The sequence below is a fragment of the Heterodontus francisci genome, chromosome 31 (genome assembly GCF_036365525.1).
Source record: "Heterodontus francisci isolate sHetFra1 chromosome 31, sHetFra1.hap1, whole genome shotgun sequence".
Lineage (NCBI taxonomy): Eukaryota > Metazoa > Chordata > Chondrichthyes > Heterodontiformes > Heterodontidae > Heterodontus > Heterodontus francisci.
In genome coordinates this window covers 57,179,853-57,468,210 of record NC_090401.1, presented here as the reverse complement: position 1 = coordinate 57,468,210, position 288,358 = coordinate 57,179,853, and the positions used below count along the sequence as shown (strand labels likewise).

Sequence of the window (288,358 nt, the reverse complement as noted above, 5' to 3'; positions counted from 1 at the left end):
ATTAGAGTCCAGAATAAATAAAAATTAAATCTACAGTCTGTGAGGTTGGATGATTCGGTGGTCTTCTGACTGAAGTCTTTGGTTGGTCAAAATGCACTTTGTGGCTGGAACGCTAGGCTCAGGGATTTCTTGGAGGCAGTCTTGTAGGTGGCTCTCTTTCCCTGGTCTCTGTCTATAGCAATCTGTAGGCTCGGAGGGTCCACAGTCGCAGCCAGTTTTCAAACTTGTGTTATCTGGAGAGAGAAAGAGAGAGGAAGTCACACAGCCTTTCTGATGCTGCACAGTCTGGGTTACTGCTTGTCTCTCTTTGGTCAAGGAAACTCTCAGCTTTCACAGAATTGGACAGATGGTCACATGACTGCCTCGATGTATTCTCTGGAACCTTCTAATGAGATTCAAGGCTTTGAATTGGCTCCCAGGCCCCAGGATGCCAATATTTACATCTGGAGCGGTTTGCTTTTTCAAAGTCAAGGTGTCAGGATTGTCTTGAATGCCATACTAATGAAGCAATTTTAGGTAATTCGATCACCTAGAGCAAGCCATTGTTGTGGGTCCATGCTCCTCAGACCCCTGTCTCCTGTTGGAGACCTTGGAATGTGAAAAGGTGTTACATATGCCAATTGCGGTGACCATCTTGGCTGCCAGTTTTTTAAAGGTTAACTGCAGGATTTCTTCCATTAAAAGTTTAATGTAAGTTTCCAACCAATGAATTAAAATTCCTCATTTGGCATATCATTTTTCTTGACAGTAGTCTAAAATTGTTGATCAAGGAATCAGTTAGACTATCTAGTCAAAGAAATCAACTTGTCAAAACAAAAGCAAAATTCTACAGGTGCTAGAAATCTGAAATAAAAGCAGAAAATACAGGAAATCCTCAGCAGGCCAGGCAGGATCTGTGGAGAGAGAAACAGAGTTAATGTTTCAGGTCAATGACCTTTTGTCAGAACTGGAGAAAGTTAGACCTGCAATAGGTTTTAAGCAAATTTAGAGATTAGTTTAGAAACAGATTAGCACTGAAACAGGCCCTTCGGCCCACCGAGTCTGTGCCAACCATCAACCACCCATTTATACTAATCCCACACTAATTCCATATTCCTACCACATCCCCACCTGTCCCTATATTGCCCTACCACTTACCTATACAAGGGGCAATTTATAATGGCCAATTAACCTATCACCCTGCAAGTCTTTTGGCATGTGGGAGGAAACCAGAGCACCTGGAGGAAACCCACGCAGACACAGGGAGAACTTGCAAACTCCCCACAGGCAGTACCCAGAATCGAACCCAGGTCGCTGGAGCTGTGAGGCTGCGGTGCTAACCACTGTGCACTAGTAAAGAGGCAGGGAAAGGGGTGAGGCAGGAAAAAAAGGATAAGGTCTTTTATAGGGTGGTGGGTAGGAGAGATTAAATGACAAAAGGGATGATGGTACAAGGCAAAAGGAGATGGTAATTGGAGAAGCAAAGAATGAAAAGATGACTGCAGAGAAGGTGTAGATGCTGTTACGAGGATTTCCATTTTTTTGTTTTAAAACTTGGGATTCTACATTTTTAAAAATTGAAAAGGATTTCAGTGGACATTGAGACATCTGGAGATAGCTGAACTTAATGGACGCTTTTGGAAGCAAGGCAGGGTCAACGAGAGGATCCTGGATTTGGCCAGTAAACAAATATTGGAAACCAGGTAATTTCAAGGAAACCAACAAGGGGTTTGACCCCAGAGTTACCCTTTGTGTGACAAGAGAGAATTTATTACTTGGCATGTGACTTGTTTCTGGAAGGTTTTGGATTCATTTTTCAACAGTTTAAAAACCAGTGGGTTTGGACTAAAGCAGGCAATTGGAATTCGATTTTGACCTGCCTGGGGATCAGAAAAGTATTACCTCTCTGTAAAGAATCCTTGCTCTTGAAAAGCAAAAGCTTGTATGAAGTGGTACTGTTGCTTCCCACATTTTTGAAGAAACCCTGAATTTGCAGAAATTGTGCATCTTTAAAAAAGGACTTTTGCATCAAATGTGAGAACTGACACCTGTTGCTGCACCCCTGATGGAAGACCTATGTGAAGCCTTCTACCATGGAAGTTCTTTGAACACTTACCCATCACAGACTGTTCATCAACCTCATCTGGAAAGACTTAGAGTGGCATCCAACTATTTGCCTTTGGGACACCTCACCAAACCGAAGAACTTCCTTTCAAATTATGGCAGTCTAAGTTTTTTTTTATTCCTTTTATTCCTATGAAACAGCTGTAAACCAAAATCCCTTTTTTCCCAGTTAACTGGTTTTTGGATGTATGTGCATGTGGGCTAGGAAAAAAATAGGGATTTTTAATATCTTAATTCGTATATAGTTTTACTTCATTATTGGTTAAGACATGGCTTTATAATAAACAATTACTTCTGTTGATGATTAAAGAAACCTGGTTAGTGTGCTTTATTCTGGGGACAAATAGAGCATAATTAGCTGTTTTGATAAGTGGGAAAATTTATTGGTACTCTGTGACCTGAGAAGTGGTGGGACTGAATTAACAGTGCATTCCTCCTGCCTCGGTCCTAACAATGTGAATAGCATAACCATCACCAACAGCTGCTGCCCAATAAAATGGGGGCCGAGGTTATGCTCTGAAGTTGTTGAACTCAGTGTGGAGTCCAGAAGGCTGAAAAGTGCCTGATCAAAAGATGAGGCGCTGTTCCTTGATTTTCATTGGAACAGTGCAGGAAGCCAAGAGGTCAGCATGGGAATGCGGATGGAGAAATAAAATGACAGGGGAATTCAAACACCATCCATGTCAGAAGTTCCCAGGATCAGATCCTCACATATTGCACCACACCTGTAATAAGAATGTGACTGGAGTGGAATACGCTCAAACACAGGTGCAGCTCTCAGCTTTCTCTGCAAACAGCAAGAATTCCAGCATTAAGACAAATTGCCCAATATAGTTAAAGCACATCTTGTGCTTTTTTTTTAAAAAAAACAGAACCTCTCTGTGAGTTTGTAGATGGACTCGCAAATTGGATAAGTTTGAACCTGCCCAGTACTGCCTGCGTTGCTGGGAGCAATCACATGATCTGGGAAAACGTTTGAACCAATACGGGAACTAACACAAGAATATCCACTTCCGTCATGGGGAGAACGCAGGGATAACTTTTCATTATCTTAAAAAACAAGTTTAGTTTGTGCAGTGTTAAGACCCGAGTCTCTCACACTTGTCTCTAGTGGAAAATGCCATGGATGCGATCTGGCAGTACCAGTTTCGGATTATATTGTTAGGTGACTCCACAGTGGGGAAATCTTCCCTCCTCAAGCGTTTTACCGATGGCACTTTCACCGAGGTGCAAGATCCCACCGTGGGAGTGGATTTTTATGCCCGCTTGTTAGAAGTTGAGCCGGGCTGTAGGATCAAACTTCAGCTATGGGACACGGCTGGTCAAGAACGGTTCAGGTCAGTGCGAGCATTTGCTCTGTTTTCACCTCCCTTTAAAAGTCAGCGCAGAAGTTACGAAATTGTGTGGTTTGAGGAATAATTTCCTTCCGCGCTTTGGAACACGTTGAGCAATGTTTCGTGACAACTTGAAACTTTGTGACATTTCTGTTCACTCACGTTAAGATAGTCAAGATATCAAATTGGGGATTGAGTAGAAACTTCATGACCAGTGCAAAACTAACATAGGAATGATTAAGGCAAATAGTGTAGATGCGAAGTTAAAGTTTCAGGCCAGTGACCTTTCACCAGCACTGGCAAAGGTTTGGAAAGAATTAGGTTTTAAGCAAGTGAAAGGGAGGGGAGTAGGGGAAAGTGTTTGATAGGACAGAGGGGGATTAAATTTTTGTCATTTTTATAAATGACCTGGAAGAGGGTGTAGAAGGGTGGGTTAGTAAATTTGTGGATGACACTAAGGTCGGTGGAGTTGTGGATAGTGCCGAAGGATGTTGTAGGGTACAAAGGGACATAGATAGGCTGCAGAGCTGGGCTGAGAGATGGCAAATGGAGTTTAATGCGGAAAAGTGTGAGGTGATTCACTTTGGAAGGAGTAACAGCAATGCAGAGTACTGGGCTAATGGGAAGATTCTTGGTAGTGTAGATGAACAGAGAGATCTTGGTGTCCAGGTGCATAAATCCCTGAAAGTTGCTACCCAGGTTAATAGGGCTGTTAAGAAGGCATATGGTGTGTTAGCTTTTATTAGTAGGGGGATCGAGTTTCGGAGCCACGAGGTCATGCTGCAGCTGTACAAAACTCTGGTGAGACCTCACCTGGAGTATTGCGTGCAGTTCTGGTCACCGCATTATAGGAAGGATGTGGAAGCTATGGAAAGGGTGCAGAGGAGATTTACTAGGATGTTGCCTTGTATGGAGGGAAGGTCTTATGAGGAAAGGCTGAGGGACTTGAGGTTGTTTTCGTTGGAGAGAAGGAGGAGGAGAGGTGACTTAATAGAGACATATAAGATAATCAGAGGGTTGGATAGGGTGGATAGTGAGAGTCTTTTTCCTCGGATGGTGATGGCAAACACGAGGGGACATAGCTTTAAGTTGAGGGGTGATAGATATAGGACAGATGTCAGAGGTAGTTTCTTTACTCAGAGAGTAGTAGGGGCGTGGAACGCCCTGCCTGCAACAGTAGTAGACTCGCCAACTTTAAGGGCATTTAAGTGGTCATTGGATAGACATATGGATGAAAATGGAATAGTGTAGGTCAGATGGTTTCACAGGTCGGCGCAACATCGAGGGCCGAAGGGCCTGTACTGCGCTGTAATGTTCTAATTCTAATTCGAAAAAAAAAATAACAAAGCTGTCCTGGGATAAAGGTAAACCGTGTGTTAATGCTTGTGGTGAAAGACAAAGCATTAGTCCAGCGAGAGTGTTAATAGTGGAATAATGAGTAGCTCTAACGACATGAAAAGCAGGCACATGATTAAAAAATATTTTTAAAAGGCCAGTCATGCTCTGAGGTTATTGAACTCAATGTTCAGTCCGCCAGGCTCTTTTCTTGTTTTGTTTCAGATTTCCAGTATCTGCAGTATTTTGCTTGGTTCAGTCATCCTTATTGATGATTCTTCCAATTCTGCAGTCATATTTGACAGAGATGAGGAGAAACTACTTCTCTCAAAGGGTCGTGAGTCTGTGGAATTCACTACCCCAGAGTGCGGTGGATGCCGGGCCATTGAGTAAATTTAAGGAGGAGATAGATTTTTAATTAGTAATGGGTTGAGGCCAAGATGAGATCAGCAATGATCGTATTGAATGGCAGAGCAGGCTCGAAGAACTGAATTGCCTACTCCTAGTTCTTGTTATATTTGCAAAAGTTAAATATTTGTAAAAGGGGGGAAGAATGAACAGTTGCATTAGAGGATGTTTCCTAAAGGGTAAAAGTTCAAATAGTAGTGTCTTCATAATATATTTATTGAGATGTTTATTAAATATGGTGCAGAACCAAACTGGAAATTCAACATTGTCTGATTTCAATTGGTCTGAATTTCAGGGATGTACTGTATGAATTGTAAGCAATTTGGCCAATGAATTGTCGATTAAAGAAACTAGTCTGTTTGAACTTTGATCACAATAGTTTTGTCCATTCTGCATTCATGACACATTAAAACTGTTGCATCCACCAGTCCCTAGGCAACTGAAGGCGTGGCCACCAATGGTGGAGTGATTAAAACTGGACGTGCTCAAGGGACAGTCCTGGCAGGTTGCACTCCATGAATAGCAATCCACTAGCCCAAATGGATAAAAATCATTATGCTGCATAGCGTGTTCAGTCTTAATCATTTTCATGATAAGTCCTTTTCATATATATTAATTGGCATAGGATTTACCATTTTAGTAACATCCTAAAATGCAAATCTGCTAATAAAAAGAAGGAGCAGGGACTTTTCTAACTTCTGGTCTGACTGCCGGTTTTCCAGTTTTGTACTTATTTACTCTAGTGTGGATGAGAGGTCAAGGTGTCAGGCTTAGCTCCGTGGTAGCACTCGTGCCTCGAAGGCAGACAATTGTGGATTCAAAGTTTCCCTCCACAGACTTGAGCACAAAAATCGAGGCTGACACTTCACTGCAGTACTGAGGGAATGCTGCACGGCTGGAGATGCCGTCTTTCAGATGAAATGTCAAACCGAGGTGCCTCTGCCCTCTCGAGTGGACGTGGCTATTCAGACGAACCTACCTGACTTTCTTTTGATGTACTGCCTAACATATATCCCTCAACCAATATTTACGAAAATGGATTATCTGTTCACTATCTTATTGCCATTTGAGGGGCCTTGAATGCATTGACTGCTGAGTCTCCTACAACAGTGACTACACTTCAGCTTCCTTCTGTGCCTTAATGGCTCTACTTCATTGGCTACAAAGTGCTTTGAAATAGCCAGAGGTTGGGAAAGGCACTATATAAATTCTATTTCTAAATGTCCTGCTTGCATGCATATTATCTCAAAGTTTACAAAAAATCTATCAGCCCCTACTCTTTCCAGTTTCGTTTCTCAAAGGCGAACAAATTTAGTTTTCCCAGACTATCAGGTAGTTAAAATTAGTTATTATTTAGTTTACAGCTTTAAGTTAAAGGATGGTCTTTTCCCAGCAAGAACCAACAGTTTGGTAAGTACCCACCCTTCAGTTGCCTAGACCCTAAGCTCTGGAATTCCCTCCCAATACCTCTCAACCTCTCTATCTTGCTTTTATCTTTTGAGACAATCCTTAAAACCTACCTTTTTTGACCATCTTTTAGTCGTCTGAAACCAATATCTTCTTATGTGCCTCAGTGTCAAATTTTATTTTATAATGCTCTTGTGAAGCACCTTGGGATGTTAGCACAATCAAAAAATGGATGTTGAGCCAAAGAAGTGGATATCTGGGGGAAATTGACCAAAAGTTTGATCAGGGATGGGTTTTAAGGTGAGCCTTAAAGAGGAAAGGGAGGTGGTGAAACACAGGGGTTGAGGAGGGAATTTGAGAATGTGGGTCCTGGGGTCTGAGGACATCAATCACCACTTTCAGAAGACGAATAAAGAGGAAAGAGGGTAAAGGGAGGAAGGAAGCCTTCGGATTAGAAACGGATGTCTCCCTGATAGATACTTATTTCCAAGGTATAAAATTAGTTTGAGAGACTTCAAAGACATTCTAGATCCCTTTATCTGTCTGATCTCAGCACTTTTGGGGTGGTGGGGGGGGGAGGTTTATGTGTTTTGTTTCATTTCACCCCTCCTGAAGCTATTGATCCTTTTCTGTCATGCCAGTCACCCTCTGATTCCTCAGTCCAGTGACTGTTCCTAAATAAAAACAAGAAATGCTGGAACTACTCAGCAGGTCTGGCAGCATCTGTGGAAAGAGAAGCAGAGTTAACGTTTTGGGTCAGTGACCCTTCATCAGAACTGTTATTTCTATGTGAGCATTGAAAGTGAATATTAATAGGCCATTCAATTGCAGGGACTATTCCAGTCCATCCATTGCTCTCCGACACACTTCCAAGGAGGGATTATTTTACAGCTATCAGAAACATGAATGCTGGAATATTTTCTGCCTAAAGCACTGATTAGGCCAATTATAGAGCACCTAATGCCGTTTAGGCTGCAATTATTTTACTGAGCACAGACCAGGAATTGAACTTGAAGTCTTTAAATTCTGCATCATTTAACTACTCACTGGTTAGATGGTTGATCCACTTTAAAAGCTCTCTGTGAAAACTCAAACTTTTGACCTAAGAGTAGTAATTTTGAAATAGTCTGAAAAAGGGTGCAGAACATTCCATTACTGTGAGCAGTAGTCTAGCCACTGTTACTATTTTCCAATTAAAATCTTTAGCTGAATAATCTTTAAACGGATACGGTACATTGTTTACAAAAGGTTACTGTATAAGCGATTAAATCTTTTTTGACTGACCTTAACTTTCTATCCACATTTGGATTTTTGAATATTCAAAGCTAATATGAACTTCTAATTAAAGACTTGTATAAATGTCTGATGGGTCAGTGATAAACGCCTTGTGTAATATGACACTCAGTCATACAGTCCAGGAATTAACTGATCTCAACAGTGGTGGTTTGGAGCACGTGTTCAGTGACGGAACAAAAATAATGATTCGGGTTTTCCAATCCTCATCATTGTTTAGTTTTATTATGTTAAAGGCGCTAGGTAAATACAAGTTTTTGTTGTTGACACCTGCTGGAGGTTCACACATGCATACCCAGGTGAAAGAAAGACTGGCATTTATATAGTACCTTTTATAACCATAGGACATCCCAAAGTGCTTTACAGCCAATGAATTACTTTTTGAAGTGTAGTCACAGTTGTAATGTAGGAAGCACAGCAGTCAATTTGCACACAGCAAGCTCCCTCAAACAGGAATGTGATGACCAGATAATCTGTTTTTTGCGATGTTGATTGATGAATATTGGCCAGGACACCAGGGAGAATTCCACTGCCCTTCAAAATAGGGCCATGGGATCTTTTACGTCCACCTGAGAGGCCTCTGTTTAACGTGTCATCTGAAAGACTGCACCACCAACATTGTAGCACTGGAGTGTCAGCCTTGATTTTTGTGCTCAAGTCCTGGAGAGGGATTTAAACCCACAACCTGCTGACTCTAGGTGAGAGTGCTATTGCTATCAACTGAGCAGTAGATGACATTTAAGTGAGAATTAGGTCTCCGTGGTTGAATGGCCGACCAATCGAGCTCATTCATAGTGACCACAGTGCACCTTTAAAAACTATTGGAGGGTGACTGTTTGCAATGTTATAATCCAGAAAACTAGTTGGTGAAGGATGATACTGGAGCCAATCTTTATTTACTCTTGTAATGTTTCACTCTGTAAATAATTATAAGGATACACCTCCTAATTCAACCCCCCCCCCCAGTTTCTTTTATATGTGCTCAAGAAAGACCCCAATTAATGACTTCTGCCTGCATATAATTAAATACAATTGATATACAATTAACATGCAAACTATCTGACATGAGCCCCCAACTTTCAGGTGGCCCGGGACAACGAGGAAATGTATGTATTGCATCCAACATTTTAACATCAATAAATCTATTTTGCTAATCATATTATGGTCTGCTCTTCACATTTTTACTTTAGAAGCAGAAGAAAGAAAATTGGAGGATAAAGCTACTGATTCGCTCTGGGGTTTATTTCCACGGAAGTGCTCTCTGTCTCATCTAAGTAGTCTTTCCATGTGAAGCCATCCAGTGAGATAGCCAAGCCTGAACTTGTTCTCTTCCTAAATGTTCATACTTGGAACAGAGATCATACATAATGATCATGGACAAGAAGCACTGACTGAATTTATCTTTTTCTAGCCTGGGGATACTGAGGATATTTGCTGGACTCTCCCATTGCAGTCTGTGGTTCGATCACATGTCTTGGCAAGGGTCAGCATTGAGCCAATTGTGATGCCCCAACTAGTGCCCTGAATTAAAAGCAAAATACTGCGGATGCTGGAAATCCGAAGAAGGGTCACTGACCCGAAACGTTAACTCTGCTTCTCTTTCCACAGATGCTGCCAGACCTGCTGAGTGATTTCAGCATTTCTTGTAGTGCCCTGAATTAATTCAGTTAATTTAGCAGGGACCAGAATTTAAATGAGTGCCTTTCTGATCTGTATGAGTATTTCAGACTGTGCACACTGGCCTGCTGGCTGTAAGGGTGGGGTAATGACACCGCCTGCCCTTTTGTTCAGAAAATAATTTGTAAATGGGTATTGCCCAAATTTTAACTTTAACCAAACAGACTAAAGGGAAGCGCTTAGTTCTTCAGATGATCATTGTATTGTAGGACTGAGTCATAGTTTGGGAGGGTCCAAAATTTAATCCCTGGTTAATGCTGAATCGGTTGTAGTGAGTGTACTATACTTGGAGTCATGAATTAAGTAGAGGATAAAATCAGCCCATGTTATGCTCCTGACTATTTTCCAGTGACCCTTGTTAAGAAGTGTGGATCTGCAACAATGTGACAATGGCCATATAATCTGTTTTGTTTTCAGTGATTTTTGTGTGGGGTAAATATTGGCTGGGGCACCAGAGAATTTGCTTGCACTTCCTGAGTGGGATACTTTACATCCAACTGGAAGGGCAGACGAGACCTCGGTTTAACGTTTCATCCGGAAGATTGCACCTCCAAAATTGCATCACTCACTTGGTACGGCACTGACGTGGCAGTCTAGACTTTGTACTTGAGTCTCTGGAGTGGGATTTGAACCTTTCTGGCTCAGAGGCGAGAGTGTTACCTGTAAGCCACAGCTGACACCTATTATTTGTGGAATGATTCAGGGCAGAAATGTGTGATTTCTGTAACAACAGGTCTACAAACGTGAATTGTATCCAGAGGGAAGTTAATATTCCATCAAATACTTCATTTTGTTTTCTAATGTCCATGGAGGCCCTTCATCCGCTTTGCAGGTTAGCATTAAGTTAAGTAACTAAGATAATTCAGAGCATGACGGGTCCCCCATTTTACTTTTATTTTTAGTTATTGTTTTCTTTTTATGTATTTTTTTGGGTTTGTTTTATTTTATTTCATCTTCGTTTGTTCAGTTTGCTTACCCGCTGTTTTTTTTTCATGTTTGTACTTGTGGCTGTTCAATTTCAGTCCATTAACACCCTATCTGTACTAATGCTTTGTCTTTCAACACACCATTAACGTATTGTTTGCCTTTGCTCCATGACCTTCTGGTCAGCTATTCTGTGACCTTGTCCTATCTACACCACCTTTGTTATCTCTTGCCCCACCCCTGCTTTACTTGCTTATAAACTTTCACATTTCTAATATTTGCCAGTTCTGAAGAAGGGTCACTGACCTGAAACATTAATTCTGCTTCTCTCTCCACAGATGCTGCCGGACCTGCTGAGTATTTCCAGCATTTCTTGTTTTTATTTCAGATTTCCAGCATCTGCAGTATTTTGCTTTTATTTAACTAAGACAATTGTTTTTTCAATTTGATATCTTTATTTTGAAGATGCTATATAAGGGAAAGTTTCCTTTCATGAGACCAACGCAGCTCTTTGATCTAAATCCTTTGTATCGACAGCCCTTCTATTCAGTTGTTCCTGTTTCTGATTTCTGTGGGCGTATGGCCAGTGAGTGACGGGCACGATGCAAAGTCTTACTCTTGGAGTGTTATAAACTGGTTCTTGATGAACCAGTTTTTTTTTCAGTAAGAAGCAAGGAATACAGTCAAAGGCTTGTCCTACTAGCCTTTCCATTTCCAGTCAAACAGGAATAAGGCCACCTATAACCAATACGTAATTATATTCAGACTGGCTAAGTACACAAAGAGTAGGATTGCCTGCTTTTAAAAAGGCCCAATTTGACTGGATTATAGGGACAGACTGTGGTTAGGAATGTGGCTGGACACTCAGTCTCCTAATAATTAATCAGAAACTTTAATAATCTCAATTAATGCCTCTACAAAGTTAAGATGCGGCAGTAATTGGAGCAATTATATTTAATTTAAAAAGACAAACTTTTGCCATCCAGTTTACCTCTTTACAGTGCGTTCACATTACAAATTTAGCACAGTGCAAATTGTTGTGGCTTTGCATTATGCTAAACCCGTGGCATGTGCATTGGGTGTCTACTGAAACTGACACCAAAACAGAGTCAGATTTCTTCCTCCAGGGAGTCTCGCAACTCTTCCTCTGGTATCATGTTGGGTCCTGACTCTGGATTTGGACTCAAACTGCAGCATCGGCACGAAGTGAAGCATTTTCATACAGACGCTGCAGTTCTAGTGTGAATGGCGCTTGGGAATTTCCAAACAGATATGTCAAACACCAGACTCTTTAAACCAAATGTGATGGTGTCTACCCTAAAAAAAGACAGTATATGAAAGCAATGTTTTTGACCATTCCGGTACTCGTTGAATGTTTTTGCTAATGCAAAGTATTGACAAAACCAACTTTATTAAAATTATGTAAAGCTTTTAAGTATTGTACTCACCAAGAGAAAGTTAAATTTTAAAGAAAATGTAAAGGAGTTTGTCTTACTCAAAGGTGTTGAGTATCTTGTGTATTTAGCATGTTTTGACCAATCCCCTCAGTGGCACAGTGCCCAGAGCCCAGGCTAATGCTCCGGGGACAAAAACAAGAAATGCTGGAATCACTCAGCAGGCCTGGCAGCATCTGTGGAAAGAGAAGCAGAGTTAACGTTTCGGGTCAGTGACCCTTCTTCGGAACTGACAAATATTAGAAAAGTCACAGATTGTAAGCAAGTGAGGTGGGGGTGGGGAAAGAGATAACAAAGGAGAAGGTGCAGATTGGACCAGGCCACATAGCTGACCAAAAGGTCACGGAGCAAAGGCAAACAATATGTTAATGGTGTGTTGAAAGACAAAGCATTAGTACAGATTAGGTGTGAATACACTGAATATTGAACAGCAGCAAGTGCAAACCTGAAAAAAAAAACCTGAAAAAAAAGTGGGTAAGCAAACTGAACAAACTAAGATGAAATGAAATAAATGCAAAAAAAGATAGTAAAAAATGTAAAAAAGAATGTAAAAAAAAAAGGAAGAAAAAATAACTAAAAATGAAAGTAAAATGGGGGGCCGTCATGCTCTGAAATTATTGAACTCAATGTTCGGTCCGGCAGGCTGTAGTGTGCCTAATCAGTAGATGAGATGCTGTTCCTCGAGCTTGCGTTGATGTTCACTGGAACACTGCAGCAATCCCAGGACAGAGATGTGAGCATGAGAGCAGGGGGGAGTGTTGAAATGGCAAACAACCGGAAGCTCAGGGTCCTGCTTGCGGACTGAGCGGAGATGTTCCGCAAAGCGGTCACCCAGTCTGCGCTTGGTCACCCCAGTGTAGAGGAGACCACACTGTGAGCAGCAAATACAGTATACTACATTGAAAGAAGTACAAGTAAATCGCTGCTTCACCTGAAAGGAGTGTTTGGGGCCTGGGATAGTGAGGAGAGAGGAGGTAAATGGGCAGGTATTACACCTCCTGCGATTGCAGGGGAAGGTGCCCTGGGACAGGGACGAGGTGGTGGGGGTAATGGAGGAGTGGACCAGGGTGTCGCGGAGGGAACGATCCCTTTGGAATGCTGACAGGGGAAGGGAGGGGAAGATGCGACTGGTAGTGGCATCATGCTGGAGGTGGCGAAAATGGCGGAGGATGATCCTTTGGATATGGAGGCTGGTGGGATGAAAAGTGAGGACAAGGGGAACCCTGTCACGGTTCTGGGAGGGAGGGTGAGGGTAGAGGTGCGGGGAATGGGTCGGACACGGTTGAGGGCCCTGTCAACCACAGTGGGGGGAAATCCTCGGTTGAGGAAAAAGGAGGTCATATCAGAAGCACCGTCATGGAAGGTAGCATCATCAGAGCAGATGCGTCGGAGACGGAGAAACTGGGAGAATGGAATGGAGTCCTTACAGGAGGTAGGGTGTGAAGAAGTGTAGTTGAGGTAGCTGTGGGAGTCGGTGGGCTTATAATGGATATTGGTAGACAACCTATCCCCAGAGATGGAGACAGAGAAGTCGAGGAAGGGAAGGGAAGTGTCAGAGATGGACCATGTAAAGGTGAGAGTAGGGTGGAAATTGGAAGCAAAGTTAATAAAGTTTTCTAGTTCGGGGCAGGAGCAGGAAACGGCACCGATACAGTCATCAATGTACCGGAAAAAGAGTTGGGGGAGGGGGCCTGAGTAGGACTGGAACAAAGAATGCTCCGGGGACATGGGTTCCAATCCCATCATGGTCCATGGTGAAATTTGAATTCAATTAATAAATCTGGAATTAAAAAGCTAGTCTAATGGTGACCATGAAACCATTGTCGATTGTTGTAAAAACCCATTTGGTTCACTAATGTCCTTTTTAAGGAAGGAAATCTGCCGTCCTTACCTGGTCTGGCCTACGTGGGACGGCAATGTGGTTGACTCTTAAATGGTCGCATTCCACTCAGTTCAAGGGCAATTAGGGATGGGCAATTAGGGATGGGCAATAAATGCTGGCCTAGCCAGCGACGCCCACATCCCACAAATGAATTTTTAAAAAGATTTGCCCATTGGGGAGGCAGTGGAATTGAACAAATTCCATGTATAATTTTTATAGTATAGGTAATATTATTCCTATTTCTTGAAAACTGGGCAACAATTCAGGAATATCTCTGGGGGGAAAAGCAGCCCCTTTCAAAACTGTATGCAGCTTACTAGAGGAAGGTTACGTACGTTGGAGAGCTAACCTCCACCAGCCCTTACAACCCTCTGAGATATCTGCTCTCGTCTAATTCTGGCCCCTTGAGCATCCCAATTTTAATTGCTCCACCATTGGCTGCCGTACTTTGAGCTGCATACGCTTTAAGCTCCGGAATTCCCTCCCTCTACCTCTGTTGCCTCCTTTTGAGGCATTCCTTAAAACAAACTCTGACCAAGCTTTTAGCCATCGGCCCTAATATCACCTTATGTAGCTTGGTGTCAGATTTTGCTTTATGATGCTCCTGTGAAGCACCTTGGTATGTTCTATTATGTTAAATGCTCTATATTAAAGCAAGTTATTGTTGTAAATAAGGATTGGCTACAATGTTCTGTGATCTGTGGGATTGATCGAGATGAAGGAAAATCTAATAGAGGGTGAAGGCTTGAATTTCCGATTGCGTTTACATTAAACGGGCCCACTGTTGGATAAAGGATTCTGAAAGCAGAGATCAATTCATATTTTCATGTCCAATTTCAGAAATCCACTACTGGATTGACCGATTTACCACATCCATTTACTTCATTTTAGTTGTTTATATGGTACAAGTCCAAAACCCTTCTATAAAATGCAGGTATTTGAATTAAAACACGCAATTGTGTGATAATGACTTGGAACAGCCTAACCCCTACTGTGTTCGCACTATTGACTGAAGAATTTCTTGTCCAGTCATAATCTCAGTCGTGCTTTATTGCGATTTTTATTTTATACACTCTTGAGACACAATTTGGGCCTAATTTTACCCCATTCAAAACCCACCCACTTGCTCAAGGTTATAATTGGGCCCATGGTCCCATAACTGTACATGCTATAGTGCATATTTCACACTGATTACAGGGAAATGCAGTGAGTTATAAGTAGTTATACAGCTCTATGTGTTAGAGTGAGGGATACTTGGGATCAAGTCCACCATCTACAAGGCACAGTCAGGAGTGTGATGGAATACTCTCCACTTGCCTGGATGGGTGCAGCTCCAACAACACTCAAGAAGCTCGACACCATCCAGGACAAAGCAGCCTGCTTGACTGGCACCCCACCTACAAACATTCACTCCCTCCACCACTGACACACAGTTGCAGCAGTGTGTACCATCTACAAGATGCACTGCAGCAATGCACCAAGGCTCCTTCGACAGCACCTTCCAAACCTGCGACCTCAACCAATTTGTAGGACAAGGGCAGCAGATGCATGGGAACACCACCACCTGCAAGTTCCCCTCCAAGTCACACATCATCCTGACTTAGAACTATAACGGCGTTTCTTCACTGTCGCTGGGTCAAAATATTGGAACTCCCTTCCTAACAGCACTGTGGGTGTATCTACCTCACATGACTGCAGCGGTTCAAGAAGGCAGCTCACCACCACCTTCTCAAGGGCAATTAGGGATGGGCAACAAATGCTGGCCTAGCCAGCGACACCCACATACCATGAATGAATTTTTTAAAAACTCACCCTGGTCAGGACTTGTAGCAAGGGTTGGGTGAGGTGCTTCAATAAGTTACAGCAGCAACGGGTCCTCGTGCATCTTGGGAGAGGTCTTCTCTGCAGGTAGTCCTGGGGCTGGGCAGGTCGTAGGAGCTTTGGGTGGGTGGTGTCCTTCAGGAGGAGGCCCATCTCTCCTGCTGCTCCTCCAGCTCTGAGTGACCTGCTTATTATTCACTTTCACTTGTGGCCATCCCACATGTGGTTAGACCATGTGATTGTTGGGCTGTCACAAAAGGGGGTCTTGTATCTCCTTGCTACCCGTTGCAACAATGCTATTTTTGAAGTGTTTCAACAGTTTAATTTTCCTGGGTTAAGCAGAGTCGGGGGAAAATCATCCAGCGCTCCTACTCTTGATTTTTGCACAGTAACCTGCTGGGAAGCGTGTGTGCAATCGTGCATGGGTGCATGCACTAGTCAAGGACAAGTCTGAGCTTGACTGATGCCATCCAGTGTCAAAAATCCAGTTGCCACACTGCTGTCCAGACTCTCTCTCATTTTGCAAAGATAGTAGAGGGTGGTTAACACGTGTAAAGTTTAGCATGAATCCACACCTTTTTGAAGAGGAAAATCTTCACTGAACTGTTGTAATCTTCCATTGAAACTCAATCCATGATGATTTTGAATGGAGATGGTGTTTGTTTCCCTAAAGGAAATTTCTGGCCCACAACTTTAATTCCTGACGACAGTGCAGCTTTAAATTGCAATAACAACATTTTGGCACAGCACAGATTTGTTTGGACGAGTTATATGCAGATGCTAGTTTTAGTACAGAATGCCGGGTGATGCAATTGACTAGAATATGTTCAGAGCAGCTACTGGGAAACATTGGAGAATCTGAGATTGTTTCTGAAACATGAGCACCAGCTAAACCTTGTCAAAAAGGGTTTTGTGTAATGTAAAAGCTTGGGTTTATGCTGTACACTACATATCGAACCATGTTTAAAGCTATTGTATACAGTTTGTGGAGTATGGAGCAGGTTTCTGAATTCTCAGTTTCTGTTGCTGCAAGGATCAGTGGTGTCATCTTTTATATTGAAACGGGACACATCCCACCTGACGAGTCATGCTGAGCACAATCCACTCACGAGCCCATCACACAAGTGCTTTGCTGTGTTTCAAATGCACACTATGGAAGTGCTGTCCAGACTCATTAGGCTTGCCCAACTCTTATCTCAGCACCATGGCAGAATAATGCTCCATGAAAGGAGGGGGGGAAAAGAGAAGTTTTTTTTTCTATATTCTCCCATTCTTTCAATCGTCAAGATGATCATTACTTGCTGGGGTACTGTTTTTTTTTTTGCCAGCCAATCTCCAGTATCTTGCCCGAGTGGTCACTTTTCAGTGTATGAGCCGGGATTGTGCATCGATTGGCTGTTCAACTACTGAGGCATCATAACCAAGTCTAGTAGGCCTCTCACCTGAGATGCGCATGTGCGGAATTCCACTGGATAGCAATATGGAACTCTTCCTGATTTCCTCCTGTCAATGGTGTCCTGGTTGCTAATGTTAATCATTGTCTGGGATACTATCAACTGAGCTCAACTAATTAAACGTAGACCGGGCATTAAACCAGGCACCTACTGGTCTGTATGGCTTAACTACTTAATGGAAACTTATCTTGCTGATCCAGAAAGTTCCCTGCCCCATAAATCTAATGGAAGGCAGAGTGGTAAAAATGATTGTGAATGAGTTCTGAGTCTTCTGCCCAGTGAGTAAATGGGCTGTTTTGATTTGTTACTGAATCCCACTGACCAGAAAAATCACAAGTTCAAACCTATTCTGTGTTACGTTGGCTCCTCTTGGGCAGTAAACGGTGGGGGTAGGTGTGGGCTCAGGGCTGTCTCTCGTCATTGCTGTAAAGTGCATGTGTGAATGGTGGGCGATGACTGAATCAGGCCCAGCTGCGACGTTCTTGCGACGAAATAGTGTGCTGGCAGTTACTGTCTCTGCTCCAGCATGGCTGAGCTGGTAGAAGCTAATAGAATTATAGTTAAGGATGAGTCAGTACCTTCAGGGAAAGAGGGAGAAAAGAATTTGATTGGCATTGTTCCTGGTTGTTGGTGCCAATTGTGGCCAACTGAACACAACTTAAAAAGCTCACTTGGCACTGGGGTAACATTGCTAATAAAGGAGTGATTCTAGTAACAACTTCATTCCAAGTTTAATAATGTAATCCTTTATAACAATTACATGAAGCCTGGTCCTTAAGGCCCTGCATTTCAAACTGATACGCAGACAACAATTACATGTCTGATCTAATGTTATAAAAAAAGAAAGACTTGCATTTATATAGCGCCTATCATGATCACTGGTCATCTCAAGTGCTTTACAGCAAATGAAGTACTTTTGAACTGTAGTCACTGTTGTAATGTAGGCAACATGGCAGCCAATTTGGCACAGCAATACGACAATGACCAGATAATCAGTTTTTATGGTGTTGCTTGAAGGACAAATATTGGCCAGGACACTGGGGATACCTCCCCAGCTCCTTTTTTTGAAGTAGTGTCATGGGGTACTTCATGTCCATCTGAGAGGGCAGACGGGTTCTCGGTTTAAGGTCTCATCCAAAAGAAGTCACCTCTGAAGGTGCAGCACTCCCTCTGTACTGCACTGGAGAATGTTTTAATCTTGCTTGTGTACTTCTAGGTTACTTAGGATCCACCTTTGGTCAATCACAAGTGCAATGGGGTTTCAATAAGCTGTGGGCCCTGGATTTCAAAATAGTTGAGGTAAATTTAGTACATGATACAAGTGTTTTGCCAAACACTCCAATTATTGACCTCAATTAGACTTTCGAGGAAGTCATTTCGAGCAGTAACAGAGACAAACATCAGAGAGACGTTCAGCGGGCAGTTACACAGGATCACCATGCGTTGCCAAGGGAGGTTAACTCTGCTTCTCTCGCCACAGATGCTGCCTGACCTGTTGAGTACATCAAGCATTTTCAATCACACTCAACCTAACCTACCTTCTGAACTAGGCAACAATGGCAGATCGGGAGAAACAAAACAAGGAAGAAAAAATAATAGTGACCACTGAGTTGGGCAACATCAGTTTTCTAGAATAAATAATATATCAGTTTTCTAGACATGGGTAGTGAGGAACAATCAAAGTCACCGTGGATATTGTGGATGTGTTTACAGTCACTGTTCATGATCAATCATTGATTTGTTTCTAGACTGTTATTCAGCTAAAACCATGTTGTTGTATTTCAGATCAATTACTCGATCCTACTACAGGAATTCTGTCGGAGGTCTGCTGATGTTTGATGTGACCAATCGGAAATCATTTGAGAATATTAAGGAATGGCTGAGGGAAGTCAATAACCACGTGTATCCAAACAAGACCATTTTCATTCTGGTTGGACATAAAAGTGACTTAATAAATGACCGTGAAGTTTCCCGTGAAGAAGCAGAGAAGTTGGCAGACACACTGGGTCTGAATTACATCGAGACCTCAGCCAAAAATAACACCAATGTCGACAATGCATTTATGAAATTATCAGAATGCATTTATGATTCAATGAAAATGGGAGAGATTGCTCTAGAGGATGGTTGGGATGGAGTCAAACGAGGATTTAATCCACGAGTATTGGAACAGCCAAAGGAGGAAAAACAAAGTGATTGTAATTGTTAACTTGGCTTTGGGTGTAATTAATATGTCACTATCATAGAAGCAAGCTAGCCACTTGCAACATATATATGCATCATGCAATTGTATCTTAATTACCCCACCCAGCTATAAGATGTGGAACTAACAGTGCAAAAGATTTATAAAACCAGTTTCAGCCTGAGTAATCATTCACCACGCAGCGTGGTAGTAATGGGTGGTGTGGAGGTGCAAAACTGGGAGTAATTCTTTAAAAGCGGGAATTTTCTTGTGTACTCATGCATGCTGCTTATATCCTACAGTATTTGCAAGAAATTGGATAATAGGTTTTGGTCATCACGGGGCCTTTTCATTAAGCAGCATCAAGTTTAATGGGAGCAGATTGGTTTTCTACTCCGAGGTACCCAGGCAGTGAAAAGAAACTCAGAATCCAAGTTTTACAAATCTTGTTTCTTTGGCTGGTGCAGCCTAATGGTGTTCTATTTCTATTTTGATATGTTGTACAGATGTCAAGAGTTTCAAGTATGAGTTTCATGCCGCCTCAATGTTAATTCTACCCATTGCGTTTTGTTGGTGCGTACGCTTTTGGATTTTGTAACTGATCTTGCAAGCTGCCCTTTGTGACTGCAGAGGTTCCTTCTTAGTAAATGATAAAACAATAACACAACACAATGATTGATTAAATCTTTGTAACGGTAATATCTGTCTATTTGAAGTAAACAGAAAAATATTTTCAAAACCCAATGCACTCCATATTAAAACAATATTAGGGTCTCCTTCATGGTCAAGTGCTTCTGTATAAAGGAAGAGTAAGATTAGGGATTTCCCCCTCTCTGATTGTTGTCCTGCGGTGCTCACTGGAATTGCCCTGAGTGTGAGCAATGGGCAAGAAGAGGATGAGGTGTCACTGTGATACTCTCCATTGTCAAACAGCCTAGAATGAAGAGTGTGAAGAATGGCTCCATGGACAAGTAACTAGAGGACTTTCAGCACACACTCAACCCATCAGCAGAAGAGGGGAGAAAATTGGCAAAAGAAAAGTTGCGACACAGGTCACTGAAAGTGGCAACGCAAGTGGATAAGGTAGTCAAGAAGGCATACGGCACGCTTGCCTTCATCGGTCGGGGCATAGAGTATAAAAATAGGCAAGTCATGCTGCAGCTGTACAGAACTTTAGTTAGGCCACACGTAGAATATTGCGTGCAATTCTGCTCGCCACACTACCAGAAGGACGTGGAGGCTTTGGAGAGGGTACAGAAGAGGTTTACCAGGATGTTGCCTGGTCTGGAGGGCATTCGCTATGAGGAGAGGTTGGATAAACTCGGATTGTTTTCACTGGAACGATGGAGGTGGAGGGGCGACATGATAGAGGTTTACAAAGTTATAAGCGGCATGGACACAGTGGATAGTCAGAAGCTTTTTCCCAGGGTGGAAGAGTCAGTTACTAGGGGACATAGGTTTAAGGTGAGAGGGGCAAAGTTTAGAGGGGATGTGCGAGGCAAGTTCTTTACACAGGGTGGTGAGTGCCTGGAACTTGTTGCCGGGGGAGGTGGTGGAAGCAGGTACCATAGAGACGTTTAAGAGGCATCTTGACAAATACATGAATAGGAAGGGAATAGAGGGATACGGTCCCCGGAAGTGCAGAAGGTTTTAGTTTAGGCAGGCATCAAGATCGGCGCAGGCTTGGAGGGCCGAATGGCCTGTTCCTGTGCTGTACTGTTCTTTGTTCTTTGTTCAAATACAATTTCCCTCTTTAACTGTGTTCCCACATTGAACAATGATTGGAACATACCATTTCTCCTTTGTTTGTCTGTTGTCTTTTCTTGGGTACTCCATGTATCAAAACTCAAAGTTTAATATTGCTGCAGTGCTTTTGATTTATCATCAGGTTTTGCTAATAGCACCACTCCTGTAACTGACCATAAAGGCTTTACCTTTATCCTCTGCACAATTTAAGATACAAAACTATTCATTTTAGGGGAAGGTGATTTTATTTGAGGGACAAATAATTAATATAGGCCATAGTTAATGATTCCAGGGTCAAAGAACTTCAGTTATGAAGATAGGTGGGAGAAGGCTGAGAGGTGATTTAATAGTGATATTCAAAATCATGAGAGGTCTGGACAGAGTAGATAAAGAGAAACAGTTCCCACTCTTGAAAAGATCGAGAATGAAAGGGCACAGATTTAAAATATTTGGTAAGAGAAGCAAAAGTAACGAGGAAAAACTTTTTCATGCAGCGAGTGATTAAGATGCATTGCCTGCGAGTGTGGTGGAGTAAGGTTCAATTGAATCATTCAAAAGGGAACTAGACTGTTATGAAAAGAAAGAGTGTGCAGTGTAGGCCTGCTCGGGTCTCCAAAGGAGCCCCAACCCGAGCCCGACAGAACCCAATCCGACCCCGAGCCTGAACCGGCCCGGGTCCTGCCATTTTTTTCCCCGCGCCTGACCCAACCATCAGTTAATCTACCTTTTTCACTTTGTTCCTTAGCTGCACAAGCTTAAAATAACCGTAACAAAACCACCTTTAAAGTCCAAGAAGTATATTAACATTAGAGTCACTTACCTGAGGTGGTGATAGAGCGTGTCCGATCCGAACCTGACACATTTCGTTGGGTCCCATCAGGTTTGGGTTGGCTAGCAGGCCTTTAGTGTGCAGGATTATGGGGAGAAGGTGGGGGAATGGAACTGAGGGAATTGCACTTCCAGAGAGCCAGTGCAGACACGATGGGCTGAATGGCCTCCTTCTGCACTGTAACAATTCTGTGATTGTCGTCCATTGTTAAACTTGGCATTGGGTATTTGTGTAGTGTGTATGCTAAATAAATATGTACTGTAATAGACGATTAAAGATTATAATTGGACATGTTAATCTATTAATTGATTTAAAAATTGTTATCCCATTCCAGTCAGTCTTATTAATTTTTTTAAGTGGTGTTGTGATGCAATTTAAACATATCCAACAAACCTGTCCGATGAAATGCATGAAGGAATTTTAGTGTCAGATTCCATTCTGTTGTTCCTTAGTACTGGGCCCAGGAAAGCAGAAGAATGATTCCCCCCCCCCCCCCCCCCCCCACCTTTTTAATCTGTGTGTAATCCTTTAATTTAAAAACAAGTTGATTTGAATGAACTCTTGAGGAATACTGGTAGAGAAAACAGTAATAGATCTTTACTGCTGCTCCAACTCTTGCTGCCATGTGTGTACAAAGGTTAGCCCCAGCAAAAAATTGTATGTTGAGGCTTCGTTCAAATCTAATCAAGAGAAATGACAGAATTATGCAGGGTGGAATAAATAGCAGGAAAGCTTTTAATAGCCGTCTAATCAACTAAGACTTGCAGGGCGAGTCAACTCTCTGCGAGCACTGCCAGTCACCACTGTCCTAAACCTTTATGCCACAGGGACTTTCCAGATACCAGCTAGTACATCATGGAAGCCCTGTTTTTATTAAACAATTGTCCCTTTATTTCTTAGACAATGAAAGAACAACACATTGTAAGATTTATTAAAAGTGAATTAATTTTATCTAGTGCTGTGCTAGAAATGTATGTATTTAATATGTTTTTCTGCAGCGTTTGTTCCCGATTTCTTCTGAACTTTCCCTTGTTGGTTATCATTATACTTGGCACTACGTGCTCCCAGGTGAGAGAGCAGTGAGCAAACTGGTGGATGCAGAAGCCCCACTGTGTTCAATCCTGATTGACCAGGTGTGGACTCAAATTTATTCCAAAATAGCATATACTGCCACTTATGTAGGACTACTTGCTGGCACAGAATTGCTACTGGCATGCACCTGCTGCTCACTACTATTCCACTGATGCCACTAGTGTAGGGCATTTCTTTACCCTTCACTTCTCTGTGTAAGCATAGAATAGCAGGTATCATCTATGCGGGTTCAGCATCTCTCCGTCGTGGTTGCTTGTAGCTGTCATTTAAGTGGGTTGAAGTCAACCCAGACTGGCTCTGAGAAGTTTGGACTCCGACACCTCCCTGTCTGCAGTGGGAGCTTTCATAATAAATACTTCTGTGGCCTCCAGAATTGAGATCTCCACTGCAAATGCCATTGGTGTTGCTACAGAGATGGATAAATTCAGCCGCATATGGCTGAACAAGGATTATCTACAATATTTATTCTAATATTACTATAGTAATATTACCATAAAGACAGGGCTAAATTGTGGCGAGTCGAAGAGACTTAGTAGTTGGCAGGAAAAAAGACAGAGGCGCAAGGGGACAGCCCCGACAAACAAATTTCTCTGCAGCACCTGTGGAAGAGCCTGTCACTCCAGAATTGGCCTTTATAGCCACTCCAGGCGCTGCTTCACAAACCACTGACCACCTCCAGGCGCGTATCCATTGTCTCTCGAGATAAGGAGGCCCAAAAGAAAAATAAGAAAGAAAAAGAATAATCCAAACTAAGAAGTTGCAATCAATTTTGTTTGTGACCTATTATTTTCAAATACTTGATAATGTAGATTATGCTCTACAGATTTATTAGCCAGAAAAATTCTCTAACCACTCAGCATTATGTAGCTGCTTCCTCTCCATTTGAGTTAAGTTTGAATAAATGAAATAGTCACCTAGAAGCATTTCTATACTGTAATTAGTAGGAAGATGTATCCAAGTCCTTCACAGGATCGTTACCAGACAAAATTTGACATTGAGCCATATGAGATGTGACCAAGACAGGTGACCAAAAGCTTGGTCAAAGAGAGAGGTTTTAAGAAGCGTTTTGAAGGCGAAGAGAGAGGCAGAGAGGTTTCGAGATGGAATTCTAGAGCTTAGGGCCAAGGGAGTCAAGGGGACAGCTGTCGATGGTGGAGCAATTAAAATCTGAGATGCTCAGGAGGCCAGAATTGGAGGAGTGCAGAGATCTAGGAGGGCTATAGGGCCAGAGGATGTAAAGAGATAGATAGGGGTGAGACAATGGATGGATTTGAAGACAAGGATGAGAAATTTAAAATTGAGGCATTGCTGGACCTGAAGCCAATGTAGGTCAGCGAACACAGGGGTGATGGGTGAATGGGACTTGGGTGCCAGTTAGGATATGGACAGAATGGGGAGTGGGAAGGGGGGTGGGGGGGCCTAAAATGGAGCGGAAGGCTCGGGGGCCCTTCCCAACCCGCCTCTGCCGCCACTTTATGCAGGGCGGCTAAAATTGGCCTGCCTGCCCCAGGCCAATCAAGGTCCTTAAGTGGTCACATAATGACCACTGAAGTGCCTCTCCCCGCCTCCATGGGGATTTTACCCATGGCTGGTCGGGCGGCCAGGCCCAAGAAAAGCTGCCTATCAAATGCAGGCGGCTCTCCGACTTCCTGGTGGGGGGGGCCTCAGGAGCGGGCACCCTGTGCCTGATGGAGGGCTGTCCTGATGCCCCAACCACCCCCAACATCCAACAAAACCCGCCCCGGTCCCCACAATCGACACCCGTGCCTCGACGAAGCCCGACCGATCACCCCGGCCAGGCACCAAAAACTTACCTGCGTTCCAGGGTTCCCTGACATCACCTTAGCAAAGCTGGGTGCAGTCCCAGCAGTGGCCACTGCTCCAGGTGGTGCTGCTGGGACTAAGAGCTGCCAGCCCACTGATTGGCCGGCAGCTCTACTCGGCGGGACTTCCTATCTCAAGTGGGTGGAAGTCCCGCCTCAGAGCAATTAAAGCCCGAGGCCCCGCAAAATATGGGTCGGATCCCCAGGGCAGGCAGAAGCGGGTTTGCCACCGACTTTTCAGTTGGTGGATGGCTCCTGTCCGCCTAGGGTAAAATCCCAGCCTAAGAGTCTGTTGAAGGGAACAGCTACAGGTTTCTATAGGGAGGGGCAGATCGCATGAATGAGGAGTATTCATATATTATCTGTAAATGTAGTATGCTGTTATAGGAAGTATAAACCAATTCCAAAAATGCAATTATTTCTCAGTGGTGTAAACAGAGCTTTCAATGGGTTCTACTGGTTTCCATGCCAGCTGTGCTTCAATTGGTAGCACTCTAGCCTTCAAGTCCGAAGGTTGTGAATTCAGCTCAAAAATCAAGCCTGACTCTCCAGTGTAGAACTGAGGGAGTGCTGCACTGCCAGAGGTGTCGTCATTTGGAGGAGGTGTTAAACCATGGCTCCATCTACCCAAAAGATCCCATGGCAGTATTTCAAAGAAAAGCTGGGGAGTTCTAACTGGTGTCCTGGCCAATATCTATCCCTCATTCAACATCCCAAAAATAGACTATCTGGTCATTAATCACATTCCTGTTTGTGGGATTGTGCTGTGTGCAAATTGGCATTAAAATAGTGACTACACGTCAAAAGTACTCCATCGGCTGTGAAATGCCTTGGGACATTCTATGGTTGTGAAGGGCACTAAATAAATGCATGTCTCTTTTTCTGTGGAAAGTCCTCTAATAAAAGAATTCTGGGTGAAGCTCAGCACATTTTTTCACTTTACAATTCAGCACATGAAGTCATCTTTACCAATGTTCTACTGGATGTTCTTTGCCCGCAGTGAATATATGGAATGAAGTCCCAGATATAGCAGAAGTGAAAACACAAAAAACTCTTTTAAGGACCAATTGGATGCTGTAATGGAGAACTTTGGGGCCATTCTAAATGGATGAACTAATAGCCAAATGCCCTTCCTCATCTATAATTATCTTGTGAAAAGTAAACAACTAAATAAAACCAAAAAGGGCATTGGACTACTTTATACTAAAGGCTCAAAGTAACTTTTGACATCCTACTTTATCCTATTCTTCTGGCTTCTTGACATTTATCTGTACAGTATTTTTTCCCTCAGATCTTTCTTGCCCAGATGTATTCCCACCTGCCTTCAGTATCCTGATCTTACTCTGCCGATTCTGTTACTCTGCCAATTATAATCATTTGAATTTGTTCTCTTTTCGCCAACATACCAGAGGCAAATAATTGGGAGCTCAGTTCTATTGCAATTTAATTTGCCCTTTATCTTTTATATTTCCATTTTATTTCAAAATCTCACTTCTTATAAATTATTTTTCATTAATGGTTGAAATTGTCTAGATGCTGGGATTGTGTTTGGCCATCAAGAATGTCAGGAGTCACAGAACACTTGCGATAATATCACAAAACAGGATGCATTTAACTCTTGAGTTTTAAAAAAAACACAAGAACGGAAAGGAGGCTTTTATTATTTGTGTGAAAGTGGAGTACATTTCTTCTCCAGTGACAAACCACTACTCAATCCTGGTTTTGCAAATAATCTTGTCTCATTGTTGCAAGACACTTACTTTGCTGATGGGAATATGAACTGATGGGATTGTTAGATTTCTCAATCCCTGTAGGGGGTGTAAGTGTAACCAGGGACCATCAATGGAATAATAGTGGAAGATTATATTAACAAAGGGTCAATGGTGTATTTAAAGAAGTAATAAACAGTTATAAACTGTTCAAATCTCACTGATAACTAGAGTAACTAAGAAACTATGACACAGGTTTGTGCTGATTAACTCATTGATAGACTGGGATTCTTATCTTTGGCCTCCTTATCTCAAGAGACAATGGGTAAGCGCCTGGAGGTGGTCAGTGGTTTGTGGAGCAGCGCCTGGAGTGGCTATAAAGGCCAATTCTAGAGTGACAGTCTCTTCCACAGGTGCTGCAGAAAAATTTGTTTGTCGGGGCTGTTACACAGTTGGCTCTCCCCTTGCGCCTCTGTCTTTTTTCCTGCCAACTACTAAGTCTCTTTGACTCGCCACACTTTAGCCCTGCCTTTATGGCTGCCCGCCAGCTCTGGCGAATGTTGGCAACTGACTCCCACGACTTGTGATCAATGTCACAGGATTTCATGTTACATTTGCAGACGTCTTTAAAGCGGCGACATGGACGGCCGGTGGGTCTGATACCAGTGGCGAGCTCGCTGTACAATGTGTCTTTGGGGATCCTGCCATCTTCCATGCGGCTCACATGGCCAAGCCATCTCAAACGCCGCTGACTCAGTAGTGTGTATAAGCTGGGGATGTTGGCCGCCTCGAGGACTTCTGTGTTGGAGATACGGTCCTGCCACCTGATGCCAAGTATTCTCCGGAGGCAGCGAAGATGGAATGAATTGAGACGCCGCTCTTGGCTGACATACGTTGTCCAGGCCTCGCTGCCATAGAGCAAGGTACTGAGGACACAGGCTTGATACATTCGGATTTTGTGTTCCCTGTCAGTGAGCCATTTTCCCACTCTCTTGGTCAGTCTGGACATAGCAGTGGAAGCCTTTCCCATGCGCTTGTTGATTTCTGCATCTAGAGACAGGTTACTGGTGATAGTTGAGCCCAGGTAGGTGAACTCTTGAACCACTTCCAGAGCGTGGTCGCCAATATTGATGGATTGAGCATTTCTGACGTCCTGCCCCATAATATTCGTTTTCTTGAGGCTGATGGTTAGGCCAAATTCATTGCAGGCAGCCGCAAACCTGTCGATGAGACTCTGCAGACACTCTTCAGTGTGAGATGGTAAAGCAGCATCGTCAGCAAAGAGGAGTTCCCTGATGAGGACTTTCCGTACTTTGGACTTCGCTCTTAGACGGGCAAGGTTGAACAACCTGCCCCCTGATCTTGTGTGGAGGAAAATTCCTTCTTCAGAGGACTTGAACGCATGTGAAAGCAGCAGGGAGAAGAAAATCCCAAAAAGTGTGGGTGCGAGAACACAGCCCTGTTTCACGCCACTCAGGATAGGAAAGGGCTCTGATGAGGAGCCACCATGTTGAATTGTGCCTTTCATATTGTCATGGAATGAGGTGATGATACTTAGTAGCTTTGGTGGGCATCCAATCTTTTCTAGTAGTCTGAAGAGACCACGTCTGCTGACGAGGTCAAAGGCTTTGGTGAGATCAATGAAAACAATGTAGAGGGGCATCTGTTGTTCGCGGCATTTCTCCTGTATCTGACGAAGGGAGAACAGCATGTCAACGGTCGATCTCTCTGCACGAAAGCCACACTGTGCCTCAGGGTAGACGCACTCGGCCAGCTTCTGGAGCCTGTTCAGAGCGACTCCAGCAAAGACTTTCCCCACTATGCTGAGCAGGGAGATTCCACGGTAGTTGTTGCAGTCACCGCGGTCACCTTTGTTTTTATAGAGTGTGATGATATTGGCATCGCGCATGTCCTGAGGTACTGCTCTCTCGTCCCAGCACAGGCATAGCAGTTCGTAGAGTGCTGAGAGTACAGCAGGCTTGGCACTCTTGATTATTTCAGGGGTAATGCTGTCCTTCTCAGGGGCTTTTCCGCTGGCTAGAGAATCAATGGCATCACTGAGTTCCGATTTGGTTGGCTGTATGTCCAGCTCATCCATGACTGGTAGAGACTGGGCTGCATTGATGGCAGTCTCAGTGACAACATTCTCCCTGGAGTGCAGTTCTAGGTAGTGCTCAACCCAGCGGTCCATTTGTTTGCATTGGTCAGTGATCATTTCCCCTGATTTAGATTCGAGGGGGCGATCTTCTTGATGGTTGGCCCAAAAGCTCTCTTAATGCCATCATACATTCCTCTGATGTTTCCGGTGTCTGAGGCCAGCTGGATATGACTGCATAGGTGTTGCCAGTAGTCGTTTGCACGGCGCCTGGCTGTTCTTTGTGCAGTGCTTCTGGCTGCTTTAAGTGCTGCGGATGTTAACTCACTGGGGGCTTTGATTACACTAGGAAAAAAGAGTAATTTGGCCAGTATTCTCATAGAGTTATAGTCATTTACAGCACAGAAATAAACCATTTGGCTCATTGAGCCCATGCCGGCTCTCCACGGAGCTTTCCCGGCAGTCCAACTCCCTGCTCAATCTCCGTAGCCCTGAAACTTTATTTCCTTCAAGTGGCCATCCGATTTTTGCACAGTTTATTTTTTAAAATATTTAGTTAGGCCCTTACCCTTTCTTTTTCTTGTTAGTTTTCCCCTTCCTACTTTTCAGAAGACATTGGCTGCTTGCTGGGGTTCAGTTCCATAAATACCAGCCATTCTTCACCACCTTAGGTGTCCATTATTTGTGTCCAACACCAGACAATGAATGTCAGCTAGGTACTCCACCCCAGTGTGCATCACAGCTTCCTCTGATCCTCCCTCTATGTGCACTTCCAGGTGAAGTTGCTGGAGAACTATGAGAGAGGGAACATGACCCATGTACGGGTCCTGTGGCAAAGTGCAGGGAGCCTAAAGCTAGCTCACCTAAGTTGCAATCAAAGCTGATCTCTAGGGCTCTGGCAATCAGTGGATAACCTTGCTGAGCCATTGTGAGGTTTTTAATGCCTTTTATTTTTTTCTTTCTTCTTTCCCTTATGCGTTATCCCTTTCCCTCCCATCAATCCCTTTCTTTTCAAATCTTGTGCTAGTATTGGTTCCACTTGTGCTGGCTCTTTCTAAGTGGCCATTCCTCACATGTAAGCTTAGATAGGGAATTTGAAAGGGGGTGGGAGGAGAGAGGAGGAGAATATTCACCGGAATATATGCACTTCCATCAGGAATCACCAGATGGAAACCAGGAACATAATCTCCAGCTGATTAATTTTCCCCCATCTGCAATCTAGCGTTACAGTGGAAAACCAATAAGTCAGGATTGAGCGGGGATCAAATGTGGGCATTTCCTTATCTTTATAGTTCAGTATTGCATTACATAATGTGTTTACCCACTGAGTCATCAGGTAGTACAATCTTTCATTTTGCTCATCACCAAATAGATCTCACTGCCCTTGTGATCATCAGATAACTATGGATCAGGGCTCTCATTTCTCACATTCCAGCTCTTTCACCCGATAAGAATTTACAGCAGCAACAACAATTGACATTCGTATAGAACTTTTAACATAGAAAACATCCTTTTCAGGGAAATAATAAGAGGAACTGTTACCATGTTTATGGAAAGAGATTGGAAGAGGTAAGTGAAGGCTTGGGCAAAATGATTGGCATTGAGGTTTTGAAAGGAGACTAGAGCAGAACATAGGTAGAGGGTTTACGGAGTGTGTACGAGAGAGTGGGCCAAAAGTGATGTCACAGCTCTGCCATTCATGTAGAATTGTAGCATCATCCAGTACCAGTTATGCTTGTGCTGGCTCTCTGAAAGAGCTGTCCAATTGAGTCGCATAGGTTAGCTTCCCCACCCCATGACCCTACAAATTAGTCCTGTTCAAGTTCAGTCCAACTGTGTTTTAAAATTTCCCGTGGAACCTGCTTCCAGCATTCCAGATCTTAATCACACTCAGCGGGGTAAAAAAAATCTTTTCACTTCCCTTTTAGTTCTGTTGTCAGTTAGTTTAAATCAACAACTTTTTAAATTTTGTTCGTGGGATGTGGGTGTCGCTGGCAAGGCCAGCATTTATTGCCATTGATAATTGCCCTTGTGAGAAAGTGGTGAACTGCCTTCTTTTATGATTGGTTTGCCAGGCCATCTCAAAGGGCAATTAAAGGTCAACCACTGTGCTGTGGATCTGGAGTCACAATAGGCCAGACCAAGTAAGGCTGGCAGATTTCCTTCCATAAAGGACATTAGTGAATCAGGTGGGTTTTTACAACATTCTGGTAGTTTCATGGTCACCATTACCGATATTAGCTTTTTAATTTCAGATTTATTTAATTAATTGGTATCAATGGATTGATCAGATTTGCAGAAAAGATGCCATACTCTTTTGGTTGACCAATCATCGGCCTGTGGCAATGGGAAAGGGCTGATGCTGATCTCTTCACATGATACTTCTTTCAAGGTTCGAGTCAGTAGATTTGGGCTGCTGTATAGCCACTGGTCTGTGCTCAGGCCCATTATCTCCTTCTGCGTTTGGCCTCATGTTTATAATTCTGAGGCCTAATTGGCAGTAGAGACAGTCCTTTATCTTGTGGCCACTGGACAACTTGTTAGTGTGGCCATGGTTATAGCTGTGTTAGCAATTTCGCATTTTGTTATATGAACAGAAAATGCTGGAAATACACTGCAGGTCTGGCAGCATCTATGGAGAGAGAAACAGAGTTAATGCTTTAGGTCTGCTTCCTTTTACCAGAACTAGCAAAGGTTAGAAATGCAACAGGCTTTGAGCAAGTGAAAGAGTCGGGGAGGGGGGGGTAGTGGGGGGAGAAGAACAAAAGGGAAGGCCTGTGATAGGGCGGAGGGCAGGAGAGATTAAATAACAAAGATGTCATGGAATAAAAGGCAAAGGGTGTAGTAATAGCTGTAGTAAAAGACAAAACAATAGACCAGACAGAGTGTTAATGGCAATGGTGCACTTTTATCGTAATCTAATTATATAATACAGATAGCTTTCAAACAACATTGGCCACTCAGCTATCTGCCCTCAAACTGGTTAGTAAATGCAGTTACTGATCTTTCACATATTTGTAAAACTTGTCCTTTGATCCAATTCACAGCAAATAAATTGGTTAATGGCTGTTTTTAACATGGTCATTGAAGCTTTATAAATTTTTACTATATCTTCCCCCACAGTTTTTTTAAAGCTACAAATACAACATGGATTTTGTTATGTAATTGTAGACAGTTCATCATAGATTAAGGTTTATTAAAGCTATTATTACATTGTATTTACTAACTATTTTATATTGGTCAGCAGCATCCTGTTTTTGCCAATATCACTCAGCCCCATTACACCATACTTCTGTATTCATGAGGAATTTGCACTGCTGACTTCTGGACATTCCTTGGATTTTCTTGTATATTTTCCCCCTCAATACAAGTTCTGGAACAATGTGATTCCAAATGGATAACAGCGGAATTATGACATTTATATAGAAGTAAAAGCTGAGCAACTTTCAACATGTCACTGAGCTTGTGTTCCGAGTGAAAGAAATGCATGGCAGAGTGTAGAAATTGAGCCATTACCTAAGTGACTTTTGCTATTTTAAAATGAATTTACCTAACACAAGCCTTTAAACTTGTGTTTCAAAATAACCTAGCTACTAAGGCATGGGGGAGAGAGACAGACAGAGAGAGGGAGAGAGAGAGGGGGGGACAGAGAGAGAAAGGGGTGTCCAACCTTATTGTGTGGGGGGCCACATTACAATTTATGTCTTACAATAAGGGGTTGCTGAGACAATTTTGGAAAGATAAAGGCATTAAAAATGTATCTTACCATTAATCAAAACAACAACAAATGTGCACTTTTGTGAAGAAGCTTTAAAGGAGAAGACTAATTTATTGACTTACTTTCTCATCATTATGTTGGACACTGATTTAGTGAGACACTTGGCATTTTTCTTGCTTGCACAAGTAGTCAACGTCTATCCGTACACTTCTTGTAGCGATGCGGAGTATTCCGGATAGATGTTCATCTGTCAGGATGATCTTGATTGCTCTCTCTCCCTCTCTCTCTCTCTCTCTCTCTCTGTCTCTCTCTCTCTCCCTCCCTCTCTGTGTTCCCCCCTTTGTGACCCACCTCTCTGTGTTCCCCCCTCTGTGTTGTACCCCCCTCTGTGGTCCCTCCCCTCTCTGTGTAATTCCCGCTCTCTTGCCTCCTCTCTCTGTCCCCTCTCTCTCTGTCCCCCTCTCTCTGTCACCCACCTCTCCTCTGTGCCCCTGTCTGTCTGTGTGCCCTCTCTTTGTCCCCCCCCCCCCCCACCCCCACACCATGCCTCTCTCACTCTCTGCCCCCGTCTCTCTGTCCCACCTCTCTCTGTTCCCCTGCACTCTCTGGCCCTCTCTCTCTCTACCCCCTCGCCACGTTATCCCCTGCCCCACCCTCTCTCTCTCTGACCATTGCTGAGAGCGGGAACAGCAGTTACTGAACTTTGGACAGATTTGGGGTTTTCCAGTGGACTTTAAAAAAAAATCGGAACCCGCCAGAAATCCCTGAGTCTGTCCGAAGTTTAGAAACTGCTGTTCCTGCTCCCAGCACCTGTCAGCTGTGAAACAGACAGTGTGATTTTTTTAAAAATCCGTTCTGGTTGTAAAGAAGAAACCAATGGAAAATTCTCGTCCCTGGAAATTACCTGTCACAGACCTCAGAACGTTTTACCACAGACACTGGTGTACAGACACATTGCCACTCCTGGACTGCAGCGGTTCCGGGAGGCGACTCACCAGCACCTTCTCAAGGGCAATTAGGGATGGGCAATAAATGCTGGCCTAGTCAACGAGGCTCACATCCCATGAACAAATATTAAAAAAGATAGGGTAATAAAGAGAAGCTATTTTTGCTAGTTGGGAAGTTTGGGACTAGGGTCATAGTCTTAAAATGAAAGCCAGAATTTTCAAGAGTGAAATTAGGAAACATTTCTTTATGTAAAGTGTGGTAGAATTTTGGAAATCTCTTCCTCAAATGTCAATTGACACTAGATCAATTGTTAGTTTTATATCTGAGATTTGTTAGCAAGAGGTATTAGGGGATATGGAGTAAAGGTGGGGAAATGGAGTTAGGTCGTAGGTTAGCCATGATCTTATTGAATGTCAGAACTGGCTCGAGGGGCTAAATGGTTTCCTCCTGTTCCTATGTTCCTATGCAGTGAACCCTGGACATACAAGCTCATGTTTTCACAGCTGGTCTCCATTTAATTCCTTCCATTTTACTGGATGAATGCACACAATAATAATTATGGCCTACAGTTCCGAAGAAGGGTCACTGACCCGAAACGTTAACTCTGCTTCTCTTTCCACAGATGCTGCCAGACCTGCTGAGTGAATCCAGCATTTCTTGTTTTTGTTTAATAATTATGGCCTCTTGAGCATCCCCGATTTTAATTGCTCCAACATTAATGGCAATGCTTTCAGCTGCCTGGGCTCTAAGCTCTAGAATTCGCTCCCTAAACCTCTCTGCCTCTGTACCATACTTTCCTCCTTTAAACCGCTCCTTAAATCCTACCTCTTCAATGAAGCTTTTGGTTATCTGTCCTAATATGTCCTTATGTGGATTGGTGTCATATTTTGTTTTATAATGTTCCTGTGAAGTGGCTTGGGACTGTTTATTGCAATAAAGATGCTATATATTTATAAGTTGTTGTTAACATTTATAAGATAATTTTATACATGCAAAATCTAATTTATTCATTAATTGTAAAAAGTGAACTGCTTTGAAAGGTGAACAATATTTATATGTCACTGTTTCTGCACTTCACAGATAGCGATTTGCCAACATTTGAGATAAAACACTTGGTGATCAATATAGTGATTTGGACATGAGCTTCCTCAGATCTACAGAAATCAGATTGAAGGATGAATCCAGAAATTGTTGACTTCTAGCACTGCATTTACTCAATTCACTAGGTGCCTACAGCACTGGTTTGATAAGTTCAGAGTTTGCTTTTCTTGTTCATGTGATGGACTGGGATGAGATACCTGTCAAAGTTTGCATGAGAAGGACGAGCCAGGTAGAGCAGGCAACAGATAGAGGGTGGTATTTTCATTACTGCGTTACCATGGTAACAGCTCATTTCACACTATTTGTTTACTCTAGGGTGATTGGATGGCAGCAGCATGCAATCTCTGACTGAGGGTGGTGGCGGGTGATTGTGGGGAGGTTGGGGGTGGGGGGGGGGGGTTTCCTCCAGTCCACTTAAATACTGGCTGAAGTGGCCATTCTTATCTGCCGTTCATCCTGTTTACATTGCTATTGGATTGCAGAATACTGGGTAACAGAGAGGTTGTAAAGTTACTTCCAAGCCATTAACTTTAGTCTACTGGCAACAGACCTTCCTCAATATTGCAGCTAGGGAAGGCTAATACAATCCAGCAATGCACAAACCATAGGAAGTCGCCTGAATTTAGTCGAAACGTCAGCAACTTGCATTTATTTATAAAAAAGCATAAATTACATGACTAGCAAAGGCAGTGAGACACACACTCAGGGAAAGGCTGAGCAGATGAGATCAGGTTGGAGGTGGCAGAAATTACAGTAACTCCAACCTGTTTACTTTCTTTATTTTATTCATAATGTGGTAGTAGAGGTGGACTTGTTAGACTATCTAGCGGCGGGGGTGGGGTGGGGGGGTGGGGAGGTGGTCATTGAACAGCAGTCAGGATTGTGTACCATTGCGGTTTTCTCCACCCATAATAGTTTATATTTATATAATGCCTTTAATGTGGAAAAATATTCCAAGGTCCCTCACGGAAGCTAAATCAGACAGACAACAATGATACTCTAAAGGCCATTTTAGAAAACCTACCAACAATTTGCTTGAGACCACTTAAATAAGCATAGACCAGCTATCAAACCAGTTCCGATGAAGGGTCACTGACCCGAAACGTTAACTCTGCTTCTCTTTCCACAGATGCTGCCAGACCTGCTGAGTGATTCCAGCATTTCTTGTTTTTATTTCAGATTTCCAGCATCTGCAGTATTTTGCTTTTATTTTGTTTTTATCAAACCTTTCTGGTTGGTATGGTTCAGTACCACAGCAGGCTAAGCTGCTGGATATCAAGCATTGGATAACCAACCTGAGAACTATTTTTGCATCAAGTCATGTTCATTTTAGTTCTTTAAATGCTATTTTTGATGACGGTGAAACCCCTTTTTAAAGGTATACTCACCATTTCGCCCTTGGCCCAGTTACCTGACCTGTACTGAGTGGACCTGTAACCTGTTTAGGATGTGCTCCATGGTAACAATCTCACTGAAGAGTCTGAAGCTCAAGCCCCAGCCCAGACATTTGAGCTCGCATGTTCATGCTGTGCTGCATTGTCAGAGGTGTTAAACAGAAGCCCTCTCAGGTGGATATAGAAGGTCCACGGCATAATTTGAAGAAGAACCTTAACACGGAACTGTTTTTTTATCCTCCTACTCAGGCTTCTGGACTCCACCCTCTTTTCTTGGCTTCTCCATTTTCAAGGTCAGACATAATTACCTCCCACAGCCTCAACTATTCACATGATCTTTGTTTCTCCAATTTCTTTGATGCTTCTTCCCATGACCTGAAGTGAGCCATTTAACCACCTCCTGTTCCTCCGTCAAACAGCGCTAATACTTTCTTGTGTTTGTTTTTTCTTTCCTCCTCCCCTTTGCTCTGGTCCTGTTGCTTTGATCATTTTTAATTTTTCCCAGTTCTAAAATGTTAACTTGTCTGTTCTCTCCATCAAAGCTGAATAACCTGCTAGGTGTTGCCAATATTTTCTGTTTTTGTTTCAGATTTTTGCTTTTTGTTTACATGCTGATGTGAAGCATGTGTTATACAGCTTCAGAAAATTTGACATCAAATAAAATGTATAAATAAAAAGCAAAAATCTGTAATTGCTGGAAATCTGAAACAAACCTTTATACAGGTTCCTTCTCATGACAAAAGATGAAGACAGTCATCCAACTAAATATATCTTCTCAGTGAGTTAGGAATAGTTCCATAATAAAATTTGAACGGGCAACGCCCAAGTCTGACTCTCGAGAGATTATCATCCACATCAAAGTCTGTGTTATTACAAACACTCTTATCCTATCTGTGGGTCTCAAAATTCATTATGCATTCACTTTGCATCCAATCACCTTTACTATTTTGATCTGAAATACTCAGCCCCTTCTGTGCATTGATTGGAGCTAAGACTTGACTGCTGCAAATCAGTGGCTAATCACATCAGCAATCAATCTATTAAACTTATAAAGGGAAGTGGGTGATGGGGGTAGGGTATTGATTCAGTGACCAGCTTCAGTCTTCTGCCTGCTTTTATTGAGTGCAACATTCTTGAACCACCACAAGCTTCAGTTAACAATCATGGGTCAGATTTGGTCAGCTCAGCTTGGAATATCAAAATATAGAGTCAGGCAGAGGAGTCTGAGAAAGTTCTTTTGGCAATTTCGTGTTATTTTAGTGGGTGATTCTACTGTGGGAAAAACATCCATTGTGCTCCGTTTAACTGAAGGAAAGTTCAGAGAGGATCTCCAGAAAACCATTGGTGTGGATTACTACATTCATATTCTGGAAACTGCACCAACAATAAGAGTGAAACTTCAAGTGTGGGATACAGCAGGGGAGAAGGAACATAGGTTTGTATGGCAGTTTTATTAAATTGTGTAAAATCAGCCTTAATGTTTTTGGAGGTGATACTTGCATCTTCCAATCTTATTCACCATCTGTAGTTAAAATGGTAAATAGCAGAAACTTCAGTTGGTCAAACTGCTTTATTAGATTCGAATCTACATGTTCCTGTGTATCTTGCTAACAGTGTGACTTGTGCTAATGCAGCTGAAGACTGTGTTGAGTGAAATCTGGATGAAGACTTTGTTTCCCTAATTGCTAACTTAGCATTAATCAACCGAGTACTGCTTGATCTGAAAATTGTGCATTTAGCATCAATCTCCACTGTCAGAATGCTGGACCTGTACCAAAATCCATTTTCACAGTTATTTATTTTACATGTACTAGCTCTTCTTGAAGTTTTTATTGCTTTCCTTCAACAACCCCCTCCCTTCCTGCTGCTGATTGAGAAAACGTCAAATACCTGATGTTACGCTTTCTAATTTGAAGCTGCACAAGATTCTACATGTCCGATTTTAACTCTGTGTAAGTGGATGGGTTTTGAGTGAGTTAAAATTTTGTGAAGCTGAATTTTATCAATTCAAGTTCTGCAAACTTATGAAAACTGTTCAAGTCAAAAGCATTGTTTGGGCAGATCTTTCTCAACTGTGAGACAAACTCAAATCTTTAACTTAGGAACACTGTTAATAAGCTTTAGATTCTACTGTGGATTCTTTTAATTGCTGCGACGGGGAAGAGATAAAGATATCACTAGACTGACTAAAGAAACTTATAGGCATTGATATGTTTTGTTTGGAGCAGGGTGTAGGCTTTCCCTTGGGAGCGGTGGTGGGGGTGGGTAGGATGTGCCTCTTTCTACTGAAACTTTGGTATGTGAAAGGAGAGCAGGAATTTGAGATTTATTAAACTTTGCAGTCTGGAGGATTTGTTTTTGCAAATAGCACAGACCTGGGATATCCTGACTAACTTTTGAAAGTTGGTGTTAGTTATCTAAAGGAAAACAGTCTTTTAGATTGCAAGGACATGATTTGGTGTATAGCAGCAAAATAACACTAGTAAGTCAACAGATACAAAAACCTGACGACTGATTAACAGATATTTAGCAACCTCAAGGTATCCTTCTGTGCTGTAACCAGTCTATGATTCTGGATGCCATGAGATTTCCTTTTTGATCCAAATTTGAAAATGGATTTGAAAATGAGGATGAAACCATATATCCGCACTGTCACTAAGACTGCCTGTTTTCACCTCCATAACATCGCCCGATTCCAGCTCTGCCTCAGCTCATTTGCCGAAACCCTCATCCATGCCTTTGTTACGTCTAGAATTAACTTTTCCAACTCACTCCCGGTCGGTTTCCCATGTTCTACCCTCTGTAAACTTGAGGTCATCTAAAACTCTGCTGCTCGTGTCTTAGCTTGCAACAAATTCCATTCACCCATCACTCCTGTGTTTGATCACCTACATTTTGGGAGTTGATTGCGATTTTTAAAATTCTCATCCTTGTTTTCAAATCCATCTATGGCCTCACCCCTTCCTATCTCTGTAAACTCCTACAAACCTCCCAGATTTCTGCAATCCTCCAATTCTGGTCTCTTGCACATCCCTGATTTTAATTGCTCCACCATTGGTGGCCATGCCTTCAGCTCCCAAACCCTAAGTTCTGGAATTCCCTCCTAAACCTCCCTCCTCTCCACCGCTCTTTCCTCTTTTAAGACTCTCCTTACAAACCTACCCCTTTGGTCATCTGCATTCATTTCACCTTATGTGGCTCGATGTCAAAGTTTGTTTGGTAATGCTTCTATGAAATGTATTTGGACACTTTACTACATTAAAGGTGCTATATAAATGCACGTTGTTACTGTTGGTGTGGTTTGTGCTTTTGTTTTTCTCTCTTTCAGGCATGTGTGAAGCAGAGGGAAATGTTAGGAGTCATATTTATAACCAAAAGCATGAGGCTGAATGCATTTAAATCTATTGAGTTATGTTTATTTTTCACTTAAATTGTTTTCAATGTATTTACAGTTTTAATATGTGCTGATTTGTATGTTTGTGTCCCTATTTCTTTCCCTCATTTTCTCTTCCCTCTGTGATGCCCTCTCTGTGTTGGCCCCATCCACTCTCCCTGCATTTGCCTCTCCTCCCTCTTCTCTCTTCTTGTTTTCTGACTCTTTGTTTTCTCTCTCTCTTTCTGCAATTGCTGGTTATCTCTCTCTGCGTTTTTTCTTTGCATTTGCCCCTCTCTCACTCTCTGTTTGCTTCCGCCCCTCCGTTTCCTTTATATTCAACTTGGTGTGACTCCATTTTAAAATTCTGATCCTCGTTTTTAAATCCCTTCCAGGCTTCGCCCCTCCTTATCTCTGTAACCTCCTCCAGCCTCACGAGACGCCCACCCTCCACCATGAATCTATGCTCTCCTGCAATTCTGGCTTCTTCGAATTAGATAGTTACCCAACGAGAAAAAATTTACCGGGCTACGGGGAAAAAGTAGGGACTAGCTGAGTAGCTCTTACAGACACGATGGGCCTCTTTCTGTGCTGCAACCATTCTATGATTCTTGTGCATCCCAGATTTTAATTGCTCCATCATTGGCTGCCCTACCTACATTTGCCCAGGCCCTAAGCTCTAGAGTTCCTTCCCTAAATCACTCCACCTCTCTCCTCCTTTAAGATGCTCCTTACTGTGTCAGCTGTGGCTCAGTTGGTAGCACTCTCGCCTCTGAATCAGAAGGTTGTGTGTTCAAGTCCTACTCCTGGACTTGAGCACAAAATCTAGGCTGACACTTCAGTGTAGTACTGCGGGAGTGCTGCACTGTTGGAGGTGTTGTTTTTTGGATTAGACATCAAACTAAGACTCATCTGCCCTCTCAGGTGGATGCAAAAGATCCTATATCACTATTTTAAAGAAGAGCAGGGGAGTTTTCCCCAGTGTCCTGGCCAATATATTCACCATCACAAAAACAGATGATCAGGTCATCATCACATTGCTATTTGTGGGAGCTTGCTGTGCACAAATTGGCTGCCATGTTTTCTACAACAATGATAACACTTCAAAAAGTAGTTCATTGTTTGTAAAGCACTTTGGGACCTCTGGTAGTCATAAAATACGCTATATAAATGCAAGTCTGTCTTTCTGTTTTTCTTTCAAGCCCACTTCTTTGGCCAAACTTTTGGTCGCTCCTACTATCTCCTTGTGTGGTTCAGTGTTAAATTTTATTTGATAATGATCCTGTGAAGCACCTTACTATGTTAGTTTGGAGGATGTGGGCATCGCTGGCCAGTCCAGCATTTATTGCCCATTCCTAATTGCCCTTGAGAAGGTGGTGGTGAGCTGCCTTCTTGAACTGCTGCTGTCCTTGGGGTGGGTATATCCACAGTGCTGTTAGGAAGGGAGTTCCAGGATCTTGACTCAGCGACAGTGAAGGAATGCTGATATAGTTCCAAGTCAGGATGATGTGTGACTTGGAGGGGAACTTTCAGGAGGTAGTGTTCCCATACATCTGCTGCCCTTGTCCTTCTAGGTGGTAGAGGTCGTGGGTTTGGAAGGTGCTGTCGAAGGAGCCTTGGTGAGTTGCTGCAGTGCATCTAGTAGATGGAACACACTGCTGCAACTGTGTGTCTGTGGTGGAGGGAGTGAATGTTTAAGGTGATGATGGGATGCCAATTCAAGTGGGTTGCTTTGTCCTGGATGGTGTCAAGCTTCTTGAGTGTTGTTGGAGCTGCACCCATCCAGGCAAGTGGAGAGTATTCCATCACACTCCTGACTTGTGCCTTGTAGATGGTGGACAGGCTTTGGGGAGACAGGAGGTGAGTTACTCGCTGCAGAATTCCCAGCCTCTGACCTGCTCTTGTAGCCACAGCATTTATGTGGCTGGTCCAGTTCAGTCTCTGGTCAATGGTGACCCCCTAGGATGTTGATAGTGGGGGATTCAGCAATGGTAATGCTGAATGTCAAGGGGAAATGGTTAGATTCTCTCTTGTTTGAAATGGTCATTGGGCGGCACTTGTGTGACGTGAATGTTACTTACCACTTATCAGCCCAAGCCTGGATGTTGTCCAGGTCTCACTGCATATGGACATAGGCTACTTCAGTTGTTGTTGTTGGAACCCTTTCCACTGCTCACCCCTCCAGTCTCTGACATATTGCATATTTCACCAGGGAGCAGTATTCTGCTATGGAGCACCATATTTAATTGATGAGTGTCATTTTGTTGTCTTCAACAAACTCTGTCTTTCTTTGTGAGAGTAAATGGTATCTTTAGCAAGACTGACGACCTCCTTGGGTGCGGGAAACAGGAATTGGGACTGTTTATGGGTCCCGAACCCACCCCCAGAGGAAAACAGTTTCTCTACAGGGGGGTCATTGGCTGCACTGGAACCCAGGCAGGTAGAGAGGGCCTGTAGGCCTGTCTGGAGAGCTGGCCCCCCCAGTCTGCCATCTCCAGGCAGTTAAACTGCCCCCGTCACATCAGGAAACTGGAAGCCGACTGGAAAATCCCAGTCGGCCTCCTTTCAGTGCCCTTAACAATGGTTTTAATGAGCCTAATTGGCAATCCGCCTCATGGGGATGGTAGTGCTGCCAGTCCCAAACCCGCCTTGGCAAAAATGGCCAGCATCGGGAACGGTGTCAGGACACCAGCATGCCGGGCGGTACCAGTATTTTTGGGTCCTGTGCTTCTCCATTCCTGACCTCAGTAGGGCCTGAAAATTCAGCCCCTTCTGTCTGCAACCTAATGCCTCTGAGGATATGGTATTTTGTCAAATGGCCATTTTTCACCATTGAACCTGTGTGGTGAGTGGTGGTGGACAACCAGACTATTTAACTGAGGGTGCCACAATTGTACACTGTTGCCTCCACTTAACACTCACGGGAATCATAGTATGATGGACAGGTGCAGGGTCCATGGCTGCAAAGGAAGATTGTGCAGGATGAGATTTTGTTTTTTGCTCCTTCTACTCATGAAGCCTCTGAATTTTGTACTTGAGGTGAGATGTCCGTGCTGCGGTATTTTTGGCACCTTACATCTCCACTGTGCAAGTGAGGTGTAACATCTGAGATTCTGAGTAAAGGGCCCATAGTGCCTTGATAGTTGTTTAATTGTAACCCCATAAATACATTTGCAACACCAATCTACTTCTGAGCGTGACTGGATTATGGATAGCTATGTTGAAAGTGGGTGGAGACTGGCCAAACAAAATCCTAGGGAAACCTCTCACCTGGGGTTGGAATGTCTTCTTGGGCTGGTGAATAGCGTAATCCTTGGAAAAATGTCAATCTACTTGGCAAGTAGAACTTTTTGAATTCTTAAACCAGTATCTGCTCTCTTTTTGTGTTCCTTGGTCTGGGATTGGCAGAGGCACCAGTTCTGCAATGTGCTGTGTTCCTTATGTAAGTGTTTTTTTTTGTTCATGAGATGTGGGCATCCCTGATAAGGCCAGCGATTATTACCCATCCCTAATTGCCCTTGAGAAGGTGATGGTGAGCCGCCTTTCTGAATTATTGTCTGTGTGGTGTAGGAAATTAGATATTTTCATAGCGGTCAGATTCAATTGAGTCGCTAGGCTATTTCAAAGGGCAGTTAAGAGTTGAACACTTGTGGGTCTGAAATCGCATGTAGGCCAGACTGGGTAAGGATGGCAGATTTCCTTCCTTAAAGGAACCAGTTGGGTTTCAGGTATTCTGATTGAGTCTGTGCTGTAGCAGCATGTGGAAAATGACTTTAATTCAAATCTTAAAATACAGTGTTTTTGATATCTCTATGTTGTGGCTGTTTCACATGATATTACAGTTGGGAAGGTAACCAGATGTTTGCCTAAAAGAGGTTCTTAAGAACCTAGAAAGAGTGGAATAGATTGTCCTCTCCTGCATGTATTGGATCATTGGAGGTGGGTGGAAGAGTGGGCTATACACTAAAGTAAAAGCAAAATACTGCGGATGCTGGAAATCTGAAACAAAAGCAAGAAATGCTGGAGTCACTCAGCAGGTCTGGCAGCATCTGTGGAAAGAGAAGCAGAGTTAACGTTTCGGGTCAGTGACCCTTCTTCGGAACTGGTTCCGTTAACGAAACGTTAACTCTGCTTCTCTTTCCACAGATGCTGCCAGACCTGCTGAGTGAATCCAGCATTTCTTGTTTTTGTTGTGTGGGCTATACACTTGTTGCGTCCATTATCTATTAGCTCTGTAGAACCAGGAAATGCCACTCAATGTGCCTTGGCAACGCAGACTTGATTTTTATAATATTTGTCATTCTCTTTCAGAACCATCACACAATCCCATCTCCAAACTATACTTGGTGGATTGCTGGTATTTGATTTAACAAATCGTCAGTCGCTTGGCTATCTCAGAAACTGGCTGGATGAAACCTGTACTGTGCTTGACCAATGCAAGTGTATCTTCATTCTTGTTGGCCACAAGAGTGACCTGTCCGCTGAAAGGCAAATCTCTCAAGAGGAGGCTGAACAGATTGCAGCAGATTTGGGGGTGAGATACATCGAGACTTCGGCCAAAGACAACACTAACATACAAGAAGTTTTCCTCCTCCTTGCATCATTGATTGCTGAATCAGTGAAAACTGAAGTGATAGAAGTGAAAGGAGGGATTCGTGCAATAACTGAAATCAGTAGCCCTGTTTTCTTGAAGCAATGACCATTCAGCTTTGTGCTAGCCAGTTTTTGATAACTGATAATGTCAATTAGGTTGGATGTATCGTACAACTGATAATTTGGCTGTACTTCTACGTTAAATTGGGATGGAAGGTAATTCCCTGGTAGGGAGAGGATATCCTCAGGCTACACAATGCAATCTCTTTCTAGCAACCTGTGAAATAAGCAGATGACTAAGGGATAGTTTGAGGCTGACCTTTCATAACCAGTGAATAATTCCTGAGCAATGACAATGCTCCTATGAACAGCGTCACTGTTGCATTTGTATTTATACATTTTTCTTGTCCGTGTAGATATAAAAATGTAGTTTGTGACAAGTACCCCTGGTACCAAGGTATTACTGTTGTACTGTTCAGCAGTACTGATAACGTAGAACTGTATAATGAGATAATTATGGTTGGGTAACATTATGTCTCTCAGTCCTAGCATAGAGAATACATATTTTCAATAGTTTAAAATTGTACAGAAAGATGGGTGAGAAAAAAACTCGTTTTAAAGTCCAAAGTTTTATATATGTTCAGTTGAAATGCTAATGACAGTCAAGATGCTTTAAGATGTAAAAAGTTATAGGGTTTCTAAGCTGTTATAAAACCTTACTTTTTGTAGAAGAATGCCTACTTAGCTAACAGATGGTTGAATATTTGTATTGAGACCACATCTTAAACAAAAGTTTTAAATGATGTCTGTAAACATTTAAACTGGTGTTTTATTTAAAACATCTGTACAGAAATCAAATTCTTGTATTTAATCACTTTTAAAATACCTGCTTAAATATTACTTTAAAAAATAAAATGAATTTTATGTTAATTAGCATTGTTCTGTTTGAGAATCTATTGAGATCGCTGCATGAGTCTCGAAGTCTAGTCAGAATTAATTTGCTATTGTGATTAAACAATAAAAAAGGCTATAATTATATTAAGTGTTAGATTTGGATGGAACTCAAAATTCCACCTTTTCATAGAATCTTGTAATTTCCGGGTTACTATACTCTTTGTACCGAATAAAGATAATCTGTGGATTAAGGTAACTGGAGCTTATTTACTAAAGTATCTTTGTTCGGTTTCAGTTTAAGAACGAGAAGTGAAATACATGGGTCTGTGTCTTCCATCCTTCTGGATTTGAAACAAGCCAGCACCGAATCCTGTTGCTGATACATCTGCTGCAATTGTGGCTGTTAGCTTTGAATCATAGTGCGCTACCACCTCTGACAATGTTAACATTTATGATTTTCTCAAAGGACTTTTTCTGGCTTTCTCCCCTATACTACACATAACTGCTCTTTAGCAGTTGTCGCAAGGGTTTGTTTCTTGTAGCTAAATTTAATAAGAATTTCCCGACCTGATTCACCATTCCCATGAATCTTTGTAGTTCCATTATGTTCTTTGGTTCTGGGAAATCTTTTATTGCCTTTGTCTTCTGTGGATCTATCTTGATGTCTGACCCATCAATTACATGACCAAGGAACTTCACTCTTGTCTGTGAAGATACGCACTTCTCATTTAACGCGAGACCTGCTTCTTCTAGTCTTTGTAATACAGCTCTTACCCTTGTGTCGTGTTCTTTCTGGTTTTCTCCATGAATTAGGATGTTGACCATGTGACAGATTATTCCCTCTATGCCTTCCGGGATTCTTGACATTGTTCTCTGAAAGATCTCCGGTGCCGATGTTATAACAAGTGGTTACCTGTTGAAACAGGATCTCCCAAATGGTGGTATAAATGTTGTCAACAATTGAGACTCTTCGTCCAAAGGTAACTGCCAGAATCCACTGTTTGCATCTAATTTTGTAAATATGGAACTATTTCCCAGTTTTGCTAAACTTTCATCCACCCATAGGGTGGATCTCTCAACTTAACAAAACAGTAGAGAGAGTGAGGTCTACACAGATTGTTATGGATCCATTTGGTTTCTTTACCGGAACCATACCAGAACACCATCTAGTTGGTTTAGTTACTGCTATCATTCCTTGGTTTTCCATTGCTTCTATTTCTTTTTTAACCTTTTCCAGGAGTGGGTGTGGGACCTTTCTCAGTTCGAATAAACACACAAGCTCTGTCTCTTTTTTTTTTTTCCTTAAATTTGTGTGACATTCTGTCTTCAATTTTCCCATTCCTCTAAATAGTTTTGGAAATTCAGCCCTAAAATCACTTGGTTGGTTCTCTTGTCCCTTAATATCTTCTACCCGATATATCAGTTGTAGGATGATACATGCCTTCCTGCTGAGTAATGAACAACTCTGATTCTTAATATAGTGTTTTGAGGTTCTCTTTATTTTTGTATATCCATTTCCCTATAACTTTCAGCTCTATGCCTCCAGGCCCATATAGCCTCTTTGCTGCTCTAAAGCTTCCAAGGTTAGCAAAATTAAAGCACATGGGATAGGAAGTAATATACTAGTATGAATTAAGGATTGGTTAACAGGCAGAAAACAGAGTAGGAATAAACTAGTCACTCTCGCGTTGGCAGGCTGTGACTAGTGGGGTACCGCAACTTGAGGCCCTAGCCGTTCACAATATATATCAATGATTTGGATGTGTGGGCCAAATGTAATATTTCCAAGTTCAAAGTTGACACAAAACTAAATGGGAATGTGTGTTGTGAGGAAGATGCAAAGTGGCTTCAAGGGGATTGAACAGACTTGGTGAGTGGGCGAGAATGTGGCAGATGGAATATAATGTGGAAAAATGTGAGGTTATCCATTTTGGTAGGAGGAACAGCAATGCAGAATATTTCTTAAATGGTAAGAGATTAGAAAGTGTAGATGCACAAAGGGACCTGGGTGTCCTTGTCAATAAATCACTTAAAGCTAACATGCAGGTGCAGCAAGCAATTAGGAAGGCTAATGGTATGTTGGCCTTTATTGCAAGAGGATTTGTGTAGTAGTGAAGTCTTGCTTCAATTGTACAGAACATTGGTTAGATCGCACCTGGAGTACGTTGTGCAGTTTTGGTCTCCTTACCTTAGGAAGGATATTATTGCCATAGAGGGAGTGCAACAAAGGTTCACCAGACTTGTTCCCGGGATGGCGGGACTGTCCTATGAAGAGAGATTGGAGAAATTGGGCCTGTATTCTCTAGAGTTTCAAAGAATAAGAGGTGATCGCATTGAAACCTACAAAATACTGAAAGGGGTAGACAGGGTAGATGCAGCTAAGATGTTTCCCCTGGTTAGGGAGTCTACAACCGGGGGACACAATTTCAAAATAAGGGGGAAGCCACTTAGGACAGAGATGAGGAGAAATTTCTTTACTCAAGAGGGTTGTGAATCTTTGGAATTCTCTACCCCAGAGGGCAGTGGAAGTTCAGTCATTGAGTATGTTTAGAGATTGACAGATTTCTAAATCCCAAATGAAGAGATAGTGTGGAAAAAAGGCATCGAAGTAGATGATCAGCCATGATCGTATTGAATGGCAGAGCAGGCTTGATGGGCTGAATGGCCTGCTCCTATGTTCCCTTTAGCCATGGTTCCTTGTCCAATAGAACAGAAACCGCTGCTCCCATGTCTAATTTAAAGCTAGTTTTATTTTCTCCTACCATGATATCTGCTATCCAGCAATTTTCATTTACTGCTTGTATTTCTCCTAAGAAGTAGTTTAAATTGTTTGCTCCTCCTGTACCTCATTTTATTCTCCTCTTTAAACGATGTGTCCCTTTGCTGTTCTTCAGCATTTGCTTCTTGCTGCAACATATCGACTGGAAATGTTCCTTTTCTACTACACCGGAAACATTCCGCCTCCCTGGCTGGGCAATTTTCCTGTCAATGTCTTTCTTGGCCACACCTACTACAATTCAGTGCTGCTGCCTCTGAATGCCTTTCCTGCCTTTCGAGCTTTTTGATGCCATTTTGTTCAGTTTTTCCCTCCCACAAATTCCACTGAGACTAATGTCTTCGAGATTGGATTCTCCCCGTTCCCTCAGTCTACAGGTCAGTTATATTTCCTAACCTCCCACTGTCTGCTCAGCTGAATGGGTTTTTGTAAACTAAAGTCTTCCCTCTACTGTGGTTGATCTGACAGAATTGTAGTCGGGGTTATTGACAATGCATCATCTCGAATCAATTCCTCACGCAAGCTTCCATACTCGCAATCTTCAGCCATCTTGTATAGGTCATTAATAAATGATTTAACGCATTCGCCTTATCTCTGGGTGCACTTATTAAATTTTGCCCATTCAATGATTATGTTTTTTCTGTTCTTGAAATACCCTTCTATAGTTTTCATGAGTTCAGCATAAATAGTTTGCTTCTCATTGATTCCTTGGCTTATGAGAATGTAGTCTTGTGAACTCCCCCATGGCGTATAACAATGTACTGATCTGCTCTTTGTCTGGTCTCTGTGCTAAACCTGACGCAGAACAGTACCTCTCGAACCTCAGGACCTACTTCAGCCATGTCTCTACTTGGTTTGGACCTGCTCCTCACTAGAGCTTCTGGCAAAGGCAATGACGTTTCCATTTCCTTCTGTTTTTTTTCAATGTTATTGTTTCTTCTCCGATCACTTTTCCGCTGCCACCGTATAATATCTGGGTTACTACACTTTTGGAACCAAATAAAGATAATAGTCTGTGTAACTGAAGTTTCTTTACAAACTTCTATCATCTATGGCTGCCAGTACAATACTCCTCACATGAGGCTCTGTACAATCTGTGACATTACAACCTGTAAGGATGCTAGGATGCTTACAGTCTATTTTATATATCTACCTAGCAACAACCTATATCACGTTATACTACAAACCTTAAACCCCGGAAGGAGGTCCTGCAACCCATCTTGCCAACTCTTTGAAAGAGCTATCTAGTCGGTCCCTTTCTCCCACTCTTTTCACACAGCCCTGAAATGTTTCTGTTTCAAGTATTTATCCAGAACATAACTCATTGCATATAAGAAATTCTCATCCCGCTTTTTTTTTTTCCTGCCAATTATCTTAAACCTGTGTCCCCTGGTTACTGACTTAACCCTAAGTAGAATAAATAAGAACATGTTTCCATCAAAATCCCCCATAATTTTGAACATCTCTACTAAACTGAAAGGACTGTTTTCTCTCCACAGACACTGCCTGACCTACTGAGTATTTCTAGCATTTTCTGTTTCAATTTCAGATTTCCAGCATCCACAATTTTTGTTTTAGCCTTCTCTGTACCAGGGAACAATCCAGATTTTCTAGCCTCTCCACAGAATAGAAATCTCTCATCCCTGGCACCATTCTGATAAATCTCCCCTCCACCCTGTTGCTTGACATGCTTGTTTTTGTTTTTTTAAGGAATTTATGGTTAAACTGAATAAATATTGGACCATTTTTTTTAAGTCATTAAGAGGACACTGAGGGAACCAGATTGGCAACAATGTTACTGGTTATCACATGACTCAAATTAAAGATAGAACAGAAACCTTGGTAGCAGGGGCAGAGAAGTAACAAGTATCCCTTGATTGGACAAGCAGCAGAGCGCACATGGGATGGGCAGAAAACCCTCAAAACATTTGGTTGTGGGTCAGTATGTGTTTTGCCTTCTGGAGTGAGCAGCTGATAAAGTCAAGTCTGCTGAAGAAGTGTAAAAAGAGAAAACCACAACGCAGCTGCTCACTTTCCAGCATCTCGGATGGACCCTGAGAAGTCCACTGTGTCAATTCATCTTGTTTCCTGTATTTGAAGAAGGTTTTCTAAATTACTTTTCAACGCCGCCTGAAAAGAACTGTTCTAAAAGATCTCAGTGACCTGTTTACGTGTACACAGACGTTAGACTGTATGCCAGTTTTGGAACAACATATCTTATCAAGTTCTGATGAAGGGTCACTGACCTGAAACGTTAACTCTGCTTCTCTCCCCACAGATGCTGCCAGACCTGCTGAGTATTTCCAGCATTTCTTGTTTTTAATCTCATCTGCTGTTTTCTTCAAAAATGAGCACATAATCTGCCCGAGTTTTTTTGTCAGTAACAGAGCTCTGAATTTATCAAAATACATTTTTTTCAGTTAACCAGTGTATGTATATGTGTATTATGTATGTGTGAAGGGACTAAGGTTAAAAATAAGGGACTTTAAAATTTCAATCTGTGTGTTTATGCTTTACTTCATTACTGGTTAAGACTTGTTTCATAATAAATTGATAATTTTATTGTTCATTAAAGAAACCTGGTTAATGTGTTCTGTTCTGGGGAAAATCGGGTATATGATTGACCGTATCGATAAGTGGGAAAATTTAAAATATGTCGTGGGACTAAACAGTGTACACCTCCCACCTCGCTTGTATCATATATTTTTCCTCTCCTCATTCTTCTCAAAATGCACTTGATATTTCTCTGCATTACATTTTATCTACCCATTTCACCAGTCTATCCTCCCGACGTCTGTTAATATCCTCACTGGTTATTACATTTCTTACTGCCCATATATTTATAGCCTTTTCTCAAATAAGATGAGTTATCTTCCTGTTTTCAGAATGCTGAACCTGTACTGTGTCAGATAGCATTGTATAATCAGCAATGCTAGAGGCTATGATTTCACATGCGTAATACTAAATTTGGTGGTTCAAATGTATGAAAGTGTTAATCTTGCCAAGTCCAAAGAGCGATCATTTTATTTATTGAAATGGTGAGAGATTTTGCTATTAAAATTTCCACATGCTTGTTTTATATGTAGCAGTTTTTTTGGGTCTGTATCCTACAATGGAGTTTGCAGTCTAGTAATTAAATGCATCAAGAAATAAATGGGTACTGCATCGGTCAGTGCGTAGTGTTATCAGTGATCTGGTCTAGTTGAGAAATTAGAATTTGACTATCTCTGAATTGTTGTAAGGGCTCCCATGAGTTTGGGCAATTTCCATGAAGTTCCTAGTCGCTACATAAGCTATACAGCAGGTGCCAGGGAGGCTTGAGAGCACAGCGGGATTAGCGGAGATAAAAGGAGCAGTGGAGAGCAAAAAAGAAGCAAGGAGTGGCATCACGGGATGGCAAGTAGGTGACTGGCTGGTGCGTAGTACCTTTATTCCTCTTTAAGTTAGGGCAGTGGTTAAACTCAGAGCTGGAAAATTATAACTACTTAGACTAATATTACAATCTAGATAAACTAATTAATAAACCAAAAATATCAAGTGAATAAAAACCTTAATATATGTAAAACAAGGTTAGATCGGGATGGCAGGGCAGGGCAGGTAGTGGGTCACAACTGCCAGCACATGGGAATTGGTGGACAGCATCACAATCTCGGGCAGCCGATATTGTGGTGTCTGCTACTCAAGGAACTTTGGCTCAGTTATTGACCTGGAATCTGAGCTGCTGATATTGTGGGGGATCAGGGAGGGTGAGAGTTTGTGGTAACATTGATTCAGGAGACAGCCACACCTCTTAGACTAGGTATAGATAGGTTCAGTGAGTGGGCAAAGATCTGGCAAATGGAGTATAATGTGGGAAAATGTGAAATTGTCCATTTTGGCAGGAAGAATGAAAAAAAAAGCATTCTCTAAATGGTGAGAGATTGCAGAACTCTGAGATGCAGAGGGATCTGGCTGTCCTAGCGCATGAATTGCAAAAGGTTAGTATGCAGGTGCAGCAAGTAATTAGGAGAGCTAAGAGAATGTTATCATTCATTGTGAGGGGAACTGAATACAAAAGTAGGGAGGCTATGCTTATATAATGCATTGGTGAGACCACATCTGGAGTACTGTGTACAGTATTGGTCTCCTTATTTAAGGAAGGATGTAAATGTATTGGAAGCAGTTCAGAGGTTTACTGGACTAATACCTAAAATGGGCAGGTTGTCTTATGAGGAAAGGTTGGACAGACTGGGCTTATATCCGCTGGAGTTTAGAAGAGTAAGAGGCAACTTGATTGAAACATATAAGATTCCTGACGGGTCTTGACAGGGTGGATGTGGAAAGGATGTTTCTTTTTGTGGGAGAATCTAGAACTAGGGGGGCACGGTTCAAAAATAAGGGGTTGCCCATTTAAGGCAGAGATGTGGAGAAATTTTTTCTCTGAGGGTCATGAGTCATAGAGATACAGCACTGAAACAGGCCTTTCAGCCCACCGAGTCTGTGCTGACCCATTTATACTAATCCTACATTAATCCCATATTCCCTACCACATCCCCACCATTCTCCATCCACCTACCTACACTAGGGGCAATTTACAATGGCCAATTTACCCATCAACCTGCAAGTCTTTGGTTGTGGAAGGAAACCAGAGCACCCGGCGGAAACCCACACGGTCACGGAGAACTTGCAAACTCCACACAGGCAGTACCCAGAACCAAACCCAGGTCGCTGGAGCTGCGAGGCTGCGGTGCTAACCACTGTGCCGCCCAGTCTTTGAAACTCTTCCTCAAAAGGCGGTGGAAGCAGAGTCTTTGAATATTTTTAAGGCAGAGGCAGATAGATTCTTGATCAGCAAGAGGGTGAAAGGGTATCGGGGATAGGCGGGAATGTAGAGTTGAAGTTACAATCAGATCAGCCATGATCTTGAATGGTGAAGTGGGCTCGAGTGGCCTAATCCTGCTCTTTCTTCATATGTTCATAGTCAGTGGTCAGGGACAGGCGGATGTGACTGTGGGGACCCAGGATGCAGTGGCCTTGTCCAGCAGGTATGAGGTATTTGCTACCCCTGTGTGGATGAGAACAAAGACTACACAGAGGATAGGCAACATGACATGGAACCTTGGTACAGCAGGACATTCAAGTGGGGGAGTAAAAGGGAATGTGGTAGTCATAGGAGCATAATATAGTCAGGGGATAAATACAGTTCTCTGCAGCTGTGACGAGGAGTCCCAAAGGCTGGGTTACCTGGTGGGTTTCCGTGTAAGGATATTTCCTTATTGCTGGAAAAGAACTTAGAGCATGAGGGGAGGATTCAGATGTTGTGGTCCATGTAGGGACCAACAACATTGGTAGAACTAAGAATGAGGTTCTGCTGAGGGAGTTTGAAGAACTAGAGTCCAAGTTAATAAGCAAAAACTCAAAGTCAGTAATCACTAGATTACTACCTAAGCCATGTACAAATAGACAGTCAAACAGATCAGAGAGTTGAATGTGTGGCTCAAAGATTGGTACCAAGAGCAAAAAGTCTGAGGATTGGAACAGCTTTAGAAACTAGCAAATGATGACCAAAATATTCATAGAGCAAGAAAGTAGAATATACAACAAAAATTTCTATTTACATAGCGCCTTTAACATAAAATGTCCCAAAGTGCTTCACAAGAGCATTATATCACAAAGTATGACACTGAGCCACAAAAGATGACCAAAAGCTTGGTCAAATAGGTAGGTTTTAAGGAGTGTCTTAAAGGAGGAAAGTGAGGTGGAGAGACAGCGAGGTGCAGGGAAGGTATTCTAGAGCATGGGGCCGAGGCAACTGAAGGCACAGCCACTAATAGTGCGATTAAAATCAGGGAGACACAAGAGGCCAGAATTTGAGGAGCGCAGATATCTTGGAAGGTGGTGGGGCTGGAGGCGGTTACAGAGATAAGAAGGGGCAAGGCCACTGAGGATCTGAAAACAAGGATGAGAATTTAAAAATCAAGACGGTGCTTGACCAGGAGCTAATGTAGGTCAGTGAACACATTGATGATAGGTGAACGGGACTTAGTACGAGTTAGGACATGGGCGGCAGAATTTTGGATGACTTCAAGTTTATGCAGGGTAGAATGTGGGAGATCAGCCAGGACTGTGTTGGAATAGTCAAGTCTACAGGTACCAAGGCATGAATAAGGGTTTCAGCAGCAGATGAGCTGAGACAGGGGCGACGTTAGAGGTGGAAATAAGCAGTCCTAGTGATGGCACGAATGAAGTTGGAAGCTCATCTCAGGGTCAACTGTGACATTAAGGTTGTGAACAGACTGGCTTAATCTGACTGTTGTCAGGGTGAAGGATGGAGTCAAGGATAATCCTTGGGGGACAAGAGAGATAATTGTGTGGTTCTCTTGCTAGAAGATAGATAAGAATGGAACCAGGTGAGAGTAAACCAGCAAGAAATATAAAAGGAGATTGTAAGAGCTTCTACAAGAGGAAGGGAGTAGCAAAAGAAAACATGTGTCCCTTAGATGTTGAGATTGAAGAAATTATAATGGAGAATAAGGAAATGGCAGAAACGTTAGACAAATATTTGTGGTCTGTCTTCACAGCAGAAGACACAAAAAACATACCAGAAATTTATTCATTTAAAATGAATAAATGAGAAATTGAGAATTTCTACCTGATCTTGCAATAAGTACTTCCACACTGCCATGTCCTTGTATCCAGGTGTTGAGGAAAATCTACCCTTTATTTTGCTGATGAGTTGATCAATTCCTTTCAATTTACTCTTGTAAACCCTAAATTAAGGACAATGCTCATTTTGTGGAGATTTGCTGCAGGAATAATCTCTAAGATATGCTGTATTCCTGTGCACTGTTTCATAATCGTGTTGTAAAAACAGACTCGAGCACTTTGCATTGAAAGCTAATTAATAGCCTACAAGTTAATTTTTAAGAGTTACAAGTTTAGTTGTTGTGATAATGGAAACTGGTCCTGGCAGCACTACTGTAAGGAAGATGTATATACAGTTGATTTGAAGGAGAAATTTGCAGGGCTACGGGAAAAACAGAGGAGTGGGAGTTATTGGATAGCTCTACAAAGAGTTGGCACAATGGGCTAAACGGCTGTCTAATGTGCAGTATGTAGTATGACTGTTGTTGCCCAAGATATACTGTCCTGAAGAAATTTAAATATACAATCAAAACCATAATCTCCAATGAATGCATCAATCACTGTTTAGGTTAATTCAGCACAGTGGAAAAATCCATAAACATTACTTTTATAAAATGATTGGTGTACAATCGTAACATTCAAGGTTCCCTATGACATTGAAAAAATTGCCAATAAAGGCAAGTTACGTTAGGACTAGATTTTAAATTTACAACTCAAATCATTCCCATTACTTCCAAAGTTTGAAAGTTGTTTTTTTTTTAAAAAAAGGTGCGCGCGCTGTCAATAGGTGTGCCAGATATTAACACTTTCCCCCAAGCCAACGTGTGGTGGGGAATGATTTCAGAAGGTGGCAGTAGCCCTCTATTAGTGTACCATGCTGTTCTAAAAAGCAAGCATTTAGCCCTCGAGGAAATCAAGACTGATTGTTAACTGTGGGGCAATGGCAGTGTCTATATCACTGCATGATCAGAGACCAGGAATCAAGCCTTGTATCGCCAAGCTCTGCACTACATTATAGGGACATATTTTTAAATTTACAAACATTAAAAAATGGCAGAAATTCACTATAGTAGATAAGCCTAATATTACAAGCAGAAAGGGAAAGATTCAAGGGACTACTCCGGCTGCATTAGGAATTCAACTCCAATGGTGTAGATTACAACCATGTACCATTGCATTCAAGTTGAGTAATATTTTATTGGCAAAAATGGTCAACATTACCTCTATACAAAGATATGAAAACCAACTACTTAACACTCCACCAAGGAAAGTCCCAACATATCACACTACCATTAATCAACAAAGAAACGTCAGTTTCATACACACACCATCCACTTTGTACAAGTCCTTACATTTTGTATTCAGGAAGGAGCATCAAGTACCAAACATATTGCTACAGTATGTTGGTACCAATACAAAGCTATATCAGTTCATTTTCACAAAAAAACCAAACACACTGTATCATCTATCACAGGTTCCTCAACAGAAATGGAGGATAAGCCTGAGAATGTTTTGTAACGTTCAGAACTTTGTCGTAGAAATGGTCTGTTCATCAACTCTTTACTTTTTGGTTGTTTTACGTATCAGTGCCATTCTCTGCAAGAAAAAAGCCGTATGGTCATGTAAAGACAATGATTTAATTTGCGATTCTTATTTGAAAATGTTAACCTAAGACAAAACGTGACCCGGATGTACAATCTATACCACTAAAATGGATGAAATTGGATAAAACATATATAAACAATGCATTAGTCAAACAAGAAATCAATGAGCATTAAGCTCTCAGTTAAGTAAAATGGATACTTTTTTTTTAGGTCAATTGTGAAAATTTATGGGAAAATATCCCTTGAATAAAACACCCAGTGAAGTTGTACTTTCTCAAAGAACAGTGGGGTGGCACAGTGGTTAGCACCGCAGCCTCACAGCTCCAGCGACCCGGGTTCAGTTCTGGGTACTGCCTGTGCGGAGTTTGCAACTTCTCCCTGTGACCGCGTGGGCTTCCGCTGGGTGCTCCGGTTTCCTCCCACAGCCAAAGACTTGCAGGTTGATAGGTAAATTGGCCATTGTAAATTGCTCCTAGTGTAGGTAGGTGGTAGGAGAATGGTGGGGATGTGGTAAGGAATATGGGATTAATGTAGGATTAGTATAAATGGGTGGTTGTTGGTTGGCACAGACTCAGTGGGCCGAAGGGCCTGTTTCAGTGCTGTATCTCTCCATGACTCTATAACACAAAAAGGATAAGCAAGAACAGCTGCAGTCCAACAAATTTAGTCACTTAGCCAATCAAATTTATTCTTCCCCAGCCCAAAAAGGCAAGGGCGTGAACAAACTGCTCTACCAAAGGGAACATAACTTGAATTTCAACCATTTTTTTGTTTGTTAGATCATTCATAAAACAAGAGGGAGAAAGAATACCCACAACAGTAATGTCTATTCAGTGTTGTCCTGATTCCCAATTCCATTGGCGAATAGCCAGATATTATGACATTATGGCAAGCACTGCAGAAAGTCTCCTGCTTTGTCCTCCTATGCTATGAAATGTACTAATTTTCTTCACCTCAGAAGATAAATAAACTCCAACAGGAATTCAACCCCAGGGCCTTCTAGCTCTGAACCAGGACCTTGGGCCAACTGGGCTACCTAACACTTCAGTAAACTGGAACATAATTTCATATCAAGAAATCTAACGTTGACTATAACCAGATGCTGGGACATGAGCTAGAATGTTTGGAAGACTTGGCTTGGCAAATTTTCAGTTCTCCCTCCCTAGGGACAATATATGTAACTCCCACTTTAAAATCTAGCTGTCATTCATAAATCAGTACAAAAACTATACTGGTTATAAAGTTAATTCCCAGTTTAACAGGATACTTTAAATATACTAAAAAGCTTGCAAAATAAAATAATGCAAATATAATTGCTAGAATTATCCTCGAGCTCAAATTATTTAAGGAACTATAATCTTTGAACAAATTAAAAAACTACAGGAGCTGGAATTAAAGTCAGTTGTTCTCCCTGTTCTTTAAAAGATCAAGTTGCTTGATTAATGTATTGATTATAGAATAAGGCACACAAGGTCTAAGAGGAAGAGGTCAATTCTACTGATGTAAAACATAATCACTGAAGCAGTGAAGAGATGTGCGAGGAGAAATTAAAAAAGAACCCTCATTATTTTATAAGTGGAGAACAAAGTGACATGCCATACACACTTAAACAGTCCAAGCGTCAATATATTGCAGGCTAACATAGCTATTTGTGTAAAAAATATTTTCACACTATATTAAAATATACTTTTAAAGAAGCCTTATTTCTAACCTGTTTATGAGCTTCTGTTGTGCAGGCCTTCTTATACGGCCTAATTTCATCTGAACCAAATCCTGGTATCCACATATTCCACTGGCGTTCTGTGCAAAAGTGTACACACTTTCAATTACCAACAATGATTCAGTGTTTCTGAGAATATACTTTACAATAGGCAAAGCATGCACCAAGACATAAACCACTATAAAATTCTGAATAAAAAGTAAAAGCTTCCATCACATTCCATTAGTCAATACAACCTGAAAATTACAGTGGCTTCATCAGCCAATAGCCCAGAGATTAGTGCAGCAATATTTTAACAGACTTCTTAAAAACAAAAGACATTTTGGTCATTTTAACCATAATTGTATTATTTGATAAAATATAGTGCCAAACTGACTGATAAAATATTGTACAACATTCAAAAATTGCAAGAACAAAGTACAATATCAATAACGTTGAGGTGAATTATTAAATTATTTTTGCTTACCAATTATTAAGTATCACTGTCAATAATGACGTGTGGGCAGCTGTAATTGTACATTCTCTTCAAACAAAACTGCTATGCTGCATCTTAAACTGCACTATTTGCAGCAAGTCTACACAATGTTAATGCATCATGCCACATACCAAAACAATTAGTATTCTGATGAGCCACATCTCAACTCATCATTCTCTATTGGTGCTGATCTCCCATTCATTTCCCTTTTCTCCCCCGAAACCAATAACCATTATTTGTTGAAGAAAGAGTTCAGATAAACACTTATTTTACTTAAAAGCAACCAGAAGCCCCATCTCATTTATGATTTTTCAATAAGTTGTTAAAAAAAAATGATTAGAACTTGATGCATTCTCAAATGCAATGCCTACCGAAACAAAACACAAAAGCTTACAAGCAGACTTCATTGCTCCCAGTGGTTACTATGCTTCATTAAACATCAATGCTGAAAGTTACTGTAACAAGTAAATATAAATATCGGTGTCCTGGCCAATATTTATTCCTCGACTAATACAAACTGAAGAGAGAGATTACCTGGCTATTATCTCATTGCTGTTTGTGGCAGCTTGTGGTGTGAAAATTGCCCGTCATGTTTCCTACATTTCCAACAATGACTACACTTCAAAAATTGAACGTAAAGCACTTTGGGATGTCCTGAGGCTGTGAAAGGCGCTATATAACTGCAATTCTTTTCTTTTTATTTGCAGTTTAGTTTCAGGTTAGAGTTTTATAAAACACCAAAAGAGAAAATACTTCTTCAAAACATACCAAGATGCAGTTGAACATCCTTGACTTCCAGTGTGTTTGACTTGCGGTGACGTGCTAGTTGACATGCGGCACTCACTACACTTTCAATAAAATCATCAGCAATCTGCAAAAGCATCTGCATGTGGGAGACACAAAAATTGCTTTTGATGAAAATATTCCATGTAATTGAAGCAAAGAAGCACATGGTCCTTACCTACAGATGTCATGAAAACAATTTGAGGTACATTACAAGTATTATGATTTTAGGTTTTATTGTGTTCAATACCAAACACCACATGTAAGCAAACCATTGCTCCCTATAAACCAGAGTATGACTTTACATGCACAATATCTGCCTTGTAGCTTTGCACAAGGGTCAAATACTGCTAGTACAATGAGCTAATTCAAGTGACATGAGCCTTCAGACAGAAGACTTATCTCTATTAGACCACATGATCCTATAAATTACAAACCAGGTATAATAAAAGTAAAGGTTTAACAGCAGCAACATTATTATACATTTATATAGCGCCATTAACATAGGGAGAGCACCCACAAGATGACAAGAATTAACACCAAGCCAAAGGAAGAGCTATCAGGACAGGTATTAAGTTTTTAAGGAAACTCTTAAATGAGAAAAGGAGAGGTTACATGAGGGAATTCCAGAGCTTAGGACCTAGAAGGCATGACCACTAAGTGGGGGCCAGGGTGGTGGGGTGTGGGGGAAGCAGTGAAGGAATGGGGGATGGACAAGAGTACAGAGTTAGAGGAATGCAGAGTTCTTGAAGGGTATACAAGTATGCAAGTTGTTGTTGGGTGTAGGGCTGGAGGAGATTACAGAGAAATGGAGGCATTAGGCCTTGGAGAGATTTGAACACAAATATGAGAATTTAAAAACTGTTGGTGTACCAGGTCAGAAAACACAGGGGTGATGGATGAGAGGGTTCGAATACAGGCAACAAAGTTTTAGATGACCTCAAGTTTTTGGAGGGTGAAAGGTCTAAGGCCACCAGGAGACCATTGGAATAGTCCAATCGGGAGGTAACAAAAGCATGGATAATGCTTTCAGAAGCAGATAAATTAAGGCGGGGAAGAGATGGACATTATGCAGGTGGAAGTGGGCAGTCTCTGTGACAAAATAGGCAGATTTAACTTACACCTTCAGATACAAAAATAATAAATGACAGGACACTCCACCAACTTAGTAAAACTAAACCTAGACCAGCATCTGTAACATAAAACTTAAGAGATGAGGTCTTACCTAATAACCAAAGTCTTAAAATATTCATATCTACCTCAATAAACTCAGACGTACTAATGGACTGGAAAAACAGACCAACAGCTCTCTCTCAAACAACACAAAAGCAAAAATACTGCGGATGCTGGAAATCTGAAACACGAACAGGAAATGCTGGAAACACTCAGCAGGTCAGGCAGCATCTGTGTAGAGAAAAGCAGAGTTAACGTTTTAGATCGATGACCTTTCATCAGAGCTGGCAAAGGTTAGAAATGTAATAGGTTTTGAGCAAGTGAAAGGGGGTGGTGGAGAAGAACAAAAAGGAAAATTTGTGACAGGATGGGGGGGGGGCAGGAGACATTAAGTGACAAAAGGTTTCATGGCACAAAGCCAAGTAAAGAAACAAAAGACATGTCTAGATGAGGTGTAACTGGCTGTATAGCAGCTGTACAAACACAAACTAAAGGGATTAAGAAAGAAACAGGGGGACTGGGGGAACCAGCAAAAAAAAAACAAGAAAAGGGAAAAAATTGGGACCCGAAGTTATTATCGAAGATGAAGTGCTGTCCTCGAGCTTGTGTTGCTACACCCACCCTTTTACCTCCTCCCTGTCCAGGGCCCCAAACACTCCTTCCAAGTGAAACAGCGATTTACTTGTACTTCTTTCAATTTAGGATACTGTATTTGCTGCTCACAATGTATTTCCTCTACACTGGGGAGACTAAACGCAGACTGGGTGACCACTTTGCAGAACACTTCAATTCAGTCTGCAAGCGTGACCCCGAGCTTCCGGTCACTTGTTATTTTAATTCTCCACCTTGCGCCCACTCTGACCTCGATCCCTGGCCTGCTACAGTGTTCCAATGAAGCTCAACGCAAGTTCGAGGAACAGCACCTCATCTTTCAACTGGGCACTTTACAGCTTTCGGGACTCATTTGAGTTCAATAATTTTAGATCCTAACCTGTGGTACCGTTTTTGCTTTTCCTTTTCTTGGTTTCTTTTGCCGGTCACACGCCCCCCGCCCATCCCCCAACTTTCTTAAATCATTTTGTGTGTGTTCAGCTGGCTGTTATACAGCCACTTACACTTCATCCAGTCACCACTTCTTTGTTTCTTTACTTGGCTTTGTACCATGAAACCCTTTGTCATGTAATCTCTCCTGCCCTCCACCCTATCATAGACCTTCCCTTTTGTTCTACTCTCATCCCTCCCCCTTTCACTTGCTCAAAACTTTACATTTTTAAACTTTGCCAGTTCTGATGAAAGGTCATCGACCTGAAATGTTAACTTTGCTTTTCTCTCCACAGATGCTGCCTGACCTGTAGACTTTTTCTACCATTTTCTGGTTGTGAAACAGCTCTCTCCGCCTGGGTAAACAGCTGTCAATCCACTGCCACAAACTGTGGAGCATCCTCCAACTATATACAACAAATTACTAGAGTTCAAATTTCACTGTTCTTTGTCAAACAAAAGGTACAATGGCACCTGGTTACTTTAGTCAGAGCATAATAGGCATTCTAACCTTATTCTAATTTATCTTAAATGACTAACTTCAGAACAAAGTAAGGAACCTGGCTTCATGAATTTGCAGGAACACTTGCAAAAAAAAAGGTCTCATCCCTTTAGTGCTACATTCCAGACAGGATTAAATTGGATTCTGTTTGCAGTAAATACATCAAAGGAAACAGTGTGTTTCTTTAAGCCCTTTATCTTCTTCTTTGGCCTCCTTGTCTCGAGAGACAATGGGTAAATGTCTAGAGGTGGTCAGTGGTTTATGGAGCAGCGCCTGGAATGGCTATAAAGACCAATTCTAGAGTGACAGACTCTTCCACAGGCGCTGCAGATAAAATTGGTTGTCGGGGCTGTTACACAGTTGGCTCTCTCCTTGCACTTCTGTCTTTTTTCCTGCCAACAGCTAAGTCTCTTCGACTCGCCACACTTTAGCCCCGCCTTTATGGCTGTCCGCCAGCTCTGGCGATCACTGACAACTGACTCCCACGACTTGTGGTCAATGTTAAAGGACTTCATGTCGCGTTTGCAGACATCTTTAAAGTGGAGGCATGGACGGCCGGTGGGTCTGATACCAGTGACGAGCTCGCTGTACAATGCGTCCTTGGGGATCCTGCCATCTTCCATGCAGCTCACATGGCCAAGCCATCTCAAACACCACTGGCTCAGTAAGGTGTATACGTTGGGGATGTTGGCCGCCTCGAGGACTTCTGCGTTGGAGATACGATCCTGCCACCTGATGGCAGGAAGATGGAATTCTCCGGAGGCAGCGAAGATGGAATGAGTGGAGACGTCGCTCTTGGCTGACATACATTGTCCAGGCCTCGCTGCCATAGAGTAAGGTACTGAGGGCACAGGCTTCAAACACTTGGACTTTTGTGTTCTGTGTCAGTGCGCCATTTACCCACACCCTCTTGGCCAGTCTGCACATAGCAGTGGACGCCTGTCCCATGCGCTTGTTGATTTCTGCATCAGGAGACAGGTTACTGGTGATAGTTGAGCCTAGGTAGGTGAACTTTTAAACCACTTCCAGAGTGTGGTCACCGATATTGATGGATGGAGCATTTCTGACGTCCTGTCCCACGATGTTCATTTTTTTGAGGCTGATGGTTAGGCCAAATTCGTTGCAGGCAGCAGCAATCCTGTGGATGAGTCTCTGCAGACACTCTTCTGTGTGGGATGTTAATGCAGCATCGTCAGCCAAGAGGAGTTCCCTGATGAGGACTTTCCGTACTTTGGTCTTCGCTCTTAGGCGGGCAAGGTTGAACAACCTGCCATCTGATCTTGTGTGGAGGAAAATTCCTTCTTAAGACTTGAATGCATGTGAGAGCAGCAGTGAGAAGATCCCAAACAGTGTGGGTGCGAGAACACAGCCCTGTTTCATGTCACTCAGGATAGGAAAGGGGTCTGATGAGGCACCACTATGCTGAATTGTGCCTTTCATATTGTCATGGAATGAGGTGATGATACTTAGCAGTTTTGGTGGACATCCAATCTTTGCCAGTAGTCTGAAGAGACCACGTCTGCTGAGCAGCTACCACCCGCCTCAAACTGGGCAGCCCTGGGTCAGAAAGGTTCTATCCCACCACAGTCCACCTGCTTTAATGGGTGCTTGGAACTCAGTGTCATTGCCCGACAAGTGGACTGTAACACCATATCAAACAGCACGACCAAAAAAGGAAAGAAGGTACCAGTCCTTTGTTTTGCAAGCTGGAACATCAGAACTGTGTGTCCCGGCCTGTCGGAAGACCTTACACAAATCAACGACACTTGGAAGACCGCCATCAACAATGAGCTCAGTAGACTCAATGTAGACATTACAGCACTTCAGGAGACACATCTCCCTGCGAGCAGATTTCTAAGAGAGCAAGACTACACCTTCTACTGGCAGGATAAGGATCCTGAAGGACCAAGACGGCATGGAGTGGGCTTCGCCATCAGAAACTCTTTGCTCAGCATGATACAGCCACCTTCAAATGGCTCGGAACGCATACTGTCCATCCGAATGCTCACCGCCTCTGGTCCAGTACACCTACTCAGCACGTATGCTCCAACACTCTGCTCCCCACCTGAAGTTAAAGACCAGTTCTACGAGGAACTCCATAATATAATTAGTAGCATTCCCAATACCGAACATTTTTCCCTGCTGGGGGACTTCAACGCCAGGATTAGGGCCGACCAAGACTCATGGCCCTGCTGCCTTGGGCGCTACGGCATTGGAAGGATGAATGAGAATGGACAGAGACTGCTGGAGTTGTGTACCTATCACAAGCTCTGCATTGCCAACTTGTTCTTTCATACTAAACCCTGTCACCAGGTTTCATGGAGACACCCAAGATCACATAATTGGAATCAGCTGGACCTCATCGTCACAAGGTGAACCTCTATAAACAGTGTCCAAATCACATGCAGCTTCCACAGTGCGGACTGTGACACCAACCACTCCCTGGTCTGCAGCAAAGTTAGACTCAAACCAAAGAAGCTACATCACTCCAAGCAGAAAGGCCGCCTGCGCATCAACACTAACAGAATTTCTTATCCACAGCTGTTACATAAGTTTCTAAATTCACTTGAAAAAGCCCTTCAAAACACACCTGCAGGGGATGCAGAGACCAAGTGGGCCCACATCAGAGATGCCATCTATGACTCAGCAATGACCACCGTTGGCAAACATGAGAAGCCGAATGCAGACTGGTTGCAATCGCACTTTGAAGAGCTGGAACCTGTCATAGCCGCTAAGCGCTTTGCACTGTTGAACTACAAGAAAACCCCCAGCAAGTTAACATCCGTAGCACTTAAAGCAGCCAGAAGCACTGCACAAAGAACAGCCAGGCGCTGTGCAAATGACTACTGGCAACACCTATGCAGTCGTATTCAGCTGGCCTCAGACACCGGAAACATCAGAGGAATGTAGGATGGCATTGAGAGCTTTTGAGCCAACCATCAAGATCGCCCCTCTCAAGTCTAAATCAGGGGAAATGATCACTGACCAACGCAAGCAAATGGACCGCTGGGTGGAGCACTACCTAGAACTATACTCCAGGGAAAATGTTGTCACTGATACCGCCCTCAATGCAGCCCAGTCTCTGCCAGTCATGGATGAGCTGGACAAACAGCCAACAAAATCGGAACTCAGTGATGCCACTGATTCTCTAGCCAGTGGAAAAGCCCCTGGAAAGGACGGCATTACCCCTGAAATAATCAAGAGTGCCAAGCCTGCGGCACTCTCACCACTCCATGAACTGCTTTGCCTGTGCTGGGATGAGGGACCAGTACCACAGGACATGTGCAATGCCAATATAAGCACTTTAGATATAAAAAAAAATCATGACATTAAATAGGTCAAATTTCTGAGCTGCTACAAAAGGTGTTATGAAAGAATTATGCTTTTAACACCTTCACCCTCTAGTAGCTGGAGTAGGCCATTTGGCCCTTTGAGTCTTCTCCAAAATTCAATAAATTCATGGTTGATCTTCTACCTCGACTCCACCAGCCCCATATAATGAGAGGTGCCCTTGCATGTTTAATGTCGACGATGTTTTTGCACAAGTTGCTGGAAATGTGAGATGGAAACGGTGCAGCAGCCTCCACAGGGCATCTAGTACCTGAGTGAACAGGGCAAGCAATTATATGTCTCCTTAACTAATCAGATTGAAGCAGTGTGAAATAAACAGCGCAAGGACTGAAGGAAATGTAAATTAGAGCGGGTGAATGTGATGTCTAATCAGGAACAGAAAGAAAGAAAGACTGGATTGAGAGAGAAAAAAAGACGGAAATAGTAACATTTAAGTTTTACATTTAAAAAAATCCTCCAACATCGGATGTGCCGAGGATCATCTTCAAGTCCTCACTAGATACAGGAGAGGTACCAGATGACTGGAGGTCTGCAAATGTGGTACCATTGTTTAAAAAGGGTGCGAGGGATAAGGCAGGTAATTATAGGCCAGTCAGTCTGACCTCGGTGGTGGGTAAATTGTTAGAATCAATTCTGAGGGACAGGATAAACTGTCACTTAGAAAGGCATGGATTTATCACGTTTAGTCAGCATAGATGTGTTGGGGGAAGGTCATGTTTTACTAACTTGATTGAGTTTTTTGAGGAAGTGACAAGGAGGATTGATGAGGGTAGTGCAGTGGATGTGGTTTACATGGATTTTCGTAAGACTTTTGACAAGGTCCCATATGGCAGACCGGTCAGAAAAATGAAAGCCCATGAGATACAGGGGAAGGCGGCAGGTTGGATCCAGAAGCTGCTCAGTGATAGGAAACAAAGGGTGGTAAATCGACGGACATTTTTGTGAATGGAAAGTGGTTTCCAGTGGTGCTCCACAGGGCTCAGTGTTGGGTCCCTTGCTGTTTGCGGTATATATTAATGATTTGGACTTAGATGTGGGTGGCACGATTGAGAAATTTGATGACACAAAGATTGGCCGTGTAGTTAATAGTAAGGAGGAAAGCCGTGGACTCCAGAATGAAATCAATGTTTTGGTTGAGTGGGTGGAAAAGTGGCAAATGGAATTCAATCCAGAGAAGTGTGAGGCATTTAATTTTGAGAGGGCAAATAAAGCGAGGGAATATACAATAAACAGGAGGATATTGAGAGGGGTGGAAGTGGGAGACCTTGGAGTGCATGTCCACAGGTGCCTGAAGGTGACAGGACAGGTGGATAGAGTAAAGAAGGCATATGGATTGCTTTCCTATATTGGCAGAGGTATAGAGTACAAAAGCAGGGATGTGATGCTGGTACTGTATAGAGCGTTGGTTAGCCACAGCTGGAGCATTGCATACAGTTCTGGTCACCACATTACAGAAAGGACACAGTTGCTCTGGGGAGCGTACAGAGGAGATTTACAAGCATGTTGCCAGGGCTTGAAGGTTGCAGCTATGAGGAAAGATTGTATAGGCTATGGTTGTTTTCCCTGGAACTGCGGAGGCTGAGGGGTGACTTGATTGAGGTGTACAGAATTATGAGGGGCCTAGATAGAGTGGACAAGAAGGACCTGTTCCCCCTGGTGGCGAGGTCAGTTACCAGGGGGCACAGATTTAAGGTGATTGGTAGAAGGATTAGAGGAGACATGAGGAAAAACATTTTCACCCAGAGGGTGGTGGGTGTCTGGAATTCACTGCCAGGAACAGTGGTGGAGGCAGAGACCCTCAAGACTTTTAAAAAAGGTACCTGGACATGCACTTGAGGTGCTGTAACCTGCAGGGCTATGGACCAGGTGCTGGAAGGTGGGATTAGTTTGTGCAGGTAGTTTACTCGGCCGGCGCAGACACAATGGGTTGAACGGCCTCCTTCTGTGTTGTACTTTTTCTATGGTCCTAACAATTAAAACCTGAATGAATGAGACTCCGCACTTGTAATAGTTAAATTTCCAAAGACAGAGTTTGAATGACAATAAATAACATTTATCACGTAGTTAAAAGGGTACTTAGACTTGAAATGACTTAGTTTTCTGTGGCGAGTTTACTGCATATCTACTGTGCAAGTAGAGGAACATTTAGTGCATTTGAATAGTGAGGCAGAGAAATGCCATTTTCACAAAGCCAACAGAACAGTGCATCTCCAACAGATTTTTGATTTGAGTCACGCATCTGCCCTTGCTTGAAGTTGCTGGACTATTTGGCTAGCCATTACTTTGGCGACAAATTTTGGGGCAATATATACCACAGCACTGCTTGCCCAACAAGGTGGTGGGTTGCAGCTTTAAGTACACAGTTCGCACAATTTCTTTCCTGCCTCTCCTCTCCATTGTGTAAATCAGCAATGGGGTTAATGTTGTTTCTTGACCAAGTTTATACCAACAGTCTGCCATCAACATTCTGGTTAATTCCTGACAAAAATCTGATTTTGCCCACCCTCTCAATGAAAATTTTGACACCTTACTAGCAGTTTAGAAGAGTAACAGTCCATTCGTGATTGCCATTTATACAAGGTACAAAAAGTAGTAGGGGGGTACAATAAAATGAGAAAAAAATGTTTAATGCTCCAACTATTAGAATGCAACATTGATTATCATCTCTTGCAATTGGAGGATGAGTGTTCTTGGGAATAACAGTGAATCGATGTCAGAAGGTTGTGGATTCGAGACCTACTCAAGGACTTCAGCACAACAATCTAGGCTGACATTCCTTGCAGTACCGAGCAGATGCTGCACTGTCAGAGGTTATCATCATAACTTTTGGGTATGATGTTAAATGCCCTCTCTGATGGGCGTAAACACTGTTTAAGGCGGCTCGCCTTGTGACAATGAGGTCTAGCTGGTGCCAACGACGTGATCTTGGGTGCCTCCATGAAACCTGGTGACAGGGTTTAGTGTGAAAGAACGAGTTGGTGATGCAGAGGTTATGATAGGTACACAACTCAAGCAGTCTCTGCCCGTTCTCATTCATCCTTCCAACGCCATAGCGCCCAAGGCAGGAGGGCCATGAGTCATGGTCGGCCCCAACCCTGGCATTAAAGTCCCCCAGCAGGAATAGGTGTTCGGTGTTGGGGATGCTGCTAATGATGTTATGGAGTTGTTCATAGAACTGGTCTTTAGCTTCAGGTGCGGAGCAGAGTGTTGGAGCATAGATGCTGAGTAGGTGTACTGGACCAGAGGTGGTGAGCAGTCGGATGGACAGTATGCGTTCCGAGCCATTTGAGGGAGGCTCTATCATGCTGAGCAAGGAGTTTCTGATCATACGCAGCTTCCACAGTGCGGACTGCGACACCGACCACTCCCTGGTGTGCAGCAAGGTTAGACTCAGACCAAAGAAGTTGCATCATTCCAAGCAGAAGGGCCAACCGCACATCAACACGAGCAGAATTTCTCACCCACAGCTGTTACAAAAATTTCTAAATTCACTTGTAACAGCCCTTCAAAACACTCCCACAGGGGATGCTGAGACCAAGTGGGCCCACATCAGAGACGCCATCTATGAGTCAGCTTTGACCACCTACGGCAAAAGTGCGAAGAGAAATGCAGACTGGTTTCAATCTCATAATGAAGAGCTGGAACCTGTCATAGCCGCTAAGCGCATTGCACTTTTGAACTACAAGAAAGCCCCCAGCGATTTAACATCCGCAGCACTTAAAGCAGCCAGAAGTACTGCACAAAGAACAGCTAGGCGTTGCGCAAACGACTACTGGCAACACCTATGCAGTCATATTCAGCTGGCCTCAGACACCGGAAACATCAGAGGAATGTATGATGGCATGAAGAGAGCTCTTGGGCCAACCATCAAGAAGATCACCCCCCTCAAATCTAAATCGGGGGACATAATCACTGACCAACGCAAACAGATGGACCGCTGGGTTGAGCACTACCTAGAACTGTACTCCAGGGAGAATGCTGTCACTGAGACTGCCCTCAATGCAGCCCAGCCTCTACCAGTCATGGATGAGCTGGACATACAGCCAACCAAATCGGAACTCAGTGATGCCATTGATTCCCTAGCCAGCGGAAAAGCCCCTGGGAAGGACAGCATTACCCCTGAAATAATCAAGAGTGCCAAGCCTGCTATACTCTCAGCACTACATGAACTGCTATGCCTGTGCTGGGACGAGGGAGCAGTACCCCAGGACATGCGCGATGCCAACATCATCACCCTCTATAAAAACAAAGGTGACCGCAGTGACTGCAACAACTACCGTGGAATCTCCCTGCTCAGCATAGTGGGGAAAGTCTTTGCTCGAGTCGCTCTGAACAGGCTCCAGAAGCTGGCCGAGCGCGTCTACCCTGAGGCACAGTGTGGCTTTCGTGCAGAGAGATCGACTATTGACATGCTGTTCTCCCTTCGTCAGATACAGGAGAAATGCCGTGAACAACAGATGCCCCTCTACATTGCTTTCATTGATCTCACCAAAGCCTTTGACCTCGTCAGCAGACGTGGTCTCTTCAGACTACTAGAAAAGATCGGATGTCCACCAAAGCTACTAAGTATCATCACCTCATTCCATGACAATATGAAAGGCACAATTCAACATGGTGGCTCCTCATCAGAGCCCTTTCCTATCCTGAGTGGTGTGAAACAGGGCTGTGTTCTCGCACCCACACTTTTTGGGATTTTCTTCTCCCTGCTGCTTTCACATGCGTTCAAATCCTCTGAAGAAGGAATTTTCCTCCACACAAGATCAGGGGGCAGGTTGTTCAACCTTGCCCGTCTAAGAGCGAAGTCCAAAGTACGGAAAGTCCTCATCAGAGAACTCCTCTTTGCTGACGATGCTGCTTTAACATCTCACACTGAAGAATGCCTGCAGAGTCTCATCGACAGGTTTGCGTCTGCCTGCAATGAATTTGGCCTAACCATCAGCCTCAAGAAAACGAACATCATGGGGCAGGATGTCAGAAATGCTCCATCCATCAATATTGGCGACCACGCTCTGGAAGTGGTTCAAGAGTTCACCTACCTAGGCTCAACTATCACCAGTAACCTGTCTCTAGATGCAGAAATCAACAAGCGCATGGGTAAGGCTTCCACTGCTATGTCCAGACTGGCCAAGAGAGTGTGGGAAAATGGCGCACTGACACGGAACACAAAAGTCCGAGTGTATCAGGCCTGTGTCCTCAGTACCTTGCTCTACGGCAGCGAGGCCTGGACAACGTATGCCAGCCAAGAGCGACGTCTCAATTCATTCCATCTTCGCTGCCTTCGGAGAATACTTGGCATCAGGTGGCAGGACTATATCTCCAACACAGAAGTCCTTGAAGCGGCCAACACCCCCAGCTTATACACACTACTGAGTCAGCGGCGCTTGAGATGGCTTGGCCATGTGAGCCGCATGGAAGATGGCAGGATCCCCAAAGACACATTGTACAGCGAGCTCGCCACTGGTATCAGACCCACCGGCCGTCCATGTCTCCGTTATAAAGACGTCTGCAAACGCGACATGAAATCGTGTGACATTGATCACAAGTCGTGGGAGTCAGTTGCCAGCGTTCGCCAGAGCTGGCAGGCAGCCATAAAGACAGGGCTAAATTGTGGCGAGTTGAAGAGACTTAGTAGTTGGCAGGAAAAAAGACAGAGGCGCAAGGGGAGAGCCAACTGTGCAACAGCCCCAACAAACAAATTTCTCTGCAGCACCTGTGGAAGAGCCTGTCACTCCAGAATTGGCCTTTATAGCCACTCCAGGCGCTGCTTCACAAACCACTGACCACCTCCAGGCGCGTATCCATTGTCTCTCGAGATAAGGAGGCCCAAAAGAAAGAAAGATGGGCGTAAAATATCTCATCTCACAGAAGAGCAGGGGAGGTATCCCGGCACTATGGCCAATATTTATCCCCCAATCAACAGCACAAAAACAGATTATCTGGTCATTATCACACTGCTGTTTGTGGGAGTTTGTTGTGCATAAGTTAGCTGCCATGTTTCCCACATGTAAAAAAGTACTTAATTGGCTGTAAAGCACTTTGGGACGTCATGTGGTCATGAAAGGCTTTATATAAAATGTTTTTCTTTAAGGAACAAATGGATTTCCCCTTTAGGATAAAACAAATAGCTTTGCAAAAAAAAATGTCCACACATGTGGATGGCGCAGTGGTTAGCACTGCAGCCTCACAGCTCCAGGGACCCGGGTTCAATTCTGGGTACGGCCTGTGTGGAGTTTGCAAGTTCTCCCCGTGACCGTGTGGGTTTTTGCCGGGTGCGCCAGTTTCTTCCCACGGCCAAAGACTTGCAGGTGATAGGTAAATTAGCCATTGTAAATTGCCCCTAGTGTAGGGTGGTAGTGAATATGGGATCACTGTAGGGTTAGTATAAATGGGTGGTTGTTGGTCGGCACAGACTTGGTGGGCCGAAGGGCCTGTTTCAGTGCTGTATCTCTAAATAAATAAATAAATTTTCCAGCTAGGATTACTGAAATAAGTGATTTTCCCCATGTTCATTATGGGTACTAAGACGAATTATAGCTCACCCACTGCCATTTCAGCTAAGAGCAGATAATGCAGCACATGTGAATCAAACCTCCTAATCCATGGGGGCCAATTACGCACTGATTTTACCAATTGACCTGGCAGCAAAACCTTCATATAACAGCCATTCATATAATTACTCCAGAAGAAAAGAGATTACACAAACTGGGATTGTATCCCCTGGAATTTAGAAGGTTAAGGGATGATTTTGTAAACAAAGTTTACAAGATATTAAGGGGAATAGATCGGATAGAAAGAGAAAAATTATTTCAAATGTAAAATACTACGGATGCTGGGTATCTGAAATAAAACAGAAAATACTGGAAATACTCAGTAGGTCAGGCAGCATCCAAGGAGAGAAAAACATTTAATGTTTCAGGTCCGTGACCTTTTGTCAGAAATTATTTCTGCTTGTTGGCGTGTCTAGGACTGGGGGCATAGTCTAAAAATTAGAGCCAGCCCTTTTAAGGAACAAAATTAGGAAACACTTCTACACACAAAGGATGGTAAAAGTTTGGAATTCTCTTCAGCAAACAGCAATTATTAATTTTAAATCTGACATTGAAATTTTTGTTAACCAAGGTGTTAAGAGGCATGAGGCAAAGGCGGGTTTATGGAGTTAGGTCACGGACCAGCCATGATCTCATTGAATGGCAGAACAGGCTAATTGGCTATTCCTGTTACTATGTTCTTAATACTTTTCTGCAAAAACTGCATTTTGTCTCTCTGCTCCCTCAACAGTAAAACAAAATCAGTCATTTTCAGATCTTACAATATCAGCATCATTCCACTATAAGACTTGCAGGCATAATGCCTTTTTACTGGGCACTGAATACTGGGCATTGCACAGCTCCCTCTAGTGAGGAAGAAACTGAGTTTTCAAAGGATTAACTTCTCAATTTAACACTTGAAGGTGGACACTCGTGTTGGGGTAATTTTGTGGATACTGGCAGTGCTCTGATAACTTATCCAAGTGTTCCTAGACAGTGAGGGTCACTAACCTGTTTGACCATGCCAGACACCTATTGCTGAGCTTGATGTTCTTATCTAGTGTCCATACACTCATTTCTAGCATGGGTTTCTGGATAGCCCAGAAACAAAGACAACGTACTGGTCTGGCTGCATTAACTAAGAACACAGACAGGGAATTAAAGCTTCTTGGCCTATATGTTTCTGCACCACAAAGTGCTTTCAAGCAGAAGGAAACTTTGTGTTCCCAATAACTCACGTATACATTCTCTATCACCCTCCACAATATGCCATTTGATAAAAGAATTGCCGAGTTGATATGTCTAAGAATCATAGTATAATGACTGATGATAAACAGCAGTTCTTAAAATTATAAAGTCCACAATGCAGGGATATTACCAAGGTTGAAGAATTAAAGGGGGAAGATATTTTTATTTATTTATTCATGGGATGTGGGTGTTGCTGGCAAAGCCAGTATTTATTGCCCATCCCTAACTGCCTTTGACAAGGTGGGGACAACCAAGTGGCCCCCTTTCAGAGGGCAGTTAAGAGTCAACTATATTGTTGCGGGTCTGAAGTCACATACAGGCCAGACAAGGTAAAGGCAGCAGATTTCATTAGTGAAGCAGGTGGGTTTTTGTGACAATCTGGTGAGCTTCATGGTTCACCTTTACTGATACTAGCTTTTTAGAGTCAGAGTTATAGAGAGATACAGCACCGAAACAGGCCCTTCGGCCCAACGAGTCCGCGCCGACCATCAACCATTTATACTCATCCCACATTAATCCCATTTTTTCCCGCTCACAAAACCACTTTCCCTCAATTCTCCTACCAACTACCTACACTAGGGGAAATTTTTACAATGGCCAATTTACCTATCAACCCGCAAGTCTTTAGCATGTGGGAGGAAACCGGAGCACCCGGATGAAACCCACGCGGTCACAGGGAGAACTTGCAAACTCCGCACAGGCAGCACCCAGAACCGAACCCGGGTCGCTGGAGCTGTGAGGCTGTGGTGCTAACCACTGCACGTCCTTTATTAGAGATTTATTTAATAAAATTTAAATTGTCCATCTGCCATGATGGAATTTGAACTCGTGTCGCTAGATCATTAGTCCAATGCCTCTGGATTACTAGTCCAGTAACATAACTTGCCTTATCAGGTACAGTAGCATAGCGAAAAAGCAGTGATTGAGTGACACCAAGTTTGAGCTTTAAAGCTTGTAAAGGAAGGAATAAGGGAGGAGGGGGATGTATCGAGTTCCATAATTTGAGAATGGAGATGGTGTGACAGAATAGTATTTGTATCTAAAAGAACTGCCCAAGTACCAAAAAGATGCTAAAGGAGATGTTTTATTAAATGAACTTCTCCCATTACAAATAATACTGCAGGGTGAAGTAGTACTTGACATTTTCAACACTGTAACTTTGTATATAAAGCTTACTTCCTCAACATCTTCATCAAGTTGCTCGTTTGGATCAATCTCCCGCACCAGGTCTTGCAACTTCTTCTTGCTTAAAACCTGAACGTAGAATTAGAATAAAGATGCAGAAAATTCACATTAAGGTTTTTGAGTTGACAAATAGTAAACTATGTATTTAGTATTATGACAAGGCTGGATCAGTACTATAAACAAAAGTGCCCACTCTGATTACTTATAGCTGCAAAGAAAGAAATTCTGTAATCTGCAACTTCATATTTGACCTAGACTAATTGAGAACTATAAATGTACAAAATCCACTACACTAGGCAGAATACACCAAAGAATCTATTGGCATTGGAGTTTCTTATTGCCAATAACCTCCAGGTCAAAAGAAGCGTTTGAAACTTAGGTTTCCATACTGGGGCCTATGGCTCCAAGGGTTCAAAGGAATCTGCATGTCATCATATCTGTCCATCTGGCTTCCCATGCACCGTAAACACTGTTTCAAGAATTCTATATTTTTGCCAGTCAATTTTGATTTGTTAGCCTTATATTTCTGTTGCTGTACACCAAAACATTTTTGCAATGTTAGCACTGGTTTCATTTGCGTAAATGAACACAGTATTTTGACAATTCAGGCAGGGGATCCTTGGCAGTGTGTCAGAAACTGCAAGGCTTCCCTCAGTGTGAAACCACTAGTTTGGATTTTTGGATGAAACTTACAATCACAGACACTCGTTTAAAATACTAAATGAATTTGATAATCAATAAGTTAGTTGTATGGTTTGAACTGATAATACCTCCCATTTTGTTTACCTTTGTTCTACTGCTTAATTCGTTCCATTTGCTACCGCATAATAGTGAGCCCCATGCACACACTATGACAAGTATGGCTAAACATCTGTCAATGGCTGGTTTGAAACAAGTGTCCAAAGCAGCGAATCAAGTTTTTGCAATAGCAACAGTGCAATACTAGAGATAAATTATTTTCCTGCTCAATTAAAAGACAGACAAATACCTTTGGTTTAGCACAGGGTTATCCAACATGCAGCCGACAGGCCAGGATCTAGCCCGCCAAGTTTCCTTGCGGTTCGAGGATGTACGTCAGAGACGAGAAATTTTCCATCGTTGTCTTCTTTCAGACCAGCTTTTTAAAACATCGCACTGTCAGTTTCACAGCTGCTGGGAGTGAGAACAGAGGATTCCTGTCTTCGGACAAATTTGCAGTTTTCCAGCGGTCCCAACTATTCTTTAAAAGCCCGCCGGAAAACCCTGAATCTGTCTGAAGTTCAGAAGCTGCTCTTCCCGACATCAGCACCTGTCAGCTGTGAGACTGACAGCACCATGTTTTAAAAAACTGTTGAACCACAAGAGAGAGCGAGAGCGATCCAGAGAGAGCGAGAGCGATCCAGAGAGAGCGAGAGCGATCCAGAGAGAGCGAGAGCGATCCAGAGAGAGCGAGAGCGATCCAGAGAGAGCGAGAGCGATCCAGAGAGAGCGAGAGCGATCCAGAGAGAGCGAGAGCGATCCAGAGAGAGCGAGAGAGATCCAGAGAGAGCGAGAGAGATCCAGAGAGAGCGAGAGAGATCCAGAGAGAGCGAGAGAGATCCAGAGAGAGCGAGAGAGATCCAGAGAGAGCGAGATTAAGCTCACTCCTAACAGATGGACAGCTATCTGACATACTCCACATTGCCATAAGCGTGAGGGCAAACACTACTTGTGCAAGCAAAAAAATGTCAGGTATCTGACTAAATCATTGTCCAACGTAGTGATGAGAAAGCAAGTCAATAAATTCAAGTTCATCGGAGTTCCAAGACGAGACACCGGTGGGGGGGGGGGGAAGGGGGGTGCGGGAAAGGAGTGAAATTAGCAGGCCGGGAGGGGGGTTGGGAAAACGGGGGAAACATTTTTAATTGGCTGTGGGGATGGCGGGAAGGGGTTGAAGGGCAAATGTGAAGACCTTGGGCAGGGCTGGAGGCAGGGAGTTGGGAAAGGCACTTCAGCTTTTCATTATTTTTTCAAACAAAATCCAAAGTGAACTTGCTTTAAAAATGCGAATTTTTGTTAAAGGCTTGAAGCCCTTTAAAAATGGCACTGGTGCCTGCGCAGTGGTACCGGACAACGCTGCTGGGGATGGAGTGGCCGCTCCTCTACGTCATCAGGGGCAGCTGCTCTGCCCCCCTCCACTTAAAATGCGCCCCCACGCAATATATCGCAGGCACTCAGCGGTGGCGCTTCCACTCCTGAAGGCCGCTGACTTCAAAGCGCGCTGCTGCAACGCGCAGCGCCCAATAAAATTCAGCCCAATAGCTGAGACTAAGCACTCTTAAGCTAATTCGCCCAATTTACTGTTTCTATTTTTGGACCGACAAGTATTAAAATTACATATTAAAAATACAGTGGCCTAGCACACACAAACTGCATCCAAATAGGGTATTTATTTCTATTTGTGCATTAGATGAGCATAGATACAAGGCCAGAATTTATTACCTATCCCTAATTGCTCTCAAAATGATGCTGGTGAACTACCTTCTTGAACCTCTGCAGTCCATGTGGTGTAGGTACACCCACAGTGCTGTTGGGGAGGGAGTGCCAGGTTTTTGATCCAGTGACAGTGAAAAAACAGTGACATAATTCTAAGTCAGGATGGCGTGTGACTTGGAGGAAAACTTGCAGGTGGTATTCCCGTGCCCCTGCTGCCCTTGTCCTTCTAGGTGGTGGAGGCCGCAGTTTGGAAGGTGCTGTCGAAGGAGCCGTGGTGAGTTGCTGCAGTGCATCTTGTAGACTGTATACACTGTTGCTACAGTGATTGGGTGGTGGAGGGAGTGAATGTTTAAAGGTGGTGGATGGGGTGCCGATCAAGTGAGATGCTTTGTCCTGGATGGTGTCGACCTTCCTCAGTGTTGTTGAAGCTGCACCCATCCAAGCAAGTAGGGAGTATTCCATCACACCTCTGCCTTGTGCCCTGTAGAGGGTGGACAGATTTTGGGGTGTCAAGGAGGGGAGTTCTCGCTGCACAATTCCCAGCCTCTGAGCTGCTCCTACAGCCATATCATTTATATGGTTGGTTCAGTTACGTTTCTGGTCAATGATAACCCCCAGTATGTTGACGGTGGGGGATTCAGCAATGGTAATGCCACTGAACGTCAAGGGGAGGGGATTTGATTCTCTCTTGAAGATGGTACTTGCCTGGCACTTGTGTGGCACAAATGTTACTTGCTAGTCTAACCAGTGGTGAGTTTCCCCAATTCCCATTGACTTTTAATTTTGCTAGGGCTCCCTGATGACATCAAGGCAGCATTTGACCAAGTGTGGCAAGGACAATCACTCTCACCTCACCTCTGAAATTCAGCTCTTTTGCCCATGCTTGGACCAAGGCTGTAATGAGGTCTGGAGCGGAGTAGCCCTTGTGGAAATACTTGACACCCCATCATTGAGGATGGGGATGTTTGTGGAGCCTCTGCCTCTGGTTAGTTGTTTAATTGTCCATTATTCGGAACTGGATGTGGCAGGACTGAAGAACTTTGATCTGATCCGATGGTCGTGGGGGCTTGCCAACATGTTGATCGCGAGCTACTGGCAGCTCGCTGATGGTCTTTTAAGTAGTTAGCATAAAAGTTTTGCGGAGAAACGTTGGGGATCACGTGTGTCCTGCGGGGCTGTGACTGGAGCATATGCAGTGCGGGTGCTGGACGGAGGCAGTGGTGTCAGAGCCGCAGTGGGTGATAAATCACCGAGTGCAGGAGAGGAATGGAGCCGGCAGGTTGATAGGAAGGCTTCAGAAATACCCAGTGTAGGCCTCAAACACCCCCAATAAGAAGCGACCAGTGCCACATTTGCATTGAGTGGGGCAGCAGCTACGGGGCTTCTCCCGGTGACAAGCCCAGGTTAATGGCTGCCAGCTTTCCAGCTCTTTGAGGAGCTAAAGAATAATAAACTGCATCAAACCCCAAAACTTTAAAGGAAAATTAGCTCAGTTATAAAGGGGCATGGGGGAGGGGAGGGAGGAACCATTTCGGACACAACACAGGGCAGGAGGCAGGTACAGTCACTGCGCCCCCTTTTCCTTGTGGGATGTTATACTGGAGTCTTGTTGGCAAGTGTTTCTAAACTGTCGCACTATCCCAATAATGTAGGTGGATTGTAGGTTGCTGTGAGTATTGGACTATACTGCCTCTCCTCATTCTTCCTCCTTCTCCCACTTGAGCTCCAGGCTGCTAGCTCCAGCAGCTTGTTGCACCTGAAATGTTAACACTTTCTCTCTCCACAGAGGTTGCCTGACCAGCTGAGTATTTCCTGCATTTTCTCCTTTTATTTCAGATTTCCAGCACCGCAGTATTTCGCTTTTGTTTTACTGCAGATGTTCTCACAGAATTATTTGAGAAACACAGACAGTTTGTATCCGGGTTGGCGTTGGATGCAGAATTCAGTCCCTGGCCTCCTGTGTAGGTCTTTTTTGTTGCAACAGTTTCAGCTGGAGTGCAAATGGAAGAAAAGTTGCTGGGTTTAACAGAGTTCTTTTGAGCCCAGTCGGGCACAACAATTTCTAATGCAAGAGTGTCAAGGGACGTAGATTCCAGGGGAGATGATGTTCCTAAATGGACACCAAGTACTCAATGAAGCCATTGTTGCTCTTCTGGACACCAGCAAGTACAGTGATCTCTTGACCAGGCTTGCATGCAGTGTCAACAGTATCAAGTACCACATTCAGGTAAAGTTAAGATCAGTTTTCCTTCATATTAAATATATTATAATGTAATTATAATAGCTACATATTTAGTTTGCATTTATCCATCCATATTTTTTCAACATATGTTTAAGCGGTTCACGATATTTTTCGTTTATCAGAAGTAGGTCTCACTAAAGAAAATGTTGGCAACCCCTGCTCTATAGCATGCTGCTTCCACTCCTTAGCATGCATGTAGTCCTGTGTTGTAGCTTCACCAGACTGCCAGGAGTGTTGTTGGTCATTCATCTGCTTGCCACAGTGAGTTAAGTTTCTCAAGTTCTTTGCCAAAACAGGGAATTGAGAACATGTCACTCTCCCCCCCACCCCCACCGAATCAGCCAGTTGTATAGTGAAAATGGTAGCAGTCATCAAGATATCTGTACCTATTGTTTCTTCCTTATAGCTGAAGGGGGGGGGGGGGGGGGGGGGGGAGATAAATTCTACAAAGAAAAAAAACTATAAACATTTCAAATTAAAATAGACACCAAAAGTACAATATTCAAATTGCAAAACCACTATACCTGATTGCCTTCTGGACTCATACGCCCCCCTGAGCCTGGCGTTCCAGGTATCTTTACCACAGCAGTGCTATTAGCCATTGTATTTGGAGGTGGTGTACTGGATGGATCAGGTTTTATTGAGGGAAAATTTGTCAAATTTATTAGAGCTGCAGGTCCAAACTGGTTCATAATCTGTTGGGCCTTGGCCTTTAAATCATTTAGTTTCTCCAAATCCTGTTTCTGTTTGGGGTTGTGGGGGCCAGGACCAATCAGCTGTTCGAAACATAAAAAGAAAACAATTTGTCAGATGCACTATGTTATGAAGAGTTAAATATAGCAAGTCCCAGGTCTATGCTTTAGTATGTTAAACATATTAAAGTTCTGAAAAATTAAAAGAAAATTGTATTACACTATTTTGGTAGTACTCTTCTGTTCAAAATCAGGTAGCTCTAAATGTAAACCAACATTAATATATCTGGATTATATTCAGAGGCTTTTCTCTCCAAGAGGGTTGTCTTTAGAGTAAATTTTACAGCAATCCTAAATCCCATTTACAAGTCATTGCTCTGTATTATGGCAGTCATTTCAGTTAAAGGATCTGGTATATAAGCCACTGCTCTAAAGACAAAGCATGCAAAGTTATAAATTATATTGTACAGCCAAAGTTATGAGCAAGCATAAAGAACATTGTAAAAAGTTTACAAAAAGTTGGGAAGAAATGTCACAGGCTTTTTATTTGGGACAAATTATAGTACATTTCTTCAGAGATTCATTAAGATTGGAAATGCACTTCTACTATTGACTTTCCCAAATTACAAAAAGAAATCGTGGCAAGAAGACCACATCTGCATGGCTTTACTCACCAACAGCCAATATCAACTCGAGATTAAAAAAAAAAGTAAAATCTGTACAGTCAGTACAGAGATCAATGGAATTGGCTGGAGACTGACTTAACTGTTATAAAATGATAAATAAATTTTCAAGTTATAAAAGCAATAATATTTTAACATGAAGGTGCTACTGGTGAAATGTGATTGTAAAATATGTCCACTTTAGAACAGAAGCTGTATTGATGAACGATGATCCAATACGGACACCAGAAAGACTATATAACATTTGAAAAATCCATCAGTTCTTGACCACATGTTGCATTATGACATCTGCAATTCCTATACGGGTCTCATGAAATCCTAGGCTATTTGATACTAAAAGGATGACATATTTCAGGTGGCAAAGTATGTTAAAAACAATACAACTGAAGCTTTATCTGGCTGAGCAAACTTTGAAAGTGAAGTAATTGAAATACTGCAGAGAATGGGACATCCAATCACAGCCACCGCTGTATGAGGTTTTCCAATGTTTCTTTCAAATGTCACTCGGAAAGCTGCTATAGTGCATCATTTTTGTTTTGCACTCAACTCAGGATACATTTGAATCAGTGTGACTCCCCACCCCCTGAAAAATTCATCAGCCCATCACTGAACGGTATCACACAAAACCAAGTATCTTGGCACCTGTTCGGACTTCAGATCATCTGAAAAAAATTAAAAAACTTTCTTGTTGAAAATGGTCATCAATATCCTCAAAACAACAAATACTACTTTGTACCCCCTGTAACTTCTGTCTTTGTCTTCAAAATTCTATAAATGCAGTGCTTATCTTTGTTTTGTTTATGCAATACAAGGTTTATTATTAGGTCTTAGAAAACCCTCCTTACATTTACTTCGCTATTGGTAGTCTTCAGGGGAACAATCTTAATTTGGGAAAGATAAAACCTCTTAGTGATCTCAAATATTTGATGTTTGGCATAAATTGAGTTCGATGCATTTTAGCATAGTCATTTAGAGGGGTTTTGTTTGCTTGATAAACAACCCTTACAATACAGTCCTGATGGAGTTACTGTTGGAATGTGCAGGAATGGCTGGATTTACATGTACACCAGTTCCCAGCCTGGCATTGGAGTCCCTACTTGCAATTGTTGGGGATGGAGTATCAGGCTGCCCAAACAATGCCTGCGGTAAGGGGGGGGGGGGGGAGGTGGTGGAATTTCCACATCTGTCAGCAAGTGGTGGCGCAGTGGTTAGCACCGCAGCCTCACAGCTCCAGCGGCCTGGGTTCAATTCTGGGTACTGCCTGTGTGGAGTTTGCAAGATCTCCCTGTGTCTGCGTGGGTTTCCTCCGGGTGCTCCGGTTTCCTCCCACAGCCAAAAGACTTGCAGGTTGATAGGTAAATTGGCCATTATAAATTGCCCCTAGTATAGGTAGGTGGTAGGGGAATATAGGGATAGGTGAGGATGTGGTAGGAATATGGGATTAGTGTAGGATTAGTTTAAATGGGTGGTTAATGGTCGGCACAGACTCGGTGGGCCGAAGGGCCTGTTTCAGTGCTGTATCTCTAAATCTAAATCTAAATCTACTTGGAGCTGTAAAAGTTAACCAAAATACTGAACTTTGATCTCAATGACGGAAATACAAAACCCCTTTATGTGCAGGCAGGTTTTGAAACAAACTTATGATACAAAAAGGTGGAATTCTCTCTGGGAGTACTATTTAAGCATGACATGACCCAGTTTCCAGCTACCAATTGAAATATCAGGACATGGGCCTTCAGAATATCTTCACAAAATTCTAAATTTACTAGTTCATAACGGAGTTGAAAATTAGTACAATAAAGAGTTCCTTTTTTCTCCTCGCTGTGCGCCTCAGACCCAAGCTCTGGAGGCAGTTAGCTGACAACATGCAGCAGTCACAGACGTCACAGTCAGATTATATTGATGGTAAAATAATTGCATTGCAAAAATATTGTATTGCAAATTATTAAAATATCAGTAATCTTTTCACTCTCTCTGGATAAATCTATTTTGGCCAAATAAATCAACTCACCATCTTTTTAACTCAACTTTCAGACATATAATTGTGTGTTATCCAGCTTTCATTTCTTGGCACCCAAGAGTTTTATTACATAGGTCCCCAAATAATTTGGTGAGTTTATTCAGCGTAGCAGGAAGTGATCAAATTTCAGCCAGTGTGGAAGTTAAATAATAATTAGCCTCAGTACCACTGGTTTCAGAATGAGGGAAGCGAATGGAGGAAAAAACAAAAAATTATCCAAGGCTCTTATCTGCTATCTGGCAGCCTGGGCTGGAAGTATGCAGAGTGTGAATGTGAGGAGTGGAGTAAGGACAGAACTGGGTTCAGTTCAGACACTCCCCATGCCAAAAAGACTGCCCGCATTCTTCAGCAAAGCTCACATTAATAGTGCCCACCTGGGTAAGGATGTGAAGGGCACTGATGTAAATTGATCTGTACTCTGGCAAGGAGTCAATACCTTCAGTTGAGTAAAGTAATTGGCAATATAAGAGTGTTGACTCTATCATTGCCTGGTGTGTACAATACAAGAAGGCATACACAAATGTTATAAGCATGACTGTTAGTATCCAAAGTGCCAATGGAAATACTCTACAACCATCTAGATTTCACGTGCAGATAAAAAAAATTAAAGGGTGCACTAGTAAACAGCTGACACATCAGCTGTCTACTAGAATGTCGGTATTTATGTCATCAATTATGCAACATGATTGGAAGATACTTACACAATGATTTGGCATAATCAAATTAGCACAGTTTACAATAATGAAGTAAGGCTGTTACGTGTTTTACATATTGAGATAGCTTGGCACCTTGCAATATCGCGAGATCCCAAGCTCCAGCTTAATTCCCTTGCTTCATCCTGTAGATAGGTGTTTTTTTTAGATCCCTTTAGTAGAACATGCTTTTGGTTTAGATATAATGCAGATGCCTTAAATAAGATGCCTCAAGTGTACAGAGTGTCTAAATCACACATTACGTGAAACACTGAATTATTGGCTCTTCCTTCCAAGCCTGAGGGAAGAGGGGTTTTGAATTCTTCCCCCTTAAATTTATTGCATCACTTGGCTTAATTTAGAAACAGACTGATTGCAACTATAATAGAAATCAAGAAACTTTGTTTAAGCAACAAGTTGGGTTTTCATGTGTTGTACAGGAAGCACATATCAATACAACAAAAAAGTTCTCATGTTCAAAAATAAATCCCACCCCATGCAAGCATACACTTTTCTCAGGAACTAAAAGCAACTAAGTACTAAACACTTCCATTTTATTGGAAACCACACAATTTCTTTTTGTTAAAGTTTTGTAATTAATGGGATGAGAGATGTCAACACCAATGAATGGAATACATTTCCATTTTTAACATTCAGTACCTAACACCCGTAGGCCAGTAAAATGTAAAGCTCCCTTGACTCTGTTCCTATTTGTCTTCATTCAAAGGTGTCCAAGCTTTAACGGTCATGTGCCACATAGGTGCATACTATATAGAGTCTAAATACAAAGTTAAACCCATATTCTCATTAAAGTGCATATATCCCAAGTTGCTGACGCTAACAGTTCCAAGTGCTCCAATTTAGAATTAATTGACCAATGAACAAAGGTACTAAAAACAACCCTTTTTAAATCCCTAGGCCCACAGAATTCAAAGAAGGCAAACAGGAAATAAAGTACAAACAGTAACTGATGGCCACTTGAAGGAAATTGCAGGGCTACAGGGATTGAGCAGGGGAGTGGGACTGACTGGATAGCTCTGTGGAGCACAGACATGGACTCGATGGGCCAAATGGCCTCCTGCAGTGCTATAAATGACTTATGAGTTACCTGGGCTTCAAGGAACAGAATGCCAGAGCTCAGGTGGACAAGTTGCTTTAATCCATCCTCAAAAACCATTCCCTACTAAAACAGCACTAATTTTTTAATTTCCCAATTTTGCCTCTGAATGACAAAGAACAAAGAACAGTACAGCACAGGAAATGACATTGATAATGTAGTGGCAACTCATCTCAAATTGTGAACAACTGTGGATCTGTATCCTAAAAGAGCATTTGAAACTACTCAACTAATATAACCCCATCAGTCTGGGCTGGATTCAAACTCTGTCCCCGAGGTGAAAGCAGTGTGCTAATCCAGCCCCATGTAATACAACTTTAAGGTAACAAAATTTTCGTCATTGGATTGAAGGATTCTGATTTGTTTAGGGGTAAAGAAAGCTAGGTGAATTTTCACTCTGTAAAATAGGGAATTTACTTGGGTCATGAGCATATCTATATGAAGGTTGGCTACTTTACGGGCAACGTCGTGTTATCTAGCGTACAGGTTTGCATCAAAACTTCACAAGGAGAGTCGTAGTACAAAATCATCCCTTAGCAAAACATTTTAGGTGAATTAAAAACTCAATTTTTTGGTCTCACAAAAATAATGAATGCCCCTTGTTCAATCCAACTTAATATTCCGTTGTATTGGACATTACAAGTCCAAATGGTTCCCTGCCAGGTTAACATGTTGCAGAGATTGACTGGAATTACCAGTAACCCCAAGCCAAATGTGGAAAAGTTTAATTTTGTGTACAGTCACAAAGTCCACCTCTAAAGACAAAGGCAAAAAAATCAAGACTGTTTAGAGATACAGCACTGAAACAGGCCCTTCGGCCCACCGAGTCTGTGCCGACCATCAACCACCCACTTATACTAATCCTACACTAATCCCATATCGCTACCACATCCCCACCTGTCCCTATATTTCCCTACCACCTACCTATACTAGGGACAATTTATAATGGCCAATTAACCTATCAACCTGCAAGTCTTTGGCATGTGGGAGGAAACCCACGCAGACACAGGGAGAACTTGCAAACTCCACACAGGCAGTACCCAGAATTGAACCCGGGTCGCTGGAGCTGTGAGGCTGCAGTGCTAACCACTGCGCCACTGTGCAATAGGCAAAAAAAATCAATGCACTTCAAGAACATAAACACATTATTTCAATTAAAAAATTACCCATGTCCTTTGTTATTTTAACAAACTTCGAGAACCTGAATCCCTATGTTTTATTTCAAATACAGAAAAACACCATCCTCCACCATCAGTTCTTAAACAAAATAAAACTGGCTTCAATTGTAATTTTGATTTCCCGGTCAAAGTGACGAATAAAATGTTCTGAGACCTAGCAGCTTGTCACCAGACATCACATTGCTTGCTCAAATTCTTGGAAAAAAAACAAAAGTTCTGCAGTCTTAAATCATATTTGTTCTTCCAGCAGTAGTAGAGACTGTAATTGTTTACTTACTGGTTAAAAGTCTAATTATTTTTGATGTTGGGATTCAGGGTTTATTGTTCAGCCAGAGTAAAGTGACTACGCATTTCATCATGCTGTAATTCACAGGTGTGCCTTTGATGCTGGCACTCGGTACCAAAGACGTGAAGACATATTTCATCTTAGAGCAGTTATTCCTCAAATTAATGAGCAAAAAAAGTGTTAAAAAAATTAACAGCCTCAAAACTGTTCTTCAGCATAGCCCAAGGCTGTCAGTGTTGTGGAGGCTGCTGCACCTGGAACTGCAGGTCAGCTTCCATCACACCAAGGAAACCAACCATACGTCACTGATCATAGCGACTACGGGATAGAGCTCCTGATTGTGCTCAAAGTGGGAAATTGCACCCAAAATGCACGTGAATGTGCACTGGTTAGGTTATAGTTCAAGCTTCTGATAAAATATCATTTGCATTATCACAAACATAAAATCTTTTATGAACCAGCACACCAGGCAACATGATAAAACAAACAATTATGTTCTATCTTTTCATTAAAATATATTTCTTGATGTTTTTAAAAGAGTGGTAACCTGGTGCAGCTTTATTAATACAGCTGAAAATGGGTATATCACAAAATAAGCAATTTAAAATCATAGAAAATGAATTTAAAAAGCGAGGTTAAACTATTTACTTTCATTGTTGTACATTAGTCAGTTTATTAACTTTTTTTTGATATGTAAAAACATCAAAACATGTCTACTAGTGCCTGTGCGCTAAAGATTAGTGCACTTTAAAGAGCTTTCCCTAATCAGTGTGATCAGGGCCTAATTTGGCTGAACTGACCTTGAACCAGGGTAAAAATATGGGGTAGCTCGGGCATGAATAAGTTTAGGTGCAACTCACTTACGTTTTAAGTTTCCTCACCTTCTGCTCTGGTTTGGCTGTATTCTGCCTGAATTGCACTGACATTACTGGAGTAAAAGAGTGGAAACTCTACCTCCACATCACCGACCTGTAGCAGCATATTAGTTTCTGCCCGTTATGAAAGTGCTTCCACGTTTTGTTAAATTTTTGAGGACTCATATTTAAATGGTAGAAATCAAATCGATTTTGGAAGGCTGAGGATTTCATGGACACTGGGCTTTGTTTTGTTGTTGAGAGTTCATGGGAAGGACACCGAGGTGTTGCGTTTGAAAACAATCTTTACTGGATGTCACATGCCTTATGATAAATAAACAGAAACCTTGCTGACTTGGGGAAGATTTTTGCAGAGAAGTGACATGTCAAGATTTAGGAGGATCAGGAGGTTCTGACTGGTTGTTTGTGGTTTCACTTCTGAGATACTGTTTTGGTTCAGTTGGGAGTGTGGACAGTATTTGAAAAGCAGTTGAAGGTCAACCTTCCAAGAAACCCCAACTCATTTTCCCTGTACCTCTCTAAGAGACCAAGAGGTTGAGTGTGTCAGCTCCTCTTTCCTTCTGTTTTTGGAAAAATCCATGTGAAACCAGTGTGATAACGGAAGCCTGATGCCGCAGTTCTCCTGGAAAGCCTACTCGACTATTTCTTGAAATCTCCAGAACGAACTACTTCTGAAAAGATCCCAGTAACCTGTCACCGTATACCCAGACGTCAGACATAAAGGGACAACTGACATCTTTCCAGATCTTCCCTTTTTTTCTTCAAGAATTAGCAAGTATTTGGCCAAAGTTTTTTGTTTTTTTTGTAACAGAGCTCTGCAGAGAATTTCTTTATTTTTTTCAGCACATGTGAAATTTTAAAAGGTAATTTCATATTTCAATCTGTGTGTTAATGCTTTGTTTTGTTACTGGAGAAGTCTTGTTTTATAATAAACTGATAATTTTGTTGTTTATTAAAGAAACCTGGTTGGTGCATTTTATTCTGGGATAAACAGTAAAGCACACGATTAACTGGATCCGTAACTAGGTAAACATTTAAATATATGTTGTGACCTGTAGAGAAATGGAATTAGAAAAGACAGTACACTCCCTCCTCACCCCAGTCGTAACACCGTAATCAGTCAGAAGAGATGGTCCCTATGCCCAGTAGCAACATTTATTTGCTGATGCCCCCAGACATAGCAATGAAAACCAGAGGCTTAAGTGCAGCTTGTTAACTTTGGGCACAGCAATATCTTGTGTGCTTTACATTCACGTTATTGCCAAGTGCTGCCATTTAACAGGAGCTCTGGCTCCCGTCTGGACATTTTTGAGGCAATAAGCCTTTCAAATCAACAATAGCAAGTATGACAACATCTGGTAACAAGGGGCTGTTAACTCAAGTCAGTTCTCAGTGGCAGCATGTTGAAAAAAAAAAGGTTCTGAAGTTGTTTGTGTGCTATTGAAATAAACAATGAATTTCTACTGAAACCAGACACTTGTGGAATGTTTTATGTATTTAGCAGAAATTGTTTGAAGCCTGTGACTGGTTAATCATGTGTCAACTTCTAAATGACAGGCTACCCCAAGCCAAAATTAAATCAGAGTAGCTTTCAATATGCAAGTTAATGTCAATTTACAACAACTCAAGTTCTTATATCTACATCAGCACGTTAGAGCTGGTCAAATAGAAATTGTCCCATTGACTTAAATGTCCTAAAGTCAGACATTGTTACACTTATCAGTGTCTCTTAAATCAATTAATTAAAAATTGTGTTTTAAAAGGCGGGGCGGCACAGTGGTGCAGTGGTTAGCACTGCAGCCTCACAGCTCCAGCGACCCAGGTTCAATTCTGGTTACTGCCTGTGTGGAGTTTGCAAGTTCTCCCTGTGTCTGCGTGGGTTTCCTCTGGGTGCTCCGGTTTCCTCCCACAAGCCAAAAGACTTGCAGGTTGGTAGGTAAATTGGCCATTATAAATTGCCCTTAGTATAGGTAGGTGGTAGGGAAATATAGTGACAGGTGGGGATGTGGTAGGAATATGGGATTAGTATATATGGGTGGTTGATGGTCGGCACAGACTCGGTGGGCCGAAGGGCCTGTTTCAGTGCTGTATGACTAAAACTAAAAACTAAACTAAAACTGAACCTGTACTTTGCAAAAAATGATCAAGGTGACATCAGAGAAAGGTCACATGACATGTTAGGGTCTCAAACTGCATGTAATTACTAGTTTTAAAAGACAACAAAGTGGTAACAAGCAATGGCTAATGATGTATTGATATTACAGAATTAATTCTGCAAAAGTAACTTACACATTGCAGGGCAGAAAAATCACTGTATGGATAGTTATTTTCAAAAGGAGTGGATTACAAGTGTCGCGGTCATACTTTTTGATTAACTGAAGCTATGTATGTACATGGCAACAAGAAAATAAGCACATTGTCCTGTACGGCTGGGCTGATGCTCCTGACTTTTATATTAATTTTGGGCTTTGGAATATTAGCAAAACACCTCCTCTAATTGGGTCCTAGATTTTGGGAGTCAGAAGTACAACCTTGTACAGTACTGGCAAAGTTAAGCTGTTGTCAGCAGCAGTGTTGTATGGTAAATGCAGTTTTGCACACACTGCTAAGTTTAGAGTCATAGTCATTTATGGCACAGAAGGATAGTTTTGTAAAATTTCACATGATGGGACTATTCAATACATCTCACCACTGGGTACTCCACACATTTAGAACTCAAAAATATTCTTCATGTTTGAAGAAGGATTGCCCTCTCTCCCAAGCATTTTACACCATTTATACTTTTATAAAGCAATGGTATGTATTTTAATTATTAATTTGCAATATGTCTAATTTTATTGCTGAGAGTTTGAAAGGGATTGTTCAGTTATTTAAGGCAGTGAGCAGCTGTTTTCTTTTATTCGTTCATGGGATGTGGGCGCCGCTTGCCAGGACAGCATTTATTACCCACCCCTAACTGCACAGACCAGAAAGTCTTGAGTTTGATTTTCTGACACTGCTGAGGTTGTTAAACTCAACCTGGGTGCTAGGAAGGGAAAATTTAGTCGGATACTAATCACTAGTCATTGATCTACACTGGAAATATATGCATGGGAATTTCAGGAGAACAGAGTCAGGCTTGGCTATGCAGGCCTCCAGAGTCAAATAGCTTGTTGACACTCTCAGTTTAGGCTCAGGTAAACCATTGCTACCATTATGACAAGGTATTACCTTCAGAAGGGGAGAAAAATTTGCAAAAATACACTTTTATAGAAAGATTATTTTACAGCTGACTTTAGCAATAGCCTTAAAAAGTGACTTTCTACTGGGTCATATCAAACGTTTGCAAGAAAGCCAATAATCCCCATTATCTAAACTAGAAAGCAAAACATAATGCAAAACTCCTGTCCGTGTTCTGCTGCTGCATTCTCTCATGCCAGTCAAGGCCAACTCAGGCACTACTTACTGCTATCTGAGAGTCTAGATCTTTAATCACATCAGCTACTGCTGTAGGCCCAGATAATGAAGAGTTCATTGTGACATGCTGCCTGGAAACAAACAGCAAGGATTAGGCCACATTAGGATTAACTGAACTTCTGCACTGCGAATGCTTTTTAACTGCCTTAATACAACAAATTAAATATTCTACAAATTACTGGTATAGGTTAACACTAAACCCAGGATTATTTCACCAAAAAGTGCGCTTGATAATTTCTTTTTTTGTTACTCCTTCATGGGATGTGGGCATCACTGGCTAGGCCAGCATTTTATTGCAGATCCCAAATTGCCCTCGAGAAGGTGGTGATGAGCTGCCTTCTTGAACCACTGCAGTCCTTGGGGTATAGGTACACCAACAATGCCGTTGTTAGGAAGGGAGCTCCAGGATTTCGACCCAGCGACAATGGTGATATAGTTCCAAGTCAGGATGGTGCGTGACTTGGAGGGGAATTTGCAGGTGGTGGTGCGCCCACTTGTCCTTCTAAGTGGTAGAGGTCGCAGGTTTGAAGGCACTGTCAAAGGAGCCTTGGTGAGTTGCTGCCGTGCATCTTGTAGATGGTACACACTGCTGCCAATGTGCGTGGTGGTGGAGAGATTGAATGTTGAAGGTGGTGGCTGGGGTGCCAATTAAGTGGCTGCTTTGTCCTGGATGGTATCGAGCTTCTTGAGTGTTTTTGGAGCTGCATCCATCCAGGAGTATTCCACTACACTCCTGGCTTGTGCCTTGTAGATGGTGGACAGGCATTTAGGAGCTATAAACTATATTCTAGACTATAAACCACCAGTTAGCAATGAGTCTACCTTGAAGATGGAATTTAATTTTTTCTTTTAAAAAAGGATTAAAATATCCTTGGAGAGATCTGGCTCTCCAATCCCAAGCCCTGTTTCCAGGTTTCTTATTTCCCTCCTAATATGTTGTAAAGAGAGTAACTACAGTGTTTGGCCACAATGAAACATTTTTCAAATTAAAAACCACTATAGGTAATGAACGTATTAAACAGAATGTCTGTAACTACCTTTAAAAGAATGCAAGCTGGTAAGAAGGAAAGTTAAAAAATCCAAGTCTCAGGTTCCATTCTAGTGTGCTGAGTTGGCTGATTTTAGTTGCGGTTGATGCATTATAATTGGCCTTAGCATTCACAGGCTTGGGGGTTGATTGACAAATTAATTAGGACTTCCCTTTCCTTTAGATCGCCATCTATTGACTGGAGAGGCATGAGTGAAGACGTGGTCAGTTCAACTATGTGACCCTAAAGGTCAAATAGCTTGTTGACGTGTATACCATCTACAAGATGCACTGCAGCAACTCACCAAGGCTCCTTCGACAGCACCTTCCAAACCTGCGACCTCTACCACCTAGAAGGATAAGGGGAGCAGATGCAGGAAAACATCACCATCTGCAAGTTCCCCTCCAAGTCACACACTACCCTAACTTGGAACTATGTTGCCATTCCCTCACTGTCGCTGGGTCAAAATCCTGGAACTCCCTTCCTGACAGCACTGTGGGTGTGCCTACACCCCAAGGACTGCAGTAGTTCAAGAAGGCAGCTCACCACCACCTTCTCAAGGGCAATAAGGGACAGGCAATAAATGCTGCCCGAGCCAACCACGCCCACATCCCACAAACGAAGGAAGAAAAATTTACTTGAAGACTTGCCACCTCGGTGAGACAAAGGAAGATCACTACTGCCCAAGGTACCAAATCCCAGCACGAGTCATTCTTCTGTCTACAGGAGTATGGATGGGACCAGGGGGGGGTAGTGGTGGTGGTGGGGGCGTGTTGGGGGGAGGGGGTTGAGGAATACGTTCCTCTGAGAAAGTAAGTACACAAACATATAAAAGCGAAAGTTAACTTGGATGCTCAAAAGGGCAGAATGGTCTACTTCTGCTCCTATTTCCTATGTTCCTATATTCTAACACATTCAGTGCTATTTTTGTTGCACTTACACTGTCCTTCCAAATATTTATTCATTTTCTGCTCATACTGAGCATTTGCCAGATTTTAAACAAAGCACAAACATTTGAAAAATTTGCACTTTCATGACTTCAGAACATCCCAAAGCACTTTACAGCCAATGAAGTACTTTTGAAGTGCAGTTATTGTTGTAATGTAGGAAACACAGCAGCCAATTTGCGCACAGCAAGCTCCCACAAACAGCAATGTGATAATGACCAGATAATCAGGCTTTGTAACGTTGATTGAGGGATAAATATTGGCCAGGACACCGGGGATAACTCCCCTGCTCTTCTTTGAAATAGAGCCATGGGATGTTTTATGTCAATTTTAGAAAGCAGGCAAAGCCCCCAGTTTAACACCTCATCCAAAAGACAGCACCTCTGACAACACAGCACTGGAGTGTCAGTCTTGATTTTTGTGTTCAAGTCTCTGGAGCGAGATTTGAACTCTCAACCTTGTGACTGAGGCAAAACTGCTACCAAGCGAGCCATGGCTGACACATTTTTGCACAAAATGGGATTTTCACACCAGCCACTGCCAGTCCAGTGCCAAACGAAAGGAAGTGGTTTGTAAGTTTAATTGATCAGACACTTAATGAGGTCACAACATTTATTCAATACTTTTTTGAAGATAGTTTTTACTGATCTAATGCTGAGAAATCAAAGTTTGTTGGAAAGTCTCCACTGCTTTTCTAAAATTATTTTGAACAATCTAATTTCTGATAGAGATTGTTCATCCAATTTGCAATTTATAGGTTAGCGACAAGCTAGATGCTCAACTACAGAATGTTTAAGATATATATAGACCGGCATACACAATCAGTAGCATTCCTGCTTTTGATAGTAACCCTGATAATATAACCATGCACAGTAATCTGTAATGGTTGGTTCAAATCCTGAAGTAAAAAGACATTCTGGAAATAGAGTTAGAGTTAAATGTGGTCAAACAAGTGAATCATAAGCAACGTTAATATTCGTTAATAGAAAGATGTGCAGCTCTGCCCTGTACACTCTGTCTACACTCTTCCTGACAGTAATGGTTTTAAAAACCCAAGAGCTTTGTTCCCATATACTCCAAATGTCACAAGGAAACAATCTAGCTTGTGTTATCCCCATTTGCAGTGCTTTAAAAAAAAAATCTTTGGTTACACTCACATTTCAAGTGGAGTATTGGCGACCAGTGTTAAAATTAACTACAGTGCAAAGTGAAGTAAGACCGCTGGAGAAAGAAGAGTGTTATACACTGATGCTGTAGTCGTAGCAGCCTTAGCTTCAGTCATTATGTCAGATGAAATGGTCTTGAGCTGTTGAGCCTGACTGGTTCTCAAACAAATATAAAGGCAGAGAAAGAGTAGGAAGGCAGCGCAGGTGTCCCCTGCGGTCATCTCCCTCCACAACAGGTATACCGTTTTGGATACTGTCGAGGGAGATGGCTCACCAGGGGAAGGCAGCAGTAACCAGGTTCATGGCACCGTGGCTGGCTCTGCTGTTCAGAAGGGCAGCAAAAAGAGTGGAAGGGCTATAGTCATAGGGGATTCGATTGTAAGGGGAGTAGATAGGCAGTTCTGTGGTTGAAAAAGAGCCTCCCGAATGGTAGGTTGCCTCCCAGGTGCACAGGTCAGGGATGTCTCAGATCGGCTGCAGAACATTCTGAAGGGGGAGGGTGAACAGCCAGTTGTTGTTGTGCACATAGGCACCAATGATATAGGTAAAAAACGGGATGAGGTCCGACAAGCAGAATTTAGGGAGTTAGGAGCCAAGTTAAAAAGTAGGACCTCAGAGGTAGTAATCTCAGGATTGCTACCAGTGCCACGTGATAGTCAGAGTAGAAATAAAAGAATAGTCAGGATGAATGCGTGGCTTGAGAGATGGTACAGGAGGGAGGAGTTCAGATTTTTGGGACATTGGGACTGGTTCTGGGGGGAGGTGGGACTATTACAAATTGGACAGTCTACACCTGGGCCGGACTGGAACCAATGTGCTTGGGGGTGCTTTTGCCAACGCTGTTGGGGAGGGTTTAAACTAATGTGGCAGGGGGTTGGGAACTAAATGAGGTCAGTGGACAGTAAGGAGGTAGTAACTAAAGCCTGTAAGGAACAAGATAATGAAGTCAGCGTGACTAAGGGAAAGAGTAGGCAGGGAGCAGATGATGAAAGCAAAGGGACTGGTGGTCTGAGGTGCATTTGTTTTAATGCAAGAAGTGTAGTAGGTAAGGCAGATGAACTTAGGGCTTGGATTAGTACCTGAGAGTATGATGTTATTGCTATCACTGAGATTTGGTTAAGGGAAGGGCATGATTGGCAACTAAATATCCCAGGATATCGATGCTTCAGGCGGGATAGAGGGTGGTAAAAGGGGTGGAGGAGTTGCATTACTAGTCAAAGAGGATATCACAGCTGTGCTGAAGGAGGGTACTATGGAGGACTCGAGCTGTGAGGCAATATGGGCAGAACTCAGAAATAGGAAGGGTGCGGTAACAATGTTGGGGCTGTACTACAGGCCTCCCAACAGCAAGCGTGAGATAGAGGTACAAATATGTAAACAGATTATGGAAAGATGTAGGAGCAACAGGGTGGTGGTGATAGGAGATTTTAATTTTCCCAACATTGACTGGGATTCACATAGTGTTAGAGGTCCAGATGGAGCAGAATTTGTAAGGAGCATCCAGGAGGGTTTTCTAGAGCAGTATGTAAATAGTCCAACTCGGGAAGGGGCCATACTGGACCTGGTGTTGGGGAATGAGCCCGGCCAGGTGGTTGAAGTTTCAGTAGGGGACTACTTTGGGAATAGTGATCACAATTCCGTAAGTTTTAGAATACTCATGGACAAAGACGAGAGTGGTCCTAAAGGAGGAGTGCTAAATTGGGGGAAGGCCAACTATACCAAAATTCGGCAGGAGCTGGGGAATGTAGATTGGGAGCAGTTGTTTGAAGGTAAATCCACATTTGATATGTGGGAGGCTTTTAAAGAGAGGTTGATTAGCGTGCAGGAGAGACAAGTTCCTGTGAAAATGAGGGATAGAAATGGCAAGATTAGGGAACCATGGATGACAGGTGAAATTGTGAGACTAACTAAGAGGAAAAAGGAAGCATACATAAGGTGTAGGCGGCTGAAGAAAGACGAAGCTTTGAAAGAATATCGGGAATGTAGGACCAATCTGAAACGAGGAATTAAGAGGGCTAAAAGGGGTCATGAAATATCTTTAGCAAACAGGGTTAAGGAAAATCCTAAAGCCTTTTATTCATATATAAGGAGCAAGAGGGTAACTAGAGAAAGGATTGGCCCACTCAAGGACAAAGGAGGAAAGTTATGCGTGGAGTCAGAGAAAATGGGTGAGATTCTAAACGAGTACTTTGCATCGGTATTCACCGAGGAGAGGAACATGATGGATGTTGAGGTTAGGGACAGATGTTTGATTACTCTAGGTCAAGTCGGCATAAGGAGGGAGGAAGTGTTGGGTATTCTAAAAGGCATTAAGGTGGACAAGTCCTCAGGTCCGGATGGGATCTATCCCAGGTTACTGTGGGAAGCGAGCGAGGAAATAGCTGGGGCCTTAACAGATATCTTTGCAGCATCCTTAAACACGGGTGAAGTCCCGGAGGACTGGAGAATTGCTAATGCTGTCCCCTTGTTTAAGAAGGGTAGTAGGGATAATCCAGGTAATTATAGACCGCTGAGCCTGACGTCAGTGGTAGGGAAGCTGCTGGAGAAGATACTGAGGGATAGGATCTATTCCCATTTGGAAGAAAATGGGCTTATCAGTGATAGGCAACATGGTTTTGTGCAGGGAAGGTCATGTCTTACCAACTTAATAGAATTCTTTGAGGAAGAGACAAAGTTGATTGATGAGGGAAGGGCTGTAGATATCACATACATGGACTTCAGTAAGGCGTTTGATAAGGTTCCCCATGGTAGGCTGATGGAAAAAGTGAAGTCACATGGGGTCCAGGGTGTACTAGCTAGATGGATAAAGAACTGGCTGGGCAACAGGAGACAGAGAGTAGCAGTGGAAGGGAGTTTCTCAAAATGGAGACGTGTGACCAGTGGTGTTCCACAGGGATCCGTGCTGGGACCACTGTTGTTTGTGATATACATAAATGATTTGGAGGAAAGTATAGGTGGTCTGATTAGCAAGTTTGCAGACGACACTAAGATTGGTGGAGTAGCAGATAGTGAAGGGGACTGTCAGAGAATACAGCAGAATATAAATAGACTGGAGAGTTGGGCAGAGAAATGGCAGATGGAGTTCAATCAGGGCAAATGCGAGGTGATGCATTTTGGAAGATCCAATTCAAGAGTGAACTATACAGTAAATGGAAAAGTCCTGGGGAAAATTGATGTACAGAGAGATTTGGGTGTTCAGGACCATTGTTCCCTGAAGGTGGCAATGCAGGTAAATAGAGTGGTCAAGAAGGCATACGGCATGCTTTCCTTCATCGGACGGGGTATTGAGTACAAGAGTTGGCAGGTCATGTTACAGTTGTATAAGACTTTGGTTCGACCACATCTGGAATACTGCGTGCAGTTCTGATCGCCGCATTACCAAAAGGATGTGGATGCTTTTGAGAGGGTGCAGAGGAGGTTCACCAGGATGTTGCCTGGTATGGAGGGCGCTAGCTATGAAGAGAGGTTGAGTAGATTAGGATTATTTTCATTAGAAAGACGGAGGTTGAGGGGGGGACCTGATTGAGGTGTACAAAATCATGAGAGGTATAGACAGGGTGGATAGCAAGAAGCTTTTTCCCCCAGAGTGGGGGATTCAATTACTAGGGGTCATGAGTTCAAAGTGAGGGGGGAAAAGTTTAGGGGGGATATGCGTGGAAAGTTCTTTACGCAGAGGGTGGTGGGTGCCTGGAACACGTTGCCAGCGGAGGTGGTAGATGCGAACACGATAGCGTCTTTTAAGATGTATCTAGACAGATACATGAATGGGCAGGAAGCAAGGAGATACAGACCCTTAGAAAATAGGCGACATGTTTAGGTAGAGGATCTGGATCGGCGCAGGCTTGGAGGGCTGAAGGGCCTGTTCCTGTGCTGTAATTTTCTTTGTTCTATTTAAGTCCAATTTTTTTGGATTTGCTGAGAATTTTGGTGAAATACTACATGTGAAAGTCATAGAATGATTACAGCACAGAAGGCTGCCATTCGGCCCATCATGTCTGTGCCAGCTCTCCAAGAGCAACTCACCTAGTCTCATTCCCCTGTCCTTTCCCCATTGCCCTGCAAATTTTCTCTTTAGATAATTGTCCAATTCTCTTTTGAAAGCCACAATTGAATCTGCCTCCAACACACACAGGGAGTTCATTCCAGATCGTAGCCACTTTCTGCATAAAAAGTTTTTCCTCATGTCACCATTGCAACATTGAACTCCTTCCTTCAGTTAACCTTGTGGGATTAGGGAATAATTTATGGCTGCATAAATGTGGCCTTACACAGATATATGCTGTATTAGAAACTGTGTCCATATTCCATAGGATTTAGAAGAATCTTCTCTGCAGTATTTTGAGTTTACATTCTATAAAAATGGCACAGGCCATTTCGATAAGCGAAAAGCTACAAGATAAAAGTTGCAGTTTTTTTAAATACAAATCTGGAAAATGTATTTCAAAAAACATCTCTATCACAAAGCTTCAAAGTTCACAACCTCACTGAGGCCAAATAATCTTTTGACACTTACATGGGTAGGATCATTAAAACTAAAGCCTTGAAGCATTTTACTGAGGCTTAAGATTGGCCTATTACCTATCTGACTCACTATGGTGGTCATAAAAGGATACAGCACTACAGAGGCAGAAATTTAATTTAATCATATGTTCAATATTGAGGAGAAAAGACAGTGCCCTTCTTAGTCTCAGCTTTCCAACTGAATTAAAACTACTTCAAATACTCAGGCTGAACCATAAAAGATGCCCCACTACTTATGTCTTTTTATTTAAACTAAAACAAATCTACTCACTTGTAGGCTCTTTGGGGAAATGAATTGCACATGTAGTGCTAAACCCATCTTCAATTCTTGGTCTGTGTCATTAGCTGAATCCCACAGCTACAATTAGCCTCAATATTCCCAGGGGAGGAGAAGGAAAAAAATTCAGGGTTACTGCTCCCAATGGCTTCTGCTTCAATGTGCATGCGAATATTGGGCAAGGACAGAATTGGACATTGCTTTGACTACCTTCTTGGTTGCATGGTCAACTAATGTTCTAGTAAACATAGCGCAAGTTCAGACTTGAAGAATAACTATTTCGGCAAGGTACCAAAGGGCTGCTAAAATGAATCAAAATGTAAACATGTTTAAGTCACACCCTACTGGGGGAGTCCGAGAGCAAAGAGGAGATAATTGCACGAAAAACGTTCCATTATCGATAAAAGCTCCCAGGCACTGGGAACATTTTTTGCAGAAATTATCAATTTTACACATAAAAATCTCAAATGATTACTTAGATTATATAGAGTAATGGAAGAAATGTTTTGATCAGAAAAACTATTTAAATGATATCTCAAAATATGATAAACTAATTGAGGCAATTGTATAAAACTGCAATCCATATTAATTAGCCAGTCAAAAGTTTGCTTGCAGATTTAAAAATGCTTTGATGAAAGATGCTGTTTATAATTTCATACAGTATTCCTTCTAAAAATAAAATAAGGATTCTTTAACTCCCAACACAATCCCAGCCAAGAAAAAGCTGCATTCAGAAAAATACATAGGGTACTCAAACAACAGTATGCATCTTTATCTTAGTGGTGAAATACATAGGGTACTTTCATGGTTATCCATTAGGTAGACAATTAAGCATTTTGGATTAAACCTTACAGAGTAATGGTGCAAATAACTGATACTAAAGTTCTGAAATCGTTTGCACCTCTTCAAGGAGTATTTGAGTGTAAAAGTAAAAAGTGGAAAAAAGGGACTAATTAAGGAAATAAAAACACATTTTAATAATTAAAACATGGCTGTGTTGCAAAGTGCCCATATGAGCAAGAATGAATCAAAATGGACCTTATTGTAAAACTATAATTGTTTAAAAGTGGGTCAAAAAAGTAAAATGAACATACATCCCACACGAGACACTATTTGCAATAGTTATAAAACCTTTGAAGTTAGTGCTTTTCTCCTGACCACTACAAAAATTCAAGCAAGCAAATCTGAACATTGATTCACCCCAGAGGAAAGTAATTAAGTGCTTTTTGACATTGACTCCTACCTGTACTTCTACAAGAACATTTGAAGCTCGGATCGTGTGAGATACTTCAAACCTTTAGCTTCATGACACTTTAGTAGCAGTAAACCTAAAAACACATATTGAGATGCCTGGCCAGACCATACTTGGAGTAACTTGTACAGTTCTGTCTCCATACTAGAAAAATATTTTGAAACAGTGTAGAAAGTACAGAAAAGATTTACAAGAATGTTGCCAGAACTGAGTGATTGTAACTATTAGGAAAGACTGAACAAGCTGGGGCACTTTTCTCTGGAAGAGAGAAGGCCAAGAGGTGACTTAATAGATGTCTTGAAAATTATGAAAGGTTTTGATAGGCTAGACAAAGAGATGTTGCCACTTATGGAGAGTCCAAAACTAGAGGCCATAAATATAAGATAGACAATAATAAATCCAATAAGGAATTCAGGAGAAACTTATTTACCCAGAGAATGGTTAGAATGTGGAACTTGCTACCACACAACAGTGGAAGTGACCAGCATTACATGCAGTTAAGGGGAAGCTAGAGGAAGAAAGAAATACAAGGATAGGGTTAGATGAATTAAAGTGGGAGGAGGCTCATAGTAACACCAGCATAGACCAGTTGGGTTGAAGGGACTGTTTCTGTGCTGTAGATTCTATGCAAGACTACCTGTTGCCAGAAATGAAAGAGAGATCTACAACTACATAAATACACAAAAGAGACACTAAATATTCAGATGCAATTCAATGAAAAATCAAAATTTTAACCAGCTGCACTATAAGACTGAATTAAAATATCCACTCTAGAAGGGAGGAGTGGCTCAAATGATTATTAGAAGTTATTTTATAACCAATCAAGCATCCTCATTTGAAATGTTAAGTTCTCCCTTCTCTCCATAGATGTTTCCTGGCCCGCTGAGTATTTTTTCTACTTGTTTCCAGTATCTGCAGGTTTGCATTTCAAAAATCTCTATCGATATATATGTAGTAAAAATACCTGTAGCTATAGAGATGAATATAGGCAAAAATAAACAGTGCATGTAAACATTTCTCTTTGCATGGTGAGAAAAGCCAACAGGGATAGTAATGGAAACATTATGCTGGATAATTGTGCACAATAATGTAAAAGAACACAAGAAATAGGAGCTGGAGTGGGCCATACAGTCCCTTCAAGCCTTCACCTCCATTCATTAAGATCATGGCAGATCTTCTACCTCAACTCCACTGTCCCACAATAGCACAATATCCCTTAATCTCTATCCAAAAATCTATCACTGTCTTGAACTTACTCAACGATGGAGCATTTTTGGTTATCTGGGGTAGAGAATTCCAAAGATTCACAAATCCCGAGTGAAGAAATTTCTCCTCATTGCAGTCTTAAGTGGCCTCAGACTGCGGTCCATGATCTAGTCCATTTTGATAAATCATTCAATTCTTTCGTGCTCATATGGGCAGTAAAAAAAAACATCCTTAATTACTTTTGCCCCCTTAATACTTTTACACTTAAATACTCCTTGAAGAGGTGCAAACGCTTTCAGAACTTGAGTATCAAAGGTACTTGCACCATTACTCAGTCAAGTTTAATCCAAAAAAAGCTTAGTTGTACACTCGATGGATATTTTTCTGAATCCCCAACTAGGGGAAACATCCTCCCGGCAACTACCCCTAATAATTTTATATACAGAGACGGTGTGAGTGCGCCTGTTGCAGTGGTGACACCGGCTGCTGGTGTCTGCACTGAGCCCAGGCCTGGTGCAGGCTGCAGCTACAGAGCTGTAAACAAACAAGGTGTAAAAGCTGCTGCTCCCTCTCCACGCACACCAGCAGCAAAACACGGGAAAGCACTCACCCAGCCAAGCCGCCTCAACACCAACGCACTCCTAATCGCCCATCATAAAATAATATATTGCTTGTCGCTGCCTACAGCCCCCGTGCTCCGAGCCGCCAGTGCACCGGTCAACGGGCCCCCATAGCGACCCGGAAACACTCGCCGCCAGCCCTGACCCCTCAACCCTCACCCCTCACCCCACCACCCTTCAAATTAATTAAATAGACTGAGACGATTTAAAATACATCCATAGAGGTTTAGTAAATTATTCACTGCGATATTTTCGATAGCAAGCTGTTTTTATTGTTGTTGTACTAAATTAGGAAACGCGCGTGCGCGTGGCGCCCTTGGCTGTTACTAGGCCGTGGTTGCTAAGCGGCGGTTGCCAGGCGGCGCTGTCAATCAGCCCCTGGAGCTGGGCGCATTGATCTCTGTCACAGTTGGGTGGAAGAGGAAAGAATTGCATTGCTATAGCGCCTTTCACGTCCCAAAGCGCTTGACAGCCAATGAACTACTTTTTGCAGTGCAGCCACTGTTGTGATGTAGGAAACACAGCAACCAATTTGTGCACAGAAAGATTCCACAAACAGCAATGCAATAATGAGCAGATAATCTGTTCTTTGTGATGTTGATTGAGGGATAAATATTGGCAAGGATGCTGGGGAGAACTCCCTGGCTCTTCGAAATAGTGCCATGGGATCTCTTACGTCCAACTAAGAGAGCAGACAGGACCTCGGATTAACATCTCATCTGAAAGACAGCACCTACGGCAGTGCAACTCTCTCAGGACTGGCACTGGGAGTGTTGGCCTTGATTTTGGTGGGTAGGTGTACCTAGCCAAGTGCCTGACACTGCAGGAACCATGTATAAATCTTCAATCTGCTAAGAAATACAGGTGGGTAGAGTCTTCGTTTGCCCTGCATATGGAGTACATGGGATAAGCGATCAGGTGGATAGAACCAGGGCTTATGCATTTGCAAGTTGCTAAAACTGTACCCAGTCAACATAGAGTACTGCTAAGTTCCATGTTTTTATATTCCACCTTACCCATTTTGCCATTGATTTGTAAGGTTTTGTTTTATTCCTTCTTGGGATGTGGACATTGCTTGCTAGGCCAGCATTTATTGCACATCCCTAATTGCCCTTGAGAAGGTGGTGGTGAGCCACTGCAGTCCATGTGGTTTGGGTACACCCACAGTGTTGTTAGGGTGGGAGTTCCAGGATTTTGACCCAGCGACAGTGAAGGAACAGTGGTATAGTTCCAAGTCAGGATAGTGTGTAACTTGGAGGTGTTCCCATGCATCTGCTGCCCTTGGCCTTCTAGGTGGTAGAGGTTGCGGGTTTGGCAGGTGCTGTCGAAGGAGCCTTTGTGAAGGTTCTGCAGTGCATCTTATATATGGTGCACACTGCTCACTGTGTGCCAGTGGTGGAGGAGTGAATGTTTAAGGTGGTGGATGGAATCCCAGTCAAGCGAACTGCTTTTTCTTGAATGGGCTCGAGCTTCTTGAATATTGTTGTAGCTGCACTCATCCAGGGAAATGGAGAGTATTCCATCATACTCCTGACTTGTGTTTATGTAGATGGTGGACAGGATTTGCGGAGTTAGGAGATGAGTTACTTGCTACACAATTCCCAGCCTCTGAACTGCTCTTGTAGCCACAGTTTTATATAGCTGGTTACAGTTAAGTTTCTTGTCAGTGGTAACTCCCAGGATGTCGATGGTGGGGGATTCAGTGACAGTAATGCTGTAGTATGTCAAGGGGAGATGGTTAGATTCTCTCTTGTTGGAGATGGTCATTGCCTGGCACTTGTTTGGCACAAATGTTACTTGCTACTTATCAACCCAAGCCTGAATGTTGTCCAAGTCCTGCTGCATTTCTACACAGACTGCTTCAGTATCTGAGGAGTCGCGATTGGTGCTGAACATTGTACAATCATCAGTGAACACCCTCCAATTCTGGAGGGAAGGTCATTGATGAAGCAGCTGAAGATGGTTTGGCCTCGGACTCTACCCTGAGAAATTCATGCAGCGATATCCTGTGGCTGAGACGATTGGCCTCCAACTACCACAACCATCTTCCATTGTGCTAGATTCCAACCTTTGTAGAGTTTTTTTTCCTAATTCCCATTGACTTCAATTTTGCTAAGGCACCTTGTTGCTACACTTGGTCAAATTCTGCCTTTATGTCAACAACAGTCAGTCACCTCACCTCTGGAATTCATTTCTTTTGCCCATGTTTGGACCAAGGCTGTAATGAGGTCTGGAGCTGAGAGACCCTGGCGGAACCCAGACTGAGCATTGGTGAATGGGTTGTTGCTGAGTAAGTGCTGCTTGATAGCACTGTTGACAATACCTTCCATTACTTTGCTGATGATTAAGAGTAGACTGATGAGGTGGTAATTGGCCGGATTGGATTTGTCCTGCTTTTTGTGGACAGGACATACCTGGGCAATTTTCCACATTGTTGGATAGATGCCAGTGTTGTAGTTGTAATGGAACAACTTGGCTAAGGGTGTGGCTAGTTCTGGAGCATAAGTCTTCAGTACTAGAGCAGGGATGTTGATAGGGCCCATAGCCTTTGTTGTATCCAGTGCTTTCAGCCGTTTTTTGATATCACATGGAGTGAATCAAATTGTCTGACGACCGGCATCTATAATGGCAGGGACCTCAGGAGAAGGACGAAATGGATCATCCACTCGGCACTTCTGGCTGAAGTTGGTTGCAAATGCTTCAGCCTTGTCTTTTCCACTAACATGCTGGGCTCTGCCATCATTAAGGATGAGGATGTTTGTGGAGCCTCCTCCTTCTGTTAATTGTTTAATTGTCCACCACCATTCATGACTGGATGTGGTAGGACTGCAAAGTTTTGATCTGATCTATTGATTGTGGGATCGCTTAGCTCTGTCTATAACATGCTGCTTCTGCTTTTTAGCATGCATGTAGTCCTGTGTTGTAGCGTCACAAGGTTGGCAGCTTATTTTTAGGTATGCCTGGTGCTGCTCCTGGCATGATCTCCTGCACTCCTCATTGAACCGGGTTGACTTCCTGGCTTAATAGTAATGGCAAAGTGAAGGATATGCCAGGCTATAAGGTTGCAGATAGTTGAATACAGTTCTGCTGCTGTTGATGGTCCACAGCGCCTCATGGATGCCCAGTTTTGAGCTGCTAGACTTGTCCCATTTAGCACAGTGATAGTGTCACACATGATGGAATGTGTCCTCATTGTGAAGACAGAACTTGGTCTCCACAAGGACTGTGCGGTGATCAATCCTACCAATACTATCATGGACAGATGGACTGTGACAGATAGATTGGTAAGGACAAGGTCAAGTGGGTTCTTTCCTCTTGTTGGTTCTCTCATCACCTGCCGCAGGTCCAGTCTGGCAGATATGTCTTTCAGGACTCGGCCAGCTCAGTCAGTAGTGGCGCTATTGAGCCACTCTTGGTGATGGACATTGAAGTCTCCCACCCAGAGTACATTCTGTGTCCAACTGAGCCAATTGTAAAGAATCGCAGCCCCTGCAGTTTCCATTAGCGTGCCAGAAGAGAAGATTGAGAGGAGAGTGATAGAGGAGTTTAAAATCATGAGTGGTCTAGATAGAGTAGATAGAGAGAAACTGTTCCTATTGGCATTAAAGGCCAGCTACTTGACCTGAATCCAACGGGACCTGCGACATGTGTCGGGGTCGGGTTGGGTTGCACTTCTGGGTCCGGCATTCGGTCTCGGCTCAGGCCGGGTCGCGCTGGGTCAGACAAGCTCCAACACAACCTCAGGTAGGTGGCTCCACTGTTAATTTACTTTTTGGGTTGAAAGGTTGTTTTGTTACAGTTATTTTAAGCTTGTGCAAATCAACAAGAAAGTGAAAAACGGAAGGTAGGTTAACTGATGGTCGGGTCGGTTGGGTGTGGGAAAAAATGGAAGGACTTGGGCCGGGTCGGGCTCGGGGTCAGATGTGGTTCTGTCAGGGTCGGGTCGGGTTTAATTTGCAGACCCGAGCCAGCCTTTAATTGACATTAGGGCCGAGAGCCAGAGGATGGAGACTTAAAGTGATTGGCAAAAGAATCTAAGGTGACATTTGGAAAAACTTTTTCATGCAGTGAGTGGTTATGATCTGAAAAGCACTGCCTGAAAGGGTGGTGGAGGCAGATTCAATCGTGGCTTTCACAAGTGTATTGGAAAGGGGAAAAAAATTGCAGGGCTACAGGGAGAGGGCAGGGGAATGGGACCAGCTAAACTGCCCTTGCAGAGAGCCAGCATGAGCTTGATGGGCTGAATGGCCTCCTTCTGTGCTCTAACCATTCTGTGATTCTATGATGGTTCAACCAGTTGGAGGCAAGGAGCTCCAGCAACTGCTTGCTTTGGCTTCAGACAATGAGCTTTTCATATATAAACACATATATATGTATATGTTGTCATACTCAGACTCTGCATAGTGGCTTTCAGCAGCTGTTGTCCCAAAATTCAGGATTTCTTCATTATTGTTCAAGGAAGCGTTGACGGGGGGAGGGGATGGGAGTGGTGGGATGCCGATCCTGGGGGAGAGGTCAGGAGCCTCGTGGGAAAGGGGGTGGGTGTGGGGGTGCCTAATCATGGAGACTTCTCCGGTAGGCAGCTAGCCCCAGGAGGTGTGAAATCATTCACCTCCTGAATCCATCAAGTCTTCGCCTCCATGAAGCTGTCGGGATTCCCAACGTTCAGGAAACCCAACCGACAGCTGTTAAAGTTGAAAATCTGAATGTCAATGAGGCTTGCAGTCTCATTATCATATGTAAAGTTCCAACACACCTCCTTGGAGTGGATTGGCTGCCTGTCCAACTTCTGGCCTCGGTTAAAGCCAGAAATGGGAGGGTCGGAGGTGAGTTTGGGTCAGGAAACAGATTTTTCAGACTTTAACCTCACCCCACCAACACCCCGCACCCCCCACCCCTCCATCCCACTCAAACTGCCTAGGTTATGATTCAGCCCAATAGGAGGGGTTTCAAAGGTTTAGTCAAAGACCAGGGTGCATTGTAGTGACTTGAGATTGAAAAGACAAATCAGAACCTTGTAAGACTTGTATAGCTGTCAGGGGCTCCTGCAACTGCAGAATTCATGGGTTTATTTGCTGGGGACATATGCAGTACTGCATCTGTCTAGGACAAAGCCATTACATTATAGGTTAACTGTTTGTCTTGTGCTGCACTGAGGTTTTCAATGCACAGAATGAGCTCTCTAGTTAAAACGCAACACAAATATTAGCCAGCATGTTTATTTACAGTCTTCCCAACTGATTATTATACATTTCTATTTAAACAAAAGACCTGTGTTCCTTTGCAATTGGGTATATGTTTACACATGGTGCATACAGGTCTGCAGAAAGGCAATGTACCCACCTTTGTCCTAAAATAATGAATCTAGAGAAGAACAAAAGCATTTCTCTCACAATGTTCTATCTGTATATGTAGCATCTGGTGTATTAACTGAAATATTTTAGGGCACTAGAATAACTATAACAAATGTTGAATGGCAATAAGGAACCTTGTAATTGTTCACAAACTTCATTAAGGCACCCTGATACAACTGAATTATTAACACAATGATAAGGCCCATAACGGAGATAAAACCAAAGACTATAAGGTAGCATGAATCAGAATCTGTTACTTTACAAAAATAACCATGGCTTTTTTTTGCTAGTTAGTAATATAGTTGCAAGTTTACCCATTTCCTGAAATAAAGCATTTATTTGCGAAGTGGATGTGTAAGATGGTTGATCGAATTATGAACATTGTAAAAATGACTGTGTAAATGTGGGTTATGTTCCCTCCCCCGAAGGTGCTGCTTCTTGCTGTGAATGGTATCAATGGTCCTCCAGCATCCTCTCATATCTCACAAGTGGCTTGTGTGAGCCGAGTATGTGAGTATCCAGAGGCTAATTAACGACAGAATGATCACATCTCAGCCCAATCTGTCCTTACCCAACATCCACTTCCCAGAGGGTCTACTGGCTAACAGTTAGCAGAATTAATGGATAATGGCTAGGAAAAGGGACCATGTCTAAATTTCCTCTCTGTACCCAAGAAGTGCCGAGACTAACTGTAATGCTCCTAATGCCACTCCAGCTGAGGTCACTAACTTAGCACTGATTGAGAATTGAAACTGAGATCCAGTTAACATGGTGCCTTTATAAAATAAATGATGAGAAAGCTATAGCCCACATAGGTTTTCAACAAAATCCTGTTAATCCACAGAGTATTGTTTCATAGCATATCCGGTCTGCAGCTGGTACGGTTACTTTTACTATAGAGTATATTCATTAGTAAAAGTGAATTGTAAAGTAGAACCGTTTATAGATATTAAGCTTTAATTGGTGTCCTTGGGATGCCTTGCTATTTTGAAGACATGATACAAATGTTAAGTTGTCGCATCATATTAATCTACATAAACCATATAAAAAATTCTAATCTGTAAACAGAAAGTAATAAAACATTCCTGAGAGATTTTTATGGAAATATTGGCTAAATGCAAAAGTTGCTTCAGTAGCTGAGAGGAATATATAACTGCTAGAAGCAAGGGGTATAAACACTTCACATTTTTGCTTTTTCTGCTCCTCTCTCTTTTCAGTCTTGAGGACTGCTTCAGTCTGCTCACAGTAGTCAATAGTCCCGTTTGATTTGTTGACAACAGGTTCTTTCTGTGGATCAGATTCTGTCCGCACTCCGAGCAGCTCAAGATTCTGCTTTTATTGCTATTACTGAGACTTGGTTGAGGGAAGGGCATGATTGGCAACTAAATATCCCAGGATATCGATGCTTCAGGCGGGATAGAGAGGGAGGTAAAAGGGGTGGAGGAGTTGCATTACTGGTCAAGGAGGATATCACAGCTGTGCTGAAGGAGGGCACTATGGAGGACTCGAGCAGTGAGGCAATATGGGCAGAACTCAGAAATAGGAAGGGTGCGGTAACAATGTTGGGGCTGTACTACAGGCCTCCCAACAGCGAGCGTGAGATAGAGGTACAAATATGTAAACAGATTATGGAAAGATGTAGGAGCAACAGGGTGGTGGTGATAGGAGATTTTAATTTTCCCAACATTGACTGGGATTCACTTAGTGTTAGAGGTCTAGATGGAGCAGAATTTGTAAGGAGCATCCAGGAGAGTTTTCGAGAGCAGTATGTAAATAGTCCAACTCGGGAAGGGGCCATACTGGACCTGGTGTTGGGGAATGAGCCTGGCCAGGTGGTTGAAGTTTCAGTAGGGGACTACTTTGGGAATAGTGATCACAATTCCGTAAGTTTTAGAATACTCATGGACAAAGACGAGAGTGGTCCTAAAGGAAGAGTGCTAAATTGGGGGAAGGCCAACTATACCAAAATTCGGCAGGAGCTGGGGAATGTAGATTGGGAGCAGCTGTCTGAAGGTAAATCCACATTTGATATGTGGGAGGCTTTTAAAGAGAGGTTGATTAGCGTGCAGGAGAGACATGTTCCTGTGAAAATGAGGGATAGAAATGGCAAGATTAGGGAACCATGGATGACAGGTGAAATTGTGAGACTTGCTAAGAGGAAAAAGGAAGCATACATAAGGTCTAGGAGGCTGAAGAAAGACGAAGCTTTGGAAGAATATCGGGAATGTAGGACCAATCTGAAATGAGGAATTAAGAGGGCTAAAAGGGGTCATGAAATATCTTTAGCAAACAGGGTTAAGGAAAATCCTAAAGCCTTTTATTCATATATAAGAAGCAAGAGGGTAACTAGAGAAAGGATTGGCCCACTCGAGGACAAAGGAGGAAAGTTATGCGTGGAGTCAGAGAAAATGGGTGAGATTCTAAACGAGTACTTTGCATCGGTATTCACCGAGGAGAGGGACATGACGGATGTTGAGGTTAGGGACAGATGTTTGATTGCTCTAGGTCAAGTCGGCATAAGGAGGAAGGAAGTGTTGGGTATTCTAAAAGGCATTAAGGTGGACAAGTCCCCAGGTCCGGATGGGATCTATCCCAGGTTACTGAGGGAAGCGAGAGAGGAAATAGCTGGGGCCTTAACAGATATCTTTGCAGCATCCGGAGGTCCCGGAGGACTGGAGAATTGCTAATGTTGTCTCCTTGTTTAAGAAGGGTAGCAGGGATAATCCAGGTAATTATAGACCGGTGAGCCTGACGTCAGTGGTAGGGAAGCTGCTGGAGAAGATACTGAGGGATAGGATCTATTCCCATTTGGAAGAAAATGGGCTTATCAGTGATAGGCAACATGGTTTTGTGCAGGGAAGGTCATGTCTTACCAACTTAATAGAATTCTTTGAGGAAGTGACAAAGTTGATTGATGAGGGAAGGGCTGTAGATGTCATATACATGGACTTCAGTAAGGCGTTTGATAAGGTTCCCCATGGTAGGCTGATGGAGAAAGTGAAGTCGCATGGGGTCCAGGGTGTACTAGCTAGATGGATAAAGAACTGGCTGGGCAACAGGAGACAGAGAGTAGCAGTGGAAGGGAGTTTCTCAAAATGGAGACGTGTGACCAGTGGTGTTCCACAGGGATCCGTGCTGGGACCACTGTTGTTTGTGATATACATAAATGATTTGGAGGAAAGTATAGGTGGTCTGATTAGCAAGTTTGCAGACGACACTAAGATTGGTGGAGTAGCAGATAGTGAAGGGGACTGTCAGAGAATATAGCAGAATATAGATAGATTGGAGAGTTGGGCAGAGAAATGGCAGATGGAGTTCAATCAGGGCAAATGCGAGGTGATGCATTTTGGAAGATCCAATTCAAGAGTGAACTATACAGTAAATGGAAGAGCAATGTGATGACCAGATAATCTGTTTTTGTGATATTGATTGAGGGATAAATATTGGCCAGGACACCGGAGATAATTTCCCTACTCTTCTTGGAAATGGTGCTGTGGGATCTTTTACGTTCACCTAAGACAGCAGACTGGGCCTCGGTTTTATGTCTCATCCAGTTGTCTGGACTTAGAAAGCTAGATGGGCAGGGCTTGGGAACCACTTTGTGGCTCAGGTTGGATGCTTGTGCCCTAGTGTACCAATGGGATTCACCACCTCCCCATTTTCCACATGATTTCTTTCAGAGCAAAATTGTGGACTTTTAAGTTGTTGTCCCTTGTCTAGTGTGAACTGAGTGAGAATATACAAACATACTTAATGTAGCACATTTACAGTAGGTAGGAAGAGAAGAAATTTTCTTTTCATTTGCTTAGGATGATTTTAGTCTCAAGGCACAGAGGCAAATTCATCTGGCCTCCCAATTCCTTGATAATTTAACTTTAACAAATATCCATCCTCAATACAAACTCCCAATGACAATGTACCTTTAATATCCAGTCTCCTTATCACAAATTCTTCATTACTATGCACTATGATGATACAGATTTAGTGTGCGTCACATGTTGAAGGATAAAATATTACAGCAAACTGCAGAAATGCACATTAATTACTGGGATACTTTATTAAAGCCTATCCAATTAACCAATGATAGGATTAATTATAGTTTTGGCATTCATGAAATCCTGTGATTACCTAGACCCAGTATTTCCTTTTTCCTCCTGAAAGGCCATCAGTTGCTGAAAATTACTTTGCAAACAAAAATCAATGAATATATGATCTACCTGTAATCAGCCAGAAAATTAAACAATATTATTCAACACCAACATGAGAAATTGGGCAGAATTTTTACTGCCAAGGGGAGGTGGGTTAGAGCCCTGCAAAATGGCATTGGGTTGGGAACCAGACATGATCTCACCCACTTCTGGGTTTAACCCTGGGTGGGTTTGGTGGCGAGCGGAAACCCCCGCATTGAGCTGTAGGATAAGTAACTAAAACAATTAAATAGTTAATTAACTCAGGATTTAACCCAGTATTCTGCCTTTAACATCCAGTGCATGGGTTTCCCGAGCTGTGTGGAACTTGTCGGGGTCAACCAGGCAAAAACACAATGGGGAGTGCTTGCTCAGTGATACAAACAGGCTGGGAAGCCTTCAAAGAGTGAAATGGAATAGCAGCAGCCCTGCCTATGTGAGGGGTCGGTGCACACAGCACTTCTCCTGAAATGTGCTTTCACTGCTTGGCAGGTGATTTCCAACTTGGAAGTAATTTCACCTGTCTTGGACTTCACTCACCTTGATCTGCACTTCCCTGCTATCAGCCTTCATTGCAGCATGGGAGCAACTCTATGCAGCTCTACCTTGGACCTCTGATGAGGAACAAGTTGAGCAACAGAACCAGGAGCAACAGAAGCCTTCTCCATGGCCACATTTTGTTCTTCAGGACAGAGGGGATGGAAACAGAGATTAACTGGAAGGTAGCGAGACCCCCAACACAGAGTCTGCAGACAGAGCAGTTCTCTTGACATGTCTAAGCACCAGAACCTCAGGCTTTCACAGCAGGTCACTGCTAACATCTGCAGCCTCCTGGAACAAGTCCACCTTTCCAGTGGACCAGATGGGTATGTATTGCCAATGGCCGTCAAGGTCGCTGTCACTGGATGGTCCCCCCCACCCCGGTTCTCTGCTTCTCCCTTGAGTTCTGTGTTGTCTTCTGTAAGGAGGGAAAGCAGAGTGTTGTGAGTGTGAGAAGTGGATTATGTGGAGAGGAGGGAAGAACAATATTTGTGGAGGGTGACTGTGAGGGATGGGTGTGAGATAGCACAAAGATGTGGGTGAGTGTCACTGTTGGCTGTTCAGATGGGGATGTGAGGACGTGCCTTGAGAGATAGGAATGAGTGGAGCTGCAAGGTGTGTTTGGCTGAGGAGTGTTATGCAGGAGAATACTGGGAAAGTCAGGGTGTGGAGCTTGGCATCTGAAAGTGTTAGGCCACTCCCCTTTCCTGCCTTCCTGAGGTCCTTCAACCTCTTAGGGCACTGTATCCAGGTTGGAGGGACCACACTCCTGCTGCTCACTTCCTCTTCATCCATGCCTGTTTGGTTTGAGAAGCTGGCCTCTTCCTCCTGTCCTTGGGTAACATCACCTCACTTCAGTCCCTCAGCAGCACCTCCAGGTAAGAGTCAGAGACTCGGGAGAGGCAGCATTCCCAGGTCTCTTTATTCCTGCGGTTGCTCAAGTCTCAGGAATCAATTTACAGTTCAGCCATTCTGACCCCTGCTCGGGCCCCTTTAACTAGAAATCCTTCCTTTGACAGATGCGACGCGTTACAGCACCCGCCTTCTATGATTGGTTGGGAAGCCTAGAAGCAGGATGCTAATATCATGGCTGAGTTAGGGAGCCATAGCAAAGCCTGCTACTGAATCAAATAGGTTCGTGCCCTGCTACCAGCCTCCCCCCACCCACCCCCAGGGCGAGTGGGTTAGTTTCAGGAAAATTCTGTCCATTGTCTCTATTAACTGAGTTCCCTGTGCCGAGACCTGCAACTCCAAACAACTGTTTCATGTGTATTAAACTATTCCACATATGCTTCTGTGTAATATAGTGCATCTTAAATAAGCCGCTAGCTGCACTATGTGCTGATATATTTGAGGTACCTTCGTGAAATAATTCCTGTCACAGGTTTCACCTTGCCAGTATCCAAATTTACACAGGTAAATTAAAGAAAAACTAAAGACTTGCACTTATATAGTGCCTTTCCCAACACCATTCCAAAGTGCTCTGCAGCCGATGACATACTTTTTGAAGTGAAGTCACTGTTGTAATGTAGGAAGCATGGCAGCTGACTTGCACACAGCAAGGTCCTGCTGACAGTAAGCTGATAATCACCAGATAATCTGCTTAAAGGACTTAATATGTAACTATTATTTCCCACTAATCACTATAGATTTTCACTAGTTTATGTTAAAACCATTTTACGATCACCAATCCTTTAGTAAGGGCATCTTGTTGTTTCCACTTCATGGCGGGGGGGGCGGGGGGGGGGGGATCCTGGACCTTGATAGCTGACAGGATGTAAGTCATGGGGAAACAAAACATGAAAAACAATAGATACAAGGATGTGAATTCTGTGTTGGAATTTCAACTCAATCTTTGGAAGAAGCTCTAAGCTTACTCAAGCTTTACCTTTATGAGCACCTTGACAAAATTACTGCCTTCAAATCACTCCTGTGTATTTATTCTCCATTTAACTTATGTTGCAAAATCAATCCATTGTTTAATGAATGATAATTCTGAGAACATAGCCTGAAGGTGTGCCATGCTTGGGAATTGTAAATCCCATCATTTTGAATGTAGAAAGAGTCTATACAGAAATCTAGATGTCATATTTTATTAATACAAATCTAATTAATTGCTGATTAAATAAACCAGCATCTTCTGTAGCAACAAATATTCTGTAACATAAATGAACAATTAATGCATGCTCCCATTCAATCCTATTTTATGAAGTGCTTTTATCTATTCAGTACTTTAAAAAAATACATTAAATAACTTGACTGTAAAAACTTTCCTTGTTGGAAACAGCATCACATATATAGAGTTCAAAGTGTTCACTTAGTGATTTCAATGTAGTCTTCTTGCCCTGGAACTGCTACCAGCGACTTGGCATTTTTTCCTGATTTCTGTCTTTTGAACCAGTTGACATAAATATTGTCAACTTCTGTCATAATTTAGGAATGTGATGGGTAGTTTTTAAACTTACACAAGTGCTTATTGTTCACAACTCATAGTGCTTGATGGTACATTGGCATTGTAGAGTCATTAGGCAGAGAGGAGCTTTCTTTGGTGTATGTTGCTTGCTGTTTTGCCCTTTCTGGTTACTGTTTTTGACTGCACTCTGTTTCTTGGCAACCTGTGCAACGGTTCAATACATGACACAAACTTGTCTGATGTTTGCGTGAGTGCATCATTCTGAGGCAGCACATCTGGCACGACTGAGGCTTTTAAAGTGCTTCTTGTATAGATGGGACAACTTTTACTATGCAGACATTTTTCTTTGTGGATAGTTCTGACTCTGTACTTTGCTCAACAAATGGAGTAGCGTACTCTGGTTCCTGGTTAGATAAAGGTTCAGCATATTCATGGCTTTTCCCCGAAAATGGAACGTCATAGTGACTCACAACAAGTGGTATAGTGTAGCCATCGTCAATGGGGGGCTTGAAAGTTGATGAGGCTTTTTGAGCGGTTATCCCCCCTTGAATAATGTCAGGCTCTGCATACTCTAACAGAAGAAAAGTACAAAAGCAGTTTAATATTAACCAAGCAAATACATCGTGTTAGTACATTATCCTGCAAGCAATTTTCAAAAGAAATGTCTGTGGGCTGCTAAGTAACAGAAGACACAACCAATAAATGAGATTGTGTTCCTTTTGTTTAGCACCATTCAGAAAGCCCCTGTGCTCCCTGCATTTCTGTAGCCTCCTCCAGCGCTACAACCCTCCAATATCCCTGCGTTCCTCCAATTCTGGCCTCTTGCACAGCCCCAACTTTATTCGCTCCACAATTGGCAGCTGTGCCATCAGCTGCTGAGGCCCCAAGCTCTGGAATTCCCTCCCTAAACGTTTTCACCTCTCTTTCCTCCTTTAAGATGCTCCTAAAAACCTGCCTCTTTGGACTAAACTTTTGGTCATTTGCTGTAATATCGCCTGGGGTAGCTCAGTGTCAAATTTTGTTTGATAATGTTCCTGTGAAGCGCAATTGAGACATTTTACTAGATTAAAGGTGCTATACAAATGAAAGTAGTTGATACAAACAAATGCCACTTCCTGATTGGGTAGGAGAGGCTTGCTGACTTATGAATGAATGCAGGTTATTCACTCCTGTTAACATCAACTGTTCAGGCTCTACTTCAGATCCTTTGTATAAATTTGTGATGATTTTCAGCACTTTTCTCTCTCACTTTCTTTTCCGATGAAAACTATGTGGCGTAGTGTGAGTATAGGATCACTGCACGAAATGGTGAAGGTTATTTGTAATTGGAAGGAAGTTAACATTTCATCCATAAGTACAATATTAAAATCATGTTGATTAATAGTTCTTATTGAAAACACCTCAAGTTTCATAATGGTCATTTTTTTTCTTGGTACAGAATTAAGTTCTGTTACGCTTGTTAGTTCAGAATAAAGGGATGTTTATATAATTAATGAGCTATTTAGATTCCTCGCACATTATGGGCTGGATTTTATGGGACCCCCCCTGAGGCAGGGGGGCATGGAGAATTGCAATGGGTGGTGGGGGGCCCTTTGTCAAGTGATCTTACTGGGGACAGGATAGGCCGACGATGGCCTTCCCGCCCAGAGGCCAACCGAGGCCTTAAATTGGCCTATTAATGGCCAATTAAGGGCCTTTTCCTGCCCCCGCTGGGATCTTACCAGCGGCAGGGGTGCCGCTGCCATTGTGGGGGGGTTACCATGTAAAACAAGGCACCCTTCCTGTGGGCTTGGGCTGTGTGGGTCCCTCCTCTAGGGGCAATCTGTGGCCCATGGAGGATCCCGCTGGGAACCACATTACCCCCTCACCTAGCTCTGGTCCAGGGTTCCAGCGCTGGGCATGGGCCTGAGGCCTCTGCAGTACCGGCAGTGGCCACCACTCCCAGTGGTGCTGCAGATACTGCAGAGCTGCCGGTCCTCTGATCATGAAACTTTGATGTAGAAAGACTGGAGGATTGTTCTGGGGGGCAGGAAAAGGCCGAGACAGGGCTCCCCTCTGCTTCTTCAGCCCGATGCTGGGAGCCCCGCCTCCGACACAAAATCCAGCCCTGTATGTTTTGATGCAATGGAAGGTTTCAAGATATTAATTAAAATTACGTACATTGTAACTAACTTACATTACATATATCATATTATTGGGCAATTCAGGATTTTTTAGCTGAGGGATTTGGAGGTTCAGGTTCGTATTGTTACGACCGAGGCAGGAGGAGTGTACTGTCTTTCTCTAGTTCCACTTCTCCACAGGTCACAACATAAACTTAAGTGTTTTCCCAGTTACCGATACGACCAAGTATATACTCTATTTTTATTTCAGAATAAAATCCACCAACCAGGTTTCTTTAATAAACAACAAAATTATCAATTTATTATAAAACAAGACATATTCAGTAAAGATACAAAGCAAAGGGTGGCACAGTGGCGCAGTGGCTAGCACTGTAGCCTCACAGCTCTAGCAACCCGGGCTCGGTTCTGGGTACTGCCTGTGTGGAGTTTACACGTTCTCCCTGTGACTATGTGAGTTTCCTCCAGGTGCTCTGGTTTCCTCCCACATGCCAAAGACTTGTGGGTTGATTGGTAAATTGGCCATTGTAAAAAAAAATGCTCCTAGTGTAGGTAGGTGGTGGAGAATTGAGGGAAGGTGGGGATGTGAGAGGGAAAAATGGGATTATGTAGGATTAGTTTAAGTGGGTGGTTGATGGTCAGCATGGACTCAATGGGCCGAAGGGCCTGTTTTGGTGCTGTATCACTCTATGGCATTAACACAGATTGAAAAATGAAAGTTCCCTTTTAACGTAGCTGAACTCACACACACACACAGGGCTGCATTTTATAATCTCATCGCCTGCCCAGCCTAGAGCCACTGCAATCTTTTGCTCATTTGCATCCCCGGGGTGGGCCGCCTCCCGCCAATCACATGGAGGGGTCGGGCTGTCCATCGCAGGCGCTGACACCATTTTTAAAGGGCTGTTAGCCCTACTGGCAAATTTAAATATTTAAAGGTGAATTAAAATAAATAAATACATCTCTTTTGCCCCTCTCCCACCCCCTCCCATAACAATTAAAATAATTATTTGCCCTTCCCCACAAAACACAACTTTACCATTTGACATTCACCCCCAAAAACATTCAACTACAACCCTTCCCACCATCCCCTACACCCATGATGTTAATTTGATCCCGTTCCCCCTCCCTGCACTGATAAATTCCCCACCAGTGTTGCACCTCGTTTTCCCGGACAGGGATCCGAAGGTGCGGGAGTGCCAGCCGCCGGGCTGAAGATCGCAGCGGGACATCAGGTGGCAACGTGAGCTTAATTAAATCAATCTTTTAATTTATTTAAATATTCAAATTGGGGTCCTGTTGCCGAGCGGCAGGGAGGCCGTCACGAGGTCTGCCCGGCTTTGGGGGTGTGTGGCAGCCCTCTCCCGGAGAGATTTTTCGGCACACCTCCCCCCCCCCCATCGCAATGAAACACGACGTCGGGGGAGGGTCGGTAAAATCCAGTCCCCACACACACAGGTTAAAGAAAAAAAAAAATTTCTCTTCAGAAATCTCTTTACAAAAAATGACAAAGAAATACTTTGGCCAAATACTTGTTAATTCTTGAAGGAAAGGGATGATATGGAATAATATCAGTTGTCCCTTTTCTGGCGTCCCAAATACGTGTAGACAGCTGTCACTGGGATCTTTTTGGAGCAGTTCTCTTCAGGCGATGTTGAGGCTTAGTCTGGTAGGCTTTCTAGGAGAAATGCGGCATCAGGGGTTTCAGCTATCACACACTGGATTCTCAGGGTTTCTCAAAGGGGTGGAAAAGGATGAGCTGGTGGCTTCTCTCTTTAGCAGGCTGACCCCCAACTGACTCAAAACAATATTCAAAATGAAACCAACTCTTGACCACCATAAATCTTGACAAGTCCCTTCTCTGTAAACAACTCCCATAGTCAGAAGGCATCTGCTGTTTACTTGGCTGAAGACATGTGACTTCCAGTAAGTGTGTTTTTAAACAAAGTCCTTCCAATGACCTTTTTAAAAAAAAACCCAGTCCAACTTCTATGGAATCTCTTCAGTCCTCCAAATGAATCCATTTCCACCAGTTTAAAACACGCGCCCTCAACAAATATTAAAAAATGGAAGTACTTTCAAACCAGTATATATTAAAAGCAGCAACTCAAGTGGGTAAGGCCAATAAAAACCTATAGGAATACTGGGTTTTATGAAAAATGCATAGAATATAAAAGTTGAGATGCAATGGTGAATTTATAAAAAACCTTAAAAAGAGCACAGCTGAGATGCACGTGTGCAGTTTTGGGCTGCACATTACAGGAAGGATGTTGAGGTAACAGAGAAGGTAGAGCCCAGGTTCACTAGGATGCTGCTTGTTGAGAAAAATTACAAACGAAAAAAAAAACTCTTGAAAAATTGTGACTGCTTTTGTTGGAAGAAATTAAGGGGTGATTTGATAGTAGTGTTTTAAATGATGAAAGAATGCGACAGATTAAATAGAAATAGACTGTTTTCAGTGATTAATGAGTCCAAATGAGGAAACACAGATATAAGATTAAGAGATTCAAAACAGAGCAGGAGAAACACAAAAGAAACACTTGCATTTATATAGAACTTTTCACAACCTCAGGACACCCAAAGCACTTTACAGCCAATGAAGTCCTTTTGAAGTTGTAATGTAGGAAATACAGCAGCCAATTTGCACACAGCAAGGGAGGGGGATCGATTGGGGGGGGGGGGCGGGGCGGGGTGTGTTGGGCATTGGGGCACAGGGGACAGCCTTCTATTGGGCACAGGGTGCCCAATCAGGAGGCCCCTCCCCCCCGCAGGCTATCAGAAGGCCGCCTACTTTTTTCAGGCAGCTTTTCGCAGACCTGGGCTGCCTGCCTGTCAACAGTAAAATCCCCACGGCGGCAGGCGGAGACCCTAAAGTGGCTGTTAATTGGCCACTTAAAGGCCTTAAAAGGCCTGGGGCAGGCAGGCCATTTCTCGCTGCCACCTTCCTGTGTAAAATGGCAGCGGAGGCGGGAGTGGGTCGGGACGGGCTCCCCGAGGCCTCCCACTCCATTTTACGCACCCCTCCACCACCACCAGCCCACTCTTTGGGGGGGTGGGGGGGGAAATTCCAGCCATTAGTTCAGCTTCCTGCACTACAGCACTCCCTCAACACTGCACTGGAGTAGCAGCTGGAGTGGGACTTGAACCTACAACCTTCTGATACTGAGGTGAGCCACATTGAGACAGATGGTTGTGAGGCTGTGGAATGTAGTCCTGGAATTTATGGTTGAAGCAGAAACCATGCCAACATTTAAGAATACATTAGATAGGTTGTTGAAGGGAAAGCGTAGAAAATATGGCAACAGGGCAGGCACATGGGATTTGGGCGACTGATGCCGTTGAGATTAAATATCAACAGGAACTGGTTGGGCTGAATGGCCCGTTTTTGTGTTGTAATTTCTATGTAATTCTGTAAAGCCACACAAGCCTGAGGTCCATAGAGTTTAATTATTATTAGTGAGAAAAGCTTGTAGATTGGAAGGTGCTTGTAAATTTCTGGCTTTAGGTCAGATGCAAGCAATATGAAACAAACTTATATTTACGTTTTGGCAGGCGATTGTAAATTTCCAGCTCCAGTATGAATTGACTGCCTTTCTTTCTGGTGTTTTTAATACATCATTTTGACACTTTAAAATGTTTTATTTGAAGCATGACGTTTGCTCGCTAAACTATTATATAGATAGATATAATATAGTGATGTCATTATCTATCCAATAGTGCAGAAGCAGGAAAACAGAATGTTATTTTCATGGAACAATGTCATAAATCTATATTGGTACTGTACCAAAGTCTTGATGTTTATTAGACTCTATTTCCGATTCATTTCACTTAGAAGATATATTTCTTCAAACTGGCACTTTTGGAAAGTGAAATTGCAATTTGCAACAAAAATCAGACCAAAATACCTTCCGGTATCCTGTTCATGGATTATAAAATGATACAGCACCGAAGGAGGCCTTTCGACCCATCATGCCTGTGCTGGCTCTAAAAGAGCTATCCATTCTCCTGCCATTTTCTCCATTGTCTGCCAATTTTTCCCTTTCAAGTATTTATCCAATTCCCTTTTTGAAAGCTATTATTGAATCTGCTTTCAGCACCCTTTCACAGGCAGTGCATTGTAGATCCTAACTTGCTACGTTAAAAAAAAACTCTCAGCGGCGCAGTGGTTAGCACCGCAGCCTCACAGCTTCAGGGACCCGGGTTCAATTCTGGGTACTGCCTGTGCGGAGTTTGCAAGTTCTCCCTGTGACCGTGTGGGTTTCCTCCGGGTGCTCCGGTTTCCTCCCACAGCCAAAGACTTGCAGGTTGTTAGGTAAATTGGCCATTATAAATTGCCCCTAGTGTAGTTACGTGGTAGGGAATATGGGATTACTGTAGTGTTAGTATAAATGGGTGGTTGTTGGTTGGCACAGACTCGGTGGGCCGAAGGGCCTGTTTCAGTATCTCTAAATAAAATAAATAAATCTCCCCTCTGGTTCTTTTGTCAATTGCAAGGTACTGGGATTGTTAACTAGTATTCCGAATGTGGTCAGGGGTCTTTGTGTGTTTGCTCATGTTTCCAACTCTTTTGTAATATGTTACTGGTATTACCTATGAAATTTAAATAAACCTTGAATAAATTTAAAACATCGAAATATATCTAAGGGTCAATTAAAATGTGCACAAATTCCTGTAGTTACTTGTTTGAAATACCAGATGGCGCTGCTGCTTTTATTTTGAAGGAAAAAGATTTGAAGTCCCATTGTGCAGTTATTTATTATAGCACAAGGGAAAAGGGGCTTCATCCTGCAACACCTGGATTCAGAAATTCATTGCAAAATGGTCAAACTAGTGCAAACAATATCAAACTAGAAAGGACAGGGAAATTGGAGGAGGCAGCTCAGAAATTACAGAATGTGTTGGAGAAAATATATGTTAGGCTGACCATACGTCGCATTTCCCAGGAACAAACCCCGGATGAGGTATTATGTCCCTGGAAGAGTCCTCGGTTCAGGAAACTCATCCCCGAATACAGCCATATTCATTGGTCCGCTGGAACACAGATCCTCATCATGCCGCTGTTCAAGAAGGGAGGGAGACAAAAAGCAGGAAACTATAGGCCAGTCAGCCTAAGATCGGTCGTTGGGAAAATGCTAGAGTCCATTATTAAGGAAGAAATAGCAGGACATTTCGAAAAGCTTAACGCAATCAAACAGAGTCAACATGGTTTTGTGAAAGGAAAATCATGTTTGACAAATTTGCTGGAGTTCTTTGAGGATATAACAAGCAGAGTTGATAAAGAGGAACCGGTAGATGTAGTGTATTTGAATTTCCAGAAGGCATTCGATAAGGTGCCACATAAAAGATTATTGCACAAGATTGCTCACGGTATTGGGGGTGATGTATTAGCATGGATTGAGGATTGGTTAACTCACAGAAGACACAGAGTCGGGATTAATAGGTCTTTTTCAGGTTGGAAAGACATAACTACTGGAGTGCCACAAGGATCAGTCCTAGGGCCTCAATTATTTACTATCTATATTAATGACTTGGAGGAGGGCAGAGTGTAATATATGCAAATTTGCTGACGATGCAAAAATAGGTGGGAGGGCATGTTGTGATGAGGATATAGGGAATCTGCAAGGGGATATAGATAGGTTGAGTGAGTGGGCAAAAACTTGGCAGATGGAGTTTCATGTAGGAAAGTGTGAGGTCATGCACTTTGGTAGGAAGAATCAAAAGGCAGACAATTATTTAAATGGAGAGAGATTTCAAAAAAGTGCAGCACAGAGGGATCTGGGTGTTCTTGTGCATGAAACACAAAAAGTTAGCATGCAGGTGCAGCAAGTGATTAAGAAGGCAAATGGAATATTGGCTTTTATTGCAAGGGGGTTGGATTTTAAAAATAGGAAAGTCTTGTTACAACTATACAGGGTGTTGGTGAGGCCGCACCTGGAGTACTGTGTACAGTTTTGGTCCTCATATTTAAGAAAGGATATACTGGCATTGGAGGCAGTTCAAAAGAGATTCACTAGGCTGATTCCTGGGATGACGGGGTTGACTCATCAAGAACGGCTAAACAGGTTAGGCCTTTATTCATTAGTTTTTAAAAGAATGAGGGGTGATCTTATTAAAACGTACAAGATTCTGAGGGGGCTTGACAGGGTAGATGTTAAGAAGATGTTTCCACTAGTGGGGGAATCTCGAACTAGGGGACATAGTTACAGAACAAGGGGACACTCATTTAAAACTGAGATGTGAAGGAATTTCTTCTCTCAGAGGGTAGTGAATGTCTGGAATTCTCTACCCCAGAGAGTTGTGGAGGCTAGATCACTGAAAGTACTTAAAGAGGAGGTAGATAGATTTTTGAATCTATCGGGGAGTTGAAGACTATGAGGAGCTGGCACGAAAGAGAAGTTGAGGTCTGGGGCAGATCAGCCATGATCTTATTGAATGGCGGGGCAGGTTTGAGGGGCTGAATGGCCTACCCCTGCTCCTATTTCTTATGTTCTAATGCCCAGGATATTCTAGGCCAATAAGAGCATGCCATTTGTTTGTCAGGGCGATGCCCTCTGATGATTGGCTGCTGCTGGCAGCGTAGGCGGGACTCGTGGGTTAGGTTTCCTTCTATTAAAGGAAGCAGCTGTTTTAGCCAAGAGTGACTGGCAGGAGGGCAGATCCTTTGATATGAGCGGGAAATAAAAAATCAGAGGAGAAGCTGAAGCCGCAGAGGAAGATGGTGGGTAAGGGGTTTTACTTGCCTCAGAGATCAGCATGGTGCAAAGATTGGATCAAATTGTGCTTTTTAAAAAAAAAAATTAATAAGCTCTACATTCTCCCACCCGGAAGAGATTTCTGAAACCTGAGAGAGGGTGGTTTCACACCTTATATGGAAAATCAGAGTCTGTTTAGAACAGATTTTAAATTGGGAAATTAAAAGTTCGGGTACCTGGGGACACAGATAAATGGTACACCACTATTGCAGTTGCCATAGCTACGATGCTGATGTTAAGAAACAGGTTTTCTGAATAGGTCATTATAGAGAGGGGGTACAAAATACTGAAGTCCCCAGAACAGTGTTATTGTATTACTTATTACCATTGTCTGAATGTGCTTCAATAGCGTGATGTCCATCCACTGTAATATATGCACATTTGTTTTGCATTTGTCGTGGATCTATGCAACTGTTAAAATATAAACTGCTAAAAATATTTGCCACACTAGACTGTGCGCCCTACATTTTCTGTCCTGGCTACTTTGCTGTGCTCCCTGTTGTATCCCTGGATCTGGTTTATAAAATATGGTCACCCTAACATAAATGGGCATAACTCTAGCATATGAAATTTAATGTAGACAAGTGTAAAGTACTAAGTTATTTGGCGGAATGCCTCATCACCAGAACTTTCAAAACCCCTCTTTGAGTCTCCAGTTCACTGGTGGGAAGCGATACAGGAGAACATCAAGAGGTTCTTCATCCACAAAGGTGTTCAGAAGGCGAGAGAGAGACAGAGGGAACGGTCCCGACTCCAGAAAATTATGCAAAATCTACTCCGGTTGCAGTCAATGGGGGTCGAGGTCAAGGAGGACCTCCAAGAGGTGAAGAGCCAGCAGGCCTCGCTCTTTGCCAAGGAGGCCTCCAAGATCATCTTCCGGTCCAGAGTCCGCTCCATCGAGCAGGATGAGACGTGCTCGCGTTACTTCTTCCAAAAGGTACACAGAGAGAGCTCTGTTATCAGCAGCCTGAAGGAAGAAGATGGCTCGGTAACGTCTTCGCAGTCCGACATACTAAGGATCAGCAAATCCTTTTATGCTGGGCTGTATGACGCGAAGCCCACAGACAGCAGAGCCTCCCAGTCCTTCCTGTCATCTATCACAGAGGTCCGAGATGACAGCAGGAGGGAGAGACTGGACAAGCCGCTAATTCTGGACGAGCTGACAAAGGCCGTCGAGTCTTTCGAGACGAGTAAAACTCCCGGGAGCGACGGCTTACCGGTCGAGTTGTACTCGTCGCTGTGGGACTGGGTCGGCCCGGACCTGCTGGAAGTATACGAGAGTATGCTCCTGGCCGGCAGCATGTCAGAATCCATGAGAAGAGGCATCATCACCCTCATTTACAAGCAGAAATCAGAAATTGGCGGCCCATCTCACTGCTTAATGTTGATTACAAGATTCTGTCCAAAGTCATAGCCAGTCGAGTCAAGTCTGCTCTGGAGTTGGTGATTCACCCCGATCAGACCTGTACTTTACCCGGCAGGAAGATCTCTGATAGTCTCGCGCTACTCAGGGATACGATCGCCTACGTACGGGACAGGAGGGTGGACACCTGCCTCATCAGTCTGGACCAGGAGAAGGCTTTTGACAGGATATCGCACACCTACATGATGGACGTGCTTTCCAAAATGGGGTTTGGGGAGGGAATCTGCAATTGGATCCAACTGCTCTACACAAACATCAGTAGCGCAGTGTCAATCAACGGGTGGGAATCTGAAAGTTTCCCGATCAAATCTGGAGTCAGACAGGGCTGTCCTCTGTCCCCGGTCTTGTTTGTTTGCTGTATTGAACCCTTTGCTGAGTCTATTAGGAAGGATGCGAGCATAAGAGGGGTGACAATCCCAGGCAGCGGAGGCACTCAGGTCAAAACCTCCCTGTACATGGATGACGTCGCCGTCTTCTGCTCGGATCCGCTGTCCGTGCGCAGACTGATGAGCATCTGCGACCAGTTCGAACTGGCCTCGGGAGCCAAAGTTAACCACGGCAAGAGCGAGGCCATGTTCTTTGGGAACTGGGCTGACCGATCCTTTGTCCCCTTCACCGTCAGGTCAGATTACCTGAAGGTGCTGAGGATATGGTTCGGAAGTGCCGGGGCGTGCACCAAAACCTGGGAGGAGCGAGTAGCCAAGGTACGACAAAAGTTGGGCATGTGGGGGCAGCGATCTCTCTCCATTGTGGGTAAGAACCTGGTCATCAGGTGCGAGGCGCTCACGTTGTTGCTCTACGTGGCGCAGGTCTGGCCCATACCCCACTCCTGCGCCGTGGCAGTCACCCGAGCCATTTTCCGCTTCGTCTGGGGATCTAAAATGGACCGGGTCCGGAGGGACACGATGTTCAAATCTCTGGACATGGGCGGGAAAAATGTACCCAATGTGGCCCTCATCCTGATGACCACCTTCGTGTGCGGCTGCATCAAGCTATGTGTAGATCCCCAGTACGCAAACTCCAAGTGTCACTACGTGCTGAGGTTCTATCTGTCCCCGGTGTTGCGAAGGATGGGCCTGGTCACATTGCCGCGGAACGCACCATGCAGTTGGGCGGCGCCGTACCACCTATCCTTCGTGGAGCAGTTTCTGCGGAGAAACACCTTTGACCACCGGTCCATCAGGCAGTGGTCTGCACGGAATGTCCTCAAGGCCCTACGGGAAAAGGAAACGGTGGATCCTGTCGGATGGTTCCCCGAGCAGACCGTCAAAGTCATTTGGCGGAATGCCTCATCACCAGAACTTTCAAACAAGCACCAAGACGTAGCTTGGCTGGTGGTGAGAAGGGCCCTCCCCGTCAGATCCTTCATGCACACCCGAAGTCTCGCCTCCTCCGCGCAGTGCCCCCGCGTTGGCTGTGGTGGGGAAGAGACAGTCGCCCACCTCCTCCTGGAATGTGCCTTTGCAAAGCAGGTGTGGAAAGAGATGCAGTGGTTTTTGTCAAGGTTCATCCCAAGCAGCTCTAACACAGGAGTCTGTGCTCTACGGGCTGTTCCCAGGGACGCATACCGAGACAAACATCAACTGCTGCTGGAGGACTATCAATTCGGTGAAAGACGCCCTTTGGTCTGCCCGAAACTTGCTGGTCTTCCAGCGCAAAGAGTTGTCCACCACCGAATGTTGCAGACTGGCACATTCCAAGGTCCAGGACTACGTGCTGAGGGACGCACTAAAGCTTGGGGCAGCCGCAGCAAAGGCTCAATGGGGAAAGACCACAGTGTAAGGTTCCCCCACCAAGCTGGACTGAGGGGCTGGAACCATGGGAAACCCCTCGAACTGTATCGTTAATATTCTCAATTGCTGTAAATGTAAAACTGTAATTGACATGACAATTGTGAAACGGAAGGGTTGGGAAGAAACTCATGACATTATTGAAAGAAACTGATCTCTTTTGCAATGTTTGTATTTTTTCGTGCTGTTTGGAAACTGTTTGGCAATGTAATTTTTACAGATTTTTATGAATAAAGTATATTTTGGAAATTAAAAAAAAAAAACTTTCAAACTGCTCTACACAAACATCAGTAGCGCAGTCTCAATCAATGGGTGGGAATCAGAAAGTTTCCCGATCCAATCTGGAGTCAGACAGGGCTGTCCTCTCTCCCCTGTCCTCTTTGTTTGCTGTATTGAACCCGTTGCTGAGTCTATTAGGAAGGATCCGAGCATTAGAGGGGTGACAATCTTAGGAAGTGGAGGCACTCAGCTTAAAACCTCCCTGTACATGGATGATGTCGCCGTCTTCTGCTTGGACCTGCTGTCTGTGCGCAGACTGATGAGCATCTGCGACCAGTTCGAACTGGCCTCGAGAGCCAAAGTTAACCACAGTAAGAGCAAGGCCATGTTCCTTGGGAACTGGGCTGACCAATCCTTTGTCCCCTTCACCATTAGGTCAGACTACCTGAAGGTGCTGGGGATATGGTTTGGAAGGGCTGGGGCGTGCACCAAAACCTGGAAGGAGCGAGTAGCCAAGGTACAACATAAGCTGAGCACGTGGGAGCAGCGATCTCTCTCCATTGTGGGTAAGAACCTGGTCATCAGGTGCGAGGCGCTCACATTGTTGCTGTACATGGCGTAGGTCTGGCCCATACCCCACTCCTGCGCTGTGGCGGTCACCCGAGCCGTTTTCCACTTCATCTGGGGATCCAAAATGGACCGGGTCCGGAGGGACCGATGTTCAAACCTCTGGATAAGGGCGGGCAAAATGTTCCCAACATCGCCCTCATCCTGATGACTATCTTCGTGTGCGGCTGCATCAACCTGTGTGTAGACCTCCAGTACACAAACCCCAAGTGTCACTACATGCTGAGGTTCTATCTGTCCCCGGTGTTGCGAAGGATGGGCCTGGTCACATTGCTGCGGAACGCTCCATCCAGTTCGACCGTGCCGTACCACCTATCCTTCGAGGAGCAGTTTCTGCGGTAAAACACCTTTGATCACCAATCCATCAGGCAGTGGTCTGCACGGAATGTCCTCAAGACCCTACGGGAAAAGGAGATGGTGGATCCTGTCGGATGGTTCCCCGAGTAGACTGCCAAAGTCATTTGGCAGAATGCCTCATCACCAGAACTTTCAAACAAGCACCAAGAATAGCTTGGCTGGTGGTGAGAAGAGCCCTCCCCATCAGATCCTTCCTGCACGCCCGAAGTCTCACCCCCTCCGCGCAATGCCCTCGAGGTGGCTGTGGTGGAGAAGAGACGGTTGCCCACCAACTTCTGGAATGTGTCTTTACAAAGCAGGTGTGGAAAGAGATGCAGTGGGTTTTGTCGAGGTTCATCCCAAGCAGCTCTGTAAGACAGCTCTGTGCTCTCCGGGCTGTTCCCAGGGACGCACACCGAGATAAACATCAACTGCTGCTGGAGGACTATTAATTCGGTGAAAGTTGCCCTTTGGTCTGCCCAAAACTTGTTGGTCTTCCAGCACAAAGAGTTGTCCATGACCTAATGTTGCAGACTGGCACATTCCAAGGTCCAGGACTACGTGCTGAGGGACGCACTAAAGCTTGGGGCAGCCGCGGCAAAGGCTCAATGGGGAAAGACCACTCTGTAAGGAACCCCTCACCAAGGTGAACGGAGGGGCTGGATCCATGGAAAACCCCTCGAACTGTAGCCAGAAAATATTTGTCTGCTGTAAGATGTACATGGCATGTAAAATGAAATGGAAGGGTTGTGAGGCAACTCACTCTTGTATTGAAGGAAACTGATCTCCTTTGCACTGTTTCTACTGTTTTGACTTGGTGCTTTTTGGAACTGTTTTGTAATGTTTTTTTTTTACAGATTTTTATGAATGAAGTATATTTTGGAATTTAAAAAAAAGATAAAATATTGAAGAATACACCTATGCCAAGAACAGTGTTGAAACAGCCCAGGACAAAGCAGAAAGCCTAGTAGATTTGACACTTGATATTCAACCAATGCAGAGCAGCAAACAACCAAGCCAACAAACTGGCGAACAACATAGATAGAACAGTATAATACAAGTCGGGGAAGTGGTGACCAAACTACATAGCACTCTGGTTAGATTGTTTCTTACGTATAATGTCCAGTTCCAATTGCTGGACACAAAAGAGATATTCAAGTGATCGAGGCAGTGCAGAGAAGAGGGATGAGACTGATCCTTCATATCAAAGGGCTATGTTGTGAGAAAAGACTAGACAGCTTTGGCTTTTCAGCCTTGAAAGGAGATGTCAGAGAGGTGATCTTTTACAGATATATGAGATAGTTAAGGTAATAGAAAAGGTAAATACGGAATGATACTTTATATTATGAGATTAAGACCAGTATGCAGGTTCAATCAATGAAAGGTAGATTTATGACCGATCTCGAGAAATTCTTAAACAAAAGAGTAACCGATGTTTGGGATGGACTCCCAGGAAGATTGGTGTAAATGATCTTTTAAGAAATAGCTGTTGCTGAGATGGGATTACTTTAGGATGTCTCTGGATGGAGGAATTAACATAGGCTTTCTCATCTGTTGTGGTCTTGTGATAAACCGAATGAATTTATGAAGCGATAAGTTCCTGTGAGTGAGATATCCTGGGTGAATGTTGAGTGAACTGATGTTAGCTGGCCAGCAGTAGGGGCATGACAATTGCTCACAATGCTCTTAGGTGAATGACAGTAAAATGCCCACTGCATGACCAAATAACCTGCTGACAGCTTTCAGCTTCACCCTTGAATAAAACCATATGGGTGAAGTATCAGAGTGTGATTAACATGCATCAAGCAGCCACTGCTTTCTGGATAGGACATTATTGATGAAAATATTCATTTAAAAAATTTTTTGCTGCTTTTACCACCCTCCTTTTCTCCTTGCTTCATCGCTTCAATTAGGCGGCTTAAGAAAAGTAAGTGATGAGCAAAGACTATTTGAGCATGGATAGTCATCATCTTCCCCTCATGGCATTGAATTGTGTTTTGAATAACCTCAGTCCATTTTCCTCTATTATGTTGTTTGATTAGCCCCAAGATATACCACTCTAAAGAAGTTTTTGTTGCTATTTGTTCAAAGTTTATGGGGTTGATTTTAACTTTGGGCAGGTAGGTGCGGGCACTGGGCGAGTGCAAACTGTATTCGCAGGCCCAGATTTCAGGCTCGGGGTATTTTAACTCTCAGGCCTCATCTGGGTTTTGCCAGTCAGCTTCCAGCTCAAAATAGGCAGAAAGTGGCAGCTGGCAGACAGGCAGTATTGGAAGTTTGGGCTATTGCAGGCCAGAGGCCATCCTCAAAAGGAAGACTTTCTGTCAAGCAGGTAAATCGTGATGAGGGGGTTTTGGGTAGGTGTCGTGGGAGGTCCCTGGCAGTCAAAATTGCCACTTTCTTTGTGGGACCTGGCTGCTTTTCCTGGCCCCTCAAGTAAAGATACCCACCTACCATGGCAGCTCCTGAATGGTCTTCGCCTGCCAGGAAAGCTCCAAAGTTAATGTACATTAATCTGCTAAAACTTAGTACAAAGAAACTTTGAATGGTTTCTCCCAGCAATGTACTCATTTTATTTATTGTGTTGGCCTTTTAAGAAGAAAAGGTGAAAATTCCTTCCAGGTCAGTTGCGAATCATGAATGTTTTAAGGCTACACCTCCACTTGACCTTGTGACTGATTTGTTTTATTTTGAATGCCGTTTCTATTGTTCCTAGTCAAAGAAACAATTCTGCATTTCTTTCCAACTATTTGCTTGTCACTTTCCTGTCAGAATTTACTGGTGGTGTTTGTGTACCTTAGCAATTAGGATCGTTAGCATTGCCAGATCAAGAGGACTTGGGGAATCTGTGCAAATCTCACCGATTTTGATAGGACACTATTGATCTCACCAAAATAGGATAAAAAAATTTTTTTGGGGGGTGGTGGGGGGAAGGGGTGTTCCAAACTTTAATTTCCAGCTCCCATCGAAAAAAGTTAGCATCAATCATGTGCAGGAAATGTAAAGACAAGGATATTTAGGTGCTTGAATTTAAATATGTCCCAGTTCTGTTTCCAGAATACACTCAAGGGACAAATTAGGTCTGCTGGAAGAGGATGTATGAGCTAGAGAATGCATTTTGAGAACTTTCTAGCATTTACACCATATGTCCACGAGGACTTAACATCAATAAATCTTTAAAAATAACTGGGGGGGGGGGGGGAGGGAGGGAGGGGGGATGCAGGTGAAGAAATAGAGCACAACCTCATTATAATTCACTTCTAGAATTTTAAAGCACTAAGGTGCGATCAGAGATTGCAATTTTAAGAGAGCACTGATTGAAGTGGAAGTGCTGTGTTCTAACATTCTCTGTTCAGGAATGCCACAGAAGGAATTTTCATTCTGTTGTCTTCCGAAAAAGGCAACGTAGTAAATACAATAAATTGAGCTGGTACATTTCCAGATTGAGTAACAGCTCACAAATAAAATGCAATACCATTCATTTCTGGTATCTGCATTCAATTTTCTTCACTTGTTTTCTAAAAGCACTGGCTCATGCCGGTGGATGGTCTTAGTTTTTCATAAAAAGTCATTGGTGAAAGGACTCAACTGACAAAATATGTATTTAATGAGACCTAAAATGGCTCTAGTGAAATTAGGCTTTCCATTGTATTTCAATGGAGATGCATAACCAGAGATATAACTTTCCTGTTAATTTCCTCTCCTGTTCTGAAGACATTGTGGTAGGGGTGAGGTACTGGATGCTGTCCAGTTTCTTAATTAACCAGTCATTATTCATGGTCGTTCCTTGGCAATGTCAGAAAATTAAGTGACCATGTGGGGAATCACAATAGAACCTGACCCTTTACTGACCTCAATCCCTTTCTAACCAATGCCAAACAGAGCACCCATAATGATGCTTCAGCTCAGATCAGCTAAACCTAGCTGATTTGGAATTAAATTTGGATTCTTCCCTGATGTTTGGAATGTAAAAAAAAAATGCTTTCTTGTAAAATATAGTTGCCACAAGATCCGCAAATATGTGTGGACAAAGCACACTCTGTCTGCGTGTTCAAGCTATGCCAGCAGTGCGGAAGGAAAAAAGATTATATTTACAGAGCATCTTTTACAATCCCAGGGCATCCCAAAGAGTTTTACAACCAATTTAGTATTTTTGAAGTGTAGTCATCGTTGTAATGTAGGAAATGATGCAGCCAATTTACACACAGCAAGCTCCCACAATCAGCAATGTGATAATGACCAGATAATGTTTTTATGATGTTGATTGAGGGATAAACTGATAATTGAGGATAGGACACTAAGGATAAGTTCCCTGCTCTTTAAAACATTCACCTGAGGAGAACTGATGGGGCCTTATTTTAATGCCTCATCCGAAAGATGGCACCTCTGATAATGCAGCACTCCCTTAGAACTGCACTGGAGTGTCAGACTGGATTTTTGTGCGCAAGTCTCTGGTGTGGGACTTGAACCCACAACCTTCTGATTCAGAGGCACGAGCTACTATCTGAGCATAGTTCATTAGCTGTGCTTGGTTAGCTGGCTCAATATAAGTCAGGGATTGAACTTGTGAAGTGGGCTTTCCAGATGCCTCAGTTGATAAAGCCAATAAAGACGTAGGTTCAATCCTTGTTGGTGTTGAGTTAGATGATCTCAGCCAAAACAGTAAATTGGGTGTGACAATTTAGGGTGAAAGATGGGAAGAGCCAGCCAGCTTTTCAACCAGAAGGATACCTAGTTTTAGGGCTAAAATGTTAGGATCAAGGATTTTTTTTCATTGGATAAAGACTTCGAGGTGATATGATTGAAGTATTTTGTAGATACTATCCAGGTACATGTTATTAGAACTGGAAAGGGATGTGACAGCCAAGGACCATGAGTATAAGATACAAAAACAAAGTTAGGTTAGATGTGATGAAGGATTCCTTTGGACAGAAATTGGTCAAACTCTGGAATAGATTACCAATTGTCCATTCAATACGGATTCTTCACAGCGGTTCAAAAGGGAGTTGACTGAGCAGCTGAGTGTTGAGAACATCTCATGTCATTAGAGGGTAGGCGAAGGGTAGTTGCAATTATTGATATTGTTGCTGCAATCTCCTCGAGTTTGCTTAATTGCCTTCCGTGTTTGGAGAGAAATAGGCCAGTTTTTTTTCCCTCTTGTTTGTCTCTCCGAGAAGATTGTGTGACTGGGATGGGGAGGGGGAATTAATGGCGCATGCAGGCTGCAGCATGTCTGGATGGGACTGGCTTGATGAACTAGTTAGCCTTTTATGGTTCTTTTTCATTCTGTCCCACTCCTGATGCTATAGAGTAACTTTGGCTGAAAAGTGCAGTTTTGGAACAGGGTTCGACTCTGCTGGGTTATCCTCCAGAGTCACAGAGTTAACAGTCATGCAACAGTGGCTTGGGTGAGGTATCAGAGTTACAAATGCGTATTTAACTTTAATCCCTGTTTTCAGGAGAGGAGGGGAGAAAAGTGGGTAAGAATTATAATTGATTAAGAAAATCCGTGATATTTATTGATGGAAAAGGTAAATAGATCGAGTACCTGACAAGCTGTTTCCAGTGATGTTCCTGCAAGATTCCTCCTCATTTGTATAAGTAATAATTACTGACTCAATGGGCTGCAGTTGACCCCTTTGACAGTTCTGCTTTTTCATTGATTTGTCACATACTGAAGATAAAAAGGGACATGTAAAATAAACAACTTTTCTAGTTGATTACCTTAATGCAGTTCAAACAAATGAACGACACTTCAAAAGTACATAACTGGCTGCGAAGCACTTCGAGACACAATAAGGATCTGAATGGCATTATTTGAAGCTCAGCAGAACCTCAAAGAGCAGCACCTCATCTTTCGATCAGACATTTAAAGCCTGCTGGACTCAACACTGAGTTCAAAATTTTCAGATCATAAACCACTGTTCCCACTTCTTCGGACAGTAGCTGGTGGTAATGGTTCTGCAGTTGCCATTTACACCTCCTCTAGACCCATTTTTTGTGTTTTACTTGTCAGATTACCATCTCCCTTTTGTCATGTAATCTCTCCTACCTTCCACCCTATCACAGACCTTCCCTTTCATTCGTTCCTCCCCCTTTCCTTGCCTCTGTATTTGCTGAAAATCTGTTACGTCTCTAACTTTTTCTAGTTCTGACAAAAGATCATTGACCTGAAACGTTAACTCTGTTTCTTTCTCCACAAATGCTGCCTGACCTCCCCAGCATTTCCTGTTTTTATTTCTTATGTTATATTATTACAGAAGCAAACTGCTTCAGAACAGGATTCAGATAAGTTGTTGTGTTCTGCAGCCAAACGGTGTGCCAAAAGCTCCTTTCGAAACTCACTGTGAAGAATGGGCATGAGTGAAATACTGGTGGGCTCCCAGTAGTTGTGGAACCCAAAAAGAACTTTCAGGAGCAGAAGGAATAAAATAAAGCACTGAGATTTTTCACAAATCCACAAAGGCAATCTCCAGGATATCACTAATATTAAAATTGCAACATCCAAACCAAACTGGTTATACTCAACAGACAACATTTCAAGGTTTCCAACAAAGCAGAGGGCTTGAAATTCCTCAGCCCTTCAATGCACCCCCGCCATAACTCCATCAGAATTGCAGTGGATGGGTCAGAAAACAGGCCAGTACCTGGATACACTCGGCACTGACCTTAGGATTGAGTTCCATAGAGCAGAGAAAATGAAGATTTGAAAGAGGTGTTTACAATCATGAACAGAGTTTAGATAGAGAAACTGTTTCCAATGGCTGAAGTGTCGATAATCTATGGACACAGAGTTAAGGTGATTTTCAAAAAGAACCAGAGGCGACAAGAGGAAGAACTTTTTTTTAAAATGAGATAAGTGGTTAGGATTTGGAACACACTGCCTGATAAGGTGATGGATGCAGATTCAATAGCAACCTTCAACAGGGAATTGGATATATACATTAAGAAGAAAAAACCACTGGGTTATGGGACTAACTGGATTGATCTTCAAAAGGTCTGGCAGAGACTCAATGGGCTGAATGGTGCTGTACTATTCTATGGTTCCCACACAACCTTTGAAGGGGCAGGGCTGTTGTCCACTCTTTACAAGGTCTGGCACAAAGGGAGTGGACACTCACTATATATGTCACTTGCTGTTCCTGTATACTTATGGATATTTGGGGGACCTGCCCTCCTGTATGCGTCAGAAACATGAACACGGTGCAGCAGACATCTTTAAGCCTGGAGAGATTTCACCAGAGCTGTCTCTGAAAGATCCTGCAAATTCACTGGCAGGACAGGCACTCCAATATCAGTGTCCTCTCTCAGGCCAACATCCCCAGTATCGAGACACTGGTCATGGCTAGTCAGTTACGTTGGGCAGGCCACATCGCCCGCATGTCTGACACAAGACTCCCAAAATAAGCTTTCTACTCTGAGCTCCATCACGGCAAGAGGCTACCAGGAGGGCAAAGGCAACGCTACAATGATGTCCTTAAAGTCTCCTTGAAAAAATATGGCATCTCCACTGATTCGTGGGACTCTCTTGCCCGAGACTGCCCAAAATTGAGAAGAAGCATCCGCGAAGGTCCCAGCCAGTTTGAACAATGTTGACATGCCCAGGCAGCGGCCAAGTGACCAAACAGCAGAAGGAGCACTCAGAAATCTGCCCCACCTGTGGGAGTGTGTGCAGATCCAGAATTGGACTATTCGGTCACCTATGGACCCACAACCGTGGAGTGGAAGAAAGTCATCCTCGTTCCTGAGGCACTGCCAAAGAAGAAGATACTTATGGACATTTGGGGGAGAACAGAATCAAGTTAAGCTGTGATGCTGTCCATTGTCAAATAGCTAACTAGACAGCCTGCCAATGCTCAGTGCCTTGGCTCACACATATTCACCTAGATGAGGTATTGGAGTGCCCGTGGACCCATAGCACAGGAGGATTCAATGACTTTGTGACAGGTTGGCAAAGTTGGGGGGGGGGGCGGTTACAGATTACTTACAAAGTCAATTATGTGACAATCTAACCCTTTCTGAAAATTAACAAAATAGTTTACCTTTTAGGAAAGAGCAGTCCATTCTTGGTCCAGTCTTCCTACATAGAATACAATGTCAATTATAGATATCTGTACGAACAAAATCTCATCTTACTCAAATAACTATTAGTAGTAGTATCTCAAATAAAATAAAATATTTAACTAAATTCCTCAAAATTAGCAGTTTCTACATTTTTATAAAAACACTGGTTATAGTCCACTTCAAAATGGGAATACTTTTTAATGTTTTGTTAGCTTTCAGTTTTTCTCATGCATAACAGTAGATTGTTGCAGATTGTTCCTAACTATGCAAAACTTCTACTCCAATAAAAGCAAATTTGCATAACACATCCTAATTAGACATAAGGCAAAGGATTAAAAAAGGATTATGGCACATTATCATTCACGTATCTTGAGAGCAGCATTCTTTAACCTCAATTCAAATGATTCACAACGAAGCTGCAGCTCATTGCGAACATTAACAACTCACACTTGCCTTCCATGTTTTTAAAAATCAATTCATGCAAAGGCCAGCTGGGTTTTTTTTTCAAGGATTCCGTGTCGTTCCCTGGTCCTGAGCCACTACCTTTCACTAGCTACTGTCTAAGATGATACTCTTTCATCCACCAGCTTTGAATGTTTCAAAAAATTCATGTTTCTATTAGGAATCAAAGTTTTGTATCAATGTGACACTCAATCAGCTAAAAGTTATTTCGCTTAATTCTATAGGATTAGAAGCAACTGGGAATACACTTCTGAATAAGTTTGAACTTCCTGTTTGATTTATTAAACACTGGATTTTAACAGTATTTCTGAATGACTCACCTTTTCTTGCAGTACAGGCACAGCAACAGGACAGCTATAGAAATGATGACTATGAAACCAACCACTATAAGTATCACTCGTAAATTGAAACCTGCAAAAAAATAGATATTACACTGATTATAATTATAAGACATCTGATCTACATACACACTCCTTACGAATATGTTCATGAATACAAGCTTCCATCTTGGCTTTCTTACCCCTGGTGGCTGAAGGTTTGAGTCTTAGCCAAGACCAGAATTCATAGGCTGAATATAACACCGCCCCAGCGGGCCAGATGGTGGCGGATCAGGGCGGCACAGTGGTGCAGTGGTTAGCACTGCAGCCTCACAGCTCCAGGGACCCAGGTTCAATTCTGGGTACTGCCTGTGCGGAGTTTGCAAGTTCTTCCTATGACCGCGTGGGTTTTCGCTGGGTGCTCCGGTTTCCTCCCACAGCCAAAGATTTGCAGGTTGATAGGTAAATTGGCCATTGTAAATTGCCCCTAGTATAGGTAGGTGGTAGGGAATATGGGATTACTGCAGGGTTAGTATAAATGGGTGGTTGTTGGTCGGCACAGACTTGGTGGGCCAAAGGGCCTGTTTCAGTGCTGTATCTCTAAATAAATAAATAAATAAAATTGAGCTGGAGGCTCTGGGAGACCTTCCCGGCCCGCTCCCAACTCTGGCCAACTTTACGGCGGTTAGGCTGGAGTGGGGGTCGGGGGAACGGCCCGCCTGCCCAAGGCCAATCAACGCCCTTAAGTAGCCACTGACCCGTGGCAAGCGGGTGTGCTGGGGACGTGAAAGGCCGCCTAGTGATAGCTGCCGGCCTTTCCGTGCACCTGGCGGGTGCCATGGTAGTCGGGCACAGGGACCCAAGACACCTCCCCTTCCCCCCAAACGACCACCCTAGCCTCACCAGGGCACGACCAATCCCCCTGGTGAGGCATGCCCAACTTACCTTCACTCCTGACTTCATGTCGTCGGCTGGGCTATAGTCCCAGGGTTGGCCACCGCTTCCGGTGGCGCTGCTGGGACTAAGAGCTGCCAGCCCGCTAATTGGCTGGCAGCTCACTGATGCGGGACCTCCTCCCTCAGGCGGGTGGAAGTCCTGCCTCAGGACAATTAAAGCCCGGGGACCCGTAAAATGCGGGACGGATCCCCGGGCTAGGGGGAAGCAGGTTGGCCACCGACTTTTATGTTGGTGGCGAATTCCCGCTCGCCTAAGGTAAAATCCAGCCCCATATGTATTTGCCGATACATGCATAAAGTTTTGTCCCTGTTTCATCTGGTTGCTAAGTGAGTATCCCACGAGGTGGGAAAAAAATGTCACTAATCGCCTTCACCTTCACGCCTGCATGCTTCCCATTAGCTGCTCTGCAACATAATTGTGCCAGAAGCTGTTCACTGGGTTTCCTAGTTAGGTATGGGTGACAGGGTTGAATATCTATGAAGTCAGGGCTTAGAAGAGGCAATATTAAAATTTAAAAATGGTGTTACTCAATATAGGCAATGAAATGTTGTTCATATTTTAATCCAGAAATTTTGTTTTCATATAACTTACAGAACCAAGATTATAAGTTTCTATTGTTCCTAAAGTTTGTATTAACACATTTGAGAATCATTTTCCCCTTCATCTTAAAAAGGTGGTACGGTTGTCTGTCAATGGCAGTCCCCTAATTGCATGATTCTTCACACGGCACCCTGAGAATTGGGCAGGTTCTTCGATTGTGGGATAGTATTTACTGATTCGATGTCCATACATGTAGCAGGAATCAGGAACAGGAGCCCATGTTAAACTTTCCTCTCTCCCAAAGCAAAGGCCACTAAGGCCAATTGTAAATATCCCTCTGCTATCCCTAGCAGTGATTATGACCCAGGGACTGTAGCTGAGGTCTATTCCATTTGCAAGGCTACACCTCAGCATCTACCCACTGCAGACAAAAGATATATTGACTAAACATTCTTATTTTGTGCTTTTCATTTTTCATTCAAACTCATTGTACCTGTTAACTTGAATCATGTATTTTTCTTTTCTTGAAAGTGAGAGCTAGCATAACAAATCCCCAGTCCTGCACTGCTGAATATTTCCCATGGTGAGATGCACTCTTAAGAATTGTCCCAATACCTGCTCTGAATGTGCACAACTCATTGCTATCAGTTCATTCGAAAATCACTCTTCTAAGTAAGAAATTCAGTAGGAACATACATAAAGGGTGAGACCAAAACCACTCAATGTTCAACCTCTCCACTAGATGGTTTAGTCTCATGCTATGCCCTCCCAACTGTTAGGCACAATAAGAAAAAAAAAACCTATGGCCAATTTCAGGAAGAACTCTGGAAAATTATCTTCCCACATACTCAATTAATTCCCACACTCCTGATCTGTTGCAAAGTCTTTGTTAATCAGACGATAGCCATGTCTCTTCTTAAAAGACAATGGTATGCCCATACTTACTATATCCATTGGTAAACTGTTCAAGAGGACAACTCTGAAAAATGAAAACTTACTCACATCTTAGCTGACCTCTTGCCAATAAGCTTGCTTATTGCTTTTTGTTTTGAATATCTTATCCAAATCTACTTTCAGGATGTTAAAAACCTGAATTTTAGCCCCTTGAGCTTACATTTCTCCAAAATTAATGACCCTAGCTTTCTAAGCCTATCCTCTTATAGAGATCGAAGTTTAGATAACATTGTTGTTGCCTTCCTTTGCACTCTCTAGAGCCTCTATATCTAACCATGACCAGATGTGGGGACAAAAATGGGACACAATTCAAGTGCAGAGATACCAAAATCTTAGACAGCTGAAGTATACTTTTGCTTTATTGACATGTAAATATTTCATTGAACTTTTATTGCTTCCCTGCAGCTACCACACATTGTTTATGAATCTTTAGTGAGCCGTCAATGATGACCCATTCCTGCCGTACTACTTTCAGTGGGCACCCACGCATAGAATACATCTTGTAGTTCCTGGCACTTGTGTATAACACAGTAATACTCCACACCGAATGACATCTGCCATTTATGAACCCAATCACAATTTGTCAAAAGCAACTCGCAATTTACTAATCATCTCCTTATTATCAGTCAGCACAAGCATTTTTTGTTTTACTATTTAGTTTCATTATTTTTGTTTTTATCAAAACCAATATAAAAATAATGACACAGCATAGAATCATCATAACCAAAGATGGACCCTTCCCATTTATTTTTCTCTGGAGCATCTGTTGTGTTTAAAAATCTCTGCACCAAGATACTGAGACATCTGCATGGGTCAAGTTTCCGTATGGAGCTATTGGTCAATTATCTGGAGATACGGAGAGATCTGCCAATAGGGACACACTCAATTTATCCAGATACAGAGAGATTAGATGCAGGTTGGCTAAATCAAAATTTAGGACTCCAAGTATGTGCAGGCAGTGCTGTAGTTCAACAAATTGAAATCACCCAACTCACCCAGGCCGAACATTGGTAAGTTTCCTTCTATGTGCCCAGAGAGAACAATCTTCCAGGAGGGCATTAATTCCTATTGTTTTCTGGAGCTGAGTGAAAAGTATACCAGTGACAGGTGGTTGATCAGCCAGGGAATTTTGTGGACTTGTTTGTCATGGGTATCAGATTACCTTAGCCTGCCACAGAGAACTCAATCGGTTTTGAACTTCCATTGAAGGTGTGTCATCTTGAAGCTACTTCTACCTCCAGAGAGATCCTGCTAACCTCTTTACTCGTTGATTATTAGATAGCTGATAAGAGTGAGTCCATGGTATGGGAGACATAAACTATTTTTGTGTGGCTCGGAGGGAAGTGAAGTTAAAATTTTTTTTTAAAGCTTTTCCACAAAAGAAAGTGCCTATTTGGGCCTCTTCTGGCTCTGATCTGCATTGACGGTATGTTGACCTGGCAGGAAACTCACTGCAGCTTCCCACTCATGCCACTATGTTACGATTGCAGTTAGACCCCTCTGGCTTTGGGTGAGCATCCTTATCGCCAATTCAGTTGAGTGGATTAAAATCAGGAACCATCAGTTCCCAGCGCCTCCAGGGCTGGACAGTAACCTGGGTGATTTTAACTGTCCAGCTGCCCAGTTTGTGGGTGTATGTATGGATCCTGATTTTACTTTGCCCGGTTTATTTAAATGACAATAATCTTAATGAGATAGGGGAAATGCCCAGATTTAATGGAAAAATTAAGCATGCCTTATGGGGCTGAATTTTACGCCACCCCAGCGGGTTGGATGGTGGCGTGGGGCCGGCGTAAAATTGAGCGGGAGGCTCCGGGAGGCCTTCCCGCCCTGTTCCCGCCTCTGGCCAACTTTACGGCAGTCAGCGAGGGGTGGGGGATGGGGACCACCTGCCCGAGGCCAATTGAGGCCGCCCAGCGATAGCTGCTGGCTTTTCCGTGCATTGGGGAGGTGCCATGGCAGTCGAGCACAGAGTGTCCAATTGAGGCCTGCCCCCACCTCCCAACCCACCCCCGGAACCCAAGACGCCCCCCCCCCCCCAAACGACTACCCTTGCCTTGCCGTCACGACCGACCACCCCCCCCCACCAATGAGGCAAGCCCAACTTACCTGAAGTCTGGCTCCATGGCATCGGCTGGGCTGCAGTCCCAGCAGTGGTCACAGCTCCTGGTGGCGCTGTTGGGACTGAGAGCTGCCAGCCTGCTGATTGGCTGGCAGCTCACTGAGGCGGGACCTCCTCCCTCAAGCGGGTGGAATCCCACCTCAGGACAATTAAAGCCCGGGAACCTGTAAAATGCAGGTCAGATCCCCAGGCTAGGCGGAAGTGGGTTCGTCACTGACTTTTACGTCGGTGGCAAAGTCCTGTCCGTCTATGGTAAGATCCAGCCCATTATGTAAAATAGCATTAAACATAGGGACTACAGCCACATTATTAAACACCAGGTACATCCTTTGGGTGAGTATGAAGTAATAATATCTAGGTATAAATGGAACCCCCTTATAAGTTTGTTTTTCCACTCTATTGGCCTGTATTGTTCATCACAGCCTCACACTGTGCTCCATTAAAGACAAAGAAAAAATCTAAAAGCTCTACTAATAAACTTGAAAATATTTTATGTCCATTATTGAAAATAGCATTTTCTTAATGCCAGGATATAAAATAGAAAATGATAATCATGGTCTGGTAAAGATTACAATCTGCACTCGAACCTGTCTTCTCTTCACAAATGCTGATGTGGTAAATAGTGCATTTCCAGCATTTTCTGTTTTAGTTTCAGATTTCAAGCATTTTTTTTTGTCTCATTTCAGCCTTCACATTACCTGGTGAGTGTTTCTCCACAATGATAAGATCTGCCAGAGTGCTGCTTTCTGTGGGAATAGTGGTCGGCTTGGGCAAAGGTTTTGAACTACGAGGAATTCCTGGAGTAAAACAAAGGCAGAGTGAACATAAACATAATCTAGAGTGGCACCTTAAAGCAGCATCACTCTGAAAACCTGATGCTTCATTCGAAGACAGTTTGACCTTCCTTCAGCAATTCCAGCAGCAAACAGGATTTTCTATATGTTCCCTTTCAGTATTAGCTATCTATTCCTCACAGTATAATTTATGTTCTGATCCTTTTCTTCCTTCTGTTAACCTCCTCTCCCTTATCTTCTCCTGGTGTGATACATCATTCCCCGCAGTGTAATTAGCCATGTGTCTTTTTCTCAGGCCTCTGCCAATACAGCTCTTCATGCTTCAGGTGGCAATCCACATCAGCTGTAATTTTGTTTTTATTTATTCATTCATGGGATGTGGGTGCATGTATGGGATCTTGAATTTGCTTCGCCCTGTTTATTTAAAAGGCAATAATCTTAATGAGATCTGGGAAATACCCAGATTTAATAAAAGAACTAAACATGGCTTAATTGTGTGAATTAACATATTAAATGTCAGGGACTACAGGCACATTATTAAACATCTGTTGGGTGAGTATGAGATAATTATATCCAGGTATAAATGGAAACCCCGTATAAGTTGGCTATTATACTCTACAGCTCCACACTGTATTCCATTAAGAACAAAGATAAAATCAAAAGGCTCTACCAATAGACTTGAAAAAAACTTCCGGGCACTATAAAAAAAAATCTAACATTTTCTTAATTACAAGATATAAAATATAAAATGATACTCATGATCTGGTAAAGGTCACAATCTACACAAGCATTTATTGCCCATTCCGGAGTGCCCTTTAGAGGGTAGGGGCAACTGAGTGGCTTGCTGGGGTATTTCAGAGTCAACCACATTACTGTTGGTCTGGAGTCACACCAAGGACAGACCAGGTAAGGACAGCAGATTTCCTTCCCTAAAGAACTTTAATGAACCAGATAGGTTTTCATGGCCACCATTACTGATACTAGCTTTCTACTCCAGATTTATTTATTTAACTTAATTTAAATTCCCCGGCTACCATGGTGGGATTTGAATTTATATCTCTGGATTATTAATACAGGCCTATGGAATACTATTTCAGTAACATAATCACTAAGCTACCATACCAACAAGTGATTGATTTCCCCTTCAATATTATTGACTGGCCCTCAAGTATTCCTCCGGTGGGGAAGCACGTCTGATTTCTCTACAATAGACCTGTTTGATCTATACAAAAGCAAAGTACTGCCAATGCTGGAAATAAACAGAAAATGCTGGAAATATAGAGCAGGTCAGGCAGCATCTGTGGAGAGAGAAACAGAGTTAACGTTTCAGGTCAATGACCTTTCTTCAGAACTGGAAAAAGTCAGAAATGTAACAGGTCTTAAGCAAGTGTCACAGAGCAGCTGCAGGACATCCTTCTGGGGGAGGATGAACAGCCAGAGGTCGTGGTCCACAATGACATAGGCAGGAAGAAGGATGAGGTCCTGAAAGCAGATTTTAGGGAGTTAGGAAGGAAATGAAACAGCAGGACCTCAAGAGCTGTAACCTCAGGATTACTCCCAGTGTCATGTGCTAGTGAGCATAGAAATAGGAAGATTGATCGATTGAACACATGGCTGGAGAATTAGTGTAGGAGGGAGGGCATCAGAATTCTGAGGCATTGGGACCAGTTCTGGGGTGGTGGGACCTGTACAAGATGGACGGGCTACACCTTAACAGGACCAGAACTAATATCCTCGCAGGGAGCTTTGCTAGTGCTGGTGGATATTAGTTCTGGTCCTGTTGGGGAGAGTTTAAACTAGCTTGTTAGGGGGATGGGAACCTGAGGGGTATCTCACATTGGAAGGAAGTAAAGCTGCAAGTGACATTAGAAGGCAGGCGAAACAAAGGCGAGCATCAACTTGGCTTAGAATGCAGAATAATGTCAAGAAGACAAGGTTAAGGACACTCTACCTGAATGCACACAGCATTCACAACAAGGTAGATGATTTAAAGGCCCAAATAGATGTAAATGGGTATGATCTAATTGCCATAATGGAAACGTGGCAACAGGGTGACCAAGACTGAGAACTGAATATTCAAGAATATTCGACATTGAGGAAGGACAGGCAAAAAGGAAAAGGAGTTGGTGTTGCACTGATAATAATGGGATCAGTACTTTAGTAAGGGAGGATCTCAGATTGAAAGAACAGAATGTGGAATCTGCTTGGGTGGAGCTAAGAAACAGCAAGGGCAGCAAACATTGGTAGGAGTTATTTATAGGCCACCAAACAGTAGTGTGGGGCATGGTATAAATCAGGAGATTAGAGAAGTATGTGGCATGGGTAATACAGTAATCATGGGTGGCCTCAATATGCATATAGACTGGGTAAACCTAATGAGCACTGATGCTGTGGAGGACGAGTTTCTGGAGTGTGTTAGGGATGGATTTCTAGAGCAGTATGTTGAGGAACCGATTAGAGAACAGGCTATTTTAGATCTAGTTTTTTGTAATTAGAAAGGGCTAATTAATAATCTTGTTATAAAAGAACCTTTAGGGATGCGTGACCATAATATGATAGAATTTTACATTATGTTTATGGAAAAGTCCTGGGGAAAATTGATGGACAGAGAGATTTGGGTGTTCAGGTCCATTGTTCCCTGAAGGTGGCAACGCAGGTCAATAGAGTGGTCAAGAAGGCATACGGCATGCTTTCCTTCATCGGACGGGGTATTGAGTACAAGGGTTGACAGGTCATGTTACAGTTGTATAAGACTTTGGTTCGGCCACATTTGGAATACTGTGTGCAGTTCTGGTCGCCACATTACCAAAAGGATGTAGATGCTTTGGAGAGGGTGCAGAGGAGGTTCACCAGGATGTTGCCTGGTATGGAGGGCGCTAGCTATGAAGAGAGGTTGAGTAGATTAGGATTATTTTCATTAGAAAGACGGAGGTTGAGGGGGGACCTGATTGAGGTGTGCAAAATCATGAGAGGTATAGACAGGGTGGATAGCAAGAAGCTTTTTCCCAGAGTGGGGGATTCAATTACTAGGGGTCACGAGTTCAAAATGAGAGGGGAAAAGTTTAGGGGGGATATGCGTGGAAAGTTCTTTACGCAGAGGGTGGTGGGTGCCTGGAACGCGTTGCCAGCGGAGGTGGTAGACGCGGGCACGATAGCGTCTTTTAAGATGTATCTAGACAGATACATGAATGGGCAGGAAGCAAAGAGTTACAGGTCCTTAGAAAATAGGCGACATGTTTAGATGGAGGATCTGGATCGGCGCAGGCTTGGAGGGCCAAAGGGCCTGTTCCTGTGCTGTAATTTTCTTTGTTCTTTGTTCTTCTGCTGTGAGGTAGTTCAATCTGAAGCCAGGGTGTTAAATTTGAACAAAGGAAATGATGAAGGTATGAGGGGCAAATTGGCTGAGGTGGATTGGGAAAATACATTAAAAGGTATAACAGTACATAGGCAATGGATAGTCTTTAAAGAATTATTGCACAGTTTACAGCAACTATACATTCCTTCAAGGCACAAAAACCCCAAAAGTAAAGGTAGTCAACTGTGGATAACAAAGGAAGTTAAGGATTGTATAAGATTAAAAGAAAAGGCCTATAAAGTTGCCAGAAATAGTAGTAAACCTGAGGATTGGGAGGATTTTAGAATACAGCAAAGGAGGACGAAGAAATTGATTAAGAAAGGAGAATAGAATATGAATGTAAGCTAACATAAAATACAAAAACGGACTGTAAAAGCTTCTACAGGTATGTAAAAAGGAAACATTTGGCTAAGACAAATCCATTATAGGCAGAGCCAGGAGAATTTATAATGGGAATAGAGAAATGGCAGAGAAGCTAAATGATTACTTTGTGTCTGTCTTCACTGAGGAAGGTACAAGAAATCTCCCAGAATTAGAGATCAAAGGGATTAGGAGGAATGAGGAATTAAAAGAAATTAGTATTAGTAAGAAGATTGTATCGGAGAAATTAATGGAGCTGAAGGCTGATAAGTCCCCAGGACCTGATATTCTACATCCCAGAGTGTTGAAAGAGGTAGCTATGGAGATAGTGGATACATTGGTGATCATCTTCCAAAATTCTATAGATTCTGGAGCAGTTCCTGCAGGTTGTAAGGTAGCAAATGTCACCCCACTATTTAAGAAGGGAGGGAGAGAAAAAACAGGGAATTACAGACCTGTTAGCCTTATATCAGTCGTTGGGAAAATGCTAGACTCTATTCTAAAGGATGTGATAAATGGACACTTGGATAACAATGATCTGATTGGGCACAGTCAACATGGATTCATGAATGGGAAATCATGCTTGATGAACCTGAGGAGTTTTTTGAAGATGTAACTAACATAATGATAAAGGGGAGTCGGGGCACTTGGATTTTCAGAAGGCTTTTGGTAAAGTCCCCCACAGGAGGTTGGTAAGCAAAATTAAAGCACATGGGATAGGAGGTAATATACTGGCATATAAGGATTGGTTTACATGCAGAAAGCAGAGAGTAGGAATAAACGGGTCATTCTCATATTGGCAGGCTGTGACTAGTGGGGTACCGCAGGGATCAGTGCCTGGGCCCCAGCTGTTCACAATATATATCAATGATTTGGATGTGGGGACCAAATGTAGTCTTTCCAAGTTCGCGGATAACACAAAACTAGATGGGAATGTGTGTTGTGAGGAAGATGCAAAGCAGCTTCAAGGGGATTTGGACAGACATAGCGAGTGGGCAAGAACATGGCAGATGGAATATAAGTGGAAAAATGTGAGGTTATCCACCTTTGTAAGAGCAACAGGTGTGCAGAGTATTTCTTAAATGGCAAGAGATTAGAAAGTGTAGATGTACAAAGGGACCTGGGTGTTCTTGTCAATATGTCACTGACATCTATCATTCAGGGACAGCAAGCAACTAGGAAGGTTAATGGTAGGTTAGCCTTTGTCGCAAGAGGATTTGAGTACAGCAGTAGTGAAGTCTTGCTTCAATTGTATAGAACCTTGGTTAGACTGCACTTGGAGTACTGTGTGCAGTTTTGGTCCCCTTACCTTAGGAAAGATATTATTGCCATAGAGAGAGTGCAAATGAAGGTTCACCAGACTTGTTCCCGGGATGGCGGGACTGTCCTATGAAGAGAGATTGGGGAAACTGGGCCTGTATTCTCTAGAGTTTCGAAGAATGAGAAGTGATCTCATTGAAACCTGAAAAATACTTAGGCGTAAGATGTTTCCCCTGGTTGGGGAGCCTAGAGCCAGGAGACACAATTTCAAAATAAGGGGAAAGCCACTTCGGACAGAGATGAGGAGAAATTTCTTTATTCAGAGGGTTGTGAATCTTTGGAATTCTCTACCCCAGAGGGCTGTGGAAACTCCATCATTGAGTATGTTTAAAGCAGAAATTGACAGATTTCTAAATACAAATGACATAAGGGGATATGAGGATAGTGTGGGAAAAAGGCATTGAAGTAGATGATCAGCCATGATCATATTGAATGGCGGGGCAGGCTCGATGGGCTGAATGGCCTACTCCTGCTCCTATGTTCCTAAGTACAAGGCAGGGAAAGGGGGGAGGAGAGGAAAGAACAAAAGGGAATCAAAGGCAGGGATGAAAGTGGAAGGTGAAAGGAGATGGTAATGGGACAAGTGAAGAAACAAAAGATGGGTCTAAAGGAGGTGTAAATGGGAATAGCAGGATCACCACCAACAGCTGCTGTCTGAAAAAACAGCAGCAGAGGTTATGATCTGAAATTGTTGATCTCAATGTTGAGTCTGGAAAGCTGTGAAGTGCCTAAATTGAAAGATGAGATGCTGTTCCTTCCGCTTGCATTGAGCTTCATGAAGGTGATCGAGGGCAGAGAGGTTGGAGTGGGACTGGGGCGGAGATTTAAAATGACAGGCTTAGGGGTCACACTTGCGGACTGAATGGAGGTGTTCCAAAAAGCCGTCACCCAATCTGTGTTTGGTCTCCCCAACGCAGAGGAGACTGCATTTTGAGCAGTGAATACAGTATACTAAATTGAAAGAAGTAAAAGTAAATTGCAATTTCATCTGGAAGGAATGTTTGGGGCTCTGAATGGTGGGAAAGGAGGAGGCAAAAGGGTAAGTATTGCATCCAACCTTTTTGCATCTTTAACTTTTTCTGTTCAGGTCATTGATCTGAAACGTTAACTCTGTTTCTCTCTCAACAGATGTTGCCTGATCTGCTGAATATTTCCAAAAAATTTCTGTTCTTTCCCTGTTTGATCTATGATCTTCTTTCACAGGTGAATAGTAATTATTGTCTTTCTGGCATTGAGTATTCTGCTTGTGCTATCTATAACCTAATCATTGAGTTCCTTAAAAAAAAACTAGTTATATAAAATTTAAGTTTGGGTATAGCTACTTATTATTTTTAATTAATGTACTGAACAAAATGGTTCAGTTAACACCTTTATGACTTTTGTTTTCAGCTTTTTAAGGTGAGAGACGGTAGTGCCAGGAACAGAACCTACTCTGTTTCAAGCATCTGGTACAGCATCAAACACTTTCATGTCAGATGCAGCAGCTAGACGCAGAGTAAAGTTCCTTCTATTCAACAACATACTTCAGGCCTCACCTCAGAAGAGCATTCCCACTGCATTAATGCAAATTCCCCCTCCCCCATTTCGCACACCAACCATTATGAGCAGGACTATCAAAAAATGTCAATCATGGTTGAATTATGAGAAATTTTATACTATGGCAAAATTCCCACCAGGAACTGGGATTAAGACTGCCCAAGCTCATTTCATATTGGACTCCACAGCCAGCAGACAGAGCAGATTTTCATCCCATCAATCTGGGTTAGATTGAAATCTAGTTTTCCAATGCAAAAGACCAGCATCTAAGCCAATGTACCACTCAGTCCCCAGTTCCACTTATAATTTTACGGAAATGTAAAATGTTTTTCCCTAAGGAATGGAGTGACCCAATCTGGTGATGAATTAATCAGCACAGGAAGGATGTGGATGTGTCATGTGACCTCAGAGACAATGACATCATGCAAGAAGCCACATCCTTCTTTGACTTCTACATAACTCTTTATTTGTGTTTCAAATACAGTAATTAAAGCCATGGGTGATTTATATTACATTATCTCACATTTGTGGTTTGAAAAATGATGGTCTATTTCTCTCTTTGAACTAATGACATTGTTCTGATTCCAGGCTTCAAATGCTCAGCACAGTTGCGTATTTTTTCTCTTTCCAGCTGCACACTTATTACCTCAACTCATCCAAAGACTTCTTTCCAGTCTAGCTCTTTCAATCTTGCCTTTCCTCCCTCTCCTGCATTGTGGTTTTTAACCTTACCACTTTCCCTAACTCAGCAGTTCCCTCAGTTTGCTCTTCCCCAAAATGGAGCAAATGATGACTTATATGTTACGTTGCTAAAACTAATGTTGTGTAAATGAAACAAGACAACTCAGTAGCATTAGTTTATCAGTGTAAACAAGAGTTAATGTACAATCTATTAGCCACCCACATTCAATGTCTAGACTGAAAGGTGACATATCAGAGGGTAGCTCGTGGTATGGAATTATATTTCAGCAAGGAGTGATTACCTTCAGGAGAGTAAGAGGAGAGAAAATTGAGAAAGAGATAGAGGAAGAAATATAACCTAAACCTGTAAGTAATTTTTCCTCAGTGTTTGTGTATGACAATAAAATTTTGATTTCTTCAGTTATTCCTTTATTAGAACTGCATTTATTTATTTCATATGTCAGGCAAACCCCCACCTGCCAAGACTGAGGCACACACTATTTCGCCACATGATCATGAAAAGTTTAAAAATTGCAATCTCTGACTGGAAGGAAATTAGCATAGTACCAGACAATGTGGAAACAAAGGGAGCCAATCCCTGTTCCTCCAATACACAGAAATGGTCAGACCAGTTTTGGTCACATGGATGACTGGCTGTGATAGAGGTATTTGAACCTCCAACCAAGGATGTTGAAGAGACTGTTCCATATAAGGAGCTAGTCACATGACTAACCTGCTGAGCACCTTGGGAGCTTTTTGAATTTTAACTCCCAAACAAAGGGATTTTGAACTGAGACAAAGCTGTGTGTTCATGGAGTAAAGACCTTCTCCTGGGACTGGGAACATCTCCTCTTCTGCCTGTCCTGTTTGCCTGCCTTTATCTCTTCCCATGGAATTGAAGCTTGTGAAGACACGTGAAACTCAAAGAGATAAGGGTTTGCCAGGTGAACAAAGTTTTAAGAAGATTACTGGGCCCCAATGGATCGCAATACCATATCTTCAATCAAGGACTACAGCGAACTCGAGAATCAGTAACAAGATATTGCCTCAAACTATTCTACTTATTTTTTTCTTCAGCTCTTTTCTATTCCTATCTGCATGTTTATATCGCGTGAGCATGCTAGCGTGAACATGTCATATATCCGTAGGTGTGAACAATATTAGAGTTTAAGATTTTAATAAATTTCCTCTTTATGCTTTAAACCAAAGAAAGCCTGTTTGTGCTCATTTCGTGACCTTATAATTGGAAAGTTGTGAACAAGGATTCACAAAGGGGGAGCTAAAAACACAGTGTGTTTAAAATTAAACCCTGTTACAATAAGATCAGGTGAAGACAGCAAGAGACCCCCAGACACATTGCTCACCTGGTCGTAACACATAATATATCCATTCACCTGGTAGGAATCTAGAAAACTGATAGGAAAACAAACTACAATCTCCATATTTGTTTGATCTGCAAATGATGCACATTGTTCTTCAGCTGAAAGTCAATTAACCCAATATTTTGCATAGGAACACAACAAAGAACACTATATTCTCATGGAACAATCCATCTCTTTGGAAATGTTGAATTTATTTTGCCTTATTTCTACTTGGGATGTGAGTAATAGTGGGAAGACCACATTTTTGCCTATTCCTAGTTGCCCTAAGCAATTGGTTTCTACCTGAGCTATTTATTGAGGTCACTTTAGTTAAGTGTTATGGGACAGGGGTCACGTGTTGGCCAGAGTGGATAGCTATAACAGGATCCCTCCCTTAAGGGCATTAAGTGAACTGGTTGGATTTTATCATATTACAGCAACTTTTATGTTTTTTTGTTTTCTCCCTCCCCAGTACCAGCCCACAAATTAAAAGATTTAATGAAGCTAGCTTTACAACTCACCACAGTGAGATTCAAACTCACAACCTCTAGGTTACTGCCATTCTCACCCGCCGTGACTAATTAACATTGATATTTCTCCCCTGCCCACAAAGCAAAAAGCAGAAAATAAATCCAGTCCTTACCAATTGATCGGGTTCTTTGCGAGACCTTGCAGCCAATCAGTTCTACCTTCATAGCTATTCTTTGGTGCCATGTCTGTGGCCTAATTCGTATGTACCGCCCCACAAAAGATGGGATAAAATTGTTGCGAACCTGCTGCTGGTAGTTGTTATTTCCTTCAAATATCTTTTTGGAAAAAAGGAAAAATAAAAATGATGTACGGAACAAAAAGGTAGGTGGGCTGACTGTTTGAAAGAGTCTATATATCAACGTTCAGCTGAAGATTCTATAACTCAGAATTCAATTATTAAGTTACATTTTAAATTAAACAAGACGTACCTTGCCTTCCTTGTTCTTATTCTTATAGATTCTCCAGGTTTTTCCATCTTTGCTGTAAAAAATCTTGTATGCCTTCACATAGAAGTTATACCCATTGCTCGTGCTGCCTTTGGTCACAATCCCTGAAAGTATAGATAGCGCAAAATACATGCTCAGTTACACAGATAGAACATAATATACTGGCAAACTGTATTTAATTGTATTTCTTGATAAATTTATAGTTGAGACATAATTTATATCTTTGCTCAAATCCTTAGTTATAAAACGAAAGACATGCATTTATATAGTGCCTTTCAGGACCATAGGATGTCACAAAGCGCTTTGCAGCCAATAAAGTACCTTTTGAAGCCTAGTCACTGTTGTTATGTAGGAAAAGCGGCAGCCAATATGTGCACAGCAAGTTCCCACAAACACCAATGTGATAATGAACAGATAATGGCTTTTTGTGATGATTGAGGGATAAATATTGTCCAGGAGACCGGGTTAACACCCTTGCACTTTGAATAGTGCCATGGGATCATTTACATCCACCTGAGAAAGCAGATGGGACCTCGGTTTAACGTCTCATTTGAAAGATAGCACCTTGAACTGAGCAGTGCTCCCTCAGTACTGCTCTGGAATGGCAGCCTAGATTTTTGTGCTCAAGACTCTGGAGTGAAACTTGAATCTACAACCTTCTGACTCAGAGATGAGATTGGTATCAACTGATCTATTGCTGCCAAAATCTTTAGTATATTGAATGCCATTCTGATGAAAACCACACCTGCCAAGAATGAGGCATATTAATGTCATCATATGGAACATAAATTTTAAACTCTTACTGGACTAAAAACATGGCTGCACCTGCATTCTAAAAGGACAGTGGCTGGAAACATTTGCATTCTAAGAGACAGTTGTCTGGAGAAGACAATGGAACTGCTCCCTGATTCAATTAACCAAATAGAATTTGATCAAAAGACATCGAGGGTGTGAAAGTTAGCATTCCAGTCCTTCTACTGAGGATGTCGACTACGATTGAAAAAATTCACAAAACTCGCCAGGCAAGTTGTCTTGAAAAAGAAAGAGCTAGTCATATGACTGGCTTAGGTTTGGTTTGAATTGTGTTCACAGAACAGTTTGGGTAAGACTGCAACTGAACTTGAAGGAAGACAGCAGCTCCATGTCTCGCTCTCTGTCTTTCTTTCTCATGAAAAGAAGAAACTGCAACTGGATTTCAAGAAGACAGAAAATCATCTAAACAAGTTTGAAAGAGTGTACTGGGCCCCGAAGAGGTGGCAAGATCAAACTGCAACCAAAGACTTTACATTGAACTCAAAAGACAGTAAATGAACTCCAGCTATTGCTTCAAACCTTTCCCCTTGATTCTTTCTCCTTTTCTCTCTCTATCTGCGTGTGTGTTCATCGCGTATGCATGCTAGCGTCGCGCATATTTAGTAGTTTTAACCGAATTAGAGTTTTAAATAATAAACTTACACCTTTCTTGTTTAAATCTAAGAAAACCTGTCTGGTTGATTTCTTTGCTGTTACAATTGGAAAGCAGTGAACAAGGATTCACTGAGGGGAAGCTAAAAACATGTTGTTTTAAAACTTAAACCATGTTACAGTCAAACCAGGAAAAGGCTGAGAGGGAACCCCGAGACCTGTTTCTCACCCGGTGATAACACTATCATTTCACTTGGTTGAGTGTATTCTCAAAACTCTGTATAAATTGCCTCAAACTGAATTATTCACAAGCATGTGTCACTGATCCTTTACCAAAAAAAACCATTCCATTGTCAAAAATAACCCCCACCTCATAACAATTAACTTCAACAATAATTAGTTCCCAGAAATTGCAACCTATTGCTGAAAATTTGGAATCACACACGCTATGAAAGCAGGAGTCTGACTAATGTTATTTCGACAACACGTCATTATTTTTCCATTTGTTATCGACCCACGTGCCACAATGCTACATGTTTTGCTGGCAGTAACTTCTTAACTTTGGCCAAATTAGTGGATCAAAATCAATTCAAAACACTGTAAGGAAGAAAGTACAGAAAATCATATTATTAAAATTGTTGAAACTATTGTCTGCTTTTCAGCTGCAGGTAACTGTGAATCATTCCAATGGACTGTGTCCTCTTTTTAACCTTAAACTACGCAATACTCCAATAACTTATAGTAAACATTTGTTCTGGACAGCGTGCAGAAGCAGAATGCTGCAAAAAAAATCCCACATCTAATCATTGGCCTGAGTTTTGCAATCAGCGGCAAAGCAATGCCACACAGCGCTGACCTCAAAAAACGATGCCCACAAATATTTATTGATCTCTGTGGTGCTGACTACCGACGACAGTTTAAATCTGGTGTCAAGTCATGGAGATCTTCTTGCATGAAGCAGCAGTGACATCATCAAGCAGTGTCAGTCATCAATCAGATTGAAGTACCCCCACAGACAGCAAACCAGAAAATTAAAGCAGTTATCCTTCACTTTTAATTTAAACTTCCTGATAGCAAAATAAATGATGATTGGATGAAGATAGCAGCTAAAATAACAATAAACAAACTTTAAAAAAAAAATTAAATGTGGAACTTTTCATACTGGAGGAACTTGACATTCACAAATATAAAATACATTTTTCAGGGCCAGAGAGGTTGTTCAGCAGTAATTAAGAAGTTAGTACACTGTTAAAAACCTCATTCAACAAGGTGTAACTTTTTCTAAGAGTTTTTACAGTGAGGCCAAGAGCTTAAAAGTGGAAGTTCTCGTCCGTTCAAAGATTTCCTGTTGAATGTAGACTGGGGGTGGGGGGAGGGGGTGGGTTTGGGGGGGGCATGAACCCTCAACAACGCACCCTCTTGACAAGCTTAGAATCACGGACAGCAGCTTCTGAATTCCATGTTTAACCACACATGTGCAGACCTCAGAAGTTGCTGTCAGTTTCAGAGGAGTAATCACAGAGAACACTGACAGTTTCACTCTCAATACCATGGCAAAATCCATTGATCAGCTTCCTGTGTCCAGTGCAATTACAGGTGGTGTTCATTCTACTGTACTACAAGGCCAACTTTTGCAGCAAGAGAATGTGGATTCTGTGTCTATCTAGTATTTGGAGCACAGTGGTAAAAGTTCCAAATATATTTGTGAGTTAATGTGCCATTAGTCCGAGACCAGCAGATGGATTTCAGGCTCCAGCAGGACAGGAGCCTGTTGGAACTGTTGACTCCTGCCTGGATTGCATTCCTGGATACAGCTATAAATTTAAATGTTTAGGAGATGTTTAGGAGAGCTGGAAGGGGATAATCCTTTGTCACTAAACGTTCAAATTAAAACAAGGTACATTTCAAGCAAAAGTCTGGGAATGCACTGCCTGAAAGGGTGGTAGAAGCAGATTCAATAGTAGCTCATAAAGGGAATTGGATAAATAATTGAAGGGGAGAAATTGGCGGGGCTATGGGGAAAGAGCAGGGGAGTGGGACGAATTGGATAGCTCCGTCAACGAGCCAGCATAGGCATGATGGGCTGAAAGGCCTCCTTCTGTGCCTTATGATTCTATTCTATGCATCCCCTGAGCATTTCAGAAACTAGATTTTAGACTGGATTGCATTTACTTCCTGTACAAGCAAAAGCAGTGAAGAATACCCCCTCCCAGGTGTCTCACTGCACTTCACTCTGAAGTTAGGTTTGGCCCTGGTTCTGGATCTCACTGGTAGTTTAGCTTCAGTGTGCATTGAAAAGTTGTTACAACCAAAACTAAGTTTGGAGTGCAAATGCACTCTTAAAACAGCAATAAATTATTACAATCTATTACCAAATGTAATACTTCCAAGTGCGCGGATGACACAAAACTAGGTGGGAATGTGTGATATGAGGAAGGTGCAAAGTGGCTTCAAGGGGATTTGGACAGACTTAGTGAGAGGGCAAGAACATGGCAGATGGAATATAATGTGGAAAAATGGGAGATTATCCACATTGGTAGGAGGAACAAATGCGTAGAGTATTTTTTAAAGAGATTAGAAAGTGTAAATGTACAAAAGGGACCTGCGTGGCCTCGTCAATAAATCACTGAAAGCGAACATGCAGGTGCAGCAAGCAATTAGGAAGGCTAATGGTACCCAAAGAAGTTTTATCAGTACATTAAGAGCAAGAGGATACACTAAAGGTAGGGCCTATCAAAGATGTACAAGGGAACTTCTGCGTGGATGCAGAAGATGTGGGCAGGGCTCTTAATGAGTACTTTGTCTCTGTTTTCACAAAGGAGAGGGATGATGCAGACATTGTAGTTAAAGAGGAGGCGTGTGAAATATTAGATATGATTAGTATAATGAGAGAGGAAGTACTAAAGGGTCTGACATCCTTGAAAGTGGATAAATCGCCAGGGCCGGATGGATTGTATCCCAGGCTATTAAAGGAAACCAGGGAGAAAATAGCGGATGCTCTGAGGATCATCTTCAAATCCTCACTAGATACAGGCGAGGTACCAGAGGATTGGAGGTCTGTGAACGTTTTACCATTGTTTAAAAAGGGTGTGAGGGATAGGCCAAATAATTATAGGCCGGTCAGTCTGACCTTGGTGGTAGGCAAATTATTAGAAACAATTCTGAAAGATAGGATAAACTGTCACTTAGAAAGGCATGGATTAATTAGGTATAGTCAGCATGGATTTGTTAAGGGCAGGTCGTGTCTTACTAACTTGATTGAATTATTTGAGTAAGTAACAAGTAGGATTGATGAGGGTAGTGCAGTGGACGTTGTCTACATGGATTTTAGTAAGGCATTTGACAAGGTCCATCATGGCAGACTGGTCAGAAAAGTAAAAGCCCATGGGATACAGGGGAATGTAAGTTGGATCCAAGATTGGCTCAGAACTGGAGCTTAGAACAGCCCATCTGACTCTCAGTCGTTCTGATTTTTCTGGAAATTAGGATGGTTGATCCCTGTGCCAAATTCTCCACTCTGAGCTGGGAGCAAAAATCAGCCCTAAATTCCCATGTACATGAAGACATTTAAAAAGAAATAGATTAAATATGGAATTCAATGAATCTTTATAGCATTTAATCGAACCAGAGACCGACAAAAAAGTGTCAAAACAGCAGCAAAGACTTGCTGTAGAAACAGAGGCAGCTGAGGCAGATAGTGAGCCATCATTGAGGGCCCATTCTACCACCATGGCTAAATTCCATGGCTGATTATGCGGCTGTGAAATAGCAGAACAGTTGGTGCCTTTGTGGTGAGTGCAGAAACTTGGGGCTGAATTTTTGGGCCCCAAAAATACTGGTGCCGGCCAGTTTGCCAGTTTTCTGACCCCATTCCCGGCACCAGCCATTTTTGCCAAGGCAGGTTTGGGGCCAGCAAGGCTACCTGCCCATATGAGGTGGGCAGCCCATTAAGCTCATTAACAGCCTTGTTAACCACCATTTTTCAGTTGGCCTCCAGTTTCCTGACGCATCAGGGAACAGTTTAACTATCTGGAGTTGGGCACCCAGCGGCACGCTGGGGGGATGGGGGGGGGGCAGCACACCAGTCAGGCCAGAGGCCCTCCCCATCTGCCTGAGTGCGGGTATTGCAAAAGGCTGCCCTGTAGAGGAGCTGCCCCCCGACCCCGTACACCTCTCACCCCCAACATCGCTCTTGAAAAGGGCTGGCCAGGCTGCTGAATCTGTTATTTATTTTAAGTTTAAAACCTTTGGTGAGAGAGTGCCTCCGTGTTGAAGCACCCTCTCAGTTACTTACCCTCTGCTGCAGACTGCTGCTGCTTTCAAGCTGGAAGGTGTCTGATTAGCCCTCCAGCTTTGAGAGCCTGCCTACCCCATTCAATTGGTCAGGGAACTTGTTGGCATGCCAATTAAGGGGGCACCCCAGTCAAGATCCCAAACAGTGTCTGATTCACCCCTGGGAACGGATTTGGGAGCCTGAAACGTTACTGACTCTTGTTCCCACCCCCGCCCTTGATCTGACCAAATGAGAACTATTACAGACTATTTTTGCCTTACACTAAATTATCAGGATGCAACAGCTGAAAGGTCCAGAGAATAATTTTGAGCACACATGGTTATTGATTAATGCATAACTTTGCTAGGTTCTTCAGTACTGATAAAGGGGGCACTGGGTGGCACAGTGAGTTAGCAGATTGTCCTTTCACCTCTAAATCCAGTCCTGATGTAGTTGGCTGACAATTTCTTATCAATGCTTGTTGCAAGTGTCCAATGAGAACTTAGATTAGGCAGTTCTGGACCACTTCCTAGTGAGTGCAGGAACAACCATAACATTTCCCATAATTTAGCACAAAATTTATCCTGCTCAATAGGATATCTGTTGTGGAAAATAGGGGAAATATTTATGCATATAGCAACACTGTAACAGAGTGCAGGGACATTTACACTGCACTGCCTCACGCTGTGTGGCCTGGGAGGGCACAACTTCGGCTTAGAAATGTCACCTATAATTTGGTTAAAAAACTTGAATATATAATATTCTACTAACCTGTGACATTCTTCCGTTCTCCCAAGTCGATTTGCAACCATTCCTGCTCACTTGGTAAGTCTGCAGCCCAAGCCCATGGATATCCTTTGCTGCCAACTTTAGCTTTGTCAGGAGACCAAACAATCAACTCTCCAATGTTGTTCTTCTCTGTCCAAGATGATGAGGCAGTAAGGTGCCTGCTCTCAAGAATAGCATCACAATCTAAAGAGAGTGAACGAGATAACAGATTGGTGACCCTACACACGAACATACGAATTAGGAGCAGAAGTAGGCCATTCGGTCCCTCGACCCTGCTCCACCATTCTACAAGATCATAGCTGATCTGTTTGTGTTTCAAATCCCACACGCCCATCTACCCGCAGTAATCTTTGATTCCCTTGCCTAACAAGAATCTATCTACCTCCGCCTGAAAAATATTCAATGAACCCGCCTCCACAGCCTTCTGAGGCAGAGAGTTCCAAAGTTGCATAACCCTCTGAGAAAAAATTTCTCCTCATCTCAGTCCTAAAAGGGAAACCCCTAATTTTAATACAGTACCCCCTAGTTCTGGACTCACCTACAAGAGGAAACATCCTTTCCACATACACCTTGTCAAGACCGTACAGGATCTTATAAACTTCAATCAAGTCTCCCCTCACTCTTCTAAACACCAGTGAAAGCAAGCCAAGTCTGTCCAACCTTTCCTCATAAGATAACCCGCTCAGTCCAGTTATCAATCTAGTAAACCTCCTTTGAACTGCCTCCAACGCATTTACATCCTTCCTTAAATAAGGAGACCAAAACTGCACACAGTATTTGAGATGTGGTCTCACCAATGCCCTGTCCCTAACCCTGAACCTGTAAGTTTGTTTTCTGTTTGGATTCTTCCCATCTGTACAGTTTCAAGCTGCCTCAAGGTGGTATATGATAGGGGGAGGAATTTTAATTCTGGATTGTACAGAGTGGGGCAGATTTTCTTTCCAAGTGGGGTCGTGGAAATGACACTATTGTTGGTCAAGCTTCACACATTAACAATGGCTTGTTGGCAGAGGTAGTAGAGGGTGAGACAGTAGAGCAGTGGCACCAGAACCACATCAGCAAGGAGTCAATGAGGGGAGAAATTCAACTCATGACAACCCATTTTGCACCTGCAAAATGAGCGACCAACAACTGAAGGGAACCTCAGCTGCCACTTTGAACCCTGAGGCCCAATGGATGCAATAGTCAGGCAGATCTAGAAATGGGTGAGGTATCCCACTCACCTGAAACAGGAACAATGTGGTTCAAATATGTAACTCAGGCTCCTACTTTACTCATAGAACCCCAACTGTGAAATCCAGAGACTGTTCCCTGTACAATTCCACCTAGTTGTACCAGGCCTTGAGCTGCCTAACAAGTGCTTCTTAAAGAGAGCTGTGAAGGTCACTCAAAGAAAGGGCTAAGAAATTGTTAGTTTTTATTTTTATGCACCAAAGAGAAGTGAGAGGGCTCCTCCCATGTCCACAGAAAAACTCTGACCTGCTGCTGGCAGTTCAAGTCACATAAAGGGCAGCACAGTGGTGCAGTGGTTAGCACTGCAGCCTCACAGCTCCAGCGACCCGGGTTCAGTTCTGGGTACTACCTGTGCGGAGTTTGCAGGTTCTCCCTGTGTTTGTGTGGGTTTCCACCGGGTGTTCTGGTTTCCTCCCACAGCCAAAGACTTGCAGGTAAATTGGCCATTGTAAATTGCCCCTGGTATAGGTAGGTGGTAGGAGAATGGTGGGGATGTGGTAGAGAATATGAGGTTAATGTAGGATTAGTATAAATGGGTGGTGGTTGGTCAGCACAGACTCGGTGGGCCGAAGGGCCTGTTTCAGTGCTGTATCTCTAAATAAATAAAATAAAAAATAAATAAATACAGTGGCTACCACAGCAGGTCAGAGGCTGGGAGTTCTGTGGTGAGTAACTCACCTCCTGACTCCCAAAGCCTCTCCACAAGGCACAAGTCAGGACTGTGATGGAATACTCCCCACTTGCCTGGATGAGTGCGGACCCAACAACATTCAAGAAGCTCGACACCATCCAGAACAAAGCAACCTGCTTGATCAGCACCCCATCCACTACCTTGAACATTCACTCCCTCCAGTAGCAGCATACAGTGGCAGCAGTGTGCACCATCGACAATGCAATGCAGCAACTCACTACACCTCCTTTGACAACACCTTCCAAACCCGCGACCACTTACCAACACCTGGAAGTTCCCCTCCAAGTCACACATCATCCAGACTTGGAACTATATCGCTGTTTCTTCACTGTCGCTGGGTCAAAATCCTGGAACTCTCTCCCTAATAGCACTGTGGTTGTACCTACACCACATGGAGTTCAAGAAGATGGCTCATCACCACCTTCTCAAGGCAATTAGGGATGGGAAATAAATGCTGGCTTTGTCAGCCATGCTCACATCACATCTGAATGAAGTAAAAAAAAGCACCCCTCCCCCCACCACAACATTTTCTTGTACGTGAAACCCAGCTGATTTCCAGTCTTGCTGATCATTGAGCTGCAGCAGGCTGCCTGTAGTTTGCAGCAGCATTTAAATGGCGCCCAAAACCAAATGTGGCTTGGGTCTCAGCTTAGCAGGGACCAGGGCATCGAGTGGTCGTAAGTTAAATTTCTTCTTTTATATCTTAAGGAAAGAAGGCGAGGAAGTTTGCCAGGCAAAAACCCTGCAAACAAAGGAAAGAGGGAGCTGATCCTAAAATTTCACAGAGTCAATGACTGGATAATCATTTGTATAGTGAACTAATGTAATACTGAAAACTGTTCCAAGCTACTGAGCTAACCTGAATTTTATATGCAAATACATCTAAATATTTACACATCCATCCTCAAATGACACATCAGCATTTAAAAAAAAAGAGAGAAAGACAATTTGTGCTGGTTCCCACTGACCCAGAATCGGGAATTTACAACAATAGCAAAAACTTTTAAATTTACCTCAGGATGTGCATAGTTACATCCTTGAAAAGGTCCAGATCACAACTCAGCTGAATTCTAGCAGTAGCACAATGACCCTGCATCACCATTGCTGTTCGAAGACAGGCAATCATTTGATTTACTGTGAGCAAGGTCAGGAGATATCTACCAGTTAAACGAAACTACCCTCGCATTTCATTTTTATAAAGCTATTGTCACCAATTCTCCACAGAGTACTTTCAACAGCAAAACTCAAATAAACAAATAAGTGCTGTAATTTGGCTAATACATTAGAATCTGGGTTCAGATAAACATTTTGCTCTCCAGCAGCCCTAGCCTGATATTCATTGTATACAAGCATCACATTTCATTAGCCTTGGTATGTATCTCGCTGCACAAGATCGGAAGTACTTTGGTGAGAATTTCCTGCTGCGGCTGGTACAGCTCATAATTTGAGCAATATCTCTATCAGTTGATTAGAAAAGCTATTTGCTATATTTATAGCCAGCAGTATTTTCAGTTCATTAACAAGAGTTAACAATCTATAATTATATCTGCCTACTCCTACAATTGCATTCAGTAAGCCCTACAGACAGTGCTCAGTAACGACAACTTGAATCCAGGACTCCAGTGATATAACATTCAAACAAACTTGTTAAGGAAACTGCAACCCTGCAGTGGGGAATTTTAATGTGGTTTAAAATGCTTGTGGCGAATCTAATTGATATAAATGTAGCAATCTCCTATAATTACTATACAAATATAAGCTACATTTATTGCTAGGGGTCAATAGATAATGTATCAGTGCTTCTGGGCAGCAGGCACTGCAAATCAGAAACAGGAAATTATAGTCTATTACATAGTATGACAGGACCGTGCTGTAAGATAGTTGTCATGCCTGCCTACAGAACAGTAGTCACTGCTGTTCAAAATAGTTAATTGCACGCTTCGGTACATTCCTTAGATACATGATAAAACCCTGTAAAAATGCAAGTCTTTTTTTCTTTCTGCCAATTCAAATTGGGAGTCTGGTATAGCTCGCCTCTCCACATCCAAATGTCTGAGGGCCACACGCTTGAGTGCAACTAGTCTCGTCATCCATTTGCAGATCTGGCTCATTAAATTCAAGTATTACACTTCCCCCTCCATGGTCAAATCCTCTCAGTACTGCAGGATCATCCTGGAGGACAAGGTCTCCCTCTCTCTGCAACAAACTGCTTTCTCGACCCCTTTTCAGGTGTCCCTTCAACTCTCACTTCTAACTCCAAGTACGTGGTCCTTATGCATTCCTTGTCTGATGGACTGAGACCGTCTGCACAAACATGTCAAGTGCCACTTCCTCTATGAAATATGTGAGTTTTTTTATACTTTAAAAGGTACTTTATAAGTTGAATTTGTCCTTGCTGTACTCAGGTTTTGTATTCCAGACAAGGCATTGTTGTTTCTGATTTTCTCCACATCTCTCCTCTCCCAAAGTCTTTTGCCAGAGCACAATCACATGAACACTAACAGTCCCCGACACCCCATCCAAGTTACCATTGTTATGTGCAAGCCTGGATAGTTGGTATTGCCAGGCTATTCTATCAGGAGGGCATCACAATCTATCATGCTCCTTTTCTCAATGGGCAGACGCAAGCACATTCCAGCAGCAGTCACTGGATAGCAATCAGGAGTAGAAACCCGGACGGGGTTTTTCCCCTTTCCCTAGCCCAGGGTTGCCGATGCTAAATGCTGCTTCAGATTAGAACAGCTAACCCAACGCAGGCTGGGAACTGAATCTGGCACCTTATAGTCTGTAGGGTTAGGGCTTAGAGCTACACTAGCCAATGCCTTCTCCAGTTAGGCCATTGTAGGATTTCAGGAAGATATAGCTAATCACCGTTTTGACCCATATCCAAGGATATACTTTCCCTTGAACCCAATCAGATTCTGCACTCATCAATGACAACTTATTTCAAAAACTCACAGAATAGCAGCCTTCACTCAGACTTGGCTTGTGACTTCCTAATACTAAAATCATTTCCTCTAATTCTCTGTAAAGAACCTCCTTGTCTCCATTTTATCAATTCCCTTCATTACTGTAAAAACTTACACAATGGACCTGATTTTAAATCTGTGCAACTTGGTGGGTTTTGAATGAGTTAAAGGCTGGAATTTTATTATAGGTTTTACTGGGCAGCTTCCTCAGGTGAAGTGCCTGTTCACTGCTGGTAATATACCAGCGGTGGGGGGGGTGGGGAGGAGGCCCTTAAGCGACAATTAATTGTCTACTTAAGGGCATCAATTGGCCTGGGACTGGTGGGCAAGGGCTGGTAAAATAGTAGCAGGAGCGGATAGGTGACAGGCATGGTGCCCCCCCCGCCTCCCACATGATTTTATGTCCCCGTCGCCTTCCAGCCCATTCTCGAGGGGCATAAAATGCCAGCCAAAATCTCAGCCAATTGGGCTGAATCGTGCCCACGGCAAGGCTCCCGGCGCCAGACCAAATAGATGGGGGGAATCCCAACTTGGCCAGCTGGAGTCCTCAGGCACAATTCTATGACACTGAGCCAATTAACAGCTTTTAACGAGAGGGATCCCATCTCCAAGCGCTGTCGGCCAATCACAGGGCCGACAGCTCAGTAGTATTGGGAGCACCATGGGAGGGGTGGACACTGCCGGTACTGCAAAGGCCTTGGACCTAGGCCCAGCTCTGGAGACCCGGAACTCAGTTAAATGAGGTGGGGTTGCTGGGGCCTGTCCGGAAGACCCCAGTGATGGGGGAGAGGGGTACACGGAGCTGGTTTGTTTGCTGGTGAGGCCCCTCTGCGGGTCATAGATTGCCCATGGAGGAGGTCCCCCCCAAGGCCGCAAAGAGGTTGCCTTGTTTTACTGGACAACCTCCCTGCTGGCTTAATGCCAGTGGCGGTGGAGGGGGGAGGGGTTGGGGAAGAGGCCTTTACTAAGTCTCTTAAGGGCCATCATTGGCCTGACCCACCCCCGACAAAATTGTGTTGCGACAGGGAGACGATGGGCCCTCCTCCCCCCGCCTCCCATCATAATTCTATGGGCAACCCCCAACTCCCACCCCCAAACCCATCTCAGGCTGCTCCACAAAATTCAGCGCAATGTCTCCATCAGTTTTTTTCTAATCAGACTAAACGAATGTTTTAAGTCTTTCAATAAGCTCAATGACCTATCGCCCAGAATCAGCTTCATTACGTTTCTAGGTATCTTCTCCAATGTTCTGACGTCTTTGTGGCGATCGGAAATGGATGTAATATTCTCAATGCACTCTACCTAATATGTCACTATTATTTATGTGAACCGACACTCTATGTATCTGATCGTCAAAGCCTTGGGTGTACAATCATTATCTTATATTATAGACTTATCTTCAATGGCTGGGCAATTTCTACGTTGAGGTTTTTTCTGCATTCAATGCTCTGAAGTTTCTCTCCAGAACCCCACCATTGCAAATCACCTTTATGACCAGTGCACATCAGCTTGAATTTACAAATGTTAAATGCTGTTTACCATTCACCTACTCAGACGCCAAATTACTTTAGATCCATTTTTAGTTGAATCCAATGCTTCTATAAATCTTGCTTTGTCATACAGCTCAGCCAACTCAGTCCTCCTGATGTAATATCCTTCAGTATGATGATTTCAAAAAATCATCAGTAAAGGAGGCCCCCGGACAAATCCCTTGCGGTTCCATTTGTCACCTTTGTTCAACATCAAGAATTTTCACTTGTAATCACACTCTCATTCCACAATACTCTCTCTAAATCCAAGCAACAGCATTCAAAAGAAAAAATCCTTTCCTGTACTTGCACTGCTGCTTCAGCATTAAATCATTTTAATGTTTATTTATTAAGAATAAGCTCTATTATGTGAAGGTATAGATCTCATTCCTTGCCTACTTGAAATGAATTGTTGGTCATGAGGTATAAAAATAATAAGCCTGCAGCAACCCAGACTTTTTTTAAAATTTAAACAGTTGATAAATGTTTCAAGATCACGGCTGTGCAAGCTCCTTCTTAAATATTGTGTAGTTATATTTCCATTTGAAACATTTCTAAATTCAAGTTACATGTCCTTTTTATATATTCTGTATGTTTAAGCAGTTAAAATATTTCAATATGGAAACAATTATCTGTGGCTTGGCAGTAAATGTCTTGTAGCAGGAACCATGCAGATTGGCTGATCTGAATATCCTTTGCAAATATTTAGAACAATGCGGGTAATTTTAACCCTACCCAGCTGACTGACACTGGGTGAGTGGGCGATTAAAAGCCCAAAGCTGATGGGAGTCATTCTTTGCACATGCACATCAGGTCCTGGTGGAATTATCAGGACCTATCTGCAATTCTAACTCGAGCCTGAGTGGTGAAGCCACTACAGCTTTCTCACCAGGGAGAGCCAGGACAAGAAGAGGCCCAAGTAAGCAAGTTTTGCCATGAGGAGCCCCAGCCCCACAACAATCAACCCCCGTGATGCCTGGCCCAACTCTTAGGCCTTTTGAGAGATTGCCGTCCCACCTCCCACCTTACCCGGAGTGGTTGGTCTCTGAGGTGGCGATGCCAGATTTTCAGTCACCACGCCCCTACTGCCCACCCCTCTCTCCCTGATCGGCGAGCTGCTACAAATACTTGCTGACGGAATGGCAATGAGGCCTGACCAAGGAAATTGGTCAGGCCTTGTACTGCTTCCATAGGGAAGGTGATGGGAATGTTCTGTCCACCCCACTGTCCAATGGAATATTTTACATGAACATCCACTCATCTGTGAGAATTAATGTAGAGTAATGTTCACACCAAATGACTCACACCGATTTTGGTCTTTGCTGAAAATGCACAAAGATCGAGATTTTTCCACACAAATCAAAGTAAAAACTCCCAATGGGGTTTCCAAATTACCACTGCAGGGCATTCTGCCACTTTGCATTGTTCATGCAGACTGCAAAGATTTAATGAAGGCCTTAATATGTACAAGGGACACTCAACTGCACAGAAAACAATTATCTTCAATGCATTCAGTGAAAATTGTGGATGCATGCTGAACTTGGTTAGGGTACAAAGTGACACCTTCATTGTCAGCTCTTCAATTATCTGCCATTCTGACCGTGTTTACAGGGTAAAACTTCTTCCACTTGCAGGATCTTGCTGACTGTTCACCAGTCCTTCCTAACTGTAATGGTGCATGCAACAGTCTGCAAGTTCCACTTGTAGAGCTTACGTAATCACCTCCGTGAACAATTTGGTATGCATTAAATTTGTTCTTTTACCTTTCCTAATCTTGATCCGTTTCTCAGACAAAGAACCTCTGGAAGAAATAGAGCCATCAAATGTTAATAATAATAATGATAATTGAACGAGATCCCTTGAACAAAATACATACTATTTCACTGTTAAAGTGGAACACAGGACATTTCATTAATGCATTTTAAACCTTGACAGTCAGTGGCAGTAGGTTATTTATCCACTGCAGCTGAAAGTGGCCATGTATTATTACTTAAATAAATGAAAACTCTTCAACGCTATAGTGCAAGCAAGACCGTTCAAGTTCTAGTTTACATCAATCCAGACAATGCAATTTATTTTTGTTTCTATACTTTTCCCTTTCATGAGCACTTCTCATATAAAAAGGAAATAAAACTCAAATCAAATGTAATGTACCACAAAAATGAGGTCAACTTACTCATCATTTAAAGGAGAAATGCCATAGTGAGGCCTAATGTAACATTTTTATGTCACAAAATCCCCCTGATGCAGTTACTGCCGGCAGGATTTTCTGTTTGGGGTCGGGACCCCGATGTTGGGATCAAATCTAGGTCCCGACCCCGCATCGTGTCGGGATCAGTCACCCGACACGATTTTCCAAGGAATGGCCAATTAGTGGCCAGAGTTTTCACTCGCTTTCCAACTAAAGACAGTGGCTGGCTCCTGATTGGCCCTCCAGCACTTAGAGTGGAAGTCTGCCGTTGTAGCTAAAGGAGAGAGAGGGCACCTCATGATGGTGGCATTTGCTCAGCACTTGCAATATTTTTCAAAAATAAAAATGGCCACAGCTGTGACCAGCTTCCTGCACCAGCCGTGGGGCTGGCAGGGGTGATATTAAAATCTTTACAGAGCACTGGCTCCCCCCTCTGCTGCTGGCAGATTGTCTCCTTTCTCTGGCAGTGTTTCGGTCCCCACAGGGGGCTTATCGACTGGAAACCTCCAGTCAGTGCAGGTAAGGACCCTGAATTGGCTATATTGGCTACCCACTGCATGTGGGAGGATAGCCGTTTTGCACCAGACCCTTCTGAAAGTGGCCACGAGTCGGGACCATGCTAGGAACCGGAATGCCGGCCGGCATTGTGCAACTCCAGGCCCACCCGCCTCCATCTCGCGACCAAAATCCTGCCCTGTTTTCCTTTAAAACAAATCCAAAGAAAAGGATAGTCTGTGATCTCGGTTTAGATAAAAGTCAGTTCTTGTGATTAAAACATCAGGGGGTAGAACTTTTGCTGGTGCTCTCCCGATTTCCTGCTGTAACTTTGGGGCCATTTACCCCATTTTTCTGGGACATCTGCCCAGTTATGGCAGGAGATCAGAAGAAGAAACAGAAACTTTACCCTCAGTTATTCTTACTTACGTTTTAGTTAAAATTCCATTTGCCGAAGCTGCTTCATACAGAGTGATGCCTTTCTTCAGAATCACTGAGACCTGGCCTCCAAGATCATCCGCTATTGCGCCAGCATGGATAGCTGCTTTACATAAAACAGATGTCTATGGAACAGAAAATAATTCATAACCTTCAACTCAGTTAGTAAAAACTTTGAGCCCATGTTAGCTCTGGTTGGATATATAGTGGAGTCTTCATCATCAGCACTTCAACTACCTGCCATCCTGACTCTTCTACCCCAATGTTCACAGTGCTGGAGGCCTCAAAAGTACACGGTATTTTATTTGTTATTTGTATTGTACTTCAGTGAACGACCAACAAAATGATCCTTGGAACACATTATCAAACAGAAACATAAGTGACTGAAGGCAAAATACAGCTTGGTCGCAGGAACTCCTGCACTGTATTGCCACTTTTGCACTCTGTAGTTAGACACCAATAGATGATAGTCTTTATGTATCCTTTTAATCTCACCCTTTGCATATTGGAAAAACTGAAGCCATTGTCTTCGGTCCCCACTCCAAATTCCATTCCCTAGCTACTGACTCCATCCTTCTCTTTGGCAACTGTCTGAGACTAAACCAGACTGCTCACAACCTTAGTGTTATATTTGGCCCTGAGATGAGCTTCCAACCACATATCTGTGCCATCACTAAGACCGCCTATTTCCACCTCCGTAACATCACCTGACTTTGCTTCTGTCTCAGCTCATTTGCTGCTGCAAAACCCTCATTCATGATCTTGTTACTTCTGGACTTGTCTGTTTTAAGGCACTCCTGGGTGGCCTCCCACATTCTACCCTCCATAAATTTGAGGTCATCCAAAATTTCCTTACTTGCACCAAGTCCCCTTCCCCTATCATCCCTGTGCTCGCTGACCTACACCAGCTCCCGCTCAAGCAAAACCTCAATTTTAAAATTCTCATCCTCCTCCAAATCCCTCCATGGCCTCGCCCCTCCCTATCTCTGTAATCTCCTTCAGCCCTACAACCCTCCGAGATATCTGCACTCATCTTATTCTGGTTTCTTGAGCATCCCTGATTTTAATTGCTCCACCATTATTGGCTGTGGCTTCAGCTGCCAATGCTCTAAGCTCTGGAATTCCCTCCCTAAACCTCTCTGCCTCTCTACCTTCCTTTCTTCCTGTAACTCACTCCTAAAAACTGATCTCTTTGACCAAGCTTTTGTCCTAATATTGCTTTCTTTGGCTTGGTATCTAATTTTTCTTTATAATACTCCTGTGGAGCAATCTATTATGTTAAAGACGCTCTAAAAATATAAGTTGTTGTTGGTCAGGAGAGCCATTCATAATAATTTTAACATTTAGAATGAAAACAGCCCTCTGTAAACATGTCACGTTGAAATTACAATCCCTCACCAGTGGTGGCGCCTGCAGAATTTATAATTAAAAATGTTGATGGGAAGTGCACAGAGAGGCAAGATTTTATAACACATTAAATAGATGAGCTCATTACTAATATTACATCATGCGATTCCAATTCATTTATTCCATATCTAAGATTCATTATAAGTGCAAAAAAGAAGCACTGAGCTCATGCAGCTGGATCTATTTAAGTTCATGAGCAGAAAATTCAGCAACAAAGAGAAAACCCCAAAGGGCTTTGTGCTATCTACAGTGATCAGAATTAATTTGATTCTATACTAATGAAATAGGCTGAAGTATTCTTTCATTATTTTCTTTCTGTACTCTGAACTTTTGCAGAACTACATGACAAGGACAAAACAAAACTGCACACAGTTTGAAATCCAAATCCTTGCTGCATATGTTTTCCCTTTGCTACAAGGAAAGCTCTTAAATACAAAATGAAGGAGTGGAAAAAAAGAATGAACATCTAATGTTTTGAAATATGTTGTCCACAGCATAGCAAAGAAGGCTACGGGCCAAGTGCTTGAAAATGGGATTAGAATAGTTAGGTGCTTGATGGCCAGCACAGACACGATGGGCCGAAGGGCCTGTTTCTGTGCTGTATAACTCTATGACTCTAATTTCTGTCCCAACACTGATTCATATACCTTGGCGAATTAGAGGTGAAATTCAACTCTGTACTGACTCATTGAGATAAAGCTTTTAATATTTTATCATTGAAAACTCCTATAATTCCAGCTTTTAACTGCAATTTATATTTTGGCAAAATATAATAGAAAGTACTTGGTGAAAGTATCTTGGGTGAAGGGTTGTCGTAGAGTTGAGTAGAATGGGCCTATACTCCCTGGAGTTTAGAACAATGAGAGGTGATTGCTTTGAAACATGGGATTCTGAGGGGATTTGACAGGGTAGACACTGGCCGGAATTTTATCCAGGCGACGGGGGTCTCGATCTCTGGCAAAAGCGCCACCAAGAGCCCCGTGTTGCCCCTTCTGTGGGAGACCCCCCAAATCAAGTGCCAATTTGGCACCTAAGTGGACAGCGCCGAGCCTTCCACGGGATCAAGGACCCCGACGACGGAAGACCCGCCCTCTGACAGCTGCCAGCCAAACAGAAGCTGGCAGCTCTTTAACTGAGCAGCGCCACAGCGAAAACAATGGCTGCTGCCGGTGGGGCACCCACCTGAGGCCAGGGAGTGACGCTGGACCCAGGTCACAGGTAGGTCGGTGCAGGAGAGAGTCTCACGGGGTGGGGGTCGCAGGGAGGAGGGGGTGGGGGAGCGAGGGGGGTTGGCAGCAAGGGCAGGGAGGACCCCCACTTCCCAATGCCGAGTCCCTCGTTCAGGCACTGTGCCTTTTAACAAGGGCTCCCCCCCACCCCATCCCTATCCTCACCCCACCCAAAGCCAGCAAGCAACCCACATAGTTTTTCTTGCCGTGCCTCCTATGCAGCGGTAGGGCCACCCGCCACACGGCTAATTGCAGCGGCGATGTGAGGCCCTTAATTGGGCATTAATTGCCCACTTAATGGCCTCAATTGGCAGCGGGGTAGGAAGGCTGTTCACAGATTTTCCCACCCGGGATTTAATTTCAGTAAAGACGGGAAGATGGCGGGGTCCCGCCGTGAGGGAGATCATAAAACCTCTGAGTTGCTTCCCCTGGCTGGACAGTCTAGAACATGGGGGCACAGTCTCAGGATAAGGGGTCGATCATTTATGACTGAGATGAGGAGGAATTTCTTCACTCAAAGGGCTGTGAACGTTTGGAATTCTCTACCCGAATGCTGTGGCGCTCAGTCTTTGAGTATATTCAAGGCCAAGATCGGGGAATCATGGGTTATAGGGAATGTGTCGGAAAAGTGGGGGCTGAATTTTATGGGCCCTCTCAGGATGGGAACAGAACCAGGGAACCCATAAAATTGCATGTGAAGGCGGGGGGTGGATGCCCGTTGCCTTCCAGATGTCTTCCAATTTAGTCCAGGGCGGAGAAGACCGAGGATGGGTATCCCGCCCCAGGCCAATTGAAGCCCATAAGTGGCCAATTATTGGCCATTTAAGGGCCTCCTCCCACTGCCACCTCAATTTAATGGAGGATGGAGGAGCCTGCCGTTGCGGGAGACGCTGCCAGGTACAACCTGGCGGCCACCTAGTGAGGTTTGAGAAGGGGGGGGGGTCCCTCCTTTGAGGGCAATCCAGAGCCCCTGGAGTGCTGTCCCAGCGGTGAGTGCTGCCCCACTCAGGAAGACCACTCACACCCTCACCAATCCTGCCCCCACACCATTGCCAGGGCCTGTCTGAATGGCCCCGGTGGCCCCGACCCCACTTACCTCTCCTGGGGTCTTCACCGTTCTTCTACTCTGCAGGGCCTTTTACAGTACCAGCAGTGGCCACCGCTTCCGGTGGTGCTGCCGGCACTGTAGAGCTGCTGGCCTTCTCATTGGCCAGTAGCTCTGGAGGTGGAAGCTCATCCCTTAAAGGGACAGTGTTCCCGAAAGCCAGCAGTTAATTGCCTGCCCGCCATGGAGTTGCAACAGGTGTCCGACGGAAGGTTGAGGCAAGATCTCCCCCCACCTTCCACCCGCCACCTGGACCCCCGTTGCCAGAATAAAATTAAGCCTGTGGAGGCAAGGCCAAAAATCAGCCATGATCTTATTGGAAGGTGGAGCTGGCTTGAGGGGCTGAATGGCCTACTCCTATTTCTTAAACTCTTATTGAAACTATTTGTTGCTAGCATTACTGAAAACAGAATGCAATAATATTTAATTCTCTAGACTGTCAAACCTCTTCAAGCAAGCAGCTAAAAACACAATTATAAACAACGTAAATGAGGGGAAAACAAAAACGCTAATGGTATTAATACTTACATGACTTTAAAATAATTAAATTGGCTATTTGTTTAATGAATTGATTTATACTCACATCACGATAACCCTCTTGAAAGTTTCCCCAAACTTCACCAGTGACATCTTTACAACCCGCTGGACAATATTTACTATAACATAAGCAAAAGGAATGGTTACCACAAAACACTAAATAACAATAAAGGGCTCAGTAAAATCAACATGTACATTAAATGTATCCTGTGTGAACTGTGCTCTAGAGTTGCTTTCATTTTGCTGCTCGGGCACTGAGCAAGCAGTTTTCCAGGCACTGTACAAGAAGAATTCAGGACCTTCAGTTACATGCTTTTCCGTTACCAGTGGACCTTTTTGAACCCAATGGAGGGCCAATAGGAAAGACCCACATGTTTTGTGTTGCCTCCCTTGACTGATTTATGGACCCAGGTTGGGTCTCAGCCGCTGCTTGAGGCACTGGGTTGACTTTCTTCATAATGGTCTGGATTTTGTGGTAGGAACAAGCTTCATAACACTGATACCTCAGCAAGAGACTCAGCAATCAAGTACATAAAAGACATGAAGTTGCAGTACTTAAACACTACATACCCAATAAATACACCAGAAAAAAAGTTAGGGCTTGTCCTTTCAAGTGCAAGTGAATTTTTAATGGCATGGTAAGTATTAATTACTGCTAAACAACCTCTCTGGGGCTGAAAATTAACTTTTATAAGTATAGCGTCTCACTCCTTCAGACTTTTTTTATTGTTGGAAAATTAAAATAAATTAAAAGTTAATGCATTTAACTTTTTGTCTATTTTATCTGCCTCTCTTGTAATCCCACGTTTCTTTCCATCTCTTTATTATGCTTTTTGTACATGATTTTACACTGAATTATATATTCTAAGTGACACTCCCTGGTTTAGATTCTGTGTGTGTCTCAGTAAAGATTCTTCCGTTTGGCTGGTTGAAGAGACACGTTGTTGCTTGCCTGGGCCCTGATCCCTTGTCGAGGACACACACCATTTCAGACTCCCGATGACTATGCGCTCGATTTTAACTGCGTTGAAGTGGGTGGGTTTTGAACGGGTTAAAAAAAATTGGGCCAGGAAACCGCCTCGCCAGGCGACTGTAAACGTAATGAACGGCAAGCGCTGTTCATTCAACACTGACTGCAAAATCCAGGCAATTCTAGTATTACTGACAACGTGCCACTAACAATGGAAGTGTCCTGGATGTACATCAATGTAACATTTATTGCAGACAGCCAACTGGTTGGATTATCTGCATCGCCTATGTAAGAGTGGCAGTTAAATAAATGAGCAATTCTAACTAACAGTCTAACCCAAAATGTTAACCTATGTTTCTTCTTCAGATGTAATAAGAAATGACTCTCCCAGAGTATTTTTGTTTCAGTGGGAGTTATAATCATGATTGAAAAAAAAGAGTACTTCTGTGGGAGAAAACAGTAGGAGAACCAGTTGATAGGTCTATTAAAGGAGACAAACTTGTATGGAAAAATCAGCATAATATATTTAGATTTTATGATTTAGATTTAGAGATACAGCACTGAAACAGGCCCTTCGGCCCACCGAGTCTGTGCCGACCATTAACCACCCATGTTATACTAATCCTACATTCCTACCACATCCTCACCTGTCCCTATATTCCCCTATCACCTACCTACACTAGGGGCAATTTATAATGGCCAATTTACCTATAAACCTGCAAGTCTTTTGGCTGTGGGAGGAAACCGGGGCACCCGGAGGAAACCCACGCAGACACAGGGAGAACGTGCAAACTCCACACAGGCAGTACCCAGAATTGAACCCGGGTCGCTGGAGCTGTGAGGCTGCGGTGCTAACCACTGCGCCGCCCCACATGTTAGAATGTGCGGTCTGGTACATCCGTGAGAGAAATACAGCAAGAGAGCATCCCCTGTGTGGAAATGAACAGCTGGACTTCCACTTGTCTATCGTGCAGTTTGTATAATCCTGGGTAGCTCCCTCTTTACACTGAAGATGTTTTCAGAAGACAAGAATGCAGCTAACTTCAGATGTGTAGATTTCTTTCCAATAACCGTGCTCAATGTTGTAACCAAACCTCGGTTACAGGAAGTGACACCTTTGTAGACTTGTTAAAATCAGCATCTACTATTCTCCCATCTGGATAATGGTGTTTCCATTCTGTGGTCTGCATATGAAAGGAGTGTCCAACATATGCATGGAGACTGGCTCTCTCATCCAGCTATGATAAGGGGGCATAGGGTATGGATGTCAAACTCTCTTAACAGGACAGAAGGAAAACTGCACGTCTGAACTTGGTATATTAGATACACAGAAGCAGTCCCTGTGTGGATTTTCCAGTTGCTTCATTTGGAGACTTTATAACATGGTGAAGTGTATCCGTGCATCTCAGACACCCAGCTAACTACAAATAACTGACCAAGCCATATAGCAAGCATTCACATTTGTACACTTTCCCAGTGCGGATCGGTGGCTTGTCATTGGTTGATTTTTCCTCATGGGTAAGGCCAATTGTTTCATAGACCAGTGGGACAAATGGTCTGTTTCTGTCCTCTAAATTCCATGCATGTAATGCCACATTGTTGCCCAGGGGGAGATCAACTCAGTCAGCACAAAGCTCAGACTTTCTAATGCATATGGCTCATCATGAGAGAGGGTGAAATTTTTTTTTATTCATTCATGGGATGTGGGTGTCGCTGGCCAGGCCAGCATTTATCGCCCATCTCTAATTGCCCTTGAGAAGGTGGTGGTGAGCTGCCTTCTTGAACCGCTGCAGTGCATGTGGGGTAGGTACACCCACAGTGCTGTTAGGGAGGGAGTTCCAGGATTTTGACCCAGCGACAGTGAAGGAACGGCGATATAGTTCCAAGTTTGGATGATGTGTGACTTGGAGGGGAACTTGCAGGTGGTGGTGTTCCCATACATTTGCTGCCCTTGTCCTTCTAGTTGGTAGAGGTCACGTGTTTGGAAGGTGCTGTCAAAGGAGCCTTGGTGCATTGCTGCAGTGCATCTTGTAGATGGTACACACTGCTGCCACTGTGCGTCGGTGGTGGAGGGAGTGAATGTTTGTAGATGGGGTGTGAATCAAGTGGGCAGCTTTGTCCTGGATGGTGTTGAGCTTCTTGAGTGTTGCTGGAGCTGCACCCATCCAGGCAAGTGCCATCATACTCTTGACTCGTGCCTTGTAGATGGTGGACAGGCTTTGGGGAGTCAAGAGGTGAGTTACTCGCCACAGGATTCCTAGCCTCTGACCTGCTCTTGTAGCTACGGTATTTATATGGCTACTCCAGTTCAGTTTCTGGTCAATGGTAACCCCTAGGATGTTGATAGTGGGGGATTCAGCGATGTAACGTCATTGAATGTCAAGGTGAGATGGTTAGATTCTCTCTTGTTGGAGATGGTTATTGCCTGGCACTTGTGTGGCGCAAATGTTACTTGCCACTTATCAGCCCAAGTCTGGATATTGTCCAGGTCTTGCTGTATTTCTACACAGAATGTTTCAGTATCTGAGGAGTCGCGAATGGTGCTGAACATTGTTCAATCATCAGCGAACATTCCCACTTCTGACCTTATGATTAAAGGAAGGTCATTGATGAAGCAGCTGAAGATGGTTGGGCTTGGGACACTACCCTGAGAAACTCCTGCATTGATGTCCTGGAGTTGAGATGATTGACCTCCAACAACCACAACCATCTTCCTTTGTGCTAGGTATGACTCCAACCAGCGGAGAGTTTTCCCCCTGATTCCCATTGACTTCAGTTTTGCTAGGGCTCCTTGATGCCATACTCAGTCAAATGCTGCTTTGATGTCAAGGACAGTCACTCTCCCCTCACCTCTGAGTTCAGCTCTTTTGTCCATGTTTGAACCAAGGCTGTAATGAGGTCAGGAGCTGAGTGGCCCTGGCGGAACCCAAACTGAGTGTCACTGAGCAGCTTATTGCTAAGCAAATGCCGCTTAATGGTACTGTTGATGACACCTTCCATCACTTTACTGATGATTGAGAGTAGACAGATGGGGCAGTAATTGTCCAGATTGGACTTGTCCTGTTTTTTGTGTACAGGACATACCTGGGCAATTTTCCACATTGCCGGGTAGATGCCAGTGTTGTAGCTGTACTGGAACAGCTTGGCTAGGGGAGCGGCAAATTCTGGAGCACAGTTCTTCAGTTCTTTCTTTTGGGCCTCCTTATCTCGAGAGACAATGGATACGTGCCTGGAGGTGGTCAGTGGTTTGTGAAGCAGCGCCTGGAGTGGCTATAAAGGCCAATTCTGGAGTGACAGGCTCTTCCACAGGTGCTGCAGAGAAATTTGTTTGTCGGGGCTGTTGCACAGTTGGCTCTCCCCTTGCGCCTCTGTCTTTTTTCCTGCCAACTACTAAGTCTCTTCGACTCACAACAATTTAGCCCTCTCTTTATGGCTGCCCGCCAGCTCTGGCGAATGCTGGCAACTGACTCCCACGACTTGTGATCAATGTCACACGATTTCATGTCGCGTTTGCAGACGTCTTTATAGCGGAGACATGGACGGCCGGTGGGTCTGATACCAGTGGCGAGCTCGCTGTACAATGTGACTTTGGGGATCCTGCCATCTTCCATGCGGCTCACATGGCCAAGCCATCTCAAGCGCCGCTGACTCAGTAGTGTGTATAAGCTGGGGGTGTTGGCCGCTTCAAGGACTTCTGTGTTGGAGATATAGTCCTGCCACCTGATGCCAAGTATTCTCCGAAGGCAGCGAAGATGGAATGAATTGAGACGTCGCTCTTGGCTGGCATACGTTGTCCAGGCCTCGCCGCCGTCGAGCAAGGTACTGAGGACACAGGCTTGATACACTCGGACTTTTGTGTTCCGTGTCAGTGCGCCATTTTCTCACACTCTCTTGGCCAGTCTGGACATAGCAGTGGAAGCCTTACCCATGCGCTTGTTGATTTCTGCATCTATGGACAGGTTACTGGTGATAGTTGAGCCTAGGTAGGTGAACTCTTGAACCACTTCCAGAGCGTGGTCGCCAATATTGATGGATGGAGCATTTCTGACGTCCTGCCCCATGATGTTCGTTTTCTTGAGGCTGATGGTTAGGCTAAATTCATTGCAGGCAGCCGCAAACCTGTCGATGAGACTCTGCAGGCACTCTTCAGTGTGAGATGTTAAAGCAGCATCGTCAGCAAAGAGGAGTTCTCTGATGAGAACTTTCCGTACTTTGGACTTCGCTCTTAGACGGGCAAGGTTGAACAACCTGCCCCCTGATCTTGTGTGGAGGAAAATTCCTTCTTCAGAGGATTTGAACGCATGTGAAAGCAGCAGGGAGAAGAAAATCCCAAAAAGTGTGGGTGCGAGAACACAGCCCTGGTTCACACCACTCAGGATAGGAAAGGGCTCTGATGAGGAGCCACCATGTTGAATTGTGCCTTTCATATTGTCATGGAATGAGGTGATGATACTTAGTAGCTTTGGTGGGCATCCAATCTTTTCTAGTAGTCTGAAGAGACCACGTCTGCTGACGAGGTCAAAGGCTTTGGTGAGATCAATGAAAGCAATGTAGAGGGGCATCTGTTGTTCACGGCATTTCTCCTGTATCTGACGAAGGGAGAACAGCATGTCAATGGTCGATCTCTCTGCACGAAAGCCACACTGTGCCTCAGGGTAGACGCACTCGGCCAGCTTCTGGAGCCTGTTCAGAGCGACTCGAGCAAAGACTTTCCCCACTATGCTGAGCAGGGAGATTCCACGGTAGTTGTTGCAGTCACCGCGGTCACCTTTGTTTTTGTAGAGGGTGATGATATTGACATCGCGCATGTCCTGGGGTACTGCTCCCTCGTCCCAGCACAGGCATAGCAGTTCATGTAGTGCTGAGAGTATTGCAGGCTTGGCACTCTTGATTATTTCAGGGGTAATGCTGTCCTTCCCAGGGGCTTTTCCGCTGGCTAGAGAATCAATGGCATCACTGAGTTCCGATTTGGTTGGCTGTGTGTCCAGCTCATCCATGACTGGTAGAGGCTGGGCTGCATTGAGGGCAGTCTCAGTGACAGCATTCTCCCTGGAGTACAGTTCTAGGTAGTGCTCAACCCAGCGGTCCATCTGTTTGCGTTGGTCAGTGATTATGTCCCCTGATTTAGATTTGAGGGGGGCGATCTTCTTGATGGTTGGCCCAAGAGCTCTCTTCATGCCATCATACATTCCTCTGATGTTTCCGGTGTCTGAGGCCAGCTGAATATGACTGCATAGGTGTTGCCAGTAGTCGTTTGCGCAACGCCTAGCTGTTCTTTGTGCAGTACTTCTGGCTGCTTTAAGTGCTACGGATGTTAAGTCGCTGGGGGCTTTCTTGTAGTTCAACAGTGCAATGCGCTTAGCGGCTATGACAGGTTCCAGCTCTTCATTATGAGATTGAAACCAGTCTGCATTTCTCTTCGCACTTTTGCCGTAGGTGGTCAAAGCTGACTCATAGATGGCGTCTTTGATGTGGGCCCACTTGGTCTCAGCATCCCCTGTGGGGAGTTCTTCAGTACTATTGCCAAAATATTGTCAGGGCCCATCGCCTTTGCAGTATCCAGTGCCTTCAGTTGTTTCTTGATATCATGCGGCGTGAATCGAATTGGCTGAAGTCTGGCATCTGTGATGCTGAGGACTTCAGGAGCAGGCCGAGATGGGTCATCAACTCAGCACTTGTTGCAAATGCTTCAGCCTTATCTTTCGCACTGATGTGCTGGGCTCCCCGATCATTGAGGATGGGGATATATGTGGAGCCACCTCCTCCTGTTAGTTATTTAATTATCCACCACCATTCACGGCTGGATGTGGCAGGACTACAGAGCTTAGATCTGATCCATTGATTATGGGATTGTTTAGCTCTATCACATGCTGCTTATGCAGTTTGGCATGCCAGTAGTTCTGTGTTGTAGCTTCACCAGGTTGACACCTCATTTTGAGGTATGCCTGAGCTGCTCCTGGCATGCCATCCTGCACTCTTCACTGAACGAGGTTTGGTCCCCCGGCTTGATGGTAATGGTAGAGTGGGGGATATGCCGGGCCATGAGGTTACAGATTGTGGTTGAGTACAATTCTGCTGCTGCTGATGGCCCACAGTGCCTCATGGATGCCCAGTTTTGCATTGCTAGATCTGTTTGAAATCTATCCCATTTAGCACGGTAATAGTGCCACACAACATGATGCAGGGTATCCTCAATGTGAAGGTGGGACTTCGTCTCCTCAAGGAAATGTGCGGTGGTCACTCCTACCTGTCATGGACAGATGGATCTGCGGCAGGCAGATTGGTGAGGACGAGGTCAAGTATGTTTTTCCCTCTTGTTGTTTCCCTCACTACCTGCCACAGACCCAGTCCAGCAGATATGTCCTTTAGGACTCATCCAACCTGGTCAGTACTGGTGCTACCGAGCCACTCTTGGTGATGGACACTGAAGTCCCCCACCCAGAATACATTCTGCGCCCTTCCCACCCTCAGTGCTTCCTCCAAGTGGTAATCAACATGGAGGAGTACTGACTCATCAGCTGAGGGAGGGTGGCAGGTGGCAATCAGCAGGAGGTTTCCTTGCCCATGTTTGACCTGATGCCAGGAGATGATTTTGAGGACTCCCAGGGCAATTCCCTCCCGACTGTATACCACTGTGCCGCCACCTCTGCTGGGTCTGGCTGGTCGGTGGGACAAGATATACCCTGGGATGATGATGGCAGTGTGTGGGACATTGTGTTCACTGCACCGTTTTAGTGGGAGGGGGGTGTGGGAAATCTAACCCAGTGCTTTAATATTTTATCGAATTATGATTATGTTTGGATGAAGTCAGGGGAGCTGGCTGATTTTTACCACTGCCCTTCAGTGAGCACGGACACATATGCTACAAACAGATACATAACAGATGTTGCAAATGATGTGTATTTTTTGTTCACCTCCAAGTGATGGAGGCTTACTGGAGTAGAAAATACAGCAGATCACACAAGACAAAAGGAATGAGGCACTGGGTTAGATTTTGACTTTGTGCACTCGTGTATAACGGGTGATGTGAATCGACAGCTCGTTATGCATCTCTCATGATTTTTATTTCTTTTGACTTCCAGTTAAGATCTGTCCCATTCATTCTTGAGCCATACTGGCATGAAAATGAAAAATCAGCTGGGGTGTGAATCTGTTTTGGACTGGCACCATTCAACATGAACCATTCAGTACTGCTCACAGTAAGGAGAATGGATATAGCAATGTTCCCTCTAAGCTGCGCGGCAGTCCAGGATTTACAGTGAAGGGGACAAACAGACCATGCACAAGAAGAGATCTCTTTTAAGATGCACGTTTGTGCGGCTGCATGGGAATCTTAAAGGGACCACGGCGAGCAACAAACGGGCTGTGCGCAGCGAAGAGAAATTAGAGGGAACATTGGATTTCAGTTGAGTTTTGTGTCTGACGTGATGTTCAATTGGCAATGTAAAGCAACAGCATAACAATTTATGTAGTCTGATACCATTGCTCCATCTCATACATCTTTATACAATGAATAAGGATGCTTATTCTCTTCACAATACGATAAACGATACACCCCTGTGATACATTTCGACTCAATGACAGTAATTACAAATATTAAATGGCTGTTACTTTATGATGGTATGAGAGCTTTAAGTGCGTCATTTATGTCTTTCGACTCTGTCCACAGTGCAGGAAGCATTTTATGTCTCCTGAATATCCCCACTAGTTTCCAAATGTTAGGGTGTGTTGCAAAGTTTGATGGGAACTTAATTGTTTCAGATACCTTGGACTCCATCACACTTCCTCCAGTTTATTTAGCTGTTATTGGTGTCAGCCTATGACAGGCAAATACGCACTCGCAGTGAGTCAGAGGCCTCAGCAAAAACAAATGAAATATGAAGGCAGCTAATAACTGAAGAGGTCAAACTCAGTACATTTTGGTAACTAAGTGTGGTTGTAGAAACATTATCACATTCTGTTGCAGTATGGCATTCAGAATGAGAGATTATACAGCTCATGCTTACTATTTATAAATGCTTTAGACATCTATCAGCTAACAAGTCTTGCTGGCAGACAGATTTCCTTTCTCTGTCATCTGCAATGTGTACACAGTTAAAAGATACAGCCACAATAGAAACTTTTTAGATACTGCACCAAGTGTTAATCTGGCAAAAAGGTAACAGAAATCTATCCTATATCAGATTAAATAACCATTTTACAATGCCAATCACTGTGTACAAAGAACATTTAGAAACTTTACATTTCTTTCAAGTGAGAGCTTGAACTCAGTGTTTACAATTCTAATTGGAATTCTTATGAAAAGGTTCATAGAATCATAGAGCATTGAAGAAGGACCTTCAGCCCATCATGCCTGTGCTGGCTCTTTGAAAGAGCTATCCAATTCCCCGGCCCTTTCCCCATAGATTTGAAAATGTCCTCACTTTAACAGTTAAAAAAATGTTCATGATAGATTAAAATTTACAAAGCAAATGTTTTTGTTGATTCAAGCAGGAACATCAGGGAAAAAAAAAAATTGGCGAGCAAATGTTCCTGAAAGAGGATTTTTGGCTCATGCGCTTTCCTGTCACTAGACGTCATCCTGTAAACTCCCAAACAGAGGCATGCCCACTTTTTGATAGCTGCCACTTATCTGTAGGACAATTGTCTTTACTGCTTCTAGCCTGCCTTTCTACGTCAATACACCAAAACTTCTGGTATTTTGTTTTCAAAACTATGCAAAACGTCACATCAAGGTTCAGTTTAACATGTACAGCATATAAGACAAAGTTAAAAACAAGAAATGCTGGAATCACTCAGCAGGTCTGGCAGCATCTGTGGAAAGAGAAGCAGAGTTAACGTTTCGGGTCAGTGACCCTTCATCGGAACTGACAAATATTAGAAAAGTCACAGATTATAAGCAAGTGAGGTGGGGGTGGGGCAAGAGATAACAAAGGAGAAGGTGTAGATTGGACCAGGCCACATAGCTGACCAAAAGGTCACGGAGCAAAGGCAAACAATATGTTAATGGTGTGTTGAAAGACAAAGCATTAGTACAGATTAGGTGTAAGTACACTGATGGACAAAGTTAACATGGATTTCAACTTACGTAAAATGTTGCTGAGAATAATGAATCCCTTTATCCAGACAGGAAATCAAATCTGCACAAAGGAAAGTATTGATACGTTATTAAATGGAATAGGTCCTTATATTTGTAGTGATACAACTCTTTCCCGCCACCCCCCTCCCCCCACCAAAATCCAACCTAAGTTGTGGTGGCAGCTGCAGCTCTCCCAACTTAGGTGCCATACTTGGAGCGTGCAGTCCCGCCATTCACAGCCGCCTCAGTCACAGCAGCTGTAAAAAACAAAGCGAGCAAAATACCAAGTGGGACAGTGCAGTTCTATTGAAGGATCTCCACTCGAGACATTCAATTTTCTCTTTCAGATATAGACTGAAAGGTGCTTATAAAAATGTGTATTTATGGCATTTATTGTGTTTGTTGTATGGCATGATAATTGGGTATCTCATTATACCCCAACAACTGAAAGAGCAATTGGGGTGACTGGAAGAATTTCTTTTCATGCAGTGGGTTATTACAGCACAGAGGTTTTACCACAAGCAACTATTGAGGCAGAGGGAATTGGACAAGCATTTGAAAACGAATATTAAAGGAAAGAAAGGCAGGAAAATGAGATTAGATCAAACTGCTCAAATTGAAGAAGCAACACTGGCACAGCTGAAATGGGCAGAAAAAACGTACTTCTGCAATTCCTATGATTCAATGAACTGTTTTAATATGGGTAGCGGCTAGCTCTGCTGTATCACATTGGAACAAGGGCTTACTTTATTAAATAAATGACAAGCATTATCCAACATTAATAATACAAAAAATGGTCTTTGTCAAACAAGTTACACAGAGTTGAATTGGCCTGTTACAACTTCTACATTTTCTGTACCATCTTACACACCTTACGAATGCCACTTCTCAACTGCCAGATTTTGACTAAAGACAACAACAAATGGTGCTCGGCCCATATGGTGTGCACCTCGAGTCCCCAACATATTTACATCAACAAAGTACAAGTGTACAGTGCACTTGTACGGTGAAAGTGGGGAGTGTTCCAGATCAGTTTCATGGAACAGTGGCCAGGAACTCTGACAATGCCAAGCATTTAAGCCATTAGTAAGAAACAATTTGTGCTCTACCACAGTTCCAACTGCAGATTTCTGGCCTCAGGCGTTGCATGATTGCCTTTAAAAAGTGATATCCCTTTAAGATCTTAGTATGCTAATGACTAAGTACCAGGATGCAATCATGTGACTCGGAGCCAGAGTCACTCTGTAACTGTAACACCCAGAGGCAAGTTCTGTAAATAGTTAGCTCTGTACTATATAATAGTTTAGCTGTAATAAACCTGTTTTGAGATCTTCAACCAACTGGACTCCACACATCTCATTTATGTTGCATTAGACAACATAAAAGAACTCACTACATGGTGGCCCCTGTGGTGAGAAAACAGTATCTAAGATTGAAGGCCACAGGGTAAACAGATTTAAAAATTACCTTCCTATAGCGAAAAGAGAGAAAGTTAAAAAAAAAATACTGGCCCAAACAGGAAAAGAAGAAAACACTTACCTCAAGTTGTAGAAGACAGAGCGCTGAATGACAGGGTGCAGATCAATCACTGCAATCAGGTGAGTCATTTTCCAGGAACCCCCATTGAAAAAGCTTTGAGGCGCTTGCAAAGTAGTTTTTTTAAAAAGGCTCAGTAAAAGAAAATAAATAGGGAAAACCCAATCCCTATTTCAGGCTGATGGATTGTTTTCAAAGGCTCCCCAGACTGATCGAAGTTGGCGCCATTACAGGAGGCGTCCGACAGCAAAAAGCATGGGAATCCTCTATTCATGCAGCCTGCAGCTAAAGCTGAAAAAAATTCGAACCACTCGAGTGTGAAAGAACTTTCATTCACTCAGCCAGAGTTTTTTTAAAAACCACTCAAGCGTGAAGAACTGCCTAATGAATGGCTGTATAAACAAACTCTAGCAGAGAAAAAAAAGCACTTGAAATGCCTATTGCACAGCTGTGTAAACAGACAGACTAGAGTGCTGGAAGCTAGATAAACCCACAAGCACTGCTAACCACCTGCTCCTGTCAATCAAAGCAACCAAGAGAGTTTTTTTTAAAGGGAAGAAGTACAGAGTCATAGAACAAGTGCTAAAGCAAGTTTTAAAGTGAAAGAACAGCAGAAATATGGATACCAAATTTCATAGCATGAACTGGAAGGCCACTGATATCCTGAGTCCCAACTGTTCAAACAAATAATGCAGTTATGCTTTACAGACCAAGTAATTGCAGAACCAGAAAACAGGCTGTGAAAATACTAATAGTAGTTGGAAATGAAGGATTACATAGAATCAATACCTCAGGCTTATCTGATGAGGACCAGAAAGATCCCACAAAGATATGGAAAGTGTTAGAAGATCAGCTCCAATTGAGAGTGAATTTTTGAATTCACCTCCTGGAATTGATGTCCTACAGGCAACAGCCACAGGAATTAATAAACCAGTTTGTCAGTAGATGCTGTAGTAAGGGCAACGAATGCGATATTTCAAAAGGTGAGCTGTCCGACTGAATAATGGAGCTGGTGATTGTATCAACACCCATTGAAGCATTTCAGAAAGATGTTTTGGGGAAAAAGAAAGGTCACAGCATTGATACACTGCTGGAAGATGGTAGGAAATACAAAACCATTGTAGCTGGACAACAGCACTTGCAGGTACTAGGTGCAGCTAATAGTATCGACACGATAACCAGGTTGAAAAGAGCAAGCAAGCTGCGTGGTAAGTGTGATTGCTCTCACTTACAGTGAAATTGTCCTGCCTTTCAAGACCTGTGCAAGGCGTGCGGTGCAAAAGGACACAGGGCCCACCTATGCAAGAAATCTGGCTCCAAAGACGCAGCCAGAAGTCACAGTAGAACACAAACAAACAGAAAACAGGGCAACAGCAGCAAGGAAAGCGCCAGAGACCTGCACAAACGCACGCCAATACACAAGTCCACAGCGAAATAGACCCGAGACAAGACTTCGAGCAGAATAAGTCTCAGCCAGATGATGAACAGGCATTCCACATTGTGAACCTGATGCATCATATTGAGGAAGTCAAACTGGAAGCTTTCGCCACTATTAATATCATGTGCCCAAAGAAAGCTGGCAAACATACACACAGGGTCAAGATTGGCAAATATCCTACCAGTCCAAATGCTCAAAGATATGTACTGGAGTTGTTGGAAATCGATGATACAACCGACAACTGTCAAGTTATCTGCATTCAACAGGTCACCCATCCCTTGCAGTGGCACACTGACAATGCAATGCAGCTATGGCAATTCGGCAAGGCAACCACAAACATTCTACCAAGTAGACACAAGCGGACCAGCAGTGGCAGGACTACCAGCGTGCAAGGACCTCAACATCATAACTATCCATGAGAGCATTGCCAAAGGGAAATCTCCAAGGACCGGAACCCGCTTGCAGACTCTGACCAGCATCAAACGGTGCAGTCTGGAAATCCAGCAACAGCACAACTATGCCACGCCTTCACTTCTGCTGTCTAGAGAACTGCCGGTACTACAACGAGCCAGAACAGACAGGTATCTCCATGAGGCTAAGTACCCCTGCCCCAACAAGTTCTTGACCTTGAGCCCCAGGCCTTCAGACGTAGAGGATGAGGAGAGGTAAAGGACACGCAATGCCCTAAGGAGGCAGAGAAGGAATGAGGTGAAGCATTGTCTGTTGGTTTTTCAAGATGAGGTTACGGAGCTTTCCAAGAATGACAAGGTCTCAAAGGTGGTCATTTTGAGAAAAGCAACAGAGTGATGTTCACAGGCTGAAGGCAGAGCAACAGAAACTGAATGCAGAGAGGGAGAAATTTCAGAATAAACAACAACAGATGAGACACAAATTCCCCGAGCAAGAGTTGTCAAACAACCTAGACAATATATGGACTTTTGAGCTTCTGTATTTGTAAAGTTCATAATCTCTATACCTGTGTAAATAGTTTTGATGTTATCTAATGTTATATGTTTTTACTTTTAGCAAACAAGACTTATCTTTGGAAAGAAGGGGGATGTTGTATGATTGCCTTTAAGAGTGATATCCCTTTAAGGTCTTAGTATGCTAATGAACTAAGTGCCAGGAGGCAGTCATGTAACTCAGAGCCAGAGTCACTCTGTAACTGTAACACCTAGATGCAAGTTCTGTAAATAGTTAGCTCTACTGTATAATAGTTTAGCTGTAATAAACTTGTTTTGGGATCTTCAACCAACTGGACTGCACACATCTCATTTATTGATGCATCAGACAATGTAAAAGAACTAATTACATTAGGGTGGCATCCTGTGGTACAATTCTCATATTATTCATACCACACTAAGAAAAAATACTTCAACTAAGAATTTCACTTGAATACCTTTGGCACAAAGAGAGCACGGTTAATATAATGCTTTGTGGGAAGGAAGATAAGGGAGGAATGTTACAAACACTTGCATATGGAAAACACTGATCTCCACACATTTCCCAACATTTTAAAAATGTAATTTTTTTCTGTGCATTGACTGGAGAGGTTGCTTTCACCATCTCCCCTCTCGTTACATGCCAGCACCCAGTTAAAGCAAAGCAATAACCCACCCACCACCATTGGTTTTCTCATTTGTAATCCAGTGGAAATCGTATTGATGGAACCAATGTGCAGGACACTCATCACAGCATAACTGCACAGCAAATGCAAGGTTAAGTCAGTTTGCCGAAGGAATGGGGCAGGGGAATGAACTGGCAATCACTTTTAGCCTTCAAGTGTACATCCATGGCATTTAACAGAGTCTCAATAGATGTAAGTTTACCTTTACCTGATATTGGAGGCAGTGAGAAATAATAACTGATATAAAGAAAAATAAAAGTTTAAAGAAAAACTGATTGTGAACAATTTTTTGTTGCCTTGGCAGTCTGCTCCATGTTTCACATCCTCTGCTACTAAAGTGAAAGTATTGCTGGTAACCTCAAATTTTAATGGCTTGATCTCTACAGCCAAAACAATCATACTATTTCTGGGCTTTTCAGCTGAGTGTTAGAAAACTGCTCACGTTTCTAAAGGGTGAGGCTGTAAAAGTTCACTAAATCTACTGAGACTGGAATGGGACAAACTAAAACAAGGGCAATGGCAGACCCAGAAGGAAGCCATGTCATTTGAAGAGGGGCACTTCACTTATACTCTACAGCATTCACTCTTTTTGTACAAGTTTTAGTCAAAACCAAAGCATTTATTTGTGTATGGTGTGCTTTCCCAGTACATTTGTAAACTCAGTGCATGGGATTCAGAGTGCTATGACATGTTGTCTTGTCCTGATCGTGAGGCCTGTGTCTTCATCTCTTCTAACTCCTTGATGCTTTTATAGATAAGGTTAATCATGGTAGCTTCATCCAAAGGAATCATGAGTGATCTTCTAGTTACTGATCTGTTCCCTTGTATTGGGTCTAGTCTTGTCATGGAAGCACAGAAGTGGTCTAAACATGGTGTAGACACAAGTTTAAGCAGCCCAGTCACAGACACGCTGAAGCTGCTGCCCATCCTGGGTGTCATTAAGTAATGATGCGTCACATGGCTGGGTTGTGCCAGTGATTTGATGTGACAATGGTCCTAGATGCTCCACTGCCCTTTCTGCGCCGTTTGTACTTTCAGCCTGTTAAGGCACAAAAAATTTGAGCTGAAGGGTACAGAAAAAAAGTCTAATGGAGTACACCATGAAATGGGCCACTCCAGCAAGTTCCAGTCCATTCAGTTAAAGTACTTCCAGCCTTTACAAGGGCAAGCAATAGATCCCACTCCCTCCAAACATAGCCATACACCATGAATGGCTGCATCCCCTAAGGGTTGCTGACATGCAGTTTTCCTCCACCCTAATTAGGACTTGGAACTTGCTTGCGTAAATTAAAATATATTAAATGTATTCGCATTTGGGCAAAGTGTCAGGCATATGGCTTGCTGTACTCCAGTCTCGACATTACCAGAAAACCTTCACCTTTCTCATGCATTCTGTCGGGGTGCCTGAAAAGCAAAGTTCCTTCCGCAACAATAGGGGAGGGTGGGGGAGGGAGCTGACAGGGAGACCCAGGAGACACACGATGGGTGAGGAAATACATATTCATCTGTACTAGTGATATACAATGGCAAATCTTCACACACAGCAGGATTTTGATGGATCTACTTGAGTAACACAGGCTTTTAGATTTGCAACTAAAATACAGTCATGCTTTTGTGCTGCATTCCTCAGCACTAAAGTGGTTCAAATGAATTTACTCATTAAACATGAAGAAGATGTGCTGTTTCATAGAATCTGTAGAAGTGAGGAGTGAAAGTTATATCAAATACTATTTCATTTTTGCTTTTAACTGAGATAAATCTAAAAGTAAACATTCGGCAGCTTTCCTTCCAGATTTCTTGTCATCTGCATAAACACAATTATTGCCACCAATTCTGAATATTCAATCTCTTGGAAACTCTTCGCAATTTCAGTGCTATCTTGTGACTAATGCCTGCAGAACTTAAACAACTTTTACAAAAAAGTCAGAGACAACCAGATTTGGTTGCTTCATCTGCAAAATCACATTATATCCAGCTATTTTCAACGAACACAAAAACAAAACACTGCGGATGTTGGAATAAAAACATAAAATGTTGGAGATGCTCAGCAAGTCTGGCAGCATCGGTAGAGAGAGAAACAGAGTTAATGTTTCAGGTCAGTGACCCTTCGTCAGAACAGATGTAACTTGAAATGATAATTCTGTTTCTCTCTCTGCAGATGCTGCCTGACCTCATAGAGTCATAGAGTTATACAGCACAGAAACAGGCCCTTCAGCCCATCGTGTCTGTGCCGGCCATCAAGCACCTAACTATTCTAGTCCCATTTTCCAGCACTTGGCCCATAGCCTTGTATGCTATGGCGTTTCAAGTGCTCATCTAAGTGCTTCTTAAATGTTGTGAGGGTTCCTGCCTCTACCACCCCTTCAGGTAGTGTGTTCCAGATTCCAACCACCCTCTGGGTGAAAAATTTATTCCTCAAATCCCCTCTAAACCTCCTGCCCCTTACCTTAAATCTATGCCCCCTGGTTATTGACCCCTCTGCTAAGAGAAAAAATCTCTTCCTATCTAACCTATCAATGGCCCTCATAATTTTGTATACCTCAATCATGTCCCCCCTCATCCTGCTCTGTTCTAAGGAAAACAACCAGAGCCTTTTTAGTCTCTCTTCATAGCTGAAATGCTCCAGCCCAGGCAACATCCTGGTGAATCTCCTCTGCACCCTCTCCATTGCAATCACATCCTTCCTATAGCGTGGTGCCCAGAACTGTACACAGTACTCCAGCTGTGGCCTAACTAGCGTTTTACACAGCTCCATCATAACTTCCCTGCTCTTATATTCTATGCCTCAGCTAATAAAGGCAAGTATCCCATATGCCTTCCTAACCACCTTATCTACCTCTGCTGCTGCCTTCAGTGATCTATGGACAAGTACACCAAGGTCCCTCTGACCCTCTGTACTTCCTAGGGTCCTACCATCCATTGTATATTCCCTTGCCTTGTGAGTCCTCCCAAAATGCATCACCTCACACTTTTCAGGATTAAATTCCATTTGCCACAGCTCCGCTCATCTTACCAGCCCATCTATATCATCCTGTAATCTAAGGCTTTCCTCCTCACTATTTACGACACCACCAATTTTTGTGTCATCTGTGAACTTACTTATCATACCTCCTATATTCATGTCTAAATCATTAATGTACACTACAAACAGCAAGGGTCCCAGCACCGATCCCTGTGGTACACCACTGGTCACAGGCTTCCACTCGCAAAAACAACCCTCGACCATTACCCTCTGTTTCCTGCCACCAAACCAATTTTGGATCCAATTTGCCAAATTACCCTGGATCCCATGGGCTCTTACCTTCTTAACCAATCTCCCATGTGGGACCTTATCAAAAGCCTTACTGAAATCCATGAGGACCACATCAACTGCTTTACCCTCATCTACACATCTAGTCACCTCCTTGAAAAATTCAATCAAGTTATTTAGACACGATCTCCCCTGACAAAGCCATGCTGACTATCTCTGATTATTCCCTACCTCTCCAAGTGGAGATTAATCCTGTCCCTCAGAATTTTTTCCAATAGTTTCCCAACCACTGATGTAAGACTCACCGGCCTGTAATTACCTGGTCTATCCCTGCTACCCTTCTTGAATAATGGTACCACATTTGCTGTCCTCCAGTCCTCTGGCACCTCTCCTGTAGCCAGAGAGGATCTGAAAATTTGTGTCAGAGCCCCTGCTATCACCTCCCTTGCCTCACACAACAGCCTGGGATACATCTCATCTGGGCCTGGGGATTTATCCATTTTTAAGCCCGCTAAAACATCTAATGCTTCCTCCCTTTCAATGTTAATGACCTGTTGAGCATCTCCAGCATTTTCTGTTTTTGTTCTATATTTTCAATTGTTTGTAATGAAAATTTTGCATCAAGTATTTCTGAATGTTTGAAGATTCTAAGCTATTGTTACGGATGACAGGAGATGTGGTTCCTGTCCTCCCAAACATAACAGGTGCTTTCGGTACAAAAGTGCAGCTGATGGCACAAGTGGAAACATATAAGGGACAACTTACCTTGATCCAGCACCAGTGGAGACTGATAGTTTTCTAGGCTGAACTGCTGCCAAAATTATCAGTTCCACCACTGTCCAGAATCTGGTTGGAATCAGCACCAAACTGCAGGGAGAGTGAATGTCGGAAACCAGCATAAAGCTGGAGGATTAACAAGTGCCTTAAGACACAGCATTCCAAAGAACCGAATACACTTCAAATGTTTTGGGTATATGGATATATTAGACTGAGGATTCATATAGAAAAATTACCAGAAGAGGCCCCTGTGTAGGCGTGGGCTCTATAACACTAAAGACGATATTAACATTGGTGGGCGGCATGTAATCTCCTGTTCATAGTGTGAAGGGGATGGCCACATGGGAGTTTTATATACTTGGCTTACAAAAAGGCAGATGTTACTTTATATTGCTAACAGATGTGAACAAGAAAAAAAGGAATTATTACGAGAAAGGAACGATCCAACAAAAAAAATTATTTTTTTAATTCTACCGTTAAAATATGTTAACAGAGAAATTCCCCAGCAGTAGAATGACACAATGTTCTGAAGCTCTAATGCATAAAGTAAACTCGAGTGATGCAATTCAGGGCCAATTATCTCCTTTCCCTTGAAGTGCTAGTAGGCATTTCTCTACCATGGGAGTGAAAACGAGAGCGAGATTACGCCCAGGGCTGCACCTACGAGCAGCTGGATCTGAGCGGTACTGGTGGAGAACTTGGGAACAGGTCACCAGCCCACTCTCTCCATCACAGCTGGTTTGTGGCTCCAGGAAATCTCATCATCGTTTTATATAAATGTATGGAATGGGATCCTAAAGGCATTCAGTGAGGATAGAGAACAACTGCCTGTTTATTTTTTCTGACCACCAGCAGATGAATCAGCCAATTTGAACTCTTGACTTTTATTTGCCACTGTGGACAATCTGGATCATTTATTTCAAATCAAATGACTCAAATGTGCATGGATGCCTTTCTGTTTCTTACTGATATGGAGGGTTTCAATTCCTGGGAATTCAGCACTGTTCAAAAGGAAGCTTACAACATTCCTCCTTAAATTATTAGCAGTCAATAATTTCTTCATGAAAAGAGACATCAATGCGAAATTATAGACTTTATAGGAATTATTTGAAATTGGGATAAATGGGAACACGAGTAGGCCCTTCAGTCCCCAGAGACTGTTCAACCATTCAATTAGATCCTGGCTGATCTGTACCTCAGACCTATTTACCAGCCTTTGCTCCATATCCCTTGATACCCTTATCCAACAAAAATCTACATGATATAAAAAGACAAAACAAATGAAATCAAAGGATGACAATAAAGGACAGAAAGAAACTTTTGAACTCAGTGTTGTACCATTCGTGCAGGTGGCATCTGTAGAAATAGTGTGAAAACATCTACTACACAGGATGTTAAATACCAGATATCACAAATACAAATTAACACAAATATACTTGCCTGCTTTTTCAAAATCTTTCATTTTTTAACTCTTCCCCAGCTATTCAAATAATTCTGTAACAGGCAGTGTATAAAGCCATTTTGAGCTTTTTGTTGACTAATAATTCCCTCAAGAAAGCTTTAAGAATTAAAACATTTCTCGGTTTGGCAGAACAATTACAGATGACTTGTTTAGCTTTCTTCCCAGTGTTGCTCCTGTTATCCTTTCCTCCCCTGCTGACCATGACTCGTGATGCTGTGTAGTTCTATAAATGATCTCCCCATTTACCTGGTCTTCATGTCTGAGCTTAAGACAGTGAGGGGTAAAGATTCATTAAAGACTCGTTTTTGGGTGCATAAATGATGGTGCCATTCCAATAAGAACTGGGAGGCTCGTCAGAAATCGGGCTTTGGGTATGACTGTAACAACACGTCTGAGATGCTGGTGCTCCTTTCAGGCAGCTCACCTGAGGGCAGGTATCAAATTTTGGACAGAGTTGTTCATTATTCTGTCATTAACACTCTCTCTGCACTAATGGTTTGTCTTTCACTACACCATTAGCACACTCCCTTTACCTTTGCCCCATGACCTTGTCAGTTAATTTCTCCTGCCCTCTGACTTATCATACACCTTCCCTTTTGTTCTCTTTCCCCCCCACCCCCGCTTCACTTGCTTAAAACCTATTACATTTCTAACCTTTGCCAGTTTTGATGAAAGGTCACGGACTTGAAACGTTAACTCTGTCTCTCTCTCCACAGATGCTGCCAGACCCGCTGAGTATTTCCAGCACTTTCTATTTTTATTTCAGATTTCCAGCATCCGCAGTATTTTGCTTTTATCAAATTTGGGTTTGCTGCCTCGCCAACCCCTTAACACCGGTGAGTCCAGGGGGTGAGGGGATAAGTAAAACGCATGGGAGGGGGACAGAGTGCAGACTGGCACCAGCCCACAGCAGTGCTAATGAGCCAGGTAATGTACCTTTGCTCCTCCCATCACTACAGAGCAGAAGTGAAAGATAAAAGGGGCTGGGGTGATTGACAGCCCAGGGAAGTGATAGGTGGCTGAGGATGAGGTAGAAGAGGATCAGTGGCTGGATGGTAGCAGGAGGGGTGGTGGAGTGGCAGCGACTTATTCATTGAATGTGAGGTCAAGAGGAGGACTCCTCCTCCTGGCTCCGTATTCAGGTAAGTATATTTTAAAAACTTACCTTGATGGTTGTAATCTATATTTGCATATGCAAACAGCTTAATGTTCGTTTCAGGCATGAGCTCTAAATGCAGATTTATTCGCCTTCACCAATATGGTGGGCAGCACACTTCCAGCTCATAAAGGGCAGGCACTTCCTGCCCATCATATTGGAAGCTAAGGAGCTATTGTGTGGCCAAAGTTCTAGGCAATTTCTGGATCAAATCCAATGGACTGATGATTGTCCTGATCGACTGGTTAATAACGGATACATGCTTCATACTAACCATCCTTACAACATATCCAGTGCAGTGTTATGAGACGTTGTAAAATCATTTTTAAAATTAACAGGATTTTCAACCCATGCTCTGAGTGCTAAAATGTCTGAAACTCTGTCGGACATGCTAATCTACAGAAATTTACTGTGACTGCACCTCACAACTCTAACACCAAGAAGGACAATAGCAGAAGGCCCATGGGAACATCATCGCTTCCAGTTTTCCCTGCCAGTCACACACCATCCCCACTTGGATACAGCCACTCCTTCATCATTGCTAGGTCAAAAATCCCAAATGGCCTAATTAACACCAACATAGAACACCACCAGCTCAAGGGACTAACATAGAGCAAGGAGAAAGCAAACCACCATCTCTTCAGGACAATTTGGGTGGCCCCAAATTTTGGGTGTCAGTACTTTCATCTCTGGGTCAGAAGGCCGTGGAGTCAAGTCCCTCTCCAGGGACGGAGCACAAAACCTATGCTGAGAATTCAGTGCAGTACTGAGTTCACTGCCAGAGGTGCTGTCTTATAGATGAGGCAGTAAACCGAGGCCCCGTCTGCCCTCCCAAGTGGCCGTAAAAGATCAGAGGGCACTATTCAAAGAACGGCTCAGGAGTTCTCCCAAGTGTCCTGCCCAATATTTATCCCTCAACCAATATCACCAAACAGATTATCTGGTCATTATCACATTGCTGTTTGTGGGAGCTTGCTGTGTGCATATTGTATGCTATGTTTTGTATGACAGTGATTACATTGGCTGTAAAGTGCTTTGGGAAATCCTGAGGTTATGAAAAGCCTTTAAAAATGCAAGTTCCTTTGTTTAAACAAAAATTTCAAATATTTTTACTTCCAAAGCATTTCACTTAAAAGAACATTCTATAAAATATATGCTTTTAAAACAATTAAACTGCAAAATTATACTATTTAATCTATAGGGGAGAGCATGAATAGGCCACTTGGAACTCATTTGAATTGTTGCACTTTCCAAAGAAAATGGAAAATGTTCATCTTATTATTTTTGGATAGGGCACAAAGACTGATCTGACTCAATACTGGCAGCTATGACTCTACACATGGTTCCTGAAGAAGCTGCATATCTTGGACTGTAGCTAGTCCACAGTAAGGCTGGATGCCCTTTTCTTGTTTTTCACCTCATTTTCTTTCTATGCTCCATATTCAGTTCCTCCACTCCCCTACACCACCATTTAATTCCTGGAAAGGTATCTCGCTCCCTGGTTACAATCAGTGCCACTCTGGTTACTGGGAGGTGCAGTAGAGCTTTTCAGCATCTCCAACCTACTGATTGTCACTCCTTCCCTATGAGCAGGCTCCAAGACAATCCTCGCTATCGCGACTGTAACACTGTTCCTCTTTTGTTCCCTGTTGCTTAAAAATAAACTGATTGGAAGAGTTAAAACCTTGATTAGCAGGTTCTAAAGTTAGTGACTTATGTGCAGTGCAGAGTCACAGGCCTTTGTAGTTCTTTACTACTTCATGCCGTGGCCATTTTTCACATGAAAGCCCAGACAGTGAGCATCAGCGGGCTACTTGACCTTGGAGGGCTTCATCGCGGAAACCAATTTCATTTCCACAATGTCCATAAACACGCACTTTCCAACATGAATCACCATAATATGGTGATTAGGAATGTTTGCTGATTTCTATCCTTCATAGCGCTGCAACAGCAAAATCAATTGCAGTTTTCTTAACTGTTATTTTAAGCTTAGTGCACTGTAATTCTAGTAATTTTTGTTTTTATTTCAAATTTTCAGTACTGCCAAGTTTTATTAAACCTACTGAATACTAGCTTTATACAACGAGTGGTTAGGATTTGGAATGCACTGCATCACAGGTGGTGGATACAGATTCAACCATAGCTTTCAAAAAGGGAATTGGATAAATGTTTGAAGGAGAAAAAAATTGTTGGGATATGGGGAAAGAGCGGGGGAGTGGGTCAAAGTGGATTGCTCTTGGAAAGAGCTAGGACAGACTCAATGGGTTGAAAGGCCTCCTGTACTGTACTGTTGTATGATAATAAAAAGTTGAAATTGATATCCTTTCAGCAGAACTTCATCTCATCAGAATTTATCTTAAGTAGACTCCATTCTATTTTCTTAAGAAAAGGTAGCTAGGCTGTAAACTTGCTTTGGCAGAAACTGCTTACTCTGTAGTAGTTCAGAGCAAACAAAGGGGTCAAAGCAGTTGAAATGGGTCAGCATACAAGGTCTCAGTGTTGCTGTGACTGCAATGATTATTTTAGTGAGAATACAACGTAAAATGCAGCTGCTATACCAGGATACAAAAAAGATGGTTATTGCCAATTGCTTCATTGCTTGTGTCCACGTGGAGCTAACCCAGCAGATCCTTACTGAACCAAGAGCCCTAGTATAGCAAGAACAGAAACTGGAAAAGGTTGTTTTAATTGTAACAGCACAAAATTGTTCTCTATTGAAACCTGACCTTAATTCCCAAAAAGAAATGGCAGATTATTCAGAAAATTTTAAATACCGGCAGATCTTTTGTATTATCGTGTTAACATATAATGTAAGTTGCAAATATAGACATTAAAGTAAATAACATGGTAGGCAAGAAATTAAACTTTCAAATCCTTCTGTATAGTAAACTGAAAAGTTGCTCTGTTCAGCCAAACTATCGTGTGAGTCAGACATGAACAAACATTGCAGTTTTCATAATTTACTTAACTATGGACAAGTAGCCAATCATATCAGCTTGGCCATCAGGCGATTCTCTATGGTGCAGACAATTCAATGAGTCACTAAAAACTCAACCAAAATGTGCACAAGACCCGATGAAACAACAGACATGGGGAATATCCATCTAGTGCTGCCATGATACAGTGCTGTCCAATGTAAAACATTTATATAGCACTTTTCACGGCCTCAGGATGTCCCAAAGCATTTTACAACCAATGAAGTACTTTAGAAGTATAACCACTGTCGTAATGTAGGAAATGTGACAGCCAATTTGTGCACAGCAAGCTCCCACAAACAGCAATGTGATAATGACCAGATCATCTGTTTTATTCTGTTCTTCAGAATAGTGCCATGAGGAGCTCAGCAATCACAACAATATCATTTTGGAGGGGTAATGAGAAAGGATTCAATGTAAAATTATCAACGTAATGAGCGCAGGGCTGGAATGGTCCAAGAATTCCCTACAGGTGGTCACAGTTTTGGTTTGTCAGGCATTTCAGCATTGATGGAATGGGGTCGGGTAAAGGAATTAGAAGAGTAAGTCACACAAGCTACATTCAAGCAACTTCCTGCAGCTCATTACAGAACTGCTGGCAACAGCTTAGAAGCACGGAGCCTGACCCCTCAGCTGGGGAGAGCTGTTTGGATAACTCAAAACAAAATAGAAAAGTGGATGGGCATTAATTGCCAGCATTGCCAGTGAGGCCCACATCCTGAGACTGAACTTTAAAAAAACAAGTGAAAATGCAAAATATAGACTTCTTAAAAGTAAAAAATAAAGGAGATTAGTACACAGAAAATCACAGATAAAGAGCTGCATTATTTAGCTTGTATGTGGCTAGCACTGAGGCCTTCACTACGGATGCTCTACTTAAGCTGGGCTGGCAATGAGGAAATCAGCAACCCTAACCCCTCCAAAATGATATTATTGTTCTGTTAAAGGATTCAAAATAAAATGATCAAATGTTAATTTTGTTCAATTGTCCTGAACCACTTTTGAACTTCTTTTTGACTCTTTGGCTTTGGCCACCAACTCCCCCTCCCTCACTTTTTTAAGTTAATGAGCTCTGAATTGGGCTGTCCAAATTAATGTCCGGGTAAAAGCTCAGAAAGCACAACATACCCAGACAACTGTAATAAGTAGCTTTCTGGTATGTGTTATTGTTCTAGCCCCAATTTAAGATTATACAAAAATCTCACATACTTAAAGGCTGTGCACCAATCAAGAGACTGTACTGCTTCTTCAGCAGGTTCACCAGGACGATACCAGGGCTTAAAGGGTTAAATTACGAGGCCAGGTTGTGTGAACTTGGCTTGTATTCCCCTGGGTTTTAGAAGGTTGAGGAGTGATCTAATTGAGGTGTTTAAAATGATAAAAGCTATGACAGAAACAGGGAAATGACTTCATCTGCTGGGGAAATGCAGAATAAGGAGGTGCAATTTAGAATTAGAGCTAAATCATTTAGGAATAAAATCAGGAAGCACTATTTCCATACAATGTTTAGTGGAAATCTGGAACTCGCTTCCCCCCAAAACTGTGGCTACTTGGTCAATTGACATTTTCAACATTAAGATTGATAGATTTTTTTGTTAGGTAAGGGTATAAATGGATACGGAGCAAAGGCAGGTAACTGGGATTACACAGGTATGTCCTCTTCACAAAAAGCAGGAAAACCAAATCCAGCCAATTAATGCCCAACTGGCCTTCTCTATCAGCAAAGTGATGGAAGGTGTCATCAACAGTGCTATGAAGTGGCACTTAAACAGCAATAACCTGCTCACTGATGCTCAGTTTGGGTTCTGCCAGAACTACTCAACTCTAGACCTCATTTCAGCCTTGCTCCGACATGGACAAAACCTGTGCAGAGGCGAGGGAAAAATGGCAACCTTGACATCAAGGCAGCACTTGACTGAGTGTGGCATCAAGGAGCTCTAGTAAAATTGAAGTCAATAGGAATCAGGGGGAAAATTCTCCACTGGCTGGATTCATTTTTGGCTCAAAGGAAGGTGAGTGTGGTTGTTGGAGGCCAATCATCTCTGTCTGTGACATAGCTGCAGAAATTCCTCAGGGTAGTGTCCTAGGCTCAAGTACCTTCAGCTGCTTCATCAGTGGCATTCCCTCCATGATAAGGTCAGAAATTGGGCTATTCGCTGATGATTGTGCAATGTTCAGTTCCATTCACAACGCCTGATAATGAAGCAGTTTGTGCCCGCATGCAGCAAGGTCCAGACAACATCCAGGCTTGGACTGATAAGTGGCAAGTAACTTTCATGCCACACAAGTGCCAGGCAATGACCATCTCCAACAAGAGAAAATCTAACTATCTCCCCTTGACGTTCAACAGCATTATCATCGCTGTATCCCTTACTATCAACATCCTGTGGTTTACAATTGACCAGAACCTTAACTGGACCAACAATAGAAATACTGTGGCTACAACAGCTGGTCAGAAGGTTGGGTAACCTCTGGTGAGTGTTTCACCTCCTGATTCCCCAAAGCCTTTCTATCCCCTACACGGCACAAGTCAGGAGTGTGATGAAATACTCTCCACTTACCCCAATGAGTGCAGCTGCAAAAGTACTCAAGTAGCTCAACAACATCCAGGACAAAGCAGCCCGCTTGATCAGCACCCATCCATCACCTTAAACATTCACTCCCTCCACCACTGATGCACAGTGACAGCCGTGTGTACCATCAACAAGATGCATTGCTGCAACTCGCCAAGGCTCCTTCGACAGCACCTTCCAAATCCGCGACCTCTACCACCTAGAAGGACAAGGACAGAATGTGCACAGAAACATCACCAGCTCCCAAGTCCCCTCCAAACTACATACCATCATGACTTGGAACTATTTCACTGTTCCTCCACTGTCGCTGGGTCAAAATCCTGGAACTCCCTCCCTACACCAGATGGACTGTTCAAAAGATGGTAAGCCACCACCTCCTCAGGGAAATTAGGGATAGACAACAAATGCTGGCTTTGTTAGTAATGCCCATATCTGCAGAATTAATTTTTTTTTAATGGAGTAGAGATACACATCAGCCATGATGTAACTGAATAGCAGGAGACTTGATCGGCTGAATGGAACGTAGCACCAGAAGAATACTAAACAAATGTTTTTCCTGGCCATGATATTTAAGGGGCTGCACCTACAGGGCAGCAGGAAGGGTTATGGATAGGAAACCCGGACATATTGGTTTCCCGAACATCCTGCAGTGTTAAACCAGCTGGCTGCCTATCAATCAGAAAGACGCAATGGAGGAGCAGGCAGAGAGAGATTGGGGGGAGTGAGATGGCCGGTAGAGGTCTGGGGAAGCAGACAGATCACAGGGTGGTTTACAGAGTTGCCTGTTGAGCCTGCAGGAAACACTCTTGGCCCACAATCAGTGCTATAAAGGCAGTTTACCTTATGGATCCAGCCCTACTCAACTACTTTTAACTGTCAAGATTCCCGAGATCCAGCCAGCAGCAGTTTAAAAATAGAAACACTTTAAGGCAGCCTCCCTAATAGGTTTCAATGACAGCCTCACCTCCTCAGAGTGGGCTTGTTGCCCATCCTCCATCCATTAAAACAAGGGGCTAGATTTTGTTCCAAACCTGGCGTCGGGTTTCATGACGGTGGGGTGCAATGCTGGAAGATTGGAGTGGCAGCAGCCGCCATGGAACCCGACGCCGGGATTGCCGGGCCCGATTTTCCTGGTGGCCTGTTTGCATGAATTAAAGTGAAAACCGGAGCAATCTTACCTGCAGTTCCAGATCTTCAGTGCGACGTTCAGCACTCACGCGCCTTCACATCCCCATCCAGGGAAAGCTGGCGCCACTGAGATGGGGAAGTGGGGAACTCTGCAGTCTCTTCGCAGGGCTGTCAGTCCTCGAAAAATGACAGCAGCTGCGCAGAAACAGTCGATGCCGTTCACGGCATCTCCGAGGCCGCCCCTGGCACGTGATTGAAAGGGTGGGGGGGGTTGGCGGCCACCCTGCATATGATAATGAGCCAATGAGCCGCCGAGCTCAAGATCATGGTAGCATGGTGGCACGCGGCCTGTGCATGCCGGTTGCCATTTTTTTCGCCCACCACCACTCCCGGCAGCGGGATGAGAAGATTCAGCCCCAGAAGTGGGCACGTTCAGAGGTGGGTTGCGTTCCTGTTTCGAATTTTTAACTTTCTATCCTTCTATCCGCCCCCAAACCCACCTGATTTTAGGGGTTAACATTACTCCCCTTATCTTCAAAACAGAACAAAATTATTCTGAGTAAATGCAATGTTCCCAGTTGTTCAAGCAGCAGTTGTGGAAACATGGCTGTTTCAATCGGACAGGAAGGTTTTGTGTAATTTTCCACTTTTTTTCCCCTGCAGAAAATCCCCTCAGGAGCAAATGCAACCCTGTATCGTAAAAAACCACTGTCTGCAGCTTCCTGCAAGCCCACCCACTCCTTTCAGTCATCAAAGAGCACAATCAACAAATGAATCAGAGGGAGATGTTTTAACCATGCTGCTTCCGAGAAATTGGAACTATACATTTTGACCCTATAAACAGCATCAGAGCAGCGGTCAGTGCAAGATGACTGATTTTCTTTCCAAACCACATTAATTTCCACGTTCTTCTGAAGTGATGTGACCGGCCTGAAGTCCCAATTGGCAATTTTATTTCTAACACAGTTAAGGCAGTGATTGTTAGCTCTGGGAGATTCATGTTTGAGCTCATTAAATATATCTAGGTACAAATATCTATGTTGGGATAGGTTACTTTTATGTTTCCCCATGATGAATTCATGGATTCTAAGAATCCATCAAAGTGAAAGCAATTTCAACTGTACTTGCATGCATTCATTTATTACTCTATTCTGGAAAATAACATGAAAACTGTGGTAAGCTCCCTGGTGGTTCAAAAGTAAAGATACCAGTCTAGAAATTGATCGTGCCCAAAAAGTGGGCGTGCATGGGTGGGTCACATACTGTACACGTCTGTCAATGTTGTCTCAGTCAGCATATGATACTTGTGCTGCCTATTCACCATCATGAGTGAAGTGTGCAACTGCCATGCTATTCATTGGCTGCCTGCAAGTTAAGAATAATTACTCTGCTCACACCTCCAGCCTGACTACTTCCCTCCGCTTCCCTCAACTCTCCTACAGTGCACCACACATCACTCTACCTCCTTCTCCTCAGACTCACACACTCACTATTATTCCAAACCTTACTTCCTCACACCTCACATATGTCATACTGTATACCAGCTATTCCATGATGACTATCTTGAAGTTTTTGGAGAACGTCCCTATCAGTAACACATTTCTTTCCATCTGACAGCAGAAGGTTGCCCTCAACTCCAGAGAGCAGGCTGCCAGTAGAGGAGGCTGAGCACAGCTCCAAGAAATGTGTTGGTCTTCATGGGTAGGGCAGTCTTGACCTGGGCGACTAGCAACACTGGAGGAGATATTCTACAGGGCTGCTTCACACTTTTTCCTCTTTTTTCTCCTCTTATTTCTACCTCATCCCTACACACTCTATAACAAACTGCAGATGCATGCACCAGCCATTATTCTCTCTTTACACCAAAAGCCAACCCTTGCCCCTCTCTTACATAACCTCTGCATTGGAGGAAGAGAAGGCCAATCTTTCTGACGATGCAGATACTCAATTTCACCCATGTAAGCACCAGCTCTGATACCACCATGTGTACATTGGCAGCCAGGCTAAAGGAGGTATCTTCATATTGTGAATCACTGGACACAAGCGTAGAGAATATATAGGGTGGAGATCGTGAAATTCCTTTTGACTGATAAAGTTGCCAGGCTGGTGACGGGGAGCCATAACGTGGTTAGTGCGTGCAGCCTGGGGAAGCTTGGTAAACTCTTGTCCTGGTTCGCTCTGTCCATGTCGAACAAGAGCCTCGGTGACCTCCCTGCCACGGCAGTGGACGGCGAACTGTGGCACATTGCTGCTGTCACCTGTTGAAGCCTGAAAGTAGCCCAAGGCATAAGAGCTAATGGCCATGGTGACCCAAGCAGCCATGTACAGCACGTGGGTTTTGTTGTCGATGTAGCAGGTGACAGTTCGGAGACAGCTTCCATCATGAAGCGAAGGCACCTCATACGTTACTCCTCAGTGAAGTTCATGTCAGAGAAGCGCTCCCTGAATATCCATTGTGGTTATGAGCTCCTGTGTTGTAATGTCCTCCTCTTTCTAGTCGCAGCTGTCCCATCATCAATTTGTTGGGGTACCATGCTGCATGCTTGTAGATACTAAATAAAAGTGCTCCACAAAAAAAGTAAATTAATTACATTAGTTTTAACTTAGAGATTCACTAAAGTAAAACTGATAGTGACAAAATACAACTGGGATGAATCAGGAATCAACATGAAGATGGATAATGTACTCCAGTTTTTTAAAAAATCGACCCTTTTCAAACAGCTGGCTGTCATTTGTCCAGTGCAGAATTTCCCATCTCAAACCATATCACAGCTCACTCACACTGATTTTCTGTCTCTACTTGTTCCTTGATATAATCCCCACCAGAACCACAGGGCAATTTATTACTCCCAGTAGATTCTGCACATTGTGTGTTCCTCAACCATTACAGAGACATTACAGTAACAGACCTTTAAAACAAACTGCTTCACACTGTTGAAAATAAACAGTCGATTCCCATTTGCGTTTTAACTGAGTGGATTAAACTCTTACATAGTTACTTTATGCCAAAGGTCCTTTTTATAAATAAGCTACATATATAACAGTTTGAATGTAAAACACATCAAAGAGTCAAGGTTGGGGCTGTAAAATAAAGGAGACTGTAGGAAGGGCTTGGTGGTGTTAACAGGATCAGAGAAAATCATTTTACAGAAGCTCACAAGGTAAATAAAGGCTCATTTTATTAAATTGGGTGTAATGGGCCAGGCGTACCCTATGTATAAAGTAGAATGACCTCAAACAGTTCCTATTCTGCCAAATACCATTTTTAAAAATTCATTCATGGGATGTGGGCAGTGCTGGCAAGGACATCATTTATTGCTCATACATAATTGCCCTTAAGAAGGTGGCGGTGAACCGCCTTCTCGACAACTGAGTGACTTGCTGGGCTATTTCAGAGGGCAGTTAAGAGTCAACCACATTGATGTGGGTCCAGAGTCACATATAGGCCAGACCGAGCAAGGACTGCAGATTTCCTTCCCTAAAAAGGACATTACTGAACCAGATGGATTTTTACACTAATCCAGTAGTTTCATGGTCACCATTACTGAGACTGGCTTTTTTTAAAAAACAAATTCAAGTTTTTTTTAATTAATTGAATTTAAATTCCCCAGCTGCTGTGGTGGGATTTGAACTCATGTCTCCAGATCATTAGTCTGGACCTCTGGATTACCAGTCAAGTAATATAATCGCTATGTTACCATTAGCCCTCCACAAGTCTACCTGTACAGTGATTTCAGTGCTGAGATACAGAATTTAACAGGGCAGATTTGGTAAAATAGGAACCAGGTCACAAGTGTTTCGGTGAATAAACTGGATATGAGAAGTGAAGACACCGTCACACGCTTCCGACATTTACCTATTCTTCTATGGAAAAAGAAATGTAGAGATGATTTGTTGTGACAAGTTCACAGATTAGCAGGAGTATCTGGAAGGAACTATAAATGAGCGAGGGTGAGATGTTTGCAGGGTAGCACCAAGTAAATGATACAAATCTGTTTACTTGGATGTTACCTCACAATAAAAATCAACTACATCTTGCTGCCAATGCTAAGTAGCTCTGAAATCAAACTGAGTGGAATCAGGCTCATGTAAAAAAAAAACTTTAGATTAAAATCTCTCCCATGTAGTTTCACTGTACAAAACAATGAATAGAGCAGACTTAATTTGACACCTGGGGCTTCAAGACCCTGTCGTCAGGCTGAAATGGGGGTCAGAGGCCTGCACTGTGTGGAAAACACAGTCACTCAATTGCAATTTTCCCCAAATTAGCCAATTAGTGACCACAGGGCGTGCTCAGCATCCAATTAAGGACAGCGGGTGGGCTCTTGAAGCTTGAAGGCCAATAGGAGGCTCTCCAGCCTAGAAACAGCAGCAGTGAGGGGAGGGGGGGGGCAGGGAACTCCTCCATAGAGCAGCCTATGGCTGCTAAGGAACCAAGGAGGCACCTAAACTGCAAAATTCTGTGCCCGCCCGCCTCCGTTCCCGGCAGGGGCTAAAAACACAGCCCTTATAGTCAATATACTTTGGTGGAAAACCTCTGGAGCATGCTTCAGATTAATGTCATCCAAACTGATTTTGAAATTTCTTACCACATATCAAGACTTCTGACTTTGAGCAGTCTGGTTTGTGGCTGTTTCCAATTAGGCTGCTGAAAAATGGTTAATGCTAACTGGTTGGTGCAGACACCACTGGATGACAGAAGACTGGAACATCCTGAAGGAAGTTTGGGATAATATGTTGCTGGTTTTGGTAGATTACTCTTGCTAGCGACAAAACCAATTGGTATCAGTGATAAAGGATTCTTACCTGGATGGTCAGAGGTAGCATATGAGAGCAGGAATCCTCTTCCTGATATATGCGTGATGCTTCTGAACTCCACGGTTACCACACTGGATGTTAGCTGTATTTGTGAAGGGACCTGATTCAAATTTCCGCAATAAGGACCTGCCGAGAGAATTTGTACAAATTTAAACATTGTGTGAAGCAGCAAAAATCACTGCAGCATAAACAAACAAGACTGGATAGCAAGAAAAAAAAAACAGAATTCAAAGTAGTTCCACCACTCAGCGTTGCAGACTTTACTCATTATACAGTTTCCTCCATCCCTTCATTTTCTCCTGAGCACAATGTGACTTGAGTTGGGGTACGATTGTACAGATCTGCTTGTCTCCCACTACCTTGATTAGCTAGTTATTCTTCACACGTGAAGCTAGGCAATCATTGTCATTGTTGCACATCTTTAAACACTAAACCTTATGAGGGTTGGCTTTCATAGAGTCATAGAGAGATACAGCACTGAAACAGGCCCTTCGGCCCACCGAGTCTGTGCCGACCAAGAACCACCCATTTGTACTAATCCTACAGTAATCCCATATTCCCTACCACATCCCCACCACTACCTAGACTAGGGGCAATTTACAATGGCCAATTTACCTATCACCTGCAAGTCTTTGGCTGTGGGAGGAAACCGGAGCACCCGGTGGAAACCAACACGGTCACAGAGAGAACTTGCAAACTCTGCACAGGCAGTACCCAGAACCGAACCCGGGTCACTGGAGCTGTGAGGCTGCGGTGCTAACCACTGCACCACTGTGCATTTTTTGGGCATTTAGCATTGCTTGGGCAAGGCGCAGAGGAAAATGTGGTGAAAAGGCGTTCATGATGCCTTTGAACCCACCCAATCTTTCCTCCAGTAATGGAAGAGAATTCAGGTGAAAACTGCAGCAGGCGTGTAATTTTCCTTAAGTGATTTTATGTTCTCTGCACTCCACCCATGCAATGTTTAATGTCCAGACGAAAATCGATCCCTTAGCCTCCAAAGTGAGAGCTAGCGAAACGGCAAGCTTCAGTTAAGATGACTACTCCAATATGATGACAAATTTCACAAAGAGTTGGCATAGTAATGGGGTCAATGTCCTCATATAAAAAAAAAAGTTTGAAATATCAATGCGAGAAAATGGCAAGTTAGCCAACTAACTGGAGGGCAGCTGGGGAAAGTGTAACTGTACCACAACATGAGTCAGTGTCTGCAAGAGGTGAAGGGGGAAAAAAAAGAGAAAATAGAAAAGTACAATTTATACAACTGAGTTGTACTTAAGAATCATTTTAACTGCACTGATTCTCAACCTGCATCTCAATCTATAAAACTGATCCAAGCAAAATGGAAATAAGAGATCCAGTGGACTAAATCTGTGTATATGGGGGCAGTCTCAGTAGATCTTACAACTAGAACAAATCCTGAACAGATTTAATTAGTGTCAGTCTGATTATACAGATTGCACACAGAATCATGGCTGAAGTGTTTCTATTTAAAGCATTTGCAAAAGTACAGTCTGTAAAAAATTGGAATTTAGAAACTTTGGTTTACAGGATTACTTTATTTTTTTGAAAGTGCCCCCTTCATTCATTTGAGGCGAATAGAAGTATGGCAAACTAAGAATTTAAATGACCTACATAAATGTAACAATTTGAAAAGCCAAAATAAGACTGATGCTTCTGAAGATGATTAAACTGCATTTTATTCTCCCAAATGAAACATTAACCAACCTCGGCTGTCAGTGAACGATACATTTATGACGAATTTTACTCCACTTTTCTTTCACATACATGTGTAATCCAATTTTGGGGTTGTACTAAAACTTTCAATAAAAGCAAACCATATAAATTATAGAGGATTAATTAGATCTCAACAATGCAAAAGTCGCTCAGTATGATGAACAATTTGCCATATAAAGTCAACATTACAGCATGGCTTTGCAGCTGCTGCGTGGGTAGATGTAATTTGTGTGACCTTTCCAAACTGTTAGCTTTGGAGCATAGAGAAGATGGAAGTGAATACTGAACATATTTTTGCCAGTAAAATGAATAGGTGAATTACTAAGCCTTTTATTAAACAAAGAAGAAAAAACAAACTTGCATTTATATAGCACCTTTCACGGTCTCAGGGTGTCACAAGGCTCTTTACAGCCCATAAAGTACTTTTGAAGAATTGTAGTCACTGTTATAATGCAGGAAACAACTCCTTCGTTGGTACATAGACAAATTAATGCAGCAGATCTTAAAAATGAGCTTGCTTTTTTTTTGAGTGTAAAGCACTCGAGATTTACCATTGATCCTGACTTCACAGTGAAAAATTCACAACTTCAGGCAGTTTCTTAATGCTTTTAGTACCGACAGACAAAACCAGCAAGATGCAAAAACAAGCTGCAATGCCAGAGAGGATCTGCCGTTACTATCAATCAAATATATCATGAAACTCATTACTCATTCTCAATCTGCCCCTTGTAATTTTTAATTTAAAAATGAGGATATGACAGTCCTCCATTTCTCACCACATCCCACACTCTCCAGTCTCCTGTGCCACGCCCATATCCAAACCCCACTTGCTGCTCTCCTGGACAACATATTAGCTGGGGTTAAGAAGACACATGACTGCATGTTTGGCCTCTGCCAATGTCCTTCCAGTACAGCTGTTGTCAGGAAATGCAACAAAGGTAATCCTCGTTTCAATTTTCCTCACTTTTGGAAAGCTGCACGACTCCATCAGTGCCTCCCTCGATTGATATGATTGGGATGAGCAATACATTACTGTGAGGACAAACTGAACTTAATTTTACCACAGCTATGAAGCAACCCATTTGTGTGGCTACAATCTGCTTCAATGTATCTGGTAGAGATGTTTTCTGCTGGTGTGACACCTTCTCCATTCATTCTATTGGTATGGGTGTGTTTGAGGTTGTGGCATAATCTCCAGAAGTGTTGCACGGAAAAATAATTTCAATGTAAAATACCTTTCCAACACTTCAAGCTCCTAGCCATTAGAAGTAGCAACTTTGAATAAATAGGTTGTGCCACTGAAAGTTGTTACTGGCAAGGCAAAGTGTGTGTAAAAGTCCCTGGACAATCTTATCTATCATAGCACTTGATAGATGAGCCCTCCAGGCTCATTAAAGAACCCTGGCTGCTAACCAAGACTGCAGCACTACTCACTTCTTGAAGAGTGTTGTGCCAGCTACATCAGCTCTTACGAGCAAGCAAAGAAACAAAATGAGCAACATACGACAGAATTGTATAATCACTGAGTTCTACATCGCAGGTGGAGGCCATTCAGCCCATTGTGCCTTAGCTGACCCCCTGAAATACCTATCCGTTTAGTCTCGCTTCCCTGCCCCATCCCTTCAGCTTTTTAAGTTTTTCCTTATTAAATATTTATTCAATTCCCTCTTAAAAGTCAAAATTCATCGTTGTCTCCCGTCTTCAGGCACAAAGGTGGCAACAGCATGTTCCCAATTCCTGAGGCACGAGAATGGCCCGAGATTGGGCCTGGGGAGCCTCATCTAAAAATCTGGGGCAACTGCCTGTTGCCTGTTTCACAGAAATGAATTTCAATCTGCCAGCTTCTCCAGGAAAGGGTCTCAGCAAGTGCAGCAGGAGTGAGTGGGTGAGGGCAATTGCGGGCAGTAGTTGGTTATCAGGAATTCTGTGGAAGGACAAGGAGCTTTGGCAAAACTACGTAATTGAAAAAAAAGTTACTTATGGTTGTTAGCCACTGCTTGGGCTGCTGGAGAATCCTGAGTGGGGCAGGTGTGACACCGACCCCATTCATCACCCATTTCTGTGAGGGAACTTACCTCTTTGAACAAGCTATAGGTCATCTGTCCTGATATCTCCTCCTGTGGCTTGTTGGCAGAAATGTTTTATTGATAACAGTCCTGTGAAATGCCTGGGCTATTTTGCTATATTAAAGGCACTATATAAATGCAAGTTGTTGAACCTAAGACAGACTTTAGGCCCCTCATTTACATCTGTAAAGGAATCAACACCTGTTTCAGGCAACAGCCAGTAATACTTGAAAAACGGTACGATCCGATTTTGAGTTGGATTGAAATTGGGCCTGAAATTAGGCCTCACTGTGTACATTTTATGTCCGTAATACAAGCCCGAAGAGGTCCACTTTCTCCCCCATTATATATTCTGCTTCACCACCATTTCTGGTAGGGCATTTCAGGTCCTAGCAATCTTCTACATTTAAAAAAAATGGGCAGAATTGTGCTTCTGTCAGGATCGAATGCAGGTCCTGAACCGTGTTGGGAATGGTCACCTGACACGATTTTCGTAGGATTGGCCACAATGGCCAGAGGGTGTGCTCCCTGTCCAATTAAGGTCAGGGGGCAGGCTCCTGTCTCTGGAGGACCAACAGGAGGCGTTCCAGCAACTACACATCGGCAGCCCCACCAGCTGAAGTGGGAGCTGTCAATTCCTACAGAGAGAGAGCGAGAGAGAGAGTGAGTGCGAGGACAAGAAAGAGAGCGAGCAAGAGAAAGAGCGAGAGAGAAAAAAGGAACCTCTAGACGGAGGCAGCCTCTTAAGAACAGTTAAGAAAATTTGAATTAAAAGAGGCCACAGCTGCCTGCCGTGAACATGCAAGGTTAACCCCTCCACTGGATGGCCAGCGGTTGTAGTTGTGGCTAAATGGCCATGATGGGTGTGGGGGCGGGGGGAGGAGGAGAGAGGGGGTTCCCGAGCTGGATGAAGCACGGCACTCTACCCCCCACTGGGAGGCCACCTCAGTTAATTGGCCGTGTTTCGATTGCAGTGTGGAGCCCACCTGCTGACAGGAAAATTACAGTCAGCATGGGAAAGGGGCCTTAAAAAGGTCCCTTAATTGGCCTAATTGGCTACCCACCACAGGCAGTCGTAGTCTACTCACACCATATTTTATAAAAACAATGTAGAAACTCTGAGAATGTGCTCTCCTCTGTTACATGGTCCCAAGCTGCAGAAATTTAATTTTTTTCAATTTTTATGTTTGGACTAGCGGTGAGTTGATCTCAGAAGATGCAAAAAGCAGCAAATATTTTGTCATCAACCTGAGATCACAAATGAATGAAGAGGGTTATTAACTGGTAAATCACATGAAAAGTGCTGAAGCACACTTTTATTTACTGTATCATCCATGTATCAGTTTTACGAATGAAAAAAAGCAATCAGAACATTATCAGAGATGATTCACAATATGGCGTTGGACAGTTAGAACATGTCTCCTAAACTGTCAAGCAGAGCACTACATAACCAGCAACAACTGCTAAAAGGTGCAATTACGTTGCTCGGTGTAGTCTATAGGACGCCAACTAGTGGAAAGGATGAAGAGGAACAAATTTGCAAGGAAATTACAGAGAGATGCAAGAATTATAGAATAGTTATAATGGGGGAATTTAATTACCCAAATATAGACTGGGATAGTAGTAGTATAAAGGGCAGAGAGGGGCAAGAGTTCCTAGAGTGTGTTCAGGAAAATTTTCCACAGCAGTACATTTCCAATCCAATAAGATGGGAGGCACTGCTGGACTTGGTTCTTGGGAATAAGGTGAGCCAAGTGGATCAAATATCAATAGGAGGACATTTAGGTGACAGTGATTATTGTATTATAAAGGTTTAGGCTGGTTATGGAAAAGGACAAAAAACAATCTAGAGTAAGAATAACCGGGGGAAAGCCAACTTCAATGGGGTAAGAATGGATCAGGGCCGAATAAAGTGGAAACAAAAGGTTGGAAGGGAAAACAGTAGGTGAATAAATGGGCTATCTTCAAAGAAGAGATAGTCTGGGCATAGTCGAGCTATATTCCCCTGAAGGAGAAAGATAGGGCAAATAAATCCAGGGCTCCCTGGATGACAAAAAGAGATAGAGATGAAGATGAAGAAGAAAATGTGTGCTGACGACAGATTTCAGGTAGATAATGCAGTGGAGAACCAGGCTGAATATAGAAGGCTCAGAGGGTAAGTGAAAGGCAAATAAGAGCAGCAAAGAGTATGAAAAGAGACTGGCAGCTAACAGATAAGGGAATTCCAAGTCTTCTATAGGCATATAAATCATAAAACGGTGGTAAAAGGTGGAGTAGGGCTGATTAGGGACCAAAAGGGGGATTTACGTATGGAAGCTGTTGGGGGGGGGGGGGGGGGGGTGGAATAGCTGAGGTATTAAATGAATACTTAGCATCTGTCTTCACCAAGGAAGAAGATGCTACCCAGGCCACAGTGAAAGTGAAGGTAATTATTACACAGTAGAAGGATTTAAAAATTGATCAGGCGGAGGTATTAGATAGGCCATCTATACTTAAAGTTGATAAAGCACCAGGGCCAGATGAGATGCATCCAAGGATACTGAGGGAAGTGAGAGTGGACAGTGTGGAGGCAGTGGCCATAATTCTCCGGTCTTCTTTAGACTCGGGGGTGGTGCCAGAGGACTCGAAAATTATGAATGTTACACCCTTGTTCAAAAAAGGATGTAAAGATAAGGCCAGTCAGTTTTACTTTGGCGGTGGGGAAACTTCTAGAAACAAGAATTTGGGACCAAATTAATAGTCACAAGGACAAATGCAGGTTAATTAAGGAAAGCCAGCATGGATTCGTTAAGGGAAAATCAAGCTTAACTAACTTGCTGGAGTTTTAGAGGAGGTAAAAAAAGACGGTTGATGAGGGCAATGCTGTTGATGTGGTGTACATGGACTCCCAAAAGGCATTTAATACAGTGCCACACAACAGAGCAAAATTATAGCTGATGGAAGAAAAAGGACAGTAGCAACGTGAATACAAAATTGGCTGAGTGACAGGCAACAGAGAGTAGCAGTTAATGGATGTTCTTCAGGCCGGAGGGAAAGTTTGTAGTGGAGTTCCCCAGGGGTCAGTGTTGGGATCCTTGCTCTTCCGGATATATATTAATGACCTTGACCTTGGTGTACAGGGCACAATTTCAAAATTTACGAAACTTGGAAGCATTGTGAACTGTGGAGGATAGTGTAGAACTTCAAAAGGACATATAGACAGGTTGGTGGAATGGGCGGACAAGTGGCAGATGAAGTTCAATGTGGAGAAATGTGAAGTCATTCATTTTGGTAGGAAGAACATGGAGAGACAATAAACCATAAAGGGTACAATGCTAATGTGGGTGCAAGAACAAAGGGACCTGGGGGTATATGTGCATAAGGTAGCAGGGCAGGTTGAGAGCATGGTTAATAAAGCGTACACTATCCTGGGTTTTATTAATAGAGGCATAGAGTACAAGAGTACAAGAGCAAGGAGGTTATGTTAAACTCAAGCCTCAGCTTGAGTACTGTGTCCAGTTCTGGGCGCTGCATTTAGGAAAGATGTGAGGGCATTGGAGAGAGTACAGAAAAGATTGACGAGAATGGTTCCAGGGATGAGGAACTTCAGTTATGAAGATAGGTTGGAGAACAAAGAACAAAGAACAAAGATAATTACAGCACAGGAACAGGCCCTTCGGCCCTCCAAGCCTGCGCCGATCCAGATCCTCTCTCTAAACATGTCGCCTATTTTCTAAGGTTCTGTATCTCTTTTCTTCCTGCCCATTCATGTATCTGTCTAGATACATCTTAAAAGACTCCATCGTGCCCGCATCTACCACCTCCGCTGGCAATGCGTTCCAGGTGCCCACCACCCTCTGCGTAAAGAACTTTCCACGCATATCCCCCCTAAACTTTTCCCCTTTCACTTTGAACTCGTGTCCTCTAGTAATTGAAACCCCCACTCTGGGAAAAAGCCTCTTGCTATCCACCCTGTCTATACCTCTCATGATTTTGTACACCTCAATCAGGTCCCCCCTCAACCTCCGTCTTTCTAATGAAAATAATCCTAATCTGCTCAACCTCTCTTCATAGCTAGCGCCCTCCATACCAGGCAACATCCTGGTGAACCTCCTCTGCACCCTCTCCAAAGCATCCACATCCTTTTGATAATGTGGCGACCAGAACTGTACGCAGTATTCCAAATGTGGCCGAACCAAAGTCCTATACAACTGTAACATGACCTGCCAACTCTTGTACTCAATGCCCCGTCCGATGAAGGAAAGCATGCCGTATGCCTTCTTGACCACTCTATTTACCTGCGTTGCCACCTTCAGGGAACAGTGGACCTGAACACCCAAATCTCTCTGGACATCAATTTTCCCCAGGACTTTTCCATTTACTGTATAGTTCACTCTTGAATTGGATCTTCCAAAATGCATCACCTCGCATTTGCCCTGATTGAACTCCATCTGCCATTTCTCTGCCCAACTCTCCAATCTATCTATATTCTGCTGTATTCTCTGACAGTCCCCTTCACTATCTGCTACTCCACCAATCTTAGTGTCGTCTGCAAATTTGCTAATCAGTCCACCTATACTTTCCTCCAAATCATTAATGTATATCACAAACAACAGTGGTCCCAGCACGGATCCCTGTGGAACACCACTGGTCACACGTCTCCATTTTGAGAAACTCCCTTCTACTGCTACTCTCTGTCTCCTGTTGCCCAGCCAGTTCTTTATCCATCTAGCTAGTACACCTTGGACCCCAAGCGCCTTCACTTTCTCCATCAGCCTGCCATGGGGAACCTTATCAAACGCCTTACTGAAGTCCATGTATATGACATCGACAGCCCTTCCCTCATCAATCAACTTTGTCACTTCCTCAAAGAATTCTATTAAGTTGGTAAGACATGACCTTCCCTGCACGAAACCATGTTGCCTATCACTGATGAGCCCATTTTCTTCCAAATGGGAATAGATCCTATCCCTCAGTATCTTCTCCAGCAGCTTCCCTACCACTGACGTCAGGCTCACCGGGAAGTTGGGACTGTTTTCCTTGGAGAAGGCTGAAAGGAGATTTGATAAAGGTATTCAAAATCATGAGGGGTCTGGACAGAGTGGATAGGGAAAAATGGTTCCCACTCATGAAAGAATTGAGAACGAGAGGGCACAGATTTAAAATGATTGACCAAAGAAGCAAAAGCGACATGAGGAAAAACTTCTTCACGCAGCGAGTGATTAAGGTCTGGAATGCACTGCCTGAGAGTGTGGTGGAGGCAGGTTCAAGTGAGGCCTTCAAAAGGGAATTAGACTGTTATATGAAAAAGAAGAATGTGCAGGGTTACGGGGAGAAGGCGGGGGCATGGCATTAGGTGAATTGCTCATTCAGAGAGCTGGTGCAGATACGATGGGCCGAATGGCCTCCTTCTGTGCTGTAACAATTCTGTGATTCTGTAATCTGCTGAATATTTGACTTAGGTTCCATTAGGTAAACAGACAGTTAAATCAAAGCAGTGCCACAAGCCAGACAAACCCCCGCTATAAAACTATTTAGTCTGTACAGTATTGCATCCAGATGCCGACATACAACTTGCACACACACAAGATGCAATGGTTGAGTCAGCCTGAAATACGTTGCACAATGTGACACACACTGAGCATAACGATATTTTTCAGTGTACAGACATGATTAACACCGTCAACTAAAGGTCAGAAAGCAAACAAACATTTAAACAAATAAGCTTGTAAAAAGCTCCTTTATCAGCTTAATAGACTACCATGCTTTTGAAGAAGCAGCCAAGTTTGAAAATATGTTGGGCCTTTTTGTAAAAGGGCAACGGTTCCAGCAAAACATAACTCATTTATATGGTACAAATTTCAAAAATCGACATTGACTTTAAAAATAAATGTTACTTTGGTAAAAGGGATTAGAACATGAGAAATAGGAGCAGGAGTAGGCCATTCAGCCCTTCGAGTCTGCTCTAACATTCAATATATCATGACTGATTCTCAAACTCAACTCCACTTATCTGCCCGATCCCCATATCCCTTGATTCCATTTGTGCTCAAAATTTCTCAATCTTGAACGTACTCATCGACTGAGCATCCACAATTCTCTGGTGTAGAAAATTCCTAAGATTCACAACCCTCTGAGTGAAGAAATTTCTCATCTCAGTCCGAAACGATCGACTGCTTATCCAGAGACTATGGGCTGGATTTTCACACAGGCTTCGGAAATCTGACACCGGGACCAAATGAGAGGACACTTGCCGGCAGCAAGATTGGCAGCACAATCTTCCCGGAGGAGCCTCCTAATTGTGAGCCTCCACAATGGCCATCTAATTAAGGTTGGCACGGGCTCTCAAGGCTGTCGTTCTTCCCTTGACGATACCACCGGGAGAGGTAGGCACTGCTGAGGTAAGTCGGGGACCATGAGGGCACTTCAACCCGGTGGCCTCCACATGTGGCAGGGAGCTGCTGTGCCGGCAAGGCTGCAAGATCGCCCTTAATTGGGCTTTAGCTATGTGACTTGGTTGCCTGTTTGCATGGAGCGGGCAGCTGATCTGCTTCCCAGCCTGCCCCTAGGAAAGATCCCTTGCGGCAGGACTGCATTGGAGAGCTGTTCAAACATGGCTTCCCCCTATATTCCCTCCCTCCCTGCCCCCTCCAAGCCTGCCACCACAGGGCTGGGAAAATTCAGCCCTTATGAGTCTCATTCTAGACTCTCTGGCCGTAGGAAACAGCATTCAGCATCGACCCAGTGAAGCCCTCTAAGGATTTTACATGTTCATTGAGATGACTTCTCATTTTTCTACACTCCAGAAAACGTAGGCCCATTTTCCTCAATCGCTCCTCATGAAACAGCCTTCTTATCCCAGAAATCATCTGGTGAACCTTTGTTGCATCCCCTCCAAACCAAGTAAATCCTTCCTTAAGTAAGGAGACTAAAACTATACATAGTACTCTAGCTGTCATCTCAGTAAAGCCCTATATAATTGCAGCAAGACTTTGTTACTCATACTTCAAACCCCTTGCATTAAAAGCAACGTATCATTTGCCTTCTTAACTCCTTGCTAAATTAGAGAGTCTGCAAGAACTAAGATTTGACTAGCACTTTTCTCATCAAGAGCTTATGAACATAGTTTAGTTACAGAAAGAAGCTGAAAAATACTCAATTTTTGCAACAGTAGCAAAGTGAAAACTCTTTAGCGTTTGAATTCTTGATGTTATATCCATTATTATCCTGCATCAGCTTGGCTCAGCTGGCAATATGTGGAGTCAGAAATTAGTGGGTTCAAACCCTATTCCAGGATTTGCCCAACAGTGCAACACTTAGGGAATACTGCATTATCAATGGTGCCTTTTGGAAAGACGTTAGACTGGGGTCCTGCGGGCCTGTTGAAGAAAAAAGATCTGTGGGGAACATGGAGTTCTGGAATCCTGGCCAACATTCTTCTCTTAATCAATATGCATCAAAAATAGACTGAGTGGCTATTCATCTCATTTGCTGTTTGTGGGGCCTTTGGATGCACAAATTGCCTACATAACAGCAATTATACTTCAAAAATTTGTGAAGTATTTTGGGGCAGAATAAGGCAGTATATAAATGCAAACTTATTTCCTTTTTTATTTAATCAAAATGCTGTAAAAACTCCATAGCATCATTTCACAGGAGAGAAGAATGCAAGTTGCATACCTAATATAATCGAAAACAGACCTTCAAAATCTTTCCACTGGAGTTTCTCGTAGCATAAACAATTATATTTTAGCATCTGGTGGTTCCATTTTTGCCAAAATAGAAGTTTAAATAAAAGGGCTTAAACAGATGGTAAAGGTTATGTTATGTAGGCGTTTCTGAAAAGATGGATGCTTTAAAGACAGTTTCTCAATTACATTTTTTTTAAATCCCTTCCACCAGTAAAGAAAATGCCTCTTGCGATGTGAAACAATGCAGCAAAATGTCCTGGATATCCATCACACTTGAAAAAGAAATCTCTAATGCTTGTCTGTTTTTCCGGGCTGTCGTGACTATGTTTGCACAGACAAAAACTAAAAGTACAGCAGATTCGTAGAAAAGTGGCAAAGACCGAGTATGGCTTTCACCAATTCAGAGCAAATATCAGAAAAGTCCCAGAATATTACTGACCTTACTTTAGGTCAAGCTGAGGATAAGTCCAGGGCACAAACTCTGATAATGGGCATGTCTGGATAGGTGTTCTTTTTAAATCTTGCTGCTCAATCAATCATCAGTCTATTTTTTCCCTTCCCCTACCCTCCTGAAGGTAGTGACTCCTTATTAGGATACACTGTCAGGGCAGGATATTCAACTGTGAAGGGCATCACAGCTGAGCCCCAGACCTCTGCTCATGCAAAGTCCTCACAAGCACACTTTTCCGCCAGGGGTGGAAGGGGAATTGATTCCCTCCAATCCGTCCTGCCCAGCTTCAAGGCCCAGTGGAGTATCCCAAATGTAGGGCTTTACCCAGCGCAGACTGGGGACTAAACCAAGGATTAAGCTGGGTGCCTTCTCGCCAGTCTGATTCAAATAAACAGAGATGATTGTTCCTACTTATGCTTAAGACCAGAACTGGGGCCATAAATATAGGAGTTAGTTACCGGTGGGGAGATATTAAGAGGAACAGATAGGAGAGACAGAGAGAAACTATTACTGATAGTTGGAAAATCAAGGACGCGGGAGCATTGTCTAGAAATTAGAGCCAGACCTTTCAGATTTTTAAAAAATTCTTTCATGGGATGTGGGCGTCGCTGAGTGAAATTAGGAATCACTTCTATACACAAAGGGCTGGATTTTGTTGAGGTCCCGAAGTTGGGATCTGTGGCGGGGGACCGGCAGATCGTGCCGGCATTGTCCCACCACTGAGCCTGCGCCAGGCGTGCCAGGCCCAATCGTCTTGGCGGTGGCGAGGCTCTGTGGCGGCCCTCCCCCGCCACTGGCCGACGGGACCCTACTTTGAATATGTAAATTAAGAAAGTGAATACATTTAAATAAAATGGTCAGTGATCGCTGCTGCCCGGGATCTTCCGAGCGGCGGCCGGCACTCGCACGCCGTCACTTTCCCGATCCACCGAGGTGCGGAAGGGGGGAAATTAGATTTTCGTGTAGTGGGGCTGGGGGGGGGGGGAGTGCAGTACGGGGTCAAATATGGATTAATACTGTAGGGGTGGGGGGGCGAAAGGGTGATCTCTACACTTTGAATAGTTTGCAGGGGTCGGGGGGGGGGGGGGGGGAGCAATGTCAAGTCTTGCATGCAAGTCTTTTTGGGGGTGGAGAAGGCAACTATTATCTATAAGTATTATGGGGGGAAGGGGTGATTTTTTTTTTATTGTGGTGTACTGGGGGCTACAGTTTTAAATTAAGCGGCAGGTCTGGCTGCCCTTTATAAAATGGTGCCAGCGCCTGCGCACAGGCAGCTGATGCCGTTGCCGGCGTTGCAGAGTCCGCCCTCACCATGTGACTGGGGGGGCCCGACTGCCATATTATCTTGAGCTGCTGCGCAGTAGCTTGGGGCGGCATGGGGGGCGCGCTGCCTGCCATTTTTTTCCACCCGCCGCCGGGAGGAAAAACTCTTCCACAAACAGCAATTGAGGCTAGATCAATTCTTAATTTTAAATATGAGATTGGTAAATTTTTGGTAGCAAAAGATATCAAGGGATATGGGCAAAGACAGGGTTATGGAGTTAGGTCACAGATCAGCCGTGGTCTCATTGAACAGGGGAACAGTCATAGGGGAGAAATGGCCTCCTTCTGTTCATATGAGTTCAGGAGAGACATCTTTTCCAGAGAGCGGGTTGGATGTGGAGCTCGCTGCCATGGTTTTGGGGCAAGTGTTATGAGGGGGGGGGGGGGGGGTTCGCTGGATGTGTATATGAGAGTTGGAGGCTTTGCAGGCAGAACAAAGTGAAGTCAGGTTGGAGGAGCATAAACACTGGCACAAACCTGATGGGCTGAACAGCCTTTTGCTGTGCTGTCAATTCTATCTGAATAAATATCTACAATGGGCATCAGCTGCATATACTATTGGGGCAATTGAAAAGACTACAGCAAATCATTTTTCCGCTTATACTGCTTGAAGGATTACACTTGTTCTGTTATCCTTCATAGCAAAGGTCAGGTGGAGCATGTGAAACTAAGGAAGGGGTAGGATTTTTTAAAACAGAAAACCATACTGGTTAAAACAATAAATACACCATGTGCCATAACTGTTGATATGTGTGCAACATTCCTGACACCAATCACTCTTTTTGAGTTAGAAGGGGTTGGGTGCATATTCACATCATGTGATGAGTTCAGCAATCACACGACTGTAACAGAATGTAACTGAATTCACATGATATAGCTTTTAAGGCAGACAGCCATGTGTTCTTACTTGTGTGTGTAATACAGGGAAAGCACTAACAAGATATAGGAAAAATAAAAATGCGCAGTGCAGGGGAAGTCTAATAATGATCAGGGAGTACTGGGTGGTCAGATGGATCTGTAAAGTTACTTGGAATTTGAATTTACATTACATGCAGTCCAAAGCAGAAGAAGAGGCTTGTGGCAACATCGTTAAGACAAATTGGTGACAATTTTCAATTCCGTTGTATTTAATAACTGCAACTACTGCATTCACCTGGCTTCAGTTATGCCAAGTTTAATTCTAAACAGAACTAAATATAGGCAAGATTTGAATAGTGGAATGTGCATATAATTAGACTCCATTCATCACATCTGTATATAATTGAGCTTCACTCTAATAGGGATTATAAATTTAACCACAATAGGTTGAGTTATGTTACCTTTAAATGCTCAATAAATAAGGAGTTTCCGGATAATCGTTGTTTAGTCTCCACTTGCAATTATTTGAAACTAATTATTTAAAGCACCTATAAAGTAAACCCCAGCGACTCTGCATGATGACGTTCCCTCCATATTTATTTAGAGATGAGACAAACTCCCACACATTTCCATTAGTGTTTACATTTAACACATTCACGGGGCTGATGAGTTCCTGTTAATGCATTGGCATAGCCAAGAATTTGTGTGGAACATTACGTGAATAGAATTGAAAATATGGCCCTGATATTTACTAAGGCACATATCTGGAGCAGGGGAGGGGAGGATATGGGCAGGAAACCCGGTTGTACAGGTTTCCCCGAGCGCCGACAGTAATACGAACATACGAATTAGGAGCAGAAGTAGGCCATTCGGCCCCTGGAGCCTGCTTCGCCATTCAATAAGATCATGGCTGATCTGTTTGTGTTTCGAGTTCCACACTCCCATCTTCCCCCAATAACCCTCAATTCCCTTGCCTAACAAGAATAATAATAATAATAATAATATCTACCTCCGCCTTAAAAATATTCAATGACCCCGCCTCCACCACCTTCTGAGGCAGAGAGTTCCAAAGTCGCACAACCCTCTGAGAAAAAATAACTGCTCAGCTCTGTCCTAAAAGTGTGATCCCTAATTTTAAAACAGTGCCCCCTAGTTCTGGACTCACCCACAAGAGGAAACATCCACCTTGTCAAGACCGTTCAGGATCTTATAAACTTCGATCAAGTCTCCCCTCACTCTTCTAAACTCCAGTGAACATAAGCCCAGTCTGTCCAACCCTTCCTCATAAGACAACCCACTCATTCCAGGTATCAATCTAGTAAACCTCCTCTGAACCGCCTCCAACGCATTTACATCCTTCCTTAAATAAGGAGACCAAAACTGCCCACAGTATTTGAGATGTGGTCTCACCATTTCCCTGTATAACTGAAGCATAACATCCTTACTTTTATTTTCAATTTCTCTCATAATAAAGGATAGCATCCCATTAGCCTTCTTTATTACCTGCTGCACCTGAAAAACTAACTTTTTGTGACTCCTGCACTAGAACACCTAGATCCCTCTGCAACTTGGAATTCTGCAGTCATTCTTCGTTTAAGTAATACTCTGAATTTTTTATTCTTCCTGCCAAAGTGAATAACTTCACATTTTCCCACAATATATTGCATCGGCCAGATTTTTGCCCACTCACTCAACATATCTACATCAGTCTGCCAGCTCCTGATGTCCTCTTCACAGCATACTTTCCTACCTATCTTTCTGTCATCTGCAAATTTAGTTACCATGTCATCGCTCCCATCATCTAAGTCATTGATATAAATTGTAAAAAGTTGAGGCCCCAGCACAGACCCCTGCAGGACTCCACCCGTCACATCTGGGCAATCAGAAAAGGACTCATTTATGCATAATAATTGCAGGCTGTGTTTTTTGCCTTCAGGTTACCCACCTGAGCAGCTAGGTCTAATGGTACGGGAATCGGGGGGAGGTGGGATGGGTGATTGCGATGGATAGGGGGAGAAGACAGAATGCGAGGTGAGAGCTCGCAGTGGGTGGCGGGGGCAATGATTGTGGCAGTGGTGGGATCTGACAGAATACAGGGTGGTTTACAGGTAAGCTTGTTGGTTCTGGAGGAAACACTCCTGCTACTCCTGGTCCACAAGCAGTGATGTAAAGGCACTTACCTTATGGATCCAGCCCTTCTTGCCTCCTTCTACTTATTGATTTCTCAGAGGTCAGGGAAACCTGGCTGACATTAGTTAAAATTGGAAATCATGTTGAAATGGGGCCACGCCACCTCCTTAAAAGGTTTCTCCAGAGACCCGCCTCCTGAGAGTGGATTGGTTGCCCACCCCTTGTTCCGCCTTCATTAAAACAGGAAATGGGTGAATTCAAGGCGGGTTTGGGTTTGAAATTTGCAACATTTTAACTTCCCACTCGATTAAACTCACCCATTGTTGCTGGTTAAAATGACCCACTATGGGTCAATGCAATCTGCAGGGTACTTGGTTCTGATCCATTCAGAGGCTGTGCTGATTAGAGTTATTTTTTTAAAAAGCCTCAGCACAGGCACTAAAGTTTAAATTTACAATGTTCGAACAAGTAAAGGCCATTTGGCTCTTCTCAGTCATGTGTAGTCTACTCGAACATGTACTCCACCCCACCAATTTAATTGCCTGTGGGAAAGCGACATATTAATACTCTCGGATACCAAAAGGTAATAAAGCAATGCTCCAGAATAGTTATCCATTTCAAAGCCTTCACTGTTCAGCTAGGACCACAACCGGGATTTTATCCGGGCAACGGGGCTCCCGACCATCAGAAAAAGCGGTGCTGAGAGCCCCGCGTTGCCTTTTCTGTGGTGGGAGGCCCGCCAAATCAAGTGCCAATTAGGCAGTTAATTGGACACCGATGGGCCTTCCTTGGGATCAAGGAGCCCGCGACAGAAGTCCTGCCCTGAGAGCTGCTGGCCAAGCAGAGGCTGGAAGCTCTTTAAATGAGCAGCGCCACCGCACAGGCGGTGGAGCATCTACCTGAGGCCGAGGAGTGACGCTGGACCCAGGTCATAGTTAGGTCAGGGCAGGAGGGATCTCATTGGGTGGGGGTCATGGGGGAGGGGTTTGTGGGGGGTTGAGGTGGGGGGGGGGGGAAGTTAATAACAAGGGCATGGAGGGCTGGTTCTCAGCAAGCCCTCCCCCCCCCCCCCCCCCTCCTGATGCCAGGGCCCACGGTCAGGCACTGTGCCTTTTCATGCTCCCACCTCGCAACCCCCCTCCCCTCGCAGCCAGGAAACAATCCACACGTTTTTCCTGCTGTGCTTCCCATGCGGCAACAGGGCTGCCCGCCACTTGGCTAATTATGGCGGTGGCAGGATGAGGCCCTTAATTGGGCATTAACTGTTCAGTTAAGGGCCTCAATTGGCAGCAGAGCAGAAAGGCCAATCACAGGCCTTCCCGCCCCAGACTTCATTTAGGTTGAGGTGGGGACGCCCCCAGCAGCATCCCACCTGATTATATAGTCTCCCCACCTCCAAACCCGCTAAGGGGACAGCATAAAAAAGGCTCGAATGGACATTGTACGAGGGGAGTTAAAAGAAGCAGCTCTTGAAATCAGTCACCTCATCACTATCATTAGGGAGTCATTCGAACCAGCAATACTGTCAAATGAATTGAGCAGCAGCTAAAATAACTCATGAAGGGTAATGAGAAACGGTTCATTATTTCTTCTTGGAATGTTCACATTCACACGTACACAGGAAAAGACACCAATAATTATCAGGTGCAGGAAATGCTGTAATTTCTTTTAAAATAAGCCTGCCTGGGATATGGCATCACTGAAATCATAGACCAAAAATGTACTGGCAACCCAGGTAGCCTAAATAAAGCACAGAATGAAAATATTTATCTCAGAGTCATCAAATATGGTAGCGTTTCATAAATAAAGTTTGCTTGTGGTCTTCTGGGAATTTTTATTACGCAAAAAAATTAAATGATCATTTAATAATTATAAACTATGAGAATGAAACTAAAGTGACTTTGAATAGTTGTGTACCCCACAGATGAGGTAACAGTCTTAAAAATATTCTGGTTTATTTGCATTTTCAAAGCATTTACATGCATTTTATATTGGTTCTGACTTTTGTTGATAGACGCCATCAGTGCAAACACTGACAGCCAGTGATTTTCCTTGTGATGATCATGCTGAAAAAATTATGATTGCAGCACTATTATTAACAAGGCACTACTTTATGCTGAGGTTCAGTTCCACAAGTGATCTTGTTTCCCTTTAAGATCTTGCTCACGTAACCATTCTTCTTGTGTCTACCTGAATGCTGAGTGTCGACAGGCTACTCCATCATGGGACGGCAACTGATGACTGAGCTAGATTCTGCGTTCATACTTTCAACAGGGAGCAACCAGGAGAAGGAGTCCTGGTTGAGTTTTCCCCCTCCTTAGCCTGATGATGCAGAAGATGTGTGTTGCCCTCCACTAACACCCCAACAGCAGGAAATAGAACCAACCTTGGTTCTTTCCCATGCCCATGTGATCCAGCGTTCACTGCATAATATCACCAATGGTCCTATTATTGTAGACATAAACAATTACTTAACTAATATTGCACCATCATTTATGAAATCTATGTTGTGTGCCTCATATAAATATATATGTAAAACAAGCAAAAACTCTTGACCTAAAATCATTTACACAAGCTTACTAATGACCTATGGGTGCCAAATATTCAGAGACAGCAAAAGTGGAAACAATATAACAACAACTTGCATTTATGTAGTGCCTTTAAGGTAGTGAAACATCCCAAGGATGTTTCACAGGAGCCTTATCACATAAGATCTGGGACTGAGCCACAGGAGGAGATATTTGGACAGGTGAAAGAGTTATGTTTTAAAGAGCATCTTTAAAAGGAGGAAAGAGAGATGGAGAGTTTAGGGAGTGAATTCCACAGCTTAGGGCTGAGGCAGCTGAAGGCATGGTCGCTAGCAATAGATTGATTAAAATCAGGGATGTGCAAGAGGCCAGAATTGGATGAGCACAGAGATCTCGGAGGGTGGTAGGAGGAGGAGGTTCCAGAGATAGGGAGGAACGCGGCTACAGAGGGATTTGAAAACAAGGCAAAGAATTAAAAATAATCGAGGCTTCGCTGGACAAGGAACCAATGTAGGTCAGCAAATGCAGGGGTGATGGGAGAAAGCGAAAATAATCAATTTTTGCTGTGTCTGCTAGATCTGCAAAACATCTGCTACATGTAAGTGAATAGCTGGGACAGGGCAGGCGAATAGCTGGGACAGGGCAGACGAATAGCTGGGACAGGGCAGGCAAATAGCTGGGACAGGGCAGGCAAATAGCTGGGACAGGGCAGGCAAATAGCTGGGACAGGGCAGGCAAATAGCTGGGACAGGGCAGGCGAATAGCTGGGACAAGGTCGGTGAATAGCTGGGACAGGGCAGGCGAATAGCTGGGACAAGGTAGGTGAACAGCTGGGACAAGGTAGGTGAACAGCTGGGACAGGGTAGGTGAATAGCTGGGACAGGGCAGGCGAATAGCTGGGACAGGGCAGGCGAATAGCTGGGACAGGGCAGGCGAATAGCTGGGACAGGGCAGACGAATAGCTGGGACAGGGCAGGCGAATAGCTGGGACAGGGCAGGCAAATAGCTGGGACAGGGCAGGCGAATAGCTGGGACAGGGCAGGCGAATAGCTGGGACAAGGTCGGTGAATAGCTGGGACAGGGCAGGCGAATAGCTGGGACAAGGTAGGTGAACAGCTGGGACAAGGTAGGTGAACAGCTGGGACAGGGTAGGTGAATAGCTGGGACAAGGTAGGCGAATAGTTGGGACAAGGTAGGCGAATAGCTGGGACAAGGTCGGTGAATAGCTGGGACAAGGTCAGTGAATAGCTGGGACAAGGTCGGTGAATAGCTGGGACAAGGTAGGCGAATAGCTGGGACAAGGTAGGTGAATAGCTGGGACAGGGTAGGGGAATAGCTGGGACAAGGTAGGCGAATAGCTGGGACAAGGTCGGTGAATAGCTGGGACAGGGCAGGCGAATAGCTGGGACAAGGTAGGCAAATATCTGGGACAAGGTAGGCGAATATCTGGGACTAGGTAGGTGAATAGCTAGGACAAGGTAGGCGAATAGCTGGGACAAGGTAGGCGAATATCTGGGACAAGGTAGGCGAATATCTGGGACTAGGTAGGTGAATAGCTAGGACAAGGTAGGCGAATAGCTGGGACAAGGTAGGCGAATAGCTAGGACAAGGTAGGCGAATAGCTGGGACAGGATAGGCGAATATCTGGAAGAGGGCAGGTGAATAGCTGGGACAGGGTAGGCGAATAGCTGGGACAAGGTAGGCGAATAGCTGGGACAGGATCGGCAAATATCTGGAGGAGGGCAGGCGAATAGCTGGGACAGGGTAGGCGAATAGCTGGGACAAGGTAGGTGAATAGCAGAGACAGGATAGGCGAATATTTGGAAGAGGGCAGGCGAATAGCTGGGACAGGGTAGGCGAATAGCTGGGACAAGGTGGGCGAATAGCTGGGACAAGGTAGGCGAATAGCTGGGACAAGGTAGGCGAATAGCTGGGACAAGGTAGGCGAATAGCTGGGACAAGGTAGGCGAATAGCTGGGACAAGGTAGGCGAATAGCTGGGACAAGGTGGGCGAATAGCTGGGACAGGATCGGCAAATATCTGGAAGAGGGCAGGCGAATAGCTGGGACAAGGTAGGCGAATAGCTGGGACAGGATCGGCAAATATCTGGAGGAGGGCAGGCGAATAGCTGGGACAGGGTAGGCGAATAGCTGGGACAAGGTAGGTGAATAGCAGAGACAGGATAGGCGAATATTTGGAAGAGGGCAGGCGAATAGCTGGGACAGGGTAGGCGAATAGCTGGGACAAGGTGGGCGAATAGCTGGGACAAGGTAGGCGAATAGCTGGGACAAGGTAGGCGAATAGCTGGGACAAGGTAGGCGAATAGCTGGGACAAGGTAGGCGAATAGCTGGGACAAGGTAGGCGAATAGCTGGGACAAGGTGGGCGAATAGCTGGGACAGGATCGGCAAATATCTGGAAGAGGGCAGGCGAATAGCTGGGACAAGGTAGGCGAATAGCAGAGACAGGATAGGCGAATATCTGGAAGAGGGCAGGCAAATAGCTGGGACAGGGTAGGCGAATAGCAGAGACAGGATAGGCGAATATCTGGAAGAGGGCAGGCGAATAGCTGGGACAAGGTAGGCGAATAGCTGGGACAGGATCGGCAAATATCTGGAAGAGGGCAGGCGAATAGCTGGGACAAGGTAGGCGAATAGCTGAGACAGGATCGGCAAATATCTGGAAGAGGGCAGGCAAATAGCTGGGACAGGGTAGGCGAATAGCTGGGACAGGATAGGCGAATAGCTGGGACAGGGCAGGCGAATAGCTGGGACAGGGCAGGCGAATAGCTGGGACAGTCCCCAAAAGCACAGAAAATCAATGCTCAAAGTCAGAAATTAGACACAAAGTTTACCTGGATGCAATTTGAGTTAATTAATCAGGGAGGAACTTGTATCACAGCAGTACAGTTTCTCAATGCATTTATCAAGTGCACTCCAGGCACTGACTACATTGTTTTATGTTTCATGACTTTGCATTTCTCGGTTTCACCATTTGCTTGAGCAAATGACCAGCCTTACTAACCGAAACCAGCAAAAAAAAAACACAACCATGAGCCATGATTAATTTTTAAAAAGTGTCGTGTTATTGCATTAGTATTTGTTGGAAGTGTTAGCGCAGAATAAACTATGGTCAATGGAGGAATCAGCAGAAATCTGATCAAGAAGTAATTAACCGAGGGCATTACCTTTAGATAAGACAAAATGAATTGGTGCATATTTCTGCTGGTAAACCGAGCAACAATCTGGCAGGCAGCACATTTGTGAAATTCAGCCATTGAACATGTTAGGAAGTGAAAATCAGCTTCTAGGAAGGACCCAGATTCCAATCAGTTGGAGCCCGGGCTGGGAAAAGGAGCATCCCAATACACAGTAAAGCTGGATGCTGCTATTTCGTAATTGTGATGCTGGCTAGTCACCATCCTGAATAATGACAAATCTTCAGGGCTCCTTACAAAACCACTCCCTGACACACACTCGTATTTGACATCGCAGAGCTGCTCTGTACTGGAAGGGCACCTCTGAAATGGCATAACCATGATATACCTGACATGCATGCTTGAAATGGGGACAGGCTCTGCTTGGACAGGCTCTGTTTCCTAACATTAACAAACATCACTTTGACGAGTATTAAAAAACTCACCAAAATAATTGTGAAGAAAAAGTAAATATATAAGAGCATTTAAGGACAAATATAGTTAGAACAAAGAACAAAGAAAATTATCGCACAGGAACAGGCCCTTCGGCCCTCCAAGCCTGCGCCGATCCAGATCCTCTATCTAAACCTGTTGCCTATTTTCTAAGGGTCTGTATCTCTTTGCTTCCTGCCCATTCATGTATCTGTCTAGATACATCTTAAAAGACGCTATCGTGCCCGCATCTACCACCTCCGCTGGCAACGCGTTCCAGGCACCCACCACCCTCTGCGTAAAGAACTTTCCACGCATATCCCCCCTAAACTTTTCCCCTCTCACTTTGAACTCGTCACCCCTAGTAATTGAATCCTCCACTCTGGGAAAATGCTTCTTGCTATCCACCCTGTCTATACCTCTCATGATTTTGTACACCTCAATCAGGTCCCCCCTCAACCTCCGTCTTTCTAATGAAAATAATCCTAATCTACTCAACCTCTCTTCATAGCTAGCGCCCTCCATACCAGGCAACATCCTGGTGAACCTCCTCTGCACCCTCTCCAAAGCATCTACATCCTTTTGGTAATGTGGCGATCAGAACTGCACGCAGTATTCCAAATGTGGCCAAACCAAAGTCTTATACAACTGTAACATGACCTGCCAACTCTTGTACTCAATACCCCGTCCGATGAAGGAAAGCATGCCGTATGCCTTCTTGACCACTCTATTGACCTGCGTTGCCACCTTCAGGGAACAATGGACCTGAACACCCAAATCTCTCTGTACATCAATTTTCCCCAGGACTTTTCCATTTACTGTATAGTTCACTCTTGAATTGGATCTTCCAAAATGCATCACCTCGCATTTGCCCTGATTGAACTCCATCTGCCATTTCTCTGCCCAACTCTCCAATCTATCTATATTCTGCTGTATTCTCTGACAGTCCCCTTCACTATCTGCTACTCCACCGATCTTAGTGTCGTCTGCAAACTTGCTAATCAGACCACCTATACTTTCCTCAAAATCATTTATGTATATCACAAACAACAGTGGTCCCAGCACGGATCCCTGTGGAACACCACTGGTCACACATCTCCATTTTGAGAAACTCCCTTCCACTACTACTCTCTGTCTCCTGTTGCCCAGCCAGTTCTTTATCCATCTAGCTAGTCCACCCTGGACCCCATGCGACTTCATTTTCTCCATCAACCTACCATGGGGAACCTTATCAAACGCCTTACTGAAGTCCATGTATATGATATCTACAGCCCTTCCCTCATCAATCAACTTTGTCACTTCCTCAAAGAATTCTATTAAGTTGGTAAGACACGACCTTCCCTGCACAAAACCATGTTGCCTATCACTGATAAGCCCATTTTCTTCCAAATGGGAATAGATCCTATCCCTCAGTATCTTCTCCAGCAGCTTCCCTACCACTGACGTCAGGCTCACTGGTCTATAATTACCTGGATTATCCCTGCTACCCTTCTTAAACAAGGGGACAACATTAGCAATTCTCCAGTCCTCCGGGACCTCACCCGTGTTTAAGGATGCTGCAAAGATATCTGTTAAGGCCCCAGCTATTTCCTCTCTCGCTTCCCACAGTAACCTGGGATAGATCCCATCCGGACCTGGGGACTTGTCCACCTTAATGCCTTTTAGAATACCCAAAACTTCTTCCCTCCTTATGCCGACTTGACCTAGAGTAATCAAACATCTATCCCTAACCTCAACATCCGTCATGTCCCTCTCCTCGGTGAATACCGATGCAAAGTACTCATTTAGAATCTCACCCATTTTCTCTGACTCCACGCATAATTTCCTCCTTTGTCCTTGAGTGGGCCAATCCTTTCTCTAGTTACCCTCTTGCTCCTTATATATGTTCCACTGTTGGGACTGTAACTGTGCATCACTATGCTGTAGTCCATATGACAACATATTAATTAATACCTTATGCATGTATATGAAGAAATGACCGCACACGCCTTCAGTGGAGTTAAATTGATGTTTACACACACAAAATTGTTCAAGGCATCTAAACACAGACGCAACAATGCGCACACACCATCCAAAGGCATGTTGCTGAGGCCTCTGCACTTTCTCTCCCTCCCGTCCCCAAATATGCTCATTACACTTCATTAAAGTGCAGTTAGTCAATCCCAGCCCTTTCAGCAATTCCACGGAAACAGAACGCACTGGAAACTGGCCTCAAGGGTGCCCTTCACAGACTGGTTTCACAGCAAATCACCCTTAATTTAGTCAAACATTTATTCTTGTTAATGTATAACTCATCTCTTCAATGGGACTGTTTAACTACTATGCAAAAATAAAAATGTCACCACATTCTATGTACCATTAAGAATAGTATTCCAACCAAATGGCAATCAATCTCACACCGCCTGCTGCAAACCCGTCTCTTTAACACAGTTCAGAATGGCTACATGGAAATACACATCTTGCTCCATTTTCTTAATGTACTTTGTTACGTTTATAAAAAAAGCCATTGACAAATTTATTCAGTATACTCCTTACCGTAGCTGTCATTAGCAGATGCTGAAGTATAGATTTTCAATGAACTGGATGAACAGTCCTCTGCGTACTCAATGTCCAAGTCACCAAGCCTCAGAATTACACTCTTTCCCGATGCAACATGCAGCTCCCATTTACACAACGTGCGATTCGGGTAGGTGCCAGGATAGTTCTTGGAAGTCAGAGTACCACTTTCAGGGCCAATGACTGTATGCCCACATCCATCACCTGGATCAGAGTGGAATAACGACAGTAAATCTCCAGCTACAAGTCCTGGGATAAAATGTCTTTATTAACTATTTCATTTTATACAGATTAACATAGTGAGCATCTTTGTTAAAACAGCAAAGACTTTCACCTGAACTTATCAACCAATTTTTTTTTAAAAAGCAGAAAAAAATACTGCAGATGTTCCAAATTTGAAACAAAAGCAGAAACTGTTGGAAATGCTCAGCAGGTTCGTCAGTATCTGTGGATGAAACAGACAAGCTATTGTTCCTCACCACACAGTTTATGTTAACCAACTTGTTTCACTCCAATGGAGCTAAAACATGCTTCATGTATGTATTAATCACGTATGTATTAATATGTAATCCTGTTTGTTACATGAACAGAGCTTTAGCACATTTTGCCGATGCTCTCAAAGTTCCAACTGAAATCAAACTACATTCATGCACATCAACATACAAATTCTACATTAATGTTTCTTTTGGCTTGTTCAGGACCAACTAAAGATGAATGCATAAATGTAATCATGCTTAACTTCCAGCTCATATGGCATTATTTACTCCCTCAGTAAAGATGTTGTTAAGGCAGTTGGGAGTTGGCAGATGCTCTAACATAGAGTACAGAAGGACATTTTGTAAAGGATGATTCCAGTGTTTCAGTCCATACAACAGTTTGGGCTCATGAGCAAATGTCACTAGGAGAGGAGGCGGCAAACAGAGGAGGGCCAAAGAAGTCCAAGGTCATAGGAGGATGGCTACCAGTACTCAGTATACCCCAGGCAGCTATCTAATGTTGGTGTCTCAGCTTTCCTGATCATACTGAGGAGAAATATGTGGAGACACCAGTCCCAGAGTAAGAAAGCCGCACATAAATTGTCCTAGCTCCTAGAACGAAACCTGCAAATCAAAGGACGACACTGGTCCATTACCAGAAATCATAAACAGTTATGACGGCAGTCAACATTTTTGCAACAGGCTCTTTCCAGGCAACAGCAAGGGACTTAGCAAGAGTGATTCAGTGTTGCATAATTCACATTATAGATACTGCCCACATGTAGCAAGACCTGGACAACATTCACGCTTGGGCTGATAAGCGGCAAGTACCATTTGCTCCACACAAGTGCCAGGTAATGACCATCTTCAACAAGAGTTTCTAACTATCTCCCCTTGACATTCATTGGCATTACGTTACTGAATTCCACCACCATCGACATCCCAGGGGTTACCACTGAACAGAAACTTAACTGGAACAGCCATATAAATACTGCGGCTACAAAAGCAGGTCAGAGACTAGGAATTCAGCAGCGAGGAACTCACCTCCTGACTCCCCACTGCCTGTCAACCATCTACAAGGCACAAGTCTGGAGTGTGATGGAATAGTCTCCACTTGCCTGGATGAGTGCAGCTTGAACAACACTCAAGAAACTTGATACCATCCAAGACAAAGCCGTCCGCTTGATCAGCACCCCATCCACCACCTTCAACATTTAATCTCTCCACCACCAGCGCCCAAGAAAGCAGTGTGTACCAGCTATTAGATGCACAGCATCATCTCATCAATGTCCCTGTGACAACAACTTCCAAACCCGCTACCTCTACCACCTAGAAGGACAAGGGCAGCAGATGCATGGGAACACAACCACCTGCAAGTTCCCCTCCAAGCTACACACTATCCTGACTTGGAACTATTTCACTGTTCCTTCACTGTCACTGGGTCAAAATCCTGGAACTCCCTTCCTAACAGCACTGTGTACCTACACCACATGGACTGCAGCGGTTCAAGAAGGCAGCTCACCACCACCTTCTCAAGGGCAATTAAGGATGGGCAACAAATTGTGGTCTTGCCAGCGATCCTCACATCCCAAGAAAGAATAAAAAGATGCCCTTCCTTCGTAAATCATTAAATATATTACAATCAGCTTTGATATGTCGCCATAGGCAACTTCCCATGGTGTTCATCAACAGAAAGCAATAATATTAAATGAACTTTCAAATGGACTGCTATGCACCAAATACTTACGTAGTGAATACACTTGGGCAGAAATCCAAATTGCACCCAAAACAGTCAGCAATTCAGGGGAGTCATTGCTCTGTGCATGTGACAAGTGGAGAGTATTCCATCACACTCCAGACTTGTGCCTTGTAGATGGTGGACAGGCAGTGGGGAGTCAGGAGGTGAGTTCCTCGCTGCTGAATTCCTCGTCTCTGACCTGCTTTTGTAGCCGCAGTATTTCTATGGCTGTTCCAGTTAAGTTTCTGTTCAGTGGCAACCCCCGGGATGTCGATGGTGGTGAAATTCAGTAATGTAATGCCCAAGCCCAATGTGGAATTCAGCTTCATTTGAATGGAAACAGCAGCAGTGGGCAGTCAGGGCACAGCCAGCCTGTAGTTAGGTCCCAAGAAGTGGGGAGAAAAAGAGAAGCAAAGCTGAGTGCTGGAGACTGGGTGGGGAACAGCTTGCAGTATTTTTCTGGCTTCACAATAATATAACTGAAGAAGTTTTGTGGTTTTTATTTAATAGCAGACTCCAGCGGATCCATTAAGAACTACTAGTTAGGCTGCTCAGGACTTGGAACAATACAGTGCAAGATTCACTCATTTGTTCCTGAATTTTTCATTGGGGTCCGGTAACTGGCGTAGAACCCCAACTTGTACAGTAGAGTTATACCCTTTTCAGGCAGTCAGGTTGCTTGGCCCTTTACACCTGAATATATCATCAGACCTGCCTTAGTCGATAATGGGGCGGTCCAGGTCCTCTCCTTACCCCTTATTCTGACCTCCTGATCACCTATTTAATCAGGTACATAAGCGACAGCTATGAATTGAATTCCTTCGTCACTGTTTCCAGGCAGTAGTCACAGTGACTATGTGTTATAGGTTCCTCATTTATTCTGGAGAAACCACTTGGATGGTAGGCTGCTGAGACATAGGGGCTGCCTATTCAAAATATGGCTCATGACATCATTGGAATCCATTTATCCCACCCCTGCTCCAGCAAAGAACATCTAATGATGCATGTTCAAGAGACACAAACATCATCAAGCATACATTTGATATGCTCCATTAATGGTTCTGGTGTGTGGATCACTCAGGAGCACTGTACAATATATTTCAAAGCAAGTTGGCAGTGTAGTAGTGACGTGCTGCATGCAGCACTACATAGAGGTATTTTAGAAGGTGAGCAGCCATAAACTTTGGCACACCAGGGGGAGGATGCTGAAGAGGACCTAGGAGATATCAGAAAAACTCTACACATCCTGATTCTTTTCTTGATGCTTCATTGAACTTCTAAAAAAAAACAGAAACAACCAATCCTCAGTAGTGTTGTAAACAATGACTAATAAATGGAAGCTGATATGATGTCTACTTTACTGAAAATAGTACAAGTACAATGTGTGTTCAACATGATCTGCCTACCAGATGTAGTATGTGAACTTGCGCAGCATGGTATGTCTGCACTGCCGCTCCCAAGTGACATTACATAACGCAGTCCAATTGTTAGCATCATGCCCTCAAGGAGATAAGTATTTGTTATACCAGTTTGTGTTCCAGAATTATTCTCTTTTCATAGATGGCCTTGTGAAGTCAGATCGTGGAGGTTCCACGATGATCTTGTGCCTCCACAGGAACCTAGCCCTTCCTTAGCCACTGTCTTCTTCCCTCCCATAGCTAGGGGAGATGACTCACCCTGTGCTTCCTCTTCTAAAAATCACTAAAACCCACCAGAGTCTGCCCTCTGGTTTGGTGCATGCCTGAAGTAATGATGTAACTGAGTGTTTTGTTGAGGCTTTTTGTTGATGGAGTGGTTGAACTTTCTGCTCCTAGACTTGTGGTGTAACTACAACCAGAAAAAAGCACAATATAATGCAAATTGTTTGGCATGTTCTTGGCTGCAGACAATACACAGCACATTTACAGCTCAACATAGTCACTTAGATGTATAGAGAAAGTGTGTGATCATAATTCTACAAGCCTGGAGAAGATTCATCTGCTCCTGTTTGCATATAACCCATGCTATGTATAACTTCTTCATTGATGATCTCTATGATAGCTTCTTTGAAGGAAATGATGGTTTTAGCAAGCCAAATCTCTCCACCTATCTGCACTCTGTTTTCTTGAAGGCTGCATTTTTCTGCAAGATTAATATACAAATATTCTGTGCCGGCTATTTTAGGCAGCAGAGTTTTATAAGTTTATACATACTTTAGCTGAATGTAAAGTATCTTGTGTAAAGCAAATTTGAGAATGGCTGGGAATTTTCTGAGTGCACTGTATAATTATTCACACATACAGCTGACAATTAGTTAGTCTTGAATCATTTTCAACTGTCATATGTATAAATAGCTACTGATGACAAGTATCAGATGAGTTTGCAGGAGTGACTTAATACATATAACGGAAACTGAACTTGTAATCAGTCGCATAGTAAAAACAGAAAGTGCTGGAAATACTCAGCCGGTCAGGCAGCATCTGTGAAGAGAGAGAGAGAAGCAGAATTAAAGTACTGGTCTGTGACTTTTCATCAGTTCTGATGTTAAGGTCACAGGTCTGAAACGTTAACTCTGCTTCTCTCTCTCTCTACAGATGCTGCCAGGCCTGCTGAGTATTTCCAGCACTTTCTGTTTTTACTTCAAATTTCCAGCATCCGCAGTATTTTGCTTTTATTTTAGTAATCAGTCGCTGTGCCCATATATTATAATCAGCAAATCTTGATTCATAAAGCTTGCCTTACACTTTCTACGCTGGCTTTTCATTTCTTACAGAAATTACACATCAAGGCTCTGTTTGGATCCTGCCATCATCCATGTTCATCCCTTTCTGCTCTATTTACAGATGATCATTGGATCAGCTGTAGTTAAATTTACTCAAGCAAAATCATTTGGCACCCACAACTCGCTTTGTTTGCCTTTGTTGGCTCTAAACACATAGTCCATTCTCATTTTCACATCTCACCTTGGCAGATGTCTTCACTTGACGCCTTCTTCCAATATTCTTCCAAAGTTTCCTGGTACGTGACCTCCTGTGTGATAGCCTCCTAAACCAGCTCAATCGCCTGAGCATCGGCAACATAACCCTCTGTTGCCTGGGGAGCACTTGGCAGTGATCTGCAGATCTCGATTCCTAAATCTTGCTCTATTCACTCTGTACCGCTCCACTATTTCTGAAAAATTGAATGCTGCCAAGCTTGAATGACCTAGAATACGCTATTTATACTGCCTTGCAGCTGTCTAACTGAGCTTATGCAGGTGCTTTCCAATTGGCCACTTAGTCATGCATGTTTTAATACATCCCAGGTTTCTGGAAATGCAGAGCAAGGTTGTGAGTGCATTAAAAAAAAAGACAATAATTTAATTTCCAACTAATGGTGCACCAAGTGTAACTTGCTGCTGAGTATGGCAGTACTGTCCCATTTTAGGGTAATTTTTTAAAGTTCCATAATTTTTCCCTGCAGATACAATTCCAATGGGAAAACTTCCCCAGTGAAGTGTAACATCACAACAATTGTGACTTTACTTAAACAGCCAATGCAGCAATGTAGATCTGAAGGTTGTATCATCTGCACTTCTGTAAGGAAAACTATAAATGTTTGATTAAAAGGACACACGTACTTAATATTTATACTGAACCATGCCAATTTATTTTCTCCCAAGAATGGCTGATAGCCACTTTTACAATAATCATGTGCACTGCAAAATGCATGTGGTGCAAGCCTACGCTTTTTTCAGCATTTCCTGGACCAAACTCATCGACAGTATTTCCCTGCCAAAGCTGAAAATTAACATTGGCTCCATTTAACATGCAACCATCTGCAGCCTTTTCATTTAAACAGCTAGTCAATGTCAAAAACGGTACCATGTCTTGCTTTTATGGAACCAATCGCCAATGTAAAAACCAAACAGGATCAATGTTATGCTGACCACAATGAACTCTGTTCAAACCTTCTAAATATACATACTTAATTTGGCAGTTATTTCAATTCAGCTACATAAGGTTTGTATTCATCAAAAAAAATCTAACTGTATTCGCATTTGGTTCCCAGACTGAGGTTCCTTATGTCACCTTCAGGGAAACAAGCACAATTATGAATGATCATATTGGCTGGTTTTGCTGTATTCCTGGAAAGCAGCATCCAGACCAACTGCATGATGCCAGAATATTCATTTGTTCCAGAATGCACAGACACAATACATAGTCTAGTCACACTGTATCTTTTCTGTCACACCAATTCAAAATGGTCAGTTATAGATTTAAAGTGATTGGTAGAAAAATTAGAGGGGAGATGAGGAAAAACTTTTTCACCCAGAGGGTGGTGATGGTCTGGAACTCACTGCCTGAAAGGGTAGTTGAGGCAGAGAGCTTCAACTCATTCAAAAGGAGTCTGGATATGCACCTCAAGTGCCATAAGCTGCAGGGCTACAGACCAAATGCTGGAAGGTGGGATTAGAATAGGTGGATCGGCCAGCACAGACACGATGGGCCAAGTGGCCTCTTTCTGTGCCTTAAACTTTCTATGATCACAATTTTCTTGTATTGTGTAAGGGCTATTTACTTGGAGCTTTTCTCCGCACTACACTGCCTGGCCCCCCCACCCCTGAAAGATTACCATGACCTAGGCTGAATGAGGCAAACAGGTTTAGTTGGACAGATATGCTTTATCCTCGCTTAGATTACAGATGTGGTTCCATAATATAAACCAGTTCTCATTGTATGAGATTCACCAGGTTTTTACTGCAGGATGGATTCAGCAACATCGAAATATTTGTACAATCATTGTTTTGTTTTAGTTTTAGAGATACAGCACTGAAACAGGCCCTTCGGCCCACCGAGTCTGTGCCAACCATTAACCACCCATTTATACTAATCCTATATTCCATTGTCTCTCGAGATAAGGAGGCCCAAAAGAATATTTCTACCACATCCCCACCTGTCCCTACATTCCCCTACCACCTACCTATACTAGTGGCAATTTATAATGGCCAATTCACCTATCCACCTGCAAGTCTTTTGGCATGTGGGAGGAAACCGGAGCACCCGGAGGAAACCCACGCAGACACAGGGAGAACTTGCAAACTCCACGCAGGCAGTACCCGGAATCGAACCCGGGTCACTGGAGCTGTGAGTCTGCGGTGCTAACCACTGCGCCACTGTGCCGGCATTGATATGACAAACTCACACATGAGGCTTTCCCAATCTGGTCACAGAGTTTCCACAATAGATGGGGAAAAGTCATACACTGGAGCACTGCCACAGTCACATTGTTGACTTGTACAGCCAGCAATGCTTTGGTTATGGCTGTTTCTTTACCAATGTTAATGGCAGAACTTCGTCTCTGAACATATGGATACCATATCAGTTTATATTGCCAAATATTGAGCAATAAAAGAGCATTGTGTAAACAACAATCTTAACAGTAATTTAAAAGTCATTAATGGCCAACCACCGATGCTATGTCTCATATTCAGGTTAAGCAACCAATGCACTAGCCACACTTCACAGTCAGTAAGTGCAATCAAATATTTATATTTATAAACTGGTCTTAGACAAATAAGGAATGAGATTACAATAATAATGAAATGTCACCGACCCGAAACGTTTACTCTGCTTCTCTCTCCACAGATGCTGCCAGACCTGCTGAGTATTTCTAGTATTGTCTGCTTTTGAAGCAATACAAGGTGCTGGTTTTTAGTTGCCAAATGGACAGGTTACAGCAATATTTAAAATAAGATCACTTCATTGCCTAATGAAATGCAACAGAAATGGAATCTATGAGCGGCAATGGGATTTTATCCCAGCAATATACAAACCAAGGGCTGGATTTAGTGAGGCCATTGCAGGTCCCGGCAGCAGATCCGGAAGTGGACGCTGTGCCCACTCGTCACGAGTGCGGCCACGATCACAAAGCAGGCAGCCAATTATCATAATGGAAGTGCGAAGCCCAGCCAATCATGCGACGGGGTGGGATTCGGGACGCCAACTATGGTGTCAGATGACTCCGGAGCAGGTGCTGGTGCCATATATAAAGACCTGCTCGCCCTGCATTCACTCCTGCCTGGTTTAAATGAGTGCCTTCCTGAATGCCCTCTGCTGCCCCAGGACTCTGTCTGCTGCCTCTGCTGCCTGATAGGCAAGGAGCTGAACGTGTGCCTGCAGCGACCATAGCTGAAGGAAGACACAAGGTGGCCCCATGGTTTAGTGACATTCTCGAGATTCTCCTCCAGGCAGCAAGGGAAAGGCAAGAGATCCTCTTCCCCAGTGATGGCAAGAACAGGTCCTCCCGCCTGACCAAGCAAGTCTGGATGGAGATCGCAGAGGAGCTCAGCAGCCGTGGGGTCACCCCCCCCACCCCGAACATGGGTCCAGTGCTGCAAGGGGGTCAACGACCTCGTTCGTTCTGCCAAGGTAACTGCTCCACACCGCTCTCCTTTTCAGGAATTGCATGTAGCTACGCAGGAGGAAGTGGGCCATGGGGAGGGAGGCACCACAAAGGACTGGAAAGGGGGCTTCAGCATCACCTCAGCCTGACAGATGCATGGCTGCATCTCGGCCACTGGCCACCTTCTTTCACAACTCACCCCCATTAACTCCCGAGAGCGGACTGGAGGATGAGCTGTATAGGATACTCCAGTAGGGGACGAGGGGCTGCCACTAGCAGAACAGTTATGTTAGTCATATTTCGCAGAGAGGTCATCCCCCTCTTTCCACTTGCAGGACAAGAGGGCCCATAACAGCAGAGAGACATCCCAGACTGGCGGAGGCATCCCAGACATCAGGCCTCTCTCCACGGCTGAGGAGGAGGTATTTGAACTAACGGAAACCAGGGCGGCCGCTCAATAGTAGATGGAGAGACTGGAGTCTCCATGCAAGAGAGTGAGGATTGTCTTCCATTGATATACAATTCATTTCTGGAGACCCACATCACGCATGGTTGGCATGACGAGACCTGCACATCCTAACTCATTTTTGTGTTCTCTCGTGCAGGTGAGTGGCCGCAGAAAAGGAACATAATTCTACTTCTGAGGAGGATCAGGAGTCAGAGAATTCACCGTCACATGACTCTCCTGCACCTTCCACCAGTGCAGATACATCCACGTCGGTGGGTTTCCATTCAGCTGTAGAATCAGGGTCACAAGCTGGTGAGAGCACTGCACACACACCCGAGCAGCTGGCCGAGGCTGAGACAGCCGAGGCCTCTGACAGTCGGAGGACTGTGCATGGCCAGGCCCAGCAGCAGGGCGCATAAGTCAGTGAAGTCTCCCTGGAGAGTTGCAGTCTTCACTGACACTGCCGCTCGGACATCTACAGGTAGCTGACTCGAGTTTGGTACATCCTCTGGCACAGGTGGGCTCTTCTTGCTAGAACATGACTATCTGACCCGAACCCGACGACAGGTGTCGGCTTTGGTTCGGGTCGGGTCGGGTCAGACATGCTCTATCACCACCTCCGGTAAGTGGCTCCAATGTATTTTTTTATGTTTAGAGATACAGCACTGAAACAGGCCCTTCGGCCCACCGAGTCTGTGCCGACCATCAACCACCCATTTATACTAATCCTGCACTAATTCCATATTCCTACCACATCCCCACCTGTCCCTATATTTCCCTACCTACACTAGGGGCAATTTATAATGGCCAATTTACCTATCAACCTGCAAGTCTTTGGCATGCGGGAGGAAACCGGAGCACCCGGAGGAAACCCACGCAGACACAGGGAGAACTTGCAAACTCCACACAGGCAGTACCCAGAATTGAACCGGGACCCTGGAGCTGTGAGGCTGTGGTGCTAACCACTGTGCCACTGTGCACTTTTTGGAGTAGAAAGGTGGTTTTGTTACAGTTTTTTAAAGCTTGTGCAGATAAGCAACAAAGTGAAAAACGGAAGGTAGGTTCAGGTCGGGCGTGGGAAAAAATGAAAGGACTCAGGCCAGGCCGGGCTCAGGTCAGATGTGGTTCTGTCGGGCTCGGGTCAGGTTTCATTTGCAGACCAGAGCCGGCCTTTACTTCTTGCCATGGTCTACCGATGCTGTTTCTGTTGTGGAGCCTCACGGGCAGGTGCAGCTGCCTCCTGGCCCTCCCTCTGTCAGAGGCGCTGCATCACACCATGGGGATCCAAAAAGACAGTGTGTAGGAGATTGATGTCAGGTGATCAGTGAGACTCCACAGCTCTGTTTGCAGATATGAACTTGTCTTGGCAGCTTTCCCTTTGCTACTTCGCCCAGTAGACTCGATAATGGCCCTCAAGTGCCCACCTTTGCTGATAGCAGACCCTCTGACCCAGCAGTATGGGCACCTGGTACTGCCACCCAAAACCAAGCCCACCCTTGCAGATCACCCGACACCCAGTACCACCTTGGACAGCACCTGACACCCAATACTCCCTTACTCAACACCTGAGACCCTAATCGCTCAGTACTACCACCCGAAACCAAGCCTCCCGTTGCAGAATACCCAGCACCCCCTTGGACAATACCAGACACCCTGCTCACCTGTTATTACCACCCGAGATGCAGCCAACACATGCAGAGCACTCAGCACTGCAGCCCGACAATGACCTCCTTTCCCCCCTTTTCCCCTATGCAGTGCTGGTCATGGCTGTCTACCCGTCGCGACACTGATGTCCCGCTTCAGTGCTGCCAGCTTTCAATGTCTGGGCTTCCCCATGGAATCGTTTACAATTACATGCAAATGCATTAAAACTAACTGTTCTATCATTTAAATTACACTCCCATCGTATTGGGGCAATGACGCAGCCTTGATGCTTTACCACCACTGACTAAATCCGGACATCATGACGTTGGATTTCTGGGCGGATTCATTCGATGCTATTCTCCAGATCCCCATGCCTCAATTCCCACTCCAAACAGCCACACTAAACTCAGCCGCAAATTTCAGGGAAATCCCAAGGAGAGGTAGACAGCAATGTCAATGTTAGCACAGCAGGAGAAGAAATAAATTCAGACTGAAAGCCATTCAACATCAAGCTATAGTTTACTACATGACAATTGTTGGGAGGTTCCCCCATTCCTACACTTATTTCAATGGTGCTATAGTTTAGGCTAAGGGCGTGTTGTTCTGGGTAAAGCCACCACCTGATGTAATACTCAGCCACACAGCTGAGAAGTTCTGGCTTCAATCCCTAGCCCAGGATTGTTTTTGCATAATCTCAGCTGAGGCAGCAATTGAGATGCTACAATTAGCTCCAGCACCCCTGGGCTAGGGAGGAGGGAAATGATGTCAGGATTTCTGCTCCTGATTGCTGACTGGTAATTCCTGCTGAAAATTGTGCCTTAGTATTTGGCAAGAACAGGATTAGACTTGTGATGCTATCTGTGGTTGAATAGCATGATGACATTCACTGTCTCAGAACTGAACAATGGCCAGGCGGGTGAGGTGCTGCAAAGTAGTTCAAGTCCATGGAGGGAAAAAAGGGGATGAAAGAAAGAACGTTAATTCTATAATGAAGACATTTTAATCTGTTTTCTTTCACTGCTCAGTAATCTAAGGGTGATCCTCCCTTCTTCTGCCCACAAGTTGTCAATGTTACCTGTAAAACAACTTTTTTATAAAGTGAATTGGACTGTGTTATGTTGCACAAATTACTGTACCTAAAACCAATTTTTAAAAATATATTCATTCGTGGGATGTGGGCGTCACTGGCAAGACCAGCATCTAGTGCCCATCCCTAATTGCCATCGAGAAGTTGGTGGGGAGTTGCCTTCTTGAGCTGCTGTAGTCCGTGTGGTGTAGATACTAGTACAATGCTATTAGGGAGAGAGTTCCAGTATTTTGACCCAGCAACAATGAAGGAACGGCGATATATTTCCAAGTCAGGATGGTACATGACTTGGACGAGAACTTGCAGGTGGTGGTGTTCCCAAGTGCCTGCTGTCCTTGTTCTTTGAGGTGGTAGAGGTTGCGGGTTTATTTAAAAGCACAATTGATTTCTCTGTACAATATCTGGCTAATAAGGGAAAATAAGAACCTCTATTAACAGCAGGTGGTCGAGATGTAGGGCTGCACAGCACCTAGTCCTCCATATGCTAAATGGCTTACTGAGCTCAAAATATGATGGGCAAAAGCATGCATTCATTCCCAGCTGGATGATTGCCACCTGCCGTACCGGATAAGGTAGATGTGCCATGACAGGAATGTGTGTTGGCAACTTTTAAATTGCAAAATAATTTATTTAAATTAGTACTCCATCACATTTTGCTATTGCTTTCAGTTTTTGAAACGTCCCGGTGCTGAACTCTCACAGAACATCATGGCAATAACTGGCAGGAAAGCCCACCCTCACCGGGGCTATTGAAATGGATCATCCAGTACTGAAAGGCAATGATCCCTATCAATTTTCTTTGTTGTGCGTGACCTGTTTATTTCAATGCACAGTACAATTTTTTTGCCTGGCTGGTGCATGCACAGCATCTTAAAGGGGAGAGTTTGTGAGCACTCTGTGTGGTACCTTTATGATTTTTGCGCAGCCATACACAACTTAGAGGGATCACTGCTTACAGGCCAGTTGCTGGTTTGTCACTTCAGGCTGCTGCTTGACAGCCAGGCTCTTTTTGGTGTTTTTTTTTCAGTTTGGAAAGCTTACTTTGTCCACACAAGGGAAAAATTTGGCTGGTCTTGAACTGTTGTTGTTCTTTGCCACAGTAATTGTCTGGTTCCTCATCAGGGAACTCCTCTTTGCTGACGATGCTGCATTAACATCCCACACAGAAGAGTGTCTGCAGAGACTCATCGACAGGTTTGCGGCTGCCTGCAATGAATTTGGCCTAACCACCAGCCTCAAGAAAACGAACATCATGGGGCAGGACGTCAGAAATGCTCCATCCATCAATATCGGCGACCACACTTTGGAAGTGGTTCAAGAGTTCACCTACCTAGGCTCAACTATCACCAGTAACCTGTCTCTCGATGCAGAAATCAACAAGCGCATGGGAAAGGCGTCCGCTGCTATGTCCAGACTGGCCAAGAGAGTGTGAGAAAATGGCACACTGACACAGAACACAAAAGTCCGCGTGTATCAAGCCTGTGTCCTCAGTACCTTGCTCTACGGCAGCGAGGCCTGGACAACGTACGTCAGCCAAGAGCGACATCTCAATTCATTCCATCTTCGCTGCCTCCGGAGAATCCTTGGCATCAGGTGGCAGGACCGTATCTCCAACACAGAAGTCCTCGAGGCGGCCAACATCCCCAGATTATACACACTACTGAGTCAACGGCGCTTGAGATGGCTTGGCCATGTGAGCCGCATGGAAGATGGCAGGATCCCCAAGGACACATTGTACAGCGAGCTAGTCACTGGTATCAGACCCACCGGCCGTCCATGTCTCCGCTTTAAAGACGTCTGCAAACGCGACATGAAGTCCTGTGACATTGATCACAAGTCGTGGGAGTCAGTTGCCAGCGTTCGCCAGAGCTGGCGGGCAGCCATAAAGGCGGGGCTAAAGAGTGGCGAGTCGAAGAGACTTAGCAGTTGGCAGGAAAAAAGACAGAAACGCAAGGGGAGAGCCAACTGTGTAACAGCCCCGACAACCAATTTTATCTGCAGCACCTGTGGAAGAGTCTGTCACTCTAGTATTGGCCTTTATAGCCACTCCAGGCGCTGCTCCACAAACCACTGACCACCTCCAGGCACTTACCCATTGTCTTGAGACAAGGAGGCCAAAGAAGAAGAAGAAGAAGAAGAAGACTTCTAGATCAACTTTACTCTCGAGCAATGTATGAGAAGCCTTTAGCTTCACTGAGAAGGCTGTCACTGAGTTAGGGTACCTGCGGCAGTCACAATACGAACATCGAACCTGGTCATGGTCAGAACTGCCTGTCCCTGTTAAGACTAGCTTGGTCCTCAACTTGTGCAATGGGACTCTGTTCAAGCTGTAACAGGAGACATCAGCAACATCTCTCAGTTTGCAGTATACAAGTGTGCCAGGGCTTTCTATGCCACAAGGGCACCTATATCTCCTTCTTATCGAATCAGAGAAAGGTTACAGCACAGAAGGAGGCCATTCGACTTGTTGAGTCCATACCAGCTCTCTGCACGAGCAATTTAGCTAGTCCCACTTTCTCGCCCTTTCCCTGTACCCATGCATTTTTTTTTCACTTCAGGTGCTTATCCATTTTCCAATTCCCTTTTGAAAGCCATTATTGAATCTGCCTTAACCACAGTCTCAGTCAATGCATTCCAGATCACAACCACTTGCTGAGTAAAAAGAATTTTTGTCATATTGCCTTTGGTTCTTCTGCCAATCACTTCAAATCGGTGTCCTCTGGTTCTCGACCCTTCCGCCAATGGGAACAGTTTCTCTCTATCTGCTCTGACCAGACCCCTCATGATTTTGAACACCTCTATCAAATCTCCTCTCAACCTCCTCTTCTCCAAAGTGGACAACCCCAGCTTCTCCAATCAATCCATGTAACTGATATCCCTCATCGCCCATACCATTCTTGTAAATCTTTTCTGCACCCTCTCTAAACAAACAAAGAACAAAGAAAATTATAGCACAGGAACAGGCCCTTCGGCCCTCCAAGCCTGCGCCGATCCAGATCCTCTATCTAAACATGTCACCTATTTTCTAAGGGTCTGTATCTCCTTGCTTCCTGCCCATTCATGTATCTGTCTAGATACATCTTAAAAGACGCTATCATGCCCGCGTCTACCACCTCCGCTGGCAACGCATTCCAGGCACCCACCACCCTCTGCGTAAAGAACTTTCCACGCATATCCCCCCTGAACTTTGCCCCTCTCACTTTGAACTCGTGACCCCTAGTAATTGAATCCCCCACTCTGGGAAAATGCTTCTTGCTATCCACCCTGTCTATACCTCTCATGATTTTGTACACCTCAATCAGGTCCCCTCTCAACCTCCGTCTTTCAAATGAAAATAATCCTAATTTACTCAACCTCTCTTCATAGCTAGCGCCTCCATACCAGGCAACATCCTGGTGAACCTCCTCTGCACCCTCTCAAAAGCTTCTACATCCTTTTGGTAATCTGGCGACCAGAACTGCACGCAGTATTCCAAATGTGGCCGAACCAAAGTCTTATACAACTGTAACATGACCTGCCAACTCTTGTACTCAATACCCCGTCCGATGAAGGAAAGCACGCCGTATGCCTTCTTGACCACTCTATTCACCTGCGTTGCCACCTTCAGGGAACAATGGACCTGAACACCCAAATCTCTCTGTACATCAATTTTCCCCAGGACTTTTCCATTTACTGTATAGTTCACTCTTGAATTGGATCTTCCAAAATGCATCACCTCGCATTTGCCCTGATTGAACTCCATCTGCCATTTCTCTGCCCAACTCTCCAATCTATCTATATTCTGCTGTATTCTCTGACAGTCCCCTTCACTATCTGCTACTCCACCAATCTTAGTGTCGTCTGCAAACTTGCTAATCAGACCACCTATACTTTCCTCCAAATCATTTATGTATATCACAAACAACAGTGGTCCCAGCACGGATCCCTGTGGAACACCACTGGTCACACGTCTCCATTTTGAGAATCTCCCTTCCACTACTACTCTCTGTCTCCTGTTGCCCAGCCAGTTCTTTATCCATCTAGCTAGTACACCCTGGACCCCATGCGACTTCATTTTCTCCATCAACCTAGTGTTGCTGGTTGAGTGATAAATATTGGCCAGGACACCAAGGATAACTCTTCTGCTCTTCTTCGAAATAGTGCCATGAGATTTTTCACGTCCATCTGAGGGGGCAGATTGGGCCTCGGTTTCATCTGAAAGATGGATGTGGCTACAGCTTGTGAGGTGGAAGGCTGTTGGACTTCCAGTGAGGACACCAGATGGCCTTGGAGAATGACGCTAAGCAGCCCTGGGCAGACTGCGGTACCTTAGCATGGGCTGCAGGAGTTAGGCCTGGCTGGTTGTGTGGCACCATCACCCGATCACTGGTGGAGTGTCTGACGGGGGAACAGGCAGGCTGCCATCCTGAGATAGGTCAGTCAGTGACTCTCCCTTGAAGCAAAGGTCACTCTCATGTGGCCACTGCTCATCCAACCCAATGGCTCTGCACGAGAATAGAGTGCAAGAGTGATGTGAGGTCCTGTCCTTTCAACAGAAGCCCCCCAAAGCCAAGATGGCAGTCATTTGAGCTTCCATGCCAGCAGTTGGTGGCTGCAGATCACTCCCTCCTTAGCTTTAAGACAATGAGGTCAATCATAGCAATCCAACTGAGATCAGCTAACTCAGCACAGGCCAAGAATCAAAGCTGGGAGCTTCTGATTCCTAAGGCTCACATGCTATAATTACTCGCTTAAGATATTGCAAACACCCATAGCTCAGCTCCTCTGCTATCAGTATCTGTTTAAGTTTGTTTAAACAAGGAATATGTTGATTTCATTGCAAGCAGCATCTGACCCAGAACTGGACCTACTGGATTTGAATTTTAATTCATTTACCCTTCATTGTTAACAGTGGAAGAGTTTGAGTTACTGCAAATGAGGGGGGACATTTGGTTAAGATGTTTCCGAGCACCACACAATTCTTTCATTTACATTTTCAGTCTGAGGACCCTTGTTGAAAGAATACACACTATGACATTAGCTTGCCAAACAGAAAGGAACACTGGGCTCCTTGTTAAATTGGGGCAATGTAACGAATTACTAATCAATGTAAATACAGAGTTATTTACACAGTGTTTAATCAACAGGCAGATAGCATTGCTTTATATACTCAATAAATCTTTGAAGTTGGAAGGACAAGGCTGTTATAAAAGCCTATGAGTTCCTGGGCTTTATTAATAGAGGCATAGAGTACAAAAGCAAGGAAGTTATGCTGAACATTCATAAAATCACTGGTTAGGCCTCAGCTGGAGTACTGTGTCCAATTCTGGGCACCACACTTCAGGAAGGATGTCAAGACTTCTGAAAAGGTTTATTAAAATGATACTAGGACAAGTAACTTCAGTAATGTGGAGTGGAGAAGCAGGGATTGTTTTCCTTAGAGTGGAGAAGGTTAGTGGGAGATTTAATAGAGTTGTTCAAAATTATGAAGAGTTTTGCTAGAGTAAAGAAGAATCTGTTTCCACTTGGAGGAAGGTTCGTGACCAGTGGACACAGATGTAAGATAATTGGCAAATGAACCAGAGGAGAGATGAGGAAAACTTTATTTACACAGTGAGTTGTTGTGATCTGGAATGCACTGGCTGAAGCAAATTCAGTGGCAACTTTCAAAAGGGAATTTGATCTGTACTTGAAAAAGGAGAAATTTGCAGGGCAATGGGGAAAGAGCAGGGGCATGAGACCAATTGGATAGCTTGTTCAAAAGAGATACCAGAATTACTATGGGCTGAATGGCCTCCTTCCTTCTATGCTAAATGATCCTATGGTCATATTTCGTTATCACCTATTCTAAAAATCTTGTTTTTGTGGGCAGCACAGTGGCGCAGTGGTTAGTGCCGCAGCCTCACAGCTCCAGCGACCCGGGTTCAATTCTGGGTACTGCCTGTGTGGAGTTTGCAAGTTCTCCCTGTGACCACGTGGGTTTTCGCCAGGTGCTCTGCTTTCCTCCCACAGCCAAAGACTTGCACATTGATAGGTAAATTGGCCATTGTAAATTGCCCCGAGTGTTGGGAGGGGAATTGAGGGAAGGTGGGGATGTGGTAGGAATATGGGATTAGCGTAGGTTTAGTATAAATGGATGGTTGATGGCTGGCACAGATTCGGTGGGTCGAAGGGCCTGTTTCAGTGCTACTGTATCTCTAAATAAAAAAATTAAAATAAATATTCCTGACTTGCAAAGGATTTCCACATCATTTTTTTGTGTTTGTTAGGATAAGGCATGACTGACCTTTCACTTATGGGACTGATTACGAGCAATCACTCCCAGATAAGCACACTGCTACCTGCCCTTATTCAAAAGGAGCACTAGTCAGATATAGGTGCACAACCCTGTCACACAAGTTCTCCAACCTGCTTTCCCTGTGTGCAGCTCCCCAAGTCAAGTGCAAGATCAGTAATTTTACTCTTTAGACTTTAAGCAGCTTTATTAAATCTCATTTTCTTGGCTTATGATGCAAATAGTACTTCAAAAATACTAATAATTTCTGCTGAATTTTGAAGATGAATTTTTCACAAAAGTAAAAATCCAGTCTTTAAAAATAAAGATCGGTAAAGTCGCTGTCCAGAGGTTTGGAGCGAGTGGAACAGTTTAGGGCAGTTTCTGATGAGCACTTTTGAGCTATGCTAAAAGAAAATTCTGTGGAACAGTTGCAGCCCGCCTGTGCCAGTACTAACGATGAGTCAGAAGTGTGTGACAAGGAAAGTATGATTGGAAAACGTATTACAGGAAGCAAATGAGTGATGTGTGTGAGACCTTTAACGCATTACAGATGAAATATCATTCAACTAGTGTGTGATAAAATGCTGTAACATTCTACTTGGGAGCTAAGAAACTATACAACAACAGCAACAAAAACAACTTGCATTTATATAGCACATTTAATGTAGTAAAACATCCCAAGACATTTCACAGAAGCGTTATCAAACAAAATTTGATATGGAGCCATATAAGGAGATATTAGCACAGGTGACCAAAAGCTTGGTCAAGGAGGTAAGTTTTAAGAAGCAGCTTAAAGGAGGAAAGAGAGGTCGAGAGTCAGAGAGGTTTAAGGGAGGGAATTCCAGAGCTTAGGACCTTGGAAGCTGAAGGCAATGGTGCAGAAATTAAAATCGGGGTGCTGAAGAGGCGAGAATTGGAAGAGTGCAGATATCACAGAGGGTTGTGGGGTTGGAGAAATTTACAGGGAAAAGGGAGAGGTGAAGCCATGGAAGGGATTTGAAAGCACGGACACAAATTTTAAAATTGAGGCGTTGCTTAATGAGAAGCCAATGTAAGTCAGCGAAAACAGGGATGTTGGGTGAACGGAACCTGGTGAGAATATACAAATGGCTGAAGTTTAGTTAATCTCAGATGAAGTGGCAGTTGAAAGGGACAATTGGCCACAATGGGCCTGAGGTTATGAAGGAGAAAAATTAACAAAGTTTCCCCTCCCGTTTACTACCTACTGATCTGTGCTAGAAAGTACCAATGTGCTGACTATCAGTGACAACAGGATTGGCCTTGCTTATACCATCTAAGGTTGAATGGCTTCGCTTACATTCACTGTTTTAGCTCAGACAAAGATTGGCCATTTGGCAGCACCCATGGAACGATACTCCAACAAGTATGGAACCATACTCCAACACGAATCAGGAGATACATGTGGAAGAAATCTTAAAAATTCTTCCCGTCAGGACTTCTTTTAAAAATAAAATTTAATTAGGAAATAAAATCTTAATTTGCTCTTCGCTGACTTTCTATCCACCAACTTCTCCAAAGCTCAGTTGCCCATTTCCAGTTGAAACTAAGTCATACTTGCCCATCATTCTTTACCTACAATGTCACCCTGCCCTTTAGCACACCAAATGTAAAATCTTTGCCCTCATGTCTTCAAACTCCTCTATGGCCTCACCTCACCATCTCTACAACCTCCCCCCATTCTCATATCCCCTCCTAGGCCTTTCAGTCATCAGTACCCACTGTTGAGGCATTAAATGAATGAACAGAAATGAGCAGGAAATCAATAAAGATGATTATAAGAAAAAAGGTTATTAATGAAAACTCACTGAAACAAATGAAGTAAGTAAGGTTTTTATTTCAAAATTTGAAAGTGGTGAAATCACATAACAACTTTTCAGCTGCCAAATTAAGTTATGCACAATGACTAACAATGATTCAAATTAAAGCTGAGCAATAATAATTAAGGATAATCTTTCCAACGTACTGCTTTACAAAATGCATTCTACATGTAGGTAATAGCTTTTCTGCTTGTGTTTCTAAAACAATTGCATTGATGTTGCTAAGCAGTTTCAAAACACACATGTTCTAAAATAAATATCCTGGCAACAGAACATACATTCTTTCTTTCTTTTGGGCCTCCTTATCTCGAGAGACAATGGATACGCGCCTGGAGGTGGTCAGTGGTTTGTGAAGCAGCGCCTGGAGTGGCTATAAAGGCCAATTCTGGAGTGACAGGCTCTTCCACAGGTGCTGCAGAGAAATTTGTTTGTTGGGGCTGTTGCACAGTTGGCTCTCCCCTTGCGCCTCTGTCTTTTTTCCTGCCAACTACTAAGTCTCTTCGACTCGCCACAATTTAGCCCTGTCTTTATGGCTGCCCGCCAGCTCTGGCGAATGCTGGCAACTGACTCCCACGACTTGTGATCAATGTCACACGATTTCATGTCGCGTTTGCAGACGTCTTTATAACGGAGACATGGACGGCCGGTGGGTCTGATACCAGTGGCGAGCTCGCTGTACAATGTGTCTTTGGGGATCCTGCCATCTTCCATGCGGCTCACATGGCCAAGCCATCTCAAGCGCCGCTGACTCAGTAGTGTGTATAAGCTGGGGATGTTGGCCGCTTCAAGGACTTCTGTGTTGGAGATATAGTCCTGCCACTTGATGCCAAGTATTCTCCGAAGGCAGCGAAGATGGAATGAATTGAGACGTCGCTCTTGGCTGGCATACGTTGTCCAGGCCTCGCTGCCGTAGAGCAAGGTACTGAGGACACAGGCCTGATACACTCGGACTTTTGTGTTCCGTGTCAGTGCGCCATTTTCCCACACTCTCTTGGCCAGTCTGGACATAGCAGTGGAAGCCTTTCCCATGCGCTTGTTGATTTCTGCATCTAGAGACAGGTTACTGGTGATAGTTGAGCCTAGGTAGGTGAACTCTTGAACCACTTCCAGAGCGTGGTCGCCAATATTGATGGATGGAGCATTTCTGACATCCTGCCCCATGATGTTCGTTTTCTTGAGGCTGATGGTTAGGCCAAATTCATTGCAGGCAGACGCAAACCTGTCGATGAGACTCTGCAGGCATTCTTCAGTGTGAGATGTTAAAGCAGCATCGTCAGCAAAGAGGAGTTCTCTGATGAGGACTTTCCGTACTTTGGACTTCGCTCTTAGACGGGCAAGGTTGAACAACCTGCCCCCTGATCTTGTGTGGAGGAAAATTCCTTCTTCAGAGGATTTGAACGCATGTGAAAGCAGCAGGGAGAAGAAAATCCCAAAAAGTGTGGGTGCGAGAACACAGCCCTGTTTCACACCACTCAGGATAGGAAAGGGCTCTGATGAGGAGCCACCATGTTGAATTGTGCCTTTCATATTGTCATGGAATGAGGTGATGATACTTAGTAGCTTTGGTGGACATCCGATCTTTTCTAGTAGTCTGAAGAGACCACGTCTGCTGACGAGGTCAAAGGCTTTGGTGAGATCAATGAAAGCAATGTAGAGGGGCATCTGTTGTTCACGGCATTTCTCCTGTATCTGACGAAGGGAGAACAGCATGTCAATAGTCGATCTCTCTGCACGAAAGCCACACTGTGCCTCAGGGTAGACGCGCTCGGCCAGCTTCTGGAGCCTGTTCAGAGCGACTCGAGCAAAGACTTTCCCCACTATGCTGAGCAGGGAGATTCCACGGTAGTTGTTGCAGTCACCGCGGTCACCTTTGTTTTTATAGAGGGTGATGATGTTGGCATCGCGCATGTCCTGGGGTACTGCTCCCTCGTCCCAGCACAGGCATAGCAGTTCATGTAGTGCTGAGAGTATAGCAGGCTTGGCACTCTTGATTATTTCAGGGGTAATGCTGTCCTTCCCAGGGGCTTTTCCGCTGGCTAGGGAATCAATGGCATCACTGAGTTCCGATTTGGTTGGCTGTATGTCCAGCTCATCCATGACTGGTAGAGGCTGGGCTGCATTGAGGGCAGTCTCAGTGACAGCATTCTCCCTGGAGTACAGTTCTAGGTAGTGCTCAACCCAGCGGTCCATCTGTTTGCGTTGGTCAGTGATTATGTCCCCCGATTTAGATTTGAGGGGGGTGATCTTCTTGATGGTTGGCCCAAGAGCTCTCTTCATGCCATCATACATTCCTCTGATGTTTCCGGTGTCTGAGGCCAGCTGAATATGACTGCATAGGTGTTGCCAGTAGTCGTTTGCGCAACGCCTAGCTGTTCTTTGTGCAGTACTTCTGGCTGCTTTAAGTGCTGCGGATGTTAAATCGCTGGGGGCTTTCTTGTAGTTCAAAAGTGCAATGCGCTTAGCGGCTATGACAGGTTCCAGCTCTTCATTATGAGATTGAAACCAGTCTGCATTTCTCTTCGCACTTTTGCCGTAGGTGGTCAAAGCTGACTCATAGATGGCGTCTCTGATGTGGGCCCACTTGGTCTCAGCATCCCCTGTGGGAGTGTTTTGAAGGGCTGTTACAAGTGAATTTAACATTCTTTAACATATCTTTATTCACACCTTAAAGGTAATGATACCTACAACATTCTAATTAAATGTAAATAAAGTTCCCATCTCCTTTAATTCAGAGAACTGTAAGTTCTGGTAAAAGTGCAATTACAAGTTTCATTGATTGTGTGAACAGCACAGATACAGAAATAGCAGTACTTTATGTTCATGTGTTTGAAGGTTTGACTACAATCCTACAGCAGGCTTCATTTCCATGTGACTGAACATTCAATTTCTGTTTGCAGAGCCACAAAAATTAAAATGAATTGTTGTTAAAACTATTTTTTCTATCAAATAACTGAGCACTGCATTGAGTTCAAAAAGTTGATTTGTAGATGTTATGGTGGCAATAATGTAAAAAGGAACAATGATGTACCTCAGAATGCCTACACCATCACATTTATGCTGAACTCCAGGACTGTGCTTGGTAATCAGGGTTTAGCAAATGAATACGATATTGCTGGTTTTACTGGTATTTCCCTAGTTGTACTGCTGTGCAATTCCACTAGTCAGGATTGAAAAAGATAAATACATGTTCAGACAATATAATGTGAAATGTACATGCGCAAGTTTTGTAATTATTTGAATATCTTCCCAGCTAAATAAAAAGCAGGGAGTCATGCTACATCACCCACCTCGCTGACCTACATTTGCTGTCAGTTAGCAACACCTCAGTTTTAAAATTTGCATCCTTGGTTTCAAGTCCCTCCATGGTCTTGTCCCTCCGTATCTCTGTAATCTCCTCCAGCTCTACAATCCCCCCCACCAAGATATCTGCACTCATCTAATTCTGGCCTCTTGAGCATGCCCGATTTTAATTACTCCACTACTGGCGGTCGTGTCTTCATCTGCCTGGGCCCCAAGCTTTGGAATTTCCTCCCTAAATGTCTAGACCTTTCATTCCTCCTTTGAAACAGACTTGAAAACCTACCTTTCACCTTGCTTTGATCATATGCCTGATATCTCCTTATGTGGCTCTGTGTTAAATTTTGTTTGATAGCACTCCTGCGAAGCATCTTGGGATGTTTAACTACATTAAAAAGGTGTCATATTTAAAGGAAAGTTGTTGTTGTTGTTGCAAACCAAGTTCAAGTTGTCCAAGTACATTGAGATAGCCACCACAGTAGATTTAGTGCCAACAATATTTTTTTGCTCATAACTGGTGTCATGGCAGACATCACAACCAGACTGCTTCAAGCAGCTGATGTGTGCGGATTGTTACGACCAGGTGAGAAAGGAGTCTCGGGGGGTTCCCTCTCAGCCTTTGCCTGGTTTAACCATAATAGGGTTTAATTTTAAAAACACCGTGTTTTTAGTTCCTCCTCAGTGAATCCTTATTCACTGCTCTCCAACTGTAAGGCAAAGAAATCAAACAGGTTTTCTTAAATTTAAACAAGAAAGGTGGAAGTTTATTAACCTTAAACTCTAATTCGGTTAACAACTACAAATACGCCTCACGACCACGCTAGCATGCATTCGCGATAAACACACATGCAGATAGAGACAGAAAAAGTAGAAAGAATAAAGGGGAAAAGTTTGAGGCAATAGCTGGGTGTATTTACAGTCCTTTAAGTTCAATGTGGAGTCTTTGGTTGCCGGTAAGTCTTGCCGTTTGTTGGGGTCCAATGCACACTTTAACTTGTTTTGATGTAGGAGTCTTTTCTCTGTTGAGGTTTAAGTGACTTCAGTGGGTCTGGAGGTTTGTGAGAAAGCGAGAGAGAGCTAGCCAGGAGAGAGGCTCTCTTGTTCCAGGTTCAGTGGCAATCTGCAATCTGTCTTCAAACTATCCAGTATCTAGTTCAAAAAAAGCCTAGGTCAGTAGGTTAGTCATGTGATCAGCTGGTTTAACCACTCCTGTGGATTCTCCATCTTAGCAGACACTGGAATGCGAGCTTTCTACATCTTCAATGTCTGGTGATCAAAATCCATTTGGGTTAATTGGACCAGGCAGTAGTTGCTTTGTCTCCACAAGCACCGTCTCTTAGTATGCAAATGTCATCCTGCCAAATGTCTGGTGATCTCTTTAAAGAAGTCATTTCTTCACTCCAGCCATAGTTTAAAATTAATGTTCATATGATGAAATTAATATGCCTCATTCTTGGCAGGTGGGGGTCCTTATGACAAGATGTTCTCATTGGTGGGTTTGCAACTGGGACAATCTCCAGTTGGCTGTTTAATATTGTAATCAGTCGTGGATTTTCACTTAATAAATTTACAGGGATGATGCCACAATTGTTAATCTTGCCGTGTGGATGCAATGTCTGCTTTGCCACTGTTGGCAAAACACCCACACCTAAAACTGACTAAGCCCACCCTCCATGAATGTGAGGGTATTTATTACAAGTAATGGGTACAGGAAGTGATTTCAAGTCTGTGATTTCAGCTTGAGTTTGGTAGTCACAGTTTATGATGATAGCTGAATTGGACACTGAGGTGACCGCCTTTCCAAGTAACCATTGATACTAAATAATCCACTAAAGTGAAACAATATCAAACAGAATAATCCTCTTACTGCCCTCCCAGGACCACCATTTAAAACATGTTCCATAACTCTCCATATTTGCCAGGCTCATTCAAATTAGTAGATTCGCATTGGACAGTGACAAGTCCATTAAGTTTGACATTACACCAGTCACTTGAGTTGACCAGGAACCACTGGCGAACTAAAGCAACTCTTTACAAAAAAGAATTTATAAAATCTAGTCCAATCGGATGAGAGGACAGTTAATATATATTAATACAAATAAGATATTCTCTTTAAGTCTCATACACTGTCACCTCCTGAGGGTTAGAAAAATGAAAAAAATAGAAACATGTTCTACAGCACATTTTGGTGTTTGCAACATTTACTGAATAATGTGTGATGATGGATCTAGTGTCAACCCTGCATCATCCTCAGTATACCAATATGGATAATTATGTGCCGCAAACAACTTAATCAAGCTGATTGCAGCAAATGAACGAACATATTGCTACACGTCCATTTCACAGAAATTCATATCCAACCACCCACATTCCACTGCTCCCCACTCCTAAAGCAGCTTTTTTGTTTCAAGCCAAACTCTTCTGTTATCTTCAACAACTCAACTCTTTATGGAGCCCAGGTTTCCACAACTTGAAAACTGTTACCAGCTCAGGAAAGTCTTTTTCTAAACCTCTTCAAAAATCCCGGATAGATGACAAGAAGTAGCTTATTGTCTGATAGGCAAGACCACTCTTATCCTTAAATGCACTCCTTCACAGCTTTGTTCTATTTAACCAATACTTCGGTCACCAATCCTATGAGCTTTTCTCCCTTGTTCTGTACCAACTCCAATACACCATTTTACACAATAACAACATACAGCACCATTAACCATACAAAATGTCCCAACCTTGATAATGTCATTTCACTATGGGCCTTGGTACCTCAGTTTGGTTTCTAAGTATTAATAACAATAATAAAATGATGAGTGGTAGCTACCTTTAAAAATTGACAACCCAAGGTGTACAGCCAAGGCCCATAGTGATGGACATCACTTTAACTGAAAAGGGTATATCAGAAAGCTTGGGTTTTAAATGTCTGAAGAGCGTAGAACTAAAGAACCCTAGAAATCAGCGAAATCAAGAAGAAATGTCATTGGCATAAGGCAGCTGGAGAACGATTAACTTGGTGAAAGATGTTCTTTGATCTGCCTGAACTGTGCTGGTCTTCCATGCAAAGAGCTGTCAAAGACCGAGTGTTGCAGACTAGAACATTCCAAGGTCCGAGACTACGTGCTGAGCGATGCACTAAAGCACGGGGCAGCCGCCACAAGTGGGGAAAGGCCACTGTTTAAGGCCCTCCACCATAGTATACTGAGGGGCTGGAAACTGTGCATAACCCCTCAGACTGTATGCACCAGAGAATGTTTGACATGAAATGTACATGTACATTGTCAATATAACCCGTAACAGCAAGTAAGTGAGGTACCTTATGTTCCTATATTGAAGGAAACGGATCTGTATTGCACTTTATGTAGTCAAATTTGAAACAGTTATGTAATGTACTTTTACAAATTTTATGAATAAAGTATGTTTCTGGAAAAAAATCATTTGAATACAGTACAATGCCAACATCAATCTGTAACAAGGAAGGTCACTAATAAGGAACTATACCTAAATAATTGGGTGAAAGGTGGTATTACAAGACTTTCTTGCTAATTTCACAGTGGGCACTTAAAATCCTACATATAAAAAAAAAATTTGTAATAAAACTTCATCTACAGTGACCACGATTGGAAAGCAAACTTATAAAAAGACTCAGGAAAAAAATCCAGTTTTTCCTCCATCTCAATTGCAAAATACATTATGTGGTTCCATTCTTAATCTCTGCAGCTCAGGATCAGGAGTGACATTGTGAACAGCGCAATTCTCGGCCAGAATAGACCCAAGCGAGAATTGCACTCTCTCCGCCGCCCCTGATATGAGTGCAAATTATTGAATGCATCAGGTTTGAATTACAAGCACACATACCACACCAAAGAACTTACTTTTTCCCGTACAATGGCAGAGGCTTAACTATCCAGGGGAAAGTCCCCTCTGCAAATTACATTTCTCACAATGTAAAGCTGAAATTGCGGCAATCATTCACCAGCACATGTAATAATATTCATCTTTATAACAATCACCAAGCAAGGGAATAAAAAGTTGACTGTGTGAATTAACCTGAAGGCGGATCTGTAGCGAACTAGCCCGAAATTCTGTTCCTTCTGCAGGCGTTTAACTACTGCCCAACACACATATTTCTCTGCAACATTTACAGTAAAATGCAAAAAAGACTGCAGGTTAATTATTAATTTCCTTAAAGTTGTCTATGCGCCCTTTGAACAGTGTAATTTCTTTAAACAAAAGTCGTAAATACATAAGGCTGCAACGTGAATCGTTCTAGATCCAATAGTTCTTGTTTTTAAATGTGCATGGAAAAATAAACTTTTTCTCTACACGCCAACTTGCAGTGCCAGCAGCTGAACCGAACAGGACTCACCCTGCTGTCCTTGCACAAGACTTCTCCTGACACCGGGAAGGCAGGAAACAGTGAACAGTAGGAGCAGGAGCTGCGGCTCTGCCACAAGGTGAAATGACAGAGACATGTTGCCCAGGCGCAGCAAAAGCATCCGTCCGATATTCGCCTGGCACAGCAATTTTAATGGAACGTAAACTACCGCCCAGCCTGGGTACCGCCCCGCCCTCGCCGAGCCTCCCCTACCCTATTGGCCACCGAAAGACCAGGCGCGCTCTCTAAGTGGCTACTCCCTCTGTCAATCATTTGGAAAAGTATTTCGGGCGTTCCTCTGCGAAGTGACAATTTGCAAAGTGACATCAGAGATGGAGGGTTTGCAATATTTTAGGAAAGCGGGACAGCTTCAGTATTTATCATATGCATGTGAATCAAACCTGCATTAGATCTTTGAGGGCTTATGTAATTTTTCTAATTACGTTTTTTTTTTCAAAAAGAACTTGAGTTTGGACAAGTCTTTGGTGCAATATTTTTTCAAGATTGCACAGGCATTTGAAAAGCGCCTGTCACGTCCGTAGGATGTCCCGAAGCCTTTCACAGCCAATGAAGTGATGTTGTAGGGAAACAGGCAGACAACTTGCAAGAAATAAAAACAGAAAATGCACAGCAGACAAATGGCACACTAAATGCCTACTCAGGTCTGCAAATGAGACCTGACCCGACAGAACCCCATCCAACCCCGAGCCTGACCCAGCCCGAGTCCTTCCATTTTTTGCCGCGCCTGACCCGACCATCAGTTAACCTACCTTCCATTTTTTCCTTTGTTCCTTACCTGCACAAGCTTAAAATAACTATAACAACATCACCTAGAAAGTCCAAAAGGTAAATTAACATTAAAGTCACTTACCTGAGGTGGTGATTGAGCGTGTTCGATCCGGACCCGGAAGTGCGACCTGATCTGACATTTGTTGTTGGGTCCTGTTGGGTAGCAGGCCTTTATGGCGCACAGCTAAGTCCTACAGACAGCAATGAGATGAATGACCAGACAGGCTGTTTTTAGTGACGTTGGCTGGGGGTTCAATGTTGGCCAGGGCAGTGAAATACCTCCCCTGATCTTCTTCCAGTACGTGCCATGGAATCCTTTACATCCAGCTGAGAGGGCAGATGGGGCTTCAATTTTAGGAAATAGGAGCAGGAGTAGGCCATTTGGCCTACCTTTCATCTGCAATTTACCTCAGACAGTGGAATTCTCCATCATTGCATGAGGTGAGGGAAGGTATAATCACAAAGTAACATGTTTAATAAGCCAGTTTCCATTATAAAGGTAAACACCAGGATTTTAATATTGATAAGAGCTGCATGCAGCAGCAATTTCTTTAAAATATATTTTATAATATAATATAGATCACATATTATCCTGCAAAATGATCCCAATATCCAGAGTAAATACCAGAGGTAGAAAACTCGTTTGACTGAAATATATACTGTAAAGAAAGACTTGCATTTATGTAGTGCCTTTCATGACCACAGGATGCCCCAAAGTACTTTATAGCCAATGAAATAATTCTGACGTGTAGTCACTGCTGCAGTAAACACAGCCGCCAATTTTCACGCCGCAGGCTCCCACAAACAGCAATGAACATGACCAGATAATCTATTTTTGTAAATGTTGGTTGAGGGATAAATATTGTCCTGGACACCAGGGAGAACTTCCCTGCTCTTCTTCAAAATGTGTCGTGGGATCTTTTACATCCACCTGAGAGGGCAGATGGTGCATCCGAAAGATGACATGACAGGCAGTGCAGCACTCCCTCAGTACTGTACTGCAATGTCAGCCTGGATTTTTGTGCTCAAGTCTCTGGATTAGGTAAGAATCAGATAGTTTAAAAAAAAATTTTATTTACAAAATATACTTTATTCATAAAAATCTGTAAAAAATACATTAGCAAACAGTTTCAAATAGCACCAAGCCAAAAATTACAAACAGTGCAAAGGAGGTCTGTTTGCTTCATTACAATCATGAGTTGCCTCACAACCCTTCCATTTCATTGTCGTGCCAGATACATTTTTACATTTTACAGCAAACAACATTTTCCCGATAGAGTTCGAGGGGTTTCCCATGGATCCAGCCCCTCAGTTCAGCTTGGTGGGGGGACCTTACACAGTGGTCTTTCCCCATTGAGCCTTTGCTGTGGCTGCCCCAAGCTTTAGTGCGTCCCTCAGCACGTAGTCCTGGACCTTGGAATGTGCCAGTCTGCAACATTTGGTCGTGGACAACTCTTTGCGCTGGAAGACCAGCAAGTTTCGGGCAGACCAAAGGGCGTCTTTCACCGAATTGATAATCCTCCAGCAGCAGTTGATGTTTGTCTCGGTGTGCGTCCCTGGGAACAGCCCATAGAGCACAGACCCCTGTGTTACCGAGCTGCTTGGGACGAACCTCGACAAAAACCACTGCATCTCTTTCCACACCTGCTTTGCAAAGACACATTCCAGGAGGAGGTGGGCAACCGTCTCTTCCCCACCACAGCCACCGCGAGGGCATTGTGCGGAGGGGGTGAGACTTCGGGCGTGCAGGAAGGATCTGACGGGGAGGGCTCGTCTCACCACCAGCCAAGCTACATCTTGGTGCTTGTTTGAAAGTTCTGGTGATGAGGTATTCCGCCAAATGACTTTGGCGGTCTGCTCGGGGAACCATCCGACAGGATCCACCATCTCCTTTTCCCGTAGGGCCTTGAGGACATTCCGTGCAGACCACTGCCTGATGGATTGGTGGTCAAAGGTGTTTTCCTGCAGAAACTGCTCCACGAAGGATAGGTGGTACGGCAAGGTCTAACTGGATGGAGCGTTCCGCGGCAATGTGACCAGGCCCATCCTTCGCAACACCGGGACAGATAGAACCTCAGCACGTCGTGACGCTTGGAGTTTGTGTACTGGAGGTCAACACACAGCTTGATGCAGCTGCACACGAAGGTGGTCATCAGGATGAGGGCCACGATAGGTACATTTTTCCCGCCCTTATCCAGAGGTTTGAACATCGCGTTCCTCCGGACCCGGTCCATTTTAGATCCCCAGATGAAGCGGAAAATGACTCGGGTGACCGCCACAGCGCAGGAGTGGGGTATGGGCCAGACCTGCGCCACGTACAGCAACAACGTGAGCGCCTCTCACCTGATGACCAGGTTCTTACCCACAATGGAGAGAGATCGCTGCCCCCACATTCTCAGCTTGTGTTGTACCTTGGCTACTCGCTCCTCCCAGGTTTTTGTGCACGCCCCGGTCCTTCCGAACCATATCCCCAGCACCTTCAGGTAGTCTGACCTGATGGTGAAGGGGACAAAGGATCGGTCAGCCCAGTTCCCAAAGAACATGGCCTCGCTCTTGCCGTGGTTAACTTTGGCTCCCGAGGCCAGTTCGAACTGGTCATAGATGCTCATCAGTCTGCGCACAGACAGCGAATCCGAGCAGAAGACGGCGACGTCATCCATGTACAGGGAGGTTTTCAGATAGTTTAAATACATGATAAAAATGCATTACAATTTTCATTCTTATTTACAGAATATCATTGTTGGGAAAAGTGGCCTGAGATCCATTACACATCAAAGAGTGTGAGATTATCCAGAATTCAACTGCACAGGTGTAACCAAATCCCTGGACTGAAGTAAATAATCACACCACAAACAATGCTGTTTAATTTTCAAATTATCAGAAGTAGGAATCTGCACATTCATTAATTTAAATAAGATGCAGATTGTCCGGTTACTGCTGTCACTCTTCGTTTTTGACAAATGAAGTATGGGCTCCACCTGTTGGTGGCAATTAAAATTGTACCTTAATTCTCTATTAAGGACTTATGTTAAAATATGACCAGCCAATAATTAATATCTTTTAATGTTCGACAAACTGGGGATCCTTGAAGAAACTGACTTTTAATAATTTTTTTTAAAAATTCCAAAATGATCTGAAGTTTATATTTTCAAATAATTTACAGCAGAAACAGGCCATTTGGCCCAACTGGTCCATGCTAGCATTTATAGTCCACACAAGCCTCCTTCAACTCTTCTTCACTTAGCGCTATCAGCATATTCTTCTATTCAGTTCTCCCTCATGCACTTATTTAGCTTCCTATTAAATGCACTAAGTAGTGATGATAAATTAAAATACAGAACATAAATAAATTCTATATTATTTTATGGGGGAAACAGTGAAAGTGCTAACATTATCGTAAACAATGGTAGCTCGAATTCCTTTTCAATGTTGCCTGTCCTAGTTACATGCAAGATCCATCTCAGTGACAGTAGTCAAGATTTTTCTCTATTTGATGAAACACTATACAGCTATACAGAGGGACTTTTGCCAGTTCTGATGAAAGGTCACAGACCTGAAACGTTAACTCTGTTTCTCTCTCCACAGATGCTGCCTGACCTGCTGAGTATTTCCAGCATTTTCTGTTTTGATATGGAGGAAGTTGGATGATTGCTGCTGAAGTGAGTTGCCAGTTTTGTTGTATCAGTCTCAATGATCAGACAAACATAGATAGTACATCAATCTGTGCTCACTTTTCACTCCAAATGTAGCTGCCCAAGGAAACAAAAAAGGCTTTCCTTGAGCTACTTCCAACTCCATAGCTGGGCCTGTATGTGGTGACTTTTAGAGTGGGAGGCCTGTTGCACAGCGGGCCCCACACTGCCTTGGCCGGGCTTTGCCTGGTTTCAATGATCAGGGAAGCCTGTATAATTGAGGACAAGGCCCTGCTGCAACCTTTCATCTGCCTTCACAGCCAATCCACAATTGAAGGACTTTGCTAGGGGGCAGGACTTATTGAATGGCAACCCTTGCTCACCATGTCACAGGATGCTGTAAAGTAGGTTTAAGGGGGTTTTGAATGATGTAGAGGGACCACTCTCCACCTCACCCCACTATAAACACCCTGCCACTGCGGTCCGTGACTGCTTATTCGTCAGGAACGGTCCTACTTATTTTGCAGCTAGCCTCCATATCTGGAGGTTGTTCCAGTTATCCGCCACCCACCAACACAGTTGGTAGCTGCAACTTGCCCCAATGACTTCCAACTAGTGGCAAATAAAAGTTTCTTCTTTCCTTAAATGTTTCTTTGCTCGATTAATTGCAATGTCCTGTATAGGTCAGTGACTGTTGCAAGTAGGCAAGTTCATTCTCATCACTGTAACCTCCTACAAGCTCTGTCACATAACAAAGAGGAGGGACAGCCTGACATTATACTGTCTGTCCAAATCAAGAACCTAATATCAATGAGCGGTAATTTAAAATACAGTCATCAGATCAGGTTGGAGGAAACCAGTGGTGATGGAATATATCTTGTGAACCGTTAGACACTGGAGCCAATATTCTGGGGTCAGTCAAAATTGGAAACACATACTTGGAGATTCTACGTCTCCTGAACTTGTAAATGGGTGATTTGGACAGGTTCAAGACCAATGAGAAGGTCCCTCGACCTGCTAGATTGATACAAGGGGTAAACCAAAATAAATACAATTGGGCAGAAAGGAGCCAGAAGTTGAGGATCAGCCTCTTCAAATGGTGAAATAGGGGCAACATTGGGAACGCTGTAGGTGTAGAATAATGATTCATCCTCTCTATAGAAAGGGCATGTGGCAGTAAGGTGGCAGAAGCGCACAATGGGGGCTTTCACAACCTCACATCTGCTGAATACACCAGGTGTGACATTGGGCGGACGTCTTCACTATATGGAGCCCTCTCATCACATCTAACAAAGTCAGAGTGAAATGTGGGTTTCCATCTCCGAGACCCCTACTCAAGCAATTTGCTTTGAATAATCGGCCCACAACGTTTTCTAAACTTTGTACCTCCTTTTCTCAAGGTGCTGTATCATATGGTTCTAAATGGACATTTCACTATGTGACCCCAGCCAGTAATTGTACTTCCTTTTACTACAAAAATAAAGCAGACTTTTCTCTTATGGTGACCCAAAGAAATAACATGCAGGTAAAATTCTGCTTCTATGCATAAGTTGCACAGGTGCTTGTTGCACACAGAAAGTGTGGAAAACTGGGGTAGAGACCAATACACATTGTCAACACGCTGGCCTGACTATTCCAGTGCTGGGGTGTAGGAGGCTTATCATACTACAGAGCCAAGTTTCATTCCAGACCTTAATTTCATGTAAATGAAGATAGGTCTTTCTATTTCTGAAAATATTCCTCATTTATGCAATAGCATGGTACCATCGCTGTGGGTCTATATAAAGAGGAGCGTGGGCATCCCACAGCAGACACACAAACAGGAGAAGACATTTGCTGCGCTTCTTACTGTTATGATGCTTAATTTTTAATTTTGTTTTCACAGTCAGTCTCATAACTTAGAGCTTCCACTTTACAACATCCCCTAGAATGGATGTTCCCAGGCCAGTTCTTGCTACTGGCAGAGTTCAATAACCCTGTAATCAGTAGCCAATGTCTCATAGTGATACTGGGCTGAATTTAGTTCCCCCCACCCCCCCCCCCCCCACCACCCCCCAGGCCTCGGGGTCCATGGTGGGAAGGGCCTGAAGATCCCTCCAGATGAGGCCCACCGCCGACCCCGACACCGTGAGGGCCCGGCCCGATCCTCACGGAGACGGCAAGACCTTGTGGCGGTGACCTCGCTGCTTGGCGACAGGCCTTCCATTTAAATATGGAAATAAATTTACATACCTGCATTAATGGTAATCACGCAGCCACCTTCCGTCCTGGTGCGATCCTCGTGCTGCTGGCCAGCATTCCCGCTCCTTTGGATCCCTGTCTGTGGAAACAAGGCGCCACACTGGCTGGGAGTGGGGGGGAGCAGGTAATTCTTTCTATGCGGGAGTGGGGGGAGCGGCAGTAACTTATTTTCATTGGTGGAGGAGATGGTGGGAAGGGGTAAAGTTTATAGTTTATGCACTTTGAGGGGTGGAAAGATCAGGTGAACCAGGTCGGTGTTTTGGGGTGGAGAGGGCAAGTAATAAATTTAATGGTTATTGGGGGGGGAATGGGGGGGGATGAGGGAGAGGGCCAGTAATACTGTGTTTTCTTGTTTTTACAAATCTTGCTTCAAATCTTTAAATATACCCTTTAAAAATAGCGTCCGTGCTTGCGCACAGGCGGTTGACACCATTACTTGGGACGGATGGGCTGCCCTCTCCACGTGATGGTGGGGGGGTTGGGGTGGGGGCAGGCTGCCCTGTCCATTCAAATGAGCCGCCGCATGGAAGATTGCGGCAGTTCATCGATGTGCGGCCAGCGCGGGCCGGGCACCGTTTCCTTTGCCACCGCCGACCTTGGCGGTGGCAGAAGGTGGTTTTGGCCACTGTGTTTAGTGAAGCAGATGGGCCTTCAGCCTCAGGCTCTTCAAGGTGCTTCCCCTCAGCCATCCATATTAAAACACAATCAGACGAATTGTACATTGTAATCTACAAGACACTCCTGGTTAGACATTTTAGTTGCCAATGTTTCATGATACGATATTGTGATGCCAAATAAGTTGGAAGAATGTCAGAGTGAATGACAAGTCCCTTGAAGACAGAGGAAATTGCAAGACTAGGCATAAACACCCAGATATAGTTCACTATTGCTTGTCACCCATTAACAGCTCCATGGAATAGCAGTGTTGACAGCGAGCTTCATCAAGCAGCTTAGGGACTTTACACTTGAGGCGTCTCCTCCAATTGACAGCCTCTCCCTTCTGTTGTGGGCCTCTTATTTCCTGTGATCATGAAGCGATTAGTGAAGCCTTGATTGCTTAATGAACCCTACCATAGCTATGCAATTGCTCATCCATGCTTTGCAATACCATGAAGCATAGAAATGAGTCCTGCCAAAGTCATTATACAGCATCAGAAGAGGTTTCCTAGAAATTAGAAAGATGTGTCATGCATGAATGTCACTTCCTCTTAGTTTTAAAGAGAAAACAAATATGAGGAGACATTTCATCTCAGAGTGCAGTTGGTTGGTAAAGTTCTCCTGGTCTCTGACACAGCATTGATCTGCTCTGCTACCTCTTGCAAATCTTTGCAACCCTAAGAAATACATTTGAGGAGGGTATCCCTCGTAGCCAGAAATGGCAACACCTATAGAAATACAAAGGACAAGAAATAAACTATTGCGGTCCATTTGACTAGACCTGTCTGTGAGGAAATATTTATCATATCCTTCTAAAGTTGTCTTCGTCAGAGTTATAAATTGCTTTCCTTTTAATAATTTTCTAAACCCATCCTATCAATATTCTCCTCTGCTCATTTTCTGTAAATTTCCTTTGTCATAAGGAAATTCTATTATTACTCTCAAACTCTCCCAAACCCACGACCTCTACTGCCCAGAAGGATAAGGGCAGCAAACGCATGGGAACACCGCCAACTCCTAACTCCCTTCCAAGTCGCACACCGTCCTAACTTGGACACATATCACCATTTCTTCATCATCGCTGGGTCTAAGTCCTAGAACTCCCTACCTAACAGCACTGTGGGAGTACCTTTACCACACGGGCTACATTGGTTCAAGAAGGCAGCTCATTATCAGCTTCTCAGGATCAACTAGGGATGGGCAATAAATGCTGGCCTTACCAGCAATGCCCATACCCTGAAAATGAATTGAAATAATTATTGTTTAAAAACTACAGTAAATGTAAATCCTCCTTTGTCAAAGAAAATATCTGAGTAGTTGTTTTTGTGTTTAATCAGAGAAAACTGTAATCTGCACTTTGCAATTTCAAGGTATATGTTAAAAGTGCACTCAACTGTCTCTACTCTGAATCACAGCTTATATTACTTTCTGATGGTCAGTCAAGGATCATTACTAAAAAGACACGGGGATCAACAATTCTTATCTGGAATAAAAACAAGAAATGTATTTTGCTTTTAATTCTTATCTGGAGTTCATTTTATTAGGAAAATGAAGAACACAGTCAGGGGGTCAGGCAGAATGTGACTTCATGTTCTGAGTGTGGATCCATCATCAAAACCATGTTTCGACAAAAGTTTCATACCCAAAATGTTAATTGATCTGTTTTCTCTGAAAATGCTGCCTGACTTGCCGAGTGTTTTCAGCATTTTCAGTTTTTCTTTCATATTTCCAGCCTCTGCAGTTCTTTGTTCATCTCATTATGGCTTGATCTACTTTGCTGAAATGTGCATCTTTAACTGTAAGCAGGGAAAAATGGATTGGTGAGAGCACTTTGTTATAATGTAGTTTGATGATGTCCTATTTATGTTGAAGGCTATCCTGACGTGCTCTTAAATTAACAAAAAATAGTTGATTCCATCATAAATATGTACATTCATAGGCATTGTCAGAGCATGCTTTTCTTAAAATATATCCCAAAATATTATTTTCTGAGAGAAATGTATCTAATGAATGAAACTGCACTTTTTGCTTCTACCATCTCCCATGAAGCCTCTTCTATAGATATGTCACTCACTCACTGAAATAGTGTTTCTGCAGATAAGTTTTTAATTTACTCCCCTTCTAGTGCAGTCTGTGTCCTCTGGTTCTGGAGAAAATGAAACAGCTTGTTACGGTCAGCTTTATCTAGTCTATTTAACGTCCCCAAAAGTGCAATCATATCACCTCTCAACCTTTTCTTTTTCAGCAAGAGTAATTTACATAATTTCTCCTCATAATCCAATCCCTCTATCGCCTCAGTCACCCGCATTCATTTTAGTTGCTCTCTTCTGTATCCTTTCAATAGGTGGAATATACTTTTTTGTACTGCAGTGACCAGAACTCTACATGGCATACTAAGTGTGTTTGCTCTAATTTATGCAGTGGCAGAATTACCTCAGTATTTCAGCTCAATGTTGACCATTTAATTCATCCCAATATCTGATTTTCTTTACTCACAGCCACTGAGCATTCTTGTGATAGTTTCAATCTATTGTCCATCAGGACCCCCAGATTTTTTTATTTTGTCTACACATTATTTTCCTTCCATTTAAGTAGTTGTCCTTTCTTGCATTTTAATCGCCATGTCAAGCACTTTGTAATTGTCTACACTGAATTTTGTCTACCATCTGTCTATCCAATTCCAAAGTATATTCAAATCTTCCTGTAGCGTATCCTGTCCAGCTTTGCAATCTATTTTCTTCATTAGCTTTGTATCATCAGCGAATATAGTCACTACATTTGTGATTCTTAGATCATTTATGAAGCTATTAAACACAAGAGGTCCAAAAACAGACCCCGTGGACCCTCACTGTTAACACTCTCCCAGTTTGCTGACAATCCCTGTATCATAATCCTCTATCAGTCAACCAACTATGTGTTCACTGTAAATATCTCCACTGATTTCTGCTATCTTTATTTTCTGGAACAGCCTTTCCAGAGGAACTGTATCCAGAAGAACTTAATAGCAATTTAAATATATGGAAAATGTTAGAAACTTAGTTAAATGATGCATCTGAAACTCAGGTTTTGTTCTTCCGCTTTTGAAGATTTTGATTTATGAATGCTTGTAGTTCCAGGAATGTAAACAACCTTCCAGCATCTTACCTATGTAGCTCTTCTTCAGGTAAGGGCCTAAACAGTAAGTGCTGGTCCTTCAACTGTTGGTGGGATATCACACCGAACCGATTGGAAAAAAGTCACCAAATATTTCCCACATAAATTGAAATGAATAGTAGTAACAGGGACACACTTAGCTACATATATCAATCATTTTGATGTAGTTGTACATGAGAGAGAGAGAGAGAGAGAGAGATTAATGTGCATTACACCTGTACTTTTGAGAGAGTCGACTCTTTGAAGGTACACAGTGGCTACTTCAGTACGAAACAAGACCTTCTCAAGGGCAGTTAAGGATTGGCAATACATGCTGCCCTTGTCAGCGATGCCTACATCCCATGAATGAATTAAAAGGCAGAGGTAGTAATGACTATGAATGGCGTGGCAGACCAATACGGTGTTTTCAATCAATCAGGTCACATCGACAAGGGTTGTGCTTTATAGTCTAACATGGGTTGCTCTCAAACTTTTTTTGTTTATTCATTCATGGGATGTGGGCATCACTGGCTAGGCCAGCACTTATTGCCCATCCCTAATTGCCCTTCAGAAAGTGCTGGTGAGCTGCCTTCTTGAACTGCTGCAATCCTTGGGGTGTAGGTACACCCACAGTGCTGTTCGGAAGGGAGTTCCAGGATTTTGACCCAGTGACAGTGAAGGAACAGTGATATAGTTCCAAGTCAGGATGGTGTGCGGCTTGGCGGGGGACTTGCAGGCGGTGGTGTTACCGTGCATCTTCTACCCTTGTCCTTCTAGATGGTAGAGGTTGCGGGTTTGGAAGGTGCTGCCGAAGGAGCCTTGGTGAGCTGCTGCAGTGCATCTTGTAGATGGGATACAGTACTGCCACTGTGCGTCGGCTGTGAAGGGAGTGAATGTTGAAAGTGATGGATGTGGTGCCAATCAAGCGGGGTACTTTGTCCTGGATGGTGTTGAGCTTCTTGAGTGTTGTTGGAGCTGCATCCATCCAGGCAAGTGGAGAGTATTCCATCACACTCCTGACTTGTGCCTTGTAGATGGTGGACAGGATTTGGGGAGTCAGGAGGTGAGTTACTCACTGCAGAATTCCCAGCCTCTGACCTATTCTTGTAGCCACAGTATTTATGTGGCTGGTCCAGTTTCTGCTATTCCACTGTCATAGAATCATGGAATAGTACAGCACAGAAGAAGGCCATTCAGCCCATCAAGCCTGCACCAGCTCTTACGAAGAGCAATTCAATTAGTCCCACTCCCCTGCTCCTTCCTTATATCCCTACAATTTTTTCTCCTTCAAGTATTTATCCAGTTTCATTTGAAGGCTACTATTGAATCTGCATCCATCACCTTCTCAGGCAGTGTATTCCAAATCTGAACCACACTTTGCATAAAAAGGGTTTTCCTCATGTCACCTCTATTTTCTTTTGCCAAATCACCTAAATCTGTGCCCTCTTGTTGTCAACATTTCAGGCATTGAAAATTGTTTCTCTTTATTTACTCTATCTAAACCCTTCATGATTTTAAACACCTCTATTAAATTTCTTCTTATCCTTCTCTGGTCCAGGAAAAACAACCCCAGCTTCTCCAGTCTATCCATGTAACTGTAATTCCTCATCCCGTAACCATTCTAGAAAATATTTTCTCTACCTTCACCTCCTTCTTAAAGTATCATGCCCAGAACTGGGTCAAAATCCTGGAACTCCCTAACAGCACTGTGGGTATACCTACCCCAAATGGACTTCAGCGGTTCAAGAAGGCGGCTCGCCACCACCTTCTCAAGGGCAATTAGGGATGGGCAATAAATGCTGGCCTGGCCAGCAATGCCCACATCCCTGAATGAATAAAAAAAAAGAACTGGATACAATACTCGGGGCTGGAGCCAAACTCGTGTTTTATATAGGTTTCAGAGCTCCAAGGATTTCCAAAGCAATACTCACCTGTCTGGATGGATACGCAGTTACCATTAAGCTATGAAATTTTTTTGTGTGCTCTTTTATGCTTTTGTTTGTACAAGCTGAAATATCGTGCCAAAATCTGAGTACCTTTGAGGCTGTTTCCTTTCGGATTTTTGACCTTGGCAAAGGTAAGAACAGGTTTATTAGTTTGTCCCAATGACTGCTAATATGCTTTGCACTGGGCACATGCATCGGGCACTATTTGACTGTAAAATAAAGATTTTACTTTCAAATACGCATTGATCTTTCTGATGGTTCCCCACTGCTTGGTGTAGATGTAAACCATATGCGACCCAAGGAGGTCTCAGGTTTCATTTTAGTCTGTATTGAGTTAGCTGACCTCAGCCAGGGCAGTCATAATGGTGGTACCATTGGCTGGAGTGCCCCTGAGTAAGGGAGAGGGGAGAAAAAAAAGTCAGGGCCCCCAGCACACACTTAGCAACATTTCCAAGTTTTAAATATTGTCTTGGAAGACAATAAATGCCAATTCTCTTTGTCTTTAATTATAGATTTTCCTATTGTCCTCAGATGAAGATCCCCCATTAAGATCTGTTCTCCTCAATGGGAACAAGATCCCATGACAATAGTTTCTCAAACATGATCCCATTAAATACTAATATTGTGAAGCTCCATTTTTTGTATAGCACAATAATACATCCATCAAATCAATGTGAATAAAGTCTCCATAGCTGCAAATCACATCAAACATTTGTAATCGATTTACATTATCAAGCGAAGTGTTGAGCAATGACCTTGTAATGACTAGGTTTGGTACTTTTTAGACATACTCACAGTCTACTTACTATTAAGGATGTACACTTCTCTGTTTTCTCCATTTTCCACCTTTGGCGGCTTATTTCTCCCAGGACACAGTGTTTATGTTTTGAGATGGTCGGTCGGTGGTTGAGCAGCTGGCTCTTCCAAACTGCCAAGTGTGGCACAATAGTAGCCCAGTGAAGACTTGCTAGCTAATTTTCACTCCCGACAGCAAAGACTTGCCTGGCCTCCCAACATCAGCTGAGATTGTTAAATCATTGAACCCATCTGTCCCACTCTGTGGAACAACTATCCAATTTGCAGCACCAGTGCCCCTTTCTATACGTATTTTTAACATACATTTTCTCTCCAATTTTCTCCTTAACCTTCCTCTCCTGAAGGCATTGCTGGTATGGTTCCAGGGATTACAGTCATCCTCTGGTACCTTGCTTAAGTTCCCATTATTCATTTGGGAGCTTGGGCAATGATTGCTGATGGGTTATCTGTCTGTGGAGACATAACAAATTAATTGATCCTGTCCTCCTCTAGCATAGAAACACACACTTCACTCAGAGTTGCTATCCAACAATCAGAAAAAGGAACCCTGACCAATTGCCCTTTCCCTCACTAAAACTGGGGCGCTGAATTTAATTGTAACACTAGGAACCAGCATGTTTCACTTAACTCTGGGACCAGCCTGCTCTTTTTGGCTCAAAGAGGGAAAACCTTCTCTGAGATAGTGTGCTGTACACTCGGTTTACAGTTCTCCATAGGATCAACAGTCAGGAATATCTTGACTGAATTTACATGTCAAGAAATATTGACTTACGTGCCTGACACAGTCACCGCAACAAACCGTAACAAGAAATTCACAGCTGGTGCCTCCGATTTTGCAACACAGGTTAATTCTGAGGTCAAGTCTTCCAACACAATTTTTATTGGGAAACATAGTATAGGGCATTGCCAAGGTTGAACAAAAGGTAAAAGAGGATGCAAGGTAAGTCCAGAAATAGTGATTAGGTGGCACATGTAACAAAAACATAAAGATCTCTGTTTTGTTTTGGTCTGGTAGCTGTCTTTTCAATTTGGTCACAGTGTCGAAAGAGTTTAGAAAATCACTTGCACTGTTCCAGCCTACACCGGTTCATATATTGTGACGCTTATCTTTATTTCCATGGTAATGCATTTGAGAAAGGGACCAACACATATTTCACATATATATGACAACCAATTATTTTTGATGTGGCTGAAAACCTAACAAGACACTGCAACCCTTTAATCCTCTGAGATGTGTAAAAAGAGTGAACAAAGAGTGAAGGGTGAATTATTAACTTTTGTAGTCCATAAAGTACGTAAGAAAGGACTGCATAATTATTAATGTCATTTATGAAAGAATAGTCTAGGCAATAGATTAAGCAACTTTTCCTGTCTTTCTTATTGAGGCGCTAATTAATAGACTTTTCATCTACATTTCCAGTGCTAGCAGAAATAGTGCAATCATCAATACCCTGTTCCTTTTTATTGGATAAAAGTGCTGTGCACAGTAACTCACACTGGATGGTGCTGTAAAAGTACATATACAACATTCATAGACCAGCCATGAGAAAAATAGGTCAATCACTGGAATTTTCTTTGCAATTATTCTCTAGGCTAAAATCCCACTTGCCAATATAAACCCGAGGACGGCCTCTCACCCAACCCAGCAATCTGGATCTACAATCTAGCAATGGGAGTTCAGATCCCAGAATAGCAGCCAAGGAATTCAAATAAATAAATGTAGAATGAAAAGCTAGCATCATTAAAGGTGACCACATAACTAGTGGATTGTCATACCCAACTGGTTCACTAATCAGCTTCAGGGACCCGGGTTCAATTCTGGGTACTGCCTGTGTGGAGTTTGCAACTTCTCCCTGTGACTGCGTGGGTTTTTGCCGGGTGCTCCGGTTTCCTCCCACAGCCAAAGACTTGCAGGTTGATAGGTAAATTGGCTATTGTAAATTGCCCCTAGTGTAGGTAGGTGGTAGGGAATATGGGATTACTGCAGGGTTAGTATAAATGGGTGATTGTTGGTCGGCACAGACTCGGTGGGCCGAAGGGCCTGTTTCAGTGCTGTATTTCTAAATAAATAAAATAAATAAATAACAAATAAATGTAGCTAAAAGCAGTAAGTTACATTCACTACTCGGGCTGCAGGAGACAATCACAAGCTATTGATATCGCTCTTGGCTTCTTTTCCCTGTCCATTTTTTTCTTTCCTCCTTTTTGTGCTGCTTTTCTGCCCTACTCACTCTCTGAAGGAGCTGCCTCCTTGCTGGGATACAGTTCCACAGGTAGAGTCCAGTACTTCACCCAAGTGAGCATCCTTTATGTGCAAGCCTCTATGACGGTTAGTATGAGAAGGCTGAAATAAAAACAAGAAATGCTGGAATCACTCAGCAGGTCTGGCAGCATCTGTGGAAAGAGAAGCAGAGTTAACGTTTCGGGTCAGTGGCCCTTCTTCGGAACGGTCACTGACCCGAAACGTTAACTCTGCTTCTCTTTCCACAGATGCTGCCAGACCTGCTGAGTGATTCCAGCATTTCTTGTTTTTATTTCAGATTTCCAGCATCCGCAGTATTTTGCTTTTATATTAGTATGAGAAGGCTATTCAACTGCAGGAGAACACAGCCGAGTCTGATCCTGCAATGATCAGGAGTGAGAATCCTGGGATGCTGAGGCCAAATGCAGCGCCTCTAGTGGCGTCTAGACTCAGATTAGCCAACGCAGCACAGATGCAGATTGGTAGTGAGTAGCTTAACCGCACATCTGTCCTACTTCAATTAGCTGAACCATCATGGTTCATTCATTTCCCTTTCTCCCTTTTTATTTTACTTATATTTTCCCTTTCTCTCTTCATGCCTGCCTGGCTATAGGTTTTAAGTGTTTTATCTTGCAGTTAAAGAAGTGGAGTTATTACAGGCTTTGCAATGCTAGTGAAAGCTCTTTATCAAAATGATATTGGCTTGAGAATTACAATCCTAACACGCACAAGATCACAATCCTGTAGTGGGAGGGTGAGAGATTGCAGTCTCACAAATCTTCAAGCTCTCCACACAAGTGAGAGAAAGTGGTGGAAAACCCGGACAGAGAGCTGATAAAATCCAATGCCTTCTTTGGCAATTAAGAAATAACTTTAAAAAGACCCCCACTGTGCTGTCAGGTTGTATTGTAATGTTACTTACTGAATGAAGGTTAGGTTAGTCTGACTTTCATCAGCAAATTATTCAATTATTCAAAGTCAGTCATTTAAAAATATTGCTGTTCGGTTTAAGAATAAAAATGAATGTGCAATTTATCACCCTAATGAAGTAATTACTGTTTGTCATAAAAGAATAATGTGTGTTCTTTATTAACCCTTCACTCTCACTTTGTTCATATTTCTTCACTGAAAAGCAATTTGCCTTCAGGACACGTTCTTGTGATAAGAGCAAAGGGTAAAAATGTTGCAATTTAGATGACTTGGTTCATTTAAAGAAATATAGCATGTTTCACAAGTTCGAGAGACCCCCAAATCTCTTTGCAGTCAATGAAGCATTTTTGAGAGCACAGCGAGGGCCTCAGCTTAACATCTCACCTAAACAACAGTGCCTCTGACAACACAGCACTCCCTCAGTCCTGCGCTGTCGTGTCAGCCTGGATTTTATGCTCAAGTCCCAGGAGTGGGCCTTGAACCCACAGGTTTTTGACTCTGAAGCAAGACTGCTATCAATTGAACTAAGTTTAGTGAGTCTGGCAGCATCAGTGGAGAGAGAAAGAGAGTTAACATTTCGAGTCGGATATAACTGTTTTTCAGAAATAGTGTCACATCCGACTCGAAACGTTAACTCTGTCTGGAAATTTACGCCCCCCCCCATAGAACAGGAAGGTGTCGGGGGTGGGAGGGGTGGGTGGTGGGAGGCGTAAAATGGAGCAGGAGGCTCGGGGGCCCTTCGCAATAGCTCCCACCTCCGCTGCCACTTTATGCAGGGCGGCGGAAGATGGTCTGCCTGCCCCAGGCCAATCAAGGCGCTTAAGTGGCCACTTAACTGCCACTTAAGGGCCTCCGCCCACCACCATGGGGATTTTACCCATGTCAAGTGGGCAGCTCAGGCCCGAGAAAACCCGGCTGTTAAAAGCAGGTGGCTCTTTGACGGCCTGTGGGGGGGGGGCAGGGGGGCGGGCCTCTTGATCGGGAACCCTGTGCCTGATGGAGGGCCGCCCCCGCTACCCCAACCACCCCCAAAACCCAACACTCCCCCGTCCCCCCAATCGACCACACTTGCCTCGCTGGAGCCCGACTGATCACCCCCGACAAGGCGGCAAAAACGTACCTTGGTTCAGGGCTCCCCGACATCTTCGTCTTCAAGCTGGGCTGCAGTCCCAGCAGTGGCCACCGCTCCAGTGGCGCTGTTGGGACTAAGAGCTGCCGGTCTGCTGATTGGCTGGCAGCGCCATTAGATGGGACTTCCTGCCTCAAGCTGGTGGAAGTCCCGCCTCAGAACAAGTAAAGGCTGGGGACCGGCAAAATGCAGGTCGGATCCCCAGGCCAGGCAGAGGCGGGTTCGCCAAGGGTAAAATCCCGGCCTCTGTTTCTCTGTCCACAGATGCTGCCAGACCTGCTGAGTATTTCCAGCACTTTCTGTTTTTATTTCAGATTTCCAGCATCCACAGTATTTTGCATTTATTACAGTTTAGTGAGCTTGTCTGCTGGTGAAATCTAGCCAGAGTACGAAAAGCCTAACAAAATGTGTCAGTAGGATCTTTGACCATTTACCACCAAGTGGAATACTGAGTTGTTGATGTGCTATTTCACAATCCTCCTAAAATATGCAATGGATTATTTTGGGAAAAAAATAGATATTTAAAAATAATTTCAAAGTTTATTGTAAAAGTATACATAACTTCTACAAAGAAGGTACTGTTAGCTGATCACTGACTTTAAAGTTGCAACACCAACTTCAGAAGTTGGAACACTGACATTCTTCTTCTTCTTCTTTGGCCTCCTTGTCTCGAGAGACAATGGGTAAGTGCCTGGAGGTGGTCAGTGGTTTGTGGAGCAGCGCCTGGAGTGGCTATAAAGGCCAATTCTAGAGTGACAGACTCTTCCACAGGTGCTGCAGATAAGATTGGTTGTCGAGGCTGTTACACAGTTGGCTCTCCCCTTGCGCTCTGTCTTTTTTCCTGCCAACTGCTAAGTCTCTTCGATTCGCCACACTTTAGCCCCGCCTTTATGGCTGCCCGCCAGCTCTGGCGATCGCTGGCAACTGACTCCCACAACTTGTGATCAATGTCACAGGACTTCATGTCACATTTGCAGACGTCTTTAAAGCGGAGACATGGACGGCCGGTGGGTCTGATACCAGTGGCGAGCTCGCTGTACAATGTGTCCTTGGGGATCCTGCCATCTTCCATGCGGCTCACATGGCCAAGCCATCTCAAGCGTCACTGACTCAGTAGGGTGTATAAGCTGGGGATGTTGGCCGCCTCGAGGACTTCTGTGCTGGAGATACGGTCCTGCCACCTGATGCCAAGTATTCTCCGGAGGCAGCGAAGATGGAATGAATTGAGATGTCGCTCTTGGCTGACTTACGTTGTCCAGGCCTCGCTGCCATAGAGCAAAGTACTGAGGACACAGGCTTGATACACTCGGGCTTTTGTGTTCTGTGTCAGTGCGCCATTTTCCCACACTCTCTTGGCCAGTCTGGACATAGCAGTGGAAGCCTTTCCCATGCGCTTGTTGATTTCTGCATCTAGAGACAGGTTACTGGTGATAATTGAGCCCAGGTAGGTGAACTCTTGAACCACTTCCAGAGCGTGGTCACCAATATTGATGGATTGAGCATTTCTGACGTCCTGCCCCATGATGTTCGTTTTCTTGAGGCTGATGGTTAGGCCAAATTCATTGCAGGCAGCCGCAAACCTGTCTATGAGACTCTGCAGGCACTCTTCAGTGTGAGATGTTAAAGCAGCATGGTCAGCAAAGAGGAGTTCCCTGATGAGGACTTTCCACACTTTGGTCTTCGCTCTTAGATGGGCAAGGTTGAACAACCTGCCCCCTGATCCTGTGTGGAGGAAAATTCCTTCTGCTGAAGACTTGAATGCATGTGAGAGCAGCAGGGAGAAGAAAATCCCAAACAGTGTAGGTGCGAGAACACAGCCCTGTTTTACGCCACTCAGGATAGGAAAGGGGTCTGATGAGATGCCGCTATGCTGAATTGTGCCTTTCATATTGTCATGGAATGAAGTGATGATACTTAGTAGCTTTGGTGGACATCCGATCTTTTCTAGTAGTCTGAAGAGACCACGTCTGCTGACGAGGTCAAAGGCTTTGGTGAGATCAATGAAAGCAATGTAGAGGGGCATCTGTTGTTCGTGGCATTTCTCCTGTATCTGACGAAGGGAGAACAGCATGTCAATGGTCGATCTCTCTGCTTGAAAGCCACACTGTGCCTCAGGGTGGACGCGCTCGGCCAGCTTCTGGAGCCTGTTTAAAGCAACTCGAGTAAAGCCTTTCCCCACTATGCTGAGCAGGGAGATTCCACGGTAGCTGTTGCAGTCACCGCGGTCACCTTTGTTTTTATAGAGGGTGATGATATTGGCATAACGCATGTCCTGTGGTACTGCTCCCTCGTTCCAGCACAGGCAAAGCAGTTCGTAGAGTGCTGAGAGTATAGCAGGCTTGGCACTCTTGATTATTTCAGGGGTAATGCCGTCCTTCCCAGGGGCTTTTCCGCTGGCTAGAGAATCAATGGCATCACTGAGTTCCGATTTTGTTGGCTGAAATGACAAATGTGAAGAGCAAAATATAAAAGCATAAATTCCAAAAAAAGTGGCAGTTTATGAAGTTGAAGCGATCTAGCGAGAAAGGGAACATGTATGTGAAATGATTGAAGCTGAGAATAGCTGAGAGACAAAAGCAAAATATTTGGTCCAGGCAAAAAAAGAAACTGAACAAAGATTAGAATAAAGCTGATTGTTTCTGTGGCATAAACAATGAGTCAAGAAAGTGTTAAAGAAAAAACCCTGCAGGAGCAGAACGAAACTGGAAAAAAAGGAAACTAAAAGACGATTAGCAAAAAAAATCATAGAATAAGAGCAAAAGAAGTATCCTACATCAGAAAAAAAACAGAAAATCAAAGGAGATGACCATATGATTGTTGGATAAATTTAATATTAATAGTTTGTACTGGGAGTAATTTAGAAATTGTCATTATTTTAACCTTATTTAAAATGTCTTGAAATGCTGTAAATAGGTTGGATCTAATGTTGGCAATATTTATAATACGAGACAATCACTGACTTCAAGTGGAAGTTGGATGGTCACTTAAGAGAAATAAACTAGCAGGGCTACTAACCGGGGAGTGGGACTGACAGTATAGCTCTGTGGAAAGCCAGCATGTACTCGATGGGCTGAATGGCCTCCTTCTGTGCTGTAAATGACTCTATGACTATGTAATTTGTTATCTGTATTTGTAATCAGTTCAAATATAAAGTACAAGTGACTTTAATTTTTCGTAAAGCATAGCATGTGTGTTGGTTAGTCAGACCTCAGACAAGGCAGGCTGCAGATCAATCAATCCTCAAATAGACAATCGCATTATTCTTTTGAAATGTTTATTTTTCACCTCACCTCTTAGGCATTCACTGGAATTAAAGTTTTCTTAACTTTTTTGCAGAAATTAGATTTTTAAATAAATTTCTATAATGCACATTATGTGGTAATGCAGCTTTCATGCATTACTCTGCCACCCTCCCTATCCCAATGTGTCCACTTGCAAATTATTAGAAATAATCCGTATTGCAGTAATAAAACAGATATGAAGATAACATGGAAATGCTTATGACTAATAGACACCTGAACACAAGCCTTTTACATCATCGCTGAACCAGTCTGTTTGCAACCTTGGTGTAATAGTCATAGAGTCACAGAGTTAGAAACTCAGAAAATAGGAATAGGATTAGGCCATTCAGCTCTTCAAGCCTGTACTGCCATTCAATACGATCATGGCTGATCATCCAAACTCAGTACTCTGTTCCTGCTTTCTCTCCAAATCCCTTGATTCCTTTAGCCCTAAGAACTATATCTAACTCTTTCTTGAATATTTTATTTATAGATACAGCACTGAAACAGGCCCTTTGGCCCACCGAGTCTGTGCCGACCAGCAACCACCCATTTATACTAACCCTACTGTAATCCCATATTCCCTACCACCTACCTACACTAGGGGCAATTTACAATGGCCAATTTACCTATCACCTGCAAGTTTTTGGCTGTGGGAGGAAACCAGAGCACCTGGCGAAATCCCACACGGTCACAGGGAGAACTTGCAAACTCCACACAGGCAGTACCCAGAATTGAACCCGGGTCCCTGGAGCTGTGAGGCTGTGGTGCTAACCACTGCGCTGCCCCAAATATATTGAATGATTTGGCCTCAACTGCCTTCTGTGATAGAGAATTCCACAGGTTCACCACTCTCTGAGTGAAGAAATCCCTCCTCATCTCAGTCCTAAGTGGCTTACCCCTTATCCTTAGATTGTGACCCTTGGTCCTGGACTCCCCTACCATCAGGAATATCCTTCCTGCATCTAGTCTGTCCAGTCCTGTTAGAATCTTGTAGGTTTCTATGAGATCCCCTCTCATTCTTCTAAACTATAGCGAATACCAGCCTTTACAGCACAGAAACAGGCCCTTCGGCCCATCGTGTTTCTGCCAGCCATCAAGCACCTATCTATTCTAATCCAATTTTCCAGCACTTGGCCCATAGCCTTGTATGCTATGGCGTTTCAAGTGCTCATCTAAATACTTCTTAAATGTTGTTAGTGTTCCTGCCTCTACCATCACTTCAGGCAGTGTATTCCAGATTCCAACCACCCTCTGGGTGAAATTTTTTTTCTCAAGTTCCCTCTTGATCTCCTGCCCCTTACCTTAAATCTATGCCCCCTGGTTATTGACACCTCCATGAAGGATAAAAATTCTTCCTATCTACCCTATCTATGCCTCTCATAATTTTGTATACCTCTATCAGGTACCCCCTCAGCCTTCTCTGCTCCAAGGAAAACAACCCTAGCCTATCCAGTCTCTCTTCATAGCTGAAATGCTCCAGCCCAGGCAACGTCCTGGAGAATCTCCTCTGCACCTTCTCCAGTGCAATCACATCCTTCCTATATTGTGGCGACCAGAACTGTACACAGTACTCCAGCTGTGGCCTAACTAGCATTTTATACAGCTCCATCATAACCTCCCTGTTCTTATATTCTATGCTACATTTGGCCCTGAGATGAGCTTCCAACTACATATCCGCACCAACACTAAGACCGCCTATTTCCACTGTAACATCGCCCAACTCTGCCCCTAACTCAGCTCATCTGCTGCTGAAACCCTCATCCATGCCTTTGTGACCTCTAGACTTGACTGTTCCAATGTACTCCTGGCTTGTCCCACACATTCCAGCCTCCATAAACTTGAGGTCATCCAAACCTTTGCTGCCCGTGTCCTTAGTCACATCAAGTCCTATTCACCCATCAACCTTGTACTCACCGAGCTACACTGGCTCCTGGTTAAGCAACACCTCGATTTTAAAATTCTCATCCTTGTTTTAAATCCCTCCATGCCCTGACTCCTCCCGATCTCCGTAATCTCCTCCGGCCCTACAACCCTCCAAGATATCCAAATCTGGCTTCTTGAGCATCCCCGATTTTAATTGTTTCACCATTGGCGGCCGTGCATTCAGCTGGCAAGGCCTAAGCTCTGGAATTCCTTCTCTGAACCTCTCTGCCTCTCTTCCTCTCTTTCCTCCTTTAAAACCTACCTCTTTGACCGAACTCTGGGCCATCTGGTCTAATATCTCCTGAGATGACTCGGTGTCAAATTTTGTTTGCTAAGGAACCTGTAAATTGCCTTCGGACATTTTACTATGTTAAAGGCGCTATATAAATGCAAATCGTTATTGTGTGTACCTCAACTAAATTTGTGGTTTGTTGTGAACTGTTTAATAGCATTTCAGAAAATATAAATAAGAACCCAGTACAGTTATTTTGTTAGCACACCATGAATTAATATGAAGTAATCTGCATCAACATTTTTTACCCACTGATGCAAACATGGAAACTATGTTTACAGATTCTGTACACTAGAGGTCCCTGTGTCATATCTATTAGTTTTACTTCCATTCAATGTAAAATAATGAAACCAATTATCAAACTTGAGAATGGTCTATACATCAAGATCCTAGTTAACAGCAGTCAGCATTTTTTTATTCATTCACAGCATGTATCGCCCATTCTAAATTGTCCTTGAGAAGGTGGTGGTGAGCTGCAGGTACACCCACAGTGCTGTTAGGGAGGGAGTTCCAGGATTTTGACTCAGTGACAGTGAAGGAATGGCTGATATATTTCCAAGTCAGAATGGTGTGTGACTTGGATTCAGAAGCAGAAGATCCTGCCTGACAACTCTCTGACTTCTTTGAGGAGTGACGAACCAAATGAACAATGGTAAACACAGTGACCTGATAGATCTTGGATTCCAAAAGACTACTAAACTCAAAACTGTGGAGATTCATGGTAAACCCTGGTGATGGATAAGAAACTGGCTTGCAAGCTAGGAGACAATTAGAGGATTTCTGGTAGATGTAGTGTGGGAGGAGTAATGATTATGAACCCTCAGGGTTTGGTGCTGGGGCCACTACTGTTTCTAATTTATGTCAATGAATGGATTCAGAAACTCAACACAGAGTCGTCAAATTTACAGACTTAGGAATCTTAATAGACTTGATACTGAACATGTCCAAACCATGCAGAGCAGCAATCAATGAAGCCAATATCTGAACTACATAGTGTTACGACCAGGTGAGCAAGAGGTCGAGATGTTCCCTTTCAGCCTTCACCTGGTCTTATTGTAACAGGGTTTAATTTTAAACACACCGTGTTTTTAGTTCCCCCTTGGCAAATCCTTGTTCACCGCTTTCCAATTATAAGGCAAAGAAACCAGCACAAACAGTCTTTCTCAGGTTTAAAGAAGAAAAGTTGAAATTTATTAAACTTGAACTCTAATACGGTTAATGCCTATGGATACACGACGTGCTGTCAGGCAAGCCCCCCACCTGCCAAGAATGAGGAAAATTAATTTCGCCACATGAACATTGGTTTTAAACTATTGTTGGTGAAGAAAGAACTTGCTTCAAAAAACAATTGGAGACTTTGGCTGGAGAGAGACATTAGCATATCAACAGACAAGTACTTCAAATGACAAAGGATCTATTCCCTGCTCCAATTTAATCCACAATGGACTTTTGATTACCTGACGTTGAAGGTGGAAAGGCTAGGATTCCAGGTTAACTGCTAAGATGGCCAAATACACAAACAGACGTGGTCGGACCAGTTTGGTCATATGACTGGCTGACGGTTGGAGCTTTTTTGAATTTGAACTTCCAACAGGGATTTTGAACTCAGAAGACTGTTAGCTCTTGGACTGGAAAAGATCTCGCTCTCACCAACTTCGGAAACCATTAGTGAGTTGCTGCAGTGCATCTTGTAGATCGTACACACTGCTGCCACTGTGTGTTAGTGGTGGAGGGAGTAAATGTTTAAGGTGGTGGATAGGGCGACGATCAAGCAGGCTGCTTTTTTCTGGATGGTGTCAATATTCCTAACTATTGTTGGAGCTGTACGTGGCGCAGGTCTGGCCCATACCCCACTCCTGCGCTGTGGCGGTCACCCGAGCCATTTTCCGCTTCATCTGGGAATCTAAAATGGACCGGGTCCAGAGGGACACGATGTTCAAATCTCTGGATAAGGGCGGGAAAAATGTACCCAACGTGGCCCTCATCCTGATGACCACTTTCGTGTGCGGCTGCATCAAGCTGTGTGTAGACCTCCAGTACGCAAACTCCAAGTGTCACTACGTGCTGAGGTTCTATCTGTCCCCAGTGTTGCGAAGGATGGGCCTGGTCACATTGCCACGGAACGCTCCATCCAGTTGGACCATGCCGTACCACCTATCCTTCGTGGAGCAGTTTCTGTGGGAAAACACCTTTGACCACCAATCCATCAGTCAGTGGGCTGCACGGAATGTCCTCAAGGCCCTATGGGAAAAGGAGATGGTGGATCCCCGAGCAGACCGCCAAAGTCATTTGGCGGAATACCTCATCACCAGAACTTTCAAACAAGCACCAAGATGTAGCTTGGCTGGTGGTGAGAAGGGCCCTCCCCGTCAGATCCTTCCTGCACGCCCGAAGTCTCGCCCCCTCTGCGCAATGCCCCCGCGGTGGCTGTGGTGGGGAAGAGACGGTTGCCCACCTCCTCCTGGAATGTGTCTTTGCAAAGCAGGTGTGGAAAGAGATGCAGTGGTTTTTGTCGAGGTTCATCCCAAGCAGCTCGGTAACACGGGAGTCTGTGCTCTACGGGCTGTTCCCAGGGACGCACACCAAGATAAACATCAACTGCTGCTGGAGGACTATCAATTCGGTGAAAGACGCCCTTTGGTCTGCCCGAAACTTGCTGGTCTTCCAGCGCAAAGAGTTGTCCACGACCAAATGTTGCAGACTGGCACATTCCAAGGTCCAGGACTACGTGCTGAGGGACGCACTAAAGCTTGGGGCAGCCGCAGCAAAGGCTCAATGGGGAAAGACCACAGTGTAAGGTCCCCCCACCAAGCTGAACTGAGGGGCTGGATCCATGGGAAACCCCTCGAACTGTATCGGGAAAATTTCTGTCTCCTGTCAAATGTAAAAATGTATCTGGCACGACAAATGTGAACTGGAAGGGTTGTGAGGCAACTCATGATTGTATAGAAGGAAACTGATCACCTTTGCACTGTTTGTATTTTTTGACTTGATGCTGTTTTAAACTGTTTGGGAATGTAATTTTTACAGATTTTTATGAATAAAGTATATTTTGGAAATAAAAAAAAAACTATTGTTGGAGCTGCACAGCTATGGTAATGCTATTGCATGTCAAGAGGAGATGGTTGGATTCTCTCTTGTTGGAGATTGTCATTGCCTGGCACTTGTGTGGCAAGTATGTTACTTGCCACTTATCAGCCCAAACCTGAATATTGTTCAGGTAATGCCACATCTGGACATTGGCTGCTTCAGCATCTAAGAAGTTGCAAATGATACTGAACATTGTACAATCATCAGCAAACATCACCATGTCTGATCTTATGATGGAGGGAAGGTGAAGATGAAGCAGCTGAAGATAGTTGGCCTAGGGCACTACCTTGAGGAACTCCTGCAGCAATGTCCTGGGGCTGAGATGATTGGCCTCAAACAACCACAACCATCTTCCTTTGTGCTCGGTATGTACTATGCACTTCAAGTGCCGAAACCTGCAGGGCTATGGACCAAATGTTTGAAATGGGATTAGGCTGGGTGGCTCATTTTTCGGCTGGTGCAGACACAATGGGCCAAGTGACCTCTTTCTGTGCCATAAACTTTTTATGATTCTATGTATGACTGCAACCAGTGGAGCGTTTTCCCCCGATTCCCATTGACTTCAATTTGGCTTGGGCTCCTTGATGCCACACTCGGTCAAATGCTGCCTCGATCAAGGGCAGTCACTCTCATCTCACCTCTTGACTTCAGTTCTTTTGAAATAAGGCTGTAATAATGTCAGGAGCTGAGTGGCCCTGGCAGAACCTAAACTGAGCATCAGTGAGCAGGTTGCTGCTGTTTAAGTGTGCATGATAGCACTGTCCACGGCACCTTCCATCACTTTGCTGATGATTGTGAGTAGATTGATGGGACAATATTTGGCCGGATTGGATTTGTCTTGCTTTTTGCAGACAGGACATACCTGGGCTATTTTCCACATTGTCGGGTAGATGCCAATGTTGTAGCTGTACTGGAACAACTTGGCTAGGGGTGCAGATCTAATCAGTATTGACTGCTTTTTGTAACATTGTGTGTTCAACCAATCACTGTAAATGCTTTAGTTCTGTGTAAACTGTCTCACTTCTGAGATTGACGAGGATTGCTGAATTTAATGGCAGCCCAAAGGTTTGCCCAGATGTACTCCGAAAACAGAAAATCTTTCGATCCTCACAGGCAGACCTGCTGGACAGTGACCTTCCATAATTTATATAGTATGTAAAGGAGCCCTCTCACTGTACTGGATAAATACAATACTAGGGAGGGGACACACAGCCAATAATTTAGGCAATATTTTCATTGACATTATCTTGATACTTTGCTCGTAATCTCTAGAAATGTAATTCTACAAAAATGAACACTTGAAGTGATAAATCAACTTTCTAAGTTTGATTCTGTTTTATTTGAGTTTGTATCGAAATCTTTCAGTGAAGTGGAAACATTTTTAAATGGTAGCATTCATAACTAAGAAAGTCACTGTAAGTGTAGTTGTCATTGTTGTCAATTCAGTTGTTGCATGCCATTTTGTTACTTTGCAGCCCAGTAACAATTACAGTGTGAATGTCAATGATTGTGTTTATAACTTTAACGTCTATTCTGCTGATGGGGTAAAAGCTTCCTTTGTTTGATGTCTGTAAGGGTCTTATATGAAATAAGCTTGAGCAGTGTCAATCGAGTTTCTATTGAGCACATAACTGCCACTTAATTGGTAGTATTACTCAGAGAGGTCCAGTGGGGTTGGGGTGGATGGGGTGGGAGGAATGGATTTTGCTTCGCACTGGGGTCTGAGACGAGGAAGCTTTATTCTGCCGCTTACCATACGTAACCCGTGAACATCTGATGTAAATAATGAGTATCTGAAATCATAGAAATTGAATCATACTATGGTTACAGCACAGAAGAGGGCCATTCGGCCCATCGTGTTTGTGCCAGCTCTCTGCACGAGCAACTCAGCTAGTCCCATTTTCCTGCCCTTTTCCTATAGCTCTGCAATTTTTTAATGCAGATAATTATCCAATTCCCTTTTGAAAGCCTCGATTGAATCTGCCTCCACCACACTCTCAGGCAGTGCATTCCAGATCCGAACCACTCGCTACGTGAAAAAAGTCTTTCCTCATGGTGCCGTTGCTTCTTTTGCCATTCATCTTAAATCAATGTCCTCTGGTTCTCCACCCTTCTGCCAATGGGAACAGTTTCTCCCTATCCACTCTGGCTAGGCTCCTCATGATTCTGAAAAACGCTATCAAATCTCCTCTTAACCTTCACTTCTCTAAGGAGAACAGCTTCTGTAATCCATCCCCATAACTGAACCATTCCCGTAAATCTTTTCTGCACCCTCTCTAATGGCTTAACATGCTTCAGAAAGGGCAGTGTCCAGAATTGGACACAATACTCCAGTTGAGTTTGAACCAGTGTTTTATAAGGGTTCACCATAACTTCCTTGCTTTTGTATTCTATGCCTCTATTTATAAAACCCAGGATCCTGTATGCCTTATTGGAAATGGAATGTATATGTGATGGAAACCACATCTGCCAATTGGAAACATATTAATTTTGTCAGATGCAACACTACTTGAACCCTTTTCCTGGACATTGCACAGAACCTGTTTAAAAAAGACCACAGAGTTGGACAGCTGAAACATGGCTGCACATTTGCATTCTGAGAGGCGGTTGAATAGAGAGTCAATGGGAGTGCTCACTGATTCAATTAACAAGATTAGTCTGGGCAATCATAATAATCAACCTTCTTTGTCTATGTAAGAGCCAGAGCTCCACACCCCACCAAGTGTGACTGAAGAACTTTGAGAATCGACAACCCTCACAGACAATGCTGTTTCAAACAAGGATCTTGTCGTGTGACATACCTGCTGGCCAGACTAGGAACTGTTTGAATTGTGCCTCATAAAAAGGTTTGGGGTTGACTGCAATTTGAAGACAAAAGAGAAGGAAGGTCTCTCCCCATCTCTCTCTCCAGCAAAGTCCCAGGGACCCATGGCAGCAGCTTGAGCCTCAAGACCGAGGACGTGTTTAGCCTTCTGGTACCAGAGAAGCAAGCTTTAAAGTGTGCATTGGGCCCCAGCGAGAGCTACAAGACCGCAATTCTAACCAAGGACTTTACAGCAAAACTAAAGACAGTAACTGAATTCCACTTACTACTCCAAACCCCCCCCTCTGCCCTTAATTCTTTCTCCCTCTCTGTATCTATTTGTGTGTGTGTTTCCCTCATATACATGCTAGTGTGGTTACGTCGCATATTTTAGTCATTTTAACTGAATTAGAGTGATAAGGCTAATAAACTTACATCTTTCTTGTTTAAACCTAAGAAAACCTGTCTGATCGGTTCCTTTGCAATTACAATTAAAAAGCAGTGAGCAAGGACTCACTGAGGCATAGCTAAAAACACTGTGTTTTAAAAGTTAAGCCCTGTTACTGCCAAACCAGGAAAGGGGCAAAAGGGGAGCCTGAGATCCCTTTCTCACCCAGTCGTAACAGCATAGCATTCACCAGCACCTGGTAAGCACAACAAAATGAACAACAAACGCTCAATCCAGGTTTTGGTTTACTGGTGCAATTGCTTTGCAGGAGACTTCTACTAAATCCAGCAGCATTCCATCATGTAAATGAAGAAGAATTAAGAACAAGCAGCAGAGTAAAAAATAGAAAGAATCCATCAGAGACTGTAAATATTTGAAGGTAAAACTTAAATACAAAACAGTGCAACACTTTGACTTTGGATAGCTTCACTCTTCAGAACTCTGTGATAGACAGGAGTTTAGTTGGAATGTTAACCTATGGTAAGGTTCCTGATCCCATTTTGCTGCCGTTAGTGCACTGTTAATGCAGGCAAAGAGAGAAATGCCATAGTCTCCATCCTAATCACAGATCTCATTGTACAGGTGACTTAAAGAGGACATTTAGAGTCATAGAGAGATACAGCACTGAAACAGGCCCTTCGGCCCACCGAGTCTGTACTGACCAACAACCACCCATTTTATAAGAATCCTACATTAGTCCTGTATTTCCTACCACATCCCCACCATTCTCCTACCACCTATCTACACTAGGGGCAATTTATAATGGCCAATTTACCTATCAACCTGCAAGTCTTTGGCATATGGGAGGAAACCAGAGCACCAGGCAGAAACCCACATGGTCACAGGGAGAACTTGCAAACTCCACACAGGCAGTACCCAGAACTGAACCCAGGTTGCTGGAGCTGTGAGGCTGCGGTGCTAACCACTGCACCACTGTGTCTGACAAAACATTCAAGCAAACCACAGAGTGGAAGAAAATTTATATGGGATGCAACCAAGGGAAGTAAAATAAAAATGCAGGGGCAGGATGCATTTGAAAGAAGTTAAAATTAAAAGAGGAGTACATTTATAAAACTGTGAGGGGAAAGAACAAGGAGAATTAGTGGCAAAAACTGGCAAACTAAATAAGAATTTTCAACAGCATAAGTACTAGTTTCTCGAGCTGGAATGTATTTTGATTTTAAAATACAAATTACTTGCCAAACTCTTTAAGTTACCTGTATGATGAGGCCTGGAGGTAATGTTTGTTTGCTGTGAAGGTTTATAAGCGAGGAAAGTAGACACAATAGTGGGGGTGGGGGAATGCGGAAACTATTTATTGCCAAGAAGCTAAGGGAGGGGTTATGGCCTTAGCAAAGAGGGTGCGGAAACTCTCAGAACCAGGTGAACGCATATGTGTGGAGATTATTGGGAGGGAGTGGACAGTACTAGACTCAGTGTTAGCCACCACAGTCAGAAAAGGGATCCAGCTAGCACTGGACCTCAAGAGGGAGTCATTGGAGACTGGAAGTGAGATTTATATGAGATAGGGCATTGCGAAAACACCTTCAATACTGGGCCCAATTCTGATCACGGAATCACAAGGAAACATTCAAGTCCTGGAATCAAAGAAGAGCTTTAAGATTCGTCCCTACTGTTGGAAGATTGTACTCTGGGGATAGACCGGAGAAACCTATGCTTTTCCTCAATTATAACTGTGACTATACTTAAAAAGTACATCATTTGCTGTCAAGCGCTTTGGAACATCGTGAGGTCATGAAAGGCACTATATAAATGAAAGTTTTTGCTTTTAGCTTTTGAATAAATGACTAAGAAGTGATCTTACAGAAGTACAGTAAATAATAAAGGAATGGTGGATCAGGAACAGCACTTCAAACTAAACTGTGAGAGTTGGACGAGGGGATTTGGATTGATTTTCACAGAGTAACAGAGGGAAAAAATGGAAGTTAAGGGGTGTCATGGGGAAGGGACTATATGGGCTGTCTGACTGGTTGAACTGAAATGGACCATTTTCATGAAGACCCCACCTGCTAAGAATGAGACATATTAACTTCATCATATGCACATTGATTTTAAGCCATTGCTGGAGTGAAGAGATGACTTGTTTAAAGAGATCAGCAGTGGATGAGACAGTGCCTGGACTCAAGAGAATGACTCCCTGAATGACATAGAATGTGTAAGAAAGCCAGCATTTCAGGGTGTCTGCTAAGATGGAGAATCCACAAATGCAGGAGTTTGTTTAAAAAACTAGTCACATGACTAACCTGCTGGCCCAGGGTTTTGGTTTTAAATTGCTCACCAGACAGCAACTGAACTTGGAAGAAGACAGCCTCTCTCCTGGCTAGCTCTCTCTCTCTCATGAATTTCCAGATCTACTGAAGACACTTAAACTTTAACAGAGAAGATTCCTACATCAAAACAAGTTTGAAAGTGTCCACTGGGCCCCAATGAAACAGCAAGATTTACCTGCAATCAAAGACTCTACATCAAATTCAAAGGATAGTAAATAAACCCCAACTATTTCTTCAAACTTTGCCCCTTTATTCTTTCTACTTTTCTGTCTCTATCTGCATGTGTGTTTATCATGTATGCATGCTAGCGTGGTCATGTCGCATATTCATAGTCATTAACCGAATTAGAGTTTAAGGTTAATAAACTTCCACCTTTCCTGTTTAAATCTAAGAAAAACTGTCTGGTTGATTTCTTTGTCCTACAATTGAAGAGCAGTGGACAAGGATTCACTGAGGGGGGAGTTAAAAACATGGTGTTTCAAAAAAATTAAACTCTGTTACGGTCAAACCAGGCAAAGGCTGAGATGGAACCCCTAGACTCCTTTCTCACTTGGTCGTAACACTCATCTTTGTTGTTAGTTCAAGACTGCTGATGCATTTGCCTGCATAACAGCAGTTACTAACCACCAAACATAATTCCCTGTATGAAATACTTTGCTTAGTGATGATTTGACAATGTGATAAGCCATGATATAAATGCAGGTGTTTTTCTTTGACAAGTGTGCAAATATTAATGGATAATAAATTAAACCCTTCTCTGTAATAGTATATTTGCAATGATTCAAAATTATATATATTTTGATGGTGAAATTCAAAGCGACAGTGTTCTTGCCAGCTCCAAACAATTTTACAATAATTTAGATTGCACAACAGCCTAGGGGCCAATATGTACAGCAGCATTCTTTCATGGGATGTGGGCACTGCTGGCAAGGCCAGCACTTGTTGCCCATCCTTAATTGTCCTTGACAACTGAATAATTTGCTAGGCTATTTCAGAGGGCATTTAAGAGTCACCCACATTGCTGTGGGTCTGAAGTCACATGTAGGCCGGACCAGGTAAGGACAGCAGATTTCCTTCTTTAAAGGACGTTAGTGAACCAGATGGGTTTACGATAATCAATGATACTTTCATGGCACCATTACTGAGACTAGTTTTTAATTCCAGATTTTTGTTCATTACTTGACTTTAAATTCCACCAGCCGCCATGGTGAGATTTGAACCCGTGTCCCCATGGCATTAGCCTGGGCCACTGGATTACTAGTTCAGTGACATTACCACTACACCACTGTCTTACAAGTGTAAGA

The 288,358-nt window shown here is 43.5% G+C and overlaps 4 protein-coding genes across 6 annotated transcripts; 2 read left to right on the top strand and 2 right to left on the bottom strand.

The window, feature by feature from the left end:
* Positions 1 to 3,067: 3,067 nt before the first annotated feature.
* Positions 3,068 to 19,970, top strand: LOC137347300 (ras-related protein Rab-39B-like). Its single transcript, XM_068011699.1, has 2 exons — positions 3,068 to 3,440; positions 18,878 to 19,970. Exons 1-2 carry the CDS (start codon positions 3,226 to 3,228, stop codon positions 19,296 to 19,298), a joined length of 636 nt encoding a protein of 211 aa, XP_067867800.1. The 5' UTR covers positions 3,068 to 3,225; the 3' UTR covers positions 19,299 to 19,970.
* A 16,919-nt stretch (positions 19,971 to 36,889) lies between these two features.
* Positions 36,890 to 43,880, top strand: LOC137347012 (ras-related protein Rab-39A-like). Its single transcript, XM_068011009.1, has 2 exons — positions 36,890 to 37,161; positions 43,411 to 43,880. Exons 1-2 carry the CDS (start codon positions 36,890 to 36,892, stop codon positions 43,796 to 43,798), a joined length of 660 nt encoding a protein of 219 aa, XP_067867110.1. The 3' UTR covers positions 43,799 to 43,880.
* An 11,283-nt stretch (positions 43,881 to 55,163) lies between these two features.
* On the bottom strand, positions 55,164 to 100,445 carry taf12 (TAF12 RNA polymerase II, TATA box binding protein (TBP)-associated factor). Of its 3 annotated transcripts, none has more exons than XM_068011695.1 (7): positions 100,298 to 100,445; positions 89,280 to 89,361; positions 78,816 to 79,067; positions 73,587 to 73,664; positions 58,554 to 58,668; positions 57,302 to 57,390; positions 55,164 to 55,582 (listed from the first exon to the last, which is right to left on the bottom strand). In XM_068011695.1, the coding sequence occupies exons 2-7, from the start codon at positions 89,346 to 89,348 to the stop codon at positions 55,547 to 55,549; spliced, it is 639 nt and encodes a 212-aa protein (XP_067867796.1). In that variant the 5' UTR covers positions 89,349 to 89,361; positions 100,298 to 100,445; the 3' UTR covers positions 55,164 to 55,546. The 3 variants fall into 3 exon arrangements, with proteins under 3 accessions (XP_067867796.1, XP_067867797.1, XP_067867799.1); XM_068011696.1 differs by having other exon boundaries at positions 89,280 to 89,357; XM_068011698.1 differs by lacking the exon at positions 89,280 to 89,361.
* Positions 100,446 to 112,523: 12,078 nt separating this feature from the next.
* si:dkey-34d22.1 (discoidin, CUB and LCCL domain-containing protein 1) lies at positions 112,524 to 255,581 on the bottom strand. Its single transcript, XM_068011694.1, has 15 exons — positions 255,401 to 255,581; positions 227,873 to 228,097; positions 202,936 to 203,073; positions 180,217 to 180,268; positions 170,205 to 170,277; positions 165,872 to 166,005; positions 164,520 to 164,557; positions 156,317 to 156,517; positions 149,851 to 149,972; positions 149,535 to 149,697; positions 140,183 to 140,281; positions 134,915 to 135,005; positions 134,111 to 134,148; positions 131,617 to 131,742; positions 112,524 to 113,372 (listed from the first exon to the last, which is right to left on the bottom strand). The coding sequence occupies exons 1-15, from the start codon at positions 255,528 to 255,530 to the stop codon at positions 113,095 to 113,097; spliced, it is 1,908 nt and encodes a 635-aa protein (XP_067867795.1). The 5' UTR covers positions 255,531 to 255,581; the 3' UTR covers positions 112,524 to 113,094.
* Between the last annotated feature and the right edge of the window lie 32,777 nt (positions 255,582 to 288,358).

Excerpts from the sequence above, each read along its gene's own strand:
- LOC137347300 (XM_068011699.1), top strand. The coding sequence starts at position 3,226 with ATGGATGCGATCTGGCAGTACCAGTTTCGGATTATATTGTTAGGTGAC. Across the intron at positions 3,441-18,877 it reads GCTGGTCAAGAACGGTTCAG|ATCAATTACTCGATCCTACT; the intron begins GTCAGTGCGAGC and ends GTTGTATTTCAG.
- LOC137347012 (XM_068011009.1), top strand. The coding sequence starts at position 36,890 with ATGGGTCAGATTTGGTCAGCTCAGCTTGGAATATCAAAATATAGAGTC. Across the intron at positions 37,162-43,410 it reads GCAGGGGAGAAGGAACATAG|AACCATCACACAATCCCATC; the intron begins GTTTGTATGGCA and ends ATTCTCTTTCAG.
- taf12 (XM_068011695.1), bottom strand. The coding sequence starts at position 89,348 with ATGAACTCTTCATTATCTGGGCCTACAGCAGTAGCTGATGTGATTAAA. Across the intron at positions 79,068-89,279 it reads ATCTAGACTCTCAGATAGCA|CTGATTGGTCCTGGCCCCCA; the intron begins GTAAGTAGTGCC and ends TGTTTCGAACAG. Across the intron at positions 55,583-57,301 it reads CAACAGAAGCTCATAAACAG|AGAATGGCACTGATACGTAA; the intron begins GTTAGAAATAAG and ends TTTTTCTTGCAG.
- si:dkey-34d22.1 (XM_068011694.1), bottom strand. The coding sequence starts at position 255,530 with ATGCTTTTGCTGCGCCTGGGCAACATGTCTCTGTCATTTCACCTTGTG. Across the intron at positions 228,098-255,400 it reads TCTTGTGCAAGGACAGCAGG|GTGATGGATGTGGGCATACA; the intron begins GTGAGTCCTGTT and ends ACTCTGATCCAG. Across the intron at positions 180,269-202,935 it reads TGCTACCTCTGACCATCCAG|ATTTGATTTCCTGTCTGGAT; the intron begins GTAAGAATCCTT and ends TCCTTTGTGCAG.